Below are 288,358 nucleotides of genomic sequence, written 5' to 3' on the forward strand. Positions count from 1 at the left end.
TCTGGGGTTTGGATCTTATTTTGTCTTGAAATGTACACTTACATTTGCTGCTGGTCAACATGGTAGTCCATCATCTCAAAGATTTTTTAAAAATAGGCTCTAAAAGAAGATACATGGTATTCTAGATATAAGATACCAGGAACCAAGTATGGCACAAATTTCCAAATGTTTAATACTTTTAACAGTGTCCAGCCTATCTTGGTGTTTATTCATTCATTATTCATGCATTTATTCATTCATTCACCAAAAATACATGGAGAATCTATAATGCACAGAAGAGAGCATAGGGCCGAGGATATTAACTCCACCTAGAGGCACTCATGGCTTAGTAGGAGTGTCAGGTATGTAAACAAACAAGTTTCCGTTTTAGACGGTATTACAAATTATTATATAAAGAGTTGTATGGTGCTATAGGGAAAAATGAGAAGACTTCCCAGAGCAGGTGACATCTGATTCAAGGCTTTAAGAAAGAAGAGAAGGATAAGCAGAAGGTGGGAAATTTATCCTTGGCAGACAGAAGATCATATGCAAAGAAATGGGGATCAGGGATTTGGGAGATGCAGATATCTGAGGTTGCCTGAAGGACAGAGTCAGTGGTGACAGAGGAAGCTGAGGAGAGAGAGAGAAGGATTGGAGCCAAACTTTCTGTGCCAAATTAAGGACTTAATACTTTAGTCTGTTCACAAAGGGTTTTAGGCAGAGAAATGACATAATCAGCTTTAAGATTATAGTAGATCAGACTCCCTAAGAAATGGTCCCTGAAACTCTGTGATTTGCAGGCAGGAATTCATACAGGGAATAATGTGGGGGACAACACCTGTAAGGAAGTGAAGAGAAGCAGGGAGGGAAGAAGGAACACTGGGCTGCCATGCAATATATGGGTTTTTTGTTTGTTTGTTTGTTTGTTTGTTTTCTGGTTCCCATTCCCCTTCCTTGGGGTTGTACACAAACCCATAAACAATGGGGAAGAGCCTCTGGTCTTCGGTGCTGGTGGCTGCCATGCCTGATCATCCTAGCCCATGGGCCCATGTAGTCCATTCACAGACGTGAAGCCTCATGCCTCTGGGTCAGATCTGGCCTCAGGATTGTCTGTCCAGAAACCTAACCTAACCTTTCTCAGGTCCATCTTTCCTGGGCACACATACTTCTTATGGTCCTGTGTGCAACTGAGTCATTGATAAAACCTGCAGTGTGTGTGAACCCCCTGGTAACGCCTCCTTTTTTTGAGACAAGGTCTCACTCTGTCACTAATTTTTAACAAATTATTTTTCTAGAGAGGAGGTCTGGCTACATCGCCTATGCTGGTCTCCAACTCCTGGCCTCAAGTGATCCTCCTACCTTAGCCTTCCAGTGTGCTGGGATTACGGGCATGAGCCACTGCACTCACACATGCAATGGTTCCTGAAGTATGGATCCTGGACCAACAGCAACACCTGAGAAATGCTTTTCATTTTAAAGTCTGTGAGGTAGCCCTAATTTACTGTTTTTAAATGTAGAACCTCCACCTCCTGGGCTTAAGCAATTCTCCTGCCTCAGCCTCCTGAGTAGCTGGGATTACAGGCACATGCCATCATATCTGGCTAATTTTTATATTTTGAGTAGAGATGGGGGTTTCACCATGTTGGCCAGGCTGGTCTTGAACTCCTGACCTCAAATGATCCACCAGCCTCAGCCTCCCAAAGTCCTAGGATTACAGGCGTGAGCCACCACACCTAGCCTAAACTCTACTAAAAGTAAGTTTCTAGTTAATTTGTAAGTGAAATTACCAATCTAATCTCTCAATCAGCTGAGAAAGGATTCTTGGAACGGGTGGAATTTAAGGAGTTCAAGCGCAGAATCTTCTGGCCCTTCTCCTTCCTACAGGCTGGGGGATCACCACGGCTAGGCTGAAATCCTGGTGACTTTGGGAATGTAGGTCATGCATGACCAACCAACGGGATGGAAGGAGCCTGAGGCCCAGGCCTCACCCTGGGCTAACTGATCCTGGACCACCTACATCCAGACATTCTTAAATAAAATAAACTTGAATCTTGTTTAAGCCTGTTATCTTGTTGTTCGCTCATTCACTAACAAGTTATCCCAACTAACATTGATAATATCAATAGTAGTGCCAATTGTATGACTAGGCAAGAGACTCTCACCATAATAATAGATTAATTAGATACCCACACTCTATGCAGCCTTGGAGTTTAGTTTTAAATGTAATCAAAAAGTGACTGCTATTACTATTTGTGGTATAGAATAACACATGAATGTGATAGTTAACAAACATTCACCTCCCTTCTCTCATGTGTTATGTGAGAAGAGAGGGGCCCAGGAAAAGAAACATACAGGACTCTTAGCTATGTAAGACTGTGTGTTCTGTGAGTGCCATCAACATAACATTATACATGCAGGGCCACACTGGAAACCCAATTTCCTATTTTACACTTCAATTTTTATTATTTTTCTCTATTGTTTAAAAATCAAAACTTGACACCTTAACCGATAATTCCTAATGCACAAAAAGTTCCTTCTCCAGAAGATAGATATAAAAATTGTGAAAAATCTATTCATAGGGGCAAATGTAACTATTAAAAATCATGAATTTGTGTACAACATTAATGAATTTCTGGACAAAGCTGTTCATTTTGCAGGTTTTATGATCATTCTTAAGCTGGAGGCTTAAATGATCAAGCTCTTCACTTAAGAACCATCACAAAATCAAGGGCCTTCAGGGGCCAGGTAGGTAGGTTAAATAATACCCAGGTGGGGTTATAGGAAAATGTGGAACATCTGTGCCTTTGAACTAGGCAGCCTCATTCCAATAATAAATGCCCGGAGTGAGTGGGGGACCAACACTGTCAGAGTTTCTGATTTTTCATAAAAAGCCAAAATACTTGTGATATGGTTAGGTTATCTGTCCCTACCCAAATCTTATCTTGAATTATAATCCCTATAATCCCATGTCAAGGGAGAGACCAGGTGGAGGTAATGGAATCACGGGGACAGTTTGCCTCATGCTGTTCTCCTGATAGTGAGTGAGTTCTCACGAGATCTGATGGTTTTATACAGGACTCTTCCCCCTTCGCTCAGCACTTCTTCCTGATGCTTATGAAGAACGTCCTTGTTTCCCCTTCTCCTTCCACCATGACTGTAAGTTTCCTGAGGCCTCCCCAGCCATGCTGAATTGTGAGTCAATCCAACCTACTTCCTTTATACATTACCCAATCTCAGGCAGTTCTTTATAGCATCCTGAAAATGTACTAATACAACTTGCTTTTCAAATGTGTTCTCTTCTGATATTCATTTCAAAATTTAAAAAACACAACATGAATCAAACCAAACACCTCTGTGAACTGAGCACCACCTTCCACTTAAAGTCTAAATGCAATTAGACCTGAGTTTGCAAAATCAGATTTTAAAATTTTACTTTAATTTGTCCTTCATATAACTGCCTTAATGGATTAAAAATGGCCTAAACCAAACATGAAGGATGGAAAATAAATGACAATTTGTCAAGCAGAGAAGGAACATGCTGAATTAATTGCCAAGGGGAGCAATCACAGGCCTTTAGAGGCAGATAGAATTAACTGGGATAAACTTCAGAGAAATGGTGACTTTGTCTTCATTGGCCATTAGGGTCTTGGTACTGACTTTTGACTTCTAGGTTCTACCCACCTGTCACTCCATTGGGTGGATGACCTTCCTTCTTTAACTGGATTAAAGAAATTTGTAAAATTCCTTTTTTGGTGCCAGAAATTGTGCTTGGTATTAAGGACACAAAGTTGAGTAAATTGGTCTCTGTCCTCAAAGGATTCATAGCTGAGTGGGGGCAAAAGAAGCTTAAACAATTATAATATGTGTTATTCAATCTAAGGTGCCACCGATTATAAGAAACCATTATTTTTTGTACCTCCTAAAATTAAACTATGATATTCTTCAATTTTAAGATGAATTCTAATTTTAGAGATATTTCAATGTTAAAAAAATAAGTGTGTTTAAATGAATAGATACTGTATGTGTTATAGGAGAAGTTGTGTTGAAGAACAGGGAGAAGAAATGATCTGACCATCTGGGCAAAGCAGGGAGATACAGTAAAGTTTGTAAGGGGGAGTCAGATTACTTTAAGCAATGTAATTATCTTAGTATGCTTGGGCTGAGGCTTAAACAATGGAAATTTGTTTTCTTATAGTTCTAGAGGCTGAAAACTTCAATATCAATCAAGATCTTGCAGATTTGGTTCCTTGCTGAAGGTCTTCTTCCTGGCTTGCAGATGAGTGCCTTCTCACTGTGTCCTCACATTGTGGCGAGAGAGAACTCTGCTTCCTCTTTCTATTATAAGAACACCAGTCCTATTGGATTAGGGCCTCGTCCTTATGACCTTATTTAATCTTACCTCCTTAGTTCATTTGTCTTACTATAATAAAATACCACAGGTAATTTATAAAAAACAAATTTATTTAGACATAGTTCTGGAGGCTGGAAAGTCTAAGATCAAGGCAGCAGCAGACCGGCTTGTCTGGTGAGGGCTGCTCTCTGCTTCCAAGATGGTGCCATGATGTTGCATCCTCCAGAGGGGAGACACACTGTCCTCACATGGCAGACAAGAAGGGATGAACTCCCTCTATCATGCCTTTTGATAAACCACCTAACCCCATTCACAAGGGCTCCACCCTCATGACTTAATCATCTCCTAAAGGCGGTTCCTCTTAATGCTATTACATTGGTGATTAAGTTTCAACACCAATTTGTGAGGGGACACCAATATCTAAAGCATAGGACCTTCTAAAATCCCTATCTCCAAATACAGTCGCACTGGGAGCTAGGACTTCAATACACAAACTGGGGGGTTGGGGGCAGAAAAGACACCATTCAGTCCATAGCAGTGACCCATGGCTAGTTGCTCAATCTCACTTTTTTCCCTCATCTGTAAAATAAGATAAAAACAGTAGCTACCTCATAGAGTTGTGAAGATTAAAATATTTCATATGGAGTGCTCTGTGATGTCTTAGATCTAGTACCTGCTTAGTTAAGGTTGGCTGTTATCAGCAGAGGTAATTAATGATAGAATTTGAACTCCAAGAATCAGTAGACCTTCTCCAAGGGCTAAGAAAGCAAGCAGATTCCAGGGAAGAACAGAATGCCTAAAGGACTGTTTCTGGAACAGTCTGCCTGTCTGCTATGATGTCTTGATGTAGTTGGCGAGTTTTTTTTCCCTTGAGGAATTTTTTTTTTTTTTTTTTTTTTTTAGACAAGGTCTCACTCTGTCACCCAGGCTGGAGTACAGTGGCATAATTATTACGGCTCACTGCAGCTTCAACCTTCCCAGGCTCAAGTGATCCTCCTGCCTCAGCCTTCCAAGTAACTGGGACCACAGGTGCACACCGTCATGCCCAGCTAATTTTTGTATTTTTTATAGAGATGGGGTTTGCCAGGCTGGTCTTGAACTCCTGGGCTCAAGTTATCTGCCCACCTAGGACTCTCAAAGTGCTGGGATTACAGGCATGACCACTGTGCCCGGCTGGAAATCTTTTTGATATCTTTTCTCCTGTACCTTCTTCCCTGTTCCCCAATCCCAATACACCCACAAGGACAGTTTGGTTCTTTCGGTTTTACAGTCAGAAGCATGCACCCGGCCCTGTACTCAATCAAGAACTGGGCTTCTCAGAACAAGGACACAAGTTCCTTGTCTTTCCATTTCCCTTCTCGCTTCCCTCCACCTCTTCTTGTTGGGGACAGCCTTTGTCTAACATCCTTTGTTTAAGAGACTTAATTGCTATCCCCCAGTGCCTGTCAGTGTCTTTCAGAGGACCTCATGTAAATAAGGCTCCAGGTGGCCTGTTCTGATTTCCCAGATTTACCAGAGGGGTAACATCCTGTTAGGACATTCATCAAAGATAACATTTAGTGAGGTCCAGAGCAGTGACTCAGGCCTGTAATCCCAGCACTCCGGGAGCCTGAGGCGACAGGATTGCTTGAGGCTAGGAGTTCGAGACCAGTCTGGGCAACATAGCTAGAACCCATCTCTATGAAAAGTAAAAAAAACCAGATGTGGTTGTGTGTGCCTGTAGTCCCAGCGACTCAGAAGGCTGAGGTGGGAGAATCCCTTGAGCCTAGGAGTTCAATGTCATAGTGAGCTATGGTCTTGCCATTTTACTCCACCCTGGGCAAGAGAGCAAGAGCCTATCTCAAATAATAATAATAATAATAATAATAATAATAATAATAATAATATTTAGTATGTCTAACTCCATTTGAGGCTTGCAGAAGTTACTGGACTTGCACTAAAGTACCCAGTTAATCAGTTAATAACAAGAGCTGGCCCTGTTCAGTGCTTTACTATGTTATGCTGCATTGCCATTCAAAATGTCTTGTCTCCTAAAGGAATTTTCTCATCAGAATTATTCCTATTGACAGTGTCCCCTTTGTAAAAAGCAACTAGCATCTTGAGTAAGAAAGCTACCCAGTCTTTGAATTTGAGTTCATCCATCCATTCACCATGCATTCATCTACACATATTAACTGATAACCTATTTGGGGTACTACATGTAGAGGATTCGAGATTAAGACTCACATTTCCCCTATTCTCACAGAGCTTACAGTCTAGCAGAAGCAATTAAAATAATTTGCAATGCAGAGAGCAAAAGCTGCTTAGGGAAGGCTTCTCAGAGTCAGTTCCTGCAAAGTAGAGACCTAAAGGATTGGGGAGAATTAGCTAAGTAAAATGATGGTGGAAGGGAGATGATAAAATGATATGAAATACTGTGCGAACTGTGTAACTGCAGACTTGTAAGACTGTTATTAAACAGACATCCCTCCAGAGCTCTCCAATTTCTCTCCCGGGTCTTCTTCCAGCAAAGTCTCTATCTCCGCTCCTTTGGCAGAATAAGCCCCCTTTTAACCTGTGTGACTCTGTTTTATAAATGGTATTTTATTGTTATTAGTATATTCTTGAGTTTCAGCTGGAGATAAGGGCCTATCTCTACTCAGGAGTGACCTGATTTTTATGTCAATTACCTGGGAAGAGATCATCAAACCAGATCCTGGGGCTTAGAGACGGATGTAAGGGGATTGCAGAATGGGATTTTGTTTCCCTTGGTCTTAATCCTGAAGGATAAATGATACATGTTAGTTAGGCAAGGGGTGGTTAAAAGAGTGTTTTTCAATTTTTGTTGATTGAGATCCATAGTATGAAATATATTCAACGTTGCAACCCAGAATATACTCATGTGGCTGAACGTTCCCCTAATTTGTGTTTTGGGAAAAAATACCCTTATTACATGTGATACGATCTGATATTTTGTATTTTGGATTCTTTTTTTTTTTTTTTTTTTTTTTTTTGAGACGGAGTCTCGCTCTGTCCCCCAGCCTGGAGTGCAGTGGCCGGAACTCAGCTCACTGCAAGCTCCGCCTCCCGGGTTTACGCCATTCTCCTGCCTCAGCCTCCCGAGTAGCTGGGACTACAGGCGCCCGCCACCTCGCCCGGCTAGTTTTTTGTATTTTTTAGTAGAGACGGGGTTTCACCATGTTAGCCAGGGTGGTCTCGATCTCCTGACCTTGTGATCCGCCCGTCTCGGCCTCCCAAAGTGCTGGGATTACAGGCTTGAGCCACCGCGCCCGGCCTGTATTTTGGATTCTGATCAGTGTTTTTCAGATCCTTTAATCACAAAATCAACTTAGTGGGTCATGATGACCACCTTAAAAAATCAAATAGAAGCAGTCATGCAAAGATGGGATGAGAAACAGCGAAGAAGATACCCATACACTGTGGTATTTTGGAGCTAAGTCCATATTTTGGACTTCCTAATCCCCTGTTTCTTACATAATTTGTGCCTGGTTGTATGAAACTTGAGACAGATGAGTGGTTATGGCTGTGGGTTCTGAAGTATGAAGTCTGGAATCTTGACTGTGTTACTCAACAGCTGTGCGACATGGGCACTTGACCTACTTACCTTGTGTTTAAAATGGGGATAACAACAGTTCTTATCTAGTTGCAAGAATTCAAGGAAATAATGCAGTGCTTGGCACAGAATCAACATTCAGGAAATATTAGCAATTATATTTCTTTCACTTTTATTTTCCCCAAATATTAAGTACTCTGTTTTGTCTTAATTCAGCTTTTCCTAGCTTGCTAAGTAGGACCAAGGGAAGAGATGTATGTATTGACATAGAGGGCTCTGGAAGCCAGATTGCTACAGGCAGCAGATATCAAAGAGAAAGAATCACAAGGGGAAACTGAAAGCCCAAGGGTCATAGCGGAGGGCCTCAGTCCTTCCAGTGCTAAACCTCCAAGGTCCGAGGTTTTATTTTCTTAAAGAAAGCAGTTCCTCTCTTTAATAACGACACTTTTGGCCCTAGCTTCTCGCTTCCTGTCTAGGTCAAATTCCAGTTTGTTATAGAAACTTGACTGAACGTGAGTGTGTATTTTCCCACAAATTTCTACTTGACATTCCTTGAGGTTGTGATCCTTGCTTGGGTACCTTTACTGTTGGCTATCTTCTGTTCACTGCGTTTACTTTTTTCCTGCATCTGGCAAAACAACGTTTTTTGTGTTTTTTTTTTTAATACCTGGGATTTCAAGAGAAAGTATATTGAACAATACGACGGGAAGACTATATTCTACAATGCCATCTTTCAGAGGGAAAAGTATTCTATAGGAAAAACATTTAATACATTTGGTGTATGCTTCTTACCTATTTCCACTCCAAAAAATAACAGATGACATGTACCTGTGAAACACTCCCATAAGGTATACCTAGCAACTCAAAAAAATTACGATTTTTAGAAATGATATATATAAAACATTTTGTAAGCATGTAAACTATGAAATTAACAATTTAAAGGTTTCTCAAAATTGTTTTGCAAGGAAAAACATAAATATCACTGTTTTAAAAATATGCAGAACTTAAAAAACGTTAATTTTTCTATACCTCTGCTCTACAGAAAAACATTGTTACAATTATGTACAGCCTTTACAAATTCCTCTTACATCATTTGATAATGATTAAAACTATTTAATATTCAGATAAAATATACAAATATTTTTCAGATCAGAACATTTAAAAACACGTAGATTTTTCTGGAACAATAAACGTTTTTATTTTTAACCAGCTCAGATCTCGAATTAAAACCCAATATTCCCGTCATCACTCTTTCCTATAAAAATACGACAGCGTTTTCAATGAGAGTGTAAACAAACCATTGTTTCAGGTTTTACTTACAACTGGAGCTGCCTTGCAAAATCCCTGCCCTGGCCATCTGCCACGGTTCCAAATAAGTTTACAAAAGTGAATCTTGCCATTTTCAATACTTCCTCCTTTGGGTCTATTTATTCCGAAGCCTGTTTTTCTCATTCTTTTTTTTTTTTTTTTTTTCCCCCAAGACGGATTTGTGTGAGCCACTTTTTTACCATAACATTTGTTTTTTCTGCTTATGAGAGTGTAAGAATTTCAGAAGCCAAATGTTACTATTTTGTTGTCAGTTCTTTGAGCCTTCATTTTTTCCGTCTATTGAGTCCCCTTTTTAAACCAGAACTCTGTTTCTGAGGGCATAAAAGAGCAAAGAGGCCGGGCGCGGTGGCTCACACCTGTAATCCCAGCACTTCGGGAGGCCGAGGCGGGCGGATCACGAGGTCAAGAAATGGAGACCATCCTGGCTAACACGGTGAAACCCTGTCTTTACTAAAAAAAACAAAAAATGAGCCGGGTGTGGTGGCGGGCGCCTGTAGTCTCAGCTACTCAGGAGGCTGGGGCAGGTGAATGGAATGAACCCGGGAGACGGAGCTGGCACTGAGCCAAGATCGCGCCACTGCGCTCCAGCCTGGGCAACAGAGCGAGACCCCGTCTCAAAAAAAAAAAAAAAAAAAAAAAAAAAATTAGCCGGCTGTGGTGGCGCGCGCCTGTAATCCCAGCTACACAGGAGGCTGAGGCAGGAGAATCGCTTGAACCCGGGAGGCGGAGGGTGCAATGAGTCGAGATCGCGCCACTGCACTCCAGCCTGGGAGACAGAAACACTCGTCTCAAACAAACAAAAAAGTGGGGAGCAGAGAGTGGGGCGTGGACACGGGAAGGTATCGTGAGATGACTGGGTGGGGGGGCTGGAAAGTTTGTCCTGGCGAAGAAGTGAACATGTTTATCCGGATCACCGTTTGTTAAACTTAATGGAGGTGAACAGCAAACCGTGAGTAGCTTCACCCAGCCGAAACGGGAAATCCGGCAGGCCAGGCAGAAGCTGAAATCTGCAAGGAACGGGCTGGGCTGGAGGCGGCGCCAGGGCAGGAGGGGCAGGTGGGGGCCCGCGGGAGCCACGAGCCGGAGCCGGAAGGGCGGGACCCAGGGGGCAGGGCCTAACCAGGCGTGGGAGGGGCCGAGTCAAGAGATGGGCGGGGTCTGGGCGGAGTCTACCGGGAGCCGCGTCGAGCCGGGGCGGAGCGAAGACCCCTGGGAGAGCTGTCTTCTCAGGGATGAGGAACGGCCTGCACCTGATGGAGAGCAAATGGCTATTTCCACACGTGGAGAACTTTTAACGAACACGTGAGGAAGGCGGGCAATGTCTGTGGAAAAACTACCTCACAACCCAGGCGTCCTACTCCAGCCCCCAGGGCGACAGCTTGTTTACAGTATTTCTGAAGGTCTCCGTCCCCTTTTTTCGGCCCCTCCTCCTACGCTAACCCCGGCTTCGGGCTTTGAGTGAGGCTTTGGTAGAGGAGAGGCCGCCGCAGGCGCCCCGGCCGGCGAAGCCCACTGGCATGCGGGTTCTGAAGCCTTCTGCGCCCGCGCGCGGTGTCCGCCACGGGGCGGTGCGTGGAGGTCGGGGGCGTGGAGCTCGGGGGCGTGTCTCCCGCCGCAGCGCCGTGGGCGGGGCGAGGGCGGAGCCTGGGGGCCCAGTGGCCCGCGCCGGCTGGCCTGACCTCCCCGAACGCTGGGCCCGTGACGTCACCCCGCCGTGACGCGCACGCTGTAGGAAAACTGTAAGTTTACGAGGATTCCTGCAGCTCCTTGGGCTTGCGGGGCCCGCTGGCAGCTGGCATCCCCGGCGGTGGTGGTGGCTGTGGGGGCGTCAGTTCCTTGGGTAGCCGCCGATTGTGACAAAGGGGCAGGTGCCTGCTCAGAGTGGCAGCGCGCCCTGCTGGGCGGGAGGGATCTGGGGTGCGGGAGGCGAGGCCGCGCCCCGTGGGGCAGGGCTAGCACCTTTTCCCCTGGGGCGGGGAGCGTCCCCGAGCCTGGGAGCGAGGCCTTAGAAGGGGCGGAAAGTCCAAATGGAGAGTACCTTTTTTTCTTCTGTGATAAAGGGACTTAGATTCCTCTTCTCCCTCTTAGCCCTGGAGTTTGACACGTGAAGTCGGGGATGGCGGATTCCTCTCAGAGACTAGGAATCCTATGTCCTGGCCGTTGGGATCTCGCAAGTGACCAAGTCGTCGTGGACACATTTATAAGATAACCACTTGCTGCCTTAGTTTTCTTTTTGTGTAAAATGGAGGTACAGCAGCCTCTGGCCTCCCTAATGGTCGTTCCCACAGCACTAGGAACACGTGAGATAACACAAGTGTATAAATTTGCTAGGAGAAAGCTTATACACAGACACTTGGTTATTCTGAGGAATGTGGTAGCCGCTGGCCATTTGACCAGGAATCTTGTAGACGGGGAAGTTTTTCACTATTTTGCCTACCCCCAACAATCTTCCATCCATCTGATCCTATACCACACTGCAGCCTGTTGGGTGATATGAACTGTTGTCACTAAACTTGATAGAATGAGGATCCCAAGAAATAACAGGTATCGTTAGCATGGTACTCTTGACAATTACAATGCCCCCGTTGTCTGGGTTTTGCAGAGGAAGCTTTCAGTATGCTGGAACTAGCACATTATACACAACATAGACTCACTGAGTTTTAAGGATTGCTGTAAAAAATTAAAAGAATGAGAATATCCAATCATCGTATCTGACTGCTTGAATATTTTGGTCAAGGGGTAGTACATTATCGATTAGTTGTTTCTAGACTATAATGCCTCTCAAACTCCGGGACTAGTATTTGTCAGGAACTTTGAAGGGAAGAATACTGTGCACACTTCAGGGTGTATTTATACAGGAGCTCGAGAGTTCACATTTCTGTAAATTCGTTTCAGGAGTGTGATATCCTTTCATCCGGGTGGGAGGAGCCTTTGAATCAGAAAGCGGGGCTTCTAATTTTTGTTCTATTCGTTAACTAGCTTTGCGTCCAAGGACAAGTCACCCAAACTTGGAACTGTGTTTTTCTTATCTAAAATGAGAGCTGATGGTATATCTGCTGCTGGTTTTTCCAGGATCAAATGAGATCACGAGTGTGTAAATGAAAGGCTTTCTAAGTGTGCTATTGTTATTAGGAGATTCGAATTGGTCGCCTAGCCTGGATGAGATGTGAGTCAGAAATCTCTAGAAATAGAGCAGTAAAGAAGACAGCCTCCAGCCTAGCAGGGCTCATGTTGCAGTGGGAAATAAACGAACAATACGTGCATAATGTAATTTCAGATAGTCCTAAGTGCAGTGAAGGGGAGGAAGAAGAGAGGAGGACAGTGGGGGAACAGGGAAAGTTGTTTTTGGTAGGATCTGTCAGGAAGAGCCATTCAAATGCAGGGACAGTTGAATCAATTGAAGTGTGAGGGAAAAAGCCTGAGGTTAGAAGGTTTCAGAGAGGAATAATAATAGCAATGAACACTTAAAAAAAGTAGAGCTTACCATATGTAAGGCACTATTGTGAACACTAAATTAGAGTTTTACAAGTCTCATGGTATAACCTAATATCTCCATTTCATAGATGAGGCAACTGACACACAGAAAGGTTAAGAATTTGCCAAAGGTTGCACAGCTAAAACGCTGTAGAGACTATTTGAACGTGGGTTGTCTGACGTCAGAGTCCAGGCTCCAGGTGACTGTAGTTTCGGCCTCACAGCAGGAACAGCACAGGACAATGCTCTGAGGTGGCCCAGACACAGCGAGAGTGTTTAGAGTACAGCAGGGAAGGGGGAAAGTGGTGGCCAATGATGGTCAAGGGCCAGGCAGGCCGTGGGGTCCCTTGTAGGCTGTGGTGAAGTAAAGGTGTTATTCTAACTGCGGTGGAAAACCACTGGAAGGTTTGCATCAAGGGACTGGTGTCTGATTTAAGTTTTATTATATGGAGAATTAACTGTAGATTAGAGTGGGTGGGGTGGAGTGAAAATGGGGGAAAGCTGCTGTGCCTTGCGGGTGAGATGATGGTGGTTTGGGCTGGGGTAGGTAGTTGTGGAGATGATGGTCGGCGGTAGAACTGATAATGCGTTTTGAAGGTAGAGCGGACGGGATGAGCTGATGTGGAATTTGAGGAAAAGGGAGAAGTGGTGATTTCTTTTTTTTAATTTATTTTTATTTATTTTTATTTATTTATTTATTTTTTTATTTTTATTTTTATTTTTTTTTGAGACGGAGTCTTGCTCTGCCGCCCAGGCTGGAGTACAAGTGGTGATTTCTTAGGGTTAGCCTGGAACAACTGGAAGTATAGTGGTGCTGTTTACTGAGGAAAATTACAAATTTAGTTTTGCACAAGTTCTAAATGCCTGTTAGACGTAGTCATAACAACAGTGCTAGTGAAAATAGTAAGTACTATGTAAGTGAAAACCGAGTCCCAGGCAGGGTTTTAACTACTTTTACCTATATTAATTCATTTAATCATCATAAGAATTATATGTGCAAGCAACCATTATTGTCCCCATTTTACACACGAGAAAATAGAGGCAAAAAGAGGTTATAAGTGACTTGTCTGAAGTCACCCAGATTGTGAGTGATGTAGCTCGGATTCAAACCTAAGCAGGGTGGCTTTGGAGTCCATGCATTGAATCCCTGTAACCACCTCCGAGTGGACATGTTGAGTGTGCATGCCTGTGAATTTGGAACTCAGGGGAAGGTCAGGGTTGCAGATACCCATTAATTTTTCTGAAGAGAAAGCCTGCTTTTATTTTTCATCTAAGCTTTGGTTGGCTGTGGGAGAAAGATTATAGGCAGTGGGACTGTGCTAACTGGTCTTTCATTATGTACCTGACTGGGTTCATGCAGCCAGTATCTGGTATTCCCCTGCCCATTCTGCCACTGTAGGTTCCATAGGGGCAAGGTCTATCTCTTTAACTTCTCTATCTCTAGTCCCTAATCCAGTGCCTGCTGTGCAGTAGATGTTAGGGATGACTTTATATGCTGGGCATTTGGTTAGGTGTTGGAAGTTCGGAGATGAATAAAACAGTTCTTTACCTAGAGGAGCAGAGTATGAGGAAAAACCTGTGGGAATAAGATTAGAGTAGACTAAATCCATAAATACATGCTGATTAGTTCATTCTGGTTTTCTGCACCCTCCCCTCCTCAGCTTCCATGACTTGTGAGATGGGGCATGAAAAGGGCAAAGGGGCAGAAGAATGCCTAAGCTGTTGCAGGATGAAGTTGAGGCTCCCCAAGAGTCCTTTTCAACAAAAGAATTACTCAAAATCATGCATATTTTACCATATTTATATTAGTTTTATTTGGCAATGATAGAATTTTTACCAAATGAAATAAATTCTGATATTTGACTATCCTTGTGAAGTGATGAGTTTTTTCAGTTCTATTACCTCAGTGTTGACAGGGCTCACCAGAGAAATAAGGGAGTTGGCTTGAAATGTTGCAGCTTGCATAATAGAGGGTGATGGAGGGGCTGGGTGAGGTATTCAGGCAGGTTTCCACCAGTTTAAGTGTATCATGCCAAAGTTCCACATATTGGAATAAGTTTGAATTTCTCTGCTGACCATCTCTAACATTGACATGTATTTTTTTTTTTTTTTGTCATAGAAAGGGGATCTGGTGATGTATGTCATAGGTGGAATTGCAGATTACATCTCGTATAGCTGGAACATTGTAGAACATGGAGACTAGAACAATACAAACAAAAAAAGATGTGTCTTGTTCCTGTAGATCTTTCACGGCATACCATAACCTCAACAGTTGTCACAATTTTATTACTTCCTAACATGAGTATTTCAAATTTAAACCATTTAAGGATTGTATAAAATTGCACTGCTATAGATTTTATGGTTAATTTCAGAATTTTTTAAAGTATATAAAATTATATTTTGTTTTAAGCTTTCATTGGGAAAGTATCTAAATAACCCAATCTATGATTACTCCTAAACAGGAGCCCTCTACTAACATAAATGTAGAGGGATGCCGTCTGATTTTGCAGTTCACAACATTTTAAATCTGCTCTTGTAGCTTCCCTACATTTAATGGAGTTGAAATGATTAGTCTTTATTTATACTACATTTGCAGTTAGTTTCCCAGGAACATCAGATACCCATATATGGTATAAAGTAAAATTGCATAGTCAGTAGCCTACTGATGCTCAGGCAATACTGACTTTTAAGTTCAGGCTCAGTGAGGGCAGGTTGATGGTTATTTAATTGTGTCAGGTAGCTCCCAGCAGAGGCGAATGATGGTAAGTTCTACCTGAAAACAGGAGCCTCTGTTCCTAACACTGACCATGTGAAATATAACATCCTAGATAGTAAGTCAGATTCCTTTTAACATTTACATTTGCACAAACAAATTTTAAACTATTTTATGAGTAATTTTATATATATGAAGATTGATTGTTGTTGAAAACAGTGTGTCTAGCCCAGTGATAGTACATACTGAGCATTTAAATAATTTTTTGAATTAAATTTATTTATTTTTTAAATTATACTTTAAGTTCTAGAGTACATGTGCACAACGTGCAGGTTTGTTACATATGTATACATGTGCCATGTTGGTGAAATGTACCCATTAACTCGTCATTTACATTAGGTATATCTCCTAATGCTATCCCTTCGCCCTCCCCCTACCCCACCATGGGCCACGGTGTGTGATGTTCCCCACCCTGTGTCCAAGTGTTCTCATTGTTCAGTTCCCACCTATGAGTGAGAACATGCGATGTTTGGTTTTCTGTCCTTGCAATAGTTTGCTCAGAATCATGTTTTCTAGCTTCATCTATGTCCCTACAAAGGACATGAACTCATCCTTTTTTATGGCTGCATAGTATTCCATGGTGTATATGTGCCACATTTTCTTAATCCACTCTATCATTGATGGACATTTGGGTTGGTTCCAAGTCTTTGCTATTGTGAATAGTGCCGCAATAAACATACATGTGCATGTGTCTTTAGAGCAGCATGATTTATAATCCTTTGAGTATATACCTAGTAATGGGATGGCTGGGTCAAATGGTATTTCTGGTTCTAGATCCTTGAGGAATCGCCACACTGTTTTCCACAATGGTTGAACTAGTTTACAGTCCCACCAACAGTGTAAAAGTGTTCCTGTTTCTCCACATCCTCCCCAGCACCTGTTGTTTCTTGACTTTTTAATGATCGCCATTCTAACTGGTGCGAGATGGTATCTCATTGTGGTTTTGATTTGCATTTCTCTGATGGCCAGTGATGATGAGCTTTTTTTCGTGTGTCTGTTGGCTCTATGAATGTCTTCTTTTGAGAAGTGTCTGTTCATATCCTTTGCCCACTTTTTGATGGGGTTGTTTGATTTTTTCTTGTAAATTTGTTTAAGTTCTTTGTAGATTCTGGATATTAGCCCTTTGTCAGATGGGTAGATTGTAAAAACTTTCTCCCATTCTGTAGGTTGCCTGTTCACTCTGATGGTAGTTTCTTTTGCTGTGCAGAAGCTCTTTAGTTTAATTAGATCCCATTTGTCAATTTTGGCTTTTGTTGCCATTGCTTTTGTTGTTGTAGTCATGAAGTCCTTGCCCATGCCTGTGTCCTGAATGGTATTGTCTAGGTTTTCTTCTAGGGTTTTTATGGTTTTAGGTCTAACATTTAAGTCTTTAATCCATCTTGAATTAATTTTGGTATAAGGTGTAAGGAAGGGATCCAGTTTCAGCTTTCTACATATGGCTAGCCAGTTTTCCCAGCACCATGTATTAAATAGGGACTCCTTTCCCCATTTTTTGTTTTTGTCAAAATTCTACTTGCAGTCACTTTTTTTTTTTTGGCATTATTATCTTCAACTCGTATATATTTGCAGTAGTAGCTGGATGCTTGTTTGTGTACTTTACACTGTAAATGTTTGAATATATTTAAATAATTTATATAAGTAGCACTTAGTTTTGCTTCATGTCACATTTGGTTGCTTGCGAATCACGAGGTCAGGAGATCGAGACTATCCTGGCTAACGCGGTGAAACCCCGTCTCTACTAAAAAATACAGAAGAAAAAAAACTAGCTGGGCGAGGTGGCGGGTGCCTGTAGTCCCAGCTACTTGGGAGGCTGAGGCAGGAGAATGGCGTAAACCCAGGAGGCGGAGCTTGCAGTGAGCCGAGATCCAGCCACTGCACTCCAGCCTGGGCGACAGAGCGAGACTCCATCTCAAAAAAAAAAAAAAAGAAAATAAATTAAAATCTTTACGTTTGATTTTAACACATAACACTAATGGCTAATAATTAGTAAGTCTAGGTGGAGACTAGGCTTTAGTGACAGGTTAACCAAGTTTTAACCCCAAAACACACAGAAGAAAATTCTTAGGGAATGTTAAGCAAAACCAGTGTGTTGATGAAAGGAATAATTTAACCATAACTACGTAGCTATTATTCTTCAAGTTGTTACCATTCTACAGGGAGTATTTGCTTATTCGGTTCTTAAATTGCAAAGCTGTTAATTTCAATTTGCATTGCAAGCCACCAATCAGTGTGAAATAAATAGTGGAAGATGATACTGTGATGAATCTGAACTCAGAATGATTTTTTACTTTCCAACACACTCTGGGGACATTTGGCAATGTCTAGAAAACATTTTTGGTTGTCACATTTGTGTGTAGGGGCATTACTCCTAGCATCTAGTGGATTGAGGCCAGTATAGCATGTCACTGAATGTCCTACAATGTACAAGACAACTTCTCAACAACAGAAAATTATCCAGTTCAAAACGTCAGTACTCCTGATGTTGAGAAATCCTGTAATATCTTTTCTCCCTTCCCTCCCTCCCTTCCTCCCTCCTTCCTTCCGTTCTTCTTTTTTTTTTTTTTTTTTTTTTTTAAATACTTTAGAAATGGAGGTGGTAGGTTTAAGTGGCAAATGCCTGACTTGGATAAAGGATTGTGTTGTACTGCTTTTAGTCTGTTGGATAGCTGAGCTAATTTGGTTCTTTTACTGAATGGGAAATAATTCTTGAATCTAATAATAGTAGCCTTGAATTTTTTTGGTTGCCGGTGTGTCTAGTGTTTTTACATTTGTTTTGGCTATGAATATATTTCTTACTAAAATTAACTTAATCTGGACTTTATATAATCCTGGATTGTAACAGGTTTCCTAGTGTGAATTCCCTTTATTGTTGTATATGTTAAATTAGCTATCTCGGAGTTTCATGGTTTATATCTATCAAAATCCTTTTCACATTAATTTTCATTTTTGATTGTTACGAACAGTCCATAAAATGTGTAGGGTGTGTATTATCCTCACTATTAGACTAATGAAGAAACAGACTTAGGTTAAATGACTTTCCATATGTGTTAGCAAGTTAGTGATGAAAGCAAATCTAGAACTGTATACCTAGCAATCTTTTAAAGTTATCAGTTATTGTTATCCCATTTAATCTTCTTGACAGTACTGTGAAATAGAGTTATTACTCTCATTTCATAGAAAAGGAAACTGGTTTCGAGATACTAAATAACCTATTCAGTGTCACCCAACTCATAATGTAGTTTGGCTGTTTCCACTGAGCTGTTCTGTGTCTTCAGATATTCTCCAATAAATAAATCTGACAATTTCTGGATAAATTCACAAAGTCTTTGCCTAACTTAATTTTAGATCTCTTGATACTTATGTTGCCACTTGAATCATTGGTAATTCAGTGTTTGTAAGCCTATTCTAATTTGACTTAACTAGAAACTTATCTGAGTTTTGGTAAACCGTACTTGCTGAGTAGGGGAGAACCATGCTTGCAGAACATGGTCCTTTAAACACGCAGAGATGTTTTTATATAGGGTTTTGAGGAAGCACAGTGTTTGAGATTGGCTGATTTTGAAAAGTGCAAAAATTTAAGGATTAGCCAGCTTTAAAGTTAGAGTTTAGAGACTGACGGGCTTTGAGGAGCAAAGGTACTGAAGCGGGCAGTTGCTGATTGGCTTACTTTGTTGACAAAGTACTTACGTGGAAATGTTGAGTAGACTTTAAGGATTGATTGGGGTAGAGTTAAAACTGGTTTTGTGGTTACTTGTTTCCAGCTCACGACTAGAGCCAAAGAACAATCTTTTCCTTTCTTGAAGTTGAAGAATACGTACTTTTTATGTCAAACATGTTAATGTTAGCCATGGCACTAACATAACATACTTTTGATTTTCCTTTTCTTCTGAAACTTAAAAGAAAATTGGATGTACAACTATCACTTGTTTTCTATCAATTTCAGGGTAGTATATTTGGAACCCAGGCTGCCTCAAGGATTATTTTTATATATAGTTCAAAAGGTAATATATTATTTGTGGAAATATATTAATGCTTTAAAAATTATGGTGAAAGCTGTGTTGCTTTTATGTCTATTTTTTTTTCTCTTGTGGGAGTGTGTTGTATTATGTGCCTGCCAAAATTAGTCTTGATAGATGCCAATTATAGATCTAGAAGTGTGTTGTTTTTGCTGTTATTAGAGATACATCTAGAAGTGATTACTTTTTGAAAGTTACTTGGAAATTATTCTTGTCAACATTATGAAGGATTAATGATTATATTGCATATATTTTACAGAACAAGGCAAGCAAAATATTTTAGTATTTGCAAATCATGTCACTATAATTATTATATCATAGTACCATTTATATAAAGTATTAGGTTGGTACAAAAGTAATTGCGGTTTAGGACCATGAATTTTAAATCATAAGTAGGCCCAGACACATCTTTATTAATCAGAATAGGAAGCATTATAATCAACGTATTTTTGCCAATGAGAAATAAGTTTGTTCACTCCCATAGCTTAAAAATTCATGCTTTGGGATTTGGAAAGCGTTTTCTGCTTTCCAAAAACCTGCTGGTTTTGGAAGCATTTTCCTTTCAAATAGTTGTCGAGATGCTTGAAGAAGTGGTAGTTGACAAGAGGTCAGGTGAATATGGCAGATGAGGCAAACTTCATAGCTCAATTCATTCAGCTTTCGAAGCGTTAGTTGTGTGTCGTGCGGTTGGGCATTGTCATGAAGAAGAATTGGGCCCTTTCTGTTGACCAATGCTGGCTGCAGGTGTTGCACTTTTCAGTGCATCTCATTGATTTGCTGAGTGTACTTCTCAGATGTAATGGTTTCACCAGGATTCCGAAAGCTGTAGTGGGCCGGTATGATGGCCCACATCTGTAACCCCAGCACTTTGGGAGGCCGAGGTGGGTGGCTCACCTGAGTTCAGGAGTTTGAGACCAGCCTGGCCAACATTGCGAAACCCCATCTCTACTAAAAATACAAAATTAGCCAGGCATGGTGGCATACACCCATAGTTCCAGCTAATTGAGAACTGAGGCAGGAGAATCGCTTGAACCTGGGAGGTAGAGGTTGCAGTGAGTTGAGATCGCACCGCTGCACTCTAGTCTGGGTGACAGAGCGAGACTCCGTCTCAAAAAAAAAAAAAAAAAAAAAAAAGAAGAAAGCTGTAGTGGATCAGGCTGGCAGCAGACCACCAAACAGTGACTCTGACCTTTTTTTGGTGCAAGTTTGGTTTTGGGAAGTGATTTGGAGCTTCTTCTAGGTCCAGGCACTGAGCTGGTCGTCGCCAGTTGTATAAAATCCACTTTTTGTCACACGTCACAATCCGATTGAGAAATGGTTCGTTATTGTTGTGTAGTATAAGATGAGATGGCACTTCAAAATGACGATTTAAAAACATTTTCCCTCAGGTCCTGAGACACCCACTTATCCAGCTTTTTCAACTTTCCAATTTGCTCCAAATGCCAAACGACCATAGAATGGTCAACATTGAGTTCTTTGGCAACTTTTCACGTAGCTCTAAGACGATCAGCTTCAATGATTGCTCTCAATTGGTCGTTGTCAACTTCTGATGGCTGGCAATGATGTTCCTCATTTTCAGTCTCCTTTGCAAAACTTCTTGAACCACCACTGCATTGTACTTTTGTTAGTAGTTCCTGGGCCAAATGCGTTGTTGTTGTAAGTTGTCTCTGCTGCTTTATGAACCATTTTGATCCTGAATAAGAAAATCACTGGAATTCGCTATTTGTGTAACATCATTTCCATAGTCTAAAATAAACATAAACAGCAAGTAATAAATCATTAGGAACAAAAACATAAAGTGAGAAATGTCCATTAAAATGATATGTAACATAGCCACATTTATTTTAAAAATGTATTCCAATATCAAATGGCAAATTCCAGCAATGCAAAACCTGCAATTAATGTTTGCACCAACCCAATATTTCAGTTGTTTAACATTTATTTAGAATATTTTTCTTTTTCAGAATGAAATAAAGAACTGCTGTACTATCTATAACTATTTACTCTGTGACAAAACTTTTTCTAAATTGATCTTTCACAGTAATATTTTAAATTATTATTTTCCTATGGAGATGTTAAAATAAATTTAAGGCATTCATTATCTTAGAAGTTATAGAAGTCAGAATGAGTTTTTGGTGTAATTTCTTTTTTGTATTGAAGTTTTATTTTTAAATGCCCTAAGTGCTGTCTGTATTTACATATGTAATAAGCTCATAACATGTTAAAAAATGGGTGCTATTGTAAGCTGAGATCACGCCACTACACTCCAGCCTGGGTGACAGACTGAGACCCTGTCTCAAAAAAAAAAAAAAAATGTTGCTGTTGTTTTTATATGCAGCCTCTATTTCCTTCCTTAATCTACAGGTTTTGTGTCATACCTTCATTCCTGCCTTCCAGGTAGGAATAATCCACTGTTAAAACTATGTTTGTGATTTAGATATTTTTATGGGAAAACTCTTTAAAAATGTAAAGTCTGATTCTTGTCTCTGTTGACAGACCAAATTTCTGAACTGTATGATAGTCAACCTTAAGAGGTTAATCTTAGCCTAGTGTGAAAATTAATACTATAGTTAATATATTATAAAATTACTTATATATTGACATTGACATTATGAACAATAAGTAATATTGTTTTTGACAGAGCTGTTTAACTACTAAAAGATATTGAAACATTGTTGTCTTTAACAGTTAAAAACTTTACAAATTTATACTAAGGAGAAATAAGAAAAACCTTTTTATCTGGGAATGCAAGCTCCTTTAAATTTTCAGGCCCAGAAAGGCATTTAAAATGTAACAGCAGTACATCTCATTCCCCATAGAGCTAAATAATGACCCCTTCAAGCTGCTTGCTATTGGGGCTCCAGACTAACTGACGCCAAGTACCCATAAAATGCCATGTATGCTGTAGTTCAACAACATATACCCAATCACCAAGCAATGTTATTTTTGTAAACCAATGAGAATTTCTGATGAACAGCTTTTGTAATTGCCCCCTCTCCTGATTCGTCCTTTGTTTCTTTAAAAACTTGAGACTCTCTTTTGTTTTCTGGAGCACTCAGCTAGGCAACTTGGAAGTTTCGTCCCTGGCTGCAGTCCTCAACGTTTGTGCTTGAATAAACTCTAAACTACAGTCTGACCCTTTTGATTATTTTAGGTTCACACTAAATATGTACTTAAAATTCTTAGGAAAAAAAATTGATTCCCAAATATGGTTACTGGGATTATTCTTGTTATCTGCAGTATGAAGTAAATGGATTTGAAATGTGTTTTTCTCTGTGTACATGCAGTGAAGAGTTGGGCTCTTATTTGCCTAGTGATATGATAAAGAATCCTAGGTTTGGTTATCTTTTGTAGTAAAATGAAAAAAAAAGAGTTACATGTTCTTCAATAAAAGACTTATTTTCTAGTTTTTGCTAGTATAATGGGTAAAATGGTAGCTCAAATTTTAATTTGCATTTTTTTAATTACTAGTGAGTGAGAGTGAGATTCTCTTCATTCACTTGTATGGATTTCACTTACAGTTCCAAATTTAGCAAATAAAAATACAGGTACCTTGTTAAGTTTGAATTTCAGGTAAGCAACAAATAATTTTTTAGTGTAAGTGTGGGCCATGCGATATGCAGGACATACTTCTACAAAAAACAATAATTATTTATCTGAAATTCAGATTCAGTGGGGCATCCTGTATATTATCTGGCAAACTTAAATTCAGTTTCTGTGAATTGTCTGCCTCTGCCTTTTTGTCAGATTTTCATTTGCACTTTCTATCTTTTGGTTGTTGTTTTTGCAGCAGTTCTTGGCATACACTGGATTTTAATCCCTTGCCTTTGTTAGATGTTGCAAACATATTCTTCCAGTCTTTTGCCTATCTTCTAATTTTGTCTGTGGTGTCCAATTCATCAAAGTTGATGCCATCAAAATTTGTCTATGTTTATGCTTTTGAGATCTTGAATAAATCTTTCGTCATCCCAAGGTTGCAAATATGTTATTTAACTTTTTTTTCATTAGCATTACAGTTTTATACATTGGTTTTTAATACATTTGGTATTTATTTTATGGGAAGAATATTAGGAGATGAGGTTAGAGAGGCAATGAAGGGGCACATTGTGTGAAGACTTGTTGGTCATTGTGAGGACTTTGGTTTTTATGCTAAGTGAAATAGGAAGCCCCTGGAGCGTTTGGAACAGAGGGTGCCATTGTCTGAACCATGCCTTTAAAGAAACTGATGACTATGGAGAATAGATTGTATGAGAGTGTGGCAAAGACTGCTAATTCTGCTCCAATATCTAATTCCTCCTTTCTTTTACTACCAGAACCCTGTTGGTTTAGCCAGATACATGGCTATGCACATAGAGACTGTTTTTAAACTCCTCCTGCCAATAAGTATGGCTTTGTGATTAGGTTTGGGCCAGTTAGATAAGAACACAAGTGATATGTGAAAATTCTGAGTTATCTTTGTAAATATAAGGTGCTTGTCCTGAACTTCGTCTGCCCACCTCACTCCCTTTCCCCCTAACTGAAAGCTGCAGCAGCTAGAATGGCAACAGTTACCTTGAACCTAAAGATCCCTCTGCCTGGGTCGTGAATGACCTTGGAGAGCAGAACCAATGACTACTCTCCATCTTCTCCCTGACCATCTGCCTATCTGTCTCTTGTTTCAAGGAAGAGAATAAACTTCTTTCTTGTTTTAGCCACTGGTTTTTGGCATCACTTTATTACAGCAGCTTAGCCCATAGCCTATATAGTACAAAAATTGGCACCCGAAATGGTGTTCCAGAATTAAAAAGCTGAAATGTATAGCACTGGTTAAGTGGTTGGTCGACAGACAGTAGAAAACGTGTTATAGGCTAGAAAACTGGTGACCCTTATTACATGGTGGCAAAATGTTCAGTGAGACTGTCATCTCTAATAACTTGGAGGAGAGTCAATTTGTCTACCCAGTTTGTACCTCCAGGGAGGTAGTTAGAAAGAATCAGACTGCTAATATGAGTTGATTAGTCCTTGCCAGTAACTACAAGAGGGCGTCAAATGAGAGAACAATTAGCCAGTTTGCAATTAGAGTTGAAAGGGAGTATATAGTTTTTAGTTATATAGCTAAAGGAGGTTCTCTCTGCCAATGGCCTGTGGTCTGAATTGACTGAGAGGCCAGTAATATGGGGCACTGCAGTGTTGGAAAAAATTGCTTCTCTATGCCAAACAGCAAGAGGTAAGATAGTCATTCTCAGGAATCTCCTGTTAGATTTTCTTGGCCTGACAGTGGCAGACAGTCCAGGCAAGGTTCAAATTAAGGATTTGCTTTTCCACCTCAACCAGTCATTTCAACTATGTAAAAGCTTCAGTTATAAATACAAAATCTCAGTTCCCTACAACAACAAAGGTTTATTTCTTACTCATGACATGTTAGTTGTGGCTGTGTTCCACATACTTTGTTACTCCAGTGTTTAAGCCAAAGGAATAAGCCTGTTTGGGACATTGCCTTTCTTGTGACAGGCAAAAGAGATATGGCAGAACCAGTGTCTTAGAAGTGGCACGTGTTACTTTTGTTCATATTTTATCGGCCAAAGCAAGTCAAATGGCTAAGCCTGAAATCAGTCAGGTCAGAAGGGATATCTCAAGTCACATGGCCTGTCCTGATGTCAGTGGGTTGGAGTAGTATAAGCCTCCTGATGTGAATCAGATAATCTCAAGGTAGCTAACCTTCAATCAAGAGAGGATTGAAGAGAGGGAGGAATGGCTGTGTCACAAAACAAGCGAGTTGACAAGCTTAATATCTATGACCAGATTAAATCCTTAGTTGTGGTTACTACTTTCTTGTGGAACTGACTGAGGCAAACAGACCTTTTGAAATTTTTAGGAGATTATGTTGCCAAAGATCCCATAAGTTTGGCTTGCAAAAGCCTCTGATGGTTTGATATTGTTTGTCACCTAAAGCAACCCTTGGTCCCAAATTTGCACCAGCAGTAACTAGGCTATTAGATCTTTGCTGTCCTCTTGGAGCATGTACTCTTCCAAGTCTGCTTCATGTATGACCAGAAGTGATAATGGAAAGGAAAAAATCTTCCAAAGGCAAAGCTAAGACTGCCAAGACACCTGGACAAGGGTCTTCCCCTCAGAGAATAGAATCTGAAATGAACCAAGGGACTTGCCTTCTTGCTAGAGCAGAGATACTTTGCAATTCCTTTCTAGAAGTATTTCATCTTTGATAAAAATAGGTGTTTGCTATTCTTTTATTTTCAGTATGGGAGACTTAATTGCATTAATCTCATTTGTATTCCACAGTTGTATTTTGGGTGTAATGGTGGTGGTGGAGAGCAGAGGTCATACTCTTTTGTTAGTTTGTGGGCCACTGCACTAGGAAGGAGCTACATGGATGTGCATGGGTTGAAGAGGGCTGTGTATTGCCCAGAGACCTAAACTTTAAGCTAAATCCAATAACTGGATGAGACTTCAAGTTATCCCTTTAGAAAGGAAATGACTATTCCAGAGTGGGAAGAAGGATGCTCTCCTACCTTTGATACGTGTTTAGCTAGGCACATAACCCCTACATAGAAATTGTATTTCTTACGCTCCTTGTAGCCAGATGAAGCCACATTTCTAAGTTTTGACCAGAAGGATGAGAGTGGAAGTGACATATGCTACTTTTAAAAGCATATTTGTATTAAAAAAGCGGCTTGTTAGTCATATTCTTTTCCCTCCCATCCCCATAAATGAAGCATTGGTGAGTTAGCTTCAATCATGCATCTGAGGGCAGTGCCCCAAGGAGTGGTAAGAGAAGACAGGAGGAATCTTAGTCTCTGGATGACGTTATGGAGCAAAGCTACTTACCTTCCCTTGACCACTTGTCTGCCTCTTGACTGTAACATGAGAGAGAAATAAATTCTTTTTTTATCTGAGCCACTATATTGGTCTTATTACAGGAGTTTAGCTTTTATCCTAGTTAATACAGATGGCAATGATGTAAGCAGGAAACAAATATAGAATGTTAGATTGGAAATTATTCTTGATTTTTTTCAGTTGAAGCTTTTCATTTATGTATTCTTTCTATGAAAATTTATTTTTCAGATTGTCTAATTATACCAACAGTTTAGAAAGAAAGCTCTTACTTTAACATCACCCCTGTTATAATTATGCTATATTTCTTTTTATTTTCATAAGTATATGCTTTACATATTTATATTAAAATTTTATATCCTGATATTTTCATGTGATATCTATTTTCTTTCTTGCTTTAGAGTTCTTATATTGCCTGGTTATTATTGTATAACACTCAGTTTTACTGTACTTAAAATTTTGTTATTATTGGTCACTGTGGACTAGTTATGTCCCCTCAAAATTCATATGTTGAGGCCCTAACCTTCCACATGACAGTATTGGAGAAGTGGCCTTTAAGGAGGTGATTAAGGTTAAGTAAGGTAGTAAGAATGGAGCCCTGATCAGATAGAACTGGTGCCCCTATAAGGAGAGGAAGAGATACCAGAGCTCTCTTTTCACTTATGTGAAGACACGGTAAGAGTATGGCCATCTGCTAGCAAGGAAGAGGGCTCTCATCAGAATCTGACAGTGCCAGCGCCATGATCTTAGACTGCAGCCTCCAGAACTGTGAGGAAGTCCCAGTCATGGTATGTCATTATTGCAGCCGAAGTTGATAGTATATTGGCATTTAGATTGCTTTCAGGTTTTCCTTCTATAAATAATGCTGTTTTTTTTTTTTTTTTTTTTTTTGAGACAGTCTCACTCTGCTGCCCAGGCTGGAGTGCAGTGGCATGATCTCAGCTCACTGCAACCTCAGCCTCACAGGTTCAAGCTATCCTCCTGTCTAAGACTCCCGAGTAGCTGGGATTACAGGCACACACCACTACACCTGGCTGATTTTTGTATTTTTAGTAGAGATGTGGTTTCACCATGTTGGCCAGGCTGATCTTGAACTCCTGACCTCAGGTGATCCGCCTGCCTCAGCCTCCCAAAGTGCTGAGATGACAGGCGTGAGCCACCACGTCCGGCCATAATGCTGTATTCTTGTAAAAATTATTTATTTGTTCAATTATCTTACATAGGACTCGAGCTGGAATAATTTTATTTTATCACTGGTAATAATGACAGAAACAATATTGATAGTAATAACAATGGCAATCAGCAATGATGATTTTAATAAAGACAGCTATGAGAATGACAAGATCAATAACAGTAACAGACTGGGTATGGTAGCTCACGCCTGTAATCTCAGCACTTTGGAAAGCTGAGGTGGGAGGATTGCTTGAACCCAGGTGTTCAAGACTAATCTGGGTAACATAGCAAGATTTTGTATCTACAAAAAAAATTTTCTTTTAATTAACTGAGCATGGTGGCATATGCCTGTAGTCTCTGCTACTCAGGAGGCTGAAGTAGGGGGATGGCTTCAGCTCAGGAGTTGGAGTTATGATCACACCACTGTACCCTAGCCTGGGTGACAGAGTCAGACTCTGTCCCTAAAAAAAAATATATATATATATATACACACACACACACACACACACACACATTTATATATAATTATAACAGTAAGAACAATGACTAATATTTATTGCATGTTTACTGCATGCAGGCACTGTTTTAAGGGTTTATCTTATTTGATCCTTACAACAGATTTATGAGGTAAATGCTGTTGCTCATGTTTTGTAGATAAGGCAAGTGAGCCACTGGGAGGTTGGGTACCTTCGCTGTCGTCACGCAGCTGATTAATGGTAAAGTGTAGATTCTTGCTAGGCTTTATTTGCCACAGAGCATGCTATGGACTGAATTGTATCGCCACCAAACTCATGTGGAAGCCCTAATCCTCAATGTTGATAGTAATTAGAGATGGGGCCTTTGGTAGATAATTAGGTTTAGATGAGGGCCTGAGGGTGGGGCCCTCATGATGGGAACAGTGCCCTTAAAAGAAGAGACACCGGAGAGCTTACTCTTGCTCTTCTGCTGCCATATGAGGACACAGTGTAAGGTGGCTGTCTGCCAGCCCAGAGTGGCCCTTATCAGAAAGTGACCATGCTGGCACCCTGATCTTGGACTTCTCAGCCTACAGAGCTGTGAGAGAATACATTTCTGTTGTTTAAGCCACCCAGTTAAATTTCTGTTGTTGTGGTAGCTCAGACAGAGACAAAGCCCATGTTCCTAACTGTGACATGACATGATTAGAGATTTTTTGTTTTTTGTTCTTTTCCCCAGATCACACAGTCAGTATAGCAAACTGGACTGCAAAGAAGGGGCCAAAAAAGTGGAAAGGACACTAAGAAAGAATAATGTTGCTGAAGCCAAGAGACGGGCATTTTAAGATCAAGGATATCATTATTAAATTGATACACTTTGAGTGAATTTTCATTTAAGAAGTCATCTGTGCTTTGGGAAGAGCAGTTTTGTGTTTGCAGTCCAGATTGCAGAGGGTTAAGTAGGAAATGATGTGGGGTAGGGGAGACAGTAAAAACAGTTTAAACTCTTTTTTCAAGGCTTGGCTGTGAAGGAAAAGAGGCAAATAGGAAGTGGCAAGAGAGACATAAAGTCTGGGGATGTATATTAGTTTGGTTTATTTTTTTTAATGAACCAAATGATGGGAGAAATGTAAGCATTTATGTGCAACGGGGTAAAAGAAGAGAAGGAGAGAGAGAAAATGTGGAGGGGGAAGTGGATAAATGATGGCATCAGAGCCCTAAGGAGGTGGATACCTGAAGTTGCAGATTGGCTTTGAGCAGGAAGTTTCTTTCCTACATCTTCCTGGCACCTTCCTCCACAGGGCCAGGAAGGAGGGAAGAATGTGAGTGTGGTTGTTGGTCAGTGAGGGTGGAGGAAACTGAGGGAGTCTGACCTAATAACCCCTCTTTTGTTTGTGTGGAGGTGATGTCATTTTCTGAGTGAATGGGGAGTAGGAAGCTTGAAAGTGGTGGACGTTTGGGATTGAATCTGTGGGATGTGAGAGAGCCTAAGAGAGGGTTGATGGCAGCAGTGAGAAGGGTCTGCTGAGGTGGGAAGCCGTGTATTTGTGGAATTCCCAGCTTCTGTGGTTGGGGATTTTTATAAGAGTGCTCTCTAGACCAGGTATGGGATTAAAGAAGTAGACTCTTAGATTGGTTTAGGGAGTGTATGTGGAAGGACAAGCCAGTAAGACAGTTGAGAATTTAGGCCAGGGAGTGAGGCGTTATTAGGTCAGACTCCCTCTGTTTCCTTCACCCTCACTGACCAGTAACCACACACACATTCTTACCTCCTTTCTGGCATTGTGGGGAAGAGTGTCCCTTTTTCTGGGAGATCAGATTCTGGGTTACAACGGATAAGAAGTGAAGCTTGGAGGATGGTTAATGGATTAGGAAAGATAGAGAGTGAAATGGGGAAAGACCGAGCGTAACATATTTAAGGACAGAGTTGGTGTATGCAGTCATTCCTTCAATAAATGTGTATTGAGCATTTATCTTCTAGACACTGTTCTAGGTGCTATGGCCCCCTAGATCAAAACAGTGATCAAAACAAAATCTGCCCTTGTAGAGCTTAATTCCAATGGGGAGGTAGATGATTAACATATATTATGTGTATAAACATATATATATACTTGTATGTATAATTCCAGATGGTAAGATAATGTCGAAAAGAAAATGAGATCAGGGAAGAGGCTCTGAGAAGTGACCTCTGAGCAAAGACATGAATGTCATCAGGGACACAGCAATGCAGATGTCTGAGAGCATTCCAGGACGAGGAAATAGCACATATATGTGCAAAGCTCTGACAGAGGCTTGTATGAGGAACAGCCGTGGCACTGGGGAGCATGAGTGAGGAGGAGGACAGTGGTAATAAATTAGGGCCATGATACATTAGGGCCACTGTAAGCACCTAGGATTCTGTTCAAGGGTCATGAAAAGCCATTGAAAGGTTTGAGTCAGAGAAGTACTTTTCTGAAGGCTCACACTGACTGCTTTTTGGAGAGTTGATTGGCCGTGGGCAATTAAGTAATCCAGAGGCGTAGAAGGACAAGAGATGGTGGTCCACATGTAACATATGGGAATTTGAGATTTCAGCAGTTGAGTGCTTCTGGATGAGAATCTTGTTGCTATTCCTTTAAGCAGACACACCCACTCCACAATAGACATTCTTTTCTGTGGATGAACGCCTGACCCTTGGCTTATACCACACCCTTTCCTGTTTTTGACTCTCTTCCTCTCCAGCTCCATTATTCATTCTCCCATTTTGTCCTCACCTTGTCTTTCATATCTGATGTACATGGTTGTCTTCCTGGCCAAGACTTCCTCTAGATCTAGGTTTTCAGACCTTTTATTCACAGTCTGACTTCATACTTCAGTCTGCAGAAAACTTTGATGGAAGCCCCGTGTGTCAGCCAGGGGAAACTGAGTGAAAGGGGGGTCAGGAGTGCAGTGCTCTGCCCACTTGCAGTTGTCCTCTGACCTCCAAAGCAACTTTGAAATGCCTTCTGAGAACCTTTAGCCTGCCAGCTCACAGTGTGGGAAAGCCCCAGGTTGAACTGTTGCTCTTTTGCAGCAGCTCATCCCTGGGATCACCCCAGGCCATGCTCTCCCTGCTCAGCCTGTGCCTTCTTAATCCTCAGGGACCTGGCTTGCCTGACAGTGGTACGTGCAATACGAAGTGGTGTGCAGAAGGCACTCAGAACCATGAGGCATGCATGCTGCATCTTCCTGAGTGTTAGTTTTCCTCACTTGCTATTATTTAATCTACTACATTTTTATAGTAAAAATTAACATAGTTCTAATTACACACCATAAGTTCTGTCTATCCTTCTCAACAAAATCTTTTTTTTTTTTTTTTTTTTAAAAACAGGATCTCATTTCGTTACCCAGGCTGGAGTGCAGTGGTGCAATAATAGCTCACTGCAGCCTTGAACTCCTGGGCACAAGTGATCCTCCTACCTCAGCCATGCAAGTAAGTACCTAGAACTACAGATGTGCACTACTGTGTCTGGCTAATTTTTAATTTTTTTTTCTAGAGACAGGTTCTTGCTATGTTGCCCAGGCTAATCTAAAACTCCTGGCCTCAAGCTGTCCTCCCTTGTCAGTCTCCCAAAGTGTTAGAAACACAGGCATGAGCCATTGTGTCTAGCCAACAACTTTGTTGTTGACCCTAATTAAACATATTAAATGTTTTACGCCAAGAGGAAATAGATGTATTAGAGTTTAGAATGTAATATTTGTGTACAGTTTTTAAGGAAAAAAATAAGATATACATTTAAAGTTTGCCTGGGACACTTATGGTGATGCCTTTAGTCTTCTGGGGTTGATTAGATCCCTCAGCTCTGAATTAGGACTGCTTTGATGGAAAAGGTTAGAACTACCTGTTTAAGTTGTCAGATTTGTAACTCTATATTTTCGTTTTGTTTAATGGAGCTATTGTAATGTTTTTATTCAGGATGGAATAGGAACTGGCCATGAGTTAGTCTCTGAATCATCAGGTTTTTCTGGTTAAAGGTAAACATAAGTATTTTCTTCTTTTAGCCATGTTTAATTTTAACAAATGTCATTAAAGTAAGCATTGTTGCATTATAAAAAGGATTGATAAGGCTGGGTGTAGTGGCTCATTTCTGTAATGCCAGCACTTTAGGAGGCCAAGGCAGGTGGATCACGAGGTCAGGAGTTTGAGACCAGCCTGGCCAATGTGGTGAAACCCTGTCTCTACTAAAAATACAAAAATCAGCCGAGTGTCCTGGCATGTGCCTGTGATCCCTGCTACCCGGGAGGCTGAGGCAGGAGAATTGCTTGAACCCGGGAGGTGGAGGTTGCGGTGAGCCTAGATTGAGCCACTGCACTCCAGGCTGCTGGGTGACAGAGCAAGACTCCATCTCAAAAAAGAAAAAAAAAAAAAAGAATTGATAAGAACCAGGTGATGGCCCAGATATCGGAGCAATACTCAAAAACAAGGTTGTCCTGGGACACAAAGTAAGTTTGATGCTTTTCATTTTTTTAAAAAAAGAGTATCAATTGTGTTAAGCTCTGTAATGCTTCCTCTGAGTTGAGAGTGGATCTTTAAGATAAAACATTTCTTTGTTAGGACTGTTTGCAACTAAGGAATTTAAGGTTAAGAGTTTTGCATGACACTGCCAAATTATAAGACTAATGAGGGCAAGGATTTGATCATGTGCATGGATGCTTGTGAACTAGGAGTAGTGTGGCACCTCACATGTAATACTCAGTATTTTTTGAGTGAAGGAATGAACTATCCTTGGTGTAACTGTGGAAAATATTGTTAGGTTGTATAATAGATACAGGATAGCTTCCCTGCATCTATTGAGTTGAACAAGGCAGCCTTGCTGGATGTGTTGTCACAATGTTGCTATCAATATACTCTTTTAAATTAATAGAAGCAGAGGCACAGCTATATGTTTTCTTTTGAGTGCCAGTTATCAGGTCTGTTTAATCATATGCCAATTCTGTCTGCAAAATGGGGATAGCAACACACAATCTATCTAGTGCAAGTAGCTGCACTAAGATTAGATGAGGTATACAGGGTAAGAGAAAATACCTGCAAATTATATATCTGATAATGGACTTATATCCACATTTGTAAAGAACCTTTGCAGCTCAATATTAAAAAGACAAAAATACCCCATTAAAATGGGCAACGGATCTAAATAGACATTTCTCTAGGGAAGATTTATGAATGACCGATAAGCACATAAAAAGATGCTCAACGTTGTCACTCAGAGAGAGAAGCAAATCAAAACCACATAAGATGCTACTTCATGCCCACTAGTTAGCTGTAATCCAAAGAAGATAACAAGTGTTGGTAAGGATGTGGAGTGATTGGAAGCTCCATACATTGCTGGCAGGAATTTAAAATGGGCAGCCACTTTAGAAATAGCTTGACAGTTCTTCAAAAGGTTAAAACATAGAGTTACCCTGTGTTACCTAGCAGTTTCACTCCTAGGTATCTGTGCAAGATAAATGAAAACATACGTACACACAAAAACTTATACACAAATGCTAGTAACATTATTCCTAATAGCTAAACAGTAGAAACAACCTAAATATCTATCAGCTGATGAATATATAAACAAAATGTGGTACATCCATGCAATGGAATATTATTTAGCATTAAAAGCATAAAGGAATAAAGTACTGACACATGCTGTAACATAACAAAACATGCTAAGTGAAAGGAGCAGACATAAAAGGCTGTATGTTGTATGATTCCATTTATATGAAATGTGTAGAGTAGGCCAATCCATAGGGACAGAAAGTAGATTCATGAGCTGAGAGGGTTAGAGGAGAGAGATGGGGAAGGACTACTAATGGATAGGGAGTTTCATTTTGGGATGATAAAAACGTTCTAAAATGGCGGTGATGTTGGCACAACTCTGAATATACTAAAACCATGGAATTGTATATTTCAAAAGGGTAAATTGCATGGTATGTGAATTATACCTCAATAAAGCTGTTAAAAAAGAATAAGTGAGGTAATATGTGGGAATATACTTTGAGCTATTTGAAAAGATATTATTATTATTATTTCAGTTTGACTGTAAGGCCATTAAGTAATAGCAGGATGACTTAGATATTTTTCCTTGCTTGCAGGCCTGTGATTTTTATGTCATGACTCAACTTTATAAGGCTGTAACTCAGCAATATAAAATATTGAAAATGTTGAAACATAAAATGAAAACTGCTTGGTCTACTGTTTATATTTAATAGGATTTTCTCAATCAGTTAATTAGCAATAAGTAGAATGTATCATTAAGGAATTAGATTTTAGAATCGTAAAATTTTAGAGCTGGCAGAAACTTCAAAAGTCATCTAGTCCCCTCTCATTTTGCTGTGTGAGAGAGCTGTCATAGAGAGGCCAAGATGTCTTATGTCACAGCTTTGAGTAAATTCTAGAACTCAGTGTTCTTTCTGTTGACTATTTGGTTTCAGTGCTGTTAAGAGTGTTCTACTAGTAAAGAACTAACACTCTTAATAGCTATTTAAATGCTTCCTATATACTAGGCACTCAGTTAGGTACTTTATATACATTATCTTGGTTAAGCTACACAAAGCTTATGAAGGCAGTTCATTTTACCTGTGTATTAGTTTTGTATTGTTGCTGTAATACAAAACAAAACAAACAAAAAAACAAAAAATCTGGCCAGGTGCGGTGGCTAACGCCTGTAATCCCAGCACTTTGGGAGGCCAAGGCAGGCGGATCACGAGGTCAGGAGATGGAGGCCAGCCTGACGAACATGGTGAAACCCCATCTCTTCTAAAAATACAAAAATTAGCCTGGCGTGGTGGCGTGCATCTGTCATCCCAGCTACTCAGGAGGCTGAGACAGGAGAATTGCTTGAACCCAGGAGAAGGAGGTTGCAATGAGCTGAGATCACGCCACTGCACTCCATGCCCTCCAGCCTGGGCCACAGTGCGAGACTCTGTCTCAAAAAAACAAAACAAAACAAAACAAAAAAACACCAAAAAAAACCTTTGTGGCTTAAAACAACACAAATTTCTTATCTTACATTCTGGAGGTCAGAAGCCCAAAATGGACCTGACGTCCTGTTAGCAGGGCTGCCCTTCTTCCTGAAGGCTTAGGGGAAGTCAATTTTCTTGTCTTTTCCAGCTTCTGGAGGCTGCCTGCATTCCTTCACTTCTAGTCTCCTTCCATCTTCAGAGCCAGCAGTGGCTGGGCAAATCTTTCTCACAGTGCTGTTTTTCTGGTTTTGATTCTTTTGCCCCCACTTTCCCTTTTAAGAACGCTTGTGATTACTTTGGGCCCATCTGGATAATGCAGATACTCTCGTTATTTTAAGGTCCACTGATTACCAGCCTTAATTCTGTGTGCAACCTTAATTCCCCCTCACCAAATGAGTGGAAAAAACACATTCAAAATGTTTTTTTTTTTTTGTATTCTCTCAGCCAACAGCAATCAACACAGAAGACTTCTGTGATGACACGTGTGGGAGTTTCCTCCCCACCACACCAAGCCATTTTGCAACAGACACCACCTGGGTTACCTTCAATTCAATGCTGACATCACCTGTAGAGAGTGTCAGATCCCCCATCTTTAGGCCTCAGTCTCACAGCAAGTCTCAGGAGGCTCTACCTGTGCTTCTGACCGACCTGCTATAAATTGGGATTCCCACAGCCACCTCTTCGGGTTCATTTAATTTACTAGAGGACTCACAGAACTCAGGCAAACACATCTACTGGTTTATTATAAAGGATACAGATGGAGAGGTGCACAGGGCCAGGCATGTGGAAGGGGCAGGGAGCTCCCTTGCCCTCCCCGGGTATACTACCATTTGCAAACCTCCATGTGTCCAGCTATTTGACAGCTCTCCACACTGTGTCCTTTTGGGTTTCTATTTAAGCTTCATTGGGTAGGCATGATTGATTGAATCATTGACTATTGGTGATCAACTTAACTTTCAGACCCTTTCCCCTTCCTAGAGCTTGGAGGGTGTCGCTGAACGTCCCAACCCTCTAATCGTGCTTTGGTCTTTCTAGTGACCATCCTCCATCCTGAAGCTACCTAGAGACTACAAACCATCAGTCAACTCATTAGCATACAAAAGGCATCACTTTGGAGATTCTAAGGATTTTAGCAGTTGTATGCCAGGAAATGAGGATGTAGACCAGATATATATTTCACAATATCATACCATGTAATATAGGGTAGGCAGAGATTCCAGGGAATAAGGTATGGACATCCTTTGAGGGAGCCAGTATTCTGTGTACCACATCTGTTAATAAGCTGAAGAGATTTAGGCTCAGAGAGGTTAAGTAAGTTGTCCATGGTCACAATATAGTAAATGAAAGAGCTGATATTTTAACCCAGGTCTGTTATTTATCATATGCATATCTTTCACAATAACATGATCTTTCCCACAAATGCCATTTGATCCTACTCTGGAAAAGTAAATAGGATGATGAGCATTGTTCAAATAGTAAATACCTCCTTTTTATTGTATATATTTAAGGTATACGATGTTTTGATGTACACACACAGTGAACTGGATACTACAGTCAACCAAATTAACATCAGTAACTCACATAGTTACCCTTTTTAGTGGCAGGAACACTTAAAATCTCTTTTAGCAAAAATCTCAAATACAATACAGTATTAACTGTAGTCTTCATGTTGTATGTTAGACAGGGAGACCCCTTTATCCTGCGTATCTGCAGCTTTGTATCCTTTGAGCTACATCTTCCCATTTTCTCCCCTGCCTGCCCCTGCTTACCACCATTTTATTCTCTGAGTATTCAACTTTCTTTTTCTTTTCCTTTTTTAAGATTCCTCATATAAGTGAGGTCATGCATTTTCTGTGTCTTGCCTATTTCACTTTGCATAATGTCTTCCATGTTCATCCATGTGGTAGCAAATGGCAGGATCTCCTTTTTAAGGCAGAATAATATTCCATTTATGTATGTGCATGTACATATATATATACACACATGCACATATGTACACACACATACCTCACAGTTCGTTCATCTCTTGACAGATACTTTGGTTGTTTCAATATCTTGGCTATTGTTTCTAAATCTTGGCTAATGCTACAGTGAACATGGGAGTGCAGGTATCTTTATGAGATGGTGATTTCATTTCCTTTGGATATCTACCCACTGGAGGAATTGCTGAGTCATATGGTAGTTGTATGTTTAATTTCCTTAGGAACCCCTGTACAGTTTTTCTCAATGGCCGCACTGATCTGCATTCCCACCAACAGTGTATGAGTTTTCTCTTTTTCACACCATCACCAACACTTATCTCTTGTAACTTATTAAAGTAATAATCACATTTGCTTAATAAAATCAAGCAATAGGCTATGTTATTATGAAACAGTTAAAAGTATATAGGAAATATATTTATTGATGTGGGAAAAGTATTTATGACTCATCATGACTTCCAGCGCCCTTCCCAGATTTCTACTTATCACTTCCTTTGTGTTACCAGTTCCTTCCTTATCCAGCCTAGATGCTTTGATTCAAATTATTTTCCGGCAAATTCTTTCAATTCTTTTGTACCTCTTTGGTCTCTCCAATCTCGGAACTGGATGAGCTCAACTACCTGCCAGTTTTTTCACTTTAATGTTATACTCAGCAGCCTTAAAATTGTCCAGCAGTCTTCCGACTTGTCTATTATCTCACTCCCTCACTCCCCACAGCATACTGCCTTCATTCTTCTCAACCTTTTAACCCCCTATCAGGTTATTTGACGTCTTAGCAGTTTTCCACACAGTTGACCACAATTGACCATTGCTGCCTTTTGGAAACACTTGTCTCTTGGCCTGTGACACAAACCCTTCCCTGGTTTTCCTTCTCCCATTCTAGTTGACCATTTTCTGTCTTCTGTGTTACCTGACATCTAAAAGAGGAGAGGTTTAGTTCCCTTGTTTTTCATCTTGTACTTTTGGTTAAATATCTTTTTGTGTAAGTCTTTCACATTATCTCTAGCCCAGAGTTTGTCATCTTTAGCACTATTGACATTTTGGGCTGGAAAATTTTTTCAGTGTCGGGGGATGTCTCGTGGATTGCAGGATGCTTAGCAGCATCTCTGGCTTCTATGCTGTAACTGCCAATAGAGTTCCCTCTACCCTTATTGTGACAATCAAAATGTCTCCAGATATTGCCAGATGTCTCCGGGGTACATAAAATCACCACCTGTTGAGGACTACTTATCTAGCCTGAAGCTCTCTTCTGAGGATCTGGGGATAACACCTTTCTGACATCTCTACTTGAATGTCTCTTAGGCATTGCAAATTTAACGTGACCAAAAAGGACTCTTGTTTTTTCTCCCGTATGTGCTCTCCCCTCAGATTTTCAGATTTTAGATTATTTATGACCTTGCATTGGAGGTACCAATAAAAGACATTGGAGGCTTTTATTGGAGTAAACTAGGGAGCCACCAGAGAGTTTTGAGCCAAGAAAGGACATGATCTCACTTAGGTCAGCTCTTTCTTGAGCATAGACTATGACTTGGAAGACTTAAAGCAGGAAGACCAGTTAAGAGGCTGCTGTGGTAATCACAGTGAAAAATGGTAGTAGCTTACACAAGGATGGCAGTAGGGCATAAGGTAAGGAGTGGCATCTCTGGTTTAGTGCTTAAACACAAATATCCCTGAGAAGAAGAATGCACTTGTACCTTCATGAAGTTAGTATCAGAGTGTGCTTTGTTTTTCAGATGTTTTCTAAGAACTTGCAGGGAACAGGTTTTGGTGGATCAGAATGAGAGGACAGTAGCCAAGTTCCTGGGTTCCTCCAAGCCAGAACTTCCTGGGATGTTACTTGCAGGGATTCAGGCCACAACAGGATTTTAAAACAAAGGACCCAATAGGAGGAGTAAGCAAGACATCCAGTACTGCCTATTCTACCTCACAATCTTACTTAGGGCTGGTCCTCCCTTGGTAAAACATGTACTGGGTGGCAGGGTAGATAGAACAATTGGAAGTCAGGAGTTTCCTTCATTAAATATAGGAAGCACATCATCTTGGGCTGGAAGGCCCTTAGCTGAAGTGAGGTGGCTATTGGCATTTGGGATAGGACAGGTTTTTGTTGTACAAGATTGCCCTACATGTCGCAAGATTCACAATAGTGTGCTCTCTCATTGTGACATCTAAAAAACGCCTCCCCACATTTCCAGACTACCCATGGGAGTCAGACATGTTCAACTGTATACCACTGGACTGAGCCCCCTTTGCTAATTTGAAAACTGCCTTCTGTAATATGAAGTTAGTAAAAAGGCTATACATTCCAGGCCCTTAAAGAAAAACTGCATTACTTGTTTGGGGACTTAGAAGGTATCCGCTAGTACTTTAAATTAGCATTGATGTTTATTGCTGATACATCCCATAAATGTTTTCTGTCCATGTTATGTACCTTAAAATACTAATTTGTAATTCTTTCGTAGAGGTTGTAGAGATTTCAGGGCCATCTCTAAAGATACTGCAAAGGACACATGCTCTAGCTGCTCTCTTCCCAGCATTGCTATGTAAGGGAGCCTGAATGAAAATGAATCGAGAGTTTGTATGAAAAGGAATTCCCTAGCCATCTTAGCAAAGGGAGTGGGAGTAAGATTGGAAGAGGGAGGATATTGGCCTGTATGTGAATGTTTATGCACATCATGTTTTTTTGTTTGTTTGTTTTTGTTTTTATAATCAGGTCTAGCTAGTATAAAGAGTTAAATATTTTTTAATCGTATTTTTGAAAAGTAGTAGAGAATAGAACAATATTCATCAGATTTGTGAAGGATTGATGACTCAGTGTTAGAGGGAATGCTCACCAAGGAAAAGATCTAATAGTTTTGAACATACAAAATGTAAGGTTTATTTACAACGAAAAAAATAACACAACACAACTGGAGGAAATGCTTGTATCAAATGTGACTAAGGGTGAACATCTATAATATCTGAAGAGGAAGTTCTCTCAAACCTAATGAAGAAGTTTTAATACATAAGTAAACAAAGTATTTTAGCAGTTAATGATTAATAAAAAGGTGGAATTATGTTTACCGTCACTGGTAATCAAAGAAATGCCTTTTAAGTTAACCTTGAGTTACCTCTTCTATTCTCTCGAAAGCACTGAAAATTAAAATAACTTCCAATTCTGGAGAGGCTTTAAGGAAATGGACCCATTCACTCTAATGTGTTTCTTGTGCTACTCCCAGCCACTGCCTTTCCCTGAACATGCTGTGCCATTTGAAATTCTTATGTCTCATCTTTATGGGTCCTTCCCCTGTTCTTCGTGTTGACTTTCTATCTCTTGAGAGCAGCAGTCAGATCCTGGGGGCATCCCTTCTGAGTCAGCCCTGCCAGTGAGCACTCTGGTTTGCATTCGGTACTGCACCACAGTCATGGGTGTATGAATCAGTTCCTACCACTTGGCTGGGGAGTTCTTGAGGTTAGGGCTGGTCAGGCCCTGCATTAGGGTCTGGCATACAAGTAATTATTCAGTAACTATTGAACTAAATTATTGGACTTTGGTAAATGTTTTAATGAACATTTGTTAGGGTGATGGAATAATTTGATCACTAAAGTGTAATTATAAGTGTAACTTATGGCAAAATTTTGTAACCAAATACAGAATGATATGTTTAGTGTAATTTCAACTGCTTTTGAAAGATAATGTGCAGAAAATGAATTTTTAAATATTTTAAAGTTATAGATAACAAACTTTTATTTCTTTATTACAATCTTTATGGCACAATATATAATTTTTAAAATCAGTTGGCAGACTTGACCTCCCTCTCTTCTCATCAGAAATTAACCTCTGTGTGCCCTGTTCAGTTATCTGATTGAACTCTCAGGAAATAAGGTGGGCCTCCCCAGAATGTGGGCTTTTAAGGATAGCTGCATTTAAGTGGCTGAATTAGGTCCCCAAGCATGTTTGAACTTTTACTGTGCCTGGGTGCATATAACTTGAGAGATATGGTACTTAGTATTGTAGAGTTTATAAATATATTCATGTTATCAATGATAAGTTCTACAGCTTTTAATAATGTCAAATATAAATGGTAATTGATTTTTTAAAACATTTTTTGAGTATCTACCATCTGCCAGTGACTGAAATACAGAATTCCTTTGAGGAAGTCCTTGTCTGACAGGAAAGACAGACATTCATAGGCCTTTCATACAGCGAGATGAGTACCATAATCGTGTGTTGAACAGAGTGCAGTGGGTTGTAGAGGTAATGGAGAAGCAGTTATTTCTTAGAGAGCTGGTAAGATGAGATGACTGTTCTCCAGTGAGATAACTCTTGAGCAGGACTTCAGAAGATGGGCAAAATTTTTGCAAGGTGGATAGGAGAAAAGGGAAAAAGCATGAACAGAAAGGTAGAAGTGTAGAAATACATGATGTGTTCAGAAGCCACTAAAAGATTTTGGAGAGGGATATGACATGGTTAGGTTTGTATTTGGAAAGAAAATTGAGATCAGTGATTATAACAAGGAGACACAAGAAAAGTTAATCTTTTTTTTCTTTTTTTTGCATGCTTTTCTATGAGACAATTTTGTGAGCATCCCCAGATTTTAAATTGCAACATAGATAGGACATACTTTACATTATGCACAGTACTGGCCAGCCAACCATATGTCCTCTCATAGCTGTACATCAGAGTGTCCCTTCTAAAAGTCTGGGTTAACAGTGGGCTGCAGGAATGAGGTCAGCTAAGAAGCCATTTCAGTGTCCATATCACCACAGGAAGTGATGGCTTTATCAGGGCCATGATAACAGAAATGGATGGGAGGGAATATATTTGCCTATATAGACTTGGTATCAGAGTTTTGTGGGGGTAGAGAGAAAAAGGAATTATACATCGGTGTTTCTCATATTTTAATGTGCATATGAATTGTCTAGGGATTTTGTTAAAAGGTAGATTTTGATTCAGTAGGTCTGTGGTGGGGCCTCAGATTCTGCTCCGAAGTGTTGCCACCACTGTGAGGCCATGGTCCAGTGAATAATTAACAAGGACGAGATAACGTGGGTGTGAGACTCCACTGACTAGATGGTGATGTCATTATCTGAAATATCTGAAATGGGGAATACCACAGAAAAGAAAGATTGGGTGGGGGAATGGGGTGAAGTTTTTGTGGGACATTCGGATATAAAAATTGTAGACAGCTGAAAGTTTGGATTCTAAGCTTGAGAGAAAAATCAAGCATAGAGATACAGATTTTGGAATAAGCATTTCATTGCTGACAGTAAAAGTCATGAGAATGAGTGACATTACCTACAAAAAAGAGATCAAGTTAATATTAGAAAATATACTTATTGCTTCATCATTCAAAGGCCTCATCTTCTAAAAAGAAAAATAAAATGTATCTATTTGCTAAAATTTTAATGTCCATTTAAGTGACTATAAATCAGCAATGGGAAAGAAATTGGATAGGTAGCTTCCTCCCTATGAACAATCTGTAGGTGTAAATTGAGGGAAGGAGAAGTGTTCTTTGGAAAACCCCCCTTTTCCTTGGTAATGACTGTAGATAAGTTAAAAATGCATTAAAGTATCTTATGAGAAATAATTCGTATAAATAAATATGTGTAAAGAAACTTCAAAATGCCAGGCAGTCTTCTGACCTTAACATTAATAGCAAATGAAATGAATCCCTGAAACAGTGGAGCTTATCGGGGAGATTGACAAATGCTGTGTTAGGAAAGTATAGTGTGATGCGAGAGCACACACATCAGGAACACATGACTCAGTGTGGAGACAAGGGATGGCCTACCTGAGGAAGCAGCATTAAGCTGAAACCAGAAGGCTGAGTGGAGGTGACCTACAGGAAGAAGAAGGGAAGGTTGTAACAGTAGTGACTTGGAGGGGAGAGGCCCTGCAGGTTGGAGAAGTTCAGTGTGGCTGACCATGGAGTGTGCAGAGTGAGGGGGATGACTGCTGAGCTCCAGAGGTGGACAGAGCCCCTGGTGAGGCCCACTCCTCTGGGACTTAGTAGAGAGAAGAGGGAGAAAATGATGTATTTTCCCAAGGAAAAACTATTATCCTGCTTTGGTATAGTTCAAACAACAGTCTTATGCATATGGTTTTACAAGCATATGGCTTTTATGGATGGGCCTACTAATGACATGACTCATAGTAATGTTTCTGTAGGAAAAATGTTTTGTGCTTCAAAAGCTGTCTTATAATTTAACTTTCAGATTTTTTTTTTTTTTTCCATTTGGGAACCGCTTGGATAAGAGCACAATTCTATTGCTTTTTGTTATTTCTGCTAAAAGTGTGCTTTCTCTGGTGTGTATCTATGTGGCTACAGTGTTGATTTTCCATCTTCTGATATGAATCAAGCTATCATTGCACAGATGCAGTTGAAATGTTGTTTTATTTTCTTGACCAGATTCAGAAAGTGTATGGAAATAGAGAAATCTTTTTATAAATTGTTTAGTTTTCAGAGTGTTTGTTCTTCAAAGTTAAGGATTCCCTCTGTAAACTGTATTGTGGTATACTGTGTTATATACCATGAAAGTATGAAAAATTAAACTACCATGAAAATTGTTATGAACAGAAAGTAGAAGAGATTGGTATGTTTTCACTATTGAAGTCAAATAGTATGTAGAAGGTAAACAATAAAAGATAAAATACCCAGCTTTAAAAATACTTTGATAACCATGAGCTTATCGTCATAATCATCTTCATTACTAGCTATTGTTATCATTAGTAATACTTGATATTTTAAAGCAGGAAACAGCAAATGTTAAGGCCACTCCCTTTGTAAAATTGATCTATATGAGTTTCACTTTCTTTAATAAATGAAACTTTAGGCTGAAACTCTCCAATTCCCTTATCTCCAATATGCAAAGTTAATTTCATCCACATCTATCTTGTGAAAGTATCTTTCCTTCTATATCAATTAGAATACTTTCAGCTGGTAAGTGACAGAGACCCAACTGAAAGTATCATATGTAATAACTGCATTTTATTATCTCATATAACTAGAAATCTGGAAGAAAGATGGTTTTTTAGTTGGCTCATATAGCAGCTAACTGTTATCATCAGACTCTCTGGCTCTCTCTTTTCATTCTACCATCCTGCATAAGTTGACTTTTGTCTTCAGACTTTTCCCCTCCTCATCTCAAGATGGCAGCTTTAACTCCAAGAATGACATACTCATATCAAAGCATCCATGACTGTAAGAAAAGGTGTCTCTCTTATGTCTTTTTCAGAAATGAAGAAAACTTTCTTAGAAGCCTCCTAGAAAACATGACCTCACTAGCCAAAACTGCATCCTATACTGTTTCTAAGCTAGTCAGTGGGGAGGGGTACAGAAGTCCTATGTTTGGCTTAGACTAGTCTAGATTCATGGCCCTCCACTCTTCCCAAGGTAAAAAAAATTAAAAATAAAAAAATAAATAAGATTTTGTTATCCACAAAGAAGGGAAGACTAAGTAGGCAACCTCTAGGTCTGCCATACCTTCCAAGGCCAATTTATTTGCCTAGAATCTTAATTCCTTTCTGCCTCCTAGAAGACTTTGTTAATCATTTCTTCTTGCCTTCATTTTCAGTCTTCTCATTCTTTTTCTTCAAGCTTATTGAAAGAAGAGTCTACATATGCTGCCTTCATTTTTTCCCCTCCCATTTATTCCTTAAATTCCTTGCAATCTGGATTTTGTTCCCTCTAATAAGAAACCTTCCTTTTCTGTCAACAACAATGACCACCTGATTCCCAAATCCTTTGCCAGTGTCTTTTGTTTTCTGGATTTTCTATTCTCTGTTTCATTTGTTTGCACATTATTCTTTATTATTTCCTCCCATCTGCTTGCTTAGGTTTAGTTTGCTTTTCTTTTTGTAGGTTCTGTCTTCTTAAGGTGGAAGATTAGATTATCCACTTGAGATCTTTCTTTTTTAATATAGGCATTTATAGCTACAAATTTCTTTCTGAGTACTATTTTCTTTAGCTGTATCCAATAAATTTTGGTATGTTGTGTTTTAGTTTTCACTCATCTCAACATATTTTCTAATTTTCTCTCTGATTTCTTTGACCTATTGGTTATTTAGGAGTGTGGTTCCCCCGCCCATCTTTGTGAATTTCCTAAAATTCCTTCTGTTACTGATTGTATTATAATTGCATTCCATTGTTTCAGAGAACATTCTTTGTGTGATTAATCTCTGTAAATTATTGAAGGTTGTTTACGGCCTAGCATGTGATCTCTTTTGGAAAATGTTTCTTATGCACTTAAGAATGCATATTGCCTTGTTGGGTGGAGTGTTATATAGTTGTCTTTAGGGCTAGTTGTCTTACTGTGTTGTTCGAATCTTCTGTGTTCTTGTTGATTTTCTTCCTGGTGGTTTTATCTAGTATTGAAAGAGGGTTAGTCTCCAATTATTATTTTTGAGTTGTGTATCCCTTCAACTCTGTCTTTTCTTCCTTCTGTTGTTAGGTGCATATATGCTTCTAATTGTTATATCTTCCTGATGGATTGACCCTTCTGTCATTATGAAGTGTTTCTCTTTATTTCTAGTAATATATTCTTGTTTTAAAATCTATTTTGCCTGATTCTTTTATGTTTACTGTTTTTATGGTATAGCTTTTACTTTCAACCTATTTGTATGATTGAATCTAAAATGTGTTTTATATAGATTTTATATGTAGTTGGGATCATTGTTCTTTTTCTTTTAAAAAAATACAGCCTGATAATCTTTCTTTTGATTAGATTGCTTAATCTGTTCACATTTAATGTAATTACTGATATAGTTGGATTTTTGTATGCAGTTACGAATTTTGTTTTCCATAGGTCTCAAGTCTTTTTTGTTCTTTCCTTTCTTGCCTTCTTTTGAGTTAAGTAGATATATTGTAGTGTGATGTTTTAATTCCTTTGCTACTTTTTAAAACATATATTTTGAATTATTTTCTTAGTGGTTGCTCCAGGGTTTACAGTGTACATCTTGATTTGTAAGAATTTCACTTCTGATTTATACTTACTTTCAGCAATATAGACTTCCTCTATTAGCTCCATTTCCCTCCCCAACTTTTTTGTGCTATTATTGATGTACCTATTATGTCAAACCCAACAATACACTGTTGTAATTTTTACTTTATGTCTTTTGAAGAAACTGAGACAAGGGAGAGCAAGTACATATTTATAGTTAGTTGTATTGACCTCTCTATTTTTCATTTTCTTTACATATTTCTGCATATTTGAGTTAGCTCTGGGGTCATTTTCTTACTCCCATAGAACTTTGTTCTCATCTGCTTCATTGGTACTGTTATTGTCTAAATATGTAACAGTGAATGTTGTTAGCCCAATAATAAAATTATAGCTACAGTGTTTTATTGAATTATTCTTTAAATCAGTTAAGAGAAGAAAGGGGAAGAAATATGCAATTACAGTGTCTTTTGCAATTATGTACGTAATTTCCTTTACTGGCACGCTTTGTTTTTTGGGGCTTCCAATTACTGTTTGGTGTTACTTGCTTTTAGCCTGAAGAATTTCCTTTAGTATTTCTTGTAAAACAGATATTCTAGCAACAAATTCTCTGTTTTTATTTTCCTGGGTATGCCTTAATTTCACCTTTATTTTAAAAATACAGTGTTGCTGGATATTAGAGTCATAATTCACAATATTTTACTTTAGCACTTTGAATATTTAATTCCATTGCTTTCTGCCCTCGCTTGTTTCTAATGAGAAGTCAGTTGTTAATCTTATTGGGAACTCCTTTGTGCTTGTCTGGTCATTTTGCTCTTGCTGCTTTCAAGATTTTCTCCTTGTCTTTGGCTCTCAAGATTTTGCCTATAATGTGTCTGGAAGTATATCTTTTTGTATTTATCCTATTTAGAATTTGTTGAGCTCCTTGGGGGATGTGTAGATTAATATTTCTTTTTCTTTTATCAAATTTGGAAAGATTTCAACCATTATTTATGTATTTTTTATTCTTTTTCTTTCATTCTTTTTTTTCCCCTCTCTCTGAGACAGGGTCTCACTGTCACCCAGGCTGGAGTATAGTGGCATGACCTTAGCTCACTGCAGGCTGCACCTCACTGCGGGCTTAAGCAGTCCTCCCACCTCAGCCTCCTGAGTAGCTGAAACTACAGGTGTGTTTCACCCTGCCTGGTTAATTTTTAACATTTTTTGTAGAGACAGGGTCTCAACATGTTTCCCAGGCTGGTATTGAATTCCTTGGGCTGAAGCAATCCTCCCACCTCGGCCTTCCAAGGTGCTCGAGTTACAGATATGAGCCACCATGCCTAGCCTTATTATTTCTTTAAATATTATTTCTCCCTCTTTTTTATCCTAATGGCATCTGTTTTAGTCCTTTTTCTGTTACTTTAACAGAATACCAAAGACTAGTTAATTTATAAGGAAAAGAAATTTATTTTTTACGGTTCTGGAAGCTAAGAAGTCCAAGAGCATGGTGTGAGCCTCTGGTGAGGGCCTTCTTGCTAGTGGGAATTCTCTACAGAGTCCCAAGGTGGCACAGAGCATCACATGCTGAGAGGGCACATGAGTGAGAACCAAACTGGATTTTATAACAGATGCATTCTTGTGATAGCTAACCTACCTGCTTGATGACCCATCAATCCAGTAACTTATTAGTCCACTAATCCATTCATGAGAGCAGAGCCCTCATGACCCAGTTACCTCTTAAAAGTACTACTTCTCAATACTTCTGCATTCAGGACCAAGTTTCCAATACAGTGAACCTTTGGAGAACACATTTAAACCACAGCATTCCACTCTGGGCCCCCAAAATTTATGTCCTTCTGGTGTTTAAAAATACATTCATTCCATCCCAGTAGCTCCAGAGTCTTCATTCATTCTATCATGCACTCAGAAACCCAAAGTTCCAAGTCTCATGTAAATCAGATTTGAGTGAGACACATGGTGTATTTGCCTTGAGGCAGATTCTTTTCAGCTGTGAGCCTATTAAATCAAACAAGTTACCGGCTTCCAAAATATAGTGGTGGAGCAGGCATAGGACAGACATTGCCATTCCAAAAGGGAGCAACAGGAAAAAATTAAGGAGTAACAGGTCCCATGTAAAACGAAAACCCAACAAGGAAAACAGCGTTACATCTTACAGCTGGAGAATAATCTCCTTTGACTCCATGTCCTGCATCCTGGGCACATGGGTGCAGGGTTGGGCCTGAAAGCCTCAAGTGACTCCACCCCCATGGCTTTACTATGCTCAATCCATATGTCAGCCCTTGTAAGTTACAGTTGGGTGCCTGTGGCTTTTGCAGGTTGGACCTGCATGCTGATGCTATAGTTCTGAGGTCTCAGCAGCATTCCTGCTCTCACAGCTCCATTAGGCATTACTTTAGTGGGGACTCTGCTATGGCCTTGCTTCTGGCTGTACTAGGCATTGCCCTAGTGGGGGCTCTCAGCAATGCGTTCACTCTTGTGACAAGTCTCTGCCAGGGCACCCGTCTTTTTGGTATATCCTTTGAAATCTAGGTGAAACTACCATAGCCCCACATCTCTTTCATTCTGTATACCTGCGGAATTAGCACCTTGTGGATGCCACCAAAATTTATAGCTTGTGCCTTCCATAGTGGTGAGTTGAGCCACACCTGCTGCTACTTGGGTCATGGCTGGGGCAACCACAGAGCCTTGCTCTGGGGAGCAGGGAGCAGAGTCCTGAGGCAGTCCTGGACAGTGGGCTGTGCAGAATGCCATGGAGGCCATGGGCTCCCACAAAATCATTCTGCACTCCTAGGCCTCTGGGCCTCTGATGGGAGGAGCAGCTTCGAAGATGTGTGAAATGCCTTTTGGAGTCTTTCTCTAATTATCCTGATAAATAGTCTCTTGGTCCCTTGTATCAATATGAATCTCTTTAGCAAATGGTTCCTAGGCCACATTCTTGGTTTCCTTTCCTAAACAAGCTTTTTAAATTCTACATAGCCAGCCTGAGGAGAGTTTTCCAAATCTTTCCACTTTGCTTTTCATTTGATTATAAATTCTGTCTTTGTCATCCCTTTGCTCCCAGATCTCACCTGTGTCTTGAGTGTTTTGCTGCTAGAAATTTCTTCCACCCTATATGCTAGGTCATCACTCTCAAGTCCAGCATTCCACAAACCCCTAGGGCATGGACATAGCCTTGAGGTATGTCAGGCTGTTTGCTGCTTTGTGACAAGTGTGGCCTTTATTCCAAGTTCTAGTACCTTGCTCCTCATTTCCATCTGAGGCCTCTTCAGAATGAACTTTACATATTTCTGTCAACATTCTGGTCATGAGCACTTAAGTAATCTCTAAGAAGATTCAGGCTGGGCGCGGTAGCTCACTCCTGTAATCCTCGCACTGTGGGAGGCTGAGGCAGGCAGATCACCTGAGGTTTGGTGTTTGAGACCAGCCTGGCCAACATGGCAGAACCCCTCCTCTACTAAAAATACAAAAATTAGCGGGGCTTGGTGGTGCATGCCTGTAATCCCAGCTACTTGGGAGACTGAGGCAGGAGAATCGCTTGAACCTGCAAGGCGGAGGTTGCAGTGAACTGAGATTGTACCATTGCACTCCAACGTGGGCGACAGAGTGAGACTCTGTCTCATAAAAAAAAAAAAAAAAAAAAAAAAAGAAGATTCAGAGTTTCTCTAGTTGTTTTCAGAACCTTCACCAGAATCACCCTTAATGCTCCATTTATGGCAATACGGGTTTTTTCTATCCAGCTCCTCCATAGTCTGCCAGCTTCTACCCGTTACCCAGTTCCAAAGCTGCTGCTTCATTTTCAGATATTATAGCAAAAGTCCTACATCTTGGTACCAATTTTATGTCTCAGTCTGTTTTCTGTTGCTATACATAGACTTTAATGAAGTTGAGGATACCTCTGAATCACCTGGTGGGCTTGTTTTAATAAAACACAGATTACTGGGTCCTATGCCCAAACCTCCTGATTCAGGAGGTCGGAGGTCGGACCTGAGAGTTTGTATTTCTGTCAAGTATCTGAGTGAGGCTGAGGCTGCTCATCTGGATAACCTACTTTCAATGTTTGGTTGCATCTTTTTTTGTGATCCTAGCAGCCATTTATATGTATTATTTGTATCTATTCATTCATTAAGGTTTGAAAAATAGTAATATTCTAATTCTTTTTACTCTTTTTCATTTATTCATTGGAATATTTTTATAAAGAGATACATGTTCTTATCTCTTACTTGGTTACCCAGTGATAGAGTTCACAAAAGAAAGGTAACATAAATTCTTGATTTTTTCCCTTTGGTATATGTTTTTTAAGATAATAAATTGGTTCTCTATCATCTCTTAAAGGTGACCAGTTTTTTAAGAATATTATTATGAACTTTTAGAATTTAATGTATTAGTTTAATCCATTTCAAGTATTACCATCATTGAAGCTCAAATGACTCCATCTTTGGCTAATGGAAGCCTCTTAAAGTTAGCTCCTGAGTCCTAGATTCAGCTGTTTCTCTTAGAAGCCCTACTGTTTAAGGGGTGATCATGTTTTCTCTCAGCCCTTTCTGTAGACAGAGATCAGAAGTATGTGCACATATTAAGATAAAATAAAAGTATTTCATAAATTGATATTGATGCTTCCAATTGAAACTTGAGACTATGATGGAGACGATAGTGTGTTTAAATCTTCTTTCTCTATCTCTTTCCTCTGCTTTCAAGGATATGAGTGATTATAGAACTGGAAAGTTCCACAATTATTCATTTATTGTTATCCTATAGTGTACACACAACAGTCTCAGAATGACAACACTGCAGTATTACTCAAAACATTAAAATGCATATTTTTGCGTACATTCTCACCCTCTTAATTGCATTTAGGACTGGGGATGTCTTCTGAGACTTTAGTTTATTCAGCAACCATTTAAAGCATCTTCTCTGTCTCATACTCACTGCTAGAAAGGGGATACAAAGAGGTGTGAGATATGTCCCTGTTCTCTAAAAGCTAAGGGTCAGGGTTACTGGGTTATGTATCATACTGGTATAGGAAGATGTGGCCATAGAATCTGGGATTCTGTTCTTCTTTAAAAGAAGTTAATGTTAATTCTTCTTTACTTGCATGTTTCTTAAAACCCTTTCTCTCTACTCTTATCAGGGAGCAGCTTCCTTTTGGTGGAGCTCGTTAATACTTTCTAATCTTCCTTACGTAGTGTATCATTAGTCAGGGTTCTCCAGAGAAACAGAGAACAAGAGAAAGATACAGAGTTTATTTTAAGGAATTGACTCACAGAATTTTGGGAGTTGGCAAAGCAACTGTGTAGAATACAGCAGCAGGCTGTATATTTAAGGAAGAGTTGATAATAGTCTTGAGTGTAAAAATTGCAAAATAGGCTAGTAGGCTGGAAACTCAGCATTTCTATGTTATCATCTTGATGTAGACTTGTGTCTTCTTCAGGTAACTTTTATCTTCGCTGGTAAGGCATTCATCTGGTTGGATAAGGCCCACTACAGTATGGAATCTGCTTTATTTCAAGTCAACCAATTATAAATGTTAATTACATCCACAGAGACCTTCACACAGCATCTCTATTAGTATTATACCAAACAGCTGGCCATGATAACTATCCAAAGTGACTCATAAAATTAACTAGCACATCTAGGTTAACTGTTTATTGCCCAAATTGATATTCTTTCTGAAAAACAATAAAATTATTTAATTTTATTACTTGACTGACAAATTGGTTTCATCATATTGGCGGACCTATAAAATAGTCCTATTAAGGAATTATTTTAAAAATAAAGTTATTTCTAAGACATATTAAGATATAGCTATATTCATTAAAGCAAAACAACTGTTTTAACATTAAAAATAACATAAATATAATTCTCAGTAAAAGTTCATATACATTAGTTTCTTAGCTATAATTTGTATCTAATATATAAGATCTCTGTATTGGAAAAAATATTTTAAAAATATAGTTGTATTATCTTTAATTGCTTCATAAAATCATAGTCTTTTTCAAGTTGCATTTTGTGATTGCTACATTTGAAATTATTGATTTTTTCAAGTTACTATTTTCTATATAAACTGTGATTTTTAAATTTGAGAATGTAACCTCTATGTTGATAGTGAGGTACCTGGTAAGTTCAAAGCAAATTCTATTATATTTTTATTTTGTAATAGTTTAATATGCAAATATTCTGGCACATGTATTTTCACAGCAACTGTTAAAAAAGTAAACTCTATTTACAGCACTTTTATTCAACAAAATTTTTATGACAAAGCTTGTGAAATAAATTGTGTCTGTTATGGAAATCTTTTAAACATCTTAACCAAATTTAGATGCTGCTAAATTGTAGGCATTCTCAAGTTCATTTTATTCTAGTACATAATATAAACTTATTTAAGTAAAAAAATAAGTTCTCCATAAAAATTAAATCTTGAATGAAAGATTTCTGTCTTAGTTTGGGCTGCTGTCTCAAAATACCACATACTGGGTGGCTTAAACAACAATTCATTTCTCACGGTTCTGAAGGCTGGAAAGTCAAAGATCAAGGAACCAGCAGATCAGTTTCTGGTGAGGGCCTGCTTCCTGGTTTGCAGACCTGATTTGATCTCGTTATGTCCTCACATGGCCCTTCTTGGGTGTGTGCACTTGGATGGGGGTGGTGGGGTAGAGAGAGAGATCTGTTTCTTTTTATAACAGCATTAATCTCATCAGGAGGGCCCCACCAACATGACCTAATCTAACCCTAATTAAAGGCACTACCTCTGAATACCATCACGTTGGGTATTAGGGCTTCAGCATAAGAATTTAAGGTGATACAAACGTTTAGTCTATAGCTATTTTCAACTGACTTTGAATGTAGTGTTTGAATGAAAATCATCCGTTATGTTGATGATTTTACAAAGTCTAAGCCTCAAAGAATTCTAAGCTAGATAACAAAAAGAGAAAACATGGACTGTCATGCTGAAATATTTTTCTAAATTCAGCATCAGCTTTGTCGCAAATATTTTAGTTCATTTTTTTTTTTTTTTTTTTTTAGATGGGGGTGTACTCTGTTGCCCAGGCTGAAGTGCAGTGGTATGATCACAGCTTACTTCAGCCTTGACCACCTGAGCTCAAGCAGTCCTCCCATCTCATCCTCCCAAAATGTTGGGATTACAGGTGTGAGCCACCACACCCAACCTTAGTTCAATTTTTTTTAACCCTATGTGCATGTATAAACATTTGTAAATTTTGATTGGTAGAATGTCACATCTTTTGTGGATGCAGTTGTGAAATATGTTTCCTCCAATTTTGATTGGTAATATATTGCAGTTTATATGGGCACAGTTGTGAATTATATGTGAACCACAGCCAAGTCCAAGTTTATTTCTGTTACATCATTTTTAAAATTTAATAAGAACATTGTTCTTTCTATGATGCTGTGCTCAAAGTTTGTAATTGTGTTATCACTGTAAAAACAAATAGAATTGACCCTTACTATTCACAGATTTTGCTTTCATGAATTCGTCTGCCTATTACAGATTGAGCATCTCTGATCTAAAATCAGAAATGCTCTAAAATCCTAAACTTTTTGAGTGCCAACATGATGCTCAACACAATTCTCAAGGGTCATGCGCAAATGAAATACTCATTGGAGCCTTTTGGATTTCAGATTTTTGGATTAGGGATACTCAGTAAGTATATAATACAGATGTTTCAAAATTTTTAAAAACCCCAAATTCAAAACACTTCTGACCCCAAACATTTCAGGTAAGGGATACTGAACCTGTCAAATTTATTTGTAACTGCAAAATCAATACTCATGACACTAGTCATTCAACTGAGTGCATGACTACAAATGGTACAGAATGGTGAAAATTTTGGATTGCTGAACACATTCCTAGTTGGCAGGCTGATTTCCTTCAGCTCTCATACAGTAAACAAGTCTCCTTTTTTGGGTTTATATAGTGCCATGATTTTTGCTTTTTTAGGCTTCTTTGTGATTTCTGTGTTTAAAATGACTATTCAGTGTGAAACTGAAGTGCTGTATATTGCTCCTAAGTGCAAGAAGGCTGTGATGTGCCTTAAGGAGAAAATACACATGATGGATAAACTTATAGTGCTGTTGGCTATGAGTTCAGTGACTCATAGTGATTCAACAGTAAACAGCCATACATTGCTTAACAACAGGGTTAAATTCTGAGAACTGTATCATTAGGTGATTTTGTCATTGTGAAAATATCATAGAGTGTGCTTATATGAATCTATAGCTTACTACACATGTAGGCTATGTGGTAAAGGCTATTGTTTCTGGACTACAAACCTGTGCGGTGTGTTACTATACTGAATTCTGTAGGCAGTTGTAACAGAATAGTAAACATTTATGTATCTAAACATAGAAAATGTACAGCGAAAATATAGCTTGATAATCTTATGGGACCACCTGTATCGTAGATGCAGTCTGTTGTTGACACATCATGCAGTGGATGACTATATATTAATCAGGTATCTTGAAACAGAACTATACATAAAATGAGGTTATGTTTGGTCAGCTAATTAAAATGTAATCAGAGGCTCTCAGGAGCTCTCAGGAACCCAACCCTGAATTTCCCTTATGAGTAAACAATTTGGTATTCCCTAATTCAGTATTCATGGTAACTTCTTCATAGACCATAACTACTGTGAATAATGAGAACCAACAGTAATTTTGTTTTTGTTGTTGAACTTCTAAACTGATTTTTAAGTAGCAATTAAAGCAATGTCAGGTGTTTCATGTTCTACAGAATGAACTTCCAACAGCTTTACTTTGGTTTCATGAATTAGATGAAACCATCAAACCATTATTGGAATTAACTGATTTTTCTAGTTGGTACATTTCCTGATACTGACAGAAAGCTGGCAACATTTAACTGTGAGTTTTTCTGTTAATGGAGCCAACCAGATATCACTTTACTTTGATGATGTAAAAAAGATGCTTTAGAATCAGAACTAAGTGCATTTTTTAAAAAAGTAATTTGATCTAGATGAAAAGTCATGCTTTAGAGAGTAATATGTAAAACACTTTCTCTATCTGCTTTCATTAAATCTGTGTCTTTAAGCTAGCCATGAGCAGGGACAGCAGTCAGTACTCAGTATTTCCTCTACGGCCTTTCAAGGCTGGAGGAGTTAGCTGTCCTTACCTGCTCCTGCCTGAGAACACTTTTTCTGCGAGGTGCCTGGGTGCTGTCTTTAAGAATGAAGTATCAGTAACAGTACGTTTAGAAATGGGTTACTGCTAGGTGTCTTTCAGATTTAACCACATGTGAAATTGACAACAGACTTCTTTGCACATGTATCTCACACGGCTTAATGAGGTTATGGCAGAGCCTAAAAGTCCAAATAAGTCCTAGCCTATTTTAATGGTATCATTAAAACAAATCATTAGAAAATGAAAAACCCGGCCGGTCGCAGTGGCTCACGCCTCTAATCCCAGCACTTTGAGAGGCCGAGGCAGGTGGATCACGAGGTCAGGAGATCAAGACCATCCTGGCTAACATGGTGAAACCCCATCTCTATTAAAAATACAAAAACTTAGCCGGGCGTGGTGGTGGGCGGCTGTAGTCCCAGCTACTCGGGAGGCTGAGGCAGGAGAATGGCGTGAACCCGGGAGACGGAGCTTGCAATGAGCCGAGATTGTGCCACTGCACTCCAGCCTGGGTGACAGAGCAAGACTCCGACTCAAAAAAAAAAAAGAAAGAAAGAAAATGAAAAACCCAGGACAAATGAAACTGGTGGGACAGTGGGACAGTGGCCATAAATTGAGACTGTCTCAGGCAAACTAACACACTTTACCAGACATTTGTCCTTTCAAAAATCTTTGAATCCCAAACTCTTGATTACTGTTTTCCTGTCAAAAAGACTGTGCCCTGAATATGAATCACTTGTTTGTGACTAGTAATTTCCACAGCATTATGCACATGGAAAAGAATGTGAAGCATTCTTCTTAGCCAGTTTTATTCATTGCGGCATTTCTTTTTTTCTGGAACATTTTCTATTTATCTTAAAACTTTTATTAAATTTTGCATGCTTTCATTTTTAAACTAAAGACATGTAATCAACTATGGAATTATTTTCTTCTACATTAGTTCTTTTGTTGTCTTAATAAAAATACACCGTAATTAGAAATGAAACTTGAAAATAAGGTACTATTTACATATATTTGATAAAAATGGATTATCTGAATATGATTATAATAATACTTTGTATTCTGTTACAGAATTAATTAAAAGGATTTATGGTATATCTTATGACTCTACAGGAGCCTTGGGATATAGGTAAGTGACAAGCATTTTTTGAAGAGACATTTCTGAAACATTAAGTAATTTGATCTCACAGGTTCCTGGCAAAGTAGACAGTGGGGCATATCTTACTTCAGCAATTTACCTCTTTTGTCTTCAATGTAACGTTTGTAGAAATACCACATTTACATGAATCTTCATGTAACATTTCCCTAATAGCTAAAAAATCATATTTCCCAGGGAATTTTAGGCTTATTTTCTATAATAATTATAATGAGGATATTATTTATAAGATATAGGAGTGTGGCATGTAGCAAAACTTAAAGCATTAAAAAAAATAACTAAATGCAATATGGTACCCTGGGTTATACCTAGGAACTAAAAAAAGACATTAGTGGAAAAACAGGTGAAATATAAATGAAGTCTATATTTCAGTTAATAGTAATCAATTAGAAATTAATCAGTGTTAATTTCTTAGTTTCGACAAATGTCCCGTGGTTATGTAAGATGTTTAACTTTATGGAAAACTGAATGAGGGGTATATAGGAACGCTATAGTATTTTTGTATCTGTCTTCTAAACCTAAAATTGTTTCACAATAAAAATTTACTTGAAGCACAAAAGTCAGAGTTTATTGATTCAAAATGTATAGTTTAGAAGTAGATTTTCTGGACTAAAATAAAAAAATTAATTTAAAAAATCCAGATTACATAAAAATGATTCAAGGAAATACATGGCTATAGGTTTCATTTTTCAATTTATAGGAAGTATGCAATTTTATTTTTTTAACATTGGTGATATGGTTTGGATTTGTGTCCCTGCCCAAATCTCATATCAAATTGTAATGTCCAGTGTTGGAGGAGGGACCTGATGGAAGGTGATTGGATCATGGGGGCGAATTTCTTTCTTCTTGTTCTTGTGATAGTGAGTGAGTTGTCATGAGATCTGGTTGTTTAAAAGCGTGTAGCACCTCCCCCTTCACACTCTTCCTCTTGCTCCCGCCATGTAAGACGTACCTGCTTCCCCTTTGCCTTCCGCCATGGTTGAAAGTTTCTTGAGGCCTCCCCAGCCGTGCTTCCTATACAGCTCGAGGAACCATGAACCAATTAAACCTCTTTACTTTATAAATTACCCAGTCTTGGATAGTTCTTTATAACAGTGCAAGAAAAGACTGCTATAATGGGCATGGTGTTTGCGGACATCTCCTCGTACTCGGTTACAGGCTTTCTCTTTGATGCTTTCAGCCACTTGTGTTTTTTGGTCCTTTTGTGTAACTTTTTCTGTTATTCCAAGCAGGCCCTTTAAATGGTTCCCAGTACACTTCTTTTTCTTTTCTTTAGTGTATTGTTTAGAGACGAAAGTCCAATAATGTGACTCAGTGGTTTGGAGACCCCGTTAGTATAGTTTTGTTCAGTCACACTACTGGAGCTTCTAGGTCAAGTAGTAGACACAGTAGACCTATTGTTAATGAGTATGAATAAAGATGAGCATAACTCTTACATAGCCATTTCTGTAATTGAGCTAAAATAATACAGAATCTAGTGCTGTCAGATAATAAAATTCTCAGTTTCTAAAATGGACTCTAGCATGATAAGTATTTTAAATTTCTATAAATATTAAAAGACTTATAAGAAGGAAATTTTGTAGTTTGCCAAAACTCTTATGTAACTTTTCATTAATAAAAGTAAAGTAGCCATGCAGGTCTTGTGGATGGTTTCCTGCTTCTGCTGCCAAATTTAATGATTTTAGTTAAATTTCATAAAGGGAAATATAAATATATTATATTTAAAGGATATAGACACTTAAAAGAGCAGACCCGTGCCTGAATAACTCTTGCAGAGTAATTGTCCAGCTTCGAAATTTCTGCGTTGCTTGGTAGTCTTTAGTCAGAATTGGTGTTAACAGTCTCATGTTAATAGAATTACAGTTAATGGAATTATAATCTATTTTTTAGTTGTTTAACATGATTGTGCTAACCTTGGTTGGGAAGTTTAGAAAAAGACAGGATCGTTTTCTCAGGCCAAGTTTAAATTACATTGATCATGTAATAGTTCACACAAAACAAGCAAACAAGAAAAACTTGCGTTATTCTGTGCTAGAAGAGCATTAAAAGTGTTGTTTTTAGGGACATGCTTACCATTCAGCTGATTGTAATTTGTGGTCATCAAAGTGTAAATAAGAATAGCTAATATATATTGAACTTTTTTTTTTTTTTTTTTTTTTTGAGATGGAGTCTTGCTCTGTCACCCATGCTGGAGTGCAATGGCACAATCTCGGCTCGCTGCAACCTCCACCTCCTGGGTTCAAGTGATTCTCCTGCCTCCGCCTTCTGAGCCGCCGGGATTACAGGCATGCGCTGCCACGACCAGCTAATTTTTTTGTATTTTTAGTAGAGACAGGGTTTCACCATGTTGGTTAGGCTGGTCTCGAACTCCTGACCTTGTGATCTGCCTGCCTCGGCCTCCCAAAGTGCTAGGATTACAGGTGTGAGCCACCACGCCTGGCCTGAACATTTTCTATGTACTAGGCACTTTACTTACATTATCTCATATAATCTTCACAATTACCTATGAGATAGGTTGGAATTCCCTTTACAGATGAGGCTGAGTGAGAACAGCTGTCTCCAGTCTAATTCTGAGATGGGGAGGTGGACAGAACAAGTGCCTATTATATAGTACAGTACCTGCTGTTTATTTATAATATAGTATAGTACCTCCTGTTTATTTATAGTTACAGTTATAGTTATAATATAGTATAGTACCTGCTGTTTATTTATAAGCAGCTCCCAGGAAATGCCATCATGTTTCCATAGATGTGTAGTAAACTTCAGATTACTTCAGCTTTTCTAGGTAAGAGTATCTGATCACACTGGGTCACCTAGAGTGGATTCTCCTGGGGTGAACAGCCTGGAGTAAGGACTGGTGTTTCTTGTCTAGCTTTGTTCTGGCTCATTCTGCAGTCCCCTAACATGTCAGTTGTTCCCTGTCACCTGATTAATTGCTGAACACTCACTCATTGTGTGCTTCACTGATCACATGCCAAGAACTTTTGGCAGCTCTTGGGAACATGCTCTCCACGTGCCTCCTGGTAACTGTTGGACAACTAGAAGTTCCTAGTTGTTATGAGAACTTTGATCCAGAACCTGCAACACATGCCAGAGACCAGGGATGGGGTAGTTGAGCAGCTGACGGGTGAAATGTAGCTATTCAGATTGTTAGTTGGTCAGCAGTCAGAAATAGAGTAGGCATGTGACTCTAAAAAGTGGTTTTTGAAGAGGATTATGATGGTTGGCTATGGACTTCATAGTTTGTAGACAAAATAATTCTAACTTCTTTTTGAGGAAGAGTCATAAAAATACAAAATCTCCTTTACTATCTTCTCTTTATGATCTCTAAAAGTTGACATTTCTCAGGGCTCAGTCCTTAGCCTTCTGTATTTATTTTCCACACAATCTCATGTGATCTCTTGTTTTAAATGCCATCTGTTCTCCCAAATTTACAATTTCTTTACTTTGGTCTCTCCCAGGAGTTCTCCCAGGAGTTCTAGACTTATTTTTATGTCTTTTCAACATCTCCATTTTGGAGTCTAATAAACATTTCAAACTTAATATGTCTAAAATGTAAATCTTGAACTTTTCTCCCTGTGTAGATGATATACGCAGTTGTTCCTGGCCAAAAACTCAAAGTCATGTTGGACTTTTTCTTTCATATCCCATATCCAGTCCATTAGTAAGGCTTATATGCCTTCCTTTCAAAATGTATCCCAAATTACCCCTACCCCACTCCTCACCCTTACTGCCCTATTATAAGTTGCCTAGGTGATAATAATCATCTTCTAACTGGCCTTCCTTATCTCCTCGTTGTATCTCTCCATTTAATCCTCCATATAGGAGTAAAAGGTGTTTTTGTTGTTGTTGTTTTTTGTTTTTTTTAATGTTAAACAGTTTCTGTCATTCCTCTGTTCAGAACCCTTTGGTGGCTACCCAGCACACACAGTATAAAATGTTGTCTCACATGTTCTACCAGACCTGCTGACTTTATCTCCTGTCACTCACTCTCTTGCTCACTCTCCTCTAGCCACACTTGCCTTCTTGCTGTTCCTTAGATACTCCCAAGTCCATTTGTAATCAGCTAACTTCCCCCAGTTCCGTGATCCCACACCCCTCCCTCCAACCAGTCTAGCCTGGTACCAGTGGAGGTAGATTTAGAGAGAAGAAAAGTGCACATCCAAGACTCTGTAGCACATGCAGTGGTAGAGTCACAATAAAAATATCACAGCTTTAGCATTCCTAGTTTCTGTAATTTGAATGCTTTCAAGTGTAAGAGGGACTGGATTTAGAGCTACAGAAAGTCATAGCTAGAGTCAATGGGGAAAAGTTACAGAGAGAGATTTCTGCTCAGTTTAAAGAGTGCTACAAAGAGACTTAGACTCCCACACAATAATAGTGGGGAACTTTAACACCCCACCGTCAATATTAGACCAAGTGGTCCAGATCTGTCAAAGATCAGATGGTTGTAGATGCATGATGTTATTTCTGAGGCCTCTGTTCTGTTCCATTGGTCTGTATATCTGTTTTGGTACCGTACTATGCTGTTTTGGTTCCTGTAGCCTTGTAGTATAGTTTGAAGTCAGATAGCATGATGCCTCCAGCTTTGTTCTTTTTGCTTAGGATTGTCTTGGCAATACGGGCTCTTTTTTGGTTCCATATGCAGTTTAAAGTAGTTTTATCCAATTTTGTGAAGAAAGTCAGTGGTAGCTTGATGGGGATAGCATTGAATCTATAAATTACTTTGGGCAGTATGGCCATTTTCACGATATTGATTCTTCCTATCCATGAGCTTGGAATGAAAGCTGAAATTACTCCTTGTTCCATAAGCTGCAGGATGGATATCATGTTAGCAGGCGTGTAAACAACATTAATGTCCTTGTACATATCCATTAGAGCTGTTGGGTGACTAGGTGCATTTTCATTGAGCAATAATATTTTGAAAGGAATCTTTTTCTCTGAACAGTGACTCTCAACAGTGGGCTTAAACTATTCAGTAAACCATACTGTAAGCAGACATGCTGTCATCCAGGCTTTGTTGTTCCATTTACAGAGCAGAGTAGATTTAGCGTAAGTATTCACAGCCCTAGTATAATTCTTAATGGCCTCAGTGCAAATGAAACAGCCTTATATTCGAAGAAGATGCAATATAAGACTTCCATAGCTAGAGAGGGAAAGTCAATGCTTGGCTTCAAAGCTTCAAAGAGAAGCTGACTCTCTTACTAGGGGCTAATGCAGCTGGTGACTTGAAGTCGAAGCCAATGTTCATTTACCATTTTAAAAATCGTATATACTAGAAATATGGATAAACTTCAAAATCATTATACCGAGTAAAATAAGCCAGATACAGAACACCACAACTGATTCCATTTATTGCTCTAGGTTAGTATATCAGAAGTGTGAGAAAAGATACATTTACTGTATGATGACGAACAGTGGACAAGTTGTTGCATGCAGCTAAGGGTGGGTTGTGATTGATCTGGAGGCAGTACAAGGGAACTTTTTGGGATGATAGTTGTGTTCTATATCTTGATTCTGGCAGTAATTATGTGGAGATACAAATTTGTCCAAGCCCACTGAAAGGTACACTTAAAATTTATGTATTTTATTGTATATAAACTATTATCTCAGTAACATTGCTTAAAAAAACCCGGTACACAAATTTTGAAAGTTGTTTTATTAGCAAAAGATTAACTTCTGTCTAATGTTAGAAGACCTTTGTGTAATGCTAAAACTTAGTCACCCTGAAAAATCCATTTAGATAAATCAGTGTATACAATATACATTAAAAAATGAATTAAAAGCCCTTAAATAAGGAAAGAGAGTATAGAGTAGATGAATTCTCAGTATACTTTCTAGTCTGTGGTTTGATGTATTGGAATCCTCAGAATGTACTGATGTACATTTCCAGTTTCTTGAATTGATGTTTGGTAATACCCTTGACACTAAGAAGCAGCCAGATAAAATGAAATAATTACAGTGTTTTCTTGGTTCTGCTTTCTTGTTCTTAACTTCTTGAGTTGAATTTTATTTCTTGTTTTTTAACTAGAAAAACTGGTTAGAAGACATACCAGTATCCCTTAGAATCTTTTTTTCTTTTTTTTTTTTTTTGAGATGGAGTCTCACTCCGTCGCCCAGGCTGGAGTGCAGTGGCATGATCTCGGCACACTGCAACATCTGCCTCCCAAGTTCAAGCAGTTCTCTGCCTCAGCCTCCCAAGTAGCTGGGACTACAGGCGCCTGCCACCATGCCCAGCTAGTTTTTGTATTTTTAGTAGAAACAGGGTTTCACCATATTGGCCAGGCTAATCTTGAACTCCTGACCTTGTGATCTGCTAGCCTCAGCCTCCCAAAGTGTTGGTATCACAGGCGTGAGCCACTGCGCCCGGCCCAGAATCTACTCCTTCTTTTAGGAATGGATCCCCTAGAGTTTAGCTAAGCACATGACTGCCCATCTAGAAACTGTGCTCCTCTGCTTCTTTTGCAGCAAAGTGTGGCTGTGTGACTAATGAGAGGTGAATGGTAATGTGTGTAAGGTCACCTCATTTAAGACAAGCCACTTACCCTAGACTTTCTTTTTTCCTTTTCTGCTGGCTGGGATGTTACACCAGTTACAGTAGCCATCTTAGTTGGGAACTACGTTGGAAACCACATGGAAGATGGCAGAGCCAGCCTGGGTCCACAAATGATCTTGTGAAACCTTCCCGTCACCCTGTATTTTGACATGAAAAAGAAGATTTTCTTTCTCACTTGAGCTACTTTTGAGTCTCTTTGTTATGGCAGAAAATTTATACACTAATATAAAATGGAAAGCATTTCAGAGTTTTAAGTTTTTCTTTATACTGTTTGGCTGTATTTTCTATATATTGGTATGGTATTCTCAATTAAAGTAGTTTTTAAAATAGCATATGATTACATGCCATGAGTTCCTTTTTGATTGATAATTTAGGAGAATGTTTTGCAAATTTTCAAGTTACTTTTAAGCTTTTGGTACTAATTATTAATAGAATAGTATTAATAAAATGATTATTAATATATGGCATTCTAATTATTAATAGAATGATTATTAATATATGGCATTCTGCTTTTCTAGATTTTTATGGTTGTATTTCTGGACTAGCTTATGATCAGTTTTGGTAAAGTTACACAGACCTTTTTAAAGAAGTTTTCTTCAGGAGATACCTAAATACTTACTGTGTTGTTGAACTTTATTATTTTTTTTGTCTGATCTCTCAAACGCTTAAAGTTGTAAATCACTGATTTCTTCCATTAATTTTAATTATTTATATTTCTATAAGTTTTTATTTTGGTGTGTGTGTTAATGTGTTATTTACTGTCAACATCTCAATTGAGGATTATAGCTGTTATTAGAGTAATATGACTTCTTTTTTTTTTCATTAAATAAAGGGTCTTGCTTTGTCACCCAGGCTGGAATACAGAGGCATGATCATAGCTCATTGCAGCTTCCAAACTCTAAGGATCAAGTGGGCAATCCTCCTGGCTAGCTGGGTCTATTGTTGTGCCACTACACCTGGCTAATTTTTCTTTTTAATTTTTTGTAGAGACGGGGCCTCGCTATATTGCCCAGGCTGGTCTTGAACTTCTGGCCTCAAGCAGTCCTTCTGGCCTAGCCTCCCAAAGTGCTGGGATTACAGGTGTGTGCCACTGCACCCAGCTATGACTTTCTAATTTATGACTTGTGTTTTGTTTTAGCTGACATTGATATTGCTACCTTAGTTTATATTTCTCCATAAATCTGTGCTTCCTGTTATATTTCAACTTTCTTTGTCATTACTTTTATGTATGTTTCCTAAAAGTAGAACATAGTTAGATTTTATTTTTTGTCCTATAAAGAACTATGTCCTTTGTCCCTTAACAAATATTTAATGCATTTAAATTTGTTTCCAAATTGTTCTAATTGGTTTTACTTTATTGATCTTGTTTTCAGCTTTCTGTTTGAAATTCTTCCTTGTTTTCATTGTGTTTTGAATTTTTTGCTGTTTTAATTTAAAGTTTTGTGTTTAATTTGGTTTTCATTTTTAACTTTGGTTCATCTAAGAGGCTTTGAAATCCAAGGATTATTTTAAAGATTTTTTTTTAACTTTAAATTTATGTGATACCTATCATTAACAGTCAAGAATAGGATGGTATCTCTTGATTTCCCTCAGAATCAAATGAGAAATTTAATATGTTTTACTTCTCTGCTTCTCTGTTTTCATTAATATGATCTAAGATTTTTAACTCAGACTGTTACTAAATTATAATTTTAAATTTATGCACAATTTCTTTTATTAACTTTTATATGGGTGTAAAGATTATGAGAACCCTAAGTTGTCACAACCTTAATTTCCACTTTTTCAAGTAAAAGGAATCTTAAACCATCAAAATTATACTCTGATATCCTATTACTCATTATCTTCTTGATTTATTTTCATATTATCTCTTTAAAAAATACTGTTTTCATTTTTCCTGTTGCCCACATTTGAACTATTTCTTTGCTCCTTAGTCTAGGAGAAAAGAAATAGAAATAGTCAGATTTGAAATTAAAATACCAAATTATGTATTTGGTATTTTCTATAGCGAAGTCTAAGGTCTGGAACATGTTTTGGATTATTGGATTAACAGATTTTATGGTGATGGGTTTTATGGAGAGAATTACCAGTTATTTAGTAGCTTCATAAGCTTGTTTTCTAGGATGTCCCTGTCAGTTACTGCATCAGGTAACACAGGACCTGGCACTCAGATTCTCATTAATATTTGTTCAGTGACAGGAGCTGTCCTCTGTTGCTTTCGAGTCTCTAAGACTGTTTTCCCCATCTTGAATGTGCCTAGTCATCTGACCTCCTCTCAAATGGGCACCAACTTCATTCTCTCGATATAATAAGGGACCTCGTATGGGGCTTTCCTATTTTTTTTTTCAGAACATGCTTGAGGACCATTTAGGGAGGGAGGGTCTTAGAGGACATTCAATCTTGTCTTGGAAACAGTGGGGAAGGAAGAACTCTGTAGCAGTTGCTAGGGGTAATATTATATCTTTAAGAAAACAATGCTGTTGCTAAGTTATTTTTAGACATAGAAGGTTTCTCTTTAATTTTTTTTTCTTTTTTAGTGGATGATTATGTAGCTAGTCTACCAAGAGGTAGGGAGTGAAGTAAAGCTGAGAACAGCCTCTCCAGGATTATGAGGTCAGGATGAAGTTCTTGGCAAGAGACTCGATTTAGTGTGGTATTCTGGAAAGCACATGGGCTGAGGAGGCAGGAGACCTCTAGCTTTGGTTCTCTGTGACTGTGGCAAACCATTTAACTTTTGTGAGTCTCAGACTAGATTTATTGAATGAGGAATCTGACTCAAAGATCCTTTCTAACTTTAAAATTCTGTGTCTGACCAGAGGACCAGGGTAGAACAAGGAGGTTTCTACTCGATAGCATTTTTATTTTTAATTTCATTTTGTAAAGTCAAGAGGAATAAATCATTTATCTTACTGCTTTGAACAGGAGGATTAGAAGAAGGAATCATATGTGGCTCATGTGTCTATGTTCTGACCTTGTATTAGGTAAGTGACATGACGCATGTTGCAATCAGTTTTCCCTATTGTAACACATGGAAATAATCTGGTACTAGAATGACTCAGAGGAATGTTTGTTGTTGTTGCTTGTTCTGTTTTTGTTTTCTTGAAACAAGATTTTATTCCATCACCCAGGCTAGAGTGCAATAGCTTGATTATAGCTTACTGCAGCCTTGAACTCCCAAGCTAAAACGATCCTCCCACCTCAGTCCCCTGAGTAGCTGGGACTACAGGCGCCCATCACCAGCCTCGGATAATTTTTTATAGAGACAAGGTCTCCCTGTCTTACACAGGCTGGTCTCAAGCTCTTGGTCTCAAGCAATCCTCCTGCCTTGGTCTCCCGAAATGTTGGGATTACAGGCCTGAGCACCTGCACCTAGCCGGGAATGTTAAATCACCATTTTTTCCCTGGAGAAAAGTTGACAAAAATATTTATCTAGATTCCCAGAAGGTTATCACCTTTTCCACTGGGATATGTGTGTATCTCAAAATTGAGGATGCTGGGAGGTGGGCCTGTGGTATGCTACCACTCAGCTATCAGGCTGCAGGTCACATTGAACATCTTTCATTGAACTCCTGAGTGGTGAAACGGCTGCTAGCACTAAAGTTATGTTTCACAAGGGCAGTAACAGGATGCTGCCCTAGCTGGCTATCTGTCATAAGTGGAGCTGGGCATGGTCACACGCAGGGGGGCAGAGAGAGTTTTCAAATAATGAACATGTCACAGTTGTGAAAGAGCTGGGGACGAGTGCTGACTGAATAAAATCTATGCAGCAAAGGGTGACTCTTTTTGAAGAAAGGCTTTGTTCTGCCCGGATTCTGGAGGAAGAGCCACCAACAAAGGCTCCATCCAGAACAGCACAGAAAAGACTGGACAGCAGACTTTGGTTGCTTTTCTTCTCTGTAGTTATCACATTGAGAATTAAAAAATAGTTGAAAAGTTTTATTTCCCTCTATCAAGAGCTTCCAGGGGTGGGAGAGAGTTGTTTCATTTCAGAAATGTGTTTCGTTTTAGTAAACACATATCATGAGTTGAATAAATGTAAATAAAATTCAAAATAAATTAGAAACTTGAATTTAAAAATGTATGTGACAGGCTTTTAAGTGCCACTGTATGTTAGGCCCTGGTAGGGATGCGGAGATCAGCATTCATTAAAGTCTGCCCTCTGGAACTTCGGTGAGGCCAACAGATAAATGGCTAATATTTATTATGTTTCATTCAGTTTTTGTGGAGCATCTACTCTATGCCAGGCAATAGGACTTACAAAGTAAGGCAGAGAAGATCGAGTCTCTGGTCTCAAGGCATTTATGGTCCTGAGGGATACAAGTAAATAGGTAACTAGAGGGCCAGGTACATGAGGGCATACAGGGGAGAATACTAGAATGTGTGGGATTGACTGTGTTCTGAGATTAGAATGAAGCAGCCTCAAGGTGCCCATCCTTTCAGATTTCTAGAATCTTTAAGTCTTCTAGAACTACAGAGTTAACTGCTAGAGGAAACATTATTGTATGTTTTTGTAGGAATAGCTGCTTTATATTAATGATCCATAGCTGAGCATCTGGAAGGAAAAAAAATTGTTGATACATGTGCTTTCTGTTTTCAGCTGATGATGATGATGATGATGACTGAATTGCCCTCTACTAGCTGCAAATTATATCTACAGTTTTAAATTTGAAATTATAGGGAGACACCTTTTGATCAAACATTGTTCCCCATTAAGTTACGGTAAAAGTCTTTCTTGAACTTTTAATCTATTTAAAAGAGATTGCATGGCTTCCCATAATCATTGAATCCCACGGCTCTTTGAGGTAGGGATTTCTCATTCAGCCCAGTGTCCTCCTGTTCAAGTACGAGGCTGCTTTCTCTCTGTCATCATTGAAGTGTTGGTCTTTTTGGACAACAGTAGAGGCCTGTAATTTATTTTAAGCTGGATTTGTAAATTGAAGGGGCCCAGGCTGAGTCTAGCCCATGGTGCATGTGGCTTACCTCCATGCCTGAGCCACAAAAGGCCCACTATTTGCTGTTTTCAGGGAGTTAATAAGAGCTTTTGTGACATAGTTTATATACACTTTATTGGCTAAAATCTAGATGATGTGAAGGAAAAAAGAATAGGTTGCAAAAGTCAAAGTTATGGCTGTGAACTAGAAGAAAAGTTAAAAATATGAAAACTGGCACAAATGGTACAAACAAGAATTAGACATTAGCAAGAGCATAGAAGCAGAGGTTTTTAAATTATAGCACCCCTTAAGACATTTGAAATTCTTATAATGATTTAAAATAGGCAAACCTTTGGTCTTAGAAAGAATGAAGGGGCCTGGAGTGGTGACTCATGCTTGTAATCCCAGCACGTTGGGAGGCTGACGCAGGTGGATCATGAGGTCAGGAGATTGAGACCATCCTGGCTAACACAGTAAAACCCCATCTCTACTAAAAATACAAAAAATTAGCCAGACGTGGTGGCGGGCGCCTGTAGTCCCAGCTACTCAGGAGACTGAGGCAGGAGAGTGGCATGAACCCAGGAGGCAGAGCTTGCAGTGAGCCAAGATCGCACCACTGCACTCTAGCCTGGGCGACAGAGCAAGACTCCATCTCAAAAAAAAAAAAAAAAAAAAAAAGAAAAAGAATCAAGGGCTCTACTTTCTGTGTGTAGTTTATTAAATGTAAACACATACAAAATTTAAGGGGAAAAGGTAATCTTTTTATGTGAAACTGTTTTGCTTTATGACTTCCAAGACTTTGAAAGCCTCTTTGCACTTTGCGTGGTTTTAAAACTTAATAAAATTGTTGGGGGGTGGCATAAGCAGATATTTTTAATATAGCAATTAGGAATATCATAAAGAAGATTATTAAAGCAGTTTGTAACATAAGCCTTTGATAGTATTACTAAATAAAATGAGGTTTTAGAAATTGGAACATGTTAACTACAAAAAACAGTAAACTTTTTTTCATGTAATACTGAAATCAACTACGGAATTGAACAAACTTACTATGATTTTCCTTTTTAAAATAAAATTATTTATAGAGGAAATTCATGAATACTTTCCCTTTGTTAAAAAACAAAAAAAACAAAAGACGTTTATATCAGGCTAAAGTTCCATTTGACTACCACCCTTCTGTCTTCCCAGAGATCATCATTTTGCTATTTATTCTTCAAAATCATCTTCTAAATATTTTTAAGCATATATATGTTTACATACCACAGATGTATATGTTTTTTGTTGATGTTTAAACACAGAATGTTGATTGCTGGTTCATTTTAAATATGGCCTTCCATTGTTATGTTTTATTTTTAATACTTCTGCAGTATTACTAATAGCAGTTGACACTTACTGAGTAGTTACTATGGGCTAGGCAGGATGCTTAGCATTTTTCATATAATTTAGCCTTATCTTCATAATAACCTTCAGGAGTAAAATAGTTGGTTTTATATGAATAAAATTCTACCTTCAATGTACCTTTCATTTACAGTAAATTACTAATGCCAGTAGTTTAGCATTCTTTAATTAGATTTCAATACCAAAACATTTGGAATGATTTTTTTAAATTGCTAAGACTGTAACTGCTAGTTCTGTTACATTTTTTATTCTTGTGCGGTTGGCCTTTACCAAGGCCGCAGAGTCAGGTGTCTGCTTGCTAAACCAGAAAGCTGGAGATATGAAGGTGATTCTTGCTCAACTTTTAGGAATGAAGTGGTAGTATGTGTCCTATTTGACTGATTTTAAATGAGGAACAGACAGCCTGAGACATTTCCTCACTAGTTAATGGTTTGAAAAGCCTATGCCTGTGATGATGTCCATTTTGGGGACAGTTATAGGATACAAGACTTAGATTGAAGGTGGTTCCCTTTTGAAAGAAGTCTTTCATTGTGCCCTTGGTTATACTGGTATGAAGAAATAAAGGCTGCTGCAATAGGAACTCCAAGAATTTTTATGAGAATTGGTAGAAAGGGGTATTGGGTAGATTGAGAGTAAAAAATGTTGTGCTTATGTATATGCTGATTTTGGAGTTTGGGTGAGGATATTTTCCACATTTCATGACAAAATAAAGAGCTGTTAGTGAATGGGAGAGCTCTCAGAAAGTTTTAAGTCTCTTTGCTGCTTAACTAACTGTGTGACTTTGAAGAGCTCCATGACACTGTTTTAATCAAATAATAATATTCACTTCATACAACTATAGGGTAGAAATTACATAAAGTACGTTAGACATTGCTAAGTGTTCTATAAATGTGCCAGTATTCGGTGGTATTCTTACCGTTTTCATTAACATAACTGTTGTCAAAATCTTCTACAGTTCACCTCTATACCAAAGACTTAACCTACTTGCTTCTATCCTTTATTACTTGAGAAAGGTTACTATATTAGGATTCTGTTATTTTCAGAATAGTAAAAGAGGACGTATCACCTTTTAACATTGAACAAATATTGAAGGCCTAATATATGTGTGTGTGTATGTATATATATATGTGTGTGTGTGTATGTATATATATGTGTGTGTATGTATATATATGTGTGTGTGTGTGTATGTATATATATGTGTGTGTGTGTGTATGTATATATATGTGTGTGTGTGTATGTATATATATGTGTATGTGTGTGTGTATATATATGTGTGTGTGTGTGTATGTATATATATGTGTATGTGTGTGTATGTATATATATGTGTGTGTGTATGTATATATATGTGTATGTGTGTGTGTGTATATATGTGTGTGTGTGTATGTGTATATATGTGTGTGTGTGTATGTATATATATGTGTGTGTGTGTATATATGTGTGTGTGTGTGTATATATGTGTGTGTGTGTATGTATATGTGTGTGTGTGTATGTATATATATGTGTGTGTGTGTATGTATATATATGTTTATGTGTGTGTGTATGTATATATATATGTGTGTGTGTGTGTATATATATGTGTGTCAGCCAGCATTTCTTCTGGCTGAATGCTAGTAAAGGAAAGATCATTTATATTAATAATAACTCTGGAGGAGAGGAGAAGGTCCCAATAAATATCATTTGCGAACGGTCTCAGTGAATATTTCATTGTCATCATTAGTCTTCATAGGCTTTTTAAAATCTTTTTTTGTCTTCAAGATTTAAAAATGATTATTAATAATATCTGTCCATTTATGCAAGTATTTGTAAGTAAATGAATTTGTAAATGGTTATGATGAGACACTAAAAAAACTGATAAAAACTTACCTGCTTTGGTTTGGTTTTGGTTTTGGTTATAATAGCTTTGAAGTCACAAATTACATTCAATGGGAGTATGAGGTTTTTATGTTTAATAGGATGGAACATGGGTTAAAAATGCTAAGAAGTGCTCATTTCCAGAGTATGCTCTCATTTTCAGCTGAGGAGACTGAGCTCCACTGAGTCTGCATTTGGTGTACTTCGGGGTCCACATTCTAATGGGGAACTGATTCTTGCTGGAAACCCAATCAGAAGTCTGGTTTATTCTGGGTTTGTTTAAAATTTTCCTTCCCACTGTTCTATTTTCCTAATATAAGTATTATAGCAATTTAGAATTCATGGAAAGAATGAGCGCCTTTAGCTTCTTACAGTGTCATGAGACTGCATATTTGTGATTCAGTGTTCGAGAAATTAAACATCAGTTGTTTAAGGCAACTAGGAAGTCTACAGTTTAATCTCATTTACTGTTATTTAGTGATACGCCGTTTAGTATATGAAAACACTGTGGGTATAGGCTGTTTCTTGAAGCAGACTATGTGTGCTTTGGGGGGGGGCACTTTGCTAGGGGAAGAAATCTTTTGGTTTTTTTGTTCCCTCTTCTGGAGAGTTCTGAAAGTCTGTCCTTTTGACTTTTATTGGCAATTGTCATTGTCATCTCTATATTCTTTTATTTTTTTTACTTACTCTGTGGTAAACCATCTCTAGCCTGCAGTTATACCAATGAAAAAAAATCTTACTTCAAAGTGACCCATGAAATTCCATTCTATATTTTAAACGTGTCATATTGGAAATGCCACTTTTTTCTCCATTGTATTTTGTTACCCTAACCCGTGCCCTCACCATCTGAGGACTGTATATTTTTAAAATTAATAGCTCTCATGCTCACTGGTTTGTGGAAACTGAGCATTTCCCTGTTACCCAGAGGCAGTTGTGGTAAAAGTATCTTGTTTTCTTCAGATCCCAACCATGGGTCTCTAAAGGTATCTAAGATCTGTACGGTCACATCTGCTTTTCCAAGTAACAGCTAGAAATATTTTACCTGGCCTTCACTATAGCTAGGCTATAATAAAGTTTACAATCAGAGGCTGGACGCAGTGGCTCACACCTGTAATCCCAACACTTTGGGAGGGCTAGGCGGGCGGATTACCTGAGGTCAGGAGTTTGAGCCAACCTGACCAACATGGAGAAATCCTGTCTCTACTAAAAATACAAAATTAGCCGGGTGTGGTGGTGCATGCTTATAATCCCAGCTTCTCAGGAGGCTGAGGCAGGAGAATCGCTTGAACCCGGGAGGCGGAGGTTGTGGTGAGCCGAGATCGCGCCATTGAGCTCCAGCCTGGGCAACAAGAGCAAAACTCCGTCTCAAAAAAAAAAAAAGTTTACAATCAGTTAAATTCTCTCTAAGCTTCTGGCTTAGAATACTGAAGAAACTTTTATATAGAGTAGACAAAGGATAGAGTAGGAATTTCTGATTTGATTGTGTGTTATTGTGGAAAGAATGTTTTCCCTACAGACTGACTAGGAACAAGATGTTTAAACATAAGCCAGGGTGGAGACCTGTTTGGTCAGCTTTATAGGAGCCATGTTTCCCTACTTAGGATGAGTTTGCCAACTATCCCATCAACCTACCCCTGCCTGATCCTTCAAGTGTCTTTGGAATTTTTACTTAGGGCGATGTTGGGTAAGGCAGTGATATAGTACATATGTATCAGTTAGGCTAGAGGCTGTTTTGTGGAGCAGCATGATTTTATCATGCCATTATAAATTTATGCTGTGCTCTGTGTGTGTGTGTGTGTGTGTGTGTGTGTGTGTGTGTGTGGTCTTTTTTTCCCTTTTTCCCAATCCCTCTCTGCTCTTGGCTTGTATATTCACATAACTGGGCAGCAGCAGGATTTCATTTATCACAGGCGGTGGGAGAGGGTACAGAGATATGAAAGGGTTAGTGTTCACATTTCCTGTGTAGTTCCTTCTGATCTTACTGAGTTGTAATTCCTTTCTTGATGTTAAACATTCCCAGGCTCCAATAACCTTCTGGCCTGCTTGCACTGGCCAAGTGTGTCCCAGGTGATCATGTAGGCGAACCTCCTGTTTTTAAGACAAGAAATCGCTCTTTCCTTCATGAGATAGGCTAAATATTCATTCCTTTGCAGTCCCAGAAGAAATCCTTTAATTTAAAACAACAACAGAGCAGTAACATATTAGTTTTAAAATTAAAATTTAGCAGCCATATTTGTTGTCAGGTTAATTTTGTAGATTTTTGAATCTGTTCATTGGTGGTTTAGTGAGTTTCTGGTGGAATGAAACCATATTGATACTTTAAAGATTACATCCTTTCTTAAAACACACTTTAAAATTGGGTTTTAATTCTAAAAGGATAAAATTTTGGCCCTACCATCTTACTTTTAGCCTACTTATCAGTAGATCATTTTAAGTTGCCTCAGATGCAAAGCAGCTTAGCTGAAACTACAATATTTCTGCTTTTCTTTATTAGTCAGCTCTTAGAAGTTTATAGTTGAGCATTGGGGAGATACTTATTTCCTTTTTCTCTGGTTTTGAAAGTATATACCGGCTCATCTTTTTTCCTGCAATTTAAAATATATAAATTTTTGTGGTTGGCAAAAAGGCTTTCTATTTTTGCCTTTTTCTCTAAAGTTTTAGAAGAAAATATTACACCATGAAGCATAAGAATGGGTCAGCAGCTAATTTACAGGGACAAGGAGTACTTTTGCCAATGCTGCCTTAATCTCAGGTAAAGAGCTTCTGTTTGGACAAGGCTCCAAGGGTAAGTTTACTCTTACTGCTTATAGCACATCTCTGTGTCTCAGTCAACACCTTGGGAACCTAGGGGCTTGGGGACTGAAATGAAACAGTATCTCTTTGAAGGAGTTTCTAGGGTAATTTTAAGTTTGCTAGTGTTTAGGCAAAGTAAACTGTCTGCGTTGCTCTAAGCAATGAGATTAAATATTTCCAGTGTACCTTAACTGTCTGGAATACAGTTTTACAGGGGGTGGGTAGATGAATTTTTGGATTAAATCTGTTTAAATCCGCTTTAGAGAGCCAACATGAATTGTTGATATTAATCATTTGCCTTTAGTTCCCCAGTGGCCTAATACAGAGCCTGGCACACAGTAGGTTTTCTTTTCTTTTTTTTTTTTTTTTTTGAGATGGAGTTTTGCTCTGTCCCCCAGGCTGGCGTGCAGTGGCGCTATCTCAGTTCACTGCAGCCTCCACTTAACAGGTTCAGGTGATTCTCCTGTCTCAATCTCCTGAGTAGCTGGAACTACAGGTGCCCACCACCACACCCGGCTAATTTTTTGTATTTTTAGTAGAGATGGGGTTTCACCGTGTTAACCAGGATGGTCTCGATCTCCTGACCTCGTGATCTACCCGTCTCGGCCTCCCAAAGTGCTGGGATTACAGGCGTGAGCCACTGTGCCCGGCCCCTTGATTCTTTTTAAGACCAAAAGTTTGCCTATTTAAAATCATTTTTTCTTTTTTTGAAACAGGAGCTCACTCTGTCACCCAGACCATAGTACAGTGGCATGATCATAGCTCGTTGTAGCCTCAAACTCCTGGGCTCAAGTGCTCCTCCCACCTCAGCCTCCTAAGTACCTGAGATTACAGGCAAATGCCACTAAGCCCTACTTATTTTTTTCTTTTTTTATTTTGTAGAGACAGGGTCTCGCTATATTGCCCAGGCTTGTCTAGAACTCCTGTTCTCAAGTGATCCTCCCACCTTGGCCTCCAAAGTGCTGGGTAATTTTAGGCAGTGGTTTTCAAAAATGATTTATTGAATGAATGAATGAGACTGCTGGATTACTTTCGTAGATTCTTTTTTTTTTTTTTTTTTTTTACAATATTGCTAATAGTAAAGAGTGATTCATTTAGTACGTACATCTTTGTATTTTCAAAAATCATTTCAACTTTTATTTTAGATTCAGGGGTTACATGTGCCACAAGACTTGTTACATGGGTACATTATGTGATGCTAAGGTTTGGGGTGTGGATGATCCTGTCACCTAGGTACTGAGCATAGTACCCAGTAGTTACTTTTTCAGCTCTTGCCTCCCTCCTCCCTCTCTCCTTCCTCTAGTAGTCCCCGGTGTCTATTGCTGCCATCTTTGTGTCCATCTGGACCTAATGTTTCACTCCCACTTATAAGTGAGGACATGCAGTACTTAGTTTTCTGTTCCTGAGTTAATTCACTTAGGATAATGGCCTCCAGCTGCATCCATGTTGCTGCCAGGGACATGAGTTTATTTTTTTATGGCTGCATAGTATTCCATGATGTATATATACCACGTTTTCTTTGATGGACATCTTGGTTGATTCCATGTCTTTGTTATCGTGCATAGTGCTGTCATGAACATAGGAGTTCATGTGTCTTTTTTGTAGAACGATTTATTTTCCTTCAGGAAATGGGATTGCTGGTTGAATGGTAGTTCTGTTTTTAAGTTCTTTGAGAACTCTCCAAACTGCTGTCCACAATGGCTGAGCTAATTTACATTCCCACCAGCATAAGAATTCCCTTTTCTCTGCAGCCTCACCAGCATATTATTTTTTGGCTTTTTAATAATAGCTATTCTGACTGGTGTGAGATGGTATCTCATTTTAGTTTTGATTTGCATTTCTCTGATGATTAGTGATGTTGAGCATTTTTTCATGTATTTGTTGGCTGCTTTTATGTATTCTTTTGAGAAGTGTTTGTTCATGTCCTTTGCTCACTTTTTAATGGGGTTATTTGCTTGTTGAATTGCTTAAGTTCCTTATAGATTCTGGATATTAGACCTTTGTTAGATGCATAGTTTTTTAAAATATTTTCTCCCATTCCATAAGGTCTGTTTATGCTGTTGATAGTTTCTTTTGCTATGCAAAAGCTCTTTAATTAGGTCTCACTTGTCAATTTTTTTTGTTGCAGTTGCCTTTGAGGTCTTAGCTACAAATTCATTGCCAAGGCCAGTGTCCAGAATGGTATTTCCTAGGTTTTTTTCTAGGATTTTTATAGTTTGAGGTCATTGTTCCATATGTGTGTGACTGTGTGCATGTCTACAAATATTACTTTCATCCTTCCTATTAATCTGTAATGGTATATACTGTTCAGAGTCCTTTTATCATTGAACAGTTAATTTCCTCACAACATTCTGTGCCCAAGTCCTTAGGTGATCTATACCTGGCTGACCTAACTGTGACACTACTTGGTCATAGAAAAAAAGATTACATTTAGTTATCAATTAAAGATAATCTGTTAACATTTCCTGAAACTAATAAGCAAATTCATTGTTCTCATAATGGAAAAATACATTTTCCCCCAAGAATTAACTATTCCTAGGAAGAGCGCTGAATACTAATGTCCATCAGTCAACAAATACTTGCAGAATGCTAGTGTAAACAGCATTGTGCCTGGTATTGTGGGCTCTCCAGAAATGTGCACCACCCTGTTCCTGCCATCTGAAGTGTCCTAGACTTCTCAACAAAGAGGATATGGACACTCATCAAGTTAAACAACCACCTAAAGTACGTTAAATATAGTTATGAGCCAAGTGAGAGGCATGGACGAGAATCAAGTAGCTTAGAGGAAGGCGAAATCATTTTTACTTGAATTAGAGAGTGATGAAAGATTTAATGGAAGCTTGACTAGGGCATTAAACAAATAGTTGGGGTTTGAGTATAAAGGAATAAGGCTATCTGACATTTATAAGTAAGGGTGACAGTTATCACACTTCCTGTGCCTAGGAGCAATGAAGAAACAACTAAAAAAAAAAAAAAAGCTTAAGTGTATGGTGGAACCTTTTCTTCATCAGTGACTTATTTGTTCCTTATTTTCTCCTAAAGTAGAATTTCAGAAAAGCTTCTGCCTAGGACATACAGCAGCTATTTTAGCTACTATAAAGATCACTTCAGTAGGAAATCCTCCCAGACTTTTCACCCAAGTAAAATTTCAGCAGAAAGACAGGAATAAGATATATTGAAAAGTTATTGTTCATGACTACAGTTTGATAATAAAGGCTTGATTCAATCTCATTGGCAAAAATTTTTTTTTTTTTTGAGATGGAGTCTCACTCTGTCACCCAGGCTGGAGGGCAGTGGTGCGATCTGCAACCTCTGCTGCCTGGGTTCACGGGGTTCTCCTGCCTCAGCCTCCCGATTAGCTGGGATTACAGGCACCTGCCACCGCACCTGGCTAATTTTTGTAGTTTTTAGTAGAGACAGGGTTTCACTATCTTGGCCAGACTGGTCTTGAACTCCTGAACTCCTGACTTTGTGATCCACTCGCCTTGGCCTTCCAAAGTGCTGGGATTACAGGTGTGAGCCACAGGGCCTGGCCTCATTGGCATATATACTAGCGCTCACTGCTGAGTTATATCTTGATTTGAATCCTAACATAAGGAGATATTTCCAAGTTCACTATTTTTTTACACATAGATAGGTGGCTATTGATATTTATCACTATAGATATATATCATAATTTGATAGGAGTTTCTATTAACCTCTTAAAGTTTCTGTTTTTTGTGTTTTTTTTTTTTTTTTGTTGGGGGGACGGAGTTTCACTCTTGTTGCCCAGGCTGGAGTGCAGTGGCACGATCTCAGCTCACTTCAACCTCCGCCTCCCAGGTTCAAGCAATTCTCCTGCCTCAGCCTTCTGAGTAGCTGGGATTACAGGCGCCCGCCACCATGCCCAGCTAATTTTTGTGTTTTTGGTAGAGACTGGGTTTCACCATGTTGGCCAGGCTGGTCTCAAACTCCTGACCTCAGGTGATCTGCCCACGTCGGCCTCCCAAAGTGCTGGAATTACAGGCGTGAGCCACCGTGCCTGGCCAATCTCTTAAAATTTCTTTCACAATAAAGCATTTACTAGTATTACAAACTATTTTAGTCCTGTATTTTGTTTTGTAAAGCAGATTTTAAAATGAATAGAATTTATATTGAGACCCTTTGATTATATTTACTTATTAAAAGCAAACCCATTAGTGCATTTTAGAGTCAAACATCTGTCTACTTGTATTCTTTTATTATATAGCTAAAGGAAAAATAATGCTGCACAGAAACGAAACCAGTTTTTCCAAAACAGTAAAGACAGAATGTTGAGACAGTCTGCTCACTTTAATTTTTATTTTATATTTTAGTCTTTTGGCCAGTAGCAAATTGATGTGACCTTGTGCATGTTTCTCTGAATATCTACACTTGTTCAACTGTATGAATTGCTGCCAGTGTGACAATGAGCCGGCAGCTATATCCAGCTTGCTTCTCACACTATATTTTTGTAAAGACCTAGATTCTTTCAAGATATTACTAAGTGATCCATGATTAAAGGTTTTGGTGGTTTGCTAATTTTAGGAAAGGTGGGAACCATCACAATGTATATTACATAGTGTATATTGGTATTTTATTTAACCCAGTGTTTCCCAAATGTATTTGAACTTAGAAACACCCACCCACTGTCTTTCTTCCTTCCAACTTCCTTCCTTTCTTACTTTATTTTTTAAGAATGCTTATTAAAATCTCTTATAGAACAAGTTTCAGGAAAGTACACTATGAAACTTTCATACACACATGCACGTTATTTAGATATGTTGCTTAAGTCTTTTTCTATTAATCTCCACCTTTTCTGGGGCATAGGTTGGGAGGAAGAAAGAAAATGAGTAACTTATAAGTTTTACTAGTTATTCTGATGTCAAGTTTAGTGGGAAAGAGGCTGAAGCTTCTATCTAAAATAAGGTTTGAGAATGATCTGAGTATTTTAAGAGTTCCTACTTTCTGTGTCTTCTATAGCTTGTTGCTCTGTATAAGCAGGAGTTGACAGAGCATAACAGAAGTTACCTCTATGGGAAAGAGTAAGGTGGGTTGGAGGTGAAATAAGACTTTTCCTTTTGGAACCTTAATAAGAAAAAGCAAATTAAAAGACCTAAATTGATGGAGAGAACCAGTAATTTACAACATAATTTCTTATTTCAAGCTTTTGTAAGTACTAGCCTCTCTGGTAGTTTTAAATGCATTTTGTTTAGAAAGTACCAAAATTTGTAAAACTTTTTTTTTTTAACAGGCTTATATAAAGTAAGATAAATCTGGTAAGATAAGAATAATATCTTTCGTCCTTTATCTTGTACATACCTGTTATTAATATACTATGCCATCATTGTCTATTTATGTGCTCAGTGGGCAACTGTATATTATTTTTCTCTGTATTTTTGGCACCTAACCTTGCACTGTGCCTGGTACATAGTAGGCATTCAGTAAATGTTTGTTGATGTGAGTGTGGGGGGTGGGAAAACTGAATTTTATAGTCAATCCTAGGGGAATACGTTAATGGTTGAAATCTTAAAAGGATTATGTTCTTTTGAAAACATCTTTAAAATTAGCCTATTTTATTTTTGTATTTATATCTATCTTGTCTAAGAAAGGATTTAAGGTGGTATTGATAAGTACACTTAGTACAGTGGGATCAAATACAATTTAAAATAAATGGGTAAAAGAACAAAATTGGAGGATTTATAAATCCCCGTTTCAAAACTCTATCTAAAGTGACAGTATTCAAGACAGCATGGCCGTGGCATAGGATAAGCATATAAATCAATGGAGAGGAATTGAGAGTCCAGAAATAAACATTTACATTTTTGGTCCATTGATTTTTGAAAGAGCTGCTAAGACAAATAGAGAAAGGGTTATATTTTCAACAAATGGTGCTGGAAAAATTGGATATCATATACAAAAATTAACTACCTCACAATCACCATACAAAAAAATTAGCTGAAAATGAATTATAGGCCTAAATGTAAGAGCTAAAATTATAAAACTTATAAAAGAAAGCATAGAAGAAACTTTATAACCTTGGATTAGGCAGAATTGTTAGGTATGACACCAGAAGCATGAGCCATAAAGACTAAACCAGGAAGAAGTTGAATCCCTGAATAGACCAATAGCAGTCTCTGAAATTGAGGCAATAATTAATAGCCTACCAACCAAAAAAAGTCCAAGACCAGACGGATTCACAGCCAAATTCTACCAGAGGTACAAGGAGGAGTTGATACCATTCCTTCTGAAACTATTCCGATCAATAGAAAAAGAGGGAATCCTCCCTAACTCATTTTATGAGGCCAGCATCATCCTGATACCAAAGCCTGACAGAGGCACAACAACAACAAAAAAAGAATTTTAGACCAATATCCCTGATGAACATCGATGCAAAAATCCTCAATAAAATACTGGCCAACCCAATCCAGCAGCACATCAAAAAGCTTATCCACCATGATCAAGTGGGCTTCATCCCTGGGATGCAAGGCTGGTTCAACATACGCAAATCAATAAATGTAATACAGCATATAAACAGAACCAAAGACAGAAACCACACGATTATCTCAATAGATGCAGAAAAGGCCTTTGACAAAATTCAACAGCCCTTCATGCTAAAAACTCTCAATAAATTCAGTATCGATGGAACGTATCTCAAAATAATAAGAGCTATTTATGACAAACCCACAGCCAATATCATACTGAATGGGCAAAAACTGGAAGCATTCCCTTTGAAAACTGGCACAAGACAGGGATGCCCTCTCTCACCACTCCTATTCAACATAGTGTTGGAAGTTCTGGCTAGGGCAATCAGGCAAGAGAAAGAAATCAAGGGTATTCAGTTAGGAAAAGAATAAGTCAAATTGTCCCTGTTTGCAGATGACATGATTGTATATTTAGAAAACCCCATTGTCTCAGCCCAAAATCTCCTTAAGCTGATAAGCAACTTCAGCAAAGTCTCAGGATACAAAATCAATGTGCAAAAATCACAAGCATTCTTATACATCAGTAACAGACAAACAGAGAGCCAAATCATGAATGAACTCCCATTCACAATAGCTTCAAAGAGAATAAAATATCTAGGAATCCAACTTACAAGGAATGTAAAGGACCTCTTCAAGGAGAACTACAAACCACTGCTTGGTGAAATAAAAGAAGACACAAACAAATGGAAGAACATACCATGGAAGAATCAATATTGTGAAAATGGCCATACTGCCCAAGATAATTTATAGATTCAGTGCCATCCCCATTAAGCTACCAATGACTTTCTTCACAGAATTGGAAAAAACTGCTTTAAAGTTCATGTGGAACCAAAAAAGACCCCACATTGCCAAGACAATCCTAAGCCAAAAGAACAAAGCTGGAGGCATCACGCTACCTGACTTCAAACTATACTACAAGGCTACAGTAACCAAAACAGCATGGTACTGGTACCAAAACAGTGATATAGACCAGTGGAACAGAACAGAACCCTCAGAAATAATACCACACATCTACAGCCATCTGATCTTTGACAAACCTGACAAAAACAAGATGGGGAAAGGATTCCCTATTTAATAAATGGTGCTGGGAAAATTGGCCAGCCATAAGTAGAAAAATGAAACTGGATCCTTTCTTTACTCCTTATACGAAAATTAATTCAAGATGGATTAGAGACTTAAATGTTAGACCTAAAACCATAAAAACCCTAGAAGAAAACCTAGGTACTACCATTCAGGACATAGGCATGGGCAAGGACTTCATGTCTAAAACACCAAAAGCAACAGCAACAAAAGCCCAAATTGACAAATGGGATCTAATTAAACTAAAGAGCTTCTGCACAGCAAAAGAAACTACCATCAGAGTGAACAGGCAACCTACAGAATGGGAGAAAATTTTTGCAATCTACTCATCTGACAAAGGGCTAATATCCAGAACCTATAAAGAACTCAATCAAATTTACAAGAAAAAACAACCCCATCAAAAAGTGGGCAAAGGATATGAACAGACACTTCTCAAAAGAAGACATTCATACAGCCAACAGACACATGAAAAAATGCTCATCATCACTGGCCATCAGAGAAATGCAAATCAAAACCACAATGAGATACCATCTCGCACCAGTCAGAATGGCAATCATTAAAAAGTCAGGAAACAACAGGTGCTGGAGAGGATGTGGAGAAATAGGAACACTTCTACACTATTGATGGGACTGTAAACTAGTTCAACCATTGTGGAAAACAGTGTGGCAATTCCTTAAGGATCTAGAACTAGAAATACCATTTGACCCAGCCATCCCATCACTGGGGATATACCCAAAGGATTATAAGTCATGCTGCTATAAAGACACTTGCACACGTATGTTTATTGCAGCACTATTCACAAAGCAAAGACTTGGAATCAACCCAGATGTCCATCAGTGACAGACTGGATTAAGAAAATGTGGCACATATATACCATGGAATACTATGCAGCCATAAAAAGGATGAGTTCGTGTCTTTTGTAGGGACATGGATGCAGCTGGAAACCATCATTCTCAGCAAACTATCGCAAGAACAGAAAACCAAATACCACATGTTCTCACTCATAGGTGGGAATTGAACAATGAGATCACTTGGACACAGGAAGGGGAGCATCACACACCGGGTCCTATTGTGGGGAGGGGGTAGGGGGAAGGGATAGCATTAGGAGAGATACCTAATGTAAATGACGAGTTAATGGGTGCAGCACACCAACAAGGCACATGTATACATGTGTAACAAACCTGCACATGTACTTAAAGTATAATTTTAAAAAAAAATTGATGAATTTGACTTAATTAAAATTAACGTTTTTATGCTACAGAAGACATCGGGAAGAAACTAAAAAGAAGACTGCAGACTGGGAGAAAATATTTGCTAATCATGTGTGATAAAGGACTTGTATCCAAAACATGTAAAGAATTTTAAGTAAACAATAAGGCGAACAACCCAACTTAAAAACAAGCAAAAGAACAGAATAGACACTTCATCTGAAAAGACATGAGAATGATTAATAGCCACATGTAAGCACAGTGAGCATCACTAATCATTAGGAAGATGCACATAAAAACACAATGAGATACCACAATGAGATTACATCCCCTGGAATGGCTGCAATAAAAAAGAAAATATATAGTGTCTAGGATGTGGAGAAACAGGAACTCTCATATTATATATTGTTGGTAGGAATGTAAATTGTTAGCAGCCACTTTGGAAAATAGTTTGGCTATTTCTTTTAAAGTTAAACCAACTTACCATATGTAGTAAGGTTCTCCAGAGGGACAGAACGCATCAGGTATATGTGTGTGTGTGTGTGTGTGTGCGCGCGCGCGCGTGCGTGTGTGAAGAAATTTATTTTAAGGAATTAATTGGCTCATGCAGTTGTGAAGTCTTGGTGTGTCTGATGGAGGAAAGCAGCAAAGGCTGGAGACTGAGGAAAGAGTTGCAGTTTGAGTCCAAATGCAGTCAGCTGGAAAACCAGGAAGAGCCAATGTTGCAGATGAAGTCTGAAGGGAGTCTGTTGGGGAATTCCCTTTTGCCTAGGAAGGTCAACCTTTTGTTCTATTCAGGCCATCAACTCATTAGATGAAGCCCCCCCATATAATGGAGGACCATCTGTTATACTCAAAGTCTAACAATCTAAATGCAAATCTTGTCCAAAATTACTCTCACAGAAATGTTGAGAATAATATTTGACCAAATATCTGAGTGCTGTGATCCAGCCAAATCGATACATGATTTTTAATCATTGTGCCATATAAACTCAGCAATTCTACTTCTTGGAATCTGCCCAAGAGAAATGAAAACATATGTTCACACAAAGACTTGTATGTAATTGCTCTTGGCAACATTATTTATAATAGATATTAATAAAAACAAGAAAAAATCCGATGTCCATAACCTGGTAAATGGATAAACAAAATGAGGCATATCTACACATTGGAATACTATTCACCAATGAAAAAGGAAAATATTAATATATGCTGCAGCATGGATGAAACTAAAAAATATTGTGTTGAGTGAAAGGAACTAGACTCAGTAGACTACATATTATATGATTTCACTTATGAAATTTCTAGGAAAGGGAAACTGATTTAGTTAGCTAGGAGATTAGAGGGGAACTGGGGATAGGAGCAGGAATTGACTGCATATGGACTCAAGGGAATTGGGAGAGATCATGGAAAACTGGATTGTAGTGATGATTGCATCCATTTAGTCCATTTTGGTTTTCTATAAATGGACTAAAACTTCATTAAACTGTCCACTGTTCAATGGACAATGTTTAATTTTATGGTATATACATTGCACTTCAATCCATATCAAAATTATAAAAGTGGTACAAATGGAGTAAGGATGGGACACATATTACATCATATAAAAGCTATATCTTGCTTGAGGTGGATCACAGATTTTGTTCTAAGTGCTCTAAGAAGACATTTCTCAAAATGAAATTTGTTTTCTATTCACAAGATCAAAATTTATCAATATTTTAGAAGCCTAATAATTATAATTCAAAGGAAAATATATCCTTTTTGTTACAGTGCAGTGTAATCAAGTCTGTCCTTAAACAATATCCTCATAGTAAATAACTGAAGACTCTCTTCTGAAGACTTGTTTCTTGAGCCCCCTTTCTGTACAATATGGTAGCCTAACATCGAAGGCACATTGATAAATACAGCCCTGTGGGGTGAATAGGGAGGAGATCAGCAAAAGTACAAGGCCAGGAATGCTAGTCTTTGGTCGTATGACTCAGTGCCAAAAATGGAGCTACAAAAGACCTCGAGTAGCCAAAGCAACATTGGGAAAAAGAACAAAGCTGGAGTCATCACACTAGCTGACTTCAGATTATATTACAAAGCATTTCCAAACCTCAAGAATAGTATAAATATCCAGGCACAGGAAGGTCAAAGATCATGCAGCCTACCAAGACTGAATCATAAAAGAACACCTGAGTACAGCAATAATGAGTCACAAAATTGAATCAGTAATAAGAATTAGTCCATCAAAGAAAAGCCCAAACCCTGATGCTTTTCCTGCTGAACATTTAAAATAGAAATAATGCCAATTCTCCTCAAAATATTCCAAAGAATGTTAACCATATTAACCAGTAGTAACCAAAACAGCATGGTACACATATAAAAACAGACACATAGGACAGTGGTACAGAATAGAGAACCCAGGAATCCATGTATTTACAGCCAGCTGATTTTTTGATGAACATGCTAAGAACATTTGGGAAATGACATCCTCTGAAATAAATGGTGCTAGGAAAACTGGACATCCATGTGCAGAAACTAGATACCTGTTTCTTACCAACATCAATTCAAAATGGATTAAAGACAAACTATGAAACTATTAGAATAAAACACAGGAGAAACACTTTATGACACTCGTCTAGATAAGGTTTGTATGGGTAAGATTCAAAAGCACAGGCAAGGAAAGCAAAAATAGACAAATGGGATTACATCAAACTTAAAGCTCTGTACAGCAAAGGAAGCAAAAGAGTAAAGAGACAACCTATAGAATGGGAGAAAATATTAGCTAACTACACATCTGACAAGGGGTTAACATCCAGAATGTATAAGGAATCTAAACCACTCATTAGCAAAAAGCAAGCAAACAATTGGAATGCTAAAGTGGGATAAGATCTGAATAGATACTTCTCAAAAGAAGACATACAAATGGCAACAGGTATATGAAAAAATGTTCAACATCACTAATCATCAGGGAAACGCAAATCAAAACAGTAATGAGATTATCATCTTACCCTAGTTAGAATGGCTATTACCAAAGAGACAAAAAATAACAAATCCTGGCAAGGATGTGGAGAAGAGGGAACTCTTAATTTACACAGGTGGTGAGAATGTAAATTAGTACAGCCATAATAAAAAACAGCATGGTATTTTTTTTAAATATTAAAAACAGAACTGCCATATGATCTAACAGTTTCACTATACTGGGTGTATATCCAAAATAAGTGAAATCAGTATGTTGTTGAAGAGATATCTGCCCGCCTGTGTTTATTGCAGCACTAGTTGCAATAGCCAAGATATGGAATCAACCTAAGTGTTTCTTAGTGTGTGAATGGATAAATAAAATATGGCATATATACACAATGGGATACTATTCAGCCATAGAAAAGAATGAAATTCTGTCATTTGCAGCAAACATGGATGAACACAGAGGTCATTATATTAAGTGAAATAAGCCAGGCATCTCATTTATATGTGGAAGCTAGAAAAGTTTATCTCATAGAAGTAGAAAGTAGTATAGTGGTTACCACTGGCTGGGGAAGAGATAGGAGAGATGAAGAGAGGTTGGTCAACAGGTGCAAACCTACAGTCACATAGGAGGAATAAGTTCTGGTGTTCTATGGCACAGTAGGGTGACTGTAGTTAATAATAATATATATTTCAGAATACAAGAGAGGCTTTGAATGTTCTCATCAAAAAATGACAAGTATCAAAATACCACACTGTATTCCATAAATATATACAATTATTATGTGTCAAAAATAAAACTTTAAAAAGATATCAGTTTGATCACACACATGTTTATGTAAACATAGTTTTTCATTTCACTAACAGTATTCCCTCTTTTATATTTCATCACTTATCTCACATTGGTATTTTTTATGTTGTGTTTGAAAATCACTGCTATAGAGTACCATAAAGGGTCTTAATTTTGTATTTGTAATCCCACTCTTGCTTCAATCATGAGAAAGTGACTAAATAACTGTGTTAAATGAACTGAAGGAGAGCCTGAGCATGAATCCTTTGGCTTGATTATCTATGTACAATAGTTTAGTAAGACGAAAATGGTTGGTTATAATTGCAATGATTTAGTTGGAGTATATTGTGTTTGGAAAATTGTTTGTTTTATAATATCTCAGAGAAAATTGGCCTCTCAGAAATAATTTTACTGTATAATGAACTTTGCAAATTGCTTCTGCAAAATCACTAGGTTCAGGCTTCTGCTTTCAGTTAGGTTGTAGAAGGTGGTAGTGGGACATTGTGGCTTCTGGAACAACTAAAAGAAAAAACAAATTACAAAAATCAACGTTGTAATAATATGTTACTACCTAATAAAATGCCCCAATATTCAGTGGTGTGAAACAAGTCTCATTTAGCTCATGGGTCTATGGGTTGAAAATTCAGGCAGGTGCCAGCTTGGTGATTTTTGATTGCATGTCTCGTTGACTGAGATCATTGGGTGGTATTCTGCTCGTGGATGGAATGCTCTGGAGGATTCAAGGTACATATATACTGGGTGCCTGGGCAGAGGTGGAAGGCTAAGTCTACATGACCTTCTAGCATGGTAGTCTTAGCATAGTTAGACCTCTAATTATTGTGGCTTGGGGCTTCTAGAGAGAATTTTCCTGGAGATAGAAAGTGGACGCTGCCAGTGTCTTAAAGCCTAAAACTGAAAAATGGTACCATATCATTTCCACTATGTTCTGTTGGTCAAAGGAGTCACAGAGTCCTCTCAGTTTTAGTGAGAGAAGTCATAGGCATGACCTTTCAATGGAAGAAGTATCAAAACATTTGTGGCCATCTTTAATCTGCCACAGTCCACTATCCGGTCACAAATGATTCAGTCTCTTCCTGTGTTCCTTATATACTCACCCACTTCCAAGAATCCCAAAATTCCTTTCTAACTCTTCTTTACCCCGAATCTTAAAGTTCAAGAACTTGTTATTTCCAACAAGTATACTGCTCAGGAATCTCCTCAGGTGTAGCTGAAGAGACACCTACCCAACAATACAATGAAGAAGCAGTCATAGAATAGCTGCAGTAAACATTTCCATCCACAAATAGGGAAACAGGAGACATATAGCTTCACTGGTCCATAGAAATTTTGATATCCTGATGTTAGTTCTTTTATTAGGCTATTCTTGCCTCCTGATAATGATTCTCCCTGGCTCCAGGTTTTGCTCTCTCAATTTAGAGTCATCCTTTTTCTGTAAGAAATAGTCATTTTTTGCAACTGAGTAGCCTTTTCAGCCTTTCTGCCTGGAGAAATTTGAGAGTCCAAAAGCCTGTTTTCATTTTGCACTATCTCTGTCCCTTTCAGCGCAAGCTGATGTAATATTTTTTAAAACTTTATGGGTTTCCTGTGTATCAAATTGTAGCCCACTCCATTAATCAGAGGCCCACCCACATTTATTTTAGAGAGGCATTTTTTTTCTTTCACACTGAGTCAAGGTATTTTGAAACAACACCCATAATATTCCTATGAACTTTTCTGTCTATTTAAGAGTCCAAAGTGCACATCATCAAGATTCTTGGAGGCCTTTTGCCTTAGAACAGAATCTAAGTGTCATACTCTTAAGATTCTTAGAACCAAACTAGATTCTTAGAACCAAACTAGATACGATTTTAGTTTTTCTGTCTCAATAAGGTATTTTACAGCCATGCTGTAGAGATTTTTAATCCTGAAATCATGTTTTACTGGTAGTAGGCCCCAAGCCTTAATGGTAATTCTGTAACTCTGAAGCTTTTTCTTACTTTTCTCTCTAGAGATAATGGGGATGAGAAACTGTTTAGTTTTGAAAAGATCAAGTCCTGGTTCTTTAAAAATTTTCCTCCAAATTCTACTTGAAAATGAAACAGTTCTTTCATCAGTTTGTGTATGCATAACTTATAGGTAGCTAAAAGAGACCACCACTTTCAACCTTTTGCCTAGAAATCTTCTTAGCCAAGTGTACCACTTTATGGGGATATATTTTTTCTTTTTCTTTTTTTTTTTTTTGAGACAGAGTCTCACATTGTTGCTTGGGCTGGAGTGCAGTGGTGCGATCTTGGCTCACTGCAACCTCCGCCTCCCGGGTTCAAGCGATTCTCCTGCCTCAGCCTTCTGAGTAGCTGGGATTACAGGTGCCTGCCACCACGCCCAGCTAAGTTTTTGTATTTTCAGTAGAGAAGGGGTTACACCATGTTGGCCAGGCTGGTCTCAAACTCCTGACCTTGTGATCCGCCCGCCTCGGCCTTCCAAAGTGCTGGGATTATGGGCGTGAGCCACCGCACCCAGCTTATTTTGTCTTTTCTATTTCATGTGAGGAACAGTGTTACTTCCCACTGCATAAGAAGAGTTATTCCTCTATCCTCCATAAGGTTTTCATTAATGTTGTTCAAACCTTCACTAACAGTCTTCTTAAGTCACTTCCAGCTTCTGCTCACCTCTGGTCCCAAAACCAATGCCACATATTTTAAGATTTTATTACAGAATTCCACTTCCCTTTACTAGATTCTGTTATGGTTCTCTAATTCTGTGTAAGAAATTACCTAAACACATCCCCTTAAGACAACAGCCATTTTATTGTACCTCACAATTTGTGGGCCAGAGAAAAGGGCAGGCTCAGCCGGTGGTTATTCGTCTTCATGTAGCATCACCTGAGATCACTTGGTGGCCTTCAACTCGAGAATGAGCTCAGTGGGGTCTGGAGGATTGAAGACAGCTGTAATCACATTTCTGGCACTTTGGCAAAGATAACCCAAAACCTAGTTTTATCTGAGACTGTCAACCCGAGGACCTGCATATAGCTTCTCTACTATAACGGTCCTACAGTAGTTAGACTATGATGACAGTAGCACAAAAGACAGGAAGGAGGAAATAGATAAATTTTATTATGAAGTTTTTATATTTTGTATGTAAAGTGGTATAATATTTGAAGTTATGTTGTAGAAGGTTAAATGTGCATATTTTAAACATGAGAGCAATCACTAAAACTACAAAGATACAAGTATATTTATAATAGGCCAGTAGTGGAGATAAAATGGAAAACTAAAAAATATTCTATTTCAAATATGGCAGAAAAAAAGGGAAAAGGGAACAAGAACAGATTGGGACAAATAGAAAATAACAAGATAATTCATTCAAATCCAACCATATAAATAATTACATTAAGTTTAAATGATCTAAATATTCTAAAGACAGCAATCATCAGGCTGGATAAAGTAGCGAGACCTAACTATACTGTCTACAAAATATTCCCTTCAAATAGATACAAAGCGGTTAAAAGTAAAATAATCAAAAGAGATACCATGCAGATACTAATTATTAAGAAAACTGGAGGGAGGTATATTGATAGCCAATAAAATAAACTTCAAAACATGAGATAATACTAGCAGTATTGAGAAACATTTCATAATGATGTAAGAATCAATTAATTAAAAAGACATAATTTTAAATGTCTATAAGCCTAATAATAACAGAGCCTTAAAATACTTGAAGCAAAAATGGACAGAACAGAAAAGAGAAATAGATAAATCTATTACAGTTAGTTATCTCAACACTTCTCTTTCTCACTTTTCTCTCAATTGATAGAACAAGTAGGCAGAATGTCAGTAAAAAAAAAAAAAGTCTGGAAGAGTACTAGGTGTAAAGTAGAAAAAATCAACATAACCAAAAGTTGTTTCTTTGAAAAGATTAACAAAAGTAATAAACCCCTACTGAGAAAAAAAAATGAAAGTTCAAATTAACAATATAAGAATAAACAGGAAACATTAATAGAGATCCAGGAAATATATAAGGGATAAGAAAATATTATGAACAATTTTATGTCAATACATTTGACAGTTTAATGAAATAAACAGATTCCTTGAAACAACTGTTTCTCCTCTTTAATATGACTAACTGCACTAACATTCTTATTCCATCTTCTCTTGAATTTGTTCCATTATTTAGCACTTTCCCTTGAAAAATACAACATAAAAATGACTCAAAAGAAGTAAAAAATCTCTGGGAGGCCAAGGTGGGCAGATCACGAGGTCAGGAGATTGAGACCATCCTGGCTTACACGGTGAAACCTTGTCTCTACTAAAAATACAGAAAGTTAGCCGGGCATGGTGGCAGGCGCCTATAGTCCCAGCTACTTGGGAGGCTGAGGTAGGAGAATGGCATGAACCCAGGAGGCGGAGCTTGCAGTGAGCCAAGATCACGCCACTGCACTCCAACCTGGGCGACAGAAGTAAAAAATCTGAATACTGCTATATCTGTTAGAGGTATCGACTCCTTAATTAGAAATCTCCCCACCTCTAGTGGCATTCATCAACTAAATTGGGTCTCAGTATTAAGTCCTTGAGTGTGTCTAGAAATTTAAAACCACTGTAGCTGACGAGTTCTCCCCTCAACCCACCCCCCCCATAGTTTTCTTCATACTTTCCATTTATTTACTTTACATCCCTGTTATTGGAGTTTGAAGGGACCAATTAATTATATCACTTTTTTATTCTTTCTTTTGAACTCTTTAAGAAGTAGACTTAAGATGAGAATGAAAATGTCAGTTTTGTTTATGGAGAAACTAGGTAAAAGAATACACCTAGCTTTGCATCTTGTCTTCCTACCCCTTCAAATTGGATAGACTTAACTTTTCCTGTAGTGTTTACTATGTAGATGACTGGACAATGTATTTGCATTTGGGCAAGCAAGTTCTGAGAGTCAGAGACTGATGACACATGTGGCCAGTCTTTTGCCCTTTCTCACCAAACAGATGTGTCAGAAAGAGGGAGAAAGGTTGGTGTTTTGTCACCTACAACTTAGGTGACGTCCTAGTCTTAATATGGTCCATTTTTCCAAGCAGTCATGCCTTCCCAGTTCAGATGGAACCCACAGTTAGTCCACTGCTGACTTACTTTCAGTTCCTTATGTTGTTTGGACCTTATGCTCTATTGTGAACAAGTTTTATAACTTTGATCTTTTCTCATACCTGTTTTCCCTTCTCTTCCCTAGAAATTTAAACCTGGCATTCAAAGGCTGTAATTTTTTTTTTTTTTTTTTTTTTTTACCATCTCAAGAAAAAGCATGGCATTTAAAAAATCCTAGGTTTTAAAGGAGGCTTGATTTGTACCTTTGCTTACCAGTATCAATTCAAGGCTCGGCATGCCACCTTTGTTCATTAGTTCCTTTTCTTGTAACTCTTTCACTACCATCTCCCTTTTCTAATTCCTGTTACTGGTTGACTTCCAGGACAGTGCTCCAAATTCTTCAGTGGTGTCACCACCGGGCTTGAAAGTAATGTCAACCCATACCATGTGACTATAATCTGTTTCTCCAAATTCATATTTTTGAGTTTCTGATACTCAGAACTCACAGTGTTTTGCCAGCCAGAATTGTTTCAGTATCTTAAATACTGAAAGCCCCTCTTTTCTGTTTTCTTATTCTCTGGCAATTTTTTTCTTTTAAACTCTTAAATTCAAATATTTTTTTCTGTTCGTATACTTTCTCTCCATCTCTTTTTCTCCATTCTCCTCCTCCCTTTCCCTCTTTCCCTCTGTCTCAATAGATGGTCTTGCGATTGGGTCTGAACTCCCTCAACTTTACTCCCTTACACACAAAATGTTTATATTCGTCACCCATCCTTTCCTCTATTTCTAACCGTAGAGAAACAACTGTTTCTCCTCTTTAACATGATTAACTGCACTAAAGCTCTTGTTCCCATCTTCTCTTGAATTTGTTCCATTATTTAGCAATCTCCCTTATATTTCTTCCTGTTACTAGCATTAAAAATGGAAGAAAAAAAAAAAAACCACCAACGATGAAAACCTTGTTAAAGATTCAGCTTCACTTTCAAAGTATGCCAGACTTCTTAGAAGACTAAAATTTATTGATTAATTCCACTTTTTCTCCTTTAAAAAAATTTGCCAATTATTGGAAGTCTTTGTTTACTTCTCTTGCCTTTCTGAAATGTATTCCGAAGGTTCCCAGTGACTGGTAAGTTCTTCTCAGTTCTTCTGCCCTGAAAAGACAGGACTGGGCACGTTCTTCTTTTGCTCTTCTTTCGTGACTTCATTGATAGATATCCGTATTTTGTGGAAGGCCCCTTCTGAAATAAATAAACCTTTTAGGAGATGTGCAAACTGTTCTATTGACTTAGTGCAGTAAATAAGACTACACGAATGATTCTGAAATGATACCTCCTTAGAGAAAATTTGTGTAAGATTTTTATTATAGGTTGGAGCTCCGAAGTTCTAGGACAGGTTATCAGAAATGAAGCGAGTCATTGGATTGGTTGATTTCTTAAGTTCATGGTTGATGTAAACAATGCATGGTTCTGATCGGAAAGAAAGGTCTATTGTGGCCTAAGAATCCTACGTTTGTAACCGTATAACTGAATGTTGGTGATGGTTTCAGATCTCAGTCTTGCATAATTGTTTAGGTGGTCATTATGCTTCTCATTTTCAAGTATATCTTCAGAGAATTTTAAACTTTTTACTTTTATTGCAGTTACTGTGATTTCTTCTCATCTTGACTACTGTAGTAACAAAATGGATCTTACTGCTTTTTGAATTTTCTCATGGTAACTTACACTTGAAAACCAGAGCCATCTTTTACAATACAAATTTGAATGTGTTTTCTGCCAAACACCCTTGATGTCTCTTTATATGTAAATAAAGCCCCATGTACTGACTCTAGCATGCAGCTTCTTACAATATAATCTCAGCCCCAAATCCCAGTCCTTATAGATCTCCCTCCCCATTTCCCTCTTTCTGTTTGTATTCAGTCCATAAGTCAGAGCCTTCCCACATTTTCCTTATAGTAATTAACGTACTCCAAAATCCCACAGTGCCTTGTGTCACTTGTAGCACTTACTACATCTACCTCAATATAGAGTTTTTCGTGTTTGCCTCTTATGGCGGTTTGTATTTCTTAAGGACAAGAACTGTCTCTTATTCAACTTCATGGCTCCCTGTTCCCTATGATACTGAGTAGGGCACAAATGCCAGCTAAATTTTAAATAATTCAGTTTAAATCAGGGTTAAATATCTAATAATATGTTTTCTAAAATTTTTAGGAGGTTGACATAAAAATAAGTGAAGACAATATATCTCCTATTTTAGAAGTCTTTGAGCACAGCTTGAGATTTTTATTTTAGATTCTCAAATTATACATAGTATCAGAACTGTAAATTTTATAGAACTTCATATAACTCTTTTATGGTCTTTCAGGTGCAATCATCTGATTGGCTTCTATAAGGTACCTAGAAATTCTTTTTAATTTTGTTATTTCCACTGCATTTGTTTTCAGATAGAAATGAATGCCATTTCCCATCCAGTACTGAAGTGTTAAAGTTAGAAGACATTTGCTAAGTCAAATCACTTCAGGTAAGTCTGCTTACATCTAGCTTGGTACCAGCTTAAGGTTTATTTAAAATGCAAAGAATTAAGTTCACTAACTTGGACATCTCAACTCTCAAATTTCTCAGCATATCTTCTAGTCACCTGGTATGTTGAATCACTGGTCTTGGGAAATAGTGGGAAAATGATTTCTTATTAAATTTCACATGTTTATAAAAATAAAATGTTCTGGCCAGGCGTGGTGGCTCACGCCTGTAATCCCAGCACTTTGGGAGGCCGAGGTGGGTGGATCACCTGAGGTCAGGAGTTCGAGACCAGCCTGACCAACAAGGTGAAACCCCATCCCTACTAAAACTACAAAAATTAGCTGGGCATGGTGGCAGACATCTGTAGTCCCAGCTACTCTGGAGGCTGAAACAGGAGAATTGCTTCAGCCCTAGAGGCCGGGGTTGCAATGAGCTGAGATCATACCACTGTACTCCAGCCTGGGCAACAGAGTGAGACTCCATATCAAAAAAATAAAATAAAATAAATTGTTCAGTTTTAAACTCATGGTATTGTTTGTTTAAATGAGACTAACACATTAAAATCATCCTTGTATTTGTATCAAGTCTAGTTGAAAAGTCCTAAGTGCTAAACAATGCTTTTGTATTGTAGCTTTTATATATATATATATTTAGTTTTTTAAGTCTTTATGCAACTTTTCTAAATTATTTATATGTTCTTATTTAAAGAAGTACTTTGTTAATTAACTAGCACTTGAACCTTAAATGTTTATTAACTATTTGTGTAAAAAAATCTTTGAAAGTTCATCTTAATCACCCTCAACTCTTACAGTGATCTCCTAATAATCTTTCTGTATTCATTCTCTCTTCCCCTGTCCTGTGTTCATTGTTAGATAAACCTGCATATAGAACCACTTTTAGTAATTTTAAAATGCTTTAATGGCTTCCAACTCCCTCTTGGATGGAATCTGTGTTCCTTTGCCTGGCATTCAAAGCCCCCCACCAAGGTCCTGAAAACATACCCCACTTGAGCCAACTGGGCTTTTCCTGTACTCTGAAGTCTCCTTGTTCTTCATGCATCTGTCTTGACTTGTACTGGCCTTCCTGCCTGTGACGTCCCCTGCTGCCCTGACACTGTTTCCTCTGCACATTGAAACCCTGTGCAAGCCTCTCTATGACATGTTCCCTGATTACTCCAGCTAGAAGCACTAGTTCTTTCTCTCTCTGCCAGTGTCATCTGATGTTTTGTTTGTGTCACTATTGTGGCATATTTTACCATGCAGCTTTATTGTTTGTGTTTATGTTTGTCTTATCTCCCACCATACATTGTAAGAACTATAAAATCAAAGATCTTGTCTGATTTTTGTCTCCTACAGCTTTCACCATAGCCTTTAATAATGCTTAGTAAATATTTATGTAATAAGAGTGTGCTTGGCTTTTTCTCTCATCATTTTCTTTGTCTTTCATCCATATAAATGCATATGTTCCATATTCTTGGCAACCATTCTTGTTCTGCACTCCTAGTTGCCGTCTTACCCTAGGAAAATACTGACCCTAGTGCAGTTAACAAGATACAGTCAGTTCCTGACCAAAGAAATACACTGTATTCCAAAAGTTCATGTCTAGTTCTGTTGTTTGGAATGCAGAATGCGTTTTTCCACAAAAACAATGTTATAAATAGTGGTTAGGTTCTCAGCCAGCCCTCCCAAGACTATTTAACTCACAAGTACCAGCACTCCTTTCACTATGGGCAGCCATGGTGTACAATGCTGTTTTGTGGAGAGATTGTAGCTCTGGATATGGAAATATATCTCCCATGCTCTAGGAACAGGATAGAAAGTTTCTGGGCAGGTTGAACAGTAGGAGAGTCTGAGCTGGGGCTCTGACAGTGTTGGCTACTCTACCATCAGAAGCTTCTTGGTTTTCAGTATTTACAGGAGAGACTTTTACCTATAGATTGCTGTTACTCTCATGTCACCTAAATGGAGGGCAAAGGGACACTTGCTCTTCTGATCTTTCCCACAGTTGATTAGGATGGTAAATGGGGTTTTCTCTATCCTTTCACATGAGTGGGTTGTTTGTAAGTCAGGTATTGACAGATCAGGGACTATTTTACTGCTTCCTCCTTTTGGATGTGATACAAACTTACGGGAATTGAATATATAAACATAGAAAATACTTCTATCTGTAGGAAAAAAACACATTTACAGGTATCACCCCTGTATTTGACATCACATCAGTTTTTGTGGACAAGTGATTCTCATTTACATAAGCATAATAATGCTTCTGGTAAGAAAAACGTCAGTATGTACATAAACAACCCTCAAGGTTGACGGTTAAGGTTGTCAGGCTGTAAGAAAAAACACTTCATAAATTTCAGATAATTTAATTTATTCAGTCATAAGTATTGAGCACATGAGTGTCTACTTTACGCTTAATACTGTGGTCAATGCTAGGGGCTAGGAAGTGGGAACAAAAGATGTTATATAAAGTTTGCCTTCAGGCTGGCGCAGTGGCTCATGCCTCTAATCCCAGCACTTTGGGAGGCCGAGGTGGGCAGATCACGAGGTCAGGAGATCGAGACCATCCTGGCTAACACGGTGAAGCCTCATCTCTACTAAAATTACAAAAAATTAGCCTGGCGTGGTGGCAGGCACCTGTAGTCCCAGCTACTCAGGAGGCTGAGGCATGAGAATCACTGGAACCTAGGAGGCGGAGGTTGCACTGAGCCAAGATCTCACCGCTGCACTCCAGCCTGGCAACAGAGTGAGACTCTAGCTCAAAAAAAAAAAATAAATAAAGTTTGCCTTCCCTGGGAAGTCTGAAATATAGAGAGCATAATATTAAACATTCACATTGAAAACAATATGTGATTAATTGACATAAAATGCTTCATAAACATAAAAAATGCCTTTTGGATTCTCAGAATGGAAATATTATATCCCCATGGTTGTAAGGATACTGGTGGGATTTCACTTAGTTTTAGAAGAATAGTACTAAAGCTAGGCCGGGCATGGTGGCTCAAGCCTGCAATCCCAGCACTTTGGGAGGCTGAGGCGGACGGATCACCTGAGGTCAGGAGTTTGAGACCAGCCTGACCAATATAATGAAACCCCATCTCTACTAAAAATACAAAAATTAGCCAGGCATGGTGGCATGCTCCTGTAATCCCAGCTACTCAGGAGGCTGAGACAGGAGAATCACTTGAATCCAGGAGGCAGAGGTTACAGTGAGCTGAGATTGCACCATTGCACTCCAGCCTGGGCAACAAGAGTGAAACTCCATCTCAAAAAAAAAAAAGAAACAGCTAGAGAGGAAATGATATTCCAGGTTGGATTAACAGCATGAATAGAGGACTGGCAACACAAGCAAACAAAGCATTACTGAGTGGAGCAGAAGGGTTAATTCATGTTGGCTGAAACAATGGGAGGGCAGTGGGGAATTAGACCACTGGTTCAATCCTGGCAGTAGGTAAGAGTCATCCATAGATATTTTTAAAGATACTAACTCCCCAGATCTTAGCCCAGAACTAGTAAATAGAGTTTCAGGGTGTGGGACATAAGCCTGTTTATTTTTTAAAGCTCCCCTCATGGTTCTGATGTTCATCCACGGTTGAAAATCCTTGAATTAGAAGAATGGGCCAAACTTAGGAATACCATGAATGCCCTCCTAAGGAGTTGAGCCTCTGTCCCTCAAGCAGTGGGAAGACTGCAGAAGTTTCTGAGATGGGTGACAGGATCAGATTGGTGTTTGCCGAGATAAATGATTTGTCAGCTACATGTGAATGGAAGAGAAGTAAGAAACAGCTTGAATTAGAGCAGTGGTAGTGGTAATAAAGAGAAGAGCCACCTTTTTAAGTGTAGTTAGATGTGTGGGAGCTGGTGATGTCAGCCTTGACCTCAGCATGATCTGTTTTATAAACTGATTATACAACTTCATCCTCATTAATTTGATCTCTTTACTTACTCGGCCTGGCAACTTAAATAGTAATTTCAGCGAGTTTGCATTTAATGGAAGAAGACCATTGTCTACTCATGTACCCATCTAACTCATAATAGTAAGTGAAGTTATGTGTATGAGGAATATGACCTTTAACATAATCATTATAAAGCGTTTAATAACCTCCCACATATGCAATAACACAACCCCAGTCCTGCATGATTGTGCCAAGAGCCAGAATCACATGTATAAAGTAGTTATTAGGATGCAGTTCCCTGGCATTAAGTTGAAATTTGAAGAAATGTTCTAAATCATGTTATGTATTTTAATATTTTTAGCATTAAATTTGATAATTGCATAATTTTCTGATGTTAGACCCAAGCATGCCTCCGGACTATAGCACCTTTTCTTAGTCTGAGTTTATGCTTCTCTTCGGCAAGGAGTGCAGCTCCTCACCCCACATTTGGGCCCATCCCCTGCTGATGTCAATCCATGAGCACCCCTGCCCTAGCCTTATCCAAAGGGATAACTGGGCCAGCAGAGAGGAGTTGTAAAGGAGTCAGAATTTCTCTTGTGGCACAGACACACAAAGGATCTTGGTGGCTCTTTTGCTTCTGGCCCAAGAGGAACATGATAGCTGCTAAGGTATACACACTGAGGAGTCCCAAGTCTCACCACAGTTCATATCTCTTTGATGTGTTTAAATTTTTTTTATGTTTGGAGGCAATGAACCACATTAATTCGAGAGCAGAGAATAAGTTCAAAGCATAAAGTTTTGACATGACCTGCCTCCTTTTAAAAAAAGCTCAACGTCATAACTTTTAAAAACAATGACTTTCTTGCCAATTCTTTAATAGTACACATGTGACAACAGTTTCTACCATGGTCTTTGTCCATGACAATGCATTTATTGTTGTTTTATCAGTATCTCCACATTCTGTGAGTTACATTTCCTTTTTTTTTTAAGATGAAATCTTGCTCTTGTCCCCCAGGCTGGGGTGCGATGGCATGATCTCGGCTCACTGCAACTTCCACCTCCTGGGTTCAAGTGATTCTCCTGCCTCAGCCTCTCGAGTAGCTGGGATTACAGGCGCCTGCCACCACGACCAGCTAATTTATGTATTTTTAGTAGAGACGGGGTTTCACCATGTGGGCCAGGCTGTTCTTGAACTCCTGACCTCAGGTGATCCACCCGCCTCGGCCTCCCAAATTTCTGGGATTATAGGCATGAGCCACCACGCCCGGCCGAGTTGCATTTCTAATAGCTATTTAGAGTTCTGCTAATCACCCAATTGTTTAACCAGAGAGTGGGTGGTTTACTTAGATTTGAGGGATTCTGTAGTAGAGAGGGAGGAAAAAGGGGGTAATATTTATCAAGTGCCCACTCTGTGCCATGTTCTTTACATGTGTTTTTCCACTTTAACTCCATTTTACAAATGAGCAAATGGGGCTTTAGAGATTTAAAAAAATTTATCCGAAGTCAAAAGTCGAGTTGGCTATAGAAACTGGATTTGATTACAGGTCTGGCTGTCTGACTGTCTAATCATCCTGGTCTTATAAATCTTCATGGCTTTTATGTGTGGGGTAAGATCAGTGAACTCAGAATTAGGAGGTTTGAGTACAGGCTTCACCTCTTCTATAGTTTGGATGTTTGTCCCTCTGATATGGTTTGGCTGTGTCCCCACCCAAATCTCATCTTGAATTGTAATCCTCATAATTTCCACATGTCTGAGAAGAGACCTGGTGGGAGGTGATTGGATCATGGGGGCAGTTCCCCCATGCTGTTCTCATGATAGTGAGTGAGTTCTCACAAGATCTGATGGTTTTATAAGGGGCTCTCCTCTCCTTGCTCCTCATGCTTTTTCTTGCTTGCCACCATGTAAGATGTGCCTGCTTCCTTTTGCCATGATCGTAAGTTTCCTGAGGCCTCTCTAGCCATGTGGAAGTGTGAATCAATTAAACCATTTTTCCTTATAACTTAACCAGTCTCTGGTATTTCTTTATAGAGATGTGAGAACAGACTAATACACTTTCCAAATGTCATGTTAAAATTTGATCCCCATGTTTGAGGTGAGACCTAATGGGAGGTGTTTGAGTCATGGGAGCGGATCCCTCATGAATGTCTTGGTGCCCTCCTTGCTCTGTTAGTTTCCACCAAGAGCTATTAAAAAGAACCTGGCACTTCCTCCCCTCTTGCTTCCTCTCTTGCTATGTGATCTCTGCACTTGTGGCTCTCCTTTGCCTCCGGCCATTAGTGGAAACAGCCTGAGGCCCTCACCAGAAGCCAAAGGAATGCTGGAACTGTATGCCTCCTGTATAGCCTGCAGAACCATGAGCCAAAGAAGCCCTTTTTTCTTTATAAATCACCCAGCCTGACATATTTATAGCAACACTAAATGGACTGAGGCAACCTTGTCACTAACAACCTTGAACAAGTTATTTAACATCGCTGAGCTTGAGTTTCCTCATATGTAATATGGAGATAAAACCTGCTTTACCAACCATTTGGGGTTGTGGTGAGAATGATAAGCTAGGGAGTTTCCAAATGATTTCATAGGTATAAAAACCAATAGAAATTTCAGAGATGTTTAATTCAAGCAAAACACAACAACATTGAAGCAAAACACAACAAAAACAATAAAGATTAAATGAGATGATTTGGACATGTTTTATGGTATTTTATTTCTTAGCGTTGCTCTACAAACGTACTAAAAATAATGTTGGTCAGATTTGTAAGTTCTAGACACTGTGGCGTTCCAAGCTGTCTCACTGTGCATTTAATACCTCACTGTAGTAGAGAGTGTCTTGGCAACATATCAAGTACCTGTTTTCACTTGCCAGAAGCAATCATTAGTTTCTATACCATAGCAAATAGGTCTGAACTCTGGTAGATACTGAATAAATGTTTATAGCCAATGAGGCTACTAACTAGCGATATGGCTTATTGGACTAGAGTTGATATTAACATTCTCAGAACAATTTTTCTTACATTTTTGAAGTTTTAGAACAAACCTGAGGAATAAAGACATTTTGTAAAACTTTTCACAAAACTGCTTTTCAAAAATGTTTGCAAGTTTCTGAACAACTTTTATAGGTTACAATATGGTGAATACTGAAAGACAGTTATGAGCTATTAATATCAACTTACAAATCCTTCAAGTATGTATATACAAGAGGTAAGAAGTTTGGGGAACTCAATAAATTGTAAGGATAGGGCTGTGAATGAAGTGACAGTGAGCCTGAGAAATATTAAAGTCATGTCCTAGCCTTACACAAAACCTTTACCCAGTTAAAGCTGTAAGTCTTTTTCTACATGGGACACCAACTGACGAGTAGAGGAGCAGTATCAGACTTCACATACACACATGCAGATCAAGGAGAGCACACCCATTTGGTCTTGGATTCCTGAGTGTGTGCAACTCTTCTGCATCTGCCAACTCAGTATATCCCAAAGAGGGTTCCCCTGTCCTCAAGTACTGATTTCAGCATGGCTCCCAGTGCCCACACTGTGCCTGCTTTCTGCATCTGGTAGATGGAAAGCTGCAGTTGGGGCCAGGTCAAGTGAAGTGCAAGGGGCAGTAGACATGGAAAGCAAAGAAAACATACAACAGAGATTGCAAAAATCTGGACCTCTTGACAAGTTTGGTTCATAAATGTGTTTTGCGTAGCCTGCATAGCATGCATAATGTTTTTTATTTTATTTATTATTAATTTTACAGACAGGGTCTCACTCCATCACCCAGGCTGAAGTACAGTGGCCTTATCATAATTCACTGTAGCCTTGAACTGCTAAGCTCAAGCCACGCTCCCACCTCAGCCTCCTGAGTTACTGGAATTACAGGTGCAAGTCACGATGCCTGGCTCTTTTGTTTTTAAAGCATAAATAGCTTGTTAACAGGTATTATTTTAACTAGTAACTGATATAATTTGTTGTTAACTACTTTAATGCACAAATCCAGATTTCTGCATTCTCTTGGAAACTGGCAACTTTGAACCTGCTCTTGCATGTGGCAGTAACCAGCTAGAGCTAAGTAGAAGCTGCCTCTATTAGATGGGAGGCTGTGCTTTTACATTATAGGTTGTAACCTATAACACACCTGGCTGTTGTTTTTCTTTAAACAGAATTTAGAGGAAAGTTTAAATGTTACTCATACCACCATCTGTTAAAATTGGAAATAGCAAGTTGATTGGATGACATATTTTAATGCAAGTGAGAGATGGTATTAATTTTCTAGGACTGCATAAGCAAGTACTACAAACTGGATGGCTTTAAATGACAGCAATTTATTCTCTTACAGTTCTAAAGGCTAGAAATCTAAAGTCAGGGTGTTGGGAGGACCATGTTCCCTCAGAGGCTTATGGGGAAGATTCTGCCTTGCCTCTTCTGGCTCCTGGTAGCCCCAGGCATTCCTTGCCTTGTGGTAGCATAATGCCAGTTTGATTCCATCTTCTCATGGCTGTCTTCCCTCTGTGTGTGTCTACATCCAAATTTTCCTCCTCTTGTAAGGATACTAGTACATTGGATTAGGGCACACCCTAATCTGGTATGAACTCATTTTAACCTGATTATATCTGCAAAGACCCTATTTCCAAATAAGGTCATATTCACAGATACTGGGGGTTGGGACTTCAACATACCATTTTGGGGTACATAATTCAACCCATAACTGGTGGCATATTTCTTTGTAGAGTACAGAGTAATGGTTAAGGGCAGGGTGCCTTGAGGCAGAGTGCCTGCATTCAAATTCACAACCTATTTGCTATGTAATCTTGGGTAAGCTGATTACCCAATACCTCAGTGCTCTCATCTATACATGGGATAGTGGCACAATCCTGTAAGGTTATTATAGAATTGCAGTAAGGACAAAATAAGTTAACATGTATAAAGCACTTATTACATTGCCTGGCACATACTATATGCTCAATAAACTGAACTGTGGTTATTATTAGCTCTTACTCATATATAATTTAAATGTATGCAAGGAGTACCAGTGTCAAAAACTATTATTTAAGATAGCATTATGAAACAAACCATGGAAAAACCAGGGATAGTAGGTAGAATTGTTGCATGAAAAAATAAAGAGAGACTAGAATTTTAATAAGTTTTTTTTTTTAATGCATGCAACTGTAATACTTTAAAAATGTTAGCATGCTCACTCTTTTAGATTACCTGCCTGGCCCTTATATGCACTTGAAGCTAACTGAAGACCCGAAGAACTTCAAACCCAGAAGCTTAGATATTACCTGTTGGGTTGTTGAGCACAATGGCCTGTAGATAATAGGGAAGTTACTCCAGGGACAGTGTCCAAGGAACACTGACTTCTAAAGAAACCTTCCTACATACCTCCTTGGGAGCACGTTATTACCGTCTACCTTCTCCTTATAAATCTTTAGATTAAAATTATCCTGGTCCCGAGTCTCTGGGTCAGAGATTGAGACTGAATAATTCTTTGAATTTAAATTATACGTTTCCTCCCAAGGGAACAAATATTTTAAGGTGTATTATTTCATTTTTCCACATAGAGTTTACATAAAATAATTCTACAACTTGATCTTTATTAAGAATCTGAGACCTCTGATAGAGAAGGTATAAAAAATTGGCAAGAATGTTCTAAGTACCTGGAAGAAAACTGTTCAGTAGGTTAGTGGCTATTGGATTTTTAGTACTATAAAATATACATACACTTCATTCTCAAAGATACTGCTACCTTGAAGACATGAATATTTAACTAAAGTCAAAGTATTTGACCTAAATGGTGAAAGGGACACATGTGTGAACTTTATTTCTGATTTGCGATTTTATTTGAATAAAAAAAGTTAGGGTATTTAATTTGGAGCAAAGAAGTGTTATTTCTGTTGTTCAAGTATTAGTGATTGGAACATTTAGATTCAATGATGTGTTCATCAGGACTGCTTCAGTTCCAAAGGAAAGAAAGCCAGCTCAAACTAGTTTATGAAAATAAAAGAAACTTGATTGTTTCTGTAACTATGGTTTCCGGAGGTGCATCTGGCTTCAGGCATGGTTTCAGCCAGGAACTCAGATGATCTCATTTGGACTCCTTTTCTTCTGCTGGTTTCTTTATTTGTCATTTTTCAGACAGGCATGGTCAGTAAGATGACCACTAGCAGCTCAAGATGATTGTCCATCTAGTTTAGCAATCTCAACACAAAGAGAACCTGTCACACCAAATGTCTAGCTGCCTGCCTCAGAGAAGATGTGGATTGACTCTCTTTGATCTCATGTGTCACTGTGGCCTGGGAATGGGGTATACTGGTGGGCCAGCCTTGGTATGTTTTCCCAGTGCTCCAGTAGAGGGGCATAGCCCAGTGAGTGCAGGCCCCATGAGGGTCTCATGGAGTAGGAGAGGCTTTCTCCAAAAGAACCAGAAGAGAAATGGGAATGTGTGCTTAGCAGACCAAAAGTGTCATGACTTCAAACCATTAAAAATGGTACATGAAGTCATTCAGATTGCAGTTTCTGGTTTTAAGAAAGAACTATCTGCTTTTTTTTTTTTTTTTTTTTTTTTTTAAGTCTCTGTCTGTCACCAGGCTGGAGTGCAGTGGCATGATCGTGGCTTACTACAGCCTCTGCCTCCTGGATTCAAGCGATTTCCCTGCCTCAGCCTCCTGAGTAACTGGGACTATAGGTGCTTGCCACCATGCCTGGCTAATTTTTTTTTTTTTTTTTTTTTTTTTTTAGTAGAGATGGGGTTTCACCATATTGGTCAGGATGGTCTTGATCTCCCAACCTTGTGATCTGCCCACCTTGGCCTCCCAAAGTGCTGGGATTACAGGCATAAACCACCGCGTCCAGCCACCATCTGCTTTCTTCTATTAAAATCTTAGCATAAAACAAAGGAAATAGAAACAAAAATTCCAACTCTTTTTGTCAGAGGTAGGTCTCATCAGTTACCTTAAACCATAAAATCTGAAACAGAAAGTATATGATACCATCACTTAGTACCAGAAGGGAAAAACCAAAGCACCTGCAGAGGAGATGACAGTGATATCAGGAGGTTGAAAGGGAGGCATGGTGCTAAAAACAGATGATCAGCTGAAAGTCTGTAAAAGGACCAGCTGAACTCCCAGGTCTTTACCTCACCCCAACTGGACAGCAATGTTCCCCAAATCCATGAGAAGAGGGGTTTGTTCTCTGAAACTACAGAGAATCTAGACCAGGACTTGGTGACAGTGGAGGGTAGAGTTAACTGAAAGTCAGGTCTGATCTTAGAGCAGCAGGAAAAACAAATGTCATATGCAAAGTGCTTTGAAGAAAAACAAATAAGACTTTTAAATATCAGTACTCAAATTGATAGCAGGGTTTGCAGAATGTTTGCTTTTTTTTTTTTGTCCAAACATGTTGTGATTTGAAGTGACAAAGTTTGGGTCGTATTCTCTTTGAATGTTTGGCTCTTATATTTATGTTTATAAACAAGTATACCACTGGATCATGATAAATAACAAAGTTTCAACGTAGAATGTTAGTTTTTGTCTTCTCTTTCATCAGTGAAGAAGACAGAATATTGAATGTTATTTTCTTCTGAAAGTTAGAGGAGACATCAAAAGTTGAAATTTAGCAGACATGTTTTTCAGGTTTTAATTACTAGAAAAAATATTGTTTTTAGGATTCAATGACTATTATTGACTATGTAACAAATAAAATGTTATTATGGTACTTTCAGATTAAAAGTCTATTCCAAATTGCATTTTGGTTTTTCGGATGTTCTAAATTCTGGTGTGTAAATATTATAAAAGTATTGAAATTTGGAAGTGAGTGGAGTTCCCTCCCTTCTCTTTGGGTTAGTTTCTAAAACTTAATGAAATGGAAAGCAAGTGTCTTTTCACGCTGAAAAAAAGGTTACATTTTATTCCTTATTGTACTGAGACCGGAATAAAATAGATAAATCAGAAATAAGAGTGCCAGAATTTTTTCTTGCCAATATAAATTTTTAGAATTATGCTGAGTTGCTTTTACTATAAAAACTGGACCAACTAGTCTATTATGGATATTTTGTAGAGAATTTCTGTACTTTTTTTTTGGCTCAGTGAGGTCAAGAATTTTAAATTAGAATTACAGAACTAGAAGGCATCCTCTTATCACAAATGAAAGAACTGAAGTCCTGAGAAGTCATGATTTATCCAGGATCACACAGTTAATGGTGAAGGTTGGATGAAATGAGAGCCTCCTGGCCATCAGTTCAGTGATCTTTGTAAAAGACCCTTCTGATTTAGTTTAACCATCACTTTACGTGCAGTGTCTGTAATTTATTGCATTAGGCCAGTTAGCACATTCTAAGTTTGTGTTTAATCTGCTAAAACTAAGGGAACATCTAGGATTAGGAATACTGACAGTGATAAAAATCATGGATGGCAGGAAGCATGTTGAAGAATCTTTAGCTAGGGTGGGAAGTGTTCCTTCATTAGCCTCTGATCCTGCTGTCTGGGAGGAACTTCTTTGTTTATTGTTCTCAGGACCTCATTCTGCCTTCTGGAAGGTTCTTCCTTGCCCATTTTCCTCCAAGGTCACATATATGTAGACATCACAGAACATGCCCTTTGTGGAGACTGTATAGCCTTTGTTTCCTTCTTTCTGTTCTTGAAATTCAGGGAGCTTGAGCATTGTTTTAAGGATCAAAGAGTCAAAGGCTTATAGGTATCACTTGAGGGGGTTTTGGCAATGCCATTCCTCCGAAACTGAGATGGCTTTTGACCTATCTTGTAGTTATTATCATGTGCTAACATTAGAGTGACTGCATGGACCAGGCTGGCAAGGGCAGTCTTAACTGATATCTCTTGTCTTGACACATTACGTAATGATGTTCTCTTCCACTCTCAAAACTACCCCAGTTTAGACAACGTGTGTTATGATCACTCTAGCCAGTAAGCACACCAAAAATTCCCAAGTCTAATATATTTCTTTGTTTCCTTATTTTTATTCTCTCTCAACTTGCTGGGGAGTCTTGTATGGCCATCGGAAATGGGTTTTGTGGAAAATTAACCTACTTAACTTGATTTGCAGCAAGGCTGAGTCCCTCTGTTTGCCTGAGAAAATATAATGGGCCAGTTTTTTTCAGTCTTTTTCAGTCTTCTTTTTTACCATATGAAATCCAGAAGCAGTCAGCTCCTTTAATCCTGGGAGCCCCCCAAATTTCTGAGTTTTCTATTTCCATTCATTTCTGCTCTCAAATCTGTCAGTGCTTGCCTGTGCACATTTCTTTCTTATAATCTTTGATAAGTGCAACAAGTAGTACTTTGTTAATCTTTTTTGTTTTTTTTTTTTTTTTTTGAGACAGAGTCTCAGTCTGTCGCTTAGGCTGGAGTACAGTGGCATAATCTCAGCTCACTGCAACCCCTGCTCTCCTGGTTCCAGTGATTTTCCTGCCTCAGACTCCCCAGTAGCTGGAACGACAGGCACCCGCCACCACGCCCGGATAATTTTTGTATTTTTAGTAGAAACGGGGTTTCACCATATTGGCCAGGCTGGTCTCGAACTCCTGACCTTGTGATCCACTCGCCTTGGCCTCCCAAAGTACTGAGATTACAGGCGTGAGCCACTGCACCTGGCCATACTTTGTTATGCTAATATTGTTCATCTCTTTTTTCCATAGACATAGGCTTGGTGACACTTGTTCTGCTCTTGAAGTTGTATCAGGCATTTTTTTAAATGGAGCTATAACTTACATACAGTAAACTCACACCTCTTAAGTGTTGAGTTCAGCCAGTTTTGACAGTTATGTACATCCATGTAACTACTACCCAAAATACGATATCAAACATTTCCATTGCCCAAGATGGATGTCCATGTCTAGTTAATTGCCTACTTTAAACCTCTGGGGGCAACCACTTTTTCTCTTCAATCACCAAGGATTGGTTTTGGCAAGCAGTATTTTTAGTAAGTGTTTTATGACTGTGTGACATAAGTACCTTTCTATCTTTTTCTCAGTTTCTTCATCTCCTGCTGTTTGGCTGCTAAGCAGTCACCATATATTTTAGTTTTTTTAAAGTCAACATCTCCCTCAAAAATACCATCTTTTTGTGGTAGGAAAAGCCAGCTATTAAGATAAATGTACCCCACTTGTACAATAGCTTAAATCCAGTTAAAGTGCATTTATTGCTAATGAAGCAGTGCATTAAAATCATTCTTGATCATTTGGTGACCTTCCATAATGTGGGCCTTGGAGTCCTCTAGCAGCTGGGAAAGAGAGCATGAACATACCTTGCCTGCTTCTGAGGGACCTTAACCTGGAAGTTGGCATTCAGTCATTCTCACTGACATTCTTTTGGGGAGAGCTACTCACAAGGCCACATCTGATACTAGGTTGGAAAGGCTTGGAAAGGGTAAAATTTGACTGGGCAACCAATTCCCAGTGACAGCTCCCACACTGTGAAGGGGGTAGCAAAGTTTGGACAGGTTAATACGATAACTTTTATTTTGTTTTAATAAAATAATACTATATTGCATCCCTTTTTTGTCTTCATGTTATTTCTTAGTCTTTGTATTATACATTCTTTTATACTTTCTGGATAAACATTTTCAGTATTTGAAACTTTAAAAACAGTATTGTTATCTCTGTGGTAGAAATGTTCAAAGCAAAACCAAGTAATCTTTCCTAGATTATTCTGTGAAATTAAAATTAGTTCTGGATATCAACAGATATAATCTGACTCTTAAAAGACAAAGCTGCCCGGTATCACCATTTCTGTTCAATATTGTGTCAGAGATCCTAGCCAGCAGAGTAAGTCAGGGTTGGGGGTGATGGTCGGGGGACAACTACAAGAAAAGATGTAGGAATGGAAAAGGAGAAAAACACTGTCATTATTAAAATGACTTAATTGTCTGTATAGAAAGATCCTAGAACTCGACAGTTAAATTCTTAAAATTAGAGAGTTTAGCAAAGTTTTAAAATATAAAGTCAATATAGGAAAGCCAGTTGTATTTCTATAGACCAGCAGCAACAACAAAACAGAAAATTAAAAACCACTTTATTTTGAAATAATTAACATCCTACATAGCTGTAGTATATTTATGAAAACTAAGAAATTAACATTTATATACTGATGTTAACTAAACTACAACTTTTATTTTGATTTTTCCAGTTTTTCTACTGATACTCTCTTTTCGTTGCAGGATCTAACCCAGGATACCACATTGCATTTGGTAGCCATGTCTCTTAACCAATTTAAGGCAGTTTCTTGATCTCTTCTTGTGTTTCAGGGATTTGATACTTTTGAAGAATAGTGGTCAGGTCTTTTGTAGAAAGGATATCAATTTGAGTTTGGTGTTTTCTCATTATTATCTCACATCATATCAGGCCGTAAATGTTATCAATATTGAAACCCACCCAGTTGGCCCATAGATAGTTTTTTGGATAAACAGAAATCGACCCTTCTGGTCTTAAAGCTGGAAACATATTTAATTTATCTGAGTTCCTTTCTCAGGAAATGAACTTCAGACCTCTCAAAATAAGTATCAAAGAACTGAAACTCAGCAGATCACCACATCCAAACAAGGAGATGCTGGACCCCTCATTCATCATGATTGCTTCCTTGCCCCTCCAGAGTTCCTATTTTCTCACACATTGTTACATTTCTTCCCTGGTATGTAAGCCCTTAGTTTTAGTCCCTCAGGGAGATGGATTTGAGACTGAGCTCCCATCTCCTTGGCTGTAGCACCTGATTAAAGCTTTCTTCCTTGGCACCTCTCATCGTCTCAGTCATTGACTGGCTGTACAGTGCAGCAGCAGGACCTAGACCAAACTTCTGGTGTTTCAGTAACAATATGACTGGTTACTGGTCATGCTAACCTTGATCACTTGGTTAAGATGGTATCTGCAAGATTTTTCCACAGTGAAGTTACTACAGAAATGTAATTTTTAAAAGATATAATTTACATAGCAACATACTTCAAATAACTTTTGAAGAAATCGATCAAGTAATGTCTAAGTCCTTTATTGAGAAGTTACAAACTTTTATTGAAAGACATTAATGGATTAGAAGATTTAATGTTGCAAAGATGTTAATTCTCTCTCATTGCACATAGAATCAAATCCCTAACAGATTTTGAGATTGTGTGATTACTATTAATATTATTATTTGGATGATACTTGACATTATAATTCTGAACTTAAATGGAAGAGCAATCATCCCAGAATCACATACATATTCCTAAAGAAGGTGTTTTTCCTCCTATCAAGGAAGTGCTTTTGCTGCCTTTATATAATGACAATATAAAACTATAGTAGTTAAGCCAGCATATGGTGTAAGGATATACAGATTGGCAGATCAAAAGAATAGAAAATTTACAAACAGATCCACCTATATGTGGAAGCATGATTTATGACAAAGCAGGTGTTGAAGATCAGTGGGGGAAAGGCTGCATATAGCTTTCAGTGTATGGTGCTGAGGCAATAGAGTGTCCATATGAAAAAGATGGAAAGTGGATTCTTACCTAATCATACACAAAATGGGAAAAGTTAAAATGTTATGTTAGTAATTATAGTTTAATTATAAAATCTAGAATTATGCATTTAGAAGCAGAACTCAGGAAAGAAATTGAAGAAGAAAATGAAACTGTCAAATGAAAACAACATTAGAAGGAGTACAAGAGAAAAAGATGATACAGGAAAAACAGTGAGGTCATGGAAATTAGACATGAGAGAGGTGAGCAAAGTCAAATATACATTTAAAAGAGTGACATAACACCTCAGCTTTAAAATGTCAGTGTTTACAATATGACAGAAACACTGCATCACTTATTAACTTTGCTCATCCTGCTGAGTTACATGCCAGAAATCATAATGTGATCTACAGATTATTTAACGATGTTTCTACTGACAACTCAATTACACTATCATTTGTAGAAAGCAAAGGACTGGAAATCACTTAACTTGGAGAGGGATGTGCTGTCACTTTCTCAGTTTGGGAAAATTTATCAAAAAGGCTTAACTGAGACTTATCAAATGACCATTACACTTACTATTCTTTTACTTAGGGGCACCCTGTTTAACCTAACATACTTAGAAAGGATTGTTTAAAATTATTAATTCCTTTGTATACTTGGCAATGTACAATTTTTAGGCAATGGTTTTTCTTTTTTTCTTTTTTTTGAGACAAAGTTTCTCTCTTGTTGCCCAGGCTGGATTGCAGTGGCGCAATCTCGGCACACTGCAACCTCCACCTCTCTGGTTCAAGTGATCCTCCTGCCTCAGACTCCCAAGTAGCGAGGATTATAGGCATCCGCCACCATACCTGGCTCATTTTTTGTGTTTTTTACATTTTTACATTTTTTGTATTTTACTAGAGAAGGGGTTTCACCATGTTGGCCAGGCTGGTCTCAAACTCCTGACCTCAGGTGACCCACCCGCCTCGGCCTCCCGAAGTGCTGGGATTACAGGCATGAGCCACTGCTCCTGGCTGACAGCGGTTTTTCTTAATTTATGCCTCAAATATATTTTTATCAAAACCTTGCAGCTATAAATGTAGATCACTCAATTTAGGGAAAATGGTTGCCATTTAATCTAATTGACAAAGCTGGTATTTATTTTCAAACTTATCTTTTAAATCAGACATCCTTCTGTCAGTAAAAGTCCCACTTGATTTTTCATCTCAAATAAATATGTTAATATATGCCTCCATGACAACCATCACATGGCTGAATTCTAATTCTAATATAGATTAAGTAGATAAGGCACAGAGCCTTACCATGTGTTGCCTGGATACAGTAAGGTGCTGCTGCCTTCAGAGTTTCTTTGCTTTGGGCTCACTAAAGCCTCCAGAGAGATACGTCTTTAACACTAATAAGAGTATGGAAGAGGTAATCCCTATAAGTAAAATGTCGTCACTATGTATTGTGGAACTGCTTCATTCTACAATACACTCAATTTATCATCATAATATGGGCCAAGTACTCCATTTCTTAATAAACATCTGTATGAGACATGGAAAGAACAAGGCCTTACTGTAGTGCTTTGATTAAAGGAGGTTTCATAGATAGCATTGTTAAAATTTTTTCCCGTTTTTGGAACCCTGGAGGTTTTTGCATCCCAAGAGGTATGCATTTCTTTTGTGAAGTGAGAAGAGAGGCTGCGTGATGCCTTAGCTGCCAGTGCACTCTCAGGAAGATCGGTATTAGGAAAAAATGAGAGTTGAGGACCTGGAAATAGATTGCCTTAAAACTATCTAGGTCTGCATCTCTCTTAAGAAGCGTTAGAGCAGCCTCAGATGTTCCTCAGTTTCAAGACCGTGGGTATAGATGACAGGCTGAGTAGATCCATTATATGCATAATCGTAGACCCAATGAAAAGTCCAAACTTAATGAAAGGAAACCAGTGTTTAGAGCATAAAGTTTTCTGAAGTAAGTGACAACTTGAATCTAAACATTGAAAGGACACTCACTGTGTGCCTGGGTCTAGTAAAGTTGCTGGACCTCAGAGATAAAATTTTGGGAGGGAACCAGAAAAATAGGTCAAGATATTTATAAATGAGAAAATTATGTTGGCCTCAGATTTCATTCAGTGCAAGAAAATAGGCCATACTTAAAAGACTTTTAAGAAAAGAATAGGTAACTTACGGATTTTTATATCTGTCCAAATAGTCCTTCAACTATGTCAATAGGCAAATAGATTTAAATTTAAAATAATATAAAAATGATTTATTTGAGCCTTTATTGAGGCAACACTGGAGGACAGACCTTTTTTACCAGACGTTGAAAGGTAAAGATGTACTTGAAGCTGCTAATTAACCACATAAATACACTTGTTTGTATACAGGTTCAACTTCTTCAGCACAAAGATAAAGCAATAAGTTATCATGATACCCATCTCCAAAGGTTAATTCATTGATGAAGTAAATAGAATCTTGGGCATGGTGTTTGGTTGATACCGTGAATGCTGTTACCAAAAATCTTCCCAAGAAACATTAACTTTGCCTCATTCTAGGTAAAACAAGTTAAATCTGTAAAAGATCTTACATGCTTGAGTTCGAAAAACCCTGAATATATTTGGGTTGGTGACAAAAGTGAAATATAACACCCCTGCCACTTTGGAACAAAACGACATAGTTTGTGAACTGTAGGAAAATATGTCATATATTCCTTTTTGAGAAGCCATCTGAAAAAGAGTATTATGTTTTTCTTCAGTGGTAAAGAGTTGCAGTACCTAAGCCAAGTTTTCTACTGGCTACACTCTGCCATTTCTTTTCTTGACCTCTGTGGTTGACAGCAGCAGATGAGAAAAATGAAGTCTGTAATAAGTTGGTCTGTAACAGAGCTGCAGTGCTCTTTATTACTGATCCTGCAGCCAGAGTGCAGGATACCCAGGTCATGAATTGGGTTCTTTAGTTCGATTGCCCAGAGGATGCCAACTCATATTCCCAGAGCAGATCGAACTGCCAAGTAAAATGAGGATGGTGAAGTTGTATTAATTTTACTTCTCTCAGAAGAAGAAAAGGATGATGTAGCTACCTCTCAAGAAGAGAGTACGTATGAAAGAAGGAAAGATCAATCCAGAAAAATTAGGGACGTCCAGAAAATACTAGAGTCCTTTTTAGCCCAAGATCAACCATTAAAAGGAAGACCTCAAAGGTGTTTAATTTCCTGTGTACGTTAGTGTATCTGATTTGATTTGAGTATTTGATTTGAAGTATTTGATTTGAACAAGTTACCTCTACCTGAATATGCTGTGTCTCTTTGTCTTGCTATGACACTTTGGATAAGGTCTCTGCAGAAAATACAGAAACAACTGACCAAAGAGTTGTTAATGAGAATACAGCTCTTATCTCTCACCAGTGATTACATGGAAGAATTTAGAGCCTATTTCAATAACAATATGTTGTTCATCGTTCAGTCAGATGGAAAGAGACCACAAGCAGGAGAGAGAAGAGTACACGCTGGCCAGTGGTGTTAGTAATGAAGAGGGAGAAGAGGAGAAGGAAAGAGACAGATGAGACAGAAAATGAAAGAGAAAGTGGTGAAAACAGAGGAACCTTAAAACTCAGTCTGCCCCTAATACTGATAAGGCACAGAAAACCAAGGACATTTCTATAAAGTTCATGAACACAGATGAGGAGGCTGAAGGTGGCCCAGATGCTGATTTCTTTAAGGAGAAATAGTACTGTATGCTTGGGTTGGTTGGACCTTGAAGAGAATACATTGTAAAATAAAAAATTGTCGGCTAGGCGTGGTGGCTCACACCTTTAATCCCAGCATTTTGGGAGGCTGAGGTGGGTGGATCACAAGGTCAGGAGTTCGAGACCAGCCTGGCCAACAAAATGAAACCCCGTCTCTACTAAAACAAAAATTAGTCGGGCATGGTGGCATGCACCTGTAGTACTAGCTACTCCAGAGGCTGAGGCAGGAGAATCGCTTGAACCTAGGAGGTGGAGGTTGTGGTGACCCGAGATCTCGCCAGTCCACTCCAGCCTGAGCAACAGAGCGAGACTCTGTCTCGAAATAAATAAATAAATAAATATAAAACTAAAAAAATTGGCTAAATCCAGTGACAAGAAAAAAGTGACCAAAATCACATGCAAAAGAAATGAGAAATTTTAAGTGAATAAGAAAATAATTCTTACTGACAAAGGGAAGTAGGTTCAGCTGTGGCCAATGATGCAGAAATGCATCTTAAAGGATACTAAGGAAGAGGATTGTAGTGGTATAAACCTTGAAAAATCAAAAGAAAGGCTTCAGGAAGTGGAAAAACTTGACAAAGAAGAGTAGAGGAAAAAAGTTAAGACAAAGCATATGGAGAAAAGACTTTAAAGGGGAAGCAAAAGGAGAAGCCAAGAAGGCCAAAGATGATGGGAATGTCTTTTAGGATCTCAGTGGTAATAATGGGAAATTTGATTAATTCTCAGATCCTTGCACATACAGAGGTCTGAAGAATTAGATAGTGAAGATACGGAAAATAAAATTAGTAGTTCCAGGAAAAAGCGTAGAAGGAAGAAAAGGAGCCACAGTAAAGTGAACAATGTGAAACTACTATTATAACAAGTTGCAAATGAAAGAAGGCCAAATGGGAATCCTCAGAGTCTCTGGATACAGTTCTGTCTTCAGCAGAAGACAAAGAGCTTAAATTTTATTTAAGAGCTTAAACTATATCTGCTCAAAATCAAAGCTAAATATTTCCTGCTCTTCTCCTCTCCTTGAAACCTGTGCTCATCACTGTGTGGGCCAGATGTCAAAAAAGCTTTGGACTAGTTAGGTAACAAAAGTCCCTTTCCTAAAAGATCAGTGCATCTGTAGACTGAGTTAATGGTATGTCTGACATCCTTCTTCCCCGTCAGATAATCTACTTGAAATGAGTGTGGATTATAAAAATTCCCCAGCCCGATTTCCAGCATGTGTATTGTTAGACTTTAATCCATTCCTTTATTTTACTGCCAACTTGTAGAATCTCCATTCATTTTTAGAAATTCTTGTTTACCATACAGAATATAGTATGTACTATTTAATATTAAACAAACTTTCTTACGATTTTGATGTTTTAATGTTTCCAAGGAGTGAAAATGTGATGGAGGCACCGTGAGAAATGAGTATTTTTGAATTGAGATGATCATTAGTAGAACCTATTTCCTATTTCTAATAAAAGTAGAACATTTAGGAATAATTTCAACAAAAGGCATGCAAAATCTATAAGAACAACAAAACTATACTGAGAAAAATTAAAGATATAAATAAATGAAGAGAGATGCCATATGATTGGAAGACTCAATTAAATGACATTTCCCTCAAAATTGATCTGTAGATTCAACATAATCCCTAGCATAAATCCACGGACCTTTTTGTAAAATTGGCAAGCTAATTCTAAAAGTTACATGGAAATGTAAAAGACTGAGAAAATCTGACAAATCTTGAAAACATAGCTGGAAGACTTGACTTTGTACCGTAACTATAAAGCTGCAATAATCAAGATGGCATGGTATTGCCATAAGGATCAACTAATAAATTAATGGAATTGAACAGAGGTCATAGACCCACTTATATAGGCCTCTGATTTCAAACAAATCCAAAGCAACCAAGTAGGGAAAGGAAAGTTTTGCAGTAAATGGTGCTGGGTCAACTAGATATCCACAAGCAAAAATATAAATCTCAATTTCTCTCTTGCATCATGCATATAAATCTATTTGAGATGAATCATACTACTAAATATAAAAGCTAAAGCCATAAGAATTTAAGAAAACATCAGAGAATATCTTTATGACTGGGGGTAGGCAAAGATTTCCGAGGATGTAGAAGCAATCACTGTAAGAGAAAAGCTTTAAAGAATAGACTTCATTGAAAAAAAACAAACTTATATTTATCAAAAGATACCACTGAGAAAACAACAAGCCACAGACTGAGAAAAGTATTTGCAAAATGTATATTTGTCAAAGGAATATATAGCTAATTTATACGGCTCCATAACAAAAAACCAAACAACCAGAAACTAAAAAGGAGGAATAGGGAACAAATGATTTTAAAAGAAACTTTGTAACACAGACACTGCACAACGGAAGATATTCAAATGGTCAGTAAGCATGTGATGAATGTAATTTGTCATCTGGGAAATGCAGGTTAAAATGAGAATGAGAAAACCACCATACTGTCTAAAATTAGATAGGATCTAGAGCAACTGGCATTCTTATACATTAGGTAAGAGGGTTAAATGGTACAGCCACTTTAGGAAAAAGATCTGGGAGTTTCTTACAGAGTTAAATATACATTTACCCAATGATTCAGCAGTTCTCCTAGATATTTGCCTAAGAGAAATGAAAATAAAAATCCACCAAAAATATTTTTATGAGAAATACATACATAATATGCGTACATAATATAGCTTCATTCATACTAGCCAGAAACTGGAATAGCCCAGGTTTCCATCAGTAAGAGAATGGATAAACAGACTGTGGTTATTCATAACATGACACACTGACAAATTATCTGTGAGGGAAAAGGATGAGAAAAGTCGTTTCTTCTAGGGGATGGGGCAGGAACTGACTGGGAAGGATTTTGAAGGAACTAACTTGGGGTAGTGGTAATGATTTGGGAATCAAGGTATATGCATTTGTAAAAAACTTATGGAATGGTACACTTAAGATTGGTGCATTTCATTTTATGTAAATTTTGCCCCAAGAAAGAAAAAACAGCTTTAAAAAATCACAAGGAAGTACTTTTTTATGTCCATTAGATTGGCAAAAATGTTGGAGCATCTTGAACTTATCTTGCCCTGCTAGTGGTTGTACAAATTGAATCAACCATATAATACATTTGCATTAACTAATAATAATACATTAGTTAATTTGCATTAACTAATAAGTTGTGCGTATATCAACCAAGCAACTCCACTCTGAGGCATAGAAACTCTTGGTAATCTACACAGAGAAATACATAATATGTTCCAGAAAACTGGAAACAACTCAGATATCATCAATAAGAGAAGACACAAATTGTGCTACATTCAAGTATATCATCATGGATAAGTCTCATGGACAGAATAAAACCAAGAAACTTAAGAATACTTCCAATATGATTCCAACCAATATAATTCCATCCAAAATCTTGCAAAATTAAGCAAGATATTGATGAGGGATACATATGGTAACACCATAAAGGAAAGCAAAAACAACAACAAAAAAAGATAGCTGGGGAGAATGCATGGGAAAAAGGATTGGAATTGGAATGGGAAAGGCCATAAAGGGGACTTCAAAGTTATAAGTAATGTGTTCTCTAAACTGGCTAGTGGAAAAACAGGTGTTCATTTTACTGTTCTTTATAACTTGCACATATGTTGAAAATACTATTTGGTGTGTATTCAGTATTTAATTTTAATTTCTTGAGAAATTAGAGATACACTTAAATAATCTTTAAGGATACTTCATTAGCAATAATATGCAAAATATGAGAAGTAGGCTTTCCGCTGTCACTAATTCAGTCATTCAAGTGTACAGCTTGATATGGATGTGACATTAGTGGCCTTATTTGGAGGCCACAGTTTTGGTGGCTGTATCTTAAAAGCGAATTAGAAAAACTGAAATCTAAAATGATTGAGATTTATATTGGTACAGGATAAATCTTCTGAGACTATTTCTCAGAAGTTCTGCCATTATTGCTTCAAGAAGGGAAGAAAATTATGAATTTTCACTTATGTGATGGGTAAATGAAACCATCAGAAAATACAGAAGTAATTTTTTTAGCCTTTGGAATGAATCTCCTTCAATAGAATTCTTTTAAAATAGGATGGGCCAGATAACCGAGAGGGCCCGGCTTTGACCTCCTTCCCCTAATGCTGGTTCAGCTGACTTCTCAAAGCACACTTTATGAGTTGAACCATTATTGACCCATCAATGAATTTACCTTAAAACCAGGTCATGGAGAATGTCTCCCATAATATATTTTCTTGCAACTTGACTGTCATAAAAATTCTCAGAATGCTGTAGCTAATATCTAGATCTTAACAGTTATGTTGAATCCTAAACATTTTCAAGATATTTATAGATTTTTTTCATCTCTACATTTCCTGAAAAATCTGTGAATATTTTTCATTAAATTAACTTGCCAAGAAAATGAAGGTTGGACAGTGTGGCTGCAATATAGTCCCTACATTTGTAGCTTTAAATTTTAAGGGCTTACCCCAACCCTTTACTCTTTATAAGTATTCAAACATTCCTTTGGATAACAAATAATAAATTCATAGTGCTAGATATCCAGCAAGATGACAGTCTGGTTGCTTATATGAAGTACTTAAATATACACAATTGCAATTCCAAAGCCTTATTGCTTCATTTATCACAGGAAGTGCCAGAGTTCTGCAATATTTTGTAAGAAAAGCTACTCGACTTGCATGAATTCTCATAGGAATGACCATGAATATTATGCCAATTTCATCCTAAGTATTGAAGTTAAGGTTCTAAATGACATTTAATAGTATGATTTATTTTCTATCTTAAACTTTATAGGGCACAAAGCAAGATCCTATCCTTTCATATTGCTTTTTTATTTTTAAAGAGTCTGACTGATGATAAAAATCTAAGCTTAAAAACTGTCAAATGATTTATGATATTTCATTTATTTTTCAAAGGATTGGGGTGTCACCAGTAAGCCTATTAGAATTTTAGGTTTAAAGTTCCTTGATTTTAAAAAAGACCAGCTGCATAAACAAGTTTTGAGCTTTGTAATTTAATTCTGTGTGATTTTTTTTTTTTTTTAATACTTCAAAGTACCAAAGTAGGTAGTTTTTCTTAGGTCATAAATAGTTGTTTATGTCATTATGATCTCAAACTTTCAAGTACATTTTAAGATCTACTTTTTAAAAATATTGATTTTTTTTTATTGTGTTCGTTACAACCTCAAGATATTTCTTCTGTCTACTTAAATCTCCCTTTATTCATGGGCTGACAGCAACAAAGGTAGAACATGGAGAAACTGGAGGAAACCTGCTTTTAAAAAATTGGAATTCTGTAGTCAAGTATATATAATCCGATGTCTTTGAGAAATATTGTGAAACCACTTTAAAGCTGTTTTTTAATGACACTTTTAAGTTTAGGGTAATTGTAAATTTGCATGCAGTTACAAAAGATAACATATGTTCCATGCACTGCTTACACAATCCCCCCAGTGGTAACATCCAGGATATTAACACTGATGCATTCTAGATCTTACTCGGATTTTCCTGGTTTTTCTTGAACTCATTTGTGTGTATATTTATTTATTTCTAATTTTTATCACATGTAGCTTCTTGTATCTACTACAGTCAAGATGAACATATCCATCACAAAGATTCCTAATGTTGACCTTTTATAATCACACTCATCTACCTTCCCACTTCCCACCCCTGTCCCCAACCCCTGGCAACCACTAATCTGTCCCCTACTTCCATAATTTTTCCATTTTAATGATGTTGTTTAAATGGATCCTTAGATTTAACTTTTTTTAATTTAACTTTTTCATTCTCTTGAGATTATCTCTTGAGATTAATATTTCCTTGAGATTCATCCAACTTGTGTTTATTAATAACTTGTTCATTTTGATTACTAAGTGGTATTCCATTAAAATCAATTTTGATTTTTAGTTTATATGCAAACATAAAATGTGAAGCAATAATGCAGAATATCAGTTTAAAAGGTGTTTAAGACATTGTTGAAATTAACCTATTAAAATTACATTTTTTTTGTCATTTTAGTCATTTGGATTGGATTTGTCTATGGCTTAATATGCTAAGACTGGATGAATCATCACCTGTATACTGAACATATAGTTCCGGTGGGAACATTCTGTTCCCTAACTCATTTTAATAAAAACCATGAGGTTAAAGATACAAGAGAAGTCCTTGTTCTGATTCCAGCAGATTTGCTGTTTAGTTTTTTCTTTCCTTTTACAACCTGTGATTACCCACCTAACTCTCTTCATATAGCCTATTGTTACCTAAGTAATTCTTCCCCTTGTGCCTGTGTTTGCTTTTTCAACTAAATGATTAAGTGTCTTAATTTCTAGGCTGACTAAGATACTTCTTTCCTCCTTCCTCCGTAAATTTCCTTACTCTTTCTCTGCCCTGAAAGAAAGGGGTAAGATGATGAGTACCAAGAATAAAAGTATTTGACTTCATCTGGGAGGCCAGAGAAGGCTTCCCTAAGGAGGATACATTTAAGCAGACATCTGATGGATGATTAAGAGTCAACTAGGAGAAGAGGAGGAAGAAATAGCATTTCAAACAGAGGAAAGAAAGGGCATGGGCAAAGACCCTGTGGTAGGGAGGAGCAAAGCAAGCAGGAAGAATTGGAATCAAGCCAAGTGGAGAATGGGCTGAGAGAACCAAGGGAATATATGGTATGAAATTAGACTGGAAAGGGAGGCAGAGTTCAGACCTTATAGAGTTTTTTAGGTCATATTTAATAAAGATCAGTGCTTATTCTAAAACCAAGGAGAAACAAATAAAAGGTTTTAAGCATGAAGTTGACCAGATTTGCAATCTGTAAAGATCCTTTTGGCTGCAGCGTGGATGGTACTTTGTGGTAAAGGATGGAAGTGTGTTGATTGGTTACAGGCCATTTTAGTGGGGTACACTGGAGAGGATGGAGCTTGGGATAAAGTTAGAGTGGTGCAGTTATAGAAAAGATAACAGATATAATTCTTAAATCTCAACAGATATGTTGTATTAGAAATGGGAGAGGAAAGAGAACTGTGTGAAAAATAACTACTAGATTTCTGATTACAGCATTTAGACAGCAAGGGAATCCCAGAAGCAGATCACATTTTGGGAACATCATGCATTTCAGAGGCAGAAAATTTCAGATGGCTTTGAGACACACAAGAGGAAAGGTCGAATAGTAATAATGATAATAGCTAATATTGTTGAGCATTTACAGTTATTATAGCATTTTTTAAGCTGGGGACATGGAAACACAGATGTTAAGAGACTTGTCCAATATCAGACAGTAAGTGGAAGAAATGGGATTTGAATCTACATACTTCACTTCCAGAGCCCATGCATCTTACCAGTCTGTATGCTGCCTGTGTAGACAGATGTGGACCTACAGATATGTAGGTGTGGAGCTCATAGAAGGGGTCTGGACTAGAGATTAAAAGTACAGAACAAAAAAATATATTTTTATTTATGTCTCTGAAATGGATGAGATATCCTAGGGAGAGAATGTAAAGTGAGACATGATGTTTACCTTGAGGTTCTTCAGCATTCAGTGGCCAAGGATAGCAAGATAGGCAGAGGGAAAGACCATGGGCTTCTGGTTGATATAAGAGAAAAAGGGGAGGTTAAGGAGATAACGAACAGTGGCGATTGTACTGCTAACATATCCAGTACAGAAGGGTCTTGGAGGAGTGGCGTAGTGGGGCTCAAGCACTTTGGGAAGTGAATAGGAGATGAGGACATGAAGTCAGAACATTTAGGCAACTCTGTAGAGAAGTTTATTTGAAGCAGGAAGTGTCTAGATAGGCCTGTGAGCTATAGCTGGAGGGAGATGTGAGGCCAAGCGGCTTTGTTTTGCCGTTATTTTAAAGGAAGAGACTGGTGTTTGTTTAAAAACCAGTGCAAAAAAGATCTGCATGAGAAGAGGTTGAATATATAAATGAGACAAGGAATAATATCTTCATGTTGTTGGGAAAACAGGAGAGAATGGGATTAGGCATATGCAGAGAGTCTGGCATTTGGAAGGAGGAGGGACACCACTTTGGTGTGTCAAGTCTGGAGTAGGAAGGACTGGAGCCACTTTGGTAAGTTGTATGTGATACCAGGAAGGAGAGTGACTTTCCATCAGATAACTTCTGTTTCCTTTGGAAAATGAAGGTGAAATAATCTAGAGAGAGCATGAAGAGGAGAATAGTACTGAAGGTTTGAGGAGTTAAGGAGAACAGGTTTAGTGTCAGGCATCAAAGAGGCTGGCTCTTGTGTTTCCAAAAATAATCTGTGCAGTGAGTTTCCTAGTTGAACACAAACACCCTTTTCGGAGCAGTTGCAGAGTTTGAGGAGATGGGAATTTGTAGGACACAGAGACTTACGCTGCTCTAAATGTGGTTTCTGTATTGTGTGTGTCCATTTCTCCTGAGAGTAAGGTCAGTATTAAAGCTGAGAAGGAGATGGGAGGCATGAGATGGTCTGTGGAAATTTTTAAACACATTTTTTAAGGCAAACATTTGTAGTGATTTAAATTACTTTATTGAAAGAGTCTTCTGACACATCACATGTTATCTTACGTTTTACTTATTTTAGAAAACAGTTTATTCACCAGCAAGGCTCTTCAACTGGCTTTTTGAGGACAGGGCCCCTATCTCACTAAGCAAGCTACTGAGTGTGTGTCCCACAGGTATTTGCTAAATAAATGGTGAGAAAAGCGCTAGATATTACAACTCTGTTGGTACTGTGGCTACATTTTATTTGGGCAAGGGATTTTTTTGCTTTATGTTTTTTTGTAAACCTAAATAGATGTTCTCATTTGAAATTATAATGATCTCCATTTTTTAACGTGCCAAGAGAGTGATTTTCCCTTACCCAATTAAAAGTTTGATTTATTTAATGTAACTGAGAAGTGTGAATCATAAATGAAACATTATATGTATTTATTTTTCATATTTTTTAAGTTATGAAAATGTATTTGCTTGAACTACTGTATTCTAAGATTTTGATACATTTTTTAGTGACTCTTCTGGATGTTTTCTATTCCAGAAAATATGAAATTTTACTTTTGATTTTTCATAAAAAGATACATTGAATATGATAGCTTTAATTTTAACTCTACTAATTTAGATTGGCCTAGGGACAACAGAATGCTTACATAAAAATTCTAAAGAACACACTAAGAAATATTTTATTTTTACCATAGGTAAAAAGGTGATGAGTTTCTCTAACTATAGGTGGGGTTTTTTTTTGTTTGTTTGTTTGTTTGTTTGGCCAAAATACAAATAAAGATTCATCTAAAGCAGTGGTTCTCCAAAGGGGTGGCATATCAATACTAACGTATAAAGTTGCTTTCTGCCCCTTCGCAAGATTGTGTCTCCGTTCTTCATGCTACCAAGCCCCTGCTGAGACGCTCTTCATACTGACTAGATTGTTTTCTGCTCCAGTCGGGTTTGGAAGTGTTCGCATTGTTTTTCTACTGTATATTTGCCTCTTTGTCCATCTATGGCTGTAGGAAGCTTATCCTGGGAGTGGAGGAAAAGATGTTTTGTCATTGCCACATTCTTCTGGACATAGACTGGAGGACTATAGGAATGTAAGCATTTGCTGAAACATAGTACTCTTTTCTGTTTGTAAGCACCTATTCATTATTACTGTCATCGACCCTTATCTCTATCTTTCCCAAGGTTCCTTGCTTCCTTCAATCTATGATCACTTTAAATATGGTCTTTCCTCTCCCCTGCACCTGTAGTCTCAGGTGAATCTTCTTCCCACTCCCACACAAGGTAATTGTACTCTAACACCCTAGAAAAACCTGAAGTTTTTGTGCAGCCAGCCTGTCCTGCACAAGGACAGAGAGCTTCAGGAGCTTGCTTTTCAAGAAGTGCCCAGCTGAACCTAGGGAGCTTCAGTCCTCAGGAACAAATGTGAAAGAAGATCTAGCTAGACAAACTGTGAAAAGAATACATTTACCTGCCATGACCTTTACATTGGTTATTAGGATAGTTCAGAAGTCTCTTTGCATCACTATACGTACCCTACTTGTGTGGATATTTTGTGATATGGTCATCAAAATTGGAAGAAGGCATGGCATACCAGCTTGAAAGAATACTTTTAGATTCAGGCTCCATGGTGGTTACCATGTGACTGCTTAAGCCACAGCTGCTTCTAAAACTCCTTTGCCATGCTTCACTTTTTCTAATTTAATTAGATCATATAGTTAGTGTCATTAATTTGGGATGGAAGCACCCTTCTGTCATGACTACTGTCCCTCACAAGTTTGAAAATGATTCACCATGCATATTAAAAAGTAAAATGCTTTTATTACTTTCATCAAGAGGCCATATGATACAAAGGTAAGCTGTTCAGGATGAAGATGAAAAAGTGAGTAGGAAAAGAAAATTAAAGTAAAAAGTTACTTTCTGAGATTTATTATTTCTGGCACTATTTTTGGATTTTGGGTTCATATTTTAGAAGGTAAAACCTCAGTCGACAATCAGGAGTTCTGTGTTTTATTCAGTTAGAAAGTTTTGATGTATTTGGAAAGTCATGTAATTTTCCTGTTGTCCAAGTAAAAATGGCCATGATTCCATAGTAGAAGCTTATGGAGACTATGTGTGAAGGTTCTGAATGATTTATTACATAATCATGGAAACAAAAGTTAAGTATTTCTTTGGTTTTGTAACTTCATATAATTCAAGAGATAGTATTTAAGTCATATTCATGTATATGTTAAAAAAATTTTAGTACTTTACTAAAGTGGTAAACTTTCATATTACACAGTTCAATAAGGCAAATATCTTTATGACTTTTGCGTAAGATCCTAAATACTGTGTTATTTTTTTCAAAAAAATGTAGATGTGGTGTTAATCATATGCTAATAATACTGTTTTGTAATTTTCTCTTAAAAGTTTGTAAATCCAGTTTTCTTTTTTAGGTGTGTTGAAGAAAGTACACACATCTTATCTTCTGAACATTTTGATGGAATTAACCACAAACCTCATACAAGAACAATAAAAGGTATTTTGTTAAATAATTTTTGCATATTGATGTAGTGCTCTTAATTTCTAGATTTTCCTCACAAAGGCCTACCGTAAATCAACTGCAGTGGATACTACTTCACAGAGTATATTTTGTAAGAGAAGTTTCTTAATCATAAAATATATTTATTCTGTACCAAGTCATATGATACTTCTTTCAGAAAGTGCTTGTGCAGACAAAATTTCAGTATTAGTAGTATGAAATAGCATCATTTATTTTCACTGTGCACTTGTATATATTTTTTATATGCAGAGTACATGTAGTCATGTATTTAAAACATGCTCATGAGACAGATATGAAATTAATCAGGAAACGTAGGACAGCTGCGTTCATTTCCTACTTTGCTCTCCTTGGAGTTCTTCAGAATAGATGTGTTTAAGAGCAAATCCAAAGTGAGCATCTTACTGTGCATACCTCTTAACATTAGGATGATATTAAATGGCGTGATGAGCCCTTAAAAAGGTAAACACCCTCCTGAAAACGCCAGAATAGCTTGGGCTTCATTCCCAGATCCCACGTTATAAGCCACATAGACCTAACAGACATCTGTAGAATACTCCACTTAAAGAGCAGAACACACATTCAAGTGCATATGGAACACTCTTCAGGATAGATTATTGGGACATAAAATTAGCTTCAATATATGTAAAAAGGAATGAAATAATACAAAAGTTTGTTATAGAATACAATTAGAAATGAGTAACAAAAGAAAATTTGGGAAATGCACAAATATGTAGAAATTAAATGACATACTCCTAATTTGGGAAATGCACAAATATGTGGAAATTAAATAATATACTTCTAAATAATCAGAGTCAAAGAAGAAATCACAAGGGAAATCAGAAAATGTCTTGAGATAAATTAACCTAAAGCACTACATACCAAAATTTATGGGCTGCAACTTTAAAAAGCAGTGTTTAGAGAGAAATTTATAGCTATAAATGCTTATTTTTTTCAAAAAAAGAAAGATCTCAAATTGATAATCCAACTTTTCACCTTAAGAACCTAGAAAAAGAAGAGCAAACTAAACCTAAGCAAGCAGAAGGAAGAAAATAATAAAGATGAAAGTGCAAATAAATGAAAGAATAAAAACGATAGAAAATCAATAAAAGCAAAAGTTGGTCCTTTGAAAGATCAGCAAAATTTATGAACCTTTAGCTAGACTAACCAGGATAAAAGAATAATCAGCAATGAAAGAGCGGATACCACTACCGACTCTACAGAAATTTAAAAAAGGTAATTATATGCTAAAATATTTGGTGACTTAAATGAAATGGATAAATTCCTAAAAAACAAAAACTACCAAAACGGAGTCAAGAAGACAGAGAAAATATGAACCTATAACAAGTTAAGTGATTGAATTATAATTTTAAAAATTTCCCCCTTCATACCCACAAAAAACCCAGGCCCGTATGTCCTCACTGTGAATTTTACCAAAAATATAGAAAAGAATTTATGCCAATCTTTTACAAACTTCTCCAAAAAAATACAAGAGGAGAGAATACTTCCTGACTGATTCTGTAAGGCGAGTGTATTACCCTGATAAAAATGGACAAGACAACAAGAACACAAGAAAACTATAGACCAGTATCTTTGGTCTATAGTTCTGATGTAAAAATTCTTGGCCGGGTGTGGTGGCTCACACCTGTAATCCCAGCACTTTGGGAGGCTAAGGCAGGTGCATCACCTGAGGTCAGGAGTTCGAGACCAGGCTGGCCACCATGGTGAAACTGTGTCTCTACTAAAAATACAAAAATTAGCTGGGCGTGGTGGCTAGTGCCTGTAATCCCAGCTACTCTGGAGGCTAAGGCAGGTGAATAGCTTGAATCCAGGAGGCAGAGGTTTCAGTGAGCCAAAATTGTGCTATTGCGCTTCAGCCTGGGCGACAAGAGCAAGACTCCATCTTAACAAACAAAAATTCTCAACAAAATGCTGGAAAATTAAATCTAGTGACATGAAAAGCATTAACATCAAGACCAAATGGGATATATGTCAGGAATGCAAGATTGCTTTGACATATGAAAATCTGTGTTGACACCACATTAATAGAATAGAGAACAGAAGTCACATGATCATCTTAATAGACACAGAAAAAGCACTTGACAAATTCTAAGTCCCTTTTATCATACAAACACTGAACAAACTAGGAATAGAAGGGAACTTCCTCACCCTGATAAAGAGAATCTACAAAAACTACACAGCTAACATCATACTTAATGGTGAAAAACTGAGAGTTTGCCCTCTAAGATCAGGAACAAGACAAGAATGTGTTATCTTACTGTTTCTATTTAACATTGCACTGGAGGTTCTAAGCAGGGCAGCTAGGTAAGAAAAAGAAAAGCATCCAGATTGGAAAGGCAGAAGAAAAACGTTCTCTGTTTGTAGATGACATCTTTTATGTAAAAATATCTAAGGAATCCCCTAAAAAATTGTTAGAACTAATAAATGAATTCAGCAAGTTTGAAAGATACAAGATCAGTACAAAGATGAATTGTATTTATATATGCTACCAATGAACAATCTGGAAATTAAGAATAAAACTGAGAAATTAAGAAAACAATGACATTGGCAGTAGCATCAAAGAGAATAAATACTCAGGAATAAGTATTTACAAATAAGCAAAAGAAGTGCAAGACTTGCACACCAAAACCACAAAATATTGTTGTGAAAAATTGAAGACCTAAATAAGTGGAAAGATACCTGTGTCTTTGAATTGGAAAACTCACATTGTTAAGATGGTAATACACCCCAAATTGTTCTAGTTTCAATGCAGTCTGAAAATTTCAGCTGCCCCTTTTGTAGAAATTGACAAGTTGACCCTAAAATTAATATGGAAATGCAAGGAATCCATAATAGCCAAAATAGTATTGAAAAAGAAAAGCAAAGTTTGAAAACTCCCCATTCTCAATTTCAAGAGTTACTACAAAGCTATAATAAATAACAGTGTGGTACTGGCATAAGGATATACATACAGATCAATGGAATAGGATCTAAAAATAAACTGTTACATCTGTGGTACACTGATATTCAACAAGGGTACCAAGACACTCTGATAGTCTTTTCAGCCAGTAGTCTTGGGACAACTGGATATCCTCACACAATATATAAAAATTAATTCAAAATGGATCAAAGACCTAAATGTAAGAGATAAAAACAATATAAAACTCTTAGAGGAAAACATAGACTGAAATCTTTATAACCTTGTGGTAGGCAGTGGTTTCGTAGATTGATACCAAAAGCATAAACAACAAAAGAAAACTATGTAAGTTGGACTACACTAAAATTAAAAACTTTTGTACTTCAAAGGACGCCATCAAGAAAGTGAAAAGACAGCCCACAAAATGGGAGAAAATATTTGCAAATCTTTTATCTGATAAAGAACCTGTATCCAATGTATATAAAGAACTCTTACAACTCAACAATAAAAATAACCCAATTAAAACTTGTCAAAGAAATTGAGTAGACATTTTTCCAAAGAAGATTTGCAAATTGCCAATGAGCACATGAAAAGATTCTCAACATTGTTAGTCATTAGGGAATAGCCACAATGAGATACCGCTTCGTGCCTCGTGGGATGGCTGTAATTTAAATATGGACAAAAACAAGTATTAGTGAGGATTTGTTGACATTGGAAACCCTATACATTATTGGTGGGAATGTAAATGGGAAACTTCTTTGGAAAACAATCTGGAAAATCCTCAAAAGGTTAAACATAGAGTTACCCTAAGACACAGCCAGTATTTATATTGAAAACCTCTTCCATTCCTGTGTGTAACACTGTAAAGGGGTAAATGTTACCGTATGTGAAGTGTATCACAAATAACTCCTCCTAGGTGGTCTGTTACTGTGTCAAATTCTTAGGGTACCATATGAACACAAAGAGGTGTGAACCCAACCCTCTAGAGCTTCTTGTCTGTTAGGAGTATGAGGCATTACAATTGTGGTAAGTACCATCAGGGAAAGATACAGGGGCCACGAAGATTATTAACAGGGATATCTGAACCTAGGTCAGGGACAGTTCTCTTTAAGGGGGTGATTTTCCCTTGAGATCCAAAGGATGAATCCAAGCTATCAAGGCAAAAAGGGCATAAGATAAGAGGGATTACAGGAAGTGGGGGCCAACACGTGTAAAGACTCTCAAGAGAGTCACAGGGTTTTCAGGAAATGGAAGGAAGGTCAGCGTGAATGAGACAAAGAAAATGAGGGGGTGAGGAGTGCATCCGAGAAGAAGGTCCAGACCAGACTGTGCACAACCTCATCAATGTGTTACGGCTTTGAAAGGTTTTCAGTCTGGGATGACACATTCTAATCCGTGTTTTGAGGACATCCCTCTGGCTGTGTCAGTTAGAAAAGGGGCAAGAGTGGAAGTGGGAGGGACCAGTGAAGAGTACTCATGGTCTAGGCAGGGACTGATAGAGCAACTTGCACCAGACAGTTGGCAGTGGAGACGAGGAAAAGTGGACATATCTGAGGGCTTTTTGGAAGATAAAATTGATACTATTTGGCGAAAGCCAAGGTAGGGGAAGTAAGGGAGAGAGGTGTAAGGCATGGCTCCCAGACATTGGACTTTGGAAAGTGAATGAGTTGGAGGGCTGTTTCTAAGCCAGAGATTTTCCTTCATGATACACTTTGTTATGAACAACTTCAAGTAACATGATTGGATTTTTTTTCTGTTGACAAGTATCTCTTTCTTACTGAGGCAGTCACATATAATACAGAATTATGTGATTTGCTGATAGCAAATATTTGGGGAGAGTACAAATTTCTGAAAATTAGACAATTTTTTTTTATTTGCCAGATGAATTTTGCTCTGAGAGTCTCTGTTGTCCTAGTCTGTCTCCTGTGTCTTCTTTTTTTTTTTTTTTTTTTTTTAACTGTGCATGAGCTGTTTTTAATTTGTTGTGCTGTTACTAAAGTTCTGAAGGCTGCAGTTAAAACATTCCAATTTCTCCCTTCCATCTTTATTGATTCTCAAGATTTTACACAGAAAATTCTTTGGGGGCTAGAACAGCAGTAATTGCATCACACTGTTTTCAAGACTTCAAGTTTCAAAAGCAAATCATTAAAAAAATACAGTTCCTGATTTAAGTTAGATACAGGGACAAAAAAGTAGCACATACTTGAAGGTTACATGGTCTACAAATGGTGGCACTATTTTCCTTGGGAGAGTAGTTCTGTTGGTATATATTTTTTTGATACCCAAAAGGCTCAACCTCAAGCAGTAATAAACTTACAAGCAAAAGTCCTGTGTCTTCTTAAAATGTGTTTGGCCTTGCCGATCCTCCCCCAGTGCTGTAGAGATCATCTGACATGTGAGCCTCCTCATTTTTATGTAAGTAATGAAAGTAGACTCTGAAATAATTTTCTGGCACGTAACTACCTTCCAATGAGAAATATTTGGACTGAATGTAGTTTTAGCAATTTCTTATTTCCTTGGCCAGCCAAAGTCTTAAAATGCCAAGTTCTTTGGGGATGCTTTTATTCTCCAGTTATGTAGAAGTGATGGTGTTTTCTTATAACTTCTAAAAGGCACACTGGCAATTTAACACTACACTGAAATAAATTTTAATTTACACCCTAAAATCATTTTCATATGATCCCTGAAGAGTTAGTTATTAGGCATCCACTTGCATTTAGGATGCCAGCACACAGAACCAACTGACCTGTAAAGATCTTATGAGAAAAAGAGTATGCAAATGGGTTATAGTTTCAGTTATAACTGTTGTAAGAAAGGTGACTTCCTGATTATTAGTGTTTATTGTTAATGTATCAGTAATGGGCAAATATTATAAATCTGTAAATGCCAAACACAGCAAAGCTAGAGGCAAATTTGTGTTAGAATCAGGACAGTCATTTAGAGAAAGTCATAGTGACCTGCCTTTTGCATTTTTCTCCTGGGGCATTTTCACTAACATTTGTTCTCATGAACCAGCATACACAGGAAGGAATCAGGGACTACTGTTCCTAATTTTTCAATGAGAATACTGACACTCACATCTATTTGAAACAAGTTTCCATTTTTCTTACTGGAGTATAGGCCATCTAAAAATTAGTGTTTTATTATTGATGAGCATTAACTATCATTGTTTTTCATGTGTACTTATTCTGTTGTGCATTTTAATTTCTGAGAATACTGAGGACAGAACCCAGTACCTGTCTTCAAACCTCAGCTCCACATTTTACTAGCTGGGTGAGCTTAGATAAATTACTTAATCTCTCTGTGCATGAATTTCCTTGTATGTAAAATGGGGATCATAAAATATCCATCCCAAGGCTGTGAGAATTAAAGAAATTAGCATATACTTAAAATGCCAAGAACACTGTTTGGAGCCATAGAAATCTCAAAATAAATGTTAGTTGCTGCTGCTGTTATACCAATAAAATAGCTCTCTAACTCCCACATGAAAATTAAGAGGTTAATTCAGTTACGGTTATTGGTGGTGGTGGTTTTCTTTGTTGTTTGGGCTATTGTGGTGAAGGGCAAGGTTACATAGCTCATAAGTGGTATAAACCAGGTTTACTAAGTCATTGATTTAGAGTAGGGACTAGCAAACCAAATTGGGCCTGGTTTTGTGTGGACTGCAAGCTAAGAATGATTTTTATATTTCTAAATTATTGAAAAAAAACCAAGGAAGACAATATTTTGTGATCAATGAAAATGATATAAAATTTTGTTTCAGTATCCATACATAGTTTGTTTTTTTTTTTTTTTTGAGACGGAGTCTCACTCTGTCGCCCAGGCTGGAGTGCAGTGGCCGGATCTCAGCTCACTGCAAGCTCCGCCTCCCGGGTTTACGCCATTCTCCTGCCTCAGCCTCCCGAGTAGCTGGGACTACAGGCGCCCACCACCTCGCCCGGCTAGTTTTTTTGTATTTTTTAGTAGAGACGGGGTTTCACCGTGTTAGCCAGGATGGTCTCGATCTCCTGACCTCGTGATCCGCCCATCTCGGCCTCCCAAAGTGCTGGAATTACAGGCTTGAGCCACCGTGCCGTGCCCGGCCATCCATACATAGTTTTTATTGAAACTTCGTAAATAACCTTATATATTGCTTGTAACTGTTTTCTTACTACACTAGTAGAATAGAGTAGTTATGACACAGATGGTAGGGTCCACAAAACTGAAAATATTTACCATGTAACACTTTACAGAAAAAGTTTTCCAATGCCTGCTTTGTGGGGTTATCAGTTACGTTGATTACAGTGAATGCCTACCTTTTATACTGCCTTACTTTGACAAAAGATGGTTGCATAAGAAAGTGTATAACTTTAATTAGTTATCCTTGTGGCCAGAAAACTTTTGTTTGTTTTGTTTTGTTTTCAAAAGAATAATTTTCTACGTTGGTTAAAATTTTTCTTGAAACTGGCGTACAAGTTCATGAGTAGAGTTAATTCAACTCTAGTAGATGTGTAAGTATATACATGCCAAAAACTACACATATTCACTAGAGTATTAAGAGATTTGGATTCGTCTCAAGAGTTGTCAAAACAAAAGTCTGACTCTGTGTGCCCTGTGGGGGTGGGGGCGCTTGGGGGGGTGAGGAGGAGGTTCAGTACATTTGCTATTCCATATTTCTTCTTTTTTTTTTTTGAGACCGAGTCTTGCTCTGTCACCCAGGCTGGAGTGCAGTGGCACGATCTCGGCTCACTGCAAGCTCTGCCTCCCGGGTTCACGCCATTCTCCCACCTTAGCCTCCCAAGTAGCTGGGACTACAGGTGCCCGCCACCACACCCAGCTAATTTTTGTATTTTAGTAGAACAGGGTTTCACTGTGTTAGCCAGGATGGTCTCGATCTCCTGACCTCGTGATCCACCCGTCTCGGCCTCCCAAAGTGCTGGGATTACAGGCATGAGCCACCACGCCTGGCCTCCATATTTCTTTTTTAAAAGATTATTGAAATATAATGAATTCTGAAACAACCTATTAATAAGATGAATTTTTAAATGATAATGTACTTTAAGAGTATAGCATTATAATCCCATTTTGGAAGTTACTTGTGGTTTATTTCTTTAAAGCCTTTGCTTTTGTGACTGAAAGCCTGATATTTATAAGGTAGCCAAACTCTGGAGGCTTTTAGCAGTTGTATTTGGAGAACATGTGCTTTAATTTTGTTATACCAATCCTTTAGGCAAATAACCTTTTCTTCTATCTATGTGCTGTTTTTAAGTATGATGTGGATCTTTCTTATTTGGTTAGTTATATAATTTTTATTTAGCATCTTCTTTCACCTTGAATATCTGCAAAATCTTGTAACTCCTTTTTTTAAGGTTTGTATCATTCAAAGTTAATTCATCAAATATTTTGAAAGACTTCGTCCAAGGTCCTGAAGCTAAGAATGTGACAGACTTGCACCTTGCCCCTGTAGAGTTTTGAGTCTGGTGAGGAAGATAGATGTGAAGTTAATATAGGTGTAGTCAGTGTTGGGAAAGGAGAATTAAATTGTGCAAAGAAAATATAGAATAACAAGACCTTATCTAATCTGAAGAGGGCAGAGAATATTCTTTGAATTTTTAAAAAAATGTGTGATGATTTTGAAAATCCATCCTTAACTAAAGATCTGTTACTGAGTTGAAATTATTTTGTGTTTAGAAAAAGTATTGAATGAGAATTATAAGAAATTACATACAGTGCCTCTCTTATTGATATAGGCACAATCTACTAAATTGCTACATTGGATGATTGATGGATGGACTTTACACATTTGATTTTGCCAGGAAATTATGTATTGAGTGTAATGGTCACCGTGGAATTCGAATGCAGAAAATATCAAAAGTGAAAAAAAGACTACTTGAAAATCAAAGTATCTGTTCTTCTTAAACAGAAATATATTTTTAAAGTGGAATCTAACTAGGCGTTTTCCCCCCTTTTAGAACGGTTATTATTTTTAGTATAAAAATAGATGGTTATGTAGTTACATATGTATTATATAAATATATACAATATAGTTATATGTGTGTGTGTATATGCACACACATACATGTATTATACCCAATTAAAGGTGGAAATGCCACCAAGTCAAGCCCCAAAAGTAACCACTGTTGATAATTTGATGTTTCTCTGTGAGAATACAACTTTTTTTCCTTTAAAGGCAAATGAGATCAGAATATACCTACTGTTCCCCAGCTTGCTTCACTTAAGATGATGTTATGGACATCTTTCCCTGGCAGTGTTGATTGAGAACCACCTCTCTCCCAGGTTCTACTTTATTCTTGTTGTTCTTATTGTTAATACTACTGTTTTAAGTAAGGTGGAACATTCAAAAGGTTTACAAAAAAATATACAGTAGAAAGTTATTTTTCTTTCCAATTCTTCCTTTTCCAGAGGCTACCACCCTTAATAATTTCTTACCTCTTGAAATCATCCTGTTGCAGTTATTTGCCTTTACTTAGACTAAAGTTAACCCCCCAAACTAATCATTCATGAGGAAACCAAATGCTTAGTGAATTTACAGCAGCAACCAATTGATTTTGTAATATTATATTTAATATTGTATTTAAGTGTATTTAAAATTGTATACCAAAATGGTAACAGATTTCCCATTCATTGTATTTCAGTTTTAAGTTTAATGCTCTATGATTGTTGTTAGAGGATACAGTCTGGAGGTCAACAATCTCTGTCACCAGTTTGAAACCTTAAAGTAACTGTTTCAGGAGCAACCCCACAAGGCCCTGTGTACCCCAGAGCACTGCCCCATGTCCTCACCCATATCTGCTTGTTTCACTGTCAGTATTGTGAGTACAGACCCAGGTCTTGAAGACCCCAGGAGGAAATGACCTTGCTGCTTTAATCTCAAAGCTAATTTAGGGGTTTACAGCTCATCTCTGTGATGCCATATTTTCACCTGATGATTGTAATCTGGAACTACTGGGTTAACTTGCTTTTTTCAGGTCGGCTTTGTTAATGCCAGAGCCTGGGGAGTGGAGGTGCCTGGGTGGTGGTAGATTTAAGGGAGGTCAGAAATCTCCTCTGCCAGGACCACGACTGAGAAGATGTTATTTGTTGAAGCACTTGCTCTATAGCACTAGATCTTTTGTCAGCTGCTAATACTAAGGTAGCCTTATGAACAAGATTGCCTGAAACTCCCTGCCTTTCTGATAAACTCACCAGAGAACATGGGATGATAGTATTAGGGGGAATAGAGAAAGAAATTAACCAGATCCAATCTTCGGAGTGGTTGTGTTGATATCCTATGGCCTGAAGAGCCCTAGGCTAGTACTTCCTTTTTATAGGCAGTATTTACTTTTATATAAAATATGTTCCTCAAAAAACTACCCAGATATACAGTGTGTAAAAGTGAAACAAACAAAAAGACATATGCTAAGAAGATATTCCTTTACCACAGAACTATTTACTAGTCATTCTTTTTGACAGATATGTATGTCTAGTATAAATATTGTATACTTTGTAAATATTCTTTAGTTTTATCATTTTTCTTTACAGTTGAGCACATACCTGGCTTAAGTCAAGTATGCTTCCAATAAAAGTTAAAGACTTGCCACATAAAACACGCTGAGTGATTGCCATTTTTGCCTACTTTTATATTGCTTACAGTACCTATGCTACATATCACTACTATGATCACATTTACTTTTTTTATTGTGGTAAAAAACACATAACCTACAATTTACCTTCTTAACCCTTTTTAATTGCACATTTCAGTAGTGTTAATTACATTCACATTGTTGTGCAGCCAAACTCCAGAATTTTTCATCTTATAAAACTGGAACTGTATACCTATCACACAACTCCCTATTTCTCCCTGATTTCTTTTCTTCTGGCCTGCCCTCCTCCCCGACCACAACCCCCTAGCCCCTGGAAACCACTATTCTGCTGTCTATCTTTGAATTTGATTACTCTAGATACCTGATATATATGGAATCTTACAATGTCTGCCCTTTTCTGATTGGCTTATTTCATTTAACATAGTCTCCTCAAGGTTAATGCGTATTGTAGCATGTGTCAGAATTTCTTTTCTTTTTAAAGTTGAATAATATTCCATTGTATGTACATATCACATTTTGTTGATCCATTTGTCTGTCAATGGGCAGTTGAGTTGCTTCACCTCTTGGCTGCTATGAAAAATGCTGCTACGAACATGGATGTACATGTATCTCTTTGAGATCTTGCTTTCAGTTATTTTTGATATTCACACAGATGTGGAATTGCTAGACCATATGGTAACTCTATTTTTAATTTTGTGAGGTACTGCTGTACAGTATTCCATAGTTTCTGCACCATTTTACATTTACAACGGTAAATAAGAGTTTCAATTTCTCCATATCCTCACCAACATTTGTTATTTTCTGTTTTTTTTTTTAAATAGTAGCCATCCTAATGAATGTGAGGTGATATCGCATTGTGGTTTTGATTTGCATTTTTCTAATTAGTGATGTACGTTTTTTAATATGCTTGTTGGCCATTTGTACATCATCTTTAGAGAAATGTCTATACAAATCCTTTGCTCATGTTTAAGTTGGGTTATTTGGGTTTTGTTGAGTCCTAGGAATTTGTTGTATGTTCTGAATATTAATTCCTTATCAGATAATTATTTTCAAATATTTTCTTTCATTCTATAAGTTGCCTTTTCACTCTGTTGATTGTATCTGTTGATACACGGAAGTTTTAAATTTTGATATAGTCCAGTTTATCTATTTTTACCTTTGCTGCCTATGTTTTTGGTGTCATCTCAGTCACATTTACTTTTAATCTTTTCATCTCCAAACACCCAAACTAATTTTTCTAAAATAAGAACAAAATATAATTAAATATTTAAATAATTCTAAAATAACTACTGCAAAGACAAAGATGACTGCCTCCTGAAAGTGAACTCTTGGCTAGCACCATCATGCCCGAACTTGAAGTGTTGCTTCATCAGCTAATGTGAAAATGTACACATTTGGAGTACAAAATGCAGTTGGAGGTATGGATCTAGAAATAGATTGTGGGGACATGGGCAAATATAGGAAAACAAAGGAAGAGGAAAGCACTCCTAGTTGTATCCTTTTAATTGGGATCCTTGAGTATCCACAATTAAACTATTTAACAAATCCATGCAAGAAAAAAACGGTCCTCTAGGGCCTTCTGCATTCTGATTTTTCTCATCTTTCCTATGTGGTAATGCCTCATAGTCAGCTAACACCCCTAAACAGAGACCAATTAGAAATTCTTGTTCTAAGGTTAACTTTCAAATTTAGAGAAATAAAGATGCTCTTCAAATATTTAACTTTATCCCAACGTAAATTTTAATAAACTATTGCAGTTGACTAGCAACATGGCCATTTATACCAATTAGTAGTTATAGACTATCAAAGACTATCAGCCATGCACAAAAAGTACTATAAGCATCTTTTCTAACTGCAAGAGTATATGAACCAGTGCTTCAATGGTTTTCTGTGTCTTCTGAGATATTTAAAGAAACTGGAATTTAAGTGATTTTTTTTCTTCAAATGCTATTTCTCCTTGTATAATAATGTTGCCATTGTTCGTTTTTTTCTTCCCACTTTTTCTTTCTTTTGTGATTGCTACTTACTCATCTTTCTCTTGATCGTTAATCCTACACAGATGTTGATAGTTCTCCTCCTTGCCTAATTTTTCTTCCCCACCCACCCAGACTCATTATTCACTGTCCTCATCCCTGATCTCTGTCCTCCAGCATTTACAAGGATTAAAATGAACCCGCCAGAGTCTGTGTGGCTATGATTCTGGTTTCAGGACACTAGAGAACACACACATTAAATACTCCCCAGGTGCTGGGTCGGCGGTTTCCTCTCCCGCCTGGTGCTCAGGCCAGGTGTTGGTAAGATGTTAGGAACCTGAACTGGCAGGAAATTATTAAGCTTAGATGTTGCCTCTGGACCGTCTTGTCCTCCAAACACCAAAAGCAGTTTGATTCTTAAAAACGTATTCAGAAAAAGAAGCTACTGAGATATTTTCCCTCTTTATTTTCTTTTGGGTTTAAATAAATAGTAATGGTTATTCTACCCATGTGAAGTTTTTAGTTCTTAAATAAACCTGTATAACACATAGAGCATCTTCTGCAAAGAGAGTCTATGGATGCTTATTAATACATTAAACATTCCAGTTAAGCTCTAGGTTAATGAGAATTCAAGTTTTTGAGTGGTTACTTTATTCTAGTCCTTTGATGTACCATTTTGCTGTGTGCAACAGTACAGTATTATTTGAGTAGTTTTATTCATTAACAAAATGTACCAAAATAAATTTAGCTAGGGTCACAGTGTTTAATTTAATAGTATTACAATAATAACTACCATAATTAGTTTCAAATTTGCCTTCCTTCCCAGAGGATAAGACTTTTTTAGTTTTGAATGCCTTCTGAAGGTATGATAATGATAGCAAAATTAATGTCATGACCTTTATAGCCTGTTTATGGTTTTTCCATGTTGTACCCTAAAGGATTTAGGGAGCAGTGTACATCTAAAATAAACCACTTCGTATGGACAAGTTAAAAATTGGGTTAATTGGGTTCACATATCCTCAGCTGGTAGCACCTCAGTCAAGACACCATTTCATCGTAGATAAAGGAGCATGATTTTTACACTATAAAATCATTTTAAAACTATACATGTAATGTTTTTTTTAAAAAAACACTTTTAAAGGGCTACTTTTTCAAATATGTAACAATGTTTTCTCTTATTATGTTATCTGGTTTGACTTTTTCAATTAGGAAATCAGTCTGTTTTCATTTTCATAGCAAGAAAATGTTGATACAAACTAATGAGTCATGCTGCATGAACACTAATGCACACTTCCTTTTGGTGATGTTGGGCAGCAGCACTGTCCCTTGCAACGGACTCCTTTTCCCATTTCTAGTTTGTTGGTGGGACTTCCCATAAACAATCACCCTTCTAACTCCTGGAGACAGGAAATTTGGTTTTCATGGTTTATATATTTCAGTAAAATGCAGTGTTTGTATATTCAGCTAAAGTTGAGACAGTTACATAGGCATGTTAGGATCCTTAAATGTTTTGAGTATTTGATTGAAAAATTCCTATGGCAGTTGTTGCAAGTGGTGGTTTTGAGGCACTTTCATGCATTGTTGGATAAATCAGTGCAACTTCTTTGAAGGACAGTTTGGCAAAATCTAGAAAAATGTTAAGTCAACCCAGAAATTTCTTACTGTGATTTCCTGTAGATAGACTTCCACATGTTAGCAGAAATGTGCATACAGGGGTACACACTGTTTGTAGCTTTGTAAGAGCAGAAGGCTAAGAACAATCTAATTGTCAACCAGTGGGTTAAAAAATAATGGTTCCATGCAATCAAATACTATGCAGCCTTTAAAAAGAATGAAGATGCTTGATAAGTGCTGAGATGGCAAACTCTCAAAAATATATTAAGTGAAAAAAGAACAGCATGTATAATCTGCTTCAATATGGAAATGGGGACAGGGAACAGAGCTTATTTCTATGTGTTAGTTTCTGTAAACACAAAACCATTTCTGAAAGGATGCCCAGAAAAGTGCAAATAGCTGTTGCCTCTGAGGAGGGGAATTGGGGGAATAGAATGAGAAGGAGGCTTATTTTTCAATTTATTCTTTTTTGTAGGACTTGAATTTTTTTTTGACCTGGTACTTATATTTTTTAACCAATATACAAACAGAATGTTAAAAAAAAGTTTTTGAAGACAATGTAAGTAAATGCTTAATATATAAATGCAGTAGTCTTCCCTTATTTGTGGTTTCTCTTCTCATTTCAGTTACCTGAGATACAGTTCAATAAGACAGAGTTTTGATAGAGAGACCACATTCACATAACCTTTATATGTTGTTATATATGTGTTCACATTCACACATTATATGTTATTATAATGTTGTATTATTAGTTATTGTCAATTTCTGTGCCTAATTTATAAATTAAACTTCATCATAGGTATGTACATATGGGAAAAAATACAGTATATATAGGGTTTGGTACTGTCCAGAGTTTTAGACATCCACTGGGGATGTTGGAATGTATCCCCCATGGGTAAGAAGGGACTACTCTACATTTTTAAAGCAGAATAAAAATTATACATGCATTGTGATTACAGGTATTACAAAAGCCAAAACAAACAAACAAAAAGCACAGGAAAGAAATTAAGAGACAATACACCAAAATCCTAATAGTATTTATGTTAGAATATTAGAATTGTGGATTTTTTTCTTTGTTGCAAATTCATTAAGGTGATATTTCATTAGTGGAAAATATAAAAAGTACCCAGGTTTCTCTAATTCTAAAATACTATGATATACATGTGCTTTAAATAATATAAATTAGTAAATACATATGTATATAAATTAGTTATCTAAATACTGTCACAGTTATGTCATGTTCATCTTTCAGAAATGTCTTCACAGCATTAGTAGTATACAGTAATAGATGATTTCTGAAAAGTGAAAGCAAAAAGAATTCCAGAATGTTTCCTTCTAACCTGCTGGCTATTTGTCCCTTATTTATGTATTTATTTATTTATTTGAGACGGAATCTTAACTCTGTCGCCCAGGCTAGAGTGCAGTGGCTTGATCTCAGCTCACTGCAAGCTCCGCCTCCCGGGGTTCACGCCATTCTCCTCCCTCAGCCTCCCAAGTAGCTGGGACTACAGGCACCCTCCACCGCACCTGGCTAATTTTTTGTATTTTTAGTAGAGACAGGGTTTCACCGTGTTAGCCAGGATGGTCTCGATCTCCTAACCTTGTGATCCACCCGCCTCAGCCTCCCAAAGTGCTGGGATTACAGGCTTGAGCCACCGCACCCGACCTATTTGTCCCATTTTTTTTTTTCGTATTTGTTCATTTCCTTTAGCTTTTTCTATGTTGGAAATAATTATTTTATAATAATATAAGTGACAGAAACCATTAGGGGCATGGAATAAAAAAAGTTTGGGTGATACTGAAAAGGCAAATCTGTGATTAGAGTACTTCAGGAAAAAAATGAAAGTTTGAATTATTTTTAATGAAGAAGAAAAATTATCGATCATTTATTAAGCAGCAATTTCCACACCCACAAGAACACAAGAAAATATAAAACATAGATTAAGTTGTGGAGCAGAGAAGCAGAATCGAGTTTTAAAAAATTGAATAGTCGTTATAACGCTAATTGATGGAATTTTCATTTAAGACAAAAACTGTAAAGAAGAAAAAAAGCTACTGATGTCAACAGACCTGAGAGAAAAATGGGTGGAACCAGAAATGTGCATCAGTTAGAATGGAATAAAGGCGAGAGGTGGAAATAGTTTGTTTCCAGTGAACAGATTGGTCTATGTGGATGAAACCAGAACTCACGAGGTGTTTCGCGCAGCAAATAAGACTTAAGAGAGAAAAAGAATGTGGGGAATTCCAAATGATCTTAAAATTATATGAACTTTCTGTAAACCTGCTTAGTTTAAATGACTTTGTCACTGCATACAGACAAGAGAAGAGCAAAAACGGTGGAAATGTGATCATTTCAAAAGCAGTGAATTAAATCCAACCTGATTGAAGCACTGCCAGCCAGACTGATTGTGGAAAACAAAATAATGAACAATTTCACAGTACATGTCTATATTATGGAAGTGTAAATGATAGCCTCTTTATTTTATGGTTTTTATTTTTCTGCTAAGTATCAGTTATTAGCAAATAATGCAATTCTCTTTTGAAAAGTGTTCATCTTTGTTGTGATGGTAACTTCACTGGCCTGAATGCCTTCTGAACATTCTGTTAGCATTGGAAATCCAGGCTAGAAATTCCAAGCATGTTCTGCTTGATGTAGAAAGAATCACATCTTTTTCTTATATCTGTATCCTAGGCATTTGAACAAATAAGAAAACAGAGGATAGGCCTGTTTGTTAAAATTTACCGCAAACGTGGGTCTTTCTAGACTTAACTAAAATGTACTATGGCAGCATTGGCACTGTATTGCGTTTACAGATAATATCAGAAATCAGTGTTTCCTAGGACTTGTTGTGTTCAGATAATGAAACTTAATATTGATACATCTGAAAGGCCCCCAAACCTGATGTTACATAAATTCAAGAGACTGAGACAATTTTTACTTTTACATAAAATAAATGTCTTAAATTATTTTAAGAGTGCTACAGTCCTTCTAAAAACACAACCAAGCAGTCTATAGAAATCAAATAAACTTATACTTAATTATCTGTCACTTTTAGTTATGGAAAAGTATATTAATGGCAGAATTAATAAGACATTGCTTCAAATTTTAAAAATCATAGATGGAACACATTTTTAATACTGGGAGGTAAAGTTAAGGAATTTTTCCAGAAAGAGCAAAAATTAATAAATAGAAAACAAAACATAGTAAAGCGGAGACAAGCATAACCAGCCAGGGAAGCTCAACATTTCAATCATAGGAATTCAAGGAGGAAAAAAAGAGAGCAGAGCAAAGTAAATGAGGAAATCTTAAAAAAATAATTGGCGAAAATATCCCAGGAATTGAAATGCACAAATTTTCTGATTAAGAGGCCCCACAAACACCTGGCAAGTTTAAGAAAATAGACTGAGACACTTCACTGTGAATTTTATAAATATTGTTTCCACAATAAAAGCAAATTATATACAAAGGACTACTCACAGTGGCTTTGGATTTCTTCACACTGACATTGAAAACCGGAATACAGTGGAACATTGCCTTTAATTTTCAACCTGGAATTGTGTACTCACAAAAATTATCAGACATTTTTATTGATGAGAGAAAAAGTAAATCTTCATCCTCCATTGTGGGACATCAGTTGATAATGCCTAAAATTGAACAATCAAGAAGTGAAATGATAAGCATGTTATTAACGATAATGGAAGTATAAATGCTGGGAGAATCAACTCTAAGAATTGAGAGTGCATGTCTCTGAGGAAGAGGACATGATGACTGCATTTTCAAAATAATAAGATGTATAGGAATGTTTATTCGACTTGAATTTTTTAGATTACAAAGTAGAAATAGAAAGATTATTCTAGTTGCATCAGAGAGAATAGATTGGACCAGAGGCAGGAAGACAATTTAGGAGGCTATTGTAATACAGGGAACAAGCAGTGAGGACCTGACCTAAGGCAGTAAGGGTGCCCATAGAGCAGAGACAATGGCTTTGGAAAACAGAGGAGGAGCACATTTGGAGGCAGGAGCTGCCTTGAGTTTGGAGGTAGCCTTTGAGAGATACATAGGAAGGAGAGAACATTTCACCCTGGAACCTGGGAACTAAAAATATAAGTTCGCAGTTGTAGTTAGACCCAGATGAGTTGGAAGAAAATGAATAGAAAACCTATGAAGGAAAAATAAGGATCTAGGCTAGAACATATTTTCCTAATAGATTTTTATCAAGGCAGAAAAATGCCATCTTAAACATTCTTAACCTACCGAGTTCAGTCATACATGCAGCACATGTTAAGGAACACATGTGCCTGTATGTGCATGTGTTTTATAGAAGTCAGTGATTAGATCATGCAATTGGAAATAATGTATTTTGTACTTCTAGGTATATTCTAGTACTTTTTTTTTTTGGAAATGCCAAAGATAATAAACATTTGTTTTATTTTGAAAGAATTCTGGAGAACTTTATTAACATGTAATGTAATACGCTGGTTTTTGAGTACTTTTTTTACCAAGTATTTTCAGCATGTAGTATCCAGTTTAATCCTTTCTTCAGCAAAAAGAGTTAAGTATTTTATCTCTTACTTTCTATGAAGCAGAAACTGAAATGGAAAAAAAGATTAAATGATTTGTCCAAGATCATACAGTAAGAAGTTTCAGTTAGAAATGTACATCTCCCCACTCAGTTCCCCAGGTTTTTAACTCGTTGTATACCTGAGATTGGGCAGGAACATGATCCTGAAAATTAAGGGTGAGTATAGTTCAGTGACTGACATTCAGAAATATGTGTTGATGCCGGACACAGTGGCTCGCGCCGCAAATCCGATCACTTCGGGGGGCCAAGGTGGACAGATCATTTCAGGTCAGGAGTTCAAGACCAGCCTGGCCAACTTGGTGAAACCCCGTCTCTACTAAAAACAAACACTAGCCGCATGTGGTGGCACATGCCTGTAATCCCAGCTACTGGGGAGGCTGAGACAGGAGAATCACTTGAACTCGGGAGGTGGAGGTTGCAGTGAGCCAAGATCGTGCAACTGTACTCCATCCAGGGTGACAGAGTGAGACTCAGGAGAGGAGGGAAGTGGGGAGAGGGGGAAGGGAAGGGAGGGTAGATTGTTTTTAAATCAAAGTCATTAGCAGCATGCAGCCATTTAGGGGAGGAAGATGATTGCCAAACATTGATACATTGTATTAATGCAAATATCAATATAAGCATTAAGAATTTACTACGTGGATTAAAATTTATTTTGTAGATTAAGTTTTAGCTCCTCTAAAGCTTTAGTAACATTTTGAGAATTTTGTTATTTGTTTCTGAAATAGGACAGATTGAGATAAGAATAAGCATTGCAGTTGAGCCAATGAAGAATACTGTTATTAGAATTGAGCAAATGATGAGTACTATTATTAGTCAGGATTTATGTACTATAAGCTTCTATTAGATATTATTGTATATATGTGTGTGCATGTTAGATGCTGACAAGGTTGCAAAGAAAAGGAAATGCTTATATGCTGTTAGTGGGAGTGTAAATTAGTTAAGTCACTGTGGAAAGCAGTGTGGTGATTCCTCAAAGACCTAAATAATAGAACTACCATTTGACCCAGCAATCCCATCACTGGGTATACACCCAAAGGAATATAAATCGTTCTACTGCAAAAACATTTGCAGACATATGTTCATTGCAGCACTGTTCACAATAGCAAAAGACATGGAATCAACCTAAAATGCCCATCAGTGGTAGACTGGATAAAGAAAATGTGGTAGATATACACCATGGAATACTACACAGCCGTAAAAAAAGACTGAGATCACGCCCTTTACAAGAACATGGATGGAGCTGGAGGCCATCATCCTTAGCAAACTAATGCAGGAACAGCAAACCAAATACTACATGTTCTCACTTACAAGTGGGAGCTAAATGATGAGAACCCGTGGACACAAAGAAGGGAACAACAGACCCTGGAGCCTACTTGAGGGTAGAGGGTGGAGGGTGAAAAGGTGGGAGGGTGGGAGGAGGGAGAGTAGCAGAAGAAATAACTATTGGGTATTAAGTTTAGTACCTGGGTAACAAAATAATTTGTACAGCAGACCCCCATGACATGAGTTTACCTATATATCAAACCCACACATGTACTCCTGAACCTAAAAGCTCAATGTGTGTATGTTTGTGTGTGTGTATGTATATAATATTATATAACTAAAGTGGGCCTGAAGGTATTTGGGTTCTCTTGCTCTTGAGAAACATAAATTCCAATCATTGCTTAGAAGAGGTAGTTTTTTTTAAATAAATGAAATATAGTACAACCACTATGGAGAACAAGCAATTGCTTCTAAAGTTAAGTGGTCCATGCTTAATAGACTTAATAATTCCACTCCTAGGTTTTTACCCAAGAGATATTAAAACCTTTATCTATACAAAAACTTGGACACACACATTTATATTTATATTAATTCATGATAACCAAAAACTGGCAACAACTCAAATGCCCATCAGTTAATGGATTAAAAAATTGTGTTATATGCATATAATGGAATATGATTCAGCAACAGAAAGGAATTATCTACTGACACACATAATAAGTGAATATTTACTGTTTGATGTATATGAAATGACAGGAAATTCTAGGACAAGCAAAACTAATTTATAGTGACAGAAAGCATCAGTGATTGCCTGGGGCCATGGGTGAGGGATGGAAATGTATTACAGAAGGGCACAAGGGGACTTTTTGAGATGATATATATTTTCAATAGGGTGATTGTTTTAAAATGTACTTGGGTTTGTTTTAGTCAGGTATGGTAAAGTGACAGGAGACAACTGCCTTTGAAAGAGGAGTTTAGGCCGGGTGTGGTGGCTCAAGCCTGTAATCCCAGCACTTTGGGAGGCTGAGGTGGTGGATCATGAGGTCAGGAGTTCGAGACCAGCCTGGCCAACATGGTGAAACCCCATCTCTACTAAAAATACAAAAAATTAGCTGGGCATGGTGGCTGGCGCCTGTAATCCCAGCTACTCAGGAGGGTGAGGCAGGAGAATCGCTTGAACATGGGAGCCGGAGGAGGATTCTGGGCTGGAGTACAGTGAGCCAAGATCTCACCACTGCACTCCAGCCTGGGCGACAGTGTGAGACTCCGTCTCAAAAAAAAAAAAAAAGAAGAGTTTATTACTTACAGTCCCTTAGAGGAGGGGACACACCATACCATTCAAAGCCACTGGGAGAAGTGCCTGCATCAGTCAGGAGGCAGAAGGAGCCAGGGGAAAGCATGGCCCAGAGCCTTTGTTGTAGTTTCCCCAGGAAAGACAATGTAGGACATGAAAAGCTGTTTAACATTGGCTAGCTTGAATAATTTCAGTAGTCCCGGGCCTATAAGGTAGTCCATATCACTCCAGTGAGTTCGGCTGGAGAAATATTGGCTTGGTGTGTTAGTTAGATAAAGGAGGTGATTGAGGATATGGGCTTTGGATTGGTTGGTTTGCATATGAAAGACATGCTCACAAGGGAATCATGTGCAATATATAGGAATTAGCCCTGGAAGGGACAGTATATTCCCCTCTAGCAAGTCCTCGAAGAAGTCACATCATCATAAAATATTACAAAAAGCCATGACTGATACAGTGATCACTGTAAAGGTGTATACATTTGTCAAAGCACATCTTAAAGTGGGGTGCATTTTGTTGAATGTAAATTATCCTTCAACAATGTTACTTTAAAAGTAAAAAAACAAAAAAAGTTAATGAAATGGACCAACAGTCCCTGATGTACCTTAGTTTAACTCAAGATTTTTCAACTTTATAATGGTGCGAAAGCCATGTGCATTCTGTAGTAACTGTACTTTGACTAGCCATACGACCATTCTGTTTATCACTTTTAGTACAGTATTCAATAAATTACATGAGATATTCAACACTTTATTATAAAATAGGCTTTGTGTTAGGTGATTTTGCCTAACTGTCGGCTAATTTAAGTATTCTGAGCATGTTTAAGGTAGGCTAAGTTACAACATTTGGTAGGTTAGGTGTATTCAACACATTTTTGAATTATGCTATCTATTTTCAAGACTTAGGATGGGTTTATCAGGATGTAGCCCCATCATAAGTTGAAGGGGCATCTGTAAATGGGTACGTGAAATTACTTAAAACAATCCAGGAAAATTCATCCTCAAGTGCATTAAAAATTTTCAAACAACACCTAAGTATATAAAGGCAAAGAGCAGCATTGAATACTTGATAATTACAAGTTCATCCAGGCAGTTCCTATTTTCGTTCCATGTGTCCTGACCATTTTCATGTTACGGCAAAAGAAAAAGTTGGCATTTTCAGTTATATGGTGTCTGAGTTTATACAACATTTTGGAGTTATTTCCTGCCATATTCCTAAGGAATACTAATATGTATTTATTTTGATAGCTAACAATAAAAGGCTTCACTCAGCTTCTTCAAGTTTTTCAGTGATGAAGTTATGTAACATCCAGTCCATAGCTGAGTATCAGTAATCGTGAGAAAGTTCTTTCTTATATCCAGTTGAAATTTGCCTCCTAGTAACTTTGTCTTCCTCACTGGTCCTAGTCCTGTTCACTAGAGTTACGTAGAATTCCTCTAATCCTGCTTCCAAAATAACAGTTCTTCAGATATTTGAAGATGGCTAGCATCTCCTCCTGAATTTTTTTATTTCCCAGGTTTGTTCCTTTCCCAGCTTTTAAAGCTCATTTTTCCTTATTACTTTGTCCTGGCCATTCTTTGTTTTACTGACTTTCCTTTATTTTTAATAGTTGCACAGAGACATTCTACATTGATTTCCATCAGAACACACTTGTATATATGTACATGTATGCATGGGAAAGGGATGAGGGGCAGAGGGAGAGGGAGAAGCTGCACTCAGGAGAGCATGAAGAGGGTATATATGGAAATGAGACATACCTTGGGAATGAATTCTGGCCCATCTGAGTGACCTTGAGCAAGTTTCTTAATTTTCTTTGAGCACCTCAGTTTCTGAACTTGATGATAACAGTGCAGATCCTCGTATGAGGATGAGGTGTTTGTGAATTACCTAGTGATAGGTCTAGTACACAGTAGCATTTGTTGCAGAAGAGCTACAGTATAGAATACAATTTAGGTGAAGCTGTCATCTATGGCTTCGCTGACTCTGGTTCTAGCCTGAAACTAAGATCTTGTGTGACTATCAACATGTTAGACTTTAAAATCAAGAGGCACAGAATAACAGTAGAATCAAAACTAGAAGTTGGCCTGTCAAAAGAGCAGCTGCCCAATCAAGGTAGGTTAGTAACATTATCTTAATATATAAAGAAAAGCCTGTTAAGAATTGCCAGCTCTGAGACATTAAAAGACTCATTACCTTTTTTATATTTCCATGTTTTAAGTTATGCTGGCCAGATTTATTATGTTATGGCATTTATCTGAATGTTAGTATGTCAGTGTGATGATATATGACATGTTTATTCCCTAGGAAATAGTTTCCTAGAAATAATCATCTACATTGACATCTACATCGCAACTCTGTGACTGGTGGCCACATACACATGCAAGCATGAGCATATTATACACGTACTCACAACATGGATTAAAGTTAATCAGCATGTTGAGCATGAAGCAAATTATTTTCTTTTATTCTCTTACATTTCTTTATCTACATTTATTTTTAGGAACCTTAGCAAAGCAGCATAGCAGAGACAAAGCAGTGTCTGCCTTAGGTTTCTTCAACAAGGAATAAATGGAAAAATTTTCATTTATAACACCATCAAGCTGTCACTTTGTCAAGTAACCAATTCACCTAATTTTCATTTTTAAACAACTATGTTTAAATATGGCTTATTAACTAAAACGAAAATTAATCATGTAACAGTGATTTATAAAGCACATTGTATTAGATCTTGCTATAATTGATTGTATTCGCTGTTTGCGTTCTTTAATTTTATTCCTTTCTGATAGATTTTTCTATTTAATATACTTTTCAGCAATTTAAGTAAGAAAAGTCAGGTTATAATTTTCAGAGGTTTTTCCTTATAAACTATGAAGGATGCAGTGGCTGTTAGTGCTATATTATGACTCCTTGAGTAAAAATGCACACCTACCCAAGGAATCATAGTATAAGATTTATTAAATACTGTTAGATTTTATGTAACTATTTAATGCATATTTTCTGCCAGCGTATTTATCTTATTATCCAGTCAAATCAGAGGATGCAATATTTTGTAACTATCCAAACGTTTTTTAACAGGTGTTAGGTATATTTATTACATAATTTATTCGTGTTTAATAATTATAATAGAATTAAATGCAGCAGTGCTTTATGTCACAGCAAAAGACAATACAATTTCATTTGAGTGGGTGTCCTACATGAAAAACCAAGATATTAGGAATACAGTTAAAATTATTTTGATGGCACTCCTTTTCTAACATAGTATTTCAAAACAATGAAAATTAAAACTTTTTTTCTGATTGCAAAAGCAGTATTTATTCATTGGGGAAACTATGTAGTATCACTTTATAAGCATAAAAGGGAAGAGTTGTGTAGCACTTTAATGCCCAACTGAGAGATACATACTTTTATTATTGGGTAATTTTTCTCTTGAGTTATGAAAAAATAACTGAACCATACTGCTCTGTAACCAACCCTTTTTTTGGAATGAAAACAGGGTCTCAGTCTGTCACTTAGGCTGCAGTGAGTGTAGTAGCACAGTCAGGGCTCACTGCAGCCTTAACCTCCAGTCGTCAAGGGATCCTCCCACCTCAGCTTCCTGAGTATCTGGACTATGGATACGCACCACCACACGTAGCCAGTTTTTGTATTTTTTGTAGAGATGGGTTTCACTGTGTTGTTAAGGCTGGTCTCAAACTCTGGGCTCAGGCAATGCTCCCACCTCTGATTCCCAAAGTGTTGGGATTATAGGTGTGAGCCACAGCGCATCGCTATAACCAGCCCTTTTATACAAAAACATGTCATAAGCATTTTTTATATTTTTTAATATTTTAAGAAACATTTTTAAAAATAGCTTTATTATAAAAATATACCCTAATTCTAAGTTTTGCATTTTTTGTATATTTTAAACAGCACCCTTAACATTTCTTTAAAGGTAATGAGGATGATGATGATGATGGCTTTACACATTACAATGATAATTTTTTGAGCAAAATTCCTACATGTGGAAGGAAGGAAGGTCTGGGCCAAAAGGAATGCAGAATTGTAAGGCTCAGGATGCACATTGCCAGAGAGTTTGTACCAACTATAATACAGGAAGTAAATGAGCATACCCCTTTCCTCAGACTTCTCCAAAAGTTTGTATTATTTTTCTGCCAATTTAGAGGCAAAAAAGTAGTATTATTTTAGAAATTTGCAATTATTTGATTTTTAGTAAGTCTTAACCTTTCTGATGATTACTTGTTAAATGTTGTCTTTTATAAATTTTTTAAGTCCTTACTCATTTTTATAGTGGAGCATTATCTCATTGTTATTTCTTTTATATTAGACAGGAATACAAGAACCATGTCTACTATATCTTTTCCAGAGTGCATAGTAACACTACAAACAACATCTGTTAAATGAATAAATGTATGTCTGTATATCTATTAGAATTTTTTAATTTTTTCTCAATATTTACCTTTTAATTTTTAACAGCTATATTAAGATATGATTGGCATACAGTCAATTGCATATATTTAAATTACAGTGAGATAAATTTTGACATACGTATATACCCTTGGAACTTAATCATAATCAAGATAATGAATATATTCTTCACCTCAGTGGATGGGTGTATGCTTGTAGAGTCTCTCCCCCAACCTTCTCTGTCTCCCCTGTCCCCAGGCAACCATTGATCTGCTTTCTGCCACTATAGTTTACAGTCTGTAAAATCTTATGCAAGTAGAATCATAGAGTATTGCTCTTTAATGTCTATCTTCTTTCATATAGCATCATGTTTTTGGAGATTCATTTCTGTTGTGATGTAGATCAACAGTTCATTTAAAATGCTGAGTAATGTTCCATTGTATGTTTATATATTCCATCTGTTGGTGAACATTTGGGTTGTTTCTGGCTTGGAACTACTACAAATATAGCTGCTGTGAACATTCCTTGTACAAGTTTTTGTGTAGACATATGCTTTCGTTTCTCTTGGGTTGGTAGGAAGGGATTAGCTGCATCCTAAGGCAGGTGTATCTTTTCTTAATAACCAGTGATGTTGAACATCTTTTCATGTTCTTATTTGCAAGCCATGTATCTTTTTTGGAGAAGTGTATGTTCACCTCTTTAGCCCATTAAAAATTGGGAGATGTGTTTTCTTACTTAGTTTTGAGAGTTTTATATACAATTTCTTTATCAAATTATTTTCAAATAGTTTCTCCCATTTATGGCTTGTCTTTTCATTCTCTTATTGGTATCTTTTGAAGAGCAGAAGTTTGCAATTTTGATGAAGTTTAGCACATTAGTTTGTTATTTTATGGATTATGTTTCAGATGCTATGTCTAAGATACCTATGCCTGACTAAAGGGCACAGTATTTTCTTTTAGAAGTTTTGTGTTTTACATTTGGGTATATGATGCATTTCAAATTTTGTATATGGTGTGAGGTATGGCTCAAAGTTCTTTTTTTGTTTTTCGCATATAGAGAAAGCATCATCATTTGTTGAAGGGACTATTCATGTTCCACAGCTTTCCCTTTGGACTTTCATGAAAATACATATCTATGTGGATTTATTTATGGACTCTCTATTCTGTTGCATTGATCTATATGTCTCTTTCTTGAAACTAAAGTAGCATCAGTCCAATTTGTTTCTTCTTTTTTAAGGAAGTTTTGATTATTCTGAGCTCTTTCTATTTTCATGTGAATTTTAAAAATTGGTTAATTTCTACAAAAAGTCTACTGGGATTTTGATGAGGATTACATTGAATCTATATATCTATTTGAAGAAAATTGTCATTTTAACAACATTGAGTCTTCCAACCTTTGAATGTGGTATATCTCTTCATTTGTTTAGATCTTTTAAAATTTCTATGAGTGTTTTTTAGTTTTCAGTGTATAGGTCTTTCGCATACTTTGCCAGTCTTATCCTTAATTATTTCATTTTTTATGCTGTTATAAATGGTGTCTCAATTTCTGATTTTTTGTCTCAATTGCTGATTATTTCTAGGAGACAAAAATATAATTTATTTTTGCATATTGATCTTGTATTATGTAACCTTGCTAAACTCAGTTATTAGTTAGAAGGGCTTTGTTTGTAGATTCTATTGAATTTTCTAATTAGACAATCATGTCATCTGCAAATAAAGACCATTTTAAGTCTTGCTTCACAATCTGAATACATTTTATTTATTTTTGTTTTATTGCACTGGCTAGAACTTCCAATACAGGGTTGAATAGAAGTGGGGAGAATAGATATCCTTCTCTTGTTTGTGAACTTAGAGGGAAAGCATTTAGTCTTTCATTATTTAGCATGATTTTAGCTTTAGTTTCTCATATTAGTAGATGTGTTTCACCATAGTGAGGAGTTCCTTTCTAAATTTATAAAGGATTTTTTTTTATCAGTAATGGATGTTGGATTTTATCACATGCAATTTTTGTATCTGTTTAAATAATCGTGTAGTTTTCTTTTTAACATAATAAGATGGTAAATTACATTTATTTTGAATGTTAAACCAATTGTGTATTCCTGGATAACTCTACTTGATCACAATGTATTCTCATATTGTTGGATTTGATTTGCTAGAAGTTTGTTTATTACTTTTGCATATGTGCTTATGAGGGATATTGGGCCATAGGAATCTTTTCTCGTAATAGATTTGTCTGGTTTTGATATCTAGATAATGCTGACTTTTTAGATAGTAACATTTCCTCCTTTTCAATTTTCTGGAAGGATTTATATATAATTGGTATTATTTCTTCCTTAAATATTCAGTAGAAGTCACTAGAGAAGACATCAGGGCCTGGAGTTCTAAGAATTCTAGATTACAGTTGTTCTTATTGTTTATTGTCTTCAGATTTGCACTGTTTTTGTTTTTGTTTGTTTTCTTTTTCTTTTTTCTTTCTTTCTTTTTTTTTTTTTTTTTTTTTTGCCCAGGCTGGAGTGCAGTGGCACGATCTCGGCTCACCGCAGCCTCCGCCTCCTGAGTTCAAGTGATTCTCCTGCCTCAGCCTCCCGAGTAACTGGAATTACAGGCATGCACCACCATGCCCAGCTAATTTTTGTATTTTTAGTAGAGACGGGGGTTTCTCCATGTTGGTCAGGCTGGTCTCACCCGACCTGAGGTGCTGTGCCACCTTGGTCTCCCAAAGTGCTGGGATTACAGGCATGAGCCTCCGCGCCTGGCCAGACTTGCATCATTTTATTAATAGTAAAAAATCTGTTGTTATCCTTATCATTGTTCCTTTATATGCAATGTGTCTTTTTCTCTGGGTGCCTTTAAAAACTTTTTTTTTCACTAGTTTTGAGCAGTTTGGCAATGATATACCTTAGTATGGTTTCATGTTTCTTGTGAATCGGTGTTTTGAGATGTTTGGATCTGTGTGTTCACAGCTTCATCAAATTTGGAAAATGTTCTGCCATTCTTTCTTAAAAATAATTTTTTTGCCCTTCCATCTCTCCCCTCTTCAAATACTGGCATATTAATCTTCTTAAAGTTGGCCTGCAGCTCACTGATGCTCTCGATTCTGATTTTTGTTTTTTGTTTTTTTAATTTTACTGTCTTCTCCATTCTGTGTAGTCTCGATAGCTGTGTCTTCAGATTTGCTAATATTTTCTTCTGACATGTCTAATGTACCATTAATTTCATGCACTATATTTTTCATCTTATACATTATAGTTTTTATCTCTAGAAATTTTATGTGAATTTTTTCATATCTTTTCTACCTGTACTTAACATTTTGAGCGTATGAAATACAGTTATACACTTAATGTCCTTGTCTGCTAATTCTAATATGTGTCAGTCCTGGTCAGTTTTGATTGTTTTCTAAATTATGGATCATATTTTTCTGCATTTCTGCATGCTTGATAATTTTCATTAAATGTCAGTCATTATGAATTTTACTTTATTTGGTGGTAGATATTTTTGTATTTCTATAAATATTTTGTGATTTGTTCTGGTACATGGTTAAATAATTTGAAACAGTTTGATTTTTTCATGTCTTGATTTACGATTTATGTGAAACCAGAGAAATACACAGTCTAGAATTAAGTATTCCCCCCTACTAAGGCAAGACCCTTCTGTGTACTCTATCCATTCCTTTGTGAATTGTGAGTTTTTTCACCCTAGCTAATGGCAACAGGCAATATTCCTGTTCCTCTGTGACTGTAGTGTACCTTGAACCTTTCCCTGGTCTTGGGGTGTTTCCTCACTTGCCTGTGTTGATCATTACAAAGGTAAATAACCCAGCAAGGACCCTCTCTGTTGTGCTCTGTGTGTAGCCCTCTTTTCCAGTATTCTGGAAATCTCTGCAAGGATCTTTCCTCACATAGAGCTCATCACAGTTGTTGCCATAGGGCTCATTGCAATTGTTTACTGGCTCTCAGGGATCAGTTTTTCTTGACATGATGATGCAGGATTTTTCTTGACCCCTTTGTCAGGTTTGCAATGGGGATGCCCTGTTTACTCAGCCCGCCACACTCAACCCCTTGCAGGAGGGAGCTCGTGAGCAAATGAGAGCAGCATCAGGCTGGTTGCTTTGGGTGCTGGCAGGAGCACGCTCCATGCACACCTTGCGGCGGTGCCCAGGTGGGAGTGCCTGTGATCCCCGAAATCCCAGAGGGCATGCTGCAGTGCTCTCTTAGCTTAGTTTTGCCATTTGTGGACCGCAGTGTGTTACCAGGTCAGTGGGCCCCTTGTCTTGTCAGGTGGGGCGTCTATACTCCGCCAGCAAGGGCTAGTGTGACAGCGTTTTTTGGGTACCTACATCCAGTGGGTCCCAAGCTCTTGTGTGGTGTCCAAGAAGAATGATGTTGTGCCAACACTTGAAGGATGGTGGAGGCAGATAATTTTATTTAGCGATGGATGGCTCTCAGCGGAGAGAGGAGCTGGAAAGGACGGGAGGGTCAGGTAGTCTTCCCTGAAGTCAAACCGTCTCTCCAAAATTAAGCTGTCTCTTCTCTGAAGTGTAGCCGTCCCTCTGAAGTCAAGTTGCTTCTCTTCAGTCAAGCTGCTTCTCTCCTCTACTGACTGAGTCCAGGGTCTTTATAGGCACAGAATGGGGGGCAGGGCAAGCCATGGGTAGTTTTGGAAAAGGCAACATTTGATTGGTGAAAAGACATTATTCAGAAAGAACCAATCAGGAGAGAACAGGCAAACAGGGATAGAAGTTCTCACCTTGGGCCGCAGGTTTCGGGCTACTTTGTCTTGAAGGTGCAGTTTCACGGGGGACCCGCCCCTGTCTGCCTAGAATTTCTCTGCCTCCTGCTTCTATCACTGATGTTCACTGTTTTGAAAACATTGTTTCATATATTCTGTCTGTGTTTTGGTTGTTTCAGGCAGAAGCATGAATCTGGTCTCTGTTACTCCATCTTGGCTAGAAGTAGTAATCATGCCTTTTAATTTTGTCCAATTTTCTTACTTTAAAAATATTTAAAATTTTAAACCGAAAAATTCATCAGTCTTTACCTTAATGGGCTCTGTACTTGGTGTCATGCTTAGAAACACTTTTTTGTTTAAGAACTTATAAAAAAAATTACTTCTATTTTTCAAAGATTTGAGTTGCCTTATTCAGATATTTTATTAATATGGAATACTACATTACTCACAATTTGGAAAATAGCTAAAATGTGGGGAATGGGGGAGAACACCTGTAATTCCATCACCAAACACACTGTAAATTTATATATTGACATATTTTCTTCCATGTGTTTTCCTGTGCGTTTATTTTTTGTATATTTGTAATGCTGGTGTCTGTCATTTAGCATGTTCATCCAGTGCATCGCATCATTAACCTTTTTTATGTTGCTACGTAATCTTCACAGTTGCATTTTAATGACTGAGTTATATTTCATCAAATGATTATATTGCAATTATATTACCTTTAAACTGTTAAGCATTTTAGCTATTTGTTCTTAAAGTATATGAATCAATTATCAGAGAGTACATTTTCAGAGAATCTTAACTTTGCCTACTTACACATGACCCCATGAGAGCAGAAATGTGAGTAAGGCCCCTGATGTGTTGTTGCATCTGTCTCCAGGCCCATTCTAGTACATCCAATAAAATCCTGTTTGTAGAAAAATGAGAAGAAATAAAAACATCAATTCTTAATAACTCAATGCATTTTTTATTACTCGTGTAGTTATAAAACAAACTTTAAAAAACAGCTTAGAATTTCTATATTTAGTATGCGTTAACATGCTCTCTCAATTACTTTCTAATACTTATTTGTGCTTGCTTATTTTTAGGAAAGATACTATTCAAGTCCAGTACATCATAATGCAGAATTCTTTAGCAGTACCACCAAAAGATGAAGGTAAGATAAACTGCTGAGGAAAATGGTGATGTGTCTGTTATAGTTTTAATTTAATACATTGAATATCATTGACCACTAATCATAAGGTAACTTATTTCTTAGAATTAAAAACAAAAATTATAATTATATATGAAAACTCATTTCTTTTGGTAAATAATTTGAGTGTATATGGATTCCTGAGTTTTAAGGACCTGTCTCCTTTTCTAGGCTGTAGCTCCTTGAGAGCAGGGCCATCTCATTCCACCTAAAACTCACAGAGCCCTGCTTATTCACTGCCAGTTAACTGGCACTAACAGATATCAATGAAATTAAAAAATATTGGCTTTATTGAAGCAAAATAACACAAGTATTTTAGTGAGTAGAAGAATACATGCATACATATTCATACACACATCTGTAGACATACACTTAGAGGATATAGAATTTATGTATACATTTCTTTGACCTGTTTCCCCTGATAATCCATTTTAAAAGAAATAGAAAAACTATTTTACTCTATACAATGTATAAAAAATAAAATGATGATTTTTTAACAGGCACTTCTGGACCTTCCAGAAGAACCTGGACCTCCAGATGGAGGTAGAGTCCTTTCTTAATCAAGAGTATTTAAATTATCCTCACCATAAAGGGTACACTCTAACCCCAGGGAGAAATACCAGTCTTTCCCTGCCCCATCTAGTCTCTTCCACACGGAAGAGAAGTTCTGATGTGTGTGAGAAAAAAGACATATCTTTAATGAGGCAAAATTAGGCTGTCTTAGTAGAACATGTAGCTTTTAGTAAAAGGAGGGAACTTGTTATGAAGGGCCCTTAAATAGAGCAGACACTCTGATCTCTGTCAGTGAGAAGGGTAGTATCATAACTCTTGAGCGCATGGAATCTGGATTTGAAACTCAGTCCTACCACTTAATTGTAAAACCTTAGGTATATCACTTGACCTCAGCTTCCACATCTGTAAATCTATAAAATGAAGATAATAAGTCCCACTCTATAGGATATGTGGAGACTAAAGGAAATAGCATATGTAAATCACCCAGCATATTGTTGTTTGCGTAGTAGGCACTGATATGATGATAAAACTACCGTTCTTAATGGCTATTATTAATATCTGGGACCTCCTCATCTTTGAGACTGGTCAGTGAGATGGCCATGAGGCTGCCTCTTGCTTGGGAATGCCTAATGACCTTGGAAGGCCAAACATGCTCCAAGGAGACCCATGAGGAGTAAGCAGGAAGCAGACCGCTTGGTTTGATTGTTATCCAGGAATTTATCCCAAGGGAGAGTGAGAGTCCCTGAGACTCACACAAAATCCAGCCGGGAACACTAGGGCAAGGAAGGAGATGGGAAACCCCAACTAGAAATCAAGAGCATGTGTTTTCCTTGAGTGTTCTTTGGTATATATTCTCTGGAAGATTTGTGGAGCCCTAGGTAGCCGATCAAGGGTTTGATATTCGGTGTCCAAGCTGATATTACCTTCTTTTATCCAAGTAAGCGAGGAGAGGCTTAGCAGTAAAAATAATGGAACAAGTATCAGGAAAGCTGGATTCCATTCCAGACCTGCCTCCAAACAGCTATGGAACCCCAGGCAAAGTTATTTTGCCACTGAGCCTCAGTTTTCTCATTTAAAAATCGAGAATGACTAAGTGTTCCTTTCAGGCTCTAAAAAGGTGAGTCTATATGAGTAAACAACGAGCCACTTGGCTCTGGCTGATACAGAAGGAGAAAGCACTCACACCTCTTGGCTGCTTTGATTCTCATCACAGTTTGTTTTGTTCTGATGTCTACCTCTCTGGGCTATAACATAAGCTTGGATACCTCCATTGACCAGAAAGTAAGACCCCTTTGCCCTACCCAGAGCTCAAGTGAACCTCCTCACCAATCTTTTCTGGGACTAAAGATGCTTAAGCCCAATCCTGGAATTTGACAGAAGAGATGTAATAGCCTTAGAAAACCTAAATCATGTGCCTCCAGTGTGATATCATTCTGCCTACAACTTTACATCCTTTATTTTATTTAATCTTCACAATAAGTTAGACGTAAACCTTATTTTACAAGTTCAAGATTAGGTATTTTTTGCCAAGACCACCAACAAGTAAGTGACTGATCCAAGATTTGAACCCAGATCTATCATAAAATTTATAAAGAATATTTATATAAATTATAGAGAACATATATTTATAAAGAATACTTATAAAGAATATTTAATTCATAAAGAATATTTCTATAAGAATTTAGAATAATTTGTAATTTAAAATTTATAAAGACTATTTCTAATAATTTTTGATCATCTCCTTTTTCTTCTCTGATCAAAAATACTATGCTTAATTACACATATGAATGCTTAAAGCCATTTTAAATCAAAGTGAGCAGAAATTATAACTTAAATTATGGGAAATTACATCTATAAGGAAAAATTATGTATATGAAGATGTGTAACGCCTAAGAATTGTCCAGTTATTCATTAATTTATTCATTCATTCAAATGCTTTCTGTATGTCTTAGGTTAATATTAATATGTTTTAACAAAAGCATCAGATTTATTATGATTCTGTTTATGATCAAATATAATTTATGGCTAGGTGTAGCAGCTCCCACCTGTAATCCCAGCACTTTGGGAGGCTGAGTTGGGAGGATAACTTGAGGCCAGGAGTTTGAGACCAGCCTGGGCAACATAGTAAGACTCCATCTCTACAAAAAATATTTCAAAATTAGCTGGGCATGATGGCTTATGCCTATAGTCCCAGGTACTTGGAAGGCTGAGCTAGGAGGATTGCTTGAGCCTAGGAGTTTGAGGCTGCAGTGAGCTGTGATCATGCCATGCATGGCACTGTAGCCTGGGCAACAGAACAAGACTTTGTCTCTAAATATATATATATTTTTTGTCTGATATATATACACACACGTATACATATATATTACATATATATTTGTTTAATTACATGTACATAATTTGTGTGACATGAGAAGTTTGCTGGGCACATGCTATTTATTAAATGCAGATTGATTTATTTAACAAACCATTGATGGCTAGCTATAAATTATACCTTTGAATTTCCAACTTATAAACACATACACACATATTATATGCATTTCTGTATAAAATTTAGATAAGACATTACCAACAGAGTTGTGAGCCTTAAATTAAGGAAAATATGCTGTACCAACATAGTGTCCCCAAACAAAGTTCATATGGTAGAAGCAGGTTTAATGATCACCAAGGTAATTTGTACCAGGAACTATCAGAAGCTGTGAAGAATCCAAAGGTAAGTCATACAGAGCCTGAGCTTTTAGGCTCTAAAATCCTGTTGGAACAGCATACATGCATGTCCTTAACTAGAATAAAGCATGACTAATGCTGTACTAGAAGTGAGTATGACATACTTTGAAAATCAGAATGAAAGAACAGTTGGATAAGCTAAAGATTTTGAGGCTGGTCAGGAAACACAATGGAAGAGATGACATTTGTTCAGGATATTAACATATATGTACAAGTCAAGCAAGTGGAATTTAGGCCAGGGGGTTTAAAGCTAGGAAGAACTGGCAGCATTATTAACGGAGAAAACAAATTTAAAATTCTGGTTTCTTCTACTTAAATGTTATCTAATTTCAGATAAAGAGATTTAACATTGTGCTATCACTCTAATGATAAGTTATACTATATTATAGGTTTTCTATTATAACCTAGTGTCACCGTTATTCCTTTCTGTGTAAGAATATAATTTATAGAATTTTGAGAAGTTCATGAGACTTATTTTGTTGTAGTTTTCTATATCATTCTTTCAGGATTTAGGGATACGATTTAGTTTTCCATATTCCTTTTTTTGTCTGATATTTTCAAATGATGAACTAAACTGTGTTTTTCAAAAAAGAGGCATGAAAACAACATAATAAGGCCAACTATTTAGATTTGGTGAAAGACAGTCACCACACTAATTAAAAATGCAAGTCAATTTATTTACGTGCCATATAAGAAAACTCACACAGGTGAGCAGTATCACCAGATGATTCTCTGACAGGGACAATGTATGTGTTTTATGTGCTAAGAAGAGGTAGTTCACTGTGATTATGCCAGTTGATCATAGAAGTTTGTACCTTGGGTAGTCAGAATGAATTTTAAGTTCCTACACAGTTGGTTAATGCAAACCCCATTGTTCATTGGTCAGGAAGGAGTCTTCATTTAAGTCAAGTGAGAGTCTGTTTTAGTGGCGTCTCTCAATTCTTTTTTTTTTTTTTTTTTTTTTTTTTTGAGACAGAGTCTCGTTCTGTCACCCCGGCTGGAGTGCAGTGGTGCAGTCTTGTCTCACTGCAACCTCCACCTCCTAGGTTCAAGCGATTCTTCTGCCTCAGCCTCCCTAGTAGCTGGGACTACAGGAGCGAGCCACTACGCCTGGCTAATTTTTGTATTTTTAGTAGAAACGGGGTTTCACCATGTTGGCCAGGCTGGGTCTCGAACTCCTGACCTCATAATCCGCCCTCCTCAGCCTCCCAAGGAGCGGAGATTACAGGCCTGAGCCACCACGCCCCACCGAGTCTCTCAATTCTTAGTCACTTGTCAGCCTTACAGTTAAGTTTGCCATTTCCTAGACAAATCTTCTGCAGGTAGAAAAGTTTTCTTATACAGTTCTTCTACCACTTTTCTCAACTCTGTCATAACATTTGTATTATTTAAAGGAAGCTTTCAAATTGTGAGTGCTATTTCTATTTCATAAAAGTAAGAAATGGGGATGGAGAGAGAGCAAATGCTTTGAGGCAGACACACAGGCGACCCCCTCTGGACCCACTGCAGTTAGCTGGACATGTGCTGTACAGCTACTACTGATTTCCCAAATCTGTACATGATTGGACTACACAGTCAAGGCCATTACTGTCTATCATGTGAATTCATATTTGAATCCTTTAAAAAAACCCTAGATTTTCTGATTCAATAAAAAATAAATAGTTATGATACTGTCTAAAAATGTATTCTATGTCTTGCAGACATAAAAGTATATACTTATAGCTTACAGACCTAAAATTTTGGTATTCATGAATATAGGATATTAGAACTGAAGTAAGGCACACTTAGGGAGGAGCTAGTTAATACTCATATCATTTTTAAAGTTTGGGGAAAAGATCTTACTTATTTTGGACTTAGTATCAGTTAGGTCTTTTATAAAGTTCTTGATGAATTTTCTGTCTTTAGCAGGGTTTAAAGCACCCCTGCATGTAGTAGTCTCTCAAATGCATATTAAATTATGTATAAAATGTCTTAAACCCTGAAACAGTTTTTATAAATCACATCTGATGCTGTGAAAATGTTGTAATCTTTTTTTTTTAATGAAGCACCAAAGTGGATGGAATTCTAAAGCCAATGAAAGCAAATGTTCATTTAACAAGTATTTATTGCCTTTGAAGAGACAGCAAAAGAAGCAAAGGCGGAGGAAAGTAAAACCAAACTAAGCTCTTCTCTCTTGCAGCTGTTGTAATTAATAACACTGGGCTGCCTATCCAAGCAGGGGTTTCCTTTTATGGGGATTTAACCTGAAAGTGGTTTACTCTTGTTATCTAATCGTCGTTTCACTGTTTCGAACATGGTATGAAAGCTATTTTCTTAAGCTCTCTATTTTTTTCTTTTCCTCCTTGCCCATATCTCCCCTTTCCTCTCCATCTGGTGGAAGAACACTGATCTGGACAGCTGAGCTCTGGTCATTGTTATGTGCTTCTTTTTAGGCTCTGTGATTTTGGCCAAATCAGTAAACCTCAGTCCCTTCGTCTTTCCAATGGGGATAGTAATTCTTGCCCTGTAACGGTCAAATGCAGTAGGTATGGTTGATTCTCATTCTCATTATTTGTAGTATTTATTTTCTAGAAGGTTATTAGGAATACTGAATTAGCAAATACTGAGCCATTTGTTCCCAGGGGATATTCAAGTTTAGGTTCCTGTGAGCCTCTAATCACAACATTTTTGTCAACAACTGATACATGACCTTGTTATAAGTGTATTTCTGTTAAAAAAATACTTTAATAGACAGGGTTAATTGTTTAACATTGAACTCAGAGACAAAAGCACTATAACTCATGCCTCAACAAAGCTTCTCTAATACAAGTGTTTTCTCCGAAGAGCACATTACACTTGTCTTGTGTGTAGGAGCACTAGACAGCACCCAGCACTATGCTGGAGACCATAAGTAAACAGTAAAATCACCAAGAAAAAGCACAAAAAGTGCAAAAAAAAGTGGCAGTTTTTGAAATGCAAGAAGTATGTGTGTTTACAGTATGAGAGCTGAAGGAAGAAAGCAGGACATCATCTTGTTCTGCCTCAGCTGGGAATTTGCATGTCAAGTGGCTCAAACTTTTTTGTTCTCCACACATGTCCATAAATGACCATGAAAGCACCACAAGTATTGATTTTGGGGTTAAAAATAAATTTTAGCAATTAGGGAAATTCACAGATACAGAATCTGCAAATAACGAGAATCAACTGTATATGAATACGCCTTGTAAAAACTTTGAAAGCACAGTAGAAGCATCAGGATAATGTGCAGAATAAAAACTATTTTTTATGATGTTTTTCTCAGATAAAATGACTTTGTGCATAGTTAATATTATAAACTTCAAGTTAATAAAGTAATATATTATTTGAAGGTGACCATAAATTCTTAGTTCAGTAAAGCTACAAAGAAAACTGCTGTTGCAAGATCTGTGACTCTCCAGCCCTCACATTGAACGCACAGTAGCAAGGAGTACCACTGTAATTCGATGCTTTGAATTTAGTGGTTAACATTGCTTTATGACCTCATTATTGGGGGAAAATATCATTCCCTGTATATTACCAAAATATTATGTTTCCAAATATGTGATATTCATATGGAAACATTTTGATCTTAACAAGTGGTGTAAATGCTGTTCTTGGACTTTTGGTACCATTTTATGCTGCAGAGCAAGTACAGATTGACATTTGCAAGCTGGTTTTGGTTAACTCCTTAATGTTGGAAATTGGAACTTTCCGATGTAATAACTTCTACAAAATACCATTGTGTATTATTAGTATGTTATACTGTTGACAGAAGAACAAATGGAAAACACACATATGCCTGTAGAAATATCCTTTTAGAATAAATGGAAATGACCTGGGTGGCCTAAAACCATAAAGTAGACCAGCCATATATGGAAGTTGAAATAAAATATTAGAGTTTAAAATATCAGTAAATTTAGATTATGATTATTTTTGTTGTTTGAAATAGCTGTATTTCTTTCTTCTTTCTTTTCTTTTTTTTTTTTTTTTTTTTTTTTTTTGAGATGGAGTTTGGCTTTTGTTGCCCAGGCTGGAGTGCAATGGCACGATCTCGGCTCACTGCAACCTCCGCCTCCCTGGTTCAAGCGTTTCTCCTGCCCCAGACTCCCTACTAGCTGGGATCACAGGCACACACCACCACACCCGGCTAATTTTTTGTATTTTTAGTAGAAACGGGGTTTCACCGTGTTACCCAGGCTGGCCTCGAACTTTTGACCTCAGGTGATCTGCCTGCCTCCCAAAGTGCTGGGATTACAGGCGTGAGCCACTGTGGCCGGCCGAAATAGCTGTATTTCTGTGGCTTAAAAAGCAGGCTGGTAATCAGATAATTTACTTGGGTATGTATCATTGCCAGTGTGGCCGTTTGGCAGCAGAGTCTCTCAGAAATTCCAATTAACCATGTAAATATATTTCATAGCATCACATCTCACTTTGTCAGAACCCCTGCTGCGTTTATATCATTAACATAAATGCAGGTGCAAATAGCGTTTATGTACTGTGATAGAAAGCAGTTGGAGACATTTCACTGTGGGACACAACACTTTCAGATTGTGTACATCTGTTCAAATAATGTACCCAGCCCCAGTGACATGAACACAAGGATGGAAACATCTGCCCCTGAGACCATTTGCAATATGGCAGATGCTTGCATCTTTATTTATGCAGATGGTTAGCGTGGTGGGTCGAGCAGGGATTAAAGCAAAGTAGTTTGACCGGGGTATTTAGGATGTTATGCAGCCAAAAATAAAGGATAGGCATCTTCTGTTTTTAAAAATCCAACAGCAATAGGAATAGAAATTCATAAATCTAGTAATGCTTTTAATAGAGTAAACATATTGCTCTTGTCTTTAAATTAATGGGCACCAAAATCCTAAAAACATTTATAGAATTCCAGCATCTAACTTGTATTAATAAGGAAGAGCAACTTGTGATTACTTTTGTTTGGATAAAATAATTTTAAATGATTTTGAATACTTTTTGTTTAAAAAAATCCTTCAGGCCGGGTGCACTGGTTCACGCCTGTAATCCCAGCACTTTGGGAGGCTGAGGCGGGCAGATCACATGAGGTCAGCAGTTCAAAACCAGCCTAGCCAACGTAGTGAAACCCCATCTCTACTAAAAATGCAAAACATTAGCTGAGTGGGGTGGCAGGCACCTGTAATCCCAGCTACATGGGAGGCTGAGGCAGGAGAATTGCTTGAACCGGGGAGACGGAAGTTGCAGTGAGTTGAGATCGTGCCATTGCACTCCAGCCTGGGCAACAACAGCGAAACTCCGTCTCAAAAAAAAAAAAAAAAAAAAAAATTCTTTAAAAACACTGCTCTATTTTTTTAAAAGATTATATACTACCAAGAGTATCTTGTGATGATATTTCTTAAAATTGGGGGAAAATATAAATGTCATTTGAATATAACTTATCTGATATTCCATAAATATAAATTCAAATAAGATAAGTTTCTGAAACATTATATAACATTTTTGTCAAGCATTTTATTTGGTTCATAGTCTAACATTGACAGCTAGTGATATTTTAATTATAATTAATATTTGTGTTAGGATGAATTACCTTTTAATACTTTATTATCAAAACTCTCTCCATTGATCTGCCATGTTATATTCTCAAGGAAACAAAGGTGAAGGGAATAAAACCTAACAACAAAAAGTAAAACATTTCTAGATTTGATTTTCTATTCTCATTCACACAAATCTACCCACTCACTCATACACACACACAATTATAGAATCTCAAAAGACGTAGTAAGTTAGATTTCATCTAATTCAGTTGCTCTCAAACTTTGTAGCTTCAGGACCTTTTACACCCTCAAAAATTATTGAGGACTCTAAAGAGCATTTGCTTGTATGAGTTGTATCTGTCAATATTTAGTGATCATAAAAAGAAAAATATATTTATGGATTTATTTTGAAATAACAATAAGCTCATTACATCTTAACAAAAATAACCTAGTTTAACGAAATTGACTATACTATAAAACTAATGACAAAAACCGCATTACTTTTGCACCAACCTAAATATTTTTCCAAAGTAAAAACATAATAATAATAATGAGAAGACTGGCATTGATTTATGTTCTGCAAATATCTTTAAATTCTGGCTTCATTAAAGAGACTCATAGTTTGAGTCACATAGCTAGTCCTGCATTCAGTCAGTTGTGATATTGTATATGTTGACATATTTTTTTAAAAGTTGACTTTCCAATAGTCAGAAAGGAAGGGGATATTTTGGTAGGCTTTTCAGATAATCATGGATATTTTTCTTTGATGCTACGCCAAAATTTGTCAGACGTAAACTTCTTTCAGTTTAGTTGTACTGTGAAATTTGAAACCCTGTCCATGTACTTTTGTATTCTGTTACATTTTGGGTCTCATACTTGAGTGATTCTTTTATTGATGCATGTGACGTTAAACTAAACTGGTCATTTAGAAAACACTAGTTCAGTGTGTTATGCAAATCTCCCATACTTCATTGTACAATATTTTAAGTAAGCACCAGTTTTTTTTTGTTTTTTTGTTTGTTTTTTTGAGACAGAGTCTCGCTCCGTTGCCCAGGCTGGAGTGCAGTGGCGCCATCGAGGCTCACTGCAAGCTCCACCTCCCAGGTTCACGCCATTCTCCTGCCTCAGCCTCCCGAGTAGCTGGGACTACAGGCGCCCGCCACCACTCCCGGCTAATTTTTTGTATTTTTAGTGGAGACAGGGTTTCACTGTGTTAGCCAGGATAGTCTCCATCTCCTGACCTCGTGATCCGCCCGCCTCAGCCTCCCAAAGTGCTGGGATTACAGGCGTGAGCCACCGCGCCCATAAGCACCAGATTTATCTGAAAAGTAACTACTGGGAAGCTTCAAGCTGCTGGTGGTGAATTCAGATTTTCCAAAATTCCAATTGCCACTTGAAAGAAAATGACTTTTATCATTGGCAACAAATACTGTTAGAAGTTATTTCTTCTTGTAATGCCAAGCTCCATTCATTCACTTTTGAGAAAATGTCTGCCAGATACCCAAGTCTTAATATGTTCATTCAACATATTTCAACATACGTCTTTCAGCCATTTTTTCAAGTAAAAATGGTATTCCATGAAAAAAGTAGCCAGGTCAGCTTCAGGGCTGAATCGAGTGCTTGTCCTCAGGACAACAGTCCTATTTCCATATGAAGCAGACGTGTACTTTGACTGCAAACGATTTCATCACAGAATATTAAAAAGGCATGTACTCAAGGACCAAAATTTTATAAAACTAAAATTTGGTACTGCTTTTTTGTTGTTCCACTGTGAGAGTGCCACAGTGAAGTATGGGACTGCTTGAACAGTTTGTGGGCGCTACTTTACTTGGCTAAGTTGCTAGAGAAGTTTTACCTCACAGCGCAACAAGTGCACATGTCGTCACAAGGCAAAGGCCATCTTGATATGAGTATGAAAAGAGTATTTGGGGCCGGGCGCGGTGGCTCAAGCCTGTAATCCCAGCACTTTGGGAGGCCTCAGACGGGAGGGATTCCGCCGAGGTCAGGAGATCGACCATCCTGGCTAACACGGCAAACCCTGCCTCTACTAAAAAAAAAAATACAAAACTAGCCGGAAGTGCATGCCTGTGGTCCCAGCTACTTGGGAGGCTGAGGCAGGAATGCATGGAACTCCGGGATAGCGGAGCTTGCAGTGAGCTGAGATCCCGCCACTGCACTCCAGCCTGGGGCGACAGAGCTTGTGACCCGCCCCAAAAAAAAAAAAAAAAAAAAAAAAAAAAAAAGAGTATTTGGGACCCTCCTTGAGGTTCTGCAAGCCCTACTTTGAGAAACACTAATCTAATGTAATCCTCTCTTGCTAAAGACAGGGAACTATGGCCAGGAAGGCTGAAGGATTGTTATCTTGCTCAAATTCATTCCAGCAGTATAACAAATAGAAACAACAAAGCCAGACGTCTACTCTCTATCATACATGTAATGCAGTTTGTCTTGTTTTCTCTGAGGAACTCCTCCCCCAGCCTCCCACAAAAAGAAAATTCCTCAGATCCAAATCATTACACCTCAGCACTGATGTATTATCAGGTTTACTAAAGGAGCAGGACTTGCCACATGAGGAATTTAGAAATTCCTTTAGCATTTTAGACTTTTCTTTCAGTCCTAATGTTCTTTAGTGTTGTCAGTTTTAGAAGAAGGTGGTGTAAGATTAAGAAGTATCTAAGAAATGTGTATTATTTTTAAAATTATGAAAGACCTTAGTCATTTTTTTCTTCATTTTTACTCATCAAAAAATTACTTTGTCACTGCTTAAAAGTATCATTAAATCTATTGTGTAATTGTTGCTTCAATAAAGTCAGATTCTGGTGTAAGCCTGATTTGGTCACCAGAAGCTCTGTTAAAAGAAGGCCATAGATACAGTTCTGTAGGGCATTGCGCGTTGCTATGTGTGAGTTCATTAACTACCTCTCCAGTGACCATGCTGTAGATTTCTCTTAGAAGAAAGATGTGTCTCTCTCTCCTAACAGTTGCACTTTGATTGGAAAAAGGTTGTTCAAAATGATCTTTCTTTTCTCAACATTGAGATGGATTATGTGGCACTCACCGGCCACTGGAAGAGACTGACATGTAAACAGATAAATTGCTAAACAACTTAGTTAAGTTCAGTGTGTTGGAATGGAGGGAGAGCAGCTTTGGTGCCAGATAGACCTGGGTGAAAATCCAACTCTCAATACCTGCTTTGTGATCTTGCAAGAAATGTTGTTTTCACGTCTATGGACTGGAGGTGTTAATACCAAGAATTGGTGGAGGACTTCAGATAGCAGATTAAGCATTCAGTCTGACTTCTGACTGAGGGGCATTTTAGTTCTTCGAAATAGAACTTCAGGATTCTAGAGATTTGAGGGAAGAATAGAAATGGATGAGTAGAGGCAGTGTATATGTACATATCTACCGTAGATTGTCTCAGGAAGAAAAGGAAGGAGATAGGGCCTAATGACTCTTTCTTGTTGCTATTGTTTTTCTGTTTTTGTGTTCAGCAATAGCATAGCAGAAGGAAGGCATGTCAATATGGTTGAGAGTTAATAGTTCGCTCCTTTGGTAAAAAATATGTTGTACCACTGCCAGCTGCTGATCAGGAGACTGTGGCCCTGGCGGTAACAAAACAAGCCCCTGCTCTTTTGGAGCTGACATTTTAGGGAGGAGACAGATAATGTAATATCATCGTGAAGGTAAGTACCACGAAGGACAATGAAGCAGAAAAAGAAAACAGCAAGTGATCGCATGGGGCTGAGCAGCTCCTTTTAGATAGGATGGTCACAGGCCAGCCTCTCTGAGAGCTGGGGAGCTCACCAGTGGTGCAGGATCCCTGAGGCACAAGGGGCCTGGAAGGAAGGGTAGCCTCCAGACGAGGGTTGGGAATACTCCATTTCCTTATTTTCAGATGCACCATTTTGTACATTTTAATGTATCAGGACTTGAGCATTGTATATTTAGAGTTATAGTACTTCTCCTCCTTTTCCCCACTACAGAAAAGGTTTTTATAAACTCATTTGTGTGGCATAATCAAAGACAAAAAGGGAGTTTACATATAAAAGGGATAATGAATGAGTTCCCACATAATAGCCTCTCTTTTTTCCATGACGTCAGTGTCAAAAATCATTGGCAAGAGAGAGATGGCCCTGGGGATAGGGCAGGGGTGCGGCAGAGGGAGAGTGCCTCAGAAGAGCAGGGGAAGGAACCTGGGCCACCAAGAGTCTCTTAGGAACAAGTAAATAGACTGTGGAATCGGTTTTGAACTAGAAACTTTGAACTTACAACATTGTCCAGTGTTCACAGTGGTTGGATTTCTCCAGCACCAAATAACAGGAGGTGGAAGTAGAGAGCACAGGGTGGGGCCAGCTGGGCAAGGTTCTGTAGGAAGACAGCAAGTGGGTGAACCTACAATCTGAGGGGAGTGTGTGTGGATGGTCAGCCAGGAGGCCGGCTCTGGAATGGGAGGATCTGCCTAAGGAGACCGCTCACAGGCACACATAGCCTCGAGGCAGGGGGAAGCAGTGGGCTGTGTCATGACTCCATCTCCAGGGAGATGGGAAAGATAACTGACATACTCCTCATCTGTGGATGAGAGTAGATATTCCCTTCAACCCAAGTTTCGTAGTCATCACTAAAAGACAATAAACATATTGGTGGAGAAGAAGGATGGCAGAATTCAAAGGCAAAGGAATCCAAAGTAGTCACCACAGCTTTCAAACTCCGCTGCCTTCACTCCTGGTACTGGCTCAGGTCAGAATCTGATGGCATCAGTCACACGACAGGATCTGTAGATACCAGCTAACTCACAGACAGCTAATTTGGTCAGCTCCTCAAAGGTGACCAGCACAAACCAGTCACCTCAGTACCTGCCAGTGCCTGGGACTTCATGTTCTTTTTTATTATTTTCTTCAAAGTGTCAGTATTGTAGATGGTCCCTCTATGTTCGGGAAAGGTGTGTCTTCATTAAAGAAACAAGGAACAGTCAAGACTTACCAGCAGAAATGTTAGGGAATAATTATCTGCATAACAAGGGAATACTTGACTTCTTAAAGATCTGTGGCTGTCCAACCTTATGCATTTGTACCTACAAATCGTGAACTATTTGACATAAAAGCTGAGGTATAGAAAACCTGCAGCAAAAAAATTATAAATCACTGTGAGTTAAAGATAAATCAGCAGTGAAGGTAAAGCATCTTTAAAACTCTACTATAAAGCAGTGAAACAATTCATTTTTTAAAATGTAGTTTGCACATTCCTCAGAAATACCTCTTTTAGATAAAGTGAACTTACTTTTGAAATTACAGTATAAAAATGATACCTTTGTAATTTTGGTTCCCTGCTTTTTTAAACATTGTGATCTTTACCACTTTAGTCTCATAATCATAGTGTTTTGACTAAAGGCAAGAAAATTCCATCTTTTTACATGTGTCCTGGTTTAATTGTTCCCAACTGACTTTACATTCTGATGTTGAAACCCTATCTTTCTGTTTATCCCACTGAGGAAAAGGTTTTCTTCACCAACTGTCATCTTACTAGTCATCCCAGATACTTAACTGTTCCAACTGCTATTGAAAAATAAAAGTAGGCCGGGCGCCATTTATGGTTCATGCTTGTAATTCCAACACTTAGGGAACTGAGGTAGGAGGACCTCTTGAGCCCAGGAGTTTGAGACCAACCTGGGCAACATGGTGAGACTTCAACTCTACAAAAAAATGTTTGAAAACTAGCCACGCATGGTGGTGTGCCTGTGTCGCCCCAGCTACTTGGGAGGCTGAGGCAGGAGGATCACTTGAACCCAGGAGTTTGAGGCTGCAGGGTGAGCCATGATCATACCATTGCCCTCCAGTCTGGGTGGCAGAGCGAATCCCTGTCTCAAAAGAAAAAGAAAATTTATAAAGAAGAAGGGCCCATTTTTAATTTGTTGTGGAAGATTTCTTGCCATGCCGTATCTGTGCAGATCACTAAACCTCTTTTGCGGGATGTTTCCCTGTTCACCAGCTCTATTGAGTAACAGCTGACTCGGCAAATGTCAGAATGTTGTGGAAAGAGAGTGTGCACAAGTATTTGTGATGGTGATAGAAGGTTAAATGAAACGACCTGCTGCTTTTCACCATGTTGGAGTTCAGTTATCAAGGTCCAAATTTCAACTGTGTGACTCAAGTGAATATTAACAGTTTTAGTGATAATAATAACAAAAAGAATATTGAGAGAATGGCGTTAACAAAGCATTTCAGAAGTTTCCGTTTGTCTAGCTTAGTGTCCTTGGAAGGTCATTAGCTCTTAGTTAACTTCTTATGTTCCTCAGTCATTCTTAGATTTGAGTAAAGATACTGGCTTGAACGTTTTGTAATAATGAATAAAATCTTATGTTTGCTACAAAATTATTTTGCCAAAAAATAAACAACTTTATCTTTCTAAATGTATTAAAAGCAAACATATTTCATATAGCTTTCAATCATGTTTTATCAGAATCACTCCAAATAAAAAACAATTCCTTCCAGAAATAAGAACCAATAAAAGCTTCCTAATTAGAATGAAGAAGAAATTATTTGAAATTGAGAATCATTAAAATATATTTTAAATGGTAAAGCAAAATGTACTTTTCACTTGGGATATTAATTACATGGCCCTGAAAGTGTAATTAGTTACTTCAGTTTATCAACCATATTGTGTGTTTTTTTTTAATTGCCACTAATATTCTAGGTAATTGGCTTTTAAATTCTTTCATAAAGAATGCTTGTTTCCTCTTGCAGCATGATATAGTCAGCCCTCCACATCCTGGATTCTGCATCTGTGGGTTCTGCATCCATGGATTCAACTAACCACAGATTGAAAAAAAAAATTTTATTTGCATCTGTATTGAACATGTATAGACTTTTTTTTCCTTGTCATCATTCCCTGAACAATATGGTAAAACAACTATTTACATAGTATTTACATTGCACTAGGTATTAAAAGCAGTCTAGAGATGATTTGGGGTATACAAGAGGAGATATGCATAGGTTATATGCAAACACTGTACCATTTTACATCAGGGATTTGAGCATCTGTGGATTTGAGTGTCCGAAGGTGGTCACTGCCCCTTGGAGGAACCAGTTCCCCACAGATGGTAAGGGACAACTGTGTTTATATATATCATTTAGTCTATTTTAGGGGCTATAGTTCTTTCGGTGCCTCACTTTTCTTTCTGTACTCAGGCTGTTTTAAAACTTAAAATGATTTATTTGGCAAAATACTAAAGTCTACAAGGCAAGTGTCCCTAACCCCACTCTGGGCCCCATCCCCCATCACAGGGCCACTGAGACCTGTACTTACCCCCACTTTCTGAACAACTACTAGGGTAGTTGCTTTCTTCCCTACGAGGTTTAAGAGCAACAATTGGCCTCACTACTTACTAGGTATAAACTAAAGCGGAAAGGAGAGTCTCCATAAAGTAGCTCTTTAAAAAGCATGTACGTTAACCCTATTCACATCAAATTGTTAATCCAATTAGCACTTTATCAATTGGGATACAAAAATTTACAGAAGGGCAAGTGGGAGTGGGGTGTGGACAGGGAATCAGAGAGCCTGGCAAGACAGATTGGATCAGATGTTAGGAAAGATTGAGCTACCAGCGTGAGTGTCAGGAGAGAGGCACAAGATTTAAAATACAGTTTCATTATTTACAAGCGTAGAGGCAAAGGAAAACTTCCTCTTCACCCCTCTGAAGGTTCACTGATAATGAGCTGACAGATCAGCAGATTAATTGGAGAAAAGGCATATACATTGAATCAGTTGTGTGTTACATGACAAGAGAACCTTCAGAATGCAGACCCAAAGATGGGAAACTGTCCATTTTCATGCTGAGGTTCAACAAAATATGGACAGCTGTGGAGAAATATAACTGAACAAAAGGGATGTGATCTGATGCTAATGGAGTGAGTGAGGAAACCCAGCAAGGCTTGTCTGTTCTGGGTTGCTGTTGACCTCTCTGCACAGCATCCCTTCCTTCTGGGTATGAGGTAGGACCCTCTCTGGAATGAGGGTCCGATGACCTACAATCAAACAAGTAAGTCAGATCATTTCTTTATGGCCAGGGTTAGAGTAATAATTTTAGGTTTTATGGCTGGCTTTGGGGAAAAGTGGTTCTGGTTTCTATGACTCACCTTGGGGAAGAGGGATTCTAGAGTCTATGCCCAGTCTCAGGGGGCAATGAAGGGCCAGAGACAGAAGGGCAGAGAGAGATTTTTGCTTCTGAGGCCTTCATTTTGGGGAATTATCTTTTGAGGCCAGCACAAGTAATACCATTTCTTTTCTCTTTCCCTCATTGACCTTTCAAAATAGAAACACTACTTTAAGAATTCAGAACTACTTCCATATGCTGAGCATTCAAAATTTGTGCCCTTTTTTCCCACCAAAAATAAATGTCAACAATCTGATACTCTCTAGCAAGAGAAAGTGGAAAACTAGTATATCAGCTGAGCATCTAACATGTAGCAGGAACTACCTGCACCATCGTGGGTATTTTTCTCATTTAATCCTGATGGGGACCTTTGTAGGCAGATTATTACTATGCCCATTTCATAGATCCTAACATTTAGGCACAGAGAGTGAAGTGCCAAAGCCACAGGTACATGACAGAGCCAGGAGTTGACACCAAATCTGTCTAAACCCCAAAACACACAGTCTTTCTACTGAAGATCAGATGCTGGCCATAACCACATGTAGTAGCTTACAGTCAGCGTGCAGAGGTAGAAAGAGCTCTTGGAATAAAATGGGCTAGGATTTGAGTTCCAGCACTGTTACTTACCAGCTTAGAAATCCTTGTAAAACAGACTTGGCCAGGCACGGTGGCTCACGCCTGTAATCACAGCACTTTGGGAGGCTGAGGTAGGTGGATCGCTTAAGCACAGGAGTTCGAGACCAGCCTGGATAACCTGGCAAAACAATACATAAAAAATACAAAAATTAGCCCAGCATGTTGGTTAGCACCTGTAGTCCCAGCTACTTGGGAGGCTGACGTAGGAGGATCACCTGAGGTTGGGGAGTTCGAGGCTGCAGTGAGCCGTGATTGCACCACTGCACTCCAGCCTGAGTGACAAAGTGAGACCCTGTCTCAAAAACAAACAGATACAACGGTGGTTCCTAATTCAGGTGTTTTGGGTATTAAGTGAGATAATGCATGTTATATATTTTGCACAGTACGTAACCCATAAAATCTACTTATCGTTGGGATAATATTAAAGAAACAGTATTGATAAAGAAGCTCAGCTCCTCAGAAAATGAGAATTTCTTCCCTTCTAAGTGAGGTGATGGATGGACTGTTTGACAAGACAAATCTCAAAGGCCTATTCTGAGTGGAAGTTGCCTGCATGTCACTGGTATTGTTAAGGAGGGAGAGGGGAGTTAGCTAAGAGCAGTAATTGAGCAAAACACTACAAGTCTTGTCAAGGAGAATGGACTAAACTAGACTCAGGATACAACATCTCCAGTTAGGAATGTGCTTGTTTCCTTTGCATTGTCTCAGATTTCCTGAAATTTAGGTCTGAGACATGATGACTCTAGGAGGTCTCTGTGCTGCATATATGTGGACTAGAAATGCATTTGGCATCCTGAGTCCTTAGAAACAAAAGAACACTTGTGCCTATTGCCAGCACGTTTTACAGCGCACACTCTATAGTCAATGCTCAATAAATTCTTGTTGACTCTGACTGCTGCTGCAGACCCTGGACAGTGGCTTGGGGAGAGGGTAGGTAATGGCTAAGGGTGTTTATAGGCTTTTCAACAAAATTAAGTTGCACTCCCTTGTGTTATGAGACATTGCTTTTATCCCAGACCTCTCCAGGGTTTTACCATGTTTATTTTAACTAGAGACCATCTTGGGAAACAGTTTGAACCCCAACTGGAATTTATTATTTGAAAGCCAAGTGGCAGAGAAAACAGGGATAACAACGAATAAAACTGAAAATAGAGTATTTCAGTTTAATAAAATTAAAACCAAAACAACACCTAAAATTTTTGGCTCTTTAGTGACCAAGACTTGGCAGAACTTCCCTCATGAGCCTGGATCCAGGGGCCTGTTTCAAGAGCAGGGACACGCCTCTCTTTCTGTGCCTGCTCCCTTCTGCACTCTTAGCAGTAGGCCTGTGGGTCCCCTCAGATGGAATAATGGAACTTTGCCCAAACCAGCAACCAGATGAGGTTGAACAACTTTATTCAGAAGCAACAAAGCAGGCCTTGGTTCTGCCAGTGGAAATCAGGAAGTGAGCTGTTTGTGGCTATCTAGAGAATTGCCTCATGTACTTGTCTCTTAATACTATTTGTGGTAGCTGCATTGTGAAACAGTTTAATAAAGCTGGGTAAGACATTGGCACCTAGTGCTATTGAGCCCTCACTCTTTCCTCCACTGCCTTTAACATGTAAATGATGTCCATCAGATCTAACCTCTAATCCTTTGATGGCAATGGAGGAGGAGGAGGACACACGTTACACATTCTCCAAATATCCAGCAGCCTTTCTGGATTTCTCAGAGTCCTATGGATAGTAAGTGGCAAATTCAAATATAATGTGCTTTTGCTTTCAAATGACTATTAATTTTCTGTGAGTTATCTCTAATAAGTGGGCTTTCAGAAAATTAGTATAATTTAATGGTAATAGAAATTTTAGGCCAGGCGCAGTGGCTCACTCCTGTAATCCCAGCACTTTGGGAGGCCAAGGTGGGCGAATCACTTTAGGTCAGGAGTTCGAAACCAGCCTGGCCAACATGGTGAAACCCTTCTCTACTAAAAATAGAAAAATTAGCTGGGCATGGTGGCACATGCCTATAATCCCAGCTACTCGGGAGGCTAAGGCAGGAGAATCACTTGAACCTGGGAGGTAGAAGTGGCAGTGAGCCAAGATTGCACCACTGCACTCCAGCCTGGGTGACAGCAAGACTCTGTCTCAAAAAAAAAAAAAAAAAAAAAAGTTTAGAATATGACAAGCTATTTCTATTTTTAAATTTTTTTTCTATTTAAAATTTAGATATGGTATTATATTTTGTGATAAATTTGGACAACTTTACATATAATCCCCCCGCCCCTTTGAAGGAAAATGAATAAAAAGGTCATTGCTTTGCATTGGAATGGGACAGCTCTGGGTTGTGTGGAGTTTGGCAGATTATTTAACCTCCTCAAACCTCATTTTGCTTAATCTGTATAAGGGGAACAGTAATACCTATTTGCAGAGTTTGGATGAAGATTTAATTAAAAGACCTAGCACCAATTCTAGACCATAATAAGGGCTCAACACTTCCTAGTGTCCCTTTAATCCCAGTTAGATCAATTTCTCACCAACTGTAAATGTCACTTTTCAAAATCATTATTTTAGTATGCTTAACATATTAAAAACAGCCCATATTTAAGATCCTAATATTAAGTGTTCCTGTTGAATAATTGTACAAAATTAATTTTACTGAGCGACCTTTTTATGTCTTCAGTTAATAAAAGTCCATGTTTCATACCCAAGAGTCCTGTGAGTCTCTTTAACTGTGTTACGGGTAGTTTTGCAGGATTTCCAGAAATTATGAATGTCAGTGGAAATTTTTACTTCTCATTAGTTAGTGCACAGTTCTGTAAGATCTGTAATATAGTGGGTGCAGGTGAGAGTTTTTAGATCACACCATCTGTGAAAGGCCTTGTAAATGTGTAGTGGAATAAACCACTGTTGTATAACTATATTGCCAAGAAAGACTTTCTGCAGTCATACTATCTTAGTATGTTAGAGCTTTTAAAAACTTAATGGCATTTTCAGCTTCTCTAAGGACTCCTGTTGTTCAGACTACTCAAAAAAAAAAAAAAAAAAAAAAGTGTTATTCTAGCATCACTGACCTTTATTGCAAATTGCCTCATTTTATCTTATAAAGCAAATGTTTGGAGGAACAATTCGTACAACTCTACTTGTCCTTGGGAGGTAATGAGCTCTAATACTTCTCAGTGCTTAACTTTTTTGGGTAGTTATGCACTGCCTGTCGGATTACTTACTAGATTACTTCCCTGATCGTTAGCAATTCTTGTCATTAAGTAGTCAAGGAAAATAAAAGACATGAGCCATTCTCTGTGTGTACATCTAGACAGTCATTTATGCATAGACACACACTCATCACAAATATCCCAAAAGATACTGCTTTTTAAAACGGATTCAACTAGGGAAACTTTCGTTTTCCTTTCATTCATTAAACAAATATGTCTAAGAACCTCCTGTGTGCCAGGCACAGAGGGTATTCAGTGGGAAATTAGCACTTATCCCATTCCTGACTTCTTAGTTCCCCCGGGTCCCTCCACCCAACAAAGGCCACCATAATCCTGATTTCTTTTGTTTCATTTCAGAGATATTCTGCACATATACAGGATATATTTGTGTGTGTATCTTCTCATTTTTGTTAAGACAAGTGATAGCATACTGTACATCTCCCATCTTGGAGAATATTCCACATCACCCTGATTCTTTCTTTGTTTTTATTACTGCATGGTATTACATTGTATGCTTGGATGGTTATCTTATTAGCACCCTGTTGGTGGACACTTAAGTAATTACCAGGGTTTTTTCTCTTCTGTTTCTGTGGCCTTGCTGTCTTTCTTCTGCCTTGCATTTCTATTAACACATTGGTTTCGTTTCCTGTCCTTAATGATTCTGAGAAACTGGATTCAACGCCACTTTCATGGAGACCATCACCTTTTCATGTACTTCCTGATAGATCCAGACAAGCATAGTATGTTAAATGTACTCAACAAGACCTTATCTTTTCACCCCACAAACTCTTTGTGATTAGCTTGTGATATTGATCGTGAACCACCTGATAAGCCTTTCAACCCCAGCATCCACTTCTTTAAGTTGCAGGGACCTTGAGGAGCACGGACTCAGTTTGGCAGACATCATATTGGTCATCTGGGCCTCTGTCACTTCAGGTTGCCCACACGGCTGACACTGATCGGTGCTCTCGCAGCCGGGACAGAGCTCAGGAGTGTCCTTTTGTTTTCAGACCACAGTGGCCTCCTTTTCCTTTGAATGCCCTTGCTCTTCCTATGTGATTTTATTCCCCCTATAATGTAGAGACATTTGAAGATCAGTTGAAGCACATTAACTTCAAATATATCATAATTAGCTCACTCCCTTTTGGTGTGGCTGTATGAAGTATATCTGGTTTCATTTCTGGAAACCTTAACTGTCAGAAGGTTGCTTTCTCACACTTGGTCATAAAAAATAGGAAGCTCCTTCCCAACTTAAGTCTTTAGAGACTTCAAGGTGACCTTGACCACTGTTGTTGCTTCAGCTGCATCTTCTGCTGTTATTTCTGCCTTTCTTCATGTTGACATTACCATGCTCTGCCTCTGAGGTTTGGTTTCCCTTTCTGTTGTTCCTCTGTCTTCGCTCTAATCCCCCCACTCTTCCTCTCTGTGTGTGTGTTTTCTGTAGAGCTTGCTTGTTTCTTTGACTATTTCAGTGTATGCCCCAGCAGCATAATTTACCATTCTCTTTTGTTATTTCCTCAGGTGGTTAGTTGATTATTCGCTCCTTATTCTGGCAATAAATAAAATTACATTTAAAAATGTTTCCGAGAAATATCCTCTGTTTCCTTTTAAATTTTCAAAATATTGAAATGTTAAAGGTCATTTTTAAATTGTGTTTTTTTCCCACTGTTTACAAAATTTCCAAGGCTCAACCTCTAAATTATTTTTCTCTTTGATCACTTTATTACTGCTTAAAAAATTCAACAAATATTTAGTAAATCTCTGTCATGTACTGGATACTGTAGGCCCTGAAGACACGGACCAACTCCCTGTCCCCTAGGAATTCTAGGGAAAGCAGGCGATATATGTGATACTTTATTTATTTATTCATTCATTCATTCATTGGAGATGTAGTCTCACTGTGTTGCCCAGGTTGGAGTACAGTGGCATGATCTCAGTTCACTGCAACCTCCACTTCCCGGGTTCAAGCAATTCCCCTGCCTCAGCCTCCCAAGTAGCTGGGATTACAGGCGCCTGCCACCACACCCGGCTAATTTTTGTATTTTTAGTAGAAACAGGGTTTCATCATGTTGACCAGGCTGATCTCAAACTCCTGACCTCAAGTGATCTGCCTGCCTTAGCCTCCCAAAGTGCTGGGATTACAGGCATGAGCCACCGCGTCTGGCCATAGATGGAACATATGATCTAGAGAAAATGAAACAGGAAGAGGGAGCAGGGAGTTCACAATGGGATATAGTTTTAAATAAGGTCGTCAGAGAAGATGCTCGTTGAGAAGAAGCCATTTGTACAAAACCTTGAAGGAAATGATGCAGCAAGTACTGGGGATTTATTGTCTTGGGCATAAAAGGGAAAAATGTCTTGGGCAGGTGGGAGTAGCCAGTGCCCTCCCAGCCAGGAGCCACCTCTCAGGAGGTGCATGTCCAGAAGAGCAAAGAGGCCACCATGGCTGGAGTGGAGCAAGTGGAGGAAATAGGTCAGAGAGACTGCCAGGGACCTTTTAAAGCATGAGGCCTTTTAAGCCATTGCAGGGATTTTGGCTTTACTCTGAGATGAAGAGCCACTGGACAGATTTGAGATGCAGGAGTCATAGATCTTGGGCTATGATGTGTTATTGTCACATATTCTTTAAAGAGGGCGTATTACTAAGCCTTTGTTCTAGCCCTTCTTGCAGTAAATATTTTCTGCCCAATTAGGAGGAAGAACTAGTGATAAATGACCCAATATTTTCTCTTCTCTCCCTTCCATACCCCAGATCTGTTGTGTAAATGCAAAGAACATTATTACTGTTAATGTAATTATGTATTAAGCCACATCTCTAAGTAACCAAAAGCCATCAGTAATTTCAGGCTTTCTGCAAAGTCTCTCGATCCTGATTTAAAGTATTTATTTACAACTTATTTTGGTACTTCTTCCAAAAAAAAAAAAAGATGAGAAGGTGAGGTTTAAAATGAAAAACATTTAAAGGCTATGAAAATAAAACTTAAAAAATTAAAATTGTGTAGGAAGAAGTAGCAATCCATATAGATGACTATTGTGAAGTGATTTACCACTCAGTTTACCCACAAGCAGAATTCATGGTAATCAGACTCAGAAGGAAAACAACAAATAATTATCTTTTTCTGATTTTTCCAGAGCATAGCACTAGTCCTTATACTTCTTACTCTAGTGCAGGCTATTCTGTGAACTATGTTTCATAACATCCTTTTTCTTCACAAAACAATTACTTTCTAAAAATAAAGTGGTCAATGTAAATTTCAACTTATTTCTACTAAGTGGCTTGTTTATTTAGGGGGTGTCATTTCTGCTGAAAGAACCAACTTCCTGCTAAAATTGTTAATTCACTCACTGTAGGCATTAAAATCAAAGTTGATGGGCCAGGCACGGTGGCTCATGCCTGTAATCCCAGCACTTTGGGCGGCCAAGGTGGGCAGATCACCTGAGGTCGGGAGTTCAAGACCAGACTGACCAACATGGAGAAACCCTGTCTCTACTAAAAATACAAAATTAGCCGGATGTGGTGGCGCATGCCTGTAATCCCAGTTACTTGGCAGGTTGAGGCAGGAGAATCGCTTGAACCCAGGAGGCAGAGGTTGCAATGAGCCGAGATCATACCATTGCACTCGCCTGAGCAACAGGAGCAAAACTCCATCTCAAAAAAGAAAAAAAAAGAAAAAAGAAAATCAAGGTTGATGTTACATTTTCTTCTTTTTTTTTTTTTTTTGAGACAGAGTCTCGCTCAGACTGTTGCCCAGGCTGGAGTATAGTGGCATGATCTCGGCTCACTACAACCCCTGCCTCCAGGGTTCAAGTGATTCTCCTGCCTCAGCCTCCCCAGTAGCTGGGATTACAGGCATCCGCCACCATACCTGGCTAATTTTTTTTGTATTTTTAGTAGAGACGGAGTTTCATCATGTGGCCAGGTTGGTTTCGAGCTCCTGACCTCAAGTGATCCGCATGTCTCAACCTCCCAAAGTGCTAGAATTATAGGCGTGAGCCCCCGCGCCCAGCTGATTTTACATTTTCGATTGTCTGTTTCACTAGATTGTCTGCTACCTACCTTGTATCCTCTAACACAGTGTTCAGTCCCTTACCTCCAACTCTAAAATCTAAAAAACTCTGAAAACAGAAGTTTATGAAAAGTTAAGTTCCAAACTCATTCAGAAGTAAAAACGAACTGAAATAAAGACAATTTAAAAATCTTCGTTTGTCCTACTTGTGAATATTTGCATGTTTTGCTACAGAAGTGGTAATAGGTTCAATTATGGGTGCCCTGCAGATTCTGCTGGGAGTTATGTAACGTTTAGTATATGCGTCTTATTACTTTTCCAAAATTTGAAAATATAAATTCCAAACCACGTCTTCCTCCAAATATTTCAGAAAAGGGATCATGGGCTTGCAGTAGCCAATCCTGGAATAATAATGATTGGAATAATGTAGGTGCCTAGTAAATGTGAATTGAAGTTTGATTAGTATGAGATACTTAGAAATTAGAAACATTTCTGCACCTGGGTCTTGTGACCTTGAGACCTCAGAAAATAAAATAGATAATTCAGTCTTTAGAAGCAGGACACCACAATTGTTCTCTTAAGGTAGTGGTAATTGGTCTTAGGTCAGGTTAATAAATCCAGAAAGAATGAAGTGTTATTCTAGCAGTCAAAATTGTTCTTGTTAGTATCCTAGAAGGTGCTTTTTGTGCCATTCACATATTTTTCATGTTGTCTCTGTATCTTTACTTATCACTTTGTATCTTTTTGGTTTTTGTTCAACATTTTTTAAAGGTGTCACATCAGCTTTTTTAATACTGGTGATTTAATTGCAAAAGCACACATAAACAGTTTGAAAGGTGTGAGAAGAAATTCGCAAGTCACATGGGGAAACAGCAACAAAGCTAGCATTCAGTCTGGAATGCATCCACTGTGCCAAACAAACTCAACTGCTAGTGGGTCAAATGGTGTATCCTGAGATTGAGTGAAAAATAAGTTTGATACAAGAAATGCTTGTTTCATACAAAGGATGCAGTGGGAAGTATCAAGATGAATTGAATATAGGCTGTACCCTCACAAAGCTCAAGCTTAATAGGGAAAGCAGAACATGAATATAAAATAATAAACTACATAGCAGAACACACCAGACATCATGTGAAGATGAGTGGGGATAGGTTAAATGGAGAAGATGGACTTGCAGAATACATGGATGAGAAGGACAGAATCTTCGCTGTCAAGCAGTGTTGAGTAGTAGAGATACACATAAACACAAAAATTATTATGGAAAATTGTAAATAACATAATAGGAGCTAAGGAACCATAGATGAGTTTAGTAATCCTTGGGGAAGGTAGGCAGGAATTGATTTTCAAGCTGGTCTTGAGGGACACAAGAGTTTGTCCAGAAGGTTTGGAGGTAGGTCAAGGAATCTCTTCTGGGCAGAGTAAATAAGATGCATGTTGTTTGAAGTATCACTAACAGGACAGTTACATACAATAACTCTTTATATTTTATTGTCATTGCAGGTGAATCAAACATCCCTTCTGGAACAATACAGAGTAGGAAAGGTTTGCAGAATAAGAGTCAGTTTAGGACCATCGCACCAAAAATTGTGCCCAAAGTCCTAACATCCAGAATGCTGCCATGTCATTCACCATCACGCTCTGATCAGGTGAATCTGGGACCCTCCATCAACTCTAAGCCACTGGGGATGTCCACCCAGAACTATGCTCTGATGCAGGTTGCTGGCCAGGAGGGGACATTTTCTCTTGTTGCTTTGCCACATGTTGCGTCAGCTCAGCCAATTCAGAAACCCAGAATGTCCCTACCTGAAAACCTGAAACTTCCTATTCCTCGATATCAACCCCCAAGAAATAGCAAAGGATCAAGAAAGAAACCCATCCTGATCTTTCCTAAGAGTGGCTGTAGCAAAGCTCCTGCCCAAACCCAAATGTGTCCTCAGGTATCCCCTTCCCCACCTCACCACCCTGAACTCCTGTACAAACCCAGTCCATTTGAGGAAGTGCCATCACTAGAGCAAGCCCCAGCCAGCATTGGCACAGCTGCGCTGACCAATGGAAGTGACCATGGGGACTTGAGACCACCAGTGACCAACACCCATGGCAATCTGAACCCTCCTGCCACCCCAGCATCATCCACACCAGACGGGCCTGCCAAGCAGGACCTCACAGGTCTTTCGGGGAAACCACACTTTGTAAGCAAGGTAACATCTAGTAAGCCTTCTGCTGTTGCCAGTGAAAAGTTTAAAGAACGAGTTGATCTTGCAAAAACCATAACCAGTTTATCACCAACCATTCTTGGCAATGCAGTTCCGTTGATCTCTTCAGTCCCCAAAGGGAAACTGCCAATCCCACCCTACTCAAGAATGAAGACAATGGAGGTTTACAAAATCAAATCAGATGCTAGCATTGCAGGTTTTTCTTCTCCAGGACCTAAGGCCGACTGTGATAAGATATCCTCCACCACAGAAGGCTTTAATGCAGCCACCAAGGTGGCAAGCAAGCTGCCTGTTCCACAAGTGTCACAGCAGAGTCCCTGTGAAAGTGCCTTTTGTCCACCCACCAAACTTGATCTCAACCACAAAACAAAACTGAACAGTGGAACCGCAAAGAGAAAAGGAAGGAAACGGAAGGTACCAGATGAAATTTTGGCATTTCAGGGAAAAAGGAGGAAATGTGTCATTAATAAGTGTAGAGATGGTAAAGAAAGAGTAAAAAATGATCCCCAAGAATTCAGAGACCAAAAGCTGGGGACCCTGAAAAAATATCGTAGCATTATGCCCAAACCTATCATGGTCATACCCACTTTGACCCCCCTGGCTTCTCCAGCTACACTACAATCCCAGATGCTTGGGGGCCTAGGACAGGATGTTTCGTTAAATAATTCACTCACTCCTAAATATCTTGGCTGCAAGCAAGACAACAGCTCTTCCCCTAAGCCTAGCTCCATGTTCAGAAGTGGATTCTCTGGCATTAAGAAGCCTTGGCACAGATGTCATGTCTGCAACCACCACTTCCAGTTCAAACAGCACCTTCGAGACCACATGAATACACACACCAACAGACGGCCTTACAGTTGTCGGATTTGTCGCAAGTCCTACGTACGTCCTGGCAGCCTGAGCACACACATGAAACTTCATCACGGTGAGAACCGTCTGAAGAAACTCATGTGTTGTGAGTTTTGTGCAAAAGTGTTTGGCCACGTCCGAGTCTATTTTGGCCATCTGAAAGAAGTGCATAGGGTTGTGATCAGCACTGAGCCCGCCGCCAGTGAACTGCAGCCAGGAGACATACCAAAGAACAGAGACATGAGTGTGCGAGGCACGGAGGGATCACTGGAGAGGTGAGTGCCGATGGAATGGAACCCGGCAAGAGAGTCTGTTTTGATTTGGGGAAGACGGGAAGATTTCATATTCAGAAAGGAGAGTTTATAAAACATCTCTTGGATTAAGATTTCATAAAGTAGTTATCTATACCTCCTAGTTCTGTGAAGAATAATCTCGTTTCTCTCTGGTTTCTGATCATCCATATTTGGAATTACCCTAACCAATCTAGTAAATTATTGTATATAGTTCCAGTGGTCTTTACAAGTAATTTCCCCCAAAATCACATCCACAGAATTTGCATTATTTTAAACAGCATCATTTGCCCCAAAATGCGGCATGACCCATGGTGGGGACTCAGAGTGGGCGAGTCTGTCATGTTGGCCCTACCTTAAGGTGCCCAGACCCCACCCTCTTCGTTTGCCATGTTTTTCCCATCAGGTCAGGTTTTCTCTTTCTGGAGTCATTCCTTTTTGCAAGCCCTGCTTCCTAGGATTACTGTTACGGGATCCTTGGGGTGTCATTTCACCAGCCGGAAACCTCTGTGGCCAGTGGCACCTTGGCGTGAGTTTTGCTCTGGCCCATTAGGCTCGTTCCATGCACTCAGCCTGGCAGGCTGCACTCAACTCACGCTACTGGCCTAGATCCCATGCCTTCCAAGGGCAAGCCAGGCACAGAGTGGTGAGGGATGTGTGAGTGAGCATGGGGTCTGGCCACTGCGCATAGGCAGGCACGCCAGCTGCTGCTGCAGGCTAGGCAGCTCCAGATGCCACCTCCCTGCAAGGCTGTGTCTGGACCAGGCACATCACCAGCAGCTTCCACAGCTGGCACCAGGAACATGATGTTGCTCGGAAGCTTGGAGACTCCAGGAACTGCATGGCCCCAAGGAGGGAGTCACTGCCCTGGCTCAGGGGGCTCCCAGGTCAGAGCTCCCCAAAGGACCGCAGCTCTTCTCTTCACCTGCAGTGTGGCAAGCAAAGGGCGTGTTTCAGCCTGTTTGTGTTACAGCTCTCTTAGCCCCACCATTTGGCAGGTCCCGAGTTCTTGTCCTGCATTCAGGAAGAATGAGCTACACAGAGAAGTAGAGGGTGAGCAAGATAAAGAGGAACTTTATCAAGTGATAGAACAGCTCAGAGTTGAACTGCAGGGGGCAGTTCCTTGCAGCCAGGTTGTCCCAACTAACATTCAGCTCTTAGCAGAGAGGGTAGCTCCTCTCTGCAGGCCAGTCATCCCCGTCATCTCTTCTGCTCTCAGCAGAGAGGGTAGCCCCTCTCTGCCACTGGTCATCCCATTGTCTCTTCAAGTCTGGCTAAGTCCGGGGCTTTTATGTGCCTCAGAGGAGAGGAAGTGGCATGCGGTTGGTCCATGGGTGGTCATGGACAGACCCAGAAAAGCACCACAAGTTCCCACTCCAGTCCACATGGCTGGCAGCCTGGCTCCCAGGATTCAGGGCTTCCCCAGCTTGGTGGGGCTTCACCGGGGACCTCCCCCTTTCTGCCCAGAAGTTTCTTTGCCTCCTGCTTCTGTTTATGGCACCCAGGCTGTTCATGCTGAGGGGGCACCTGCAGGCCGGCACCGAGCTGTCCTCAGCGCCCCTTCGTCAGCCTCCCTCCCATGCTTATTGGCACCCAAAGTCTGGAGCGGGCCAAGGTGGTAGGGGGTGGGCATATCAGCACTGCCTCAAGCGTGTGCACACTCAGCCAGGTTACAACAGTGCCCAGGCTCAGCCCCAGCCTTGCTTTGAGATTGGAGCAGGTGCTGACAGTAAGGAGAAGCCAGTCAGCAGGAGCAGGTGCTTCTTGAGTCTGTGGGAGGAAGGGGCCTTCCCAGACCCCTGAGAGTGCAGAGATGCCTGGATCTGCAGCCACAGCAGGGTAACAACAGTGATGCCTGGGAGGGAGGGCAGGAGGGCTCCTGCCTCCTCCCAGCTTCCAAGAGCACAGGGGTGCCTGGGTCGCAGCTGCGGCTTGGGAAGCTCCCACCCCGCCAACTTGGAAAGGGCAGGGCTCCTGCTTGTCCCCAGCTCCCCGGCTCCATGAAGCGTGGCACCGCCCCTGGCCCATCTCCGCCTCAGGGCCCCTCTCTACCCGCTCCTGCATGCCCTAGTGTGCTGTTTCCCCTGCCAGCAGGTGACTCAGCCTGGCCCCATCACAGTGGCTCTCAGGGCGGCAGAGTTCAGGGACTGCCCACCTCCTCCCCACGTTTCCCCAGCAGCAACAGCAGGCAAGGTGCAGGTGGCGCAGTGGCCCTGGCCAGCCCCGCTCAAATGAACCCGACACTCAGGGCCAGCCCCACAAGTCCCTGCTGCACCTTCAGCCGGGTGCTCACTGGCTTCTTTCTGAATGTGAAATCTTCCCCTTCCCCAAATCAAAACAGACACTCTTGCCAAATGTAGTTTGGACATTGTACCTAAAAATCAAAATCTAACTATAGGAAAAGAAGGAAGAAGTGAGATTTCGTGGTTCATTAGTGAAAGGCACAGAGGTCTTAAAGGGGACAGAAACGTCTGAGAAAAAGGAGAAACTATAGAAAAGCAAGGAAGAAATAGGATAGGCACCCTTTATTTTTACTGAACATAACAGAGTGAGCCAAAATTGAATAGAAGGTATTGGTGCTCAAGGTTAGGGAGAGCCACAGTGGGTAGGGTGGGACCGTTACCTTCGACAGAACTGAGGGTGTTCCTGTGCCCTTCACGCACTCTTACATGACTCTTCCACGTGATTGCTCCTGTCCCTGTGGTAACCAAAGATAAGTTAGCTCACCTGGGACAGATGCATGAAGAGAAGGACTGTTGATTAAAGGAACCCTGGTAGCTGGAGAAATGTGTGGCCGCAAGCAGGAATGATAGTTGGTATTCACCGCGGTCCTTGCGGAAGGTCTTCCCAGGCGCTTTCTGTTTACCCCAGCCCTTGTCTTTCTCGTCAGTGTATGTTTTAGATCCCTGAAGGCTGAGAGCTAAGAGGAACGGTTCCAATTGCATTTTTCCATGAAACTTATGTACACTATTTTTGCCCTTTTCAGAGAAAACAAGTTCAACCTGGAAGAAGACTTCCTTCTAAACCAGGCAGATGAAGTCAAATTACAAATCAAATGTGGCCGTTGCCAGATTACTGCTCAGTCTTTTGCGGAAATAAAGTTTCATTTACTTTATGTTCATGGAGAGGAAATTCAGGGCAGGCTACAAGAAGGGACCTTCCCAGGAAGCAAGGGGACTCAGGAAGAGTTGGTGCAGCACGCTAGCCCTGACTGGAAAAGGCATCCTGAGAGAGGGAAGCCGGAGAAGCTTCATTCCTCCGAGGAGGATTCACACGCATGTCCGAGACTGAAAAGGCAGCTCCACCTTCATCATCAGAATGGCATGGAAATGCTCATGGAAAATGAAGGACCCCAGTCAGGAACCAACAAACCAAGGGAAACCTGCCAGGGCCCTGAGTGTCCCGGCCTCCACACAGTTGTCTTGTGGTCCCATTCAGGCTTTAACTGCCTGCTTTGTGCAGAGATGCTGGGACGGAAAGAGGACCTCCTCCGCCACTGGAAGCACCAGCATAATTGTGAGGACCCTTCCAAACTGTGGGTTGTTTTAAATACGGTCTCCAACCAGGGAGTGATTGAACTTTCCAGTGAAGCTGAGAAATGAGACCCCAAGGCAGGCCGGGGTTAAGGAGAGAGCTCTGCCGCCGCCTTCCTTCAGAGCTTCATGCTTTATGGTGGTGCTTAGTCACAAAGATCAAACAACAGGATTGGCGTGAGTGAACAGAAATGATTTTTGTACATGGTTTTATTTTCTTATGAAATAAAACATATGTTCTCGAAACATTTTTCTAACTATATGCAGTCTTATTTTAAAATCATATGTACTGATTCTTAATGTCTTAGACTTTCAGAATAAATAAAAAGATCAAAATTTGGAGATTGAAATTTAGAGGGATATAGGCTGTTCTTCAAATATAGCTCTCAGTGAAAACGTGTGTGTGTCCTTCCTTTTGTTCAGATGTTTTCTGCTTATGTAGATTGACAAATATCAAAAATGTCCAGGCAGCAAAACCCTTTTAGTCTCAACCATAGTATCAAGTTAGATGGTAAGTGCTGATATTTATTAAATTCTCTGGTTTATTTCAATATGATATAGAGCAGTATTTTAATAAGATTGTCATCTGCAATAATTTAAAATCCATGTTTTCAGGACTCAGATTTTTGTTTCTCGTAATTTTGCTATTTTCTTAAATGCACATTTCCTTGAAGATTAGTTGTTGGCAAGTCTGATAGCTGTAGTGTTCCATATCAAAATAATTTTTTAAAAAATTTAGTACTTCAGCTAATAAAAAATCCACTTGCTTGGTCAAAAGTTATTTTCAAGTAGTCTTTGGGGCCAGAAAATTTACAACCTGGCAAGTGAACTGGATAGTTCAGTCCAGATGTGTAGGGGTCTCAACTGCGTTCCCTCACTCCCAAGTGACTTCAGAGGGTTGTCGCCAGCTGATCAGTTTTAGATGGAACTGTGCTTTTCAAGCCCAGGTTCTCTCTGAAAGCCAGGAGTAAATGATTGCCTCTTAAATTCCTGGGAAATTACCTCAAATCGGTAAAGTTGTCATTTGAAGTTTCTGACCATCCTGGCTGCAAAATCATTTTCTTAGAAAAGTGGAGTTTCAGCACTCATCCTACTGATAATCTCAGCCTTGGATGAAAGCACCACGCATGTGGCCAGCTCAGCCCAGGCATGGTCATAATATTTTGTGCTCAAGGAAGTTGCCTAAGCCGAGAAAGAACGGAATTCTAATTGATAAGCTAGTGGATCTTACATCATCTGTTTTTAATGTCTGGTTTTAAAAGCCAGTGTTCGTAGACATGATTTGCCTCAAATAGTAAAAGAGAAAACTAGTATTTGTCTTTTTGCAAATAGTTTTGTAAATTTGAGAATAAGAGAGTAGGGATAGAAATATCTGAAAGATTGTGTTGTGGTTTGTCAGTTGATCACGCTTTACCCAGTTTCAAATAGGGACTATCAGACCTCTACTGTTTGATAGTTTTAGAACTTTTTGGCTAATAATGAAAAGGCTTTACCATTCAAACCAGTTCCCAGTTTGTTTTTTTGAAAGACTGGTCTCAAAGACATTACCAAATGACTTCTACAAAGAATACTACTTGAATTCAAACCATGAAACTTGGAATTCAAACTATGAAATAATTCATAGATTGCTCAATCCTCAGATACGAAGTCGTATTTTAGAAATACTAGCCAGTTGGCCAAGGTAGAGTAGTGGGTGTGGAGTGTGTATGGAAACAAAGGTATGGGGACAGAATACACCCACCCAGCACTCGTGGAAAGTCTGAAGTCCCTAGGTTGTGGAGGAGCCCACCTGTGGCCTGTGTCTCCCCACATATTCTTACAGCAAGGCCATAGGCAGTCTCCGGAAAGAAATACAGTGAGGAATGGGGGAAAGAGCAAAGGTACAGAGATGATATGATTGGCTCATGATTCAGCACTCTGGCTGGATCCCCATTTCAGAGCAGCTGCATTTCCGAGCATTTCAGAGCAGCGGCCCCAATGTACTAACTAAATTTAGATGACTCAACGGAACACTGATCCATGGGGAGAGGGAGGGTGCAGGTGGGGAGCCATGGAAAAGTTACGCTCATCTTTAAGAAAATTCTTTTTTTTTTTTTTGAGACGGAGTCTCACTCTGTCGCCCAGGCTGGAGTGCAGTGGCGTGATCTCGGCTCACTGCAAGCTCTGCCTCCCAGGTTCAAGCGATTCTCCCGCCTCAGCCTCCTGAGTAGCTGGGACTACAGGCATCTGCCACCACACCCGGCTAATTTTTTTTTTTTTTTTTGTATTTTTAGTAGAGACGGGGTTTCACTGTGTTAGCCAGGATGGTCTCGATCTCCTAACCTCGTGATCCACCCACCTTGGCCTCCCAAAGTGCTGGGATTACAGGTGTGAGCCACTGCGCCCGGCCAAAAATTCTTTTTTTAAGATAAGGAAGGTTAGTGGGGCATAGGACCCACCCTGGATGTCAGTGTGTATGGATTCATTTGTGGTACCATGTTACAGTTCTCAGCTTTTGAAAACTCCCCTGCATTACAATGCAGACATCCCCAGTGCCACCCAAAATAAGGAGTTTCTGGCCCTTACTAGTAGTGCTTTATCGAGAATGGTGGGAAGACGGCCTCCTATTGGGGAGGTGGAAAGACGAGAGAGAGTACTTAGCTAAAGTTACTTTGGGAACAGCTCAGAGCCTTTCTTGGGTGTAGAAATGTTATTGGAACAGTCCCAACCTGTATACTTAGGCCAGAGATGGTGTGGTGTGGAACAAAGTGCTCCAGTACTTACTGTGTGTGGCCTTGAGAGAGTGCCCTCTGTTACACTCCATTCTCTCCTCTGTGAAATGGGGGTGACAGTCCTACCTCAAGGCACTGTTGCGAAGAGTAAAAGAGACACACATGAAATTCCTGGCACCTGTGGGCCGTGTGGTAACTGGTAGCTGGTATTTAATAGGCTTTTGGCCAGACTTGGGAGAAGAGGTATTTTGTACCATATAAAGGATTGTAAAAAGCTCGAGTAGACAGATCTTAAGTGCAGAATTCAAGGATGGAAACTACTAGGAACCACAGAAGTTGGCATTTTTGCATGAAATGCATTTTATTTTTATTTTATATATTTTTTTCAAGATAGAGTCTTGCTCTGTCACCCAGGCTGGAGTGCAGTGGCACAATCTTGGCTCACTGCAACCTCCGCTTCCCGGGTTCAAGCAATTCTCCTGCCTCACCCTCCCGAGTTGCTGGGATTACAGGCATGTACCACCACCACACCTGGCTAATTTTTTTTTTTTTTTTTTTTAGTAGAGATGGGGTTTCACCACGTTGGACAGGCTGGTCTCGAACTCCTGACCTCGTGATCTGTCCATCTCAGCCTTCCAAAGTGCTGGGATTACAGACATGAGCCACTGTACCTGGCCATGAAATGCATTTTAATTTTTAAATAAAAATGGGTTTGGATTGCATGGAGGTTTGGTAAGTGTCTATTCAATCAGAATAGAAAGCAACATTCACTAAATTATTTCCATGCCAGGCTTCACTTTGGGGCTTGTATTCCTTAGGTCTCAGCCCAGGCAGCACCTCATTCCTGCGGTTGTCCCTCTGCCCTTCCCTTGCCCCTGTTCTAGCTGTCATAGCACCCACCTTGCTGTCCAGAAGCTGAGGGTGGACTTGTCCACCTCTCACACTAGATTATAAGCCTCTTGAGGGCAGGAACTGTGCCTGTGAACAGAGGTTCAGCACAGAGCCACAGAGGGTCCAGTGGCTGACTTGGAATAGTGCACAGCAGATGTTTGTTGGGGGAAAAAAAAAAGATACATCAGCTAAGTAAAAACAAAATTAACACTTTTTATGGATAAACCAGCCTTAGAAGCAACGAAACTTGTAGCTAGAAAGGCATGGAGGCAAACTTGGTCTTAAATTCAGCACATTCATTTTGCTTCATGTCTTTTGCTTCTTGGAAAATTGTCCCAACACCAGCAAAACTAGTTTTTTTTTCCTCTTCTTTTGGCCCTAAATTATTTCTGAAAGTTACAGCATTTTAGATTTGTATTGTTTTATTACCTGTCATTTTTATTCACGTCCGCTTTTGTTGCTCTCTCTCTCTCTCTCACTGGACCTCTTCCTAGTTTAGCTTGACTGTTCCTCTGTTAAGCTGTTCCTCATATGGAAAGTTGCCTCTTCATCAGCACACCATAAATTATCCAACCTGGGTGCGTTCCACTGCCTTCTCTGGCTACAGACTCCTCCCCTCCCCAGCTGCGCGGCTCCAGTTGTCTGTGGCCCCAGTGACATGGTTGTTGGCAGTAAATGTTCAACTTCATTTATTTCCTAGAATTCTCAGATCTGGACTGGTTTGCTCCATTCAAGCCGCTGACAAGCTTTGTTAGGTACATATTTTATAGCATCTCCCCTTTTCACTGGGCTCCTGAGAAAAAGTGTCCTGGTGAGTATGACCTGGAATTTAGCAGAACAGGTTTTTAGCTTCAACTTTATTCTGACTTCTATGACGTTGGACAATCAGAAGCTTATCTAGGCTTGTGGTTTAACCTAATGTATATTTGAACAATATCCACCTCTTCAGGAATATTACTTCTAGAGGTTGAACTGTTCATTGTGTCTTATATTTGGTCACAGTCACAGTCATGGTTATTCCTATAATAAAACTATAGCCACAATTTTGGGAGCACATTTTAAATTTGTGTTTAGTATGCAGACCTTGGCTTAGGAGTACATCACATTTTCCATGCTCTGAAGTGTGAAAATATTTCAATGCATTGCTTAACTCTAGGAAAAATGCTACCCATTGAAGGAAACCAAATGTGACAACTAAGAGATGTACAGATTATTCCTTCTAATTTTAATGTGAAGCTAAATTTTCTTTTTCAATTAAATTTACTCATATCTTCAGAATTGCCCCCACCCCCTTAGCTTAAGAAGAAACAATAGGATGGCAATTCTTGCCATTTTAAGTATGTTCCAAAAAACAAAATCTCAACTTAACTAGAATTACAGTAGATCATATTTTTTAATAAATAGCCACTGAGCACTCCTCAATAAAAAGATTGTGCCTTCTTTCATTAAATATGAATTTAATCTCTGCCTAGGAGTTGCAAAGAGACCACCAGGTCTTTGCAGAGACAAAGCACCGAATTTAGTCTGATTGCTGCCTGAATTGTAATGCATGTCTTACTACAGAAATTCACCCATGGAAGAGATCCAAGTAGCTCAAACACATGCACTGCATAACCACCCCTAGAGCTCTGACTGTCTCGGAAAGATATTTAAGGTTTTGTGCTTAGGAAACTAACATACTATCTTCTCCCAATCTAATGCAAATTAAAGCACAGTTCACGTTTTCATAAGGCATTCATTTGAACCAAGCCTTTTTGACAATGGTTACACTCTAGGAAAGTTATTCTAAAATGTCCACGAAAACTGAGTCTTTCAAATGGTCTTTATTCCTTCTGGAAGTAAAGGGTGGGCAAACAGAAGCAGGAGGACAGGACTAGTGTGTCAAGATGTGGCATGAGCTTTCTGATGATGGAAGGCCCAATGGGGCACTGTAAGGGTAGGGGGGAACATGTCTCTAGTGTCCAGGTAGCACAATGCCATTAATATTTTGTTGTAATGGAAAGAAATTTGACAATGCTTATCACAATCTAAAATGCACATTTTGACCCAGGATCTCTACTTCTAAGAATTTATCCTATAGATAATACCACACAAGGACACAGGTAGAGGAACAAGGATGTTCACTACAGCATTGTTTATAGTTAGCAAAAGACTAGACCCAACTGAAATGTCTATCAGAGCTGGTAAAAAACATGACAGTACACCATATAATGGAGTACCATGGTGTGGTCGAAAAGACTGAAGTGGCACTTTATGTGCTGGAATAAGTATTGTGTGAAGGAAGCAAGGTACAGAAGAATGTATACCGTGTCCGCATTTGCTGTTTAAAAAGGGGGAAGAAAGAGGGAGAGAAAGGATATATGTGTGCTCCTATATGCACAGAAAATTTACAGAAGGTGACTGCACTATTGGAATGTTTTGTTGCATTGTCTTTAAAAACTTTTCTTTATATTTCATATATATGCTTGACATAGCAGAATTTTAACATTATTTACAATCAACTCTGGCAGTATTTTATTGCATGGCCTTTGCATTTGGTAATATGCTTAGAAACTCCAATGCTTACTCAAGTGTTTATAATTATTTTTGTCTAGTATCATTATAGTTTTTTTTTTGTTTTTTTTTTTTTGGCAGAGTCTTGCTGTGTCTCCCAGGCTAGAGTGCAGTGGCGCAATCTCAGCTCACTCCACCTCCTGGGTTCAAGTGATTCTCGTGCCTCAGTCTCCCAAGTAGCTGGGACTACAGGCGTGTGCCACCACGCCCAGCTAATTTTTGAATTTTTAGTAGAGACAGGGTTTTGCCATGTTGGCCAGGCTGGTCTTGAACTCCTGACCTCACGTGATCTGCCTGCCTCAGCCTCCCAGAGTGCTGGGATTACAAGCATGAGCCACCGTGCCCAGCCCATTATGGTCTCCTTTATATATCACAGTTGGTTAGAAACATGAGCTTTGTTGTCTTATGGTTTTAGATTTCATTCCTGATTCTACCAACTATTTAGTTCTGTAATTCTGGCAAGTTCCTTCATTTTTTTTAACCTTAAGTTCAGGGGTACATGTGCAGGTTTGTTATTTAGGTGAACTAGTGTCATGGGCATCTGTTGTACGGATTATTTCATCACCCAGGTATTAAGCCTAGTACCCGTTGTTATTTTCCTGATCCTCTCCCTCCTCCCACCCTCCATCCCACACTCCAGTAAACCCCGGTGTGTGTTATTCCCCTCTATGTGTCCATGTGCTGGCATCATTTAGCTCCCACTTACAAGTGAGAACATGTGGTATTTGGTTTTCTGTTCCTGCGTATGTTGGTTCCTGTGTTAGTATGCGTGGTTGCATAGTATTCCATGGTATACATGTACCACATTTTCTTTATCCAGTCTACCATTGATGGGCATTTTAGGTTGATTCCATGTCTTTGCTGTTGTGACTAGTGCTACAATGAATGTGTGCATGTATCTCTATGATAGAACAATTTATATTCCCAGTGATGGGATCTCTGTGTCAAATGGTAGTTCTGTTTTTAGGTTTTTGAGGAATACCATACTGTTTTCCACAATGGTTGAACTAATTCATATTCCCACCGACAATGTATAAGCGTTCCTTTTTCTTTGCAACTTGCCAGCACCTGTTATTCTTTTACTTTTTAATTATAGCCATTCTGACTGGTGTGAGATGGTATTTCATTGTGGTTTTCATAAGGCATTCATTTGATTTGCATTTCTCTAATGATCAGTGATGTTAAGCTTTTTTTCATATACTTACTGGTCACATGTATGTCTTTTGAAAAGTGTCTGTTTATGTCCTTTGCCCACTCTTTAATGGGGTTGTGTTTTTCTTGTAATTTGTTTAAGTTGCTTAGAAATGCTGGATATTAGACCCTTATCAGATGCATGGTTTGCAGATATTTCCTCCCGTTATGTAGGTTGTCTGCTACTCTGTTGATGGTTTCTTCTGCTGTGCAGAAGCTCTTTAGTTTAATTGGATCCATTTGTCAACTTTTGCTTTTGTTGCAGTTGCTTTTTGGCATCTTTGTCATGAAATATTTGCCCATTCCTATGTCCAGAATGGTATTACCTAGGTTGTCTTCCAGGGTTTTTATAGTTTTTGGATTTACATTTAAGTCTTTACTCCATCTTGGGTTGATTTTTATATATAATATAAGAAAGAGGTCCAGTTTCAATCTTCTGCATATGGCGAGCCAGTTATCCCAGCACCATTTATTGAATAGGGAGTCCTTTCCCTATTGCTTGTTTTTGTCAGCTTTGTCGAAGATCAGCAAGTTGTAGATGTGCAGCCTTGGCTTTACCAGATCAAGCTGAAGTCATGCTGTTTTCATTAGGGTAGGCCTCAGCAAAATTGTGAAGGAGGGAACATCTGTCCTAGTCCCTCAATTGTGGTGCCCCCATGCATTTTCTCACTTGAGTCCCTACTGCCTGACAGTCCCAGGAAGATGACAACCCACAAATAAAAAAGATATATTTGCAACCCAAGACACACATTCATACATACATGTACTATACACAGGTAGATACCTGCAACAGAGACAAAAGGTTTTATTTTATAAAAATAATACAGTGTTCAAAATAATTTACATTGTATTTTGGTATGTCCTATTCTAATTCATTTTTAAAGGCTGGATACCTTGCACTAAGTTGATTTCATGACCCACTAATGAGCAAATAAAATCTGAAATATTCGGCTACAGACTTTTGACTTTCTAACCCTTCCCCTACATCATGGCCTTCCAGTCTCTCAGATCCCTGCTATCAGAGGCTTGATGAGTGACGCTCATCTATCCCCACAAACTTACATTTCATAGACCTTCTGAAGGATGACCTCACGCCAAAGGGATAACTGGAACTTCAGACATCCCGTGGCCAACTGTAAGGCCTCTGGGGGCTACTTCAGTTAATGCCCTGGTGGCTCTCCTCTGCCCTTTTGGAAAAGAGACATTGCCACCCATCTAGGGACTCACCCCAGTAAGCTGCCAGGCCTTGAAATCCTTTTCAAAGTTTTACTTGACTAGAGTTGCCAACTCTTTGGGGTTTGGGCTGGGTTTGAAATAGTTTCTCATTTCTTTTTTTTTTTTTTTTTTTTGAGACGGAGTCTCACTCTGTCGCCCACGCTGGGGTACAGTGGCGGGATCTCAGTTCACTGCAACCTCCACCTCCTAGGTTCAAGCGATTCTCCTGCGTCAGCCTCCCATGTAGCTGGGACTACAGGCTCTTGCCACCATGCCTGGCTAATTATTGTTTTGTCTTTTTTTCAGTAGAGATGGGGTTTCACTATGTTGGCCAGACTGGTCTTGAACTCCTGACCTCAGGTGATCTGCCCGCCTCAGCCTCCCAAAGTGCTGGGATTACAGGTGTGAGGCACCGTGCCCAGCCTAATTTGTCTCTCATTTCTTATCCTAATTCAAACAAAATGGTGTGGCAGACAATAAGTCCTCAGAAGAAGATGCAAATTCAGGCAGCACTGGAGCCAGCAGCCTTCCTCTACTCTCCACCTTCTCCTCCTCCACTTTCCTACGAAGCCCACATCTGAGCAGTTTTTCTGGGTGTATGGATAAGACCCCTTCCTTCTCCTCCCGGCCTCACTTTCCTGTGGAATGTTCTGCTGTTCACCAGGCCTGCTGGGTCTCAAAGGTAGAACATGGTCAAAAAGGGCTCTTAGGCTTCAAGGTGATCTTTGTCTTTCCATCATCTCTCCAGGGACAGATTCTGAAATGAGTCTGAAACTTTGACTGAGGGAAGCTGACACTACTGTCTCAGGTCAGATGCCCAGGGCCACTGTGAAGAGAAAATTCCGCTTTTCATTTAGCTGTCACTTGGCCCAGACCAGTCAAAGGTAACACCTAGTTAATTCACATTCTCCCCTGTGGATTCCTCCGAGGTCCCCCTTTTTCAATGTTAGTGTGTTGGCTTAAAGAAAGTAGGTCTGGTTTCCCTTTTAATGGCAACTTAAGTCCATCCCAAGTCGCCAAAAGACTGTTTATGAAACGACTCACAGGTCCTCCAGGGATCTCCCCAAATCCACATGCAGCTCCTGGGTGCCCCGGTCACGTGGAGAATCACTAGCGTGCCCACCTGGGGGTCCCAGGTGTGAAGAGCCAGCCTAGCACAGAGCCGTGCTGGCCTTGGGAGGGTCCTCTAGGCTTCCGGGCAGATGGCTTTACCTGGGAGCTGCTGCTGCTAAGCCGTACTTTTCCATTTGCACATTGATGGGAGAATAGAATCTGGCTCTTGCAATGATAATAAAAGGCACTACGGGAGAAGGAAATTGGCAGGTATTAACAAATAATTGAATGTTTTCATTTTGCTTTGATTTTCATCAGTGTGCTGAAATACTACCTCAAACGTTCATCGTCTTATATGGGAAATAATAATTATAGTAATAATAATTGTTATAACTCCGAGGGCCTTTATTGCTGAAGAGAGCAAGCTTAGGCAATTATCACAAAGAACTCAAATGCTTTCCTGGGTCCTGTGGGATTAATTGGGGATTTCAGCCCAGTCACAATTGGGGAAATTTCCACATCACAAAATCCATTGCTATAATGGACACTAATTGGCCTCCTTGTTGACAGTCCCAGAAGACAAAGCCCAGAGCCCTAAAACTGAGCGATTTGCTAAAGGGTTGAGACAGTAGATAGGAAATCATGCTGCTGCAACCCTAAGTTTGCTCTTTTCCAGGGATAAGGAGAGTGTGTTGGGCTGCAGGGCTGTCAGTGTCGCAGGTAATTGATTCAGAAATAGCAAAAGGCCTTCTCGTAGTACAAGGAACTTATAATATGTTCGGCAAGACCCTAAGCTACTCCAGCATTAATATTCTTTTAACTTAGGAAAGAAACCGCTGAATTTCAGTTGGTGGCAAAGCAGATAGAGGTGTAGATGAGAGAGCTCGTTCTCCTTATGTGAGACTGACTACCTTTCAGGAAAACAGGCTGGCTGCTCTCTTTCTACATGAAGTGGCTGGGAGGTGTGACTTGCAGGGACCACATTAGTCCTAGGTAAAGGAGCAGGCTCTGGCACATTGTGAGGTTTGAATTAAACCTTTCACTCTGAAGCACTGCATTCTGAATCACATCCAATCATTAGCTAATACCTGCCAATTTTCTACTAAGTGCAGGCTGACATTGGTGCCAGTACACCAGGAGCAAGCTTCTTAGATCATCCCAATATTTTCTGTCAGATTCATCAACAGCATTGCGAAAATGTCTTAAATGGACAATTCTTCTAGAAGACGATTAAAATAAGACAGAAAAGATGGGCAACCGCTGAAAAGTCAGTTGTCCCTGAAGCATGAAGAAAATCTCCCCCCACCCACTCCAAGGGCTATCTTATTTCCCCCGATTTTAAACTAATATTTATGGTGCAACCACAGCCCTACCGGCCACACCATCCTGAATGTGAGTCGCCCAGGGAATAGGGCTGAAAATGGCAGTCCTCTTGTGCCGAGGTCTCACCTTGGAGCTGTCCGCTTTTGGGCTCCCAGCCCAGTCCTGCCAGCTTTCTCCTCTGGAGACGGGGCTACCCTGGCCCCACTCTGCCACCTCACCTCTCCCATGTCCCCAGTTCATTTGCTTACTTGTGTTGTCATTTCCCATTCCCTAGGAGGCCCCAGGCCCTTGGAGGTCCCAGCTGTTCTCCACTTCAATCACATGGGGCCGAGTCCTCCCCTTCAAACCGGGACAGTTTTTTTATTGGGCCCCAAACTTGGAGGTAGCCCTCAGTTTCTTACAACAACCTTTTGTTCCTTGTTTACCCTCTTTTTCTGCCCAAAATTAAGCTCCACAGGAGCTTGGTGAGAAGGCCCTGTGACCACATTCCTCCCCCAGCAGCCTGCAAGCTCCATGCAACCTTCATCGCTTTGGGGCGAGCTCTCTGCAGCTGGATCCCCCGCCTGGGGCTGTCTCCCCCAGTTGGTGTCAATTTCTCCCACCCAACGCCTGCTCTCATTCCCCAGAGCACCTCCCACCCTGCCTCCTGCTACAGAGTAATGTCTTCAAAGTACACAGTAACATGGTTTCCTGCAGAACACAGGCAAAGCAGAAGTTTACAGGATTCATCATTAGGAGAGAGGGAGGCTGAAGAATGAAACTGTAAAAGGAAAACATTAAACATTCCCTGAGTGAAAGGTAGGGGGACCCCACTCACTTAGGGAACAGCCGCGCCACCTCTCCAGGCTCTGGCTCAGTCCAGACAAGTTCCATGGGTGAGTGGGGCACAAAGGCATGGCCCACAGTACTTTAACTGCGGTGGCTGTCCCTGGCTTGCCCACTCTCTTGCTGTCCAATCACATGCAGTTCAGTTCTCCTGAAAACACGGCAGGGGCGATGGTTCTCCCCCGATGGTCTCTGTTGCAGTCCTTGCACTCTCAAGGTTGCAGAAACTACTAAGGTTCTAATTGTCGGAGTGAATCGTGCTCCTTGTGTCGAGGGTCAGCGTGCACTGTTTCTTTCACAGAACATGATTAACAACTAAAACAAAGGAAAGATCAGACCGGGTGTGTGGCTCAGGGGACAACGGGATTCCTGTTCAGGTCAGTTTCCTGCTCTTCCTACCAAACTGGTCAAAGCAATTAAATGTGTGAACTGTGTTATTTATGAGTTTCCAGGGCTGTAAAAGTCATGTCTGTGCTAAGAGACCAAAAATATATATGCCTTGAACACCACAGCAAACACCCTCTTCTGTCAAATGAACAGATATTCTCTTCTCCAAAATCAAAACCTCCACTACCTCAGAAAGCTAGCACAGGACAGGTTTCTCGCAGGGAGTGCCTCTCTAGGCAGGTAAGCCGTGCGTGGGGCCCAGCGACAATTGCCAATTGTGATTTATTAGTGGAGGAAAATTTGGAATTGGACTTTACCGTTGGGATTTACTTGCATTTGAAAGCAATGCAGTTAGCAGTCCATCTTTCAACACTGAATGTATTTTCTCTGCTTTTATATCTTTCTGATGAATTAAGCGCTTATGTGAGGTGAGGGATTGAAAACACTAGCAGATGAATCTCTCAGTAGATCTGCTTGCCAGATATGGCTGTATGGAAAAACACGGGGACCAATTTTACATTGTTTCTCCACCAATTCATACCAGCCATGAACTGTGATACTCCCCCTAGTTCTACAATGGGCGGAAAATAGGAGTTCCTTGCCCTCCAGTTCTCCAAGCCATTTTGAAGAAGGCCTGCTAATTGAATTCAGTTGTTTGCAGTTTTAAATGTTCATGCTTTCCCCAAAACAAGAATATATTAAACTCATTTCATCTGTCATCCAAGAAGAATTGGAGCCTGCGTTTTTATTACCAACTGACTTGTGTGTTCATCTTTATCCCAGATTTTTTTTTTCAAATGTTTACAATGTAATTAAAAACAATCAAGTCAAATGATGTATTTGAACTGTTCCCTTTAGGGGAAGATAAAGAAGGAGAAAAGATAGCTACAATTGCTTCATTTCTGCTGAGTATTTCTGCCTTCTCAACAGAAATACATCATGTATCTGCTCACCAAGAGCGTTTTTGTAATGTCACTGGTGATTTAACAATTACAAAATATTGTAATTAAATGTTCGAATGCTCTCTTCTGTTTTCCCATTACAAATGATCATGGAACTTGATTAATTTCAGCCCTTTAGAAAGGACCTGGCTTTGGTAATATTGTTTCCTGCAATGCACACCTCCAGGGAAAACTGTGATCTGAATCCTGAAGTCAGAACCAATTAAACTCTTCCATTTTCCCCACTGCAGCCTGAGGATGAGCCACATTTTTCAGGCATGGCTCAAACAGGCTTGTCAGGTCTCTGGGGCTCAGCGCCCCTGGGCACTGCCTGCCTGCTGCCAGCTGTGAAGAGTATTCTGTAGGTACAGGCGCATAATAGGGAAGAAAATGATAAATCCACAAAGGCAGGGGCCACAGTGGGTAATTCTGAGCTGCAACGATTACTCAGCATCAGGGTGGCCTGGTCCTGGTCTGGAAGCCCTGCCTACGGGCATAAGAATCTGAGACTGATGGTCAGAAAGAGGTGGATAGCTAGGAAGTTGTGGAGCAGAAAAATGAAACTATTGTATTCTTAAACGTCAGAAGGGGAGAAAGGCTTCCAACAAAATTAGCCTTTGGGCTGATGAAAAGCCGGAGCATATCCTTAGGTAAGCCATCAAATAAGAAATTAGCAAGCAGGAGTCATTGACCAAGTCTCTGTATGTTTAAAGTTAGTTTGAATGATTCCCCAGATGATGCAGAGAAACAATGTTATTGTCCTGAGTTTCTTCTGTAGAGAATTGAATGTTGTGTCATTTTGCTCCATCTGACTTTTTATTTTTATTAAGTAAACAACCACCACCACCAAAACCTACAGTAAATTAGGATCTAGCAAATGAGTTACCAAAAGAAAACTGTTCTTCCCAGGAGGACTGGTGCCAGCCTGTTTGCTCTGGAGGATTTTAAACAGCTCTTCCCTGCTGAGCAATACATGCAAACCCCGAATTTGCTACGCAGATTTATTTTTCTTACTCAGGAGATTTTGCATTTTCCTCTTTGACCTAAAATAGGAGATCTTTGATAGGTAATATAGAGGCCAACATCTTTTATTCTTAATGTATAAAGCAATCCAACTTCAGGTTTTAGTGTCAGAGACCATTGTGATGAAATCCGAAGGAGCCCGTGGACCCTGCATTCATGCCCTGACATCCAGGCTCCCACCCTGCTTGGAGGTTTGTTCCCCAGAATCAACAACACTTCTTTCTCCGTTTGCTGTTCACATCAACATCTGTTAACATACTCACATCTTTTTAAGATGAGCACAAATCCTTGTAGACATTTCCCCAAAGTTCAGCAAATGGATGGGGAAGGGAAGTTGGGGAAGCCAGTGCCTGCACAGGTGCCCTAGGCACGTGGGGAGTGCCTGGCCTTGCTCTGGCTTTGTGCTTCCAGACCACAGCATCTTCAAATGTGGGAGTGGCCCAGGCCTCCCAGCCTAGACATCCCAGGCTGACCCGAGACCCGAGGCTCTTTATCAACCAGCTCCATTCTGTCCAAACTTGCTGGCCACAGTGGCGTCCCCAGCAGGGGCACCACCCAGGCAGAGGCCTTGAGGCCTGAGAGCAGGCACCATTGAGAATTTCAGTGTCCAGAGCTCCCAGGGCCAGCGGGAATGTGATGGGAGGTGCCAGAGGCTGTGAAAGAGAAAGAAAAATGGTTAGAGAAGTTGGGGGGTCTCTGCCTGGAAGAGAGCTGGGATGGCTTGAAAGGAAAAGACCGGTTTGGAAGGAGGGACCCTCCCCAAGCCCTGCAATGGGCTCAGCCCTAGGCGGGTTCAGGCAGAGGCACTGATGGCCAGAGCCAGAGGCCGCTAGGTTTGCAAACGCCCCTCCCGCCTCCTCCACCCAGGGAAATAACAAAGGCAAATGCTGCTCCACTCAGTACTCTTCTCGAATGTAAGGGATGCTTGAGCTAAACCAGATTCTCCATCTTGGTGCTTCGGGTAAAAATTCCATTATAACTTCTGAAGCCCCATCAGATTTATGACTGGAGAGGGCTGCATGCGTGGGAATTGAGCTGTTTGTTATGCCTGCCCTGCCTCCCTCCCTCAGCCATCACCCCGTCACGACAGGTTTACTCTCAAAACCCCTGAACTGGTCTGAAATGCACCTTGCTCTGAGACCGTGGAGATAAAACAGGATTTAAAGGCAATGCATTTTCAACTGGGCAACCTTATCTGGATTGACTGCTCCGGGTTTTCAGCTAAGTGTGAATGTGAAGGATAATTACCATCGTGTGTTACCTGAGATTACAGGGTTGTGTTCCAACTAATGACACCGCGAGAACCAAGCAGTTGTTAATATTTAATCAGTCTCTTGGCTTAACAATTGGATAAATGAGGTGTGTAATTACACAATTATAAAAGACATTTCAGATAGGAATGGTATGGTTATTAATACTGAAGGTGAAAGATGGGAGAAAGAGACCACTGGGTCATTTCAGAAACGCCACCGAAGAAGACCCTTCGAGGGGGGCCTCCCTTACGGAATTTTAAGGGCAGACCTCAAATGCGTTTCCAATATGGACTTGTTCTGTTCCTTCTGGGGCTCTCAACATCAAACATCAGGCCAGATGTTTTGTTGCTCTCACAGATAACTACCAACAGAGTCTTCAAATGGGACACGCTCTAGAGTTGCATTCTAAAGGTGAGTCATGTTTAGTAGCTCTGTGTGCTGGTGGATATCTGCTTGCTATCTTATTTTTTAATTTTTGGTTGACATTCAGAAGACACTAAGCTAAAGCCCAGGACAGTGAACCCCAATGTCACCTTCTTGGAGCAGGGTTTTTTTTTTTTTGGCCTGTTTCTCCTCATTAGTCACTCGGTCTGTACCACCGCTCGCTACCCTGGGTGGCATTTGCCCACCAAAGGGAGCAGCTTGCACCATCCTTGCTAGAAGATGCTATTGGCAGGCAGTCACCCTGTGACCCACCTGGGTGTTCCATCTTCTCTCAGGTGCTGACAGCTTCTCATGGAAAAATGCCATTTTCTCATTCAGGGGCTCAGGCAACCAATTAGCTGAGTGTCCTCCATGGCTAAGGCCTGGAAAACACAGTCAAGAGCCATGAAAAGCACCTGGCACATTTCAGCACCCACAGGAGAGATGTTGTCCACCAGGATGATGGCAGTTGCCTTATATGGATCAGAGTGATCTGTGTGGAATTTATTATGCTCCGATCCATATCCCTCAAGGATCATTTGTCAGAGCTGCAAGAAAGCCCTTATCCCTTTGCACACGCTGTTGATCATTTTCAGAATCTCTGGATTGACACATCTGCTGTGCCCAGAACTGCAGTCATGGCGACGAGGGTCACCCCTCCTCATCTCCCCTGCCTAGCAGCCCAGCCAGCAGCCACCAACCTCCTTCTCCAGAGTTTAAGCCCAGGTTTCATGGCCTTTCCTTTCTTTCTGGGCTGAAGGGATGGATCTTTTAAGGAGCATCTCTTGCACCTCACCTGTCTAGCAGCGTCCCTCAGTATCCAAGACCAGGCCATTGGCGTGTGCTCCAGCGCCTTCTCCGAGGGCGACCACTATGACTCCAGGAGATGGGAAATGAGTGGAAAGGAATCTGGAGACAGGGAATCGGTTCATGTTGCAGTTTAACCATCACCCTCTCTTTGTGGCTTTCCCCAACTTCCCTAGATAGGGAGTCCGTCTCCTCTTGCTCTGGGAACCCTGACTCCTGTGCAAGGCTGACTGGCCCAGGAGACAGACAGACAGATCTGGATTTGCATTCTGGCTCTGCCACTTACTATCCATGTGAACTGGGAGTGATTCTCCTTCGTACACCTCCACTTTTTCACATAGGCTGGGGTGAGGCTGCACTAGTCAGAGTTTGTTGTGGGGGGAGATGAGAGAAACCCAGCCCTTGGCAGGCACCCCACACTTGTTACGCTTTTTTCTCTCCTTCCAGCAGTGCTCATTCTGGCTGAGATTATTTATTAGTGCCACAGACTACAAGTTCCTTGAAGGCAAGGAATGAAGGCTGTTTCAGCTTTGGATATCCAGCTCTAAACACCATTCAAGGCCACAGTCAGTACTCAGTGAACCCTGGCAATAATCCTAGGGTACTTTGTGTTTTTCTGGGGCTCCTCTATCTTTCCTAAAAATTAAAGCCTCGCATTTTACTATCTCTTCTTAAGAGCTGAGAGGAAACACCCAACGTGAGCTCCACTAACTAACAGTCTGATGAATAATGAACCGGACTGAATGCTTGGTGCAGCCACACCCCTGTCACTTTAGTACCATCGAGGTTGCACTGTGGAGGCTCCCTGCAGGCTGTCACATCTGCAGGGTCACTGATGTACGGGTGGTAGAGCCTGTACCGTGACAACTGTCCTTGGACCAGGCTCACGGAGACACACCATGGGCAAATCCATCCACGGTGGGCATGTTATCAAGTTTGCAGAAAGAATCGTCCAGTTCCATATGTTTTGGCTTCACATATGAAAAGAAGCGCATTCAGCCTCTTTGGAAACTCAGGGATCTGGCACCAGAACATTTCTTAACACATTTGCACTTCAGTTGTTGGGGATGCAAGAGAAGTATTTAAATCGTAATAATCACTATTAACTATTTGGAAAAAGTAAGCAGGTGGAAGCCTCTGCTGCCCAAGAGCAACATTGGCTGCTGATTATGTGCCTGATGAGGTGGTTCCTTCTTACAGAATATAAGTGAAGCCCCCCATCTCTCATGCCCCAATTAGAGGGCTGGCCGGGTAAGAGACCCCTCCGAGAACCTCCCCGTGGCTGTGCATTGCATCCGTGTCGGCCCCCTCTCCTCCACTGGCGCCTCCCCGGCGCTCAGCCTGGCTTCCTCACTGGCTGGTGTTGAAAGGCAGTTCTCAGCTGAGTAAATAATGTTGGTATGAAGCCAAGGCCCTTGAAAGTGAGTTAATCCTTTCTCCGTCAAAATCCCCAACAACAATCTGGGTTTGTTTAACCATTTGGTGTTGGTATTTCAGTGCTTTTTTACAATCATGAAGGGAATCACCCTCTTTGGCCAGTGTCCAGAGTGGCCATCACAAATGCACATGTAGTGACTACTCTTGCTTACAATGGATGACCACATGGCACCCTTCATACTAGATGAAGGTGGCTGGGCGTGGATCACACCTGTAATCTCAGCACTTTGGGAGGCTGAAGTGGGACATCGCTTGAAGCCAGAAGTTTGAGACCAACCTGGGTAACATAGCACGAGCCTATCTCTACAGAAAAATTAAAAACTAGCTGGGTGTGCTGCCACACACCCGTAGTCGCAGCTACTTGGGAGGCTGAGGTAGGAGGATCACTTGAGCCTAGGAGTTTCAGGCTGCAGTGAGCTATGATTGAACCACTCCAGCCTGGGTAACAGAGCAAGACTCTGTCTCAAAAACAAACAACAACAAAAATAGAAGAGGGTGATCATTACTCTGCATGGTCCAAGAGCGCCCCAGAGGTCATTATAGAGAACTTGGTTAGCACTTCACATGTGCTGAGCACAGAACTAAGCTTTTTGTGTATGGTAACTCCTTTCATCTCACTACGTCTCTTGGAGTTATAAGGAGGTAGCTATTATTATTATGTTCACTTTACAGATGAGGAAACTGAAGCACTGAGAGGTTACGTGGTTGTTACTAGAGTCAAACCCAAGAGCCCATTGTACAGATATGCCTGTTATTACAGTGAAGCCTCCCCAACAAAAACGCCCTCTCTTGATGCCACATACTTACTGGTCTGCAGCTGTTTCCAAAGTCTAAGTCTCCAAGCAGGCAGGGGCCAGGGAAGGGATCTTGGGATGGAAAGCCTGACCAGGGTTTGAGAGGCCTCTCTCACTGTGTTCTTGCCACCTGGGGACATGTCCTCCTTGCCTTCTCCCACTGCCACCTGACCTGAAGTTACTCAACATCACAGACACACAACTCTAAATTGGCCTGCATGTCTTTTTCCCAGGTCATCATCTGTTCATCCATCTCTCCGCAGGGGCTTGCACCCTGCCATGACCTGGTGTGAGGAGTGAGAAGGGGAGCCAGGTGTTTGCAAAGTGACCTACCAGCTTCCAGTTGCAACCTCAGTGAACCTATGATGATGCACTACAGCGTAGGAACAGCTCCTTGTTTGCATCATGGAGCTGGGAAATGGCCTCTTCCTGCTGGTTCTGCACAATGCTGAGCTTTCCTGAGTAATTTTCTAGAGTAGTGCAATTTACATTTTTGATGACTACACTTCGAAGTAAGTTTTCTGTGTTTCTCTGTGTATTTATTTATTTTTGAGACAGAGTTTTACTCTTGTTGCCCAGGCTGGAGTGCAATGGCGTGATCTTGGCTCACTGCAACCTCCGCCTCCCAGGTTCAAGTGATTCTCCTGCCTCAGCCTCCCGAGTAGCTGGGATTACAGGTGTGTGCCACCATGCCAGGCTAATTTTTGTATTTTTAGTAGAGATGAGGTTTCACCATATAGGCCAGGCTGGTCTCAAACTCCTGACCTCAGGTGATCCATCTGCCTCGGCCTCCCAAAGTGCTGGGATTACAGATGTGAGCCACCACACTGGCCTGTGTATTTATTTAAACATTGACTTGTGCTTAGTTAGGGTCCTTTGTTGTGGTTGCCATTTGTGTGTTGATCTCTTATGCAAGACAATGAGCTCCTTGGGGAAATGCATTTTTTGCATCTTGGTGGCCTGGTTTTGAACTTGGTACAGAGGAGGTGCTCAGAAAGTGCTTGTTAACCAGAAGATAAGGCTTTCCGTGATATCTGAGATTAAAGTGGCAGAATGGGAAAGGACAGAAAAGGGGTCACCAGCAGATATTTAGAAAAGGAAAATTCTCTCTTATAATCATCCCCAGACCTAAACCATCAACCCAGGAGCCACAAGTAATGCACAATTTAAAAGGTCAGAATAAAGTATCTCTTTACTACCTCTTTCAATGCCGCCATATTGCCTCTTTCAATGCTGCCATATTGTCTCCACTCCATCATTCCTCACTCCAGTTAGACACCATCCCTCCTTTCCAGGTTTTCCATTTGCTCACTGATCCTAACTCCAGATTCTGTCTCATCCTGTACTGGCTGATGTAATGTACAGTTGTTTATCTCAACTCTCCTTCCCAGTGGCCTGTTTTGGCATCTTTTAAGGGACTGTCGTCATTTGCCCATGGCTAGAAATAAAGAGATCTCTCTTGCCATGAGCTTCTTAAGAAGGATCAGTGTATCAGTCCACACAGGTTATCAATGACAACAAACCAATTCAGCCCATCTCAATCCAAAAGTAATGTAGGGGTGGGCAAGAGTTTGGTCTACCCCACCCAAAATGTTTAGGCAACTGCCTCTACACACTCAAACGATGTTATCAAGGTCCCATCTCTTGTTCCAAACGTCTTTGGGACAAAGTTTGGGCTGTGTTAGGTCTATTCTCCAAGCAGACTCTGCATGCAGAGATGGGATGGATGCTGGCGGTGCCAAGCATGTCCTGTATCTCACAACTGCACAGCAGGGGAGATGGCATCCTCAGTGGCCAGCAAAGTTCTAGGGAGGACATGGGGTTGGTGATCATGAGTTCAGGTGGTGTGCCCATTCTTGTCCAAGTCTAGGTCACAGGCCCACCCCGGGTTCACTCAAACTTTGTTCACTAGAACAAAGAGAGCCCCACCCGAAGCCAACGGGAACATACACACTATGGAGAGAGGGCTTGGGTTCCCTCAAGGAAGACAGGCCGAACAGACGCAACCAGAGCTCCTTTCCAATAGCACAGTCCCCTACGTGTCCTCCTGCCTTCTTGGATCTAACACAGATTTCCTGCAAGAGGAGTTCATCTTTCCTGCCCTTGTTCACACAGCCAGGTCTAGAATGCAGGTTTCCTAACTGCAGGTGCGGACCTCATTCCTTGTCCCACACCACTCCTTCACACATAAAGACACAAATGCACACAAACATGCAGTGCACGTTCACCGTCGATCCCTGGTCAAAAGCACCCACAGCACAGTTCACCATTGTGAAGATATTGAACCCACCTAAGTGCTCAATGGTGGATCAGGAAAATGTGGTGTATATACACCATGGAACACTACTCAGCCATAAAAATGAACGAAGTAATGTCTTTTGCAGCAACTTAGATGGAGCTGGAGGCCCTTATTCTAAGTGAAGTAACTCAGGAGTGGAAAACCAAATACCGCATATTCTCACTTTTAAGTGGGAGCTAAGCGCTGGGTACACAGGGGCATACAGTGACATAATGGACATTGGAGGCTCAGAAGCAGGCGGAGGTGGAGGGGAGGGATAAAAACTTCCTGTTGGGTATGATGTACACTATATGGGTGATAGCTGCACTAAAATCTCAGACTTCACCACTGTAAATTCATTCATGTAACCAAAACCCACCTGTTCCCCAAAAGCTATTGAAATAAAAGATCAATCAATGAAATTAAACACCCATGTTAGCAGCAGCTAAGTACATGAGGTCCTGGGGTCTGGGTCAGCAGGCAGGCTCTGCTGACAGCTCCAAGCACAGGCCCTCAGCCTTGCTGCACACGGGGATCTCCGGGGGAGCTTTCAAAACACTGAGCCTGGTCCCACCTCAGAGACTTGGATCTACTTGGCCTGCGCTTCTGTGATTTTTAAAGTTTTCCAGTTCCAAAATATATTTTGACCCCAAAATATATTAATTTGTTTGTTTGCCCTTGACAATGTTAAGGTTGGATCATCAAAGGCAAGGAAAGCTTTTAGGAGGCAGCTACTTTAGTCCAAGCCAGAAATGACAGAGGCCTAAACTGAGAGGTGAATTGGACATATTGTCGATTGACAATTCCTGGGCGTGGGCCATGCACACCAAAAAGGACACACAGGTGGGAAGGGTTGAAGGTGGATTCGGTAGGGCCTGGGGACAGCTGAATTTCAGGAATTAAGGAGAGGAAGGAAAGGGGTCCCACTTCCCCATATCCAGCCATGCAGATAGTGACACCATTAACAAAGACCCGCAATCCGAGAGGCTACTGGGCAAGGAGCAGGCTGGCGAGAGTGCCTGTGACATGATGAGGTTGAGGTGCCTGTGGTCATCTGGGTGGAGAGATCATCTTTTTCCTTTGCATTCTCTTTCCTTCCAGTATCCATCTGTCACCCTTTTGTCAATGCCACCCTTGGAGGGATTCAGAAGGGGCAATGGGTGTACAGAGTGAGGGGGACTCCATTATCTGGCTTGGTGTGGATGCCACAGGCGCCTCCTAGGACCCTCCTAGTGTGATGAGCGCCGCGGCCCCTTCTGGACCCACTGTTTGCTCCTCCTGCCCCGAGAAGCCCTGCGCCCACACCGGCCAGCCCTGAGAGGCCAGCAGGACCAGAGGGTGGCTGAGGAGTCCCGCAGAGCAGGGAGGACAGCACAGAGGCTGCAACAGATGGCCACAGTGGCACCCAACGTGGGTTTATTTAAAAACGTGAATTGTTCCAAGGATGGGGCTGTATACCTTCAGCAGGGAGGGCACTGGAGCAGTTTATGGGCTGTGTCGTTGTGCATGTACAATCTCCAGAGAGATTTGCTTTTGTGTTCTGTTGAAACATGCACTGCTCTAGCTTCTGCATTAGGCCTGCTCCTCTGGAGGGAGACAGAACTCCTCCTGAGGAAGCCTGCGCTGCCACCAGGCAGGGACGGGGAAAGAGCTCAGGAACGACAGAACTGAAATAACCCACGCCACCTTGAAGCTTGCCCATGGATTGCAGAGGGTGGGAGTGGCTCCTTCCCTCCCAGCCGGCATCTCTGGCTCGTTCCTCTCTCCCCACCTGCTCCCCTCTCTCCTCCTGGCCCCCTCTCTGAATCCCTCTTCCTCCTTCCCCTGTGGCTACCCTGTTTCTTCTCTTCTCTCCCTCAATCTTCTTCCTTTTTTTTTTTTTTAGACGGAGTCTCGCTCTGTTGCCCAGGCTGGAGTGCAGTGGTGCGATCTCAGCTCACTGCAAGCTCCACCTCCTGGGTTCACGCCATTCTCCTGCCTCAGCCTCCCGAGTAGCTGGGACTACAGGCGCCCGTCACCGCGCCCAGCTAATTTTTTTGTATTTTTAGTAGAGACGGGGTTTCACCATGTTAGCCAGGATGGTCTGGATCTCCTGACCTCGTGATCCACCCGCCTCAGCCTCCCAAAGTGCTGGGGTTACAGGCATGAGCCACTGCGCCCGGCCCAATCTTCTTTAGAGAATTTCTGACACGGAAAGTTGCTGGGGGTGACACCTCTCATGCACACTCCATTTCCTCATCTTAAAAGAAAACCTCTGGACTAGATCATCTCTAAATTCCTCCCCAATTCCATCACCCAACCCCTGCTGGAGCCCCGCCCCCTCGCTATCCCCTAGCTCCAAAATTACGTTTTACAAGTGCTGTCCCCCAATAAATATAGATTCGTAGTAAATCCCTAGTTCCCCTAAAATATCCAGAAAAGTTTCTTCAGCTTTTTGGTAGGATAATTTTACTGCCATAGGCACCCAATTTACTTGCTTGTCATTTTTCTTTCCTGGCTAGGCGAGAGCTGAGGAGGTAGCGCTTTTCTTCTGCTTCGCTCCTAAGGTACCCATGTCACTCGTAACACTCCAGAAAGTACCCCTGTCACTGGTAGCACTGACTACAAAGCCACCAATTCACGGAGGAGCCTTATCTTGACTGGGGTCAAGTCCAGCCTCGCCTTATCTCTGGCCACACAGTAAATGCTGTGTTGTGATCTTGCTTCTGAACTTGCCTGAACTTGAGAGACTCAAAGGGAAGCTGTGTCTTTAATCTCCTGTCACAAGCAAAAGGCATTTCACTCTGGTCATGCTTCAGGGACGTCGCTGTTGAAGGTCTCTTAGGAGTTAAGAAGTCACACTAGCAAGGTTAGTTCCAGGCCTTTTGCTTTGAAAGTGTCATGGGCTGGGCGTGGTGGCTCATACCGGTAAACCCAGTGCTTTGGGAGGCCAAGACATGGGAAGATCACTTGAGCCCAGGAGTTTGAGACCAGCCTGGGCAATATAGTGAGACCCCCATCTCTACAAAAAATTTTAAAAACTAGCCAGATGTAGTGATGCACACCCGTAGTCCCAGCTACTCAGGAGGCTGAGGTGGGGGAATCACTTTAGACCAGGAATTCGAGGCTGCAGTGAGCTGTGATCATGCCACTGCACTCCAGCTTAGGCAACAGAGTGAAATGCTGTCTCTATAAAAATAAAAAAATAGAAATAAAGGAGATTCCCCAGCAGGAAGCAGATGCTAACATGGGATTCCTTCTGAAATTCTCCAGGAGTTGGTGAATGATAAACACAGCTATAGCAAGGGGTTGTTAGAGGGAGGCTTTATCAGTCACACACGTTATCGGATTGAACATTTCTACTCTGGCCTGTTGGAGTCTGTTCCTAAAAAAATACCTCAAAATATAGTAATAGAGGCATGTCTCTGAATAAAAAGGTCAATCCAAAATTGCATTTAATCAAACGCAGTCACTTTTGAGGCTGGAGGTTGAAGGTATACCCAGAGAAGGGGGAAATGGGAAAAGTGAACTCAGTTGGCAGGAACGAACCATGACTAAATCCATCTCATTTCAGTAAAAACAGGCATGAGAGTGAAAGCAAGTTTTAAAACCGAATTTTCCCAGCATGACTCAGGGATTGTCTTTCTTATGCCAGTTTTCAATTTGTTTTTACAGACGGAGGAATGGGGTCTCACAGCCTTATCTAATCTCCAGATGAAGAATGGGCCCATTTGATATATCCTATGAGCACAAAGCTTGGGGGACTCTTCACCGAAACCTAGACAAATATTTGAATGCACTTTTTTTTTGGAAAGGGAGATAACGTCCAATGGGTCTGTTTTATAATGCATTTGTGTAAGGGGAACGGGGGAGGAAATGGGATTTAAAAATAAAACTGTTTACTTCAGAGGCTTGGGTTATAAAAGCATAGGTTTCTCTTTCAGGACTCTCTGAAGTTGGAAAGTATGAATTACATATACTCATTAAAACGTTTTATGTTAAATTCAAAGAGTAAAATTAGAAGCCATGTTAATGATTCAGCCATGCAACAACTGGCCAACAGATGTTGGAACCTTACGGTTAAGAGATTACATGGTTTGAGCTGACAATTTACTGTATGTGTCCCTGGCAGAGACGAGGTATAGCAAACATATTATCAGACACAGAAAGTATGCAGCCCCAGAAAGAGGGGGCATGCAAATCGGACTGCCTTCGATGCTTTCAAAACAGCACATCTTCCCCCTAAACTGATACTGCAGAGAGCTGGGGTTTTTTTCTCCTTAAGAATGAAGAGTTAATCTTATCCAAGTTCACAGAGCCAGAAACCTGTCATATTAAATCCCAGTGAAGCTCGACATTCTTTCCAACTTGCTTGCTTGAAATGTAGTTGAGTTTTCCAGTGATCTGCTCGCTAACTAGCTGTCATGCAAAATGGAGCAGTTCCTCATGGCTTTGGAGGTCTCTGGGATTCTAAGCTGGGGACTGCTCTCATTTTGGGGAAAAAGCCTGGGACCACGAAGGGAGGAAACCCGAGAGAAAGGCTGGGATGGACTCTGGGCAGCTGGGCAGAGACTGTGCAGGTTCACACAACTCCGGGCGGTTACAGCTGGTCCCCGGCAATGCCAAGCACCATGTGGAAAAGTGGCCCAGGCTTCAAGCTTCAGAATCGGACTCCAACCCCTTAAAGCTGCAAGTCAGCAGGAAAAAAGAGAGCTGCAAGGGAGCTGTGAAGGGGAAGGGGTCTCCTCCGTAGGGAGAGACAACTGGGATCGCCTGTTCGGGGCTGAGTGTGGGGAAATGTCCAAATCCAGCTTTTTCCTCATGCGCCCTGAGCCGAGCAGAAGGGGGGCGGTAGGAGATGATTCCGCTTGCTCCGAGTTTCCAAGCTCCTTGCTCCTTTCCAAATTGCTTGTGGCAATGTAATTCTTTCCTTCGGGGATCGGCAGAGCTCCACTGTTTTTCTGGTTTCCAGGGTGTGCCCATGGGTTACCCAGAGTGGGTGGAGCGGTGGGGCGGCTCTGGAATAGCCTTGCGGCAGATGCGGCTGACTGCCCCCGAACAGAACTGGCGGATCCCAAGAAACCAACCACGCGGCAAGATCTGGGGAGCCCACAGCTTCTACTCAGGCACCCCTACAGAGTGTTTCCTCATTGCTAAAAGAGTGCAGGCGTAGGAAGTGTCCCCAGAGGCCATTGCCTAGCTTGCCTGCAAGCCCTTAACGAGCATCTGCCCTGTGCCAGGTTCCAAGCTCAGCTGACCCAGGTCCTGCCCTCAGGAGGCTCACTGTATTGCAGAGAGACACAAGAGGACACCAGGGTGGCTGTCTGCTCTGTGCTGGGGGAGGCCAAGGGACCCCTCACCTGCCCATCGCTCAGGAGTTTCCAGCCTTTCCCCTCTAGTCCAGTCTGTGACTGGCAAATTACTAACCACCCCTCTTCCTTGAAAAGAGCCACCTTCCTAGGTGGCTCCTGGCTCTCTGAGCTTTCCTGAGATCTAGAGAGAAGATAAAAAAAGTGTCTCTGTCACAGCTGGGGCTTCCCTAGCTGACCCTCCTCCTCCGCCACCTCTGCAGCTGAGGTCAGCAAAGCGGTGCCTACATCAGCTGAGCTGGGGAGTTTGCTGGGTGAGCAGGCCTGGTGCATTGGTGATGTTTGAAGGTGTCAGGTGGACAGTTGTATGTCAGGAGGTGAGAGGAGAGGGGTTGGCTGGAGAGAGCAGGTTGGATTCACCAGCACTTTGAGCACCCAGAGGGAAGGGGACCCCCCCAGAGAGGGCGAGGCCAGAGGAGGCCAGGTGAGTCCCGAGGGCAGTCAGGCCAGCCCCTCCATCTGCCAGCCTGCAGGGATGCCTCTGGGTCAAGGCTGCATGAGCAAGGTCCTGCTTGGCCACTTATCAGCTCCTACGGCCTTAGAAGCCCGGCCCCAGCCCACTTCCTCCTGTCGACAGCACTGGCTGCAGGCCAGTAGCTCTAGTCATGGCCTATTGACCAAGGGCTACACGGGCCAGTGGCAGGAAACTATCGGTAACTCAAGGAACAGACACCAGAGCTTGCAGAGTGGATTCTACAGCCTGCCTTGATTTCAAAGGACCAGTCCAGAACTTCACAGCACTGCAATTCTGCACAAAATGGGTCCCTCTGCACCATGGTTGGGTTGACTTTGAGGATCGAGTCAAACGAGCTTCCCTCCAACACCCCAGTACCACGCATGGGGTTCCCTGGCTGCTCATGGGACACAGCTTTGGACTGGTTCTCTCTCCAGCATCTAACCCTAGGATGAAGATTGAAGAAGGGATTTCTCAACTCCTGAGCTCCCTTCTCCCTCTCTCCCGGCCCTCTCCCCAGTGGGGGGCTCAGGGATCACAGACACATGCCTCAGTCTCATTTTTTGAGGGCCATCGTCACATACCTAAAACCCAGCCACCTGGAGAGTCCTCTAGATTTTTAGATTCCCATGTTATTCTAGAGGAAACTTTGTTTGTTTGTTTTTTGACGGAGTCTTGCTCTATTGCCCAGGCTGGAGTGCAATGGCACAATCTCGGCTCACTGCAACCTCCACCTCCCGGGTTCAAGCAATTCTCTGCCTCAGTAGCTGGGATTACAGGCACCTGCCACCACGCCCAGCTAATATTTTTGTCTTTTTTAGTAGAGACGGAGTTTCACCATGTTGGCCAGGCTGGTCTTGAACTCCTGACCTGGTGATCCACCCACCTCGGCCTCCCAAAGTGCTGAGATTACAGGCATGAACCACCACACCCGGCCTCTAGAGGGAACTTTTTGGTCACCTCAATCCATAAATCCATACTGAAAAATATTTGACTGAAAATCCACACATCTGGTGTTTTGTTTTTGCTTTGTTTTGTTTTGTTTTGTTTTCTGAGCATATGACCAGAAAGGATACAGGTCTTCAACCTTCTCCCCAAGGAGGCAGTGTAGTTGTTAAAGATTTGAAACTCCAGCTCTACACCTCACTGGCTGTGTGACCTTGGGTGTGATTTAGCCTCTCTGTAAAATGGGAGTAGTAAAGTCCCTGGCTCCCAGGGAGAAACGAGTTAATACATCAAGTTCTTAGAATAGTGCCTGACACATAATGAGCCCTCACCAAGTCCCAGGGACTATTATTACTCTCTGCAGGAGAGTGATAAATGTGCACAGCCCTCTCGCCTAAACCAGATTGGAGCCATAGTCAGAAAATAGAACGTTTTACATTATTTAAGCCTGGCCACTTGCGTATGCAGAGTCTTGTGTCAAACTGCAGTATTAAGGGGTCAAAGGGAGACCTATTTTGAGTTAACTGAAGGAGTTCTCTCTTACATTTTAGTTTAAATACAGCTTCTGCCAAAGGTGTACTTGGGAACAGGACGTATTAACATAATCTCATCCAGTGGATTAAATCCAGGCCTTGGAATGCAAAGAGAAAGAAGCCAGATGGGAAGGCTGGGCAGGGAGCTCCGCACAGCCTATTTGTTCTTCATCCTTTGACTTTCTTACATGTCCACAGGCCTGTCACTTTGGGGGACCATCAGTTCCATCTCCCAGCCCCAGCGACCTGCTGTCTGGCAGTCAGGAGGTGTACTTTCCAAGAATTCTGGATTTCCCTGAGTCTATAAGTTCCGTCCTCCTTTACCTGCTGATACAGTTTGGATGTTCTCATGCAGAAATGTGATCCCTGATGCTGGAGGCAAGGCCTGATGGGAGGTGTTTGGATCATGGGGGCAGATGCCTCCCTCCCACGGTAATGAGTGAGTTCTCGCTCTATTAGTTCACATGAGGGCTGGCTGTTTAAGGGAGCCTGACACCTCCCCTTTCGTCTCTCTTGCTCCTTCTCCTGTTATGTGACATGCCTGTTTCCCCTTCTCCTTCCACCATGAGTGGTAGAAGCTTCCTGAGGCCTCACCAGAAGCAGGTGCTGGTACCATGCTTCTTTTTTTTTTTTTTTTGGAGGTGGAGTCTCACTCACTCTATCACCCAGGCTGGAGTGCAATGGCGTGATCTCGGCTCACTGCAACCTCTGCCTCCTGGGTTCAAGTGATTCTTCTGCCTCAGCCTCCCGAGTAGCTGAGTTACAGGTGCCCGCAACCATGCCAGGCTAATTTTTGGATTTTGAGTAGTGACAGGGCTTCACCATGTTGGCCAGGCTGCTCTTGAACTCCTGACCTCAAGTGATCCACTTGCCCCAGCCTCTCAAAGTGCTGGGATTACAGGCGTGAGCCACCGCACCCAGCCCTAGCACCATGCTTCTTATACTCTTTGCTGAACCAGGAGCTAAATAAACCTCTTTTCTGCGTAAATTACCCAGTGTCAGCTAAGCCTTGACAGCCACGCCAAGCAGAGTAACACACCTGCTCACAGTTTTTGCCTCCTCTGCTCCCACCTGGGCATGATTCTGTAGCTGAACATAACCAGGAGCCCCAGGTCTGCCTGCATTAGCCTCCCTCAAAGCACAAACATCTGCGAAAGCAGAGGCTCGGGGGACCATTCACTTTTGTTTTCTTATAAATGGTAAAACAAGTACATAACCACTAAAATTTAAAAAAAAAATGTGTGTGCACCTACACTTCTAATGTGATGGCATCACGCTTAGGACATGCTGTGCTAGTGGCTTTGACGGTCAGACCTGGAGTGTCCTTAGAGCCATCTCACTACCTTGTTTGGGAAGTGGTAGACTGAGGCAGGAGGGAAGCTGAAGGGGACTAGATGCACATCTAGGTCTTGCCCAGTCTGGGCCTGCATGGAACATCCATGCATTGCCCTTCCCCATGAGCTCTCCTTCCTCCCACACAAGCAGAGGGCTCCTGGGAGCTCTGCACACCCTCTAACAGGGGCAACCCCTCCTTGCTGATTCCTCACATTCACCTGAACCCACATGTGTAGACGACTCCCTGTGGGTCACTCTGGAGACACATGGGGAATGAAACTGAGTCCCCACCATGCACCTGCAGGACTGTGGGATGATTCCTCAGTCTTGGCCACTGAGGTGACTCTGTAGCTCAACCTCTGCACCAAACTCCCAGGGATGGTCCAAGTCTTAGCCAAAACCTTTCCAGAACTTTCTAGAAATTTCTAGAACTGTAATTCCAGAGATGGAAGGTCTTGGTGTCTGATCATTTGGGGAACCAGCCCACAAGGAAGGTGTTTTCCCAGGTTTAGGGATTGAATCAGGCCTTCTAGTCTTTGGTCATACCACCCTGAATGTGGTGCTCTAGAGCTGGGGTTTGATCAGCTGCTCTCAGAAGTCAGATTCCATGAACTTCCAGAATTCCTCAAGATGTTCCATGAAAATGGACTCTAAGGAAGTTTGGGAAACACTTCAGACGCTTATTACCTTTGAGGGAGTTGTAACCGTATTATCTCATAAAAGGCTCTAAGAAATCCTACAGAAGAGAAGTTTGTTTAACACTGCATTTTCCTAACACACTTGATCACAGAATTCTTTTCTTGTAGAACACATAGGGAGAACACAGGATTATATTCAGGACCTTCCAGTTCAATGCCCCAATATCTTGTTTTCTCTGGTCTGGTGGTGAGCTCTCACTCAATAGACCAATTTTTCATGATTGCAATCTTGGAAGCCTTCTTACCCTTCCCTCCCATAAAAAACTTAAACACAGGGGAAAAAAAATAAGTTTCTGGCCTCAGTGGAAGTAAACAGCTGGAACTGATGAATTCCAGAAGCAAGTGTTCTTTTTTTCTGCAAGAATCTATGAGAGAGACAGAGAGAGAGAGAGAGAGAGAGAGAGAGAGAGAGACTGGGGGGAGAGAACACAGAGGCTATGTAAATATAATTATTTCTAAGTAGAGTACCTTCAACATTTTCCATTAGGTAGCAGTGAGGTCACTGTAAGGCCAGCTGTCCAAATATGGGCACTGATTCCCCTGAGTCAGCAAAGCATATAAAATAATTTCTCTTTGGGGACAGAAATTTCTGGCCACACATTAAAATAAGTACCTCCAAGTGCATGGGGTATTATATTTAGGGTTGTGGCTTTCAAACTTCTTTTCAAAGCAGGATAAACCCTTTTTTCCAAGAGAAATCTGATTCAGAAACCCCTTTGCACAGCCCCCCAGGCCAGCACCTGAGTCATCTTCAGGAAACCCAGGAATCTAGTCAGGAAACCTGTGGTCTAGGGCCCTGCTACTCAAAGTGCGGTCCACACAGACCAGAAACTTCTGCATCACCCTGATTAGCCATGCAGAGCCTCAGCCCCACCCGGACGTGCTGAATCTGAATCTGCATTCCCACACCATCTCTAGGGGATTTGCATGTACATTAAAATTAAAGAAGCAGGTCTAGGGGATTTACTTCTGAATATTTCTTCAGCCATTGGCTCATCCTAAGTACTTGGATGAAGCTTCTTGAAAATTAGTCTGAAAATTTTAGGCTTCCAACCCATCTACGCCTCTAAGTAGGGTAATCCAGGATCGTCATGTCATTGGCTCAGTGCTTCTCGCCTGTAAAATCTAATCCTTCCCTCTCCCTTCACAGACACAGCGGGAGAAGAAGCAAGGTGTGTTTGGGACGAGGCAGAGAGTAAAGCTGAGACTGTGAGCAGAGGCCATGGGTTTGAGCCTCAACATTCCTGCCTCTCCTCTGGTGACCTTGCACAGGCTAATTAAAGTCTCTGCCAGTTTATCCTCATAGGTCTACAGGGGTAGGAGATGAAATGATGATGGTGGTGGTGGTGATGATGATGATGATGATGATGATAGTGGCGATTATGGTACCAGTACCCATTGAATACCTGGATGGGCCAGAAGCACTTAGAATCACAAGGTACCTGGTAAGAGCTTTTATTCCTGAGTCAGTAGGCGCTAGCTTCATCCAAGGGCTTCACTTCAAGGAATGTACAAAGGAAAATCTGGGTCTATCAAACAGATAAAATAGGAGTAATAGAGAGTCACCATAGGTGATTTGCAAATAATCCCACACTTAAAGTGTGATGGAAAGAACGAATGCCATTTAAACTTTCTGATTTACATTGTCACTTGTTTTAGACTTAGAAAAATCTGTTTCTGCTTGGACTGCTCTACTGATGAGCTCCATGACCTTGGGCAAGTCCTTCAGAGCTTTGATTGCACTTTCCTCATCCAGGGTGGGGTAGGAATCCTGCCCTGTCTAACTTGTGGGAATCTAGGAGAAGGGCCACGGGAGAGAGTGGGCATACGAGGGCTGGAAATTTCTGGAGCTCACATTAAAAGCAAATAGAAGCACAACCGGTGCCCTAGCCTTCCAGTCTCTGATTCAGCCTCTGCAGAACTGGAGACTGAGAACGTGCAGAGGTCCTTTCCTGCTGGGGCAGGGCAGTGGCGAGAAAGAAAGAGCTCAAAATAGGAACGTGCTCTCTGAAGAGCACAGTGCAAGGCAGGAAGTCTTATCCTGCCAGTGTTTCTCCCACGAACACGTTCTCTTTATTCTATGGGACACCAGCATGAGGTCACCTGCACGCTGAAACAAAAGGAACCCCCCCTCCGCAACTGGAGCCGATGCTGGGGAGGCAGCCAGGCCAGGGCATAGAGGGGTTCCTGGGGAGGCAGTTGTTGCCAGCACTGAGCCAGGCGTCCTGTTGGGCCTGGGTGCATGCATGGGCCACCCTGTGCTGACCCCAGGGATCCTGTGTGCCAGCTCCAAAGGCAGCCCCTCAGCAGGGGCAGTGGGGGACGGTGCTGGCAGCCAGAAAGCTTTCTTCCATGGTGCTCTGAGCCTCTGCAGCCTCTCTGGTTTCTTGGCACAATAAACTGCTTGATCTCCGTCCAGTGATTTGCTCCTATAAACAACAGAGGAGAAGAAAAAAAAAAAAATAGAAAAGTTGTGAAAAACAGATACAGGGAATTAGGTCACCCTAGAAATTCTAAAACATCAGCAAAGCTCTTGTTTAGCATGATTCATTCAGTGACCTCTGACCACAGCCAGGCCTTGAATGTGGAGGCAGAATGTAAGAGTGGAGACTGAATGGAGCAGACGCGAAGAAGGTTAAGGTGATTCTTGGCTCGGAGGTGGGGGAAGCGCTGCCGACCGCTTTTGTCCTGATGCATGGGATCCTGATGTAGTAACTGAAGCAGGGTGGGCCTCTTCATGCAATTCAGCATCAAGCTCTCCAACTTACAGAGCACCAAGCCAAGATGTTTGCATCGGAACACAGGCCGCCCCCATCTTTGCGAACTTCATCACTGCACTTCCGTTTCCTTGATCTTGATGCCAACATGGTGTTTACCGGAGACCAAGTAGTCGCCGGAGATTTATGCAGCAAGAACATCTCAACTGATGAAAGCAAGCCTTCCGCTCGGCTGCAGCCTGGAAGCCACTTAGAAGACTGTTCATTCTCCATGCGTCTCTCCACAGACAATCCCCCACCATGGGGAGCACATTTACACCTTAGGCAATGGAATGCATTTTAATTGTGTTAATAAGAGTTGGAATAGGACTAAAGACAAAAGACTCACTCAGTACAAAATTAAAGACTGTTGCTTGTGCTCAAGATCCTGTGGCTACAGGAGCTTAGACAACAGGACTGCCTGTCTCCCGGGAGCCCAGACCAGCAAGGAAAGGGATCTTGTTCGCCTTGAGAGAAGATGCAGCTAGTGGCCTGTAGCCTGGCTGCTGAGGGTCTGGAAGGGGAGGGGGCTTATTAGTGGAAGTTGGATTTAACCTAAAGGGAAAAAAGGGAAAAAGAGTTGTAATGTTGTAGAATGGGCACTCGTCTTAAGATTAGCTTGGAGGCAAGCTATTTAACCTTTCTATTTCCTCTTCCGTAAAATGGGTATAATGATATTTATCTACTAACATGAGGAAGGTGAAGTAAGAGAAGGGATGGAAACGCATAATAGATCCATAAAGCAGAACATACAGATGATCCCCTTCTTCAGCATCTACCGCACATCCTGCACTAGCCCGAGATGGGCTCTGTGGTCATGATTTTATAGCGCTTGCCTCTTTGCATGTTTACAGCAATGCTGAAAGGAAGGCAGTGATTGTCATCCCGTTTTGCAGATGAGGAAAGCAGGCAAGTTAATTTCACATGCCCGGGGCCCATGGCTGGTACCTGAGAAGGCGAGCTTTGAAGGCGGAGCTGCCTGGCTGCGTTCTTTGCTTTAGGGAAGGACGTGCTCATTCTGTGCTTTTCTAGTGACTGTTGGGGATACAGGCCCACGTGCCACAGGAACAGTAGCGGGGTCTACGGAATGCTGTCCTCTTCTGCACAGCTCTTTGCTCTGCCTCCAGTGCCCTCCACCTGTGAGTGGTCAGAGGCTCTGCTGTTGCTCCCTGTGCTAGCCCCCAGCCAGGGCAATGAGCTCGACTTGAAAAAGCCCTTCAAGAGCCACTGTTCCTGGCTTGGCTAGACTTCAGATGGGACCAGGGAGCTCAGACTTGGACAGGGCACTTCACTCGGTCCCTACACAAGCTTCCCCTGGCACGGAGCCAGCTTCCCTGGGGGCTCTGCATTTCCAGAGAGGAGATCACAAGCCTCCCTCACATCCATTCCAGGGTCACTCACTCCCTTGGGCACAGTGACGATTCTTTAGTCATTCTCAAAAAGGTATTTAGCTTGAAGACAGCCTCACCCCCATTTTCCATGTAAGGAGCTGAGAAAGCCACCTCCATCCAGGCCCCTTTAAGTGAAACCTCCCTTTCCCCGTCTGTGGGGTTTAGGGGACCAAATTCTCCAAGAACAGCCTCTGCAGCGGGAACGTGCCCTCCTGCATCCAGGGCTCCTCTCTTTGCCCTGTTCACCACCGGGGCTAGTCTCCATCCCCACCAGTCATGCCACTAGAGATGACCCAACCTCTCTAAGCCTCCACTGCCTCGCCTGAAAGGTGAGGATGCTCAGCTGTGGCGGGAAGCTGGGAGGGAGGGATGCTGCAGGCACAGGAGCCGTCACCCCAGCAGGAAGACAGACTTTTCCTAGTTGTCACCTCATGTTGCTGATTCTTCACCTGCATTTACAGACCACCACCCCCCACCCCCTGCCCACCACTTCTCCAATTCCTAGGGAGCCTGGAAAATCTGAAATTCTTATCTGAAATTCTATCAACGCTTTTCCTTGCAGAGCCCATGAAAGCAGTGGGCAAAGCCACCAGCTGGGCCCCTGTGCTCCATGGCTGGGTGTGGGCCCACTTCAGGTTTATTGAGTGCCTTCTGCATTGGGGGTGGGGGAATGCAGAGAGCAAGAGAGGAGAGAGATTTGCCCACAAGTGAATGAGCTGGAAACTAAATCCAGGCGGACTCCAAAGCTTGTGTCTTTTGCTCACACTCCAGCTCCTATGGGCTGTGAAATTTGTCTATTTGATGAGTGCATCAGGACTGAGTCATATCTGGGAGGGGTTTGGCATTCCACGACCCTACTGTCTGCTTCGCCACCTGAAGTGGAACGGGCTTCTTTCCTCTCCTCCTCCTCTTCCCTGCCCTCTTCTCAGCTTTACTAAAGCACAGCTATATAATTAACACACAATAAACTATATACTTTAAAAAAAATTTAATTTTGTTTAGAAGCAGTGTCTTGCTCCATTCCCCAGGCTGGAGTGCAGTGGTGCGATTATAGCTCGGACTACAGGTGTGCCACCAGGCCTGGGTAATTTTTTAAAACTTTTTTGGTGGAGATGGGGTATCACTGTGTTGCCCAGGATGTTTTCAAACTCTGGGGCTCAAGCAATCCTCCCACCTCAGCCTCCCGAAGTGCTGGGATTACAAACATGAACCGCTATGCCCAGGCAAACTCAGGCAAACTACACCCATGTAAAGTGTTCAGTGTGTTGAGTTCAGGGACCCCTCCCGGCACATGAAGCTGGCAGGCCTTGTCCTTGCCCTGGCCCTGCCTGCACAGAGCTTATAGTCCTGGAGGGGACCAAGAAGGACCAGGGATCTGGACAGGACTTTTTGAGACCAGACTTGGAGAACTCCCAGAAGAAACTGCACCCAAACTGAAGCCTACAAGGAAAGGGTAAGAAGAGACGAAAGCAGGCGAGGCACGGTGGCTCATGCCTGTAATCCCAGCACTTTGGGAGGCCGAGTCAGGTAGATCACCTGAGGTCAGGAGTTCGATCCCAGCCTGGCCATAATATCGAAACACCGTCTCTACCAAAAATACAAAAATTAGCTGGGTGTGGTGGCACGCGCCTGTAATCCCAACACTTTGGGAGGCTGAGACAGGAGAATTGCTTGAACCTGAGAGGCGGAAGTTGCAGCAAACGGAGATGGCACCAGCAGTACAGACTCCAGCCTGGATGACAGAGTGAGACTCTGTCTCAAAAAAAAAAGGAAGCGAAGACAGCAGAAACCAAGAGAAGGCTCATACAAAAAGAAGAAAGGCACACATCATGTGGATCCAATTAAACTAGAGCTTCTTTCATTTTGGTCAAATCGTAAGTTAATTCCTGCCTTCTGGAGTATTTAATTAAAGGCAAATCCCATAGGCCACCTGTTGTTTTAACCATTTTTTTTCCTTTGGTGGAGTCACTAGGACCCTTTGGAACAGGGAACATTGTTCTGTAACCGACCATTGGATTCTCCTGGGGGAAATAGGGATTAACAGGAATGATCAACATCTTGTCTTCAGAACATCGTAAATTCTTCAATACCAGACCCAAAAAGCATTAGATTTACATCCTTAATTGGAACGCAGGCTACTTGGTAGTCCCGCTTAGATTTCCCACGTGTGTTTTATTTTCTTTATGGGGTCAAGAAAGAAGAAAGCAGACAGACCTCTCTCCATCCTGCTTCCTTCTGCACAGTGTGGCTGTTGGCTGGTTTTCTTTGATTAGATCATTATCTCCTCTCCCTCGGATTCTTTACTCAAGGGAGGGACATTGGTCGGGTTTCTGTGCTTGTATACCTGATATAACAGTTATTTGTATTTCTCGACTGGTGTTGCAGCTTGTGCCTTGGGAGATAATTCGCCAACCCAAGGTGTTCATGTGTGACTGAAGTTTCCAGCTAGAAGGTGGTCAGCCTGACAGTCACCCTGGAGACCAGAGGACCAGTTCAACATTGGTGTTTGTATTACTTCGCTTCATATTGTCAATATCATCCTATTATCAATCAGCAGCTACCAAGACCCCAGTAACTGGTATAAATTCAAGTTAAATGACATAGATCGAGTTCCTGATGCAGGCTGGTCATTCTGCCAGCAGAATGCAAAGGCCACGTTCCTGTTTCATTCTTACAATGAACTTCCAGGCCCAGAGAAATCAGGCCTTCCGTGGGGGCTTTGCAGAAAAGAGCTGCATCAGGCCTTTTGCCTCCAGTTCCAGAACCTTCCTCCAACAGAGCTTTGCCAAACCTCATTCATTCAGGGTCATTATTTGTGCCCTGTCCTCATTCTACCACATACAGTCTTAACGATTTTCGCCATGGCCACTACCACCTATAGTCTGTAGTTTATTCAACCTTTAAACAAAACGACTGACATTTTACTTAAATAGATTTATTTAAAAGTTTCCTATGATATGCTAAATGTGAAAAGTAATGTCATTTGTCAGACCATTACAAATGCAACATAAATTCTAGAGATCTGCTGTTCAACACAGTGCTTAGAGTTAATAATATACATTGTGCACTTACAAAAATTCTTGAGAGTAGACCGGGCGCGTTCGCTCATGCCTGTAATCCCAGAACATTGGGAGGCCAAGGCGGGCAGATCACTTGAGGTCAGGAGTTCTAGAGCAGCCTGGCCAACATGGTGAAACCCCATCTCTACTAAAAATACAAAATTAGCTGGGCGCGGTGGCAGGTGCCTATAGTCCCAGCTACTCGGGAAGCTGAGGCAGAAGAATCGCTTGAACCCGGGAGGCGGTGGTTGCAGTTAACTGAGATCGTGCCACTGCACTCCAACCTGGGTGACAGAGTGAGATTCGGTCAAAAAAAATTGTTAAGAAAGTACTCTCGTTAAATGTTCTTACTGCACACACAGAACAAGACACAGCCCCCCAAAACGAGGAACCTTTTGGAGGTGATGGATGTTTATGACCTTGAGTGTGATGATTTGCGGGTGTTTGTGTATGTTCTGACTCACCACATTGCACATATTAAATATGCGCAGTTCTTTCATATGTCAGTTACACCTCAGTCAAGCTTTTTAAAAATGCAGTGAAGATAAAACAATGTCATTCAAATGTGGCTGTTGCCGACTGAAGCCTGGAGGCCCAGGATCTGCTCCTGCCAGTGATGAGGAAGGTTGGCCAGGGACACACTAGTATGAGACAGAGGCTTTTCTCTGATGTCACCAGCAGGACTGGAAGAGAACTGAGGAGGGAGCTGTGTCTCATCAGGAATGCGGGGTCCCTGGAGGCTCATCTTCTACTCCTAATGCTGGGGATACTGGTGTCCCCAGCATCCCAGTCCTTGCTGTCCTGGCTGCTTGCTTCCCTGTGCTGGCCACGGTGGTCGACCAGGGTATAGGAGATGCCTGTTCACTACCAGGACGTGCTCCCCGAGTGATCATCCACCCTCTCAGGGTGAAGCTGAGCCTGTACCCTCCTGGCAGGGCCCAAGGCCCTATACAGGTTGACTTTGGACACACAAAGGTGCTGTCCCGTCTTCTGCTCCCTCCCCAAGGTGGGGAGTTCTCTTCAGGCAAACACACCAGCTCTCAGGTTCTCCGTTTTCATGCGTCTTAGCATCCACAGCTCCCACTGCCCTCATGTGATTTTTAACCAGGAATGTTCTGGAAACAGCTCAAGAACTCCGAGGTGAGGCTTTCTACTTGCCCGGTGGGAACGGGCGGTCAGGGGACAGGTCAATCTGTCCCTCTGTGACCTGTCACTGTCTTGAGGCAGCACCCCCTCTGCCCTCTGTGTCTCCAGCTGGCTGAGCATAGGGGACCTCTGTCCTCAAATTCCCAGTGCCTCCCCGCGAACCCCACCGAGGCCCTGCCAGGCTGGGCTGTTCCCTGCCCCGATCTCTTCCTGGGGTGAGGAGGCCCCTTTGCAAACACGTGCTTCCAGTATCCCAGGTGGTTTCATGCTCTGTCAGGGACAACAAACGTGATGTCGCTACTTCACTTAGGCCCACTCCCGAGTGAGACCTCATTGTGTCGTGCTTAAATGGGTGGGAAAGCTTGAACCCACGTCCTAGGCCTTTCAGAGTGGGAGATGCACAGAAATGAAACAAAGGTCAGCTCCGGGGTGATGGGAGGACCTCGGACAAGTGTTTCCACAGCGCTTTACAGTGACCACCCCTCCTCGCTACTGAAGGGTGTGTGCCTCCCAGGGGCTTGTTGAGAGAATGAGGAGGTGACTCCCCAAATTGACAGTCAGGCCTCCACCCCAGCATTGGATTCCCAAGCCCCTGCTGTCTCACTGAGGGGCACACAAACTCACTCCACCTGCAGGTCATGTTTTAGCTCTTAGTGAAATGCTAACACGATTCCTTAGATTATGATGCCAAGCAATTAGACGAACTCCAATTTTCCTAGTCCAACAGGTGCTTTGCTAAGCTGACCTGGCCCATGGGTCCCAGGCTTGCCTCAGAAAAGAGAAGGAGCAAAGGTCAGACCAAGAATCACAGTTCTTTTGAACTTGAGACTTTGAAAATAAATAATAATAATGCCCCCCCTCCTTTTTTTTTTTTTTTTTTTTTTTGGATATGGGGTCTTGCTCTGTCTCCCAGGCTGGAGTGCAGTGGTATGATCATAGCTCACTGCAACCTTGAGCTCCTGGGCTCAAGCCATCCTCCTGCCTTAGCCTCCCGAGTAGCCAGGACTACAGGTACGCACCACCACACCTGTCTAGGTTTTTTTAATTATTATTATTTTTAGTTTTTATAGAGATGAAGTCTTGTTTTATTGCCCAGGCTGGTCTCCAGCTCCTGGTCTCAAGCAATCCTCCTGCCTCAGCCTCTCAAAGTGCTGGGATTACAGATGCAAGCTACCATGCCTGGCCCAAAAAATGCCTTTCCCCGTCAGTCTTAGGTCAGCCGCATGCTGAGGGTTCGGTACGGGGGACTGGATGAATCTGGAAAGTGTTGGTGTTGTGAAGTCTGCACCAAGCGCCAGGCCCTGTAGAATGCTCACCTTGATCCACCAGAGCCCACCTTGATCCACCAGAGCTACAGTCAGCTCCACACCAACCACCTCAGCAGTAACAATGCAGGCCGTGGGCTCAGCTGTCCAGCAGATGCCGGGTGGACCCAGGGCAGCCTCCTGGACCCCTGGAATGACTTGTGCTGACCTGGGACATGAAGATGAGCAGGAAGCCCCAACATGCAACTGTTCTGATTTATAGTTGCAAGACTTTAATAATGCAGCTCTTTGACACAAAACACAGTAATGGCTACTTGGGTCTGTTTCAATGTATCATGTCACCCTTTGCTTTGGAGATGTTACAAAGCTGTTATGGACACCATCCAGGGTCTGGTTTTACAAGTGTGTTGCTTAGAAGTGCAACTGTGTGTTGGCTCAGCTGATGTTCAAATCTTTGGAGGAGTTTAGTGTGGAGGAAGATTAAAGTGACTATAAAACCACAAACTATGTACAAAATGTATCATGGATTTTAATTTGAGAGCTGTTCTGTTTTTTTTTTTTTTCTTGCCTCATACAGCTTGAGGCGGTGGTTTCTAGAAGAGTCTTTTGTTTGCATTTAAAGCTGCTCTGGAGAAACACTCTGTTTTCAACGTTTCTGTGGGTCATAAAACAGTTGGTCTGAGTCCTGGCTGGGTCCCCTGGGTGACGCAGGCGTGGGTTGAGGGCTGGAGAGCACATGCTCTTTGCGGAGGAGTCCTCACCACAGACAGGAGGCTGCCTGATGGGGACGGGGCCCTGCCGGGGACGGCCCAGAGGCTACAAATCATGGAGCTCCAGCCCCTCATATGTGCTGGGTGCATCTCCCTCCCTGGCTTCAAGTTAAAGAAATTTGGGTCCTAGGGTTTGGTTTGGTTTGGTTTCATCCTAAAAAGTGAACCTTCCAGTGTGGCCTTTAGACATGAACTTCATAAATGATTCTGACCTTCTGGGTCTCCAGTTGCTTCGAAGGGAGTTTGGAGCATGGTGTACAGTATCAGGAAGCCACAAGGGCAGGAACGTCAATTTCCTGTTGGCGATGCCAACATATCACGCCTCTGCACGTCCCGTCCTCTTCCTGTTCTGTGGGAGGTGAGATTTCCGTATGTGATGTGTTGCTGTTGCATATCAGGCTGGGCGATGGATCTTGCTTCACAGGCAGAAGGTCAGCTTTACCAAGCCAGACACCGTCCCTTCCATCTCCTTTTTATGCCCAAATGGTAAGAGGACTCGATACAAAATTTGGATTGAATTAAAAGTCCAGGACCCAGCGTTCCTGCCTGAGACATCTGGGCCTGGAGGAGGAATGCAAGCACAGCTGCCAAGTGCCTGGGAGAAGAGTGTGGTCAACACTTGCTGTTTCAGTCTTCATTAGAAACCCCTACACTGGAGGGCAACCTGCACCCTGCACGCTTCAAAGGCCGCATCCCACAGCCTCAGGGGCTGCCCTCCTGCTGCCACTCACTCAGGTGAGAGGACCTTCAGCACCATTTCCACCCTCATGGGTTAACCTGGCGATCTAAGCCCCACAGGACCCTTGAATCCCACTCCAACTTCCGATTTCAGCTTGGCTTGGAGTTCAGAGTAAGTTCTGTCCTGAACATGAAAATCACAAAAATCTCCATCCGGAGAGGGTTCAAGAATTTATTTACTCAGGAAATGTCTACTAGACATTGCAGTATGTTCGAAGACCTCCATGCTGGAATAAGAGTCAGCTCACCTGAGTCCAGTTCTGCTTCCCACCTGTATTCATCTGCTACGGCGGTCATGACAAAGCACCAGGGACCAGGGTGTTAACCAACAGAAATTGATCATCTCAGCATCCTGGAGGCCAGAAGTCCAAGATCAAGGTGTTGCATGTGTGTTCCTCCTGACAGTCGTGAGGGACAATCTGTTTCATGCTCCTGTCCTAGATTCTGGTACTTTGCTGGCAATCTTTGGTATTCCTTGGCTTGTAGAAGCATCAACCCAACCTCTGACTTCGGGACCACATGTTCTCCCTGCAAGCATGTCTGTGTCTGTGTCCAACTTCCCCTTCTTGTAAGGACACCAGTCATATTCAGCCAGTCAATTGGATTCAGGCCCGTCCTAATGACATCTTAATTAATTACATCCAACAGTGACCCTATTTCCAAATAAGGTCATGTTCTGAAGCACTGGAGGTTAGGACTTCAACATATGAACTTGGGGGATGCAATTACATAACACCACCCTATCTATGAGACCTTGGACGAGTGGGTGAATATTTCTTTTCTCCACCTGTGACATTTTTGATTTTTAAGATTCTTTTCTAGTTCTTAAGCACAGTCACTTTTAAAGTCTTTAGAGTATGACCATCTATTTCTTTTTTTTTCTTTGAGACAGAGTCTCGCTCTGTCACCCAGGCTGGAGTGCAGTGGCGCGATCTCAGTTCACCGCAAGCTCCACCTCCTGGGTTCACGCCATTCTCCTGCCTCAGCCTCCCAAGTAGCTGGGACAACAGGTGCCCACCACCATGCCCGGCTACTTTTTTTGTATTTTTAGTAGAGACGGGGTTTCACCATGTTAGCCAGAATGCTCTCGATCTCCTGACCTCATGGTCCACCCGCCTTGGCCTCCCAAAGTGCTGGGATTACAGGCGTGAGCCACCGCCCCCAGCCTGAAGATCTATTTCATTCTCACTGTCAATGGTCTCCAAACAATTCTTTTCATGGAATGTCATTTTTAAAAACACTTTATCCAGGCTTTAAGAAATTTGTCATTTCCTGCCTTTGACCATAGTTATTTCCATGAGTGATATTAAACATTTTTAATGATTGGTCAGGGGTCCAGCTCATCAAATAGCTACTGGTCATTTTGGCCACCTTGGGACATGTTGGAGTCCCCTGGTGTGTACTGGCTGAATCCCAGTCCTGGTCACTTTTGTATTTGCCTTAGATCTCCTTTTAGACTTAATATTCTTCCTTCAAAAATTAGTTTTTTTCTGATTTTAAAATAAATATGGAATTATTATTTAAGGTTTTAAGGAATAAAATCAAAATCTAGGCTGGGCACAGTGGCTCACACCTGTAATCCAGCACTTAGGGAGGCTGAGGCGGGTGGACGACTTGAGCCCAGGAGTTGGAGACCAACCTGGACAACATGGTGAAACGCTGTCTCTACTAAAAACACAAAAATTAGCCAGGCATGGTGATGGGCACCTGTAGTCCCAGCTACTTGGGAGGCTGAGGCAGGAGAATCGCCTGAACCTGGGAGATGGAGGCTGCAGTGAGCCAAGATGGCGCCACTGCACTCCAGCCTGGGAAGCAGAGCGAGACCCTGTCTCAAAAAAAAAAAAAAAAAAAAAAATCTAGAATAACACTTTTACTGATATGTTTGGTATCAAAGCATTTTAAATACATATTCTGCTTTTTCTGTATTCTCTCCTAAATATTTTTGTAGACATTAAGTACTTTTCAAAAACATGATTTATATTTTCGCAAAATATTCTATTCTCTGGATGAGCCATTTCCATATTTTTAGTATTGCAAATCACGCTGTTGCTAACATTATTGTACTCAAGCTTTCTGCACATCTCTAATTACTTACTGAGGTGAAGTCTTTAGGGTGCAATTATTGAGCAAAAGTTTACAGAGTTTCACGTGTTTTATCAAACTGCCCTCCAGGAAAGTGGGGAAAATGAACACTCATACCAGTGACATCTGAAATTGCTTTTGTTTTTTATAGAGATATTTTCTCTTTTCTTATTGATTTTTAAGAACTCTTGTTATATATAGTTAGAGTATTAAATCTCTTTCTATCATACATGTTAAAAATATGAACTCCGAACTTCTTAAAGGGCCTGTGCCTTCTCAAATGTGTCTCTCCCACAATATTGAGTTCTATGCCTTGTGCATGTAACACCCAACAAACATCCAAAGAATTTAAAGGAACAATTCTTGCCATTAAGAGGCATACATTTTAGCCAAATAAATATAAACAAATACCAAAACACAAAATGAAACAAATGCTATAATGGAGGCACCAGGCAAATGCTGTGGGGTCAGAGAGGAAAGTGTGATCCAGGGCTACCAGGAGATCTGGGGTCACCGTGACGGGGAGTGATTTCACTTACGTCTTGGGTGTGATTTTTTTTAACCGGAGAGGAAGACATTCTAGGCTGACGAATGAACATGAATACAGCACATGGCATGAACATGTCTGGCACATTTGGGAAGGAGAGTAGTCCACGTCCACCCAATGCCAAGAGGGCCTTGAAGCCTGCAGGGTTCTCTCTAGGCAAAAGGGACCGGGTGGAGCGCACCAGCTTTGACTTGCATTTGGGGAAGATGGTGCAGGCAGCTGTGAGGAGGAGGGATAGTAGAAGAGAGAGAATGTTAACCTGCTTTAAAAGGAGCTTTGTGGGCCAGGCACAGTGGTTCACACTTGTAATTCCAGCACTTTGGGAGGCCAAGGTGGGCAGATCAATTGAGGTCAGGAACTCGACACCAGCCTGGCCAACAGGGTGAAACCCGTCTCTACTAAAAATACAAAAATTAGCCAGGCGTGGCAGTGCACACCTGTAATCCCAGCTACTCGGGAGGCTGAGGCAGGAGAATGACTTGAATCCCGGAGGCGGAGGTTGCAGGGAACCAAGATCGTGCCACTGCACTCCAGCCTGGGCGATAGAGGGAGACTCTGTCTCAAAAAAAAAGTTTTATTGCAATATAAACCACACTCCATACAATGTACCTGGTTAAAGTACACAATTCGATGACTTTTAGTATATTCACAGAGTCATGAGACCATCACCACATCAATCAATTTTAGAACACTTTTGTTTCCCCCCGAGAGAAATCTTGCAAGCAGTGGCCATCACCCCTCCCCAGCCCCCCATCTCCTCCAGTCCTAGGAGACACCACTCCTCTTTCCGTCTCTATGGATTTGCCTGTTGTGGACATTTCCTCTAAGTGGAATCACACGACAGGTGTTTTGTTTTGTTTTGTTTTGCTTTTTGAGACGGAGTCTCACTCTGTCACCCAGGCTGGAGTACAGTGGCGCGATCTCGGCTCCCTGCAAGGTCCGCCTCCCAGGTTCACGCCATTCTCCTGCCTCAGCCTCCTGAGTAGCTGGGACTACAGGCACCTGCCACAATGCCCGGCTAATTTTTTGCATTTTTAGTAGAGACGGGGTTTCACCATGTTAGCCAGGATGGTCCCGATCTCCTGACCTTGTGGTCCGCCCACCTCGGCCTCCCAAAGTGCTGGGATTACAGGCGTGAGCCACCACGCCTGGCCAGCTGGTGGTCTTTTGTTTCTGGTTTCTTTCACTTCCCTAGTGTTTTCAAGATTTCTCCACACCGTAGCATGGATTAGCGCTTTGCTTCTGTCTACGGCTGTTTATTGCATGCATTTTCCTTATCCATCAGTTGATAGACATTTGGGTCGTCTCCGCTTTGGGGCTGTTCTGAATCATACTGCTGTAAACATCAGAGACACTGTTTCCCATTGAGGCTTGATTTTTTATCCATCAGCCAAATGTGATCCTCCATTATGTGGCCCTGCAGTGTTTAGCCCCTGTCCCCTGAGAAGCTCCTGGCATAATCTGAGCACCTCCTGACTTGCACCACAGCTGTCAGGGGCTCCTCTTGTGATCCTTCTTGGGGCTCAGCCCCTGAGAAGCACCTGTCATACTCCCCTGTCTCCAACCCACGTTGGTGGTATCTTGTGGATTCTTTGAAGAGGTACTAGAAGAAGGCAGAGTCGTCTCTCTAAAATGCCAAAGACCTTTCTCCTTGAGACAGGCAAGTTGAGATGTCTGTATTGGAAAACCCAAAGCAATCCTTGTTGTGAGTTACCCTGCTTGTTCTCTCCACATTCAAGAAAAAGAGAATCATTCAAATTAAAATCATTACTCAGTAAATGCTTGAGGTGACAGATACCCCATTTACCTTGATACGATTATTACAGGCTGTATCAAAATATTCCATATACGGCTGGGTGTGGTGGCTCACACCTGTAATCCCAGCACTTTGGAAGGTCAAGGCGGGTGGATCACCTGAGGTCAGGAGTTTGAGACTAGCCTGGCCAACATTGTGAAATCCCATCTCTACCAAAAATACAACAATTATCTGGGCGTGGTGGCGAGCACCTGTAATCCCAGCTACTTGGGAGGCTGAGGCAGGAGAATCACTTGAGCCCAGGAGATGGAGTTTGCAGTGAGCCAAGATCACACCACTGCACTCCAGCCTGAACAACAGAGCGAGACTCCGTCTAAAAAAAAAAAAAAGAAGAAGAAGTTAATGATGCTCAGAGCCAGTGTGCGATGACCCTGCACTGTTGCCTTTTTTCTGGAGTCAGGAGCCCTTGTGGGAAGGAGGCACTCACTGCCTCTCTCAGGTGTCTCCTCTTTGCTGGGAGCCATCTTATCTCCCTTCTTTATGTTGTGTGTGTCTGTCTTAAAATTGTCTTCTTCCTTCTCTCTCCCCACCAGAGCATGGAGGGCAAGCAACAGGGAAGTAGATCCAAGCTCAGTGAGTTGGGTTTGAATCTCCCATTTTCCAGCCACTATGACTCTGAGCCAGTTATCAAATCTCTCAGGAGTGGCGCTTGTGGACCCTAACCCTAGATGAGAATGCTAATGCCAACCTCATTAGATCATGGCTAAACCCGAGGAGGGGCACACTGCGGGCACAGGGAGGCAGGTGTGTTGTGTGCGTCCCCTCTTCTCTTTATTTCTCAGAGACAGGTAATTAATTACCCTGACATCTGAATTTCCAGAGGACATTACCTTTCAACTGTCTTTCATTATTGGCTAGGCCCCTGTGGGCAGAAACCCCTCCTGGTCTGACTTCTTCATCTCCCCCAGCACAGCCTGCGCACCCTGCGGATAGACAGGGACCTCCTGCCGCCAGGTGACAGATGACCTCCTTCTCCCCTCTCCCAGGGAGGAGGGGGTCCCTGCTTAATGTCACCAAGGGCAGAGAGTACTCAGACATAATGACCAAGCCACTGTCTGAATCAATTATTTTAACAGGATTCTAGGGTATCCACATTCTGTCCTGGCTTCCTTTTATAGTTAGGAGGCGAAAATTCTCTAATTCATCCATGTGCTGTTTCATGCTGCTTTGAGGAGAATGAGAATGATGAACGCGCTGCAGTTCCCCTGGAATAAATAGTTCTTGTAAAGCCAAACTAAGTAAGGTGATTTGCAATATGGATTTTTCCTCTCCAAGTTATGAGAATATGTTCCATCAGCACATTCAGACTCTGCCTTCAGTGATCCATTCAATGCACAACACTCACCTCCAGCCCCGTCTCAGGTTCAAGATGGGGCCCTGCATTTGTCTTGGCTGTTCAGGCTGGGAGAAGTGGGGCCGTGGAGAGGGGATTTCGGATGTGGGTTATTGGAGAGGGCCTCGGGGCTCATGCTCTCCTCAGTACACAGCCTGGCTGGGAGCAAATAAGGGGCAGCTGGATTCAGCAGCTGCCAGGCCCCGCAAGGCCTGTGTCTCACCACAAGGCCTTGCACATATGTGGGTGATTCGTCACACCTTCCTCTGCTTGCCTGAGGGGGACCACAGCGGACTAAAGGACTGTGTGGGGGACACTCCAGACATGTCCACCCACCATAATCAGCCTGGGGTCAAATCCGGTGGCCAAGTCTTCAACAAGAAGACCTGATGCATGAAAGTCCTGCTTGGCTCTAAAGTAAGGCCCTCGGGAAGGTGCCATGGCTCACACCTGTAATCCCAGCACTTTGGGAGGCCGAGGCGGGAGGAGCTCTTGAGGCCAGGAGTTCCAGACCAGGTTAGGCCACATAGCAAGACCCCGTCTCTACAAAAAATAAGAATGTAAAAAGCAGCCAGTCGTGGTGGTGCACACCTGTATTCCCAACTAATTGGGAGGCTGAGGTGGGAGGACCCCTTGAGCCTATGAGCTTGAGGCTGCAGTGAGCTATGATCATGCCCCTGCACTGCAGCCTAGATGACAGAGCGAAACCCTGCATCAAAAATAAATAAATACAGACATAAAGTAAGGTCCTCTGTAGCTACTTATGGAATCTGTGCACTCTAAAGAGCCAAGTGCTGTAAGGGGGCGAGGGAGAGGCTGTGGGTGCTCCTCTCTCGAGGCTGACCCCATCCATCTTCCCACCTCCTGTCTCTCTGAGCAGGGTGAGTTTGGGCTCCCACACAGTGTCAATTCACTTACTTCTAGCATTACTGTATGCTGAGCTACATTTTTTGCTCCTGTCGGTCAGAGTGGCAGGTGCTTTTCTTTGCATTCATGGAAATGATCCAATGGTACACACACAAGCGTCATCACTACCGTATTGGAAAAACCTGTGACTTAGAGGATTCAGGCTGGAGGCGTTTCATTGACTAGATGATATGAGAGGCTCACCTGCACCCCCTGGGCCTGTGCAAGTCTTTCAGTAATCCTGTTGTCATGATCCAAGGATTCGAGGGCACCCTGCAAGCTAGAATATTTTTGGTGTCTTTGAGTGAGGTCCCAGAAGCCTCTTTACCTCTTGCACTGCATTCTCTGCTATCACAGACTGTTTGATCAACTGTGGCCAGTAAATTGCCTCCCTGATCTTCAGAGCTTTGTCAGAGGTGCCAGGCATACTGGGTGTCAACAGGGACTTGTCCTTATCCTGTGGATAGGAGACCAAATTTATGGACTGTCATTGGGCGTACCATTGACACCAGAAGATAGCTCTTGGTGGTTGGAGGTAGGGCTGGAATGGTAGGTTCTGGTGAGGGTAAGGGAGTGGACTGGTAGGTTCTGGGGAGGAAACAAATAAAGATATGTGAAAATAATGTGAAGACTGCCTTTCTCCAGAACCCTAGTGGTCTGTGCTGTGACTTTCCTACTGGCGCTTGGCGGAGGCTCCAAACAGCATCTTTCTCAATCCCGGATACCTTGAACAGCATTACACCTGCTGGCTGCAAACCTGTGAGTGAGTTGTAGGGACAGACAGGATTTGCAAATGCAATATATGCCATCTCCAAAATCCAAAGCGGCCCACCAAATGCTTCATCAAGCATGGAGCCCCGTCTTAATGGCAAAGGGTGCAATGTGCCACCATTTGTCCTTTATCTTAAGTGGAATGTTCTCGTGGGAGATACACTGGACTTAAGGACTATGAAAGCCTCACCAATGCGAAAGGATCCTGAATATTTGTTTCTCTGGCATCTTCCTGCTTACTGGGTCCAGTTAGTAGGATGTCATCAACATGGTGGAGCCTCAGGATATTCTGTGGGATGTCAAGAAGCTCAAAGTCCCCTTGGCCTGTGCTGTGTCAGAAAGATGGAGAGTTCACATAGTTCCAATTTTGCTCTTCCTCACTGGTTATTATGGAAAAGAATGCAATTTGCCAGATGAAAGAGCAACAAACAAAGGGTCAGAGGCTGTAACAACACATGCGGCTTTATTGCAGGAGACACTCTACTCAGGGCTGGGAAAGTAACTGTAGGATGGATAGTTGAGTGCACTGGATATGAGTCAATCTGAGCTGGGACTCCATTGATTGCCTGACCTCCATAACTCCCCTCCTTGGTTGGAGGAACTTGATGGCTCTCCTTTTTCCTTGGTATCAGCATCAGCCCAGCTTCCAGACCCGATAGTCCAATAGTCCTTGGAAGACTGAGTCCCCTTCCACAGTTACCTTGGTAAAAGCCCTTTTGGGAAAGGCTTAGGGGAATATTTATTGCTTATACTTGGGGTGGTGGTGCCATGACCTATTTCAAAAGTACCTGGCCTCAATTTTAATTATTGGGCTTTGGGTCTGTGAACCAACTCAGATCCAGAGACTTGGGAAGGGCTGGATGATGTAAATTTCCTGACTGCCACCTCTCAGGCAACCCCGTAGGCAGCTATGCATGTAGCTGACCTCAGAATACCAGGGCCTATTGGCTTGTGGGTCAAGTTACCCTGCCTGCCTCTGGCCTCATGGACTGTTAAGGGATTTACATTCACCACATTCACCTCGTTTCTGTCATTCCAGAATCCTATCATGCTCCACCTGATATGGTTTGGATTTGTGTCCCCACCCAAATCTATTTCATGTCAAATTGTAATCCCCAATGTTGGAGGAGGAGTCTGGTGGGAGGTGACTGGATCATGGGGGCAGACTTCCCCCTTGCTGTTCTTGTGATAGTGAGTTCTCATGAGATCTGATTGTTTAAAACTGCATAGCACCTCCCGCTTCACTCTCTCTCTTCCTGCTCCCAAAGTCTAAGATGTGTGTGCTTCCCCTTAGCCTTCCAGTATGACTGTAAGTTTCTTTTTTTTTTTTTTTTTTTGAGACGGAGTCTCGCTCTGTCACCCGGGCTGGAGTGCAGTGGCCGGATCTCAGCTCACTGCAAGTTCCGCCTCCTGGGTTTACGCCATTCTCCTGCCTCAGCCTCCCGAGTAGCTGGGACTACAGGCACCCGCCACCTCGCCCGGCTAGTTTTTTTTTTTTTTTTTTTTTTTTTTTGTATTTTTTAGTAGAGATGGGGTTTCACCATGTTAGCCAGGATGGTCTCGATCTCCTGACCTCGTGATCCGCCCGTCTCGGCCTCCCAAAGTGCTGGGATTACAGGCTTGAGCCACCGTGCCCGGCCGACTGTAAGTTTCTTGAGGCCTCCCCAGCTATGCTACCTGTACAGCCTGCAGAACTGTGAGCCAATTAGACCTCTTTTCTCCATAAATTACCCAGTCTCAGATAGTTCTTTATAGCAGTGTGAGGGTCAGGCATGGTGGCTCACGCCTATAATCCCAGCACTTTGGAAGGCCGAGGTGGGTTCCTGGCAAAGCTAGTCAGAGTCTACCTGGAATTGGCCACTGCAGCAGGGCCAGGAGAATTTGAAGTATGCACAAGGGATGTCTGATACAACTCCATTAGCATGAGCAAATACACCATCACAATGTATTGTATTTGATTTGGTGCAATTTTGATTTTGGTATATTTGATTGTATTTGATTTAGTATTTTTCTATAACTTCTGCCTTTAAAATTCTGCTTAGCTCAGGTTAATATCAGAATGAGATTGCATTCCCTAAATACACCCAGACAGCCGGGATGGGTGTTGGAAGGAAAGTCCAGCCCACTATTTGAAATGCTCTGCACAGAAATCCATATATGATTCATTCATTCATTCAACAGCTAAGCACTGTTTTAGACACTAGGATTACAGCAGTGAACAAAATAAAAAAAAGTCTCTTGGGAGCTTATAATAATGGAGACAATATATAACACAAGTAAATTAAATGGTACACTAGAAAGTAAGAAATGCTATGGAGAGGTCTTAAGGCAGGAAGAGGGTAGGAAGTAGAGGTGGGAGGGGACGATGTTGTAAACAGGATGCTCAGGCACGGTCTCCTGAGAAGGTGACATTTGAGAAAGACTTGAAGGGGGAGAAAAACAGATATCTGGAGACAACGCATTCTGGGCAGAGTCATAGCAAATGCAGGGGCCAAGGGCCATGGCCCCTGCCTGCTGGCGGAAAAGTGCCATAATGGTCAGTGGCTGGAGTGGAAGGAATCTGAGCCAGAGGGTTGGCAGGGCCACGGCTTGTGGCACCTGAGAGCCATAGGAATGTCTCTGCTTTTACTTGGAGGGAGGGGGAAAGGCACACACTGGTGAGTCTGGAGCAAAGGAAAAGGTGACGTTCTCACTGTATTAGGTTGGTGCAAAAGTAATTGCAGTCTTTGCCATTAAAATGAATTAATTAAAGTAGGTTGATGCAAAAGTAATTGCGGTCTTTGCCAACTAGCAAAGGCCACAGTTACTTTTGCACCAAACTAACACATGAATTGTGTACACACTCACACATCAGAGTGAACACAGCCAGGTCCCCACATGGCCAAGTCTGATATTCTGCAGGTTTGACATCCATGGATGTGGTAAGCAAACATAGCCACCACAGAATGCAATACTGAGGGTCATCATCTGGGTGCTTAGACAATGATGAGATTTTGGTCACAGAGGAGACATGGCTGATGGTGGAGAATCCAAGTCACAGAGGACCTTCCAAACTGCAGATGGTCTATGAAGCAGGATCTAGATGTCCAGAGGCACACAGGGAGCCCTGGCCACCCCTGGCATTGGACGCAGGCATGGAGATGCTTCTCCTGTCCATGCTCTCCTGTCCTCAGCAGGAGGCGCCTCCGCCCTCCAATGTCCCACAGTGTGTCTAGCACAGGCTTTTAACTTGTAAACTCCACACCATTGACAAGCATGGCAATAAAACTTCATTGTTCCTGATGGCAGTAGTCTGTTTTTCTAACCTTTGGCTTCTCTTTCTCCTGGTACATTTATACATCTGGTTCTGGTAAAATAAAAAGATTCACTCCATTTACAACTGTACTTTTTGTCCAGGGCTAAGTTCTCTTCCCCACACTCCCTCCCCAGCAGAGGCAGAAGTGACAGAGCCTATTTCAAGAATCAGCCTTCTCCAGGCAGGACAATGACCTGCAGTCTCCAGAGTTTCTATCAGAGGTGACCCTTCCCTGCGCCCTGGCCAGAAAGTCTTCTGAGAGTTACCATCCAGGAAGTGACACTCCAGGAGGCCAAGCGGTGCAAAGGGTCCCCCTCCCCAGTTTTACCAGGACCCTAGGTGGGACCCAATATGGAGAGATAGTCCCTGGGACAATGAGGCGTCCTGAGAATGTGGACTCGTGATCATATGTGGCTTTCACTGAGTGTTTTTTGTGTGTCTTAATCCCTTCTCTGCTGCTAAAATGGAAGACCACAGGGTGGGTACTTTTTAAAGAAAAAATGTGGGCCAGGAGTGGTGGCTTACACCTGTAATTCAAGCACTTTGGGAGGCCAAGGTGGGAGGATCACTTGTGGCCAGGAGTTCAATACCAGCCTGGGCAACATAGTAAGATCCTAGCTCTACAGAAAAATTTAAAAATTAGCTGGGAGTGGTGCAGTCCAGGCTAGTCAGGAGGCTGAGGCAGGAGGATTGCTTGAGCCCAGGAGTTTGAGGCTGCCATGAGCTATGACTGTGCCACTGCACTCCAGCCTGGGCAGAGTGAGACCCTGTTTCTACAAAAAATTAAATTAAAATTGAAAAATAAGGAAAAGTAGAAACAACCTAAAGTTCCCACACCAGGAACTTAGTTAAAGATCAACTGCTTGGTTGCTCAAATAAGAAATCTTGAGGTCGGGCGTGATGGCTCATGCCTGTAATCCCAGCACTTTGGGAGGCCAAGGCGAGCAGATCACCTGAGGTCAGGAGTTTGAGACCAGCCTTGCCAACATGGTGAAACTCCATCTCTGCTAAAAATACAAAAAAAAAAAAAAGAAAAGAGAAGAAAAATTGGCAGGGCGTGGTGGCGGGCACCTGTAATCCCAGCTACTTGGGAGGCTAAGGCAGAAGAATTGCTTGAACCCCGGAGGTGGAGGTTGCAGTGAGCCAAGATCACGTCATTTCACTCCAACCTGGGCAACAAGGACAAAACTCGGTCTCCAAAAAAAAAAAGAAGAAAAGAAAAGAAAAAGAAAAAGAAACCTTGAAGTCATCCGGTGTTTCCCCCTCACATCCAAGTTTCTTGTTCCTACCTCCTCTGTCAGGAGTCGGACCGCTTTCTGCATTTATCCCTCAGGCCTCCACTTCAGCGTGATTTCCTCTGGGAAGTCACCCACGTGCCCACTTCTGACTCTGCTACACGCTGGTGTGACACTCTTCCTGTTCCGCCCCACTCACCCCCGTGTCATGACTGCTTCTCCACTTCCGCCCCTCCTTCCAGATTATAAGTCCCATGAGGGCTAGGGCGCCAGCTGTCTTGTTTACTATTGTGTCCCCCAAAATGTCCCCAAAACCTACAACAGTGCCTGGCACACCATATTCCCTGACTGAAGAATAAGCACATGAAAGAACGGATGTGATCCAGTCTTAAACTATATTCTCTAAGAACCCATATGGCAAAATGCTCACAACCCAACATTAAATGAGAAAAAGTCTGCAAAATTGTATACACAGCATGACATTAACATGACTATACACAAATACATGTAAAAACCCAGACCAGAGGCACTAAATTGTTAGTAGTGGTTGGTCCTGGCCATTTTAGTTTTTTCATTATACACATATATATTTTCCAGATATTTACAATAAACTTCCATTTCCTTCATAATCGTGAAAACAGTGAGTGAAGAGAGACGGAAACAGCAAAGGATCCAGGACTTCTGGAATGAACCATGATTTAAGTCTAAGGTCTGGATGGTCGGGCCATCCTGTGAAATATCTCCATTTGAACTTGGCCACAATGGATATCTACTATAGCCATCATTTCCAGACCGGCTCTCCACAATCGCCAGTGATTCCTCTGATAAGAGCTCCCTTCCTTTCTCATGGGGACCCATTAGGCTGAGCGCAGCAGAGCTGACAGGTAGGATTTCATAAAGACGACATAAATTTCCTTCTTTTTTGTAACAGAAGAATTCAGGGCAAACAACCCTTTTCTGCACTGTCACCATGCTCGCATTCAGAGCAACAACTTAGAGGCGCTTACAAGAGGCCTTGTTTACCTCTGTCCCACCTGAAACATCTGTAACTGTTTGCAGTAACTGTTGAAGGTGTCAACATGAAGCTCCCCCGGCTTGGTTCCCAGCACACGGATAGGTGGTGCGTTAAATGGGCCCAGGGAGGACAGATCTCACGGGAGTGGCATCCGCAGAAACTCGGGGACAGTGGTTCCAAGTCTTGATCTGGACCCTGGATTTCTTCTCTTGCTTTGATTTCTCCGTTTTCCCATCAATCACATTGGAATGTGCATGCACCCCTCTGAGACAGTTTCAGGGAGTGGTGAAATTTACAGCACTGCCATTTGGGGATCCATCCCTCTACCCTCTGCCTGTGGGTCTCTCTTAAGAGATCACCATATGGGGAACAGAGTGGAGAGAAGAAGGGATGTTCAGCCTCAAGAAGATGAGAAAAACCACAGAAGAGTGGAACATTAAAATTGTCATACGCATGCAAAGCAGATTCGTTCTATGTGGCTTCCCAGGACAGAACTCAGGCCAGAGGCAGAAGTTCTAGAAAGCCAGGTTTCTGCTTCACCCAAAAAAAGCAACTCCTAAGAACAAAAAGTGATCCACGAGGCTGCCTTGTAAGGCAGCGCTGAGTCACCCATCCTGGTGAATGTTTCAGTGGGGCTGACCCATCACAGGGCACTTTTGGCAAAGGGGATGCCTGTGTGAGGTTGGGAACTGGACTGATAACCTTTCACTTTTCCTCCTAACTCCAAGGACCTATGTTTCTGCCGCTTGGCCTTTTGTTTGTGCAAGCTTGGACATAGTTTATAACTCATCCTCAACACCATTTTACTTAGGCCCAGCCAGACCTGCAATAGCCAGGGACCTCCCTCTTTGCTCACCTCCAATGGGGGACATTTGTCTTGCTCACAGATGCCATCTATCACCTGACTACAGGACAAGCTCACGATGTGAGTCCCGACTTCCCAGAGTAAAAGTCAGACCTCAAAATCCCAGGCTCCCTTGCAGGAAAGAGGAAGTCTTGTGACCTGTCTATCTTTCATATGCTCCTGTGCAAGACTTGAATTTGGGAGTTAATAACCTGAAGGGAAAAAAGGTGCAGGAGGGAATCTGCCTGGTGCATTAATTTTCTGTTTTGAGCGACAGCAGAGACATTGGCTTTTAGGCTGTTTCCCAGACAGTGCAAGGTCATGTCCCAGGACTAAAAGTATCATTAGATCTAGCAGATGTGGCATTTGTGATGAAGCAGATTTGTGGCATTTCGTGCTTATGAGCCACTACCGTTTCCTCAGCAAGTTCTGTGACGGGATTTTGGGATCACTCCTGGACGTTTAGCTTCAACTCTGACTCCCAGCTGCCCACGACTCTGTGAGCCTGCTCCGATCTCCCAAGAGAATGGCTCAGTGCTCACCAGTCCCATTTTGTCCCCGTTGTCAGGCACACACAGAGCCAAACCACCTTTCCCAGCCTTCTTTGCCCTTCGGTGTGGCCACATGACTGAGTCCCAACTAATGGAACGTGGAGAGAAGCGACAGACCCATGCCTGGTCCCTAAAGCCTCTCGCAGTCACCCACACTCTTATCACCTAGCGAGGCGCAGAGGATCCGCTGGGAGATGACAAGAGCCCTGGAACCACGAGAAGACAGGAGCCTGGGCTCTTGGATCACTAGCCTGCATGGTGACATGAACAAGGAATAAACCTCTTATTGTCTTAAGCCACTTGGAGTTTGCAGTTGTTATAGGGTTACTGCATCTCTACTAGTACACTGAAATCCATTTTCTGAGGGACTAACTAAAGTAGATTTCTTTTTTTTTTTTTTTTTTTTTGAGACGGAGTCTCGCTCTTTCGCCCAGGCTGGAATGCAGTGGCACGATCTCGGCTCACTGCAAGCTCTGCCTCCTGGGTTCACACCATTCTCCTGCCTCAGCCTCCTGAGTAGCTGGGACTACAGGCGCCCACCACCAAGCCCGGCTAATTTTTTATATTTTCAGTACAGACGGGGTTTCACCGTGTTAGCCAGGATGGTCTCGATCTCCTGACCTTGTGATCCACACACCTCAGCCTCCCAAAGTGCTGGGATTACAGGCGTAAGCAACAGCTCCCAGCCCCCTCCTTTTTCTTATAAGGTGAAGCCATGGTCAGGTGTGGTGGCTTATACTCGTAATCCCAGCATTTTGGGAGGCCAAGGTGGGAGGATCAGTTGAGGACAGGCATTCAAGACCAGCCGGGACAACACAGTGAGACCCCACTGCTAAAAGAATTGTTTTAAATTAGCATGCGTGGTTGGTGCCCAACTGTAGCCCCAGCTACTCAGGAGGCTGAGGCTGGGGAATCACTCGAACTCAGAAGTTTAAGGCTGCCGTGAGCTATGATCACATTACTGCACTCCAGCCTGGCAACAAAATAAGACCTTATCTCCACAAAAAATAAAAATAAAAAAGCCGAGTGTGGTGGCACTCATCTGTAGTCCCAGCTACTCAGCAGGCTGAGGCTGCAGGATCCCTTGAGCCCAGGAGTTCGAGGCTGTGGACTGCGCTACTGCACTCCAGCCTGGGTGGCGGAGTGAGAGCCCATCTCTGAAAAGAAACAAAAGAAATTTAAAAAGGTGAAGTCAACTCTGGGTCAGGAGCCCAGAGAGCTATCTATCTCTGAAAGAAATTACCTTGTACCTGCTTGAAATCAGGCTTGAGTTGCGTGCAGAAGATGCTCTTAGCCATTTCTGGTCAGCTCACCCCTGATTCACCCCTACCCACAGGGCAGTCCCATGGTGGCAGTGAGTATCATGTGGCTGGCCCTCTGCTCTCAAGTGGCCGGACCAGAGCTGGGCATGTGATCTAAGCTGGGCCAGCCGCATATTTTGTGCCTGAATTCTGGAGATGCAGTTGCAGGCTGGGCTCCCCTGTTGAATAGAGCAGATGTAAACTGATAAACAGTGGCAGGACCATCTTCTGTCCCATGTGGACTGAGAAACGGGCCTCAAGGCAGTCAGTTGGCCAATAAAAACAAAGCAGCAGGTATACAGAAGAAAAGGTAAAAGGTGGAAGAACTTTCTGAGCCTGGAGGTATCTCAGGCCCATGGGTCCATGAGCAAAGTCTATCCACAAAACAGAATTTTCTAGTTTGCTTAAACTAGTTCAAGTCCATTCGTAATATCTAAAATGTAAGGACTTTGATGGATACAGGAAGAAGTAGAAAAGGTTGCCCTACACGTTGGCACCCCCTGGGAACCCCAGAACCTGTTGGCTCCGGCAGAACTGGGAAACTTAAAAATTCTCATGCAGAGCTGGGGAAATCAGGCTGCAGGAGAGACCTCCTGGGACGCGTCCCTAAGTGGAAAGGAGTTTCTCCAGCCTAACAGACTCTTGTCATCTCAGAGCAAACGCAAAGAGCCAAGAGAGGTGGAGTGACTTCCCTGCGTCCCCACAGTCCATTGGCTTAGGGCTAGAACCCAGGTCCCGGGGCCTCCCAGCTGCAAGGCTGCCTAAAACCCCAAGCCTGAACTCTCACTTGGAATTAGCATCCCTTTCCCACATTTGGCCCCAGGGAGCAGCGGCCAGGCGGGACTTATTGGGAGAAGTAAGCTCGAGTTGCTAGGCTGGCGACAAATGACGCGGCTAATTCTCCTCGCCTGGCTGGTCCCTGCGCCCTGGGACCCCGTGTCCCCGCGCACAAGTGCGCGCTCAGGAGCCCGGCCCGGGAGCAGCTGCGGAGGCCGGGCGGCCCTGGGAAGATGCCTGGCGGGTTGTGGGGGGAGGGAGGAGAGGGTACTGGGCTCGGTGCCCCCACTCACCCACCCCTGCACCGCGGGGGGCGGCGCTGGGCGGCCCCGGTAGGGCCAGCCCCGCAGGGCCTTTCAGAGTTAATTAGCCTTCATGAATATGGATGCCACCGCCGATTGAAGATGGTTGAGAGGTCGTAACCTGACCTCGGCGAGGCGTGTATAAAGAAAAGCCTACTTTTCTCAGCTCGGCTCCTAATTGAAAGCCCGAGTTGTCTGGCGCTGCGCGGAGGGTGTGATCGCGCGCCCCGCTCCCTGCGCTCTCCGGGGACGGTGGCGGGGGCGCCCGGGCGCGCTCGGGGATCCGCAGGTGTGTGCTGGCGGCCCAGCGCAGCGTCGCCGCGGCGGGATCCGAACTGGGGATTTATTCTGAAAGCTTTCCTTTTCCATGATGGTTTTCATTTCCTGTAATTTAGAGCTGGAAGCATTTATGGAATATCACATGGTTTTCGTTTACACAGGAAATCAGCTGCAGTTGTGAGAAGATACTGACTTACTTTTCTTGTTTGTTTTTGAAATCCTCCTCCCACATCCAAAAAAAAAAAAAAGAAAGAAATTTTAAAAAGACGAGCTGGCAGCATGTTTTGAAATAGTTCTCCCTTTTGATCCAACCTCACTGTTCTCCAAAGGGGACTGCAGTTTATTTCTGACACGTGGTAATCACTTTATGTGAAGAAACCCCAGCATCGAGAGATGCTTTTGGTTTTTTTTCAGAGCAAAGCGGGGAGCTCAGAGTGGGTGGGGGCGGCCAGGGGGCGCCCACAGCTGCGCCAGCAGCTTCCTTTCTGGGATGGGAACGATTTCTAAAGGATCTTAGGGAAAGGAGCCTGCGAACCAGGCCGCCTTTGGAGTTGAACTCACTCCCTCCCCGAGAAAAGACAGCACTTACTGCCCCAGTTAACCTGCTGGGACCAACCTTAGAGTCGCAGCGTCGCGCCCCCACCCCGGAGTCACAGTGTAAGTCTCTTCTTAACCCAGCCCCACCCCATCACCCCAGAAATCATCAGAGACCCGCAGGGTTTTATCACAGAGATTGAGGCCGAGGTGGAAGAATTTGCTATTTGTTTTTTTCATCTATGCCCCCGGGGTGCCACTGAGTTGAAGTCAGCACTCTCTTCTCTCTGCTGGGGATGGTTCTAGCCACTTCCCACCCTCCACCCCTGGTTCGGAGGGCAACTAGACCGCCGTGGGCAATAGCACCACCGTGTGGCCTGCCTCCCTCTCCAAGCTTCTTCCCATCCCTTTTCTGGGATCCTCCTGGGCCCTAGTGTGGATTTAGCGGGGCTGGGATGGTCCCTGCCCGCTTTCTTCTCTTCCCTGCAATGCGCTGAACACACAGGGCACCAGACGCTCTCACTTCATGCCATCTACTAAGACATTCTGCAATGACAGATCCGTTTCTTTGATTCAAGGCTTAGCTCCCAATGAAACGGAAGATGCCCTTGCAGAGATACAATTTAGGCACCGAATTTAAGGTGAAACAGTGTATTACTGTTTCCCAAGGATTGAGTGGGCTCCTAGAGAAAGGAAGAGGCCCAGCCTGAGACCCAGAGGGACAGGAGCCAGCCCTGTGGCCATCCTTCAAGCCAGGGCCCTGGTCATTCATTCGGTGGGACTGCGAGGTGGTCGGGTGGTGGCTCTGGGAGGTGGGTAGTGACAGAGTCCTGAACACATTTCAGGGGGTGTCGGGGAGCCTTCTGAGAATGTCCAGACCTTGTGGGGCCTCTAGGACCCAGGTGGCCCTCTATGGTCACTGTGTCCCCAGCAGCTGAGACCCATTTAAGAGTCCCAGGCAGCTGCACCATGACCATGTTCTGCTCCTCTCCCCCAGCCTGTAAAACCAACAGCCATCTGTGTGAACATGAGCCCCGTGTTTTTATGGGCTGTCTACTGGTGGCTGCAGACAAGCCAGGATGGAGGCTTACGGTCGCTGCTGTCTCAGCCTCCAAATATGAAACTGTGTAATGCGACTCATTCTCTGAAACCAAATATTTGCAGGGACAGCCAGCAGCCACCTGGCTACCACATCTTTTGACCAGGCAGGTCATTTGTGCTGTGAAAACGCCGCCTGAGGATTTTTCTCAGCTTCCGAGGGGTCTTCAGGCAAATTTCCCCTCCACCATGCAGGGAAGCCCGCACCGGCCTCTCCTGCTGCCCCCCAGTTGGGGTGTGCAGATGAGATTTCAGTCGGGCCTGTGAGCAGAATGAAAGTCTGTTCCCTTCTGCAGGCACTCTGGTCTCTGTCTGAGGCCCTGGTTTCCTCCCAGGAACTGCACTTACCTTCTGTTGCTTGTTACCTAATTGATGAACTATTTGAGTCTGCATGGTGCTACTTTGAGCTTCCTTAGCTTGGCCACTAGCTGAGCATTAAGGAAGTTGTGGAGAGCAGTACCTTCACGCCCTGCACAATGATTCAGTACATTTCCAGAAGGATCTTCTCCTTGTCAGGCTCTCTCCCTCCTGCTCAGCAGCCTTTATTTTTTCTCCTCTCTCTTTCTCTGGAAATGTGGAGTTATATTGGTCTCTGAGGGGGGAAAATGATCAAAAACGTAATTATCATAAGCTGCAACCCCTGGCCAGCTGTTTGGGTTTCAGGGTGGTTCCCAGTGAGTCACTAGGGCACACCCTCTCTCTGCCCAGCTCCTCTGGGTCCCCGAGGCTTGGCCATCTGGAAAATGGGAGGATTTTTTAAGGGAGGAGGACGTTTGGGGAAGAAAACAGGCGCCTGGGAGCCTCTCTCTCTCTCTTTCTCTCTCTCTCTCGCTGTCTCTCCTAACCCGACAAACTTCTGAGAAACCCCATGTTCCTGGCCAAACATGGAACTGTCTGGAGGGACCTGGGCGGGCTGCAGGCCTGGGCCCCCACCCAGATAGCTGCTGTGCTGCCTCTCCTAGCAAAAGCCTTCCCTGGAAGGGTGAGCAACCAGGGCCTTCGGTACAGATGACTTTACCATCCCGGACTCCATTTTAAATAGATCAACATTTCAATATGTATTTATTCTTGTTGTATATACAAACAATAAATAAATAAAAAATAAAAAAGCCCTGCTGGTGATATGCCAGGCTGAGATATATAATGATATTTAGCAGCAACTGTGTCATTCTGTGTTGTTGACAGTAAAATAAATTAACATAATAAACATAATTTGCTCAAAAACAGCTAAGGAAAAGCAGATGGTTAGCACATTTCAGCAGGACCTGTTGGTCCAAGTTTGCACGGATGTTTAGACGTTTATGCAGCCTGCAACAGATGCTCGCCTGGGTTCCCAGGCACTCCCACGTGATAGGCACGGGAGGGCTCCACGCCTCTGGCCTGGGACAGGGCCACCTCACTGCAGAGAAATGGGGTCCCCAGGAAAGGGAGCTGCCGCTTGCATTGCAGCCCCAGGCCAGGGCTGGCTCAGGGTGAAGAGCGGCAGAGGCACTAGGCTGGCCTTCCTGCCAGGAAGAGCTGGAGCCTGCAAGCGCCTGGGCCATTAGCATTCATGGCCTGTCGCCTGCCCAGCGCCCATCCTTTGTGTGCCTGGAACAAGGGAGCTTTCTTCCGGGGAGGATGGTGCCGAGGCACTCTGGATCCTGCAGGCGAGCTTCCCAGTGGGATTGGGGGCCAGTGGGTCTTGGCCCTCCTTTTGATTCATGCACCTATAGCTCTGGAAAGAGAAGAAAATGTTATTTTTGCAGAAGATGCCTCAGTGCCTGGGAAGCAGAGGAGGGCTGCAGATTTATTTCACTCCGCAGGTTGGAGGGGATAGGGCCAGCAGATCCCTGACATCAGGACCCCGGGGTCCCTGGTTCTACCAGGCAAATAGTCCGTGTTAGTAGCCCCCTGGGAAGGAGCATTTTTCCTCAGGGCAGAGGTGAAGGCTGTGGCCCCCAGCGATGGGCGATGGCATTTCAACCTGTCCTCAAAGCAGGGCAGAAACAGGGATTCATGAGAAAGATGACGTTAGGATTGCTGCTCAGAAACCCACCTCACTACCGTGCCGCAAGAGGGCTGAGGGCTCCCTCCCACCCAGCACCGGGATGCCAGGGCAGAGCTCTGGAAAGGGCAGCCCTTTCTGGAGTTTGGGTGTGGCTCCAAAAGCTCCTGGGAATTCCTGTGCTGCATGAGCAGTGCTGCAGACAAACACCCATGGTCCATACTTGAGAGTTCTGATATAGGCTAGACATGGTTTCCAGCAGAAAGGAGCTTACCATCATTATTATTATTTTTAGAGATGAAGTCTCACTCTGTCACCCAGGCTGGAGTGTAGTGGTGCCATCATAGCTTGCTGCAGGCTTCCACATCTGGGCTCAGGTAGTCCTCCCCACCTCAGCCTCCCAAATAGCGGGGACTACAGGTACATGCCACCATACCTGGCTAATTTCAAAAAAAACTATTTTAGAGATGAGGGTCACACTGTGTTGCCCAGGCTGGTCTTGAGCTCCTGGCTTCAAGAGATCCTCCCACCTCAGCCTCCTGAGTCTCTGGGATTGCCAGTGCGCACCACCATGCCCCACCTACTAGAAAAGAGTTTAGAGTAGGAGACCCCGCTGGATATAAACTAGCTGGAAAGACAGATGCCCTGCTGTAGGACAGGTTAAGCATCTGTAGCTCCACCACAGAGCTGTTAGCATGGCGCAGTTACCCAGTCTGAGTCTGGGATCCTGGTGTAGGTGTGCTTAGCACCATGCCTGGTATGTGCCACATGCTCACTAAATGGCAGCGGTTGTTAATTCTGACTGCAGTGTCCAAGACAGTTTCATGGGAAGAACAGCTTCCCTGTGGGTCCTGAGGATAATTAGGACCTTGTCCAATTGTCTAATACGCCCCTCAAGTATGGCCAAGACTTGAGGATCTGGCCCCAGTTCATTCTTTATGGAGTCATCCCACCTCTGGAAATAGCCCTACCATCTATACTGATGTTCAGCCAAAAATTGGAGGCCATTCTTTCATTCTTTCTTTTACCCCACATCAGATCTCATCAGCAAGCCCTGTCAACTCTACACCCAAAAAGCACGCTGCATCCCCCGACTCACCGTCTTCCCCTTGCTCTACCACGGTGTGGTTCAAGCCACCTTACTCTCTCCAGCTCCTGAGCAGCTGCCGATGGATTTGCTCCACCTGAAGCCCTGTAATCAGAGCATGCCAATTAAAACCAGCTCTGTCAGGCCAGGCTGTCTGGGAAGTAGAAGGCAGGATGCGGTTGGAAAGGAAAGGAGTTTACCAGGGGAGACCTGCAGAGTGTGCAGGAGAGAGGAAGCACAAGTAGGCAGGGAGAGCCTTCAGACCAGCATGCGGGTCTGACCCCTGAGAAGGGAGAGCTGAAGGAAAGAGGATGGGGGAGGAAGAGCTTCAGGCCACAGTGCAGCTCTGAGAAAGCCCGGCCAGCCCAGCAAAGAGCTTCCCATCAGAGTCTGGGCTCATGTACCCCTGTAGAGGTTGGTCTTTGGGCAGAGTGTGGCTGCAGGTCAAACGCTGCAGGAGGATCTTGGTGGTACTGCACTTGGAGGCTGTCCACTGCCTGCTCTGGTCCCAGTAGGTCCTCTCTTGAAGTGGGAGCTGAGCAGTGCCCCTGTGGCACCTACATTCACCATTGGGTTCCCCTTGCCCTCGGGGCAATATAACCTGGCTCACAGAGGTCCTGCCTACCTTAGTGCCCTCACCTTCCCTGCCCTGCAGCGGGGCAGTGCTCCAACCCCAGATCCTCAAACAAGCCAAACTTTCCCCAGTGTTATGGCTTTTCTGTCTGTCTAGATCATTGATCTCCTTATTCCTCCAATGACTGGCTGCTTCTTGCAATTCTGATCTTAGTTCAGTGTCAGCAGGGCCTTCCCTGGATCTCCCACTCTAATGCACCCCCCCAATCATTCTCTTTCATAGCATCTTATTTCAGTCTTGTAGAGCCTTTATCATCGTCTGATTTTATTCCTCCTCCTCTTCTTCTTCCTCCTCCTCCTTCCTTCCCCTCCTCCCCTTCCTCCTCCCCTATTCCCCTTCCTCCTCCTTCTTCTTTGCGTTCTTCTTTTGCTCCTTCTTCTCCCTCTCCTCCTCCTCCTCTTCTTCTCCTTCTTCCTACTCTCCTTCTTCCTCTCCTTCTTATTCTCCTTCATCTCCTCTTCTTCTCCTTCTCCTCCGTCTCCTTTTCTTTCTCCTTCTCCTTCTTTCTTTCTCCTCCTCCTTCTCTTCTTCTTCATCTTCTCCTTCCTCTTTCTCCTCCTCTTCTTCTTCCCCTTCCCCCCTCCTTCTCCTTCTCCCTTTCCTCCTCATCCTTGTCCCCCCATCCTCCCACTCCTCCTCCTTTTCATATGTGTGTATTCAATGTCACTTTTGAGACCAGAGGCCTTCTCTGACTTGTTATCACTGTGATCCTAAGACAGTTCTTAATACACAGCAGGCACACAAACACAGGCATACGCAGGTGCAAATGCAAGACCTGCAAAAGCTGGAGCACCAGGATTTAGTAGTTGAGTGTTCTGGGCAAGGTTCTGGCAACTTTTCAGATGTAAATAATTGGGTGCTGAGTGTTTGCAGCCTTCTACTCTGCTCTCCTGGGTGCCTTAGGCAAATCTAATAGGAAAACACAGGGTACCACACACCGAAGGTATGTATTCCTTATCTAAAACTTTATCAGTTCTTTTTCGTTGATTATACCAGACTACCTGAAACTGCATAATTTACGGAGAAAAACATCACTACTTCTGAGAAGTCCAAAGTCAAGGCCACACCCCATGGTGGTCTTCATGCTGATGGGGACTCTGCAGAGTCCCAAGGCAGCACAGGGCATCCCATGGTGTGCTCATTATATGGCTGGTGTCCTAACATGCTATGCTCAAGTCTCTCTGCCTCTTCTTATAAAACCTCCAGGTCCACTCCCATAATAACCCATTAATCCATTAATCCATTATGAAAGCAGATCCCTTATGATCCCATTACCTCTTAAAGGCCCCACCCCTCAATACTGCCAAATTGGGGATTAGGTTTCAACATGAGTTTTGGAGGGGCTGTTCAAACCATAGCAATCTTTTAGGGCTGTTAACCTAACAACTAATGTGATGTGCAGACATGCTAAGGAAGGATGGATCAGAACTTCTTTCCTCAACAGCTCTTCTCTCAGAGTAGCTTTTGAAAATCCTTTAGCATAAAAGGTTTGCTTTTGTTGTCTAACTCAAGAGATAGTCTCACCTGTTGGTAATTTAGTTATCAGTGGATTTGGTTCTAGAACATTCCAGTATTGCTTGTGGTCTAAATGTTGGTGTCCCCCCAAAATTCATATGTTTGAACCTAATGCTCAATGTGATAGTATTGAGAAGCAGGGCCTTTTGAGAAGTGATCACATCATGAGGGCTCCGCCTGCATGAATGGGATTAGTTCCCTGATAAAAGAGGTTGAAGGGATCTTCCTGGCTCTTCTGCCCTGTGAGGACACAGCAAGAGGCACCATCTATGCAGTGGAGAGCAAGCCCTCTCCAGACACCAGATCTGCTGGTGCCTTGATCTTGGACTTCCCAGTCTCCAGAACTGTTACCAATAAACTTCTGTTGTTTATAAATTACTCAGTTGAAGGTATTTTGTTAAAGCCGCCCAAACAGACTAGAACAAGTAATTTGCCCTGTGGACTTGAGCAAGTCACTGAATCTCTCTAAGCTTGTTTCTCCAGCAGCAAACTAAAGGAATATTTATTTCATTTTTTCTGTGTCTTTATGGATAAAGGGAAGATGCATGAACATTCTATGGGATTCTACTTTTGGGAAGCACGATCTCATGTATTCGCCTAACCTCATTGCCCTATTGAGGTGGCTGCCATTCTGCCTCTATCTTAATCCTTCCCCAGGGCAGTGGTGGAGATGGGGTAAAAGCTGGACAATAGAGACGGGGGGAGAACAAGTACCCTCCCATGCCAGACTTAAGCTGCTGCAGAGAGCTACGCTCTTCTTTCTTTATTTTTCTTTTCTTTTCTTTTTTTTTGTTTTTTTGTTTTTTGTTTCATTTTTAGAGATAGGGTCATACTCTATTGCCCAGGATGGAGTGCAGTGGTCTGACCCTAGCTCACTGTAACCTTGAACTCCTGGGTTCAAGCGATCCTCCTATCTCAGCCTTCCAAGTAGCTAGGATTACAAGTCATACAACCAATGCCCATTATTGTTTTTATTTTTTAATTTTTTGGTAGAGACAAGGTCTCACTATGTTGCCAAGGCTGGTCTCGAATGCCTGGCCTCAAACGATCCTCTCGCATCAACCTCTCAAAGCACTGGAATTATAGGTGTGAGCCACTGCCCCCAGCCTTGAGCTACACTTTTCCAGCATAATTCTTATTTTGTGGGGGCAGTGGGAGGGTCAATCTCTACAAAGTCTTCTTTCTGACATTTACAAACAAATGTTTCCAATTAATATTTATATACCTAAACAAGCAAAACCTCCCCGCTGGAACCAAACCCAGTAACAACCTTAAAAACCCCGAAATTTCCAATTATCCCAAATCCTCTTGACTAGCAGAACACAGCCCTCTCAGCACTGTATGTGCTGTGCTAGCGAATCATCCCAAAACTATTACAAAAATCTCAGCCGGGCCGTGGCAGCTGCGGCACAGATGTTCTGCATAGTGGCAGGAGCATTGTTCAGTATCAATAAACACCACCTCTGAGACATAAAACGTGAGAGTCGAGCTAGAAATGGTGATAACAAGAGCCATGAAGACCATTTGCAGGGAAATGGAGTGAGACCCAGGGCTGAGAGGGAGCCCCTCCCTCCCCACGCAGGATGCCCAATTTCAGAGCATGCTGTGATGGGAGCACTAAGGGCTGCCTGGCCCAGGCTTGGATCTGAGTGCTCAATGGTCAGTTTGCTCTTTGAGAAGGGTGCCCAGAGCCTAGTGCTATACCTAAACCCCACAATTTGTGGTTCCCAAGCCCCTGAGCCCACCCTCTGGTGTTTGTCCGTCTAAAGATATAACTCTGCCGGTGCTGGTTTCTGAAGCGGCTCACGCTGTCCCCAGCTCCAGATGTTGTGGGCTGGCTGCAGCCAGTTTAAAAGCAGTAACTCCTGGCAGGGCATAGTGGCTGACGCCTGTAATCATAGCAGTTTAGGAGACTGAGGCAGGCAGATCACTTGAAGTTAGGAGCTCCAGACCAGTCTGGCCAACATGGTGAAACCCTGTCTCTACTAAAGATACAAAAATTAGCTGGGCACAGTGGAAGCCTGTAGTCCCAGCTACTTGGGAGGCTGAGGCACAAGAATCACTTAAACCTAGGAGGCGGAGGTTGCAGTAAGCTGAGATTGCACCACTGCACTCCAGCCTCTTCCTCTGGGCCACTCAGGAGAGAACAGGGGATCAGGGGCAGAGGTGTTGGCCTGGGCTTCTTGTCCCTCTGATCTTTGACCAGATTCCCATATGTGCGTGTGCCTGCCTGTTTTCTTAGCACTCGTTGAGATATTTTCAGGCCCTGTAGAGTTCCCAAGGTGTCACCTCCTGAGTTCTCAGAAGACAGGTGCAGCACCTGGAGGCCTGCCCTCTCATCTGGGCAGGTGTGCTAAGCAGGTGGTGCATCTTCAAGGCAGCACCTCTTCCTCCCTCCTGAGCACCTCTGCCTCAGGTGAGGCATGCATTGGGGATTCCAAGCTTTCAGGTTTATTGGATTAAATGAGATGGAATTATTGGTGAGACCGGAGGCCAAGGCTGGGCTTGAGGGGAGATCAAGGTTTTGGTGCTGGGCATGGATTGGCTTAAGCCAGAAGCTTCCTCTCCTGGCTCTTGCTGACTGCTCTGCTCTGGGAAGACACATGGGTATTGGAGCTGCCCTCCTGGCCCCTGGCCTCACCTCGGGGCCGCACCACGGGCCTAGAGCTGCGGTGCCCCTTCTTGATCTCTTACCAAACACCAGCGTTAACCAGGGCCCCGTCAGCCTCTCGGCGTGGGTCCTGAGGGCAGCTGAGGGAATACACCCTAACACAAGCATTTTCCCAAGCCTTTTCAGATTAGTAACTGCCATTTAAAAATAATTAGAAGTGATTGATAATTAATTTCAGAAATAGCCCTTGCCAAATAACTCATTAAATGGAATCTCCCTGGTGCCAGTTCTGCTCACTGTCAGGCTTTCAGCGCTGGGGAAAAGGATGCTGACTTTGATCAAAGCTTCCAGTCAGAATTCTTGCCATCTCCGGCTGCTTTTGTGATCCCTGGGCCATCTGATGTCCCAGCAGAGTCTGGACTCTGCAGAGAACCTACAGGCTGGGATTGTGGGGCGAGGTAGGGGAGGATTCTCAAAAGGTGTTGGGGGAAGGGTTTGTGTCTCTCCTTCAGAGATTCAAAGCAAAGCTGAGAAATTCTCATTTCTATGCGTGTGTCCTCCTGGCCTCTGTTAATTGTTGGGCAAAATGTTGATGTGAGAATAAAAATCCAAGCAGCCGGGGCAGCTTTCCAGTCGTTCAGCATCAGCCCATGCTTAAAGTGGCAGCCGATGCTCTCTGGGGTCTGTGGTCGGCCCGGCAGGCTGGGCTCTGGGCTTCTGTCCTCTGGAAGTTTCTGGCAGGACAGTGATCCTCTGAGGATGGACTTACACCGCCAAGTGCTCGTGCCGGACTCTGCTGTGCCTCCTGGGAGCAAAGCCACTGTCACTAGCGAGACCCCAGAGACCCAAAGAGCTGTGACACAGGCCCGCCACTTAGGCAGCTCCTGGTCCAGCTGGAGAAATAAGATGTATGCATATGTGAGGAATGTAAACAACAAAAGCCCTCCACTGAGGACACCCATTATGACGTCCCGTGAGGGGTTTGGATTCTGGTAAAAGTTCAAGAGAGGAAGAAAGCCCGTACCTTGTGGTCCTGGAAATTCTTCACGCAGGAAATCAGATTTGAGCTTTGTCTTAAAAGCATGGTAGGATTTGGAAGAATGTGTGTGTGTGTCTCTGTGTGTATATGTGTATGTGTGTGTCTGTGTGTGTGTATATGTGTATGTGTATGTGTATGTATATGTGTATGTGTATGTGTGTATATGTGTATGTGTGCGTGTATGTGTATGTATATGTGTATGTATATGTGTGTATATGTGTATGTGTGTGTGTGTATATGTGTATGCCTGAAGGTGTATGCATGTGTCTGTATGTGTGTGTGTCTGTGTGAAAGTGTGTGTCTATAGGTGTATGTGTCTGTGTGTGTGTCTGTGTGTATGTGTGTATGTGTTTCTGTGTCTGTGTGCATGTGTGTGTCTGTGTGCATGTGTGTCTGTGTGTATGCATATGCGTGTGTGTATGTGTGTGTGTCTATGTGTGTATGTGTGTGTGTCTGTATGGATGTGTGTCTGTGTGTGTGTGTGTTTGTGTGTGTCAGTGTCTATGTATATGTATGTGCTTCTGTATATATATGTGTGTGTGTGTTAATACATGTATGTGTGTATGTGTGTGTGTGTGTGAGACAGGGATAGAGAGGCAAGTATAAATGCCCATGGGGAGAGCACAGGTGTGTCAGGGCAGTGGGTTCACCTGTGGGGGGTGTGAGGAATGGTGGGAATCCGGCTGGAGAGGTGGGTCGGGGCCAGCCCATGGAGGTCCTTGGAGGGTGGACTCTGATCTGATGGAAACCTTGTGTGGAAGGAATGATGAGATCAGGGTGTGATTCCAGGGCTCTTTCAATGGAAGGGACCATAGAGAAGCGTCTGCTAGTCTGATGTGTGATGCATCAGGGAACTCTGGTTACGGGGTGCAGGATGGATTATTGAGATGCACAACAGTCTCCTCAGTCTGCAATTCTGAGCTACTGGAGGACACACTGCACCCCCAAAAGCTACTGTTTGGTATTACGCTACTGATGACATAAAAGCCTAAAATAATAATGCCTTAAGGTTTATTTGTTCTCACATTCTGAAAGTTCAGGGGTAGGCAGTTTAGAGATGATATGGTATTCTGTGGCACTGGAGATCCAGATACTTCTGGCTTGTGGGTCTGTAGTGCATGCCTTTTATTCCCAACAGCTTCTCATGGTCCACGACAGCTGCTGCAATTCCAGCCTTCACATTCCCATTCCAGGCAACAGGAAGGAGGAAAGGATGAAGCAGGAAGAGTATGGAAGACTAAACAGGGCCATCAATTCCTTGACACTTTTTCCATTGACAAGTGGAGGCTATGTCTCCTCCTCTTGAATCTGTCTGTGACTATTTGGTTCACTGGAAGATGGCAGAAATGATGTTATACCAGTTTCTAACCTCAAGTCTTAAGAAAATGGCAGCTTCCACACTCTTTAGGAACATTCTCTCTGGAAACTATGAGGTGCCGTGTGATGCACCTGACCACCCTTCCAGCCATCCCCATTAAAGTGCCCGGGATATGCATGAAGCCATCTTGGCCCTTGTAGACCAGCCCATCCATCATCTGTCACCAAGTGACCTCAGTGGAGGAAAAAAATCATATCATCTCTTTGAGCCCTAACCAAGTTTCTGACCCAGAAAATTGTGAAAAACAGTAAAAATGATTGGCATTTTAAACCACTAAGTAATGGAATTTGGAATATTCAGCTTTGCAGCAAGCTTCAAAAATTTGAAGAGAATTTGCTAGATGGAAGTGGATTGCTGACATAACAGAAACCTAACACATGGCCTTGGTTTTGAGATGAGGCACTGGGCAAAAGCTGAGAGGACCTTATGAAGATTGTTTTTTGTTTTTTTGTTTTGAGACAGGGTCTCACTCTATTGCCCGGACTGGCATGCAGTGATGCAATCTTGGCTCAGTGCAACCACCATCTCCCAGGTTCAAGCGATTCACCTGCCTCAGCTTCCCAAGTAGCTGGGATTACAGGCGTGTGCCACTATTACCTGGCTAATTTTTTTTTTTTTTTTTTTTTTTTGTATTTTTAGTACAGACAGGGCTTCACCATGTTGCCCAGGCTGGTCTCAAACTCCTGACTTCAGATGATCCACCTGCCTCTGCCTCCCAAAGTGCTGGAATTGCAGGTGTGAGCCACCATGCCTGGCCAAAGATTGCTAATAAAAGCTAGAGGACTCTGTTGATGAGAGCTTAGAGGAGAGTGAGGAAAACATTACTGGAGGCTGAACAGAAAGCTTGGACACACTGTCACCTGTGGTAAACTGGAAAGCAGGAAAGTACCTGATGAACTCAGGGATCTTCGGAGAAGAATCCAGGCAGAGATAGAAGACACTGCTGGCTTCTCGTAGCTGCCTATGATAAGCTATAGGAAGAAAGAGTGAACTAAGGAAAGAACTTCCAGGGTGCAGAGCTGAGCTCAGAGGGAGTGCAAAGGAGCCAGGACCTTCTGGGTGTGATAACAAACCTGTTTCTCATCTCCATTCCTTCTCAGCAAAAGTGTCACAGTAAGAAATGGCTTCAGAAGAAAGATCAAATATTTGTACAGAATGACCTTGGAGTGAAGATTTCATTGAGCATGGCTGTAAGACTTTAATAACTGCCAAAATATTTAAGGATATGATATGCCTGGATATTGGAAGGTGGGGGCTTCTAAGAGTCTTAAAGTCATGCTTTATAGACTTTCTCAGACAATACAGCTTTAAAGAATTTTAATAACATTGCTCACAATAGCTTCGCCTATTGCTAAAGGTGGAGAAAGATCTGACATGGAAAGAAATGTGACTTTTGTTTAATGGAATTGACCACTGATTGGTATATGGGTAACCCACAGAGTTTTTAAGGGAATTGTATCAGCTTGGACTAAAAGGATAAATGTAGTACAAAATGAATTTTATCCTGCTGGAATGTTGAGCCTTTTATTCCCAATGGCTTTTCATGGTCCAAGATGGCTGCTGCAACTCCAGTCTTCACATTCCCATTTCAGGCAACAAGAAGGAAGAAGGGATGAAGCAGAAGGAGTATGGAAGACTAAAGAGAGCCATCAATTCCTTGAAACTTTTTCTATTGACAAGAGGAGTCTATGTCCCCTCCTCTTGAATCTGTACTACTTCATCCACTGGAAGACAGCAGAAGTGATGTTATACCAGTTTCCAAGCTCAAGTCTTAAGAAAATGGCAGCTTCCACACTCTTTAGGAACATTCTTTGTGGAAGCCATGAGCTGCCATGTGATGCACCTGACCACACAGCTAACAACCTTCCAGCAGGAATCCAGCTCAGCTCGGAACAGTCTGAGAAGGCTGCTTCCCTGTGAACACTTCTTATTTCTTATTTCAGCTGCCATTTCTTATGAAGAAACAGTCAGGAGCCACTGGGAGTCACTCCCAGAAAGCAAGATTTTGCTTTAATCAAGGAACAGGAGACATGGGCTGACCGGATTTCCAAATTGCTATGGACCAATCACGGCTAATACCTCCTCTCCCTGTCCCTTTTGAATAGACAGTGTTAATTGGAGTTTCCCTATCCAGATATTACCCTTGTAGTTAAATGGAGTGTGGGGTGGCAGGGACATGTCATTATTTATCTACCTCACGGGTCTTCAGAACAGGCAGAACCAGACTTGAGGAGCTGCTCCTGAAGAAACACACCCAGATGGACCTGGACCTGCTTTAGGAAATAAGATCCTGGACTTTGAGCCTGAGCCTGAAGCTGTAATGGGAAGAGACTTGGAAAGGAGAGAGAGTGTTTGTATTTCATATGTGGAAATAATGTAAATAATTTTCCATTATTGACAGAGAGTGGCCTTGGTGGATTAAATAGAAGAGTGAGTTCTCTGGCACTCACCCACTATGCTTGGAGTGTGGATCCCAAACTAACTGGATTTGATGGGGTTGCATTTGAGGCGACTTTATAGCCCAGTTTAAATGCAAATGAAAGCATTATAGGTTAATCCTTGAGGTCTATTGATAATCTAGAACTTCAGTTCTAGAAAACCCAAGCTGGCTCTGAGAGTCATAAGTCAACAACGTTGCATACAAAAGAGAGAGAGAGAGAATCACCAAATAGAAGAGTGACTGATGGACTTCACTGTGGTGCGAAGGTAAAATATAAAATGAAATGTAAAAAAAAAAAGGGGGTGACCAAACCCCAAGTCTGTGTGTGCCCAGCTCGGCTTTCCACTGGGGCTCCAGGAGGTGCTGCTCACTGGTGAAGGTGACTCAACCTAATAGACCCAGATGTGATTCTTGAGGAACCGCAAGTCCAGCAGCAGGGGCTTGAGAGCTGCAGGCAGGAAGCAGAGAGCTGGGGAGCAGGTAATGAGATGGGGCTCCTGCTATGGGCTGGGTTTCCAGCCCCTGAGCTCTTCCCATGGGAGGCCACATGTGGAGCACCACATAGAGGTTGGCCCGGGGCTGGGGACCTTTGTGTGACCCTGCCTCAAAGTCCTCTTCTCTTCCATCACCCTGTACTCTCACCTTATGTTTTTCTTGTAGCTCTCTGACTGCACCATTTTTTTTTTTTTTCTGAGACAGGGTCTTACTGTCACCCAGGCTGGAGTGCAGTGATACAATCACAGCTCACTGCAGCCTCAAACTTCTGGGCTCAAGTGATCCTCCTGCCTCAGCTTCTGGAATAGCTAGGACCACAGTATGCACCCCCTCTCCCTGCTAATTGTGTGTGGTGTGTGTGTGTGTGTGTGTGTGTGTGTGTGTGTTCGTAGAGATGGGAGCCTTGCTATGTTGTCTATATTAGTCTGGAACTCCTGGCCTCAAGCTTTCCTTCTGCCTTGGTCTCTCAAAGTGCTGGGATTACAGGTGTGAGCCACCATGCCCAGCCCTGCACCCAATTTTATCTGCTCTTCTGTTCTTCTAAAGGCATGCTAATCTCTGTGTCCTAGCCACTGTTTAGAAATGACGATTACACCGGGATTCCAAGCTCACGGCCTATGTGAATTCCACTGTAAAGGAGGGTGATCATATGTAGGAGACAGTCCCTAAATGCTGTTTTAGCCACTTTGGCCCAGAAATTCCCTGTTGCACACTCTCCATTTGCCAGAAATTTGGTCATTTGTTTAAACTCTTCTTTTAAGTAACTGAACTAAATGGATTCTATTGCACACAATCATAATTGCTTCAAGTTAAACAATAAACACGTTTTACTGCTTTTCTACAGCCTAGGTATTATAAAGAAAGTAAAGCAAAGGGTGCCAATTTAAGTGCCTGGAACTAAGGTTCCTTATGGGGACAAAAGCTGGAGCTGTCAAATATGCAGACGCGAGTGGTGGCTGTTTTTCCCTATTGTGGAAGTGTGACAGCCCAGGACTGCGGCCACAAAGGGAGGATGGAGGAGAACGAGGAGGCAGGAGAGCTGTTCCTGCTAGTGAGCGGTCGCATTAAGAATTGGCCCACAAGTCTAGTCTTTATTTTGTCTTCATAATTTTTTCCTAAAATGAACAAATGCCCTGCTATAGAAATGTCAAGCATTTTCCAAATGACATTTCAGGTGGAGTCCATTGAACTGCATTTCTGAGAAAGCACTTAAAACCGAACTTCAGAAGCAGATGTCAGCCTTTTGGATCCTCCTGACATGATTAAAGGTGCAGGTGGCAGCTGGCGCTGGGGAGGGGACAGGGCGGGAGCTGGCACAGGCCAGAAGGCAACACGGTTCATCATTCCCCCTAAAACCACCAGCACAGTTAAGGAAGCTGGGGAAAGAAGGGCCATAAACTTGAAAACGCACATTTTTACTTAAAATTAGGTGTGAGCTCCCATTATAACAGGTAAACAAATAATCCCAGGCTGCCACTGCTCAAGAACCTTCCCTCCCTCTGCCAGCTCTGTGCTGATGGAGCAATGACCCTCTTGGGCTACAGCAGATGAGCCCATGTCTGCCACTCTCCCTTGGGTTGGTCTCCCAAATCTGGATGATGTCCAGGGACCTCAAGCTCCGATCATTCTCTCTGGATCACTGGGTCTCAGACAGAATGTGTGGTGGAGCCCCAAAATGGTCACCTGTCACCTTGGGTTGGGGAAGACCCAGGGTCCCAGCCTCCTGGTGTCTCTGCTCACATTTTCACCCCGGCTGCCTCCATGGGCTGTCCTGTCCCCTGACAGTGCTACCGGCAGGGGGCACATCCTGCCTGGAACAAGGGGCCACTCTGTAGATCCCGTTTCAGGAAGAAACGTGGCCTCTCCCCTAATTGTAGGGGTGGAAGCAGAAAAGCAACCACAGGCCTTTTGTTTGCCAACAGAAAGGCTGAAGTTTGGTTCTCCCTGGTTGCATTTCAAAGAAGTCTAAAAAAAAACACCCCTCATTTTGCCTAAGTGCTGCCTTCACATCGTGAACATGGACACTTTTATTTGTCTCTGCCCACTGGTTTCTCCACCCCACCTGCTTCTGAGGTGGTCGAATGGGAAAATTACTCATGTCCTGCTAATCAGTTCCAGGGTCAGGCACAGGACAGTGTACAGGGCCAGTTACCGCAAGGGCTGATGAGCGCTTTATGACATGCTCCTCCCCGACAGGGCCGTGAACTTGGGGCCGCTCTTGGCTTGCAGTTAGGGCCTGGGCTGCAGCTGAGTGCCCACTGGGGAGCTCTGATTCTGGGCTCACTTGGAGCTCATTTGAATGAGAGCCCCTAGAATAGCTTTCTACTTAGGCCTGCAATTGGTGACCGGGGTCTGATCTGGGGAAGGAAGAAGCCGTTTCTCACTACCCCCATCAGATGCTGGTGAGCACGGCAGGACCACGGGGTGGTACATGACTCAGCTGGATTATATGTTCAAAGGAGTATCTGATTTATTGAAGTTTGAAAATGTAAAAACCTAGTCTTTCTTATGCTTTTAAGTTGAGCTAACAATAAATCTAGCAAATGACAGCATTCATTTTCAGCTTCAACTGTTTGATCCCATTTTGAGCTGTCACCTCACCCAGCTGGTCCATTTAAGGGCTTGGAAGCCTTCGTGGCTCCTACCTAGTATTCTTAGCTTTCTCTGCAGTTTGGTCCAGGTGGCAACTCGCCTCTCTGTCTTCCTTTCCGGCCGAATGCCTCGTCATCGTAGGGGAAGATAAATGGCTTAGGAAACGCTCAGGGTTCAAACGTGAAGCTACCTCAATTGTAAATATTGAGGCTTGGTTCTCAGTAATTTCCAGTTGCCACGTGTGCTTTGACTACGTGGCAGATGAGTCCAGGGAAAGGTGTTTCTCTCACCATGCCTGGCAGAACGTTTCGGTGAGAGCTCTTCTCTGTCTCTCTGTGTCTCTCCTCTTGGCTCACTCTTCATCTGGAAGGCAGGTTAAGGTGGGCCACAGACACTGCACACTTTGTTCTTGGAAGTCCCACAGCCCATCCAGGCACCCACGTCTGTCCATGGCAGAGCTGACATCAGGGTCCAGCTCTGCTCTAGGTGACCCCAGTCTCATCTCAGGCCTGGGTGCAAAGTGACTTGGCCCACTTACCTGGTGCTCCGCCATCTTCTACTTCTGAGCCTCCCCATCTTGACCCTGACTCGGAGCTGTCATTTGGAACTTATCATCAGCACACAGCTAGTCTTTTAGGATTCCTCCAGTCACATATTATATATTTTTGTATTGACAGATGCTTCCATGAAAGGTAATTTTTTCGGGTATAACTTGGAAGAGAAATTTATTGCTGGAAAATTGGGAAACCTTCCAACTTTAAACACACACACACACACACACACACACACACACACACACTTCATGAACTGTTTCAATAACAGATGATTAAAGAAGTCTATGGAGTGTTCCTAATGAGCCCCTTCTATGTTGTCTAGGAGCCGTGATCGTTAAAACGATTGGGGGGAATTGAATTATAAATTAAAGGCATCCAGGGTGTCCCTGACCATTTACGGGCCTGAACCCCACTAATAACACGGGGCTGGGGCTGAGGGGCCTTCATCCAGCTGGTTGAAAACCAGTAGTTGTGTAAGACTCTGACTAGTTAATTTGAAAGCTGCCCTTTGGGATCGATAGATTTAATTTCAAGACCTTAATTCATGAGAAAGTTTATTCAATGAGGAACAGGTACGGGCCACTGAGCAGACCAAAGAGAAGTGTCCACCAGGCCCACTGCACCAACGCTGCGTCTTTGACAGCTCTGGGGCTGGGCACGGCATGGCTACAAGAAAACGCGTGACCGCTTCCCTGTTTGGTTTGGTTTGTGTTGTGTGTCAGGGCGCAGGGGTTTCTGCTTTCACTCAAGTTGATTTATTTTCCTTTTCCTTGGTAATTGTGAAAAAACAAACTAAAACCTCCTGTGAGCCTTTGGGAACCTCTGGAAAAGTCCCTTTGCTGTGAACCGCTGAATCTGAGAAGAGTTTTGAGCAGGGCTGGCAACCATTTTTCTGCAACCTTTTCTTTCCTGGGGTGTGTCTGGGTGCACACAGGCTCCCCACGAGGCAAAGGCTGTCCCTGGATGGTCGGCAAAATGCACCACACCAGAGTGAGTTTGTGTTGGCAGGAGGCATGAGAAAACCTTGCTGATGGCAGGGGAGGACGGCGACACCACAATGGGAACAAAAATCCTCCTCCTTACCTCTAATTACAAAGAGGAAAAAGTCACTGAAAAAAAAAAAATTTAAATGTCTTAATGTAAGAGTCACATATAATCCAAAGCTACCAAAGGCCACATGTTTAGGAGGAAGTTTCTGGTGGTTAACCCCACTTCAGGGGGATTTAACATGGTTGTGGTGAGGATTCGGTTCCAGATATGCGTCCTACCAACCTGGGTGGGTGTTCCCTTTGGTGGAGCCTCTTAAAAAACAAGGGAGTGGCCGGGTGCAGTGGCTCACACCTGTAATCCCAGCACTTTGGGAGGCCGAGGTGGCCAGATCACCTAAGGTCAGGAGTTCAAAACCAGCCTGGCCAACATGGTGAAACCTCATCTCTACAAATATACAAAAATTAGCCAGGTGTGGTGGCAGGCGCCCGTAATCCCAGCTACTTGGGACGCTGAAGCAGGAGAATCTCTTGAACCCGGGAGTTGGAGGTTGCAGTGAGCTGAGATTGCACCACTGCATTCCCGTCTAGGCGACAGAGCAAGACTCCATCTCAAAAAAAAAAAAAAAAAAAAAAGGGAGTGGCTGGGTGCAGTGGCTCCTTGCCTGTAATCCCAGCACATTGGGAGGCCAAGGCAAGAGGATTGCTTGAGCCCAGGAGTTCCAGATTGGCCTGGGCAAGGTGGCAAAACCCAGGCTGTACAAAAACCATAAAAATTAGCCAGGCATGGTGGTGCACACCTGTAGGTCCAGCTACTTGGGAGGCTGAGGTGGGAGAGTTACTTGAGCTAGGAAGTTAAGGCTGCAATTAGCCATGATTGTACCTCTGTATTCCAGCCTGGGTGACAGAGCAAGACCCTGTCTCAAAACAAAACAAAAGCAACAAATGATGGAGAGTTTTTACTAGGGTCGGTCTGATCAGGGTAGACACTGTGCCTTCAGCCTCCCTGTCTGGCTCACTGCCAGCGTGTTTTTGGCTCTCTGGTCTGACTCCATCAGTGACCCCCATGGACACCCCGCCTCCTTCTAGGGCTCAGATCCTAATGCCTGTCGGACGTTGGATGCTGCCCTAGCGGGACGGCCTTGCAGACTCATTCTCTCTGCAGAGCTCTCTGGGTCTGCTTGGGCCATGGAAGGCATGCAAAGCCCTTGTGATGTGAGGGAGATTATGGCTCAGAATCTTCCAGACACTGAACTCTGCATGGCTCCCTGAGTGCAGAAATTTACCATTTCTTTAGAATTCCTATCTTTTGTTTTTCTACATTAGTACAGTTGCACAGCCCTCAGCCAGACCTTGAGAAGGCGGGAAGTGACGGAAGAAAGCTCTTCCATGGAAGCTCTGCGTACTACAGGAGGTTAATAAATGTCACTCCACATCAGCATGTACCTCTTAGGCAGGTAGGAGAGATCTGAATGGTCCCTTGGCCCTCTCATTTCAATGTCTGCAACATCACCTTGACCATCCCAGAACTCTCATCTTCCAAGTCCTGCCTTGTCTGTTGTCATAGCTAGCTGTCTTAGTGGGCTCTATAACAAAATGCCATAGGCTGGATGGCTTGTAAACAACACAACTGGCTTGCATGGTGGCTCATGCCAGTAATCCCAGCACTTTGGGAGGCCGAGGTGGGAGGATCACTTGAGGTCAGGAGTTTGAGACCAGCCTAGCCAACATGGACAAACCCTGTCTCTACCAAAAAATACAAAAATTAGCTGGTTGTGGTGGTGTGCACCTGTAGTCCTAGCTACTGGGGAAGCTGAGGTGGGAGGATAGCTTGAACCCGGGAGGTGGAGGTTATCGTGAGTTGAGATTGCGCCACTGCACTCCAGCCTGGGTAACAGAGTGAGATCCTGTCTCAAAAACAAAGCAAAACAACACACACACACACACACACACACCACAACACACACACACCACACCATACACACACACACACAATTTATTTCTCATGATTCTGGAGCCTGGGAAGTCCCGATCAAGGCCCCAGCAGATTCTATGTCTGGTGAGAGTTTGCTCTCTGGTTCACTGACAGCTACCGCCTTTTTGTTGGGTCCTCACATGGTGGAAAGGATGAGGTAACACTCTTTTTATAAGAGAACTGATGTAGTTTGTCCCCTCCAAACCTCACATCGAAATGTGATCCCCATTGTTGAAGGTAGGGCCTGGTTGGAAGTGGTAGGTCCTGGGAGCAGATCCGTCATGAATCACTTAGTGCCCTCCTTGCAGTAATGAGTGAGTCCTTGTTCTATTGCTTCATGCAAGAGTTGGTTGTTTAAAAGAGTCTGGTGCCTCCTCCCCGCTCTCTCGCTCCCTCTCTAGCTGTGTGACACACCGGCTCCTCCTGCGCCTTTCACCATGATTGGAAGCTTCCTGAGGCCTCACCAGAAGCAGACACCAGCACGATGCTTCTCATACAATCTGCAAAGCTATGGGCCCAAATCAACCTCTTTTTTTTTTGGAGATGGAGTCTTGCTCTGTTGCTCAGGTTGGAGTGCAGGGGTGCGATCTAGGCTCACTGCAACCTCTGCCTCCTGGGTTTAAGTGATTCTCCTGCCTCAGCTTCCTGAGCAGCTGGGATTATGGGCATGTGTCACCATGCCTAGAGAATTTTGGTATTTTTACTTGAAACGGGGTTTCACCATATTGCTCAGGTTGGTCTGGAACTCCTGACCTCAGGTGATCTACCACTTTATAAATTACCTAGCCTCAGGTATTCCCTTATAGTAATGCATATAGATGGATACAGACCAAATCTCTTTCATGAGGTTTCTGTTCTCATGACCCAGTCCCCTCCCAAAGGCTCCCCTTCCTAACACCATCCCCTTGGGGGTTGAATGTCAGCATTTGAAGTTTGGGGAGACACAGTCATTCAGACCATGGTGCTACCACTTGGACAGTTTTCTCATGGGATCTGGCACTGTCTGGGGACTGTCATATCTTTCTATGAGACCATGTCCTGTTCATTTTTTGTTGTTCCCTCACCTTCGCTTCTCAACCTCATAAGACCTGGTCCAGTCTTCTGCATACCCACTTCTAGAAAGCATTTAAGGTGATTCCTAAGATACAGAAAATAGAGTGAGATGAGATAAATAATTTTCAGATTAAATAAATTCTAGTTCTTTCTAGATCTGAGAACCTAAGAGTTGATGCCTACAAGATGCCTTCTACATAGAAATACACACATGAGGCTGGGCGCAGGTGCTGACGCCTGTAACCCCAAAACTTTGGGAGGCTGAGGCAGGTGGATCACTTTAGGTCAGCAGTTCAAGACCAAATTGGCCAACATGGTGAAACCCTGTCTCTACCAAAAAAAATACAAGAATTACGTGAGTGTGGTGGCAGGCACCTGTAGTCCCAGCTATTCAGGAGCCTGAGGCAGAAGAATCACTTGAACCTGGGAGGCGGAGCCTGCAGTGAGCCAAGATCGCACCACTGTACTCCACCCTGGGCGACAGAGCAAGACTTTCTATCTAAAGAAAAAAATTAAAAAAAACAAAAAACAAAAAACAAACAAACAAAAAATCAAGAAAGAAATACACACATGAGTGCATCAAAATCTCAGAAATCACCACTAAATAACTTTTCCATGTAGCCCCAGACCACCTGTTCCACAAAACCTATTGAAATAAAAAATTTTAAAATGCAATTAACAGAACAGCATCAGGGTTTGACATGATTGACTCTGATGTTGAAAGAAGCTCTACAGTGGGTAAAATGCTATCAGACAGCATTACGTGCTACAGGGAGAACTTTCACGAAAGGAAGAGTCAATTGATGTGGCAAACTTCATTATTGTCTCATTTTAAGAAATTGCCACAGCCACCCCAAACTTCAGCAGCCACCACCCTGATTACTCAGCAGCCATCAACATCAAGACAAGACACCCCCACCAGAAAGAAGATTACAACTTGCTAAAAGATCAGATGATTGTGAGCATTTTTAGCAATAAAGAAGATCCAGGGTCTGGCACTGCACACTTGGTTATATGGAGATGCTTGTTTTTCTCCAGTTTCATACATGCGGATCTTTTTCACTCACTGGATTGTTTATATAGCACTTAGAGAGGTGTCCCGAGCTACATTTGCATCCATCATAGGGCACACCAAAACTTGGGCCTACGGAAGGTGTGCAATCCAAACTTTGGCCTGATGGAAGCCCTGTCTTGAAAATAAAAGTTGCCCAGAAAGGTTACGGGAAATACTATAGTGTTTTCATTAATCACTCCCTTGCTGCATGTCCTTAAGTCTTTTAAAATGTTTGTAGTGTTTTATGGAATATCCAATTTCTGCACCAGTTAGGGATCTGGATTCCAAGTGCAAAAACTAACTGGTGAGTTTATAAAGAAAAGACATTTAATGGGAAGATGTGCAGTGCCTGACAGCATCTGCGGGAGGCGTTGAGAGCCATACTCTGGAAATAAGCAGCAATGAGGGGCTGGGGGAGCAAGTTCACTCCACAGGGCCTTAGTCCTGTTGCGGGTGTTCATTTCCACTAGCGGGTCCTTGTCGTAGGCATCCTGGAGTCACAAAACTGCCATTTCCACAGCACTCTCTCAACCGGCTCAGCGGTGGGGCTCAGCGGTGGGTCTCACCCCTTCAGGAGTTAAACCTGGGGCTTCAGTCAATGCCTTCAGAAGCAAACTTAGTGGCCGGGCACGGTGGCTCATGCCTGTAATCCTAGCACTTTGAAAGGCCAAGGCAGGCAGATTACTTGAAGTCAGGAGTTCAACATCAGCCTGGCCAACATGGTAAAAACCCATCACTACTAAAAGAGAAAAAAAAAAAAAAAATAGCCAGGCATGGTCGGAAGCACCTGTAATCCCAGCTATTTAGGAGGCTAAGGCAGGAGAATCGCTTGAACCCAGGAGGCGGAGGTTGCAGTGAGCCAAGATCGTGCCATTGCACTCCAGCCTGGGCAACAAGAGCAAGACTCTGACACACACATACACACACACACACACACACACACACACAGGAGCAACGTTAGTGATTTAACTTTGTTTTCCTCTCACATAAACTGTCCAATTCTATTACAGGCAGCCACCTCACCCTAGAATCCCTGAAATCCTTTGTGCCCTGCACATCATTCGATGGCAGACTCAGCCCAGTCCCCCAAGCCCTGCCCTCAATAAGCACTTCAGTTCAGATGACCTCAGGTCATAATTTAGCTAGCTATTTCCCCACTGGACTTCAGAATCCCATCTCAGTGTAAGGGAATTTTTCTGCCCTTAGCCAGATAACAGTCTAGCTTTCCCCTGGAGTTGGTTATGGGCAGCCCACTCACAGTTAGCAATGTCTCTTCTGCTAGATTGTGAACTTCATGGGGCAGGAAGTTTATCAGTCTTGTTCATTAGTGTGGGTGGTACCTTTGGTTAGAATATTGTGAGACAAGCAATAGGTATTTGATCAATGTGTTGAATAAATGATTTGAATAGCATTCTGCATCACAGAACTATGCTTAGGAAATTATTTACTGGAATTCTAAAATCCTCTATGTATAGCCAAATCAAAGAGCACATATATAGTTTTTTTCTTTCTTTCTTTTTTTTATTTTTTGAGACAGATTCTCACTCTGTCACCCAGATTGGAGTGCAGTGGTGCGATCTCAGCTCACTGCAATCTCTGCCTCCTGGGTTCAAGTGATTCTTGTACCTCAGCCTCCTGAGTAGCTGAGACTACAGGTATATGCCACCATACCCTGCTAATTTTTGTGTTTTTAGTAGAGACAGGGTTTCACCATGTTGGCCAGGTTGGTCTTGAACTCCTGACCTCAAGTGATCCACCCACCTCAGCATCCCAAAGTGCTGGGATTACAGTCATGAGCCACTGAGCCCCGTCTCAAAGAGCACAGATATAGTTTCTTCTCTTTCTTTTTCTTTTTTTTTTTTGAGACAAAGTCTCGCTGTGTCACCAGTCTGGGGGGCAGTGGCACGATCTCAGCTCACTGTAACCTCCACCTCCCAGGCTCAAGCCTCAGCCTCCTGAGTAGGTAGGACTACAAGTACGTGCCACCACGTCTGGCTAATTTTTGTATTTTCAGTAGAGATGGGGTTTCAGCATGTTGGCCATGCTGGTATCGAACTCCTGACCTCAGGGAATCTGCTTGCCTCAGCCTCCCAAAGTGCTGGGATTACAGACAGGAGCCACTGCACCCGGCATAGATATAGCTTCTAAGGGAGCAGTAGCATCATAGGCAAGCAGGACCCATGGTTCTCTGGTAAAGGCCATAGAGTAGCCATCCCTGGCTGTAATGTCTAGACCTACCACTGCTTCATATCGGTGATAAAGGAAAAGGTGGGTTTGATTGCTTGAACCGATCCATGCTAACTTGGGCAAAGAGGTCCCATGATCTGGGTTTCTTGGTCCTCAGTGAAGTAGATTCAGGCATGGCCTGGGCCTGTTCAATCAGGTAGAAACTTTTCATACTGAGTTGTGTCCACTGAGTGACCAACAGAAACCCCCAAAAGATTCAAGTCTGTGAGTATTTGATACAGCAATTACTTGCATGGCATTGCTTAGAAGTTTTTGTAGATAAATGATGGACTGAAGTGTTTTGTTGAGTCTTTGCTGAATTTACAGGGCATTGCTTAGAAATTATCCTAACAAAATTCCACCAGTTCTGAAGACACATTTATTTGTCTGCTACTAAGTACTAACAATTCAAACAACATTCACAGTAGTTTATTTGTTGTTACTCAACTTCTTCATTTCTGGGGAAATGGTGAGTCAAGTACTATTCAAGGGAGTTAGTATATGTTAACGCATCACCATAGAAAGATGCTTATTGGTCAAATGGATCACAACCAAATTTAGAGAGTCTCAGAAAGAGATGACCCGAAAGGGAATGATATACTTAGGCTTTGTATCCCCACCCAAATCTCATCTTGAATTATAATCCCCATAATCCTGGTAATCCCCACGTGTCAAGGGAGAGACCAGGTGAAGGTAACTGGATCATGGGGACAGTTTCCCCCATGCCGCTCTCGTGACAGTGAGTGAGATCCCATGAGGTCTGATGGTTTTATAAGGGGCTCCTCCCCATTTGCTTGGCACTTCTTCCTGCCGCCTTGAGAAGAAGGTACCTTGCTTCCCCTTTGCTTTCTGCCATGATCGTAAGTTTCCTAAGGCCTCCCCAGCCATGCTGGACTATGAGTCAATTAAACCTCTTTCCTTTATAAATTGCCCAGTCTCAAGCAGTTCTTTATAGCAGTATGAGGACGGATTAATACAGGGACCTTAGAGATCATCCATTCCAACGTCTTCATTTAAGAGGATACTGAGTGGCTCACACCCATAATCCCAGCACTGTGGGAGTGCAAAGTGGGAAGATCAGTTGACACCAGGAGTTTGAGAGCAGCCTCGGCAACATAGTGAGACACCATCTTTACAAAAACAAAAAAAAATTTTTAAATTAGCCAAGCATGGGGGTGTGCACATGTGGTCCCAGCTACTCGGGTGGCTGAAGCAAGACGATCACTTGAGCCCAGGATATCAAGGCTGCAGTGAGCTGTGGTCACACCACTGCACTCCAGCTGGGCAATGGAGCAAGACCTTGTCTCAAAAGAAAAAAAAAAAGATAAAAAGAGGAAGTTGAGGTAACGCTACTTACTGGCCTTTGCTGGACTGGAACTTAGATTCATCACTTCTTAGAACTCTAAGACTGTTGGTGTAGGTTCTGGCCAAGGTAACTGGGAAATTAATAACATGAGCGGCCTCTTTGAAGCCTAGAGCCTGGAGAGTTCTCAAGCCTTTCTGACGGCTCTGTGCTTTCTTCCCTTTAGACTCCCTGTTTGCTTTACCAATTGCCTTCTTCCATAATGCGCTAATGCTGCCTTCATTTTGAGGAGTCCCACAGGGCTCTCTAGACTTGGCTGGGCCCTCTTGGTGTACAGTCAGATTTCTGCATCTGGCAAAAACCCACCTGCTGTCTGTAGTGGTTCCCAAATGCCCTAGCATTAGGAGGGAGGAGTTCTTCCCCCAAAGTGGGATAGAGGCAGTCAGTGACCAGCCCTGCACAGCTGGGATTCATTCAGCAGGAGCCTGAGGCGGGTGGGCCCCACCCTAAGTGGAAACTTGTTCTCTGTCAAATACAAGCCAATGGCATCTGACCCACACCTTCTTTACACGAAATGTTCTCTCGGTTTCTTTGGAAAGTAACTTTACATTAGCCCATCCAAGCTGAGGCAAGGAGTTGAAATCTTAGGATAGGCCCACTGGGAAGCAGGAACAAAACTTAAACAGCTCAAGATATTATCCTTTTTGTCCATTCCAACGCTGATTACACGGCCTCCCGCTGGAATGTGGAGCATGAACCGTGTAGCACAGACTCAACAGCTGGAATTTATAAGTGGACCTCATATTAACCCATTGATTCCAGGAGCTGGGATTTCCTGAACCCAAAGCAGTAATTTTGCAATTTTTTACCTTTCCTTTCCATCTTTTAAGGAAGCAGGGAATGTGTGTGGGCAGAGAGGTCGATCTGGGTAGCAACAGATTACCTTTCCATGTGCTTTGTGAGTGAACTTAGGAGCTGGGAGAGAAAGAAAAATGAAATTAGAACAGCCCACTTGTGTATTGTTCCTGGCTCACAGAAGGAGGCCTCTGTGGTCCTAACTTTGCTTCTAGCCTTTGGAAAACAAAACCCTGAGTAACATCGACCCTCATCATTCCTCCTTGAAGGGATGAAATAGACAGGGGGATCTTGGCCTGGAGAGGTGATATTCCCTATCTCCTAGGAGGGGCACAAGGATGGAGGTACCAGGAGAGCGAAGTTCCGCTTTCAGATGGGCCCAGCACAGGCCACGGCAGAGGAATAAGAGTCAGTGGGTGCATGGGCTGGGGGTGGGCTGTAGGGCTGGGTGTTAGAATAGTCCAGAACATAGCAGGTGGACTTCTAATCCCCTGTCTCCATTGGCCTAATGTTCCTCTTGCCCCCTCTTCAGAGAGCTGCGTGGAGCTCATCCCAGGAACTTGCTGATGGTGGGAGTATAAAAGGAAACTAAACTTCAGCAAGGTGGAAAGTGAATTCCCACCCTCACCAGTTAATCTGCTTCCACATCTGCTAAACAGCTATAGCACCCCTGGCTCATGGGGCCCCGGGGTGGGTAAGTGAGGGAACACACCAGACATTCCCAACCCAGTGTGGGCACGGGGTCCAGGCCATGGCAGTGCCCATAGCCAGGAAGGAACATGTGCATCTCCAGCCGAAATTTCCCTACTAAAGCTCCCATAAGGTACATACAGGTTGGTAAAATGGCTGGAGAACAATCCCACGGGCATTTCTCAGCAAGTTGCGAATATGGCTCGGAGCTCCATGGGCCGAGTCCTGCGCACACAGACACTTGTGTTGCCTCCTTTGACTTCCCTGTGGCTTTCCTGGCCACTCTACCTCACCTCCTGTGGATCCCTGTCCTGGTCCAGGAGGTCCGAGGCCTCTGTTTTCAGCAAGCTCACCAGCTAAAAGGGGCTGCCTGTGAGACACTGGTGACACCCCTCCAAAGCCCAGAAGAGCAGGTGAGGCACCCAGGATTTGACAGGTTATAGCAGGGGCCACAGTACTGGCCTTGTGGAGTAAGAGGGTCGGGGAGGAGTGGTTCTCTCACAAAGGATGGGGTTCTAGACACTTCTCTGGGGTCTTAGGGTTGCAGTGCCCACATGTGTGAGAGGTCACAGCTATCTGGAGATAAGGACCAAGGGGAATGTGGTGACCCCATCTTCTGGCTGCAAGTCTGGGATAAGGAGGAGGGAGAACTGCAAATTCCCTGGGGAGGGTGTGTGATCAGGGCCAATGAGTTTAAAGACCATTTCCTCTGAAACAGGAGCCCTGGGGTGCTGATGTGGAGGAGGACAGGGAGGAGAAAGAAGAGTGTGCTGCCATATTTTATCTTCTGTACATTTATGCCCTGGGCAGCCCAGGGAGCAGATGGGAAACCCGTCTTTAAAAAAAAAAAATGTGAATAAGAAAAGGAAGGCAGGAAATCTAATGCTCTTGCCCTTAGATCTGTCTTTCATTTGCTTATAAGCACCTTAAAGACAACCCAGATTTATTTAGAAGACCAGGATGATATATAAAGAGGTAGAAAAGCAGGCAGGAAACTAGCAGGCTTGCCAGTGACACAGAGGAAATCAGAGGTTGTCGCCGCTGTTGGGGGCTTTGCTCCAATCCTGCAGGGATGGACTCCATCTCTCTGTGGGGACACAAGACAGCAGAGGAGACTCCCCATAAGATGAAAGGCTGGCCGCACCACTGACACCCAAGTGTCGATAAATTAGACACCGGGCCCACACCCTCATCACCAGGCTTAGCGCACGGCTTCAGGTAAAGCCTGTGAACTTGACACCGGCACTGTTCGGAGAGCTGCTCTGATCATGAATACAAAGGAAAGGTAGAGAATATTGAATTTCTGATTAAGCCACTGCTAGATGCTTACCAGGCCCGCTCTGATTTCTCATGGGCCATGGATCATTTTTATGACTGGTGAATAAATGATTATAATATCCATCACATTGCTTCTGCAAAAAAGGGCTCAGCCTGCAGTGAGTCTAGCCCTGTCCTGCAGTGAGCGGGAGGTGGGAGGTGGGCTGGGTGCTGGGAGGTGGGCTGGGTGCTGCAGGCGCTTTGTGCTCCGTGGTGGCTCCAGGGCTTCCCGACAAAGCCAGACCAGGGAACGCTGTGGATGCAGGCAGCCAGGGCCTTGGCTTCTTTCTGGCCTGGCTGGGATGGGCAGGGTCTGACTGAACAGGTAGAGGGGTGATGACCACCGTGCTGCTCTGTGTGGCTGTAATTGGCATTGAGCCTGCCTATCAGGGACAGCTCTGCCCACGCCTCCCAGTCCCACAGAGGAAGGCGCAGCCACCAAATCTGTTCTAGGAGGAGGAAACAAAAAGCCCTAGTCTGTACCAAGGAATCGCCCATTTTTTCCTTAGCAGAAGCCAGGCTGTCTTCCTAGCAAGCGTCCAATCAATCTCTGAGGCTGCCTCCTGCAGGCTAAGAGGCAGGGCCTCATTGGAATTGCGTTTGGAGTGATAAGGGACTGCTTGCTGTTTGATAAGCGGATGGGCAGGCACCTTCCTAAATGGGCGTCTGTCACAGCATATTCCGGTCCTGCTGTCCCTCCGGTGCTGTCAGTAGACCCAAAGGCAGCAGAAGCCGCCGGCTGCCCGCTGGGACCAGATAATGCCGGCACTGTGCTGCAGTCACATTTAATTTTCGTGAGCTGTCACATCTCATGGGTCCTCAGCCTTGGGAAGGTTCTGCTGCCTGGAGAAGATCTCAGCCTGGCCTCCACAGTCCCCCTTCTGGGCAACAAATGGGTCCAGCTCCTGACTCCTTCTTGGAGCTGACAGCTCGCTGGGGGAAGTCAGAGGACGGACTGCCAGCCCGCAGGCTCACTGTGCCTTCCTCAGTCTACAATTTCATCTGCAGAATGACCAAGGGGCAGCCTGAAACGAAGAAAAGACCCAGGAAGGGGCTTTTAAAAGCTGACACAAGCTCCATGGTCCTTGGCACTGTCTCCCAGAAAGCAGAGCTTCCTGGTCCCTGTTCCCCCTTCCCGCCCTGCAGTTTTCTTCCTCTGGTTTAGTTATCTCTGTTCATCGCCAAGGCACTTTTCGTTGGATGTGACTTCATCGTGGACATAAGGCTCTGTCAGTTCGTCAAGTGGGATCCAAGCCAAATACTTTTCTGATCAACTGCATCCTCCAGCTGGCTCTGACCCGGCCTGCCACAAACAGGCGTTTCTTACCCCTCGCGCAGCTCCAGCTCCCTGTCCGAGCCTGCAGCCCCCTCTGCTGGTAGCCTGTCTCTATGACACGCAGGAAGTGCGTCCCCGTCGGGCCATCCTGTACCTATTATAGGAGATGTCATCTCAGAGGTTTAATGCATTTTTTTCTTGGCACTCTGAAATAACTGATGATGGAAAATAAATACGGAGAATTTGTCCAGCTGGTCCTACTTCACTTCCCAACACTTGCTTTCCTAAGCTGAGCTACCAACATTTGAGCAGCCTGGGTCTGCGGCCACTTCTGCGCAACGGCGGTTTAGAGGCATCCTCAGCAAAGAGGAACCGCTTACCTTGGCTTTGCCCGGGGCACAACTTCTCACGGTGTGCGAATGTGCTTTGTTCTTTCTTTCTTTCTTTCTTTTTTTATACTTTTAGTTCTAGGGTACATGTGCACAACGTGCAGGTTTGTTACATATGTATACTTGTGCCATGTTGGTGTGTTGGATGCATCAACTCGTCAGCACCCATCAACTCATCATTTACATCAGGTATAACTCCCAATGCCATCCCTCCCCCCTCCCCCCTCCCCATAATAGGCCCCGGTGTGTGATGTTCCCCTTCCAGAGTTCAAGTGATCTCATTGTTCAATTCCCACCTATGAGTGAGAACATGCGGTGTTTGGTTTTCTGTTCTTGTGATAGTTTGCTGAGAATGATGGTTTCCAGCTGCATCCATGTCCCTACAAAGGACACGAACTCATCCTTTTTTATGGCTGCATAGTATTCCATGGTGTATATGTGTCACATTTTCTTAATCCAGTCTGTCACTGATGGACATTTGGGTTGATTCCAAGTCTTTGCTATTGTGAATAGTGCTGCAATAAACATACGTGTGCATGTGTCTTTATAGCAGCATGATTTATAATCCTTTGGGTATATACCCAGTAATGGGATGGCTGGGTCATTATAGTGCTTTGTTCTTTCGGGTCGATTTTCTCTGCTAGTTTCTTTCACTCAGAGCTCTTCCGGAGAGGCTGCCTTGAACGTGGAGCCTGGTACACAGCAACTGCAAATACTTCTGGAAAAACATGTTCACAACTCAGTCATTGGTTTGCGCCCGTGTGGGAGAAAGATCTAGTCTACTGAAATATTGCAAAAACAAAAAGGACGTGCTTCTGTCTTGTAGCGCATTGGGAGAATCATCAATTTCTGTCAAAAGTTGTCCAACCTGGGACCTCACACACAGATGGCGTATGACTTTCTGAACTCTGCTAGCAACTCACAGGTGTGTCCATGTTGGAAATGCTGAGAATATCTTCCCGAACACACGTTGGTTTAAAATTCTCAGAGGTGAACAATAGGACCGGTGCCTGTGCACCAAGCAACGACACATAGAATAAAAGTAGACCAATGACCTGCACATGGTATGGGTTTTTTCGGTCTTCTCTCAGGCTGCATATCCCAAGGAGTGGAAGTGTAAAAGCTGCGGGCATTTGCTGCCTGCCTCAGGAAGTCCTGACTCCCCAAATAGTGGTTACAGCAAACACCTCTGCACCCTCATTCTCAGAACCCAGAAGAAGCCGAATCCAGGACTCGTTTGCTTGTTGTCTTTGGAAGGCTTGTGGGAAAAGAACAATAGCTTCTGTGATAATTGGCCAGGCTTAAGGAGAAGTCATTGGCCATAGCTTCTGAGCAGAGCTGGACTCAAAGATGGACCTCAGGCAGGGCTTTGCATGCAACTGCCTCACTGCGCCCTTAATTGCTACCAAGCTTTGCGTATGTAGCACCTTTCTTTGGTGACTCAGTTTCTTGTCCCTCCAGAAGTACTAGTGGAAAGCAGAGAAGGCATCCCCTTCAGGTCACAGGAGAACTCTGTTGTTCTAGACGAATTTCTCACACCAGGCTTCCTACACATCTACCAGGCAGGTCTCCAACACCCCCATGCCCCCATGATCCTGTGAGGACCAGCCCTGCCCAGCTCTGCTGAGCCTTCAGAGCCTGACTTTGTCCTGCATGAGGTTCAAGCTCCTCTGACGGCTCCCCAGGTCCTGAGTCCCCTGTCCCCTCACCCATCCAGCTTCATTTCCCCTCTTCCACAGCAGACCCCTCTGTCCTCATCGCGCCCCTCTGTCCGTCTTCATCGCACCTTGTTCCTTCCGCTGCAACACCTCCCATGGTCTTCCCTCTGTTGTATCTCCCCTTCAGCCTGCAAGATCCGGGCCACATTCCATCTCCTTCATTCAACCGCCTCGTCTAGCCTGAATTTCATCACAAATGCTCCCTTCTCTGAACTCCTACAGCATTTGTGTATCAAATAGAACTTGCTAGTATTTTTGCCTCTGCAACTCTGTAACAACTCCTTTGAGGAGAGGGAGGTGCAGTGGTGATAGGGGGTGAGCCATCTGCAGGCAGGGGCTCTGGGGCTCTGGGGGTCCAGCCTTGGCCTCCCTGCTCCTCATTAGCTGTTGAACAAATGACCCCTGCCCAGTGATTCTCAACTTGGGGGCAATTTGTTCCCCTAGAAGACTGTAGAGACCAGAGACTTTTCTGGTTGTCACAACCAGGCTGGTGCTACTGGCCTTGGAGGCCAGGGATGCTGTTAAACATCTTGCAATCCATAGAACAGCTCCCTGTAACAAAAGACTTTTCAGCCCCAAATGTCAATAGTGAGAGCCCTGCCCTACCTTATCTACTGATCTCCTCACCTGTAAAAAGAAGAAGAGTGTGAAAAAATAAACTGAGATGAAAATGTGTGAAAGCAGAGGAAAACTGAAAAAACTGAAAATACTATATCCACTGAAGTTATTTATATTAGACTTCTTGCTCTCGACACCCTTGTAACAGTATTTCTTCATTTGTGAAGTAGGGTTAGTGGGATGATGGCTGGAACACCGAATGAAGGCTCATTGTGGGTGATCTCATTTGATCCTCAGAGAAGCCCAACTGCATTGGCACCAGCATGGGCCCTGCTTTCCTGCAGAGGGACGCGTGTCGAGCCACACAGAGGCAGCTCAAGGGCACACACTCAGGCAGTGGAGGAGCAGGGGTTTCTTAGTTCCTCCTGTGACCAATGGTCACATCATCTCAAGACAGTGCATGGAAAAGCAATTGGAAAACGCTGGAATGCTGTACACGCGTGGTTGCAGTTACACATCTGTGACCCTGTCCCGATAGCATGATGTTGTATGTGCCTTGGAGATTCAGCGAATGCCTGGAGATTAATTAAATGTGAATTATGGCCAGGCACAGTGGCTCATGTCTGTAATCCCAGCACTTTGGGAGGCAGAGGTGGGTGGATCACTTGAGGCCTGAAGTTCAAGAACAACCTGAGCAACAAAGCAAGATGTCATCTCTACAAATCATTTAAAAAATTATATGGGCATGGTGAACATCTATAGTCCTAGCTACTTGGGAGGCTGAGATGGGAGGATCACTTGAGTCCAGGAGTTCGAGGTTGCAGTGAGCTGTGATTGCACCATTGCACTCTAGCCTGGGCAAAAGGGTGAGACTCTGTCTTTTAAAAGGCACAGGAGAGGGTGGGAGTTACTATATTGAGTTAAGAGAGGCTGAAAACTGAGAGGTTGCTCTGTGACCTGAAAGCCACGTCATGAGCATCTAGTGCTCGGAAAGTACTAGATGTTAGGACAAGTCTCCGTGGCCTCAGAGGAGCCTGAGGCCTTGTGAGACCTTGTGAGAAGGGTGACTTAGAGCCTGGGTCCTGCCTGACTGCCATTCTCAAAGGATGCTTAGCCCCTGTGCACTTTGCCAGCACGCTGTGTACAAGTTCATGTAGCTGTTGAACAGAACCAGTGCGACCAGGGTCCCAGGATGCTTTCCTTCTGGTTCCAGCTGCAGCAGAGTACACAGGCCACAGTGCTTGTACCCCAGGGGTGGGCCGAGAGCCTCCAGAAGTGGGAGGTTCATGACCCGACTCTGTCTCCTGCAGTAATGTCATGCTCTCCATTGAGCAAGATTTTAATTTCCAGTGAGAGCTTGCTAAGTTCATTGTCAGGATGCTTGTCCACGGGGCTGGAAGGCCCAGCCTTGATCAGCAGCACAGCATCTACTGAACCACGGTTACCTATTGTCTTTCTGTATTCAAGGGGGTGAGGGGTGAAATCAGGCCTTGCCTGTCATGACACAGCCAGTTTTGGGAACAAAGTTACTCGTGGTCATTTATCATTTCCTCTTTGTTTTTCCATTTGGGAAGTAAGAGATTAAATTGTATCTAAAGAGAATCTCCTTCCAAGGCCTTCCTCTGAAAACCATTGTGGGACTAGAAAGGGTTATTCCTATGCCCTGGGCATTAAAGCTTTTAAGACTGATGACATTGACAAAATTCTCTGAGTGACACGCAGGAGGCAACATAATCCTTCTGGTAGGAAAAACATCAGTCCAATAAGCAGATAACATATTGCCTGTTCCTCTGTAAATAAAACAGGCCACATCAATTTCTCTTCTGCCTGTGAATGATGACCAATTTATCAAGTGTACGCTGAATAATGACTTTCCGTGGGGACAGCAGCTCTTAAGATAAAGTGTTACTGCTCTAGCTACATTATTATAAACAACAGCCAATTTATGGAGTTGGGAAGCAGATGCATTTCTCAGTCATATGTCACTATTATCTAGAATGAGCCATAAAATCTAGGCTGTCGCATATTTTCCTGGCTGCAAACTTCAAGCAATTAATAGTCCTATAAAGCGGTCTTGATCACAGCCCAATTTAGAAATTAGTTGTTCAATATGATGATTAAATTCTAGAGCTGGAACTTGTGATGGCCAACTGTGACAAATCTTATACAACTTTTCAGACGGAAGGAACTGTTTGAGACACTGGGAGTTTTTGGTGAATTTCAAATGAGGCACCTTCACCTTAAGAGTGTGCTGTGATCTGGCCCAGCCTTCGAGAGGAGGATGAGTCACCAGCATTTTCCTCCATCCAAATGCCATGGCTGGTCCCCAACCCTGAGTCAGTGTTAGGGAGGCAGCAGACACACAGCAGACGCACTCTTCGCTCTGATGGGTGACAGTCTCCACACTGCTCTCTCGCAAGGTTTTTTTTTTTTGTTTTTTGTTTTTTTTGAGACAGGGTCTCGCTGTGTCACCCAGGCTGGTGCGCAGTGGTCCAGTCATGGCTCACTGCAGCCTCAAACTTCTGGGCTCAAGTCATCCTCCCATCTCAGCCTCCCAAGTAGCTGGGACTACAGGCATGCACCACCATGCCTGGCTAATTGTGTGTGTGTATGTGTGTGTGTGTGTGTATGCATTTTTAGTAGAGACAGAGTTTTGTCATATTGCCCAGGCTGGTCTCAAACTCCTGGGGCTCAAGTGATCCTCCCACCTTGGCCTCCCAAAGTGCTGGGATTACAGGCGTGAGTCACTGCAGCCTGCCAAGACCTTTCACTACCACCCTACCTTTCTCCCCAGCACAAGGAAGCCATAGAACGCTGTAAGTCTGCAGTACCTTAAGTGAGAACTAGCAGACATAAGGGGTTGGGAGAACAAACCTTGGAGTAAGATTTGAAAATGTGACCCTGTGCTGTGTGAAGTCTATGCCACCAGAAACAGAATGATAAGAGTGATAAGTGCTGGGGACGTTGTCGCTCACTAATAGGTTATTTTAAACATATGGGCAGGACCACACTTTGCACTGTCATCTGTAATGTGTGAACAAAAATAGTTCTGTGGCTGGGTGCGGTGGCTCATGCCTATAATCCCAGCACTTTGGGAGACCAAAGTGGGTGGATCACCTGAGGTCAGGAGTTTGAGACCAGCCTGGCCAACATGGTGAAACCCTGTCTCTACTAAAACTACAAAAAAGTTGCCAGGCATGGTGGCTCATGCCTGTAATCCCAGCTACTTGGGAGGCTGAGGCAGGAGAATTGCTTGAACCCAGGAGATGGAGATTGCACTGAGCTAATATTGAGCCACTGCACTCCAGCCTGGGCAACAAGAGCGAAACTCTGCTGGGAAAAAAAAAAAAAAAAAAAGTTTTGTTCTAGCCAGAGGCAGTGGCTCACACTTTTAATCCCAGCACTTTTGGAGGCCAAGGTGGGTGGATCGCTTGAGCACAGGAGTACAAGACCTGCCTGGGTAGCATGGCAAAACCCCGTCTCTACAACAAATACAAAAATGAACTGAGCATGGTGGCACATGACTGTAGCCCCAGCTACTTGTGGGGCTGAGGCAGGAAGATCACTTGATCCTGGGAAGTGAGGTTGCAGTGAGCAGAGATCATGCCACTGCACTCCAGCCTGGGTGACAGAGCTAGACCCCGTCTCAAAAGAAAAAAATAGTTTTGTTCTGTCATTTGGTTGACAAAACCTATGTCAGCATTCCATTTGCCTTGAAATAGGTCCATTTATTTCCGTGGTTATTCAGAAGTGCTGTCTTTTGTGCATCTGTGGGCTGCTCAGGACGGCGATGCAGTCTGAAGATGGATTTCACCATATTGAACGTGTACTATTGCATTTAAAATTAAAGAGCCAAGAGAAAAACCACCACTCACTGATGACAAGTGTCTGGTGAAATGCACACTTGTACAGGCTGCTTGTAAAAGTACATTCTGTTATGAGACATGGGAAAAATAATTTGGCAGTAAGTATCAAAACCTGTGTTGTGGGTGCTCATGCAATCCCAGCACTTTGGGATGCTGAGGCAGGAGTTCGAGACCAGCCCGGGCAATGTAGTGAGACGCTGTGTCTACAAAAAGTTTAAACATTAGCTAGATGTCGGCCAGGCGCGGTGGCTCATGCCTGTAATCCCAGCACTTTGGGTGGCTGAGGAAGGCAGATCAGATGGTTTCAGGATGGGGGCTAGTCACAGAAAGACTAAACGCTGTTTAGAAACCTTGAACTTTCAGCCCCACCCTCCAAGCTCTGGGGAGAGGAGAGGAGCTGGAGATTGAGTTAATAATCCATCTTGTGGCCGGGTGTGGTGGTTCACACCTGTAATCCCAGCACTTTGGGAGGCCAAAGCAGTTGGATCACAAGTTAGGAGATCAAGACCATCCTGGCCAACATGGTGACAAAACCCTGTCTCTACTAAAAAATTACAAAAATTAGCTAGGTGTGGTGGCACTTGCCTGTAATCTTAGCTACTCAGGAGGCTGAGGCATGAGAATTGCTTGAATCCAGGAAGCAGAGATTGCAGTGAGCCAAGATTGTGCCACTGCACTCCAGCCTGATGACAGAGGGAGACTCCGTCTCAAAATAAAAAAATTAAAACAAAAACAAAAACAAAAACAAGGCCGGGCACGGTGGCTCACACCTGTAATCCCAGCACTTTGGGAGACTGAGGTGGGCAGATCACAAGGTCAGGAGATCGAGACCATCCTGGCTAACATGGTGAAAGCCCATCTCTACTAAAAATACAGAAAAATTAGCCGGGAGTGGTGGTGGGCACCTGTAGTCCCAGCTACTCAGGAGGCTGAGGCAAGAGAATGGCGTGAACCCGGGAAGCGGAGCTTGCAGTGAGCCGAGATCGTGCCAATGCGCTCCAGCCTGGGCAACAGAGTGAGACTCTGCCTCAAAAATAAATAAATAAATAAATAAATACATACATACATACATACATACATACACATAATTTTTTAAAAAGCTAGACGTCATGGTGTATACCTGTAGTTCTAGCTACTCAGGAGGCTGAGGCGGGAGGATCCCTTGAGCCCAGGAGTATGAGGCTGCAGTGAGCTAGGATCATACCACTGCACTCTAGCCTGGGTGACAGTGAGACCTGTTTCTAAAAAACAAACAAAAAACCCTATCTCCTTTGACTCAGCCATTTCCTTTCTGGGATTTATTCTAAGGAAAAAAGTTAGTGGAGAGTTGCTGAGTACAGCACCACTTGCATTGTCAAAATTTGTACAGAAAACACATGTTCAGCTTAAGGGGACTGGTTAAGTAAGTATTGAGACATCCATGAAATGTAACAATACACAGTCCCACAAATCATGTTGTGGAATGTATTTTGGATCCATTGCTCCATGCAAAAAGTCACTTAAAAAGCATTGTATCATGTGATCTCAATTTTACAAGAGAAGGATACGTGGTGTATGCTTGGAGGAAAAGAATGACCAAAACATTTACAATGACTATCTCTGCATGGTGAGAGACAGCCTGATCTTTAATTTTTCTCCTTTGTGCTTTTCTGAATATTCTACCATAAACACACATTATGTTTGTTATCAGAGAAAAAGAAACAATGGTATTGTTGAAGAACCTTAGCCAGGGAAGTTAGCAGAATTCTTATAAAGCCTAGAAGAATTTATACAGGATATTGGACTATTATATCCTATTATATTATATCATACTGTAGTCTATAATATATATCATATTATATAATATATTATATCATACATACATTCTGCAGTCACGAGGGGATGGGAGGGGAACTTCTTAGCAGTTCTATTTACGATCAGATGATCTTGGGGAAATACAGGGAAAGGAAAACCAGGGTCAGCTGAGCCCAGGGAATTTTCTAAAGAGCATCATTTATGATGATCGCATCTTGGAAAGAAGATGTAAGAAGCGTACTGGATATGTTTTGGTTTAGAATTCACCATCAATTAGAGAGAAATAGTAGACTTAGATATCCCATAAAATAGCTCTGGATCCTGGTAAGGTTAATTAAATCTCTATCCATGCAAGATAAAGTGGAGAAACCAATCCTAATTGTACCTCTGCTGCCTAGAATGGGTCTCGTGCATAAAAACAATAACAACAAACAGGAAGAAAGGAACCTGGCCTTGGAGCTGGAGTTGGTGATCTACTATCCACCCTGGCTGGAGGCTCCATGAGACCCAGCCCTACACCCCCAAGTCTACCCGGAAAGAAGCAAGGATGCTAGAGGTCGTCCTCATCAAGGAGGTTCCATTAACACCACCTCCTTTGTCAGCCGTGCCCATCCACCTGTGTGTGTGCCTGGGTGCCAGTCACAGGCATCACTTGTGTGTGTGTGCCAGCCACGCCCATCCACATGTGTGTGTGCACATGCCAGCCACAGTCCATCCATGTGCATGCTTGTGTGCCGGCCGTAGTCCAGACTGTGTGGGTTGTGCTTTGGCACCGGACTGGAAATCCCAGAACGGGGCAGCTGTGGGACCACTGCGTTGTTCCCTGTACCTTCATAAACAGCCGTTTCCTCATTTTGTGCTGTGGCGTGCTCAATACCTTAGAATCGTGAGTGTTGCTCAGGGGGGCAAGTAATAGTGTTATTCCTTCCCCACCCAAACTCCTCTTGGTATTTCTCACCAATGTGCAACTGGCATTAGAGCATGGGACTGTTGCACGGGATTGCCCCAACACTGAAGCCCTTTTAGATTCCCTGGCCCTCCTAGTGAATACAGTGGGACCATTTCTGATCCTGTGATAACCCCAAATGCCCCTACCACTCTTTCAAAGCCATGAAGGGGCCATGCTGAAATGACAGGTGTGATATCCAAATTGAATTGGATTAGCTCAAAAAGCCTTTGGGCCGGACTCCTCTCCCAATCTGTGACCTGTCCTCCAAGTGCCCGAGAGTGACTGAGCATCACACATTTGCGTGATGGCTTTCCTATTGGTGACTCATAGCTTTGAAATACTCCATCTTTCCGACAACATATATCTGTGGATATTTGGAACGTGTGGCTTTGACCAATTTTGGGATGCCATAACTCTTAGATTATCAGAAGATGAATCAAGACCCCAATACTTTAACTCACTCATTTATTCATTCATTCCTCAGTCAGGATTTGTTAAGGACACACTGTGTCAGGCACTGGGGCTCAACCATGAGCAGAGAAATGACTCAAGCAATCACATTAATAATACATCATTGCAAACTGGGATGCATGTCCCAGGGAAAAGAAAAGAATAAGTTAGAGGGGAGTTTGTTATAAACTGCTCAGACTGAGAGTCAGAAACGGTTTTTTACTAAGTGGTGTTTGAGTGAGATCTCAGTGCCAAGCAGGGGCTGGCTGGAAAAAGGGGATGTTGTGGTGGCATTTGATCATTCTAGATGGAAGACAGAGCGTGTGCGATGGCCTGTCTGCAAGGGCTGCCGGGCGTGGGAGGAACTGAAAGGAGCCAGTATGGTTGAGCACAGAGAACCGTGGGCATTTGAATAAGGGCCTTATGGGATTCTTAGGGAATTGGGGTTTTTAAAACAGCAACAGTGAGCCCTTGGAGGGCTTTAAACAGAGGTGCTAGGACCAGATAGGCATTTTGGAAAGATGATCATAGATGCAGTGTGGGGATTAGATTGGAAGAGAATCTGACTAGATCCAAAGAGGAACCTTCCACCCTTTTCAGGGCAAGAGATGAACACAGCCTGGATTAAGGGTGTGGCAGTGGCGGTGGTAAACTATGCGTAGACTTATGAGATCTTGAGGAGGTAAAATGATTGGTGCTTGGAGATGCATTGGTTTGGGTGATGAGAATAAAGGAAATGATAAGGAAGATTTTCAGTTTTCTTGTTGGGCAACTTCCAGAATGGAGGTTGATGCCATGCATGCGCCTGGGACCTCAGAAGGGATCAATCACATGGTGCTGGACGGGAGGGCTGGGAAGAAAGCATGAGTCCACTACTGAACAATTTGGGCTTCAGTTGTCTTTGAGACTATTTAAGGAGAAGTCAAACAGGGAATTACCTTGGTGGAGAGAGGGGCAGGAACAGGGAGGAGACGAGAGAAAATATGGCCATGGCGGACTTGCAGGTCTCTGTGAACCTTGATTTTCTGTCCTATTTTCCTTTTCTGGATGGTTCTATTAGATGATGGGGTGGTTGTCCAGTGTGACAAGCAGCAAGGGAGGCTCAAGTCTCACGGGCAGAAGGAGAACAAGAACTAACACCCCTCAAAAAAAAAAAAGATTGTGTGCAAAATAAGATTAAAAGTATAATTGTCCCTCCGTATCCATGGGGGCTGGTTCCAGGACCCCTACAGGTACCAAATTCCTTAAACGCTCATGTCTCTGATAAAATGGTTTCCTATTTGCACACAACCTGTGCACATGCTTTGTATACTTTAAATCATCTCTAGGTTACTTACGATACCTCATACAATGTAAGTCTATATCGATAGTTGCTATACTATATGA

The 288,358-nt window shown here is 41.5% G+C and overlaps 1 protein-coding gene and 2 long non-coding RNA genes across 15 annotated transcripts; 1 reads left to right on the plus strand and 2 right to left on the minus strand.

Annotated features, from left to right (window-relative positions):
- The first annotated feature begins 10,644 nt into the window (after positions 1–10,644).
- Positions 10,645–188,202, plus strand: ZNF438 (zinc finger protein 438). Of its 13 annotated transcripts, none has more exons than XM_031652418.1 (8): positions 10,645–10,951; positions 56,014–56,071; positions 93,649–93,725; positions 123,257–123,337; positions 124,679–124,761; positions 156,232–156,299; positions 182,568–184,404; positions 187,406–188,202. In XM_031652418.1, exons 6-8 carry the CDS (start codon positions 156,263–156,265, stop codon positions 188,019–188,021), a joined length of 2,490 nt encoding a protein of 829 aa, XP_031508278.1. In that variant the 5' UTR covers positions 10,645–10,951; positions 56,014–56,071; positions 93,649–93,725; positions 123,257–123,337; positions 124,679–124,761; positions 156,232–156,262; the 3' UTR covers positions 188,022–188,202. The 13 variants fall into 13 exon arrangements, with proteins under 13 accessions (XP_031508278.1, XP_021799648.1, XP_003903564.1 ...); XM_021943956.2 differs by lacking the exon at positions 123,257–123,337 and adding an exon at positions 162,008–162,100; XM_003903515.5 differs by lacking the exon at positions 123,257–123,337.
- On the minus strand, positions 86,166–92,280 carry LOC116269482. Its single transcript, XR_004177059.1, has 3 exons — positions 91,482–92,280; positions 88,948–89,062; positions 86,166–86,652 (listed from the first exon to the last, which is right to left on the minus strand). It is a non-coding gene; the product is annotated as an uncharacterized LOC116269482 (long non-coding RNA).
- On the minus strand, positions 141,319–187,434 carry LOC110744209. The gene is made up of 4 exons (XR_002524544.2): positions 187,147–187,434; positions 173,862–173,988; positions 155,960–156,050; positions 141,319–142,514 (listed from the first exon to the last, which is right to left on the minus strand). It is a non-coding gene; the product is annotated as an uncharacterized LOC110744209 (long non-coding RNA).
- Positions 188,203–288,358: the final 100,156 nt, after the last annotated feature.

This window comes from Papio anubis, chromosome 11, assembly GCF_008728515.1.
Source record: "Papio anubis isolate 15944 chromosome 11, Panubis1.0, whole genome shotgun sequence".
NCBI lineage: Eukaryota > Metazoa > Chordata > Mammalia > Primates > Cercopithecidae > Papio > Papio anubis.

Excerpts from the sequence above, each read along its gene's own strand:
- ZNF438 (XM_009214192.4), top strand. Across the intron at positions 156,300-182,567 it reads AGTACCACCAAAAGATGAAG|GTGAATCAAACATCCCTTCT; the intron begins GTAAGATAAACT and ends TTGTCATTGCAG. Across the intron at positions 184,405-187,405 it reads ACGGAGGGATCACTGGAGAG|AGAAAACAAGTTCAACCTGG; the intron begins GTGAGTGCCGAT and ends TGCCCTTTTCAG.